The sequence below is a fragment of the Notolabrus celidotus genome, chromosome 19, assembly GCF_009762535.1.
Source record: "Notolabrus celidotus isolate fNotCel1 chromosome 19, fNotCel1.pri, whole genome shotgun sequence".
NCBI lineage: Eukaryota > Metazoa > Chordata > Actinopteri > Labriformes > Labridae > Notolabrus > Notolabrus celidotus.
Window position 1 is genome coordinate 13,561,365 of NC_048290.1, and position 288,358 is coordinate 13,849,722.

The 288,358-nt window shown below is 40.5% G+C and overlaps 13 protein-coding genes, 3 long non-coding RNA genes and 2 pseudogenes across 20 annotated transcripts in view; 15 read left to right on the forward strand and 3 right to left on the reverse strand.

Annotated features, from left to right (window-relative positions):
- Positions 1-5,683: 5,683 nt before the first annotated feature.
- tsc1b (TSC complex subunit 1b) lies at positions 5,684-33,389 on the reverse strand. Of its 3 annotated transcripts, none has more exons than XM_034709320.1 (22): positions 33,108-33,389; positions 27,770-27,984; positions 27,494-27,597; positions 25,358-25,510; positions 24,679-24,823; positions 24,168-24,322; positions 23,994-24,067; positions 23,733-23,911; positions 22,543-22,661; positions 21,682-21,847; positions 21,458-21,579; positions 20,306-20,399; positions 20,071-20,178; positions 17,659-18,307; positions 15,128-15,141; positions 13,511-13,677; positions 11,936-12,118; positions 11,270-11,380; positions 9,719-9,841; positions 8,687-8,874; positions 8,334-8,507; positions 5,684-8,175 (listed from the first exon to the last, which is right to left on the reverse strand). In XM_034709320.1, exons 2-22 carry the CDS (start codon positions 27,876-27,878, stop codon positions 7,482-7,484), a joined length of 3,831 nt encoding a protein of 1,276 aa, XP_034565211.1. In that variant the 5' UTR covers positions 27,879-27,984; positions 33,108-33,389; the 3' UTR covers positions 5,684-7,481. The 3 variants fall into 3 exon arrangements, with proteins under 3 accessions (XP_034565211.1, XP_034565209.1, XP_034565210.1); XM_034709318.1 differs by having other exon boundaries at positions 15,098-15,141; positions 33,108-33,388; XM_034709319.1 differs by lacking the exon at positions 33,108-33,389 and adding an exon at positions 31,844-31,941 and having other exon boundaries at positions 15,098-15,141.
- Positions 33,390-36,243: 2,854 nt separating this feature from the next.
- Positions 36,244-41,432, forward strand: gfi1b (growth factor independent 1B transcription repressor). Its single transcript, XM_034709870.1, has 7 exons — positions 36,244-36,672; positions 37,096-37,196; positions 37,533-37,715; positions 37,803-38,032; positions 38,209-38,346; positions 39,865-40,030; positions 40,470-41,432. The coding sequence occupies exons 2-7, from the start codon at positions 37,103-37,105 to the stop codon at positions 40,655-40,657; spliced, it is 999 nt and encodes a 332-aa protein (XP_034565761.1). The 5' UTR covers positions 36,244-36,672; positions 37,096-37,102; the 3' UTR covers positions 40,658-41,432.
- Positions 41,433-50,431: 8,999 nt separating this feature from the next.
- gtf3c5 (general transcription factor IIIC, polypeptide 5) lies at positions 50,432-59,197 on the forward strand. The gene is given in 16 exon segments (XM_034710184.1): positions 50,432-50,757; positions 52,146-52,173; positions 52,609-52,806; positions 53,056-53,187; positions 53,190-53,256; positions 53,403-53,586; positions 55,400-55,504; positions 56,194-56,220; positions 56,222-56,309; positions 56,514-56,594; positions 57,282-57,370; positions 57,579-57,661; positions 57,748-57,887; positions 58,896-58,966; positions 58,968-59,040; positions 59,043-59,197. Coding segments are annotated over 16 exon segments (1,614 nt in total). The 5' UTR covers positions 50,432-50,550; the 3' UTR covers positions 59,084-59,197.
- Positions 59,198-61,293: 2,096 nt separating this feature from the next.
- Positions 61,294-67,545, forward strand: LOC117830734 (annotated as a pseudogene).
- Positions 67,546-67,919: 374 nt separating this feature from the next.
- On the forward strand, positions 67,920-74,028 carry LOC117830733 (annotated as a pseudogene).
- Positions 74,029-77,368: 3,340 nt separating this feature from the next.
- On the forward strand, positions 77,369-83,202 carry LOC117831277 (bile salt-activated lipase-like). Its single transcript, XM_034709898.1, is given in 12 exon segments — positions 77,369-77,401; positions 79,273-79,420; positions 79,515-79,634; positions 79,727-79,924; positions 79,995-80,069; positions 80,072-80,124; positions 80,304-80,411; positions 81,362-81,476; positions 81,666-81,852; positions 81,957-82,160; positions 82,676-82,885; positions 82,969-83,202. Coding segments are annotated over 12 exon segments (1,623 nt in total). The 5' UTR covers positions 77,369-77,383; the 3' UTR covers positions 83,156-83,202.
- Positions 83,203-84,142: 940 nt separating this feature from the next.
- LOC117831254 (bile salt-activated lipase-like) lies at positions 84,143-88,778 on the forward strand. Its single transcript, XM_034709868.1, has 11 exons — positions 84,143-84,231; positions 84,641-84,788; positions 84,859-84,978; positions 85,071-85,268; positions 85,339-85,469; positions 85,605-85,712; positions 86,856-86,970; positions 87,434-87,620; positions 87,702-87,905; positions 88,201-88,410; positions 88,545-88,778. Exons 1-11 carry the CDS (start codon positions 84,169-84,171, stop codon positions 88,729-88,731), a joined length of 1,671 nt encoding a protein of 556 aa, XP_034565759.1. The 5' UTR covers positions 84,143-84,168; the 3' UTR covers positions 88,732-88,778.
- Positions 88,779-93,732: 4,954 nt separating this feature from the next.
- zgc:92275 (uncharacterized protein LOC436885 homolog) lies at positions 93,733-105,026 on the forward strand. The gene is made up of 7 exons (XM_034710231.1): positions 93,733-94,361; positions 99,253-99,441; positions 100,677-100,855; positions 100,971-101,096; positions 101,344-101,463; positions 101,752-101,928; positions 103,903-105,026. Exons 1-7 carry the CDS (start codon positions 93,944-93,946, stop codon positions 104,062-104,064), a joined length of 1,371 nt encoding a protein of 456 aa, XP_034566122.1. The 5' UTR covers positions 93,733-93,943; the 3' UTR covers positions 104,065-105,026.
- Positions 102,293-104,064, reverse strand: LOC117831514. Its single transcript, XR_004635011.1, has 2 exons — positions 103,822-104,064; positions 102,293-102,671 (listed from the first exon to the last, which is right to left on the reverse strand). It is a non-coding gene; the product is annotated as an uncharacterized LOC117831514 (long non-coding RNA).
- A 5,107-nt stretch (positions 105,027-110,133) lies between the features above and the next one.
- Positions 110,134-113,593, forward strand: LOC117831513. The gene is made up of 2 exons (XR_004635010.1): positions 110,134-110,495; positions 111,979-113,593. It is a non-coding gene; the product is annotated as an uncharacterized LOC117831513 (long non-coding RNA).
- A 3,186-nt stretch (positions 113,594-116,779) lies between these two features.
- grin1a (glutamate receptor, ionotropic, N-methyl D-aspartate 1a) lies at positions 116,780-159,003 on the forward strand. The gene is given in 21 exon segments (XM_034710405.1): positions 116,780-117,304; positions 121,422-121,556; positions 123,903-124,079; positions 131,028-131,125; positions 132,621-132,742; positions 133,763-133,937; positions 135,289-135,433; positions 137,287-137,373; positions 137,941-138,076; positions 138,406-138,533; positions 140,548-140,596; positions 140,599-140,711; positions 142,177-142,295; positions 142,655-142,767; positions 143,371-143,519; positions 143,751-143,908; positions 144,451-144,612; positions 144,928-145,037; positions 145,402-145,547; positions 151,322-151,432; positions 156,948-159,003. Coding segments are annotated over 21 exon segments (2,751 nt in total). The 5' UTR covers positions 116,780-117,055; the 3' UTR covers positions 157,017-159,003.
- A 3,840-nt stretch (positions 159,004-162,843) lies between these two features.
- On the forward strand, positions 162,844-179,658 carry LOC117831186 (ectonucleoside triphosphate diphosphohydrolase 2). The gene is made up of 9 exons (XM_034709740.1): positions 162,844-163,654; positions 169,626-169,743; positions 172,210-172,360; positions 175,205-175,364; positions 175,853-176,080; positions 177,416-177,685; positions 178,477-178,596; positions 178,819-178,953; positions 179,069-179,658. The coding sequence occupies exons 1-9, from the start codon at positions 163,538-163,540 to the stop codon at positions 179,282-179,284; spliced, it is 1,515 nt and encodes a 504-aa protein (XP_034565631.1). The 5' UTR covers positions 162,844-163,537; the 3' UTR covers positions 179,285-179,658.
- A 1,405-nt stretch (positions 179,659-181,063) lies between these two features.
- On the forward strand, positions 181,064-183,699 carry phpt1 (phosphohistidine phosphatase 1). The gene is made up of 3 exons (XM_034709827.1): positions 181,064-181,465; positions 182,842-182,969; positions 183,216-183,699. The coding sequence occupies exons 1-3, from the start codon at positions 181,300-181,302 to the stop codon at positions 183,306-183,308; spliced, it is 387 nt and encodes a 128-aa protein (XP_034565718.1). The 5' UTR covers positions 181,064-181,299; the 3' UTR covers positions 183,309-183,699.
- Positions 183,700-185,536: 1,837 nt separating this feature from the next.
- Positions 185,537-205,220, forward strand: mamdc4 (MAM domain containing 4). Its single transcript, XM_034709828.1, has 29 exons — positions 185,537-185,646; positions 188,603-188,692; positions 192,264-192,425; positions 192,523-192,648; positions 192,942-193,175; positions 193,280-193,411; positions 193,551-193,706; positions 193,813-193,916; positions 194,570-194,725; positions 195,007-195,097; positions 195,209-195,325; positions 195,614-195,706; positions 195,793-195,930; positions 196,021-196,160; positions 196,801-196,909; positions 197,008-197,112; positions 197,512-197,646; positions 197,822-197,949; positions 198,275-198,491; positions 198,716-198,853; positions 198,940-199,067; positions 199,894-199,984; positions 200,396-200,545; positions 200,661-200,783; positions 200,940-201,067; positions 201,359-201,461; positions 202,030-202,223; positions 203,541-203,606; positions 204,197-205,220. The coding sequence occupies exons 1-29, from the start codon at positions 185,595-185,597 to the stop codon at positions 204,230-204,232; spliced, it is 3,642 nt and encodes a 1,213-aa protein (XP_034565719.1). The 5' UTR covers positions 185,537-185,594; the 3' UTR covers positions 204,233-205,220.
- Positions 203,483-207,200, reverse strand: LOC117831231. 2 transcript variants are annotated; one of them, XR_004634959.1, is made up of 4 exons: positions 206,647-207,200; positions 204,418-204,807; positions 204,086-204,316; positions 203,483-203,654 (listed from the first exon to the last, which is right to left on the reverse strand). It is a non-coding gene; the product is annotated as an uncharacterized LOC117831231 (long non-coding RNA). The 2 variants fall into 2 exon arrangements; XR_004634960.1 differs by lacking the exon at positions 204,418-204,807.
- A 3,464-nt stretch (positions 207,201-210,664) lies between these two features.
- LOC117831204 (glutamine synthetase-like) lies at positions 210,665-219,210 on the forward strand. Its single transcript, XM_034709784.1, has 10 exons — positions 210,665-210,821; positions 212,209-212,247; positions 213,997-214,123; positions 214,451-214,535; positions 215,728-215,923; positions 217,244-217,405; positions 217,497-217,643; positions 217,857-217,984; positions 218,116-218,315; positions 218,552-219,210. The coding sequence occupies exons 5-10, from the start codon at positions 215,755-215,757 to the stop codon at positions 218,844-218,846; spliced, it is 1,101 nt and encodes a 366-aa protein (XP_034565675.1). The 5' UTR covers positions 210,665-210,821; positions 212,209-212,247; positions 213,997-214,123; positions 214,451-214,535; positions 215,728-215,754; the 3' UTR covers positions 218,847-219,210.
- Positions 219,211-223,984: 4,774 nt separating this feature from the next.
- Positions 223,985-273,019, forward strand: arrdc1b (arrestin domain containing 1b). The gene is made up of 8 exons (XM_034710094.1): positions 223,985-224,207; positions 250,012-250,122; positions 259,296-259,346; positions 264,367-264,521; positions 265,686-265,868; positions 266,883-267,059; positions 268,585-269,050; positions 269,935-273,019. Exons 1-8 carry the CDS (start codon positions 224,090-224,092, stop codon positions 269,997-269,999), a joined length of 1,326 nt encoding a protein of 441 aa, XP_034565985.1. The 5' UTR covers positions 223,985-224,089; the 3' UTR covers positions 270,000-273,019.
- A 2,023-nt stretch (positions 273,020-275,042) lies between these two features.
- slc31a2 (solute carrier family 31 member 2) overlaps positions 275,043-288,358 on the forward strand; it is a 13,427-nt gene continuing 111 nt past the window's right edge. The window contains exons 1-6 of one of the 2 annotated variants that reach the window (XM_034709114.1): positions 275,043-275,288; positions 275,390-275,478; positions 282,826-282,892; positions 284,965-285,190; positions 287,147-287,314; positions 287,403-288,358. The exon at positions 287,403-288,358 is cut by the window's right edge and continues 111 nt beyond it. In XM_034709114.1, coding sequence (XP_034565005.1) covers positions 275,470-275,478; positions 282,826-282,892; positions 284,965-285,190; positions 287,147-287,312 — 468 coding nt within the window. In that variant the 5' untranslated portion in view covers positions 275,043-275,288; positions 275,390-275,469 and the 3' untranslated portion in view covers positions 287,313-287,314; positions 287,403-288,358. Of the gene's footprint in view, positions 275,479-282,825; positions 282,893-284,964; positions 285,191-287,146; positions 287,315-287,402 lie in introns of both variants that reach the window. The other variant, XM_034709113.1, reaches the window with a different exon arrangement.

Here is a 288,358-nt window from a genome sequence, read left to right on the forward strand (position 1 = left end):
TAAAGCGAGGAGAATAATGCATGTGAATCCCAATCATCGAAATTCAAATGATTTGGATGCATCCCCAACCAGCCCTCCTCTCCTTGTCTGCCTTCTGTCGAGGCCTCAGAACTCACCAATAGGATGGGAGGGAAACAGGCTGCAGATTCAGAGGGTTTGCATTAGGAATGGCCCGTTATTAATTAAGCTTGTGGGGAAGAGTTTTTTGACAGCGGCTCCCGAGGCGGCAAGCGGTGTGGATCTTGGCGCTGACCTGGCCCAGCAGGGGTAGGAGCAGTGTCTTTGAGGTGGAGGTGGTGGAGGGGGTAGAATGGGTGGTGGGCGGGAGAGAAAGAGGAGGAAGGAGGGGGTGATGAGGGGGGCCTGGCTTCATGCCGACAGCCAGGCCTGCCACGTCTGCGTGCCCGCTTTGAAGTGTCACCTTGAGGGAAGAGCCGATGGCCGGGAAGCCGGGAGGGCGGGAGCCACGGAGAGGAGTGGCACGGTTGGCATTGCCAGACATGGCGCTTTAATATTGCATGGGCTCCCGTCCATCTCTGTACACACTCAGGACATTCCTTCTGCTTGATTTAGTTTGAAAGTAGATCTTTGTTTTTTTTCCTCTCGTCATGCTGTGGCTCAACACCTGTGCTGGTTTTGTGCTCGTTCTTGGCTGAACAAATGTCAAGCTCTGCAGTCAGAGGAACTTTAACAACTTGCTGCATTATCAAACTTGACAGCGCTAACTTTGTCCTGCTAAGCGACAGAGTTGATGCATAAGGCTTCTCATAACTACACTGATTACTGAAACACAAACTACAATCTCCATCTCATCAAGCCAAATGCTCCAACTTCTGATTGAAATATAAAAATCTTAAAATTTTCTTTATAAAAAAATTAAAAGCTTGGCCAGTGCAGCGGGAATAATTCAACATGTTTTGATTTCCAAGCAGCCTACTTCCTGAAATTTTCAGGCTTTTTCACTTACAAAGATTTGACATCTTACAGTTTATAACCAAACATCTGTTACCTCTCTAGACCTCAAATAATACTGTAGAATTTAAGAGCCATTTCACTTTAAATTGTTCATTGAAAGAAGAAAAAAAAATAAACAGTCTGCTTCTTTAGAGGGACTACAAATTAAATCTACTTTAAGAAAATGCATGATACTGGCTGATCTGTGCTGGAAACCTGCCACACTTTCTGTTTTTCTGGTAAAAGAACAAATTTCTGACTTAGTTGTTGACAAAAATGAACTGATCAGAATGAGTTCATGATTATCTTCAGCCTTCAAATGAAAATACATAGACTGGTAAATCAATAATGATGTTTCATTCTGGCCGACTTTCTGCTAAATCTCAGAAATATTCACTCTGGTGTTGCTAATTGCTAATGTTACTTTCATCAGCCCTTCAAATGACATCTTCCTTTAACAAAAATGAAACCGAGTCACTGGGGACTCAACTTTTACTATTTTCCTCCAGTCGCAGCGTGTTTGCCTGACCTGCTGCCAGCGCAGTTACACAGCACGGCGGCGAATCAAACATGGCGTTGGTTTGAGGAGATGCATAAGAGGGAGTTTATCAACAGAGGCTGCAGGAAGGAGGTGTTTTGAAGTGAGGAAAAACGTATTTAAAAAAACACTCACACTGCACGCACTTTCTACCCACTTTAACAACCGTCCCAGTTCACAAATAGCAGTTTTAACTCCCCTGATTAGCACTGACATCTGCAGCCTTTCATCTCTCCCTCCATCTTGTTTTTTTAATCAGATTAACCCAAACGGGCATCCTTTAATGGCCTCTTTTTTAGGAAAGCTGAAAGAGGAGAGATAATTAAAATAATTAAACCGCTGGGACCGGTCTGTGCATGCTCATCTCCCGCTCTTTTCTTTTCTTCTCGCCTTTAAGTTTGGATTCTGCCTTGCTTACTGATTCAAGCAGCACAGAGAGGAAAGACTCATCATCCTCGCTTAATTGCATTAAGTTGACTCTCGGAGGTCCAATTTCTCCCTCCAAAACCAACAGCCAATGTATGATCTGAACTTTAGGTGCATGTCAGGGATCTAAATGTGGAAGTTGGGGGGGAGGGCAAGTTTCTAAACAGCCTTTATGGAGCGTACTTATTTAGCCAGTGAACGTACTTTGCATAAGGCCAAAGATAAAAAAGGGGGGGAAGTATCCTCTTTAATAATTATTTATTCATGGACTTTTAAGCTTTTAATGAGGACAAATGAAGCCGTTTTCCAGAGTGTCAGTATGTAGTATGCTTACCAAAAATATTCTTGTTTAGCATTTTCTTTTGCACTGTGTCCGTGAGGAATAAACACTCACATTTAAAATAAACTAGGAGTTTGGAGGGAGACTTTTTAAGGAATCACTTTATCTTGATCTTTCATGAATTTAAAATTTCCCACAAGTTTTGATCAGACTCAGCGATGATGATTTATTAATTCCCAGTCATTTTGTAATTACATTTAAATTGATTTAATGAAATTGGTGAGCAATGCATAGTAAAGCTTTCAAAAAATGATGGTTTCAAGGGATGCTTTTCAAAATAAATGTTTTTTTCTTCCAAACGAAAAACTTCAACTTTACCAATCAATGACTTCCTGAACTTTGCATACATTGCGTATGGTAATTTATATCAATATATTCACTCTTGTGTGATAAATTCTCATTCATACTTACACATGTGTGATACGTTTGTACCTTCTAACTTCTACAAAGACGAGCAGAGAAAAAAGAGGTAGGCTATATCCCACCGTCTGAGCTATATTTTGCATTATAGGTGTACATATCTTGAATATTATAATAACACGTCTTCAGATGAATTCAAACTTTTCTTCCTGTCAAAAAAGAATCTAATGAATTCTTGCATGAGAATTTTACAGAGAGCAAGAGACCCGACATCCTCCTCGGAGTGCAGCCCCAACTTTACACAAGCTCCGATGTCTTTTTCCCCCTCATACACTTTCACTTCATTCAGATCATTTTCACAGGGCTTCATTTCAAGTTGGCACAAAAAGAGAAAGAATCCCTTTGCTGGAAATACTTAAGATTTATGTTTAAATTTTTCATGGAATCTTTGAGAACATTGAGGAGCAATTTCACATTTGCACTGACATCTAATTTCTCAAGTACGGTCTGAAAGCACAAATTGCCAAGGATTCCCTATGTGCCCAATTATCCTGCATCAATTTCCTTGACCCTACGGAGCGCTAGTAAATTAATCATACCATTTCTTTTTTTATTTTTTTTTGGACTCTCTCTCTGAAATACATATGCACACGTTTGATAAACTAATCATACTTGGTCGGTTGTACTCACAAAAAATGATTCAGTCCTGGAAGCGAGATGAGAGTTAACAGCAAAGCCCTGGGAATTGGGACCTGATAAAACACACAGTCACATATATACATACATAAACTACTCACACCAAATGCAAACACAAAATGACAGAATAATGTGAGAGAGCAATGTTTTTAGTTTCAAATTTTCATTTTTCCCCACTATGAGTAAAAAAATGATTCATGAAATATTGTAAATGTAATTGTAAACAAAAAAATGTGGAGAAGCTTTTGAAAAAGACAGTAATGTTTCTGATTTACAGTCTGTTGTCTCTGCAGTGTGTTTGGTGTGTTCATGATATGTAGGATATATTTTTTTCCCAAAGTAACCTCTAATAAATTGAAATATAGCTAAATATATACCTGGATTAGTGAAACACTCTGAAGCACTGACATTAATTCAATCAATTCTGATGCCATATATTGACCTCAGCAGCACATTTATCAGCCTGAGCAACTGAATCATCTTCATTTATCCACTGAGCAATATTTACAAGACTGTCTTACCTGTTGATTTCAACATGGCTGCTGAGACTGCTGCTCGTTTTAAGGGCAACAGTGTCCTCTGGTGGAAAGCAAACAGCAGAAAGTTAATGCATGAATCACTCAACTTCTCATTGGAAAACAGAAAAGATATGAAATAATCTGGAACACAATTTGAGTAAAGAAATGTTGGCTTGAAAGAGAAGCCTCGACTTTCTGCCCCCTATGAAAGTAATGAAGGCAATGTTTTCTCAAGATGTTGCTTTGCTTCTAGGTCTAATAATAATAATAATAATAATAATAATAATAATAATAACGACTTTTGGAAGTTAGTATTAACTGGTCTCTAAAAAACTGTCTGTAGGCACTTAGCTTATTTTTAGCATTTAGTTAGCTTATCTGCAACCCACCAGTTATGAACAAAACTCACCTTGTTTTCATTGACGGCAGAGGTCGACACTTTAAATATGTAAATACTCTAAATTTGACGGTTTGTGGATTTAAAGAGACTTTTATATAAGTTGATATTAACTTTAAGCTAGGTGACGGCTATGCTAGGTAACTTTAGCTTTCATTTCGCTAGCTAACAGCTTCCTCTAATTAACGGCCGTTAAAGCTGCTGCTGAGGAAACTGTTAGTTTGGACCTTTTATACAGTCTATGGTTTGGACGACATTAAGATTTGGTTTAAGTTATTTGACTTACCTCTTACAAATAAAGCAAATTAAAGCAGCTTTTTGTTTGTTTTGTCTCGAAATGTTTAAGAATACACGATTTCAGACATTCAGGTTGACATTTTGGGGAAACTGTTTTCATGTCATATTCTGAAATCACTTTAAAAATGTGTGTATTTGCGGAAATTATTTTATTAAAGTGCAACTTGCTACAAACCTTGCCTTCTAATCCTTGGTAGTAGGCTGTTAGGCAGCATTTCATAGTAATGTTTTATCTATAGCCTATGTGCTTTTTGCACATTAACCGTTTACTTAATCATTTACTTGTCTAGAATACTGTCTGCACCTTAATATCATTTGGGCTGTTATCTCTTTATATTGTCAATTTTTGAACTGTCACTGCACTACCTGCACTGTGTACATAGGCTGTTTTTCTATAACTGTATTTTATTGTATTTTATTGTATTTTATATTTAAATTTTATATTTAAATTTTTCTGGAAGAGAGAAACAGCATCTTGTTTTTCCTGTATGTCTCGTATATATAGTGAAAATTGACAATAAAACCTTTGAATCTTAAATCTATATCTATCTATCTCCCTGTATGTGTATGTATGTGTGTGTATGTGTGTGTGTGTGTGTGTGTGTGTGTGTGTAGCCTATTTTGAGTTTCATAGTCTTAATACATCCTCCTTATATTAACCTTAAAAAAGAATGATTTCTTAATGCTAACCCTCTACGTAGGTCAGGCCAGTTCTGATTAGTGAAAAAGTTTTTGTGTTGATATCAGACAGAAAAGCAAGAATCTGGTTGTAAGAAGATTTTTCTTAAATATGACCATTGGAATATTATCAAAATCCTCAAGTCGTCAACCAGTTAATGTGGCTCCAGTTCTCATACCTGTGCTTTTATGCAGAGGTAAGCCTTACATTAAAAGGCTGACCACCAAAGAAAATCATCTCAGACACCATCACACATTTTCTCTGTTCATCTGTTTTCTATTAAGCTGTAAACCAACAGCACAGTTTAGGAGATCGGACTGGCTTTTCAATCTGCAAACATCTGAAAGTGTCCGGTCCCCAAAACAAACTCAATCTTCACAGGACGTAATGACAAAACACCTTGATGCTGCATTTCCACAGAGGCACAAACCAAACAAGCGGAGGTTAAATTCAGCAGCAAGAAAAGCCAAACTCAGAATTGTAGTGCAAAACATTGAAGACGATCTTTATTGTTCACAGTTAAACACAAGCCACTGCTTTAAGAACTTCCTTTTTTGCCATATTGTCCCAAATTCTCCAGCCCCAGTCCGAGTCCTGGTTTCTTCAGTTTGTGCTGATTGTACCTTCAGTCTTGGTTTGCTGTAGTTACTACTGTTGGCATTTAAAGTGGATTGTTGAACATGCTTTAGATAGCGAGGCAAAGGAAGTGACAGGAGGAGCTCCCAGTGGACAACAGGATTTAAACCACTTCCAATACCGAGAATGGAGTAAACTTCTAATACTGAGACAACATGAAGCACTCCATGTTCGTTGGACGTGCAGAGAGGGAGCCTAAACGGAAGGTGTGTTTTGAGTTTTGTCTCAATGTTGTACCTGCTGAATGTTCTGTGTGTGTGTGTGACACATCTCTTCCTTTAGAACACAAATGTTTTCATGGCACTTCAAAATGATCAGCTGGTCCTCATTTGCAATGTCTGATTAAAATTTCTGATATGCGCTTTTGACACCTTCGTGGCTTAATAAATAAAAAGTAAAAAGTTACAACAGAATGTGGAATTCATAAAAAATGCATAATATTTCATGTGTTTCCAAATTTCAAATGCTACTCTCCTTGCATCATTGACTTTTCCAAGAACCAACATGAGTGCATCACCAACCCGCCCGCAAAAAACACGTCCTCCTCCTGACTTCACCTGGAGTAAGTCCATAAAGTCTGTATGGGAATGTTCATCAAGACCAGCAACACTAGATTCAACCTCTACGGTTCCCACAGAAGAAACCAAACATATCTTCGTACCACTCACCTCCTCGCCCAACATGTACGCTCATGTCAAAACCACGTTTTAGTCCATCAATGATAAAGCTCACCTTACAGTTAGTTGCAACAAAAGCAGCTTCTCTTGCTTTATGGTGGGCTTCAGTATCTTATAAATGTAAAGGGCCAGTTCACTCAAACATGGAAAATTAACCTTTGATGGTTTGAACTAGAACGAATAGTTTAAGTTTTATTAGTCCAAGTTTTGAGATATCACTCTCTGAGATTGCTGCCTGCTTAGCCTCTTCAACAGAAATAAAGGAACTTTATCTGTGGAGCTAACAGCATGTAAAAATTACATCTAAACATTTAAAGAGCAGTTTTTCTTTCCTAAGACCTTGTCTCACTTACTCTCACAAATTTGAGTCCCAAAATGAGATTACATCTCCTGCAGAGAAGTCTGGGAGTTATCTAAAGGAAGTGATACACTTTCAGAGGACACATTGATGCTTAGTTTTATAAATGTAATCTTTCAATGCTGTGAGCATCAATAACAGAATCCCTTTCTGTCTGCACTGGACATTGAGGCCAAAACATCAGAGGCAGATCTCAATATCTGGACTATCCGCAGCTACACCGAGCTTTTTCAGAAGAAATGACCCTTTAAATGTCAGATTCACAGTGTCACGAGTAAGTGAATGATGACTTCACATTCTGTCAGCTTATCTTTGAGCATCTTTGACTCAGAACTAAATTCATTAGTCTAGCATATTTACTGGTAACAACACATCCAAATTGTTTCCCTCTAACCTTGTTGAAATTCTTCGGGGAATGAACAAGTTTAAAAAAGAAAAAAAAGAAGAGAAACAACACGGGGGAAATCCTGTTGTCCACTCAGAGGAATGGAACATTTAACACTGAATCCAAAGAGGCGTGTGACTCTTTCTGTTTGTAGCTCTTCTCCATCGTTGAACTTCAGTCTCTCAGTCTCAGCCCTGCGTCCCGGCTCAGTTCTGTGTCTCTAACTGTGCTCGTGATGTGTTTCGTTATAGTCCATGATTTTTAGCTGCTGTTGCCTGGGACGACCTGACCCGGCGTGACCCCGCCCTACACCAGGCCCCGCCCCTGCCTTCCTTCTGGGGCTTTCCTGGCTGGAGGCCCGCTGCTTCGGCTCTGAGGGGGGCTGCTTGGTGGGCACAGTGAGAGGGGTTGCTGGGGCAGGTGCAGGGGCAGGAGCTTGAAGAGGGGGCAGAGTCGGTTTTGGGGAAGGTGCAGGGTTAACAGGGGCAATATAACCCTGGCAGAGCGGCTCCACGCAGAGCTCAGTTTTCAAGCCGTGGGCGAGGCCTGCCAGGCGCGGTGGTGGTGGCTCTTCATCACACTGGCTCTCGCTCTTGTTGCGGAACAGCTCTCTTGCCCTCATGCCCAGGAAGCTCTTGGCACTGGGGTAAGAGCCCACGGTGAGCGGCGCATCAGAGGGCGGCTGGGGTGTAAGCGAGTTGGTATGGGGACAGGACGGGGAGGGCTCCACGAGCAGGGGCGGGGCTAAGTCCTGGCTGCCGTTGATGGAGTTAGATGTTGTGGTGGAAGAGTTACTCGCCTTTAGTTGTCCTGGCGATAAAGTGCTGCCGTTGCCCCGAGGAGAGTCACGTGGAGATCTACTGTCCACATCCTTGTTGGTGCGAGTTTTACTTGGTCCATCTGGCATCATGACACTGTGGAGGAGAAAACACGTCAAGAAAAAACACACACGTTCCTGTTTGCATTAAAGCTGTGACTCACTATGATGGGGCATGTCTGAAATAAAGAAATCAAAAGGGAACTGAGTGTCAGACAGTAAACGCTGAGGTAGTGCAAGCTCTGTGAACCTGACCTGGAGTCAGCACCGATGTGTGGGTCAGCTCTGCCCCCTGGTGGTGAACTGGCAGAGGTGCTGACTGGAGTCTCCATCTCCACTCTGCTGTAGAGCTGCAGGAGCTCCGTCTGCAGCAGCTGAGTGATTCTCCTCTGAGCCTGATACCTGCTTTCTGAGGCCTGTAGCTCCACCCTGCAGACACAGAGACAACACAGGGACAAGGACAACATCAAAGATGGAGTTTAAACCATTTAATGAAATAAACTCTCTGATACAGAGAGGGTCCCTGCAGGTCCAAAGCGGAATTCAAAATCATGACAGGATGAAACACTAATCTCACAAAGAGGTACAGAAACACTTCTCCTGCTCACCTCGCTTGACATTTGACATCCTCGAGGAACTTCTTTTGCTCCACAATGAGGTGCTCCTTCTTGGAGAGATGCGTCTCCAGCTCAGCCACTCTCTGCTGCGCTGCCTCCAGTTTCTGACCCTGAACCAGCAGACTCTGCCTCAGTGTCTCCACCTCCTTTCCATAAGACATCTTCAGCATCTGGGCCTCCTGCAGGGCGGAGAGTTGTCCAGAAAAAGAGCAGGACATGTTTGAGAGAGTGACAAAGACACAAGTAAAGGAGGAACAAGTTTTCAAAATTGTTCTGCCATGTGAGAACAACTTGCTGTTATTTATCTGATCATATTTTCTTGATTTTACTGTATTGATTTTATTTTTAAGTAATTAATTTCACTTTCTTCCATCTTGTTTTAGTCTTTGATTATTTTATTTATTGCTGTTATTCTGTCTCTTCTTTTGTTTGGGCTGCATGTATGAAATATGCTATATGAATACAGCTGCATGAGAAGGTGTTTCCCAACTTTTGACTGGTAGTTTATGTAAATCTGACTAGAGTAGAGACTTCTGTCGAGGTTTCTGTTGTGTAAAAAAATAGGTTCAAGTATCAGCAATGCCACTGTCCAAAAATAGGCGTAGGTCAGGGGGATCATTGGAGAACAGCTTTTGTATGGACAACAGTTGCAATTTCAATTTTAATTCAATTCATTATCAAAATACTTTCTATTTTAAAGGATCAAAGTGGTAGATAATAAGCAGATGCCAGGCTTGAAGCTCTAACTGTGTGCTCATGAGATTTCCCTGTTTGAAACGTATGAACCCAGTTTATTCATTGTGGATTGTTTAAGTTTATTCATTGTGGATTGTTTAAGTTTATTCATTGTGGATTGTTTAAGTTTATTCCTGGTGGATTGTTTAAGTTTATTCATGCTGGACAGTTTGACTCGACGCCCAACAAACCCAATTAGTATCCCTTTTACACCTCAGTACGTTGCCTCTCTAGTTGTCTCTACCTGTCACGCACACACTAACACACACACTCTGTCTTCCACTGTACCTTTGTATTATCAGCGCCTGCGTGGTGCAGCTCCTGCATGGACAGCTTATGAGCCTCCCCAAGGAGCAGCAGCTGCTTGTTCAGGAAGCTCATCTGCTGCTGGGTGCTCTCACTGTTGCTCAGCTGAAGGACACACGAGACAAACAATGAGGATGGAGGGCGAAACAGTGATCACTGCACTACAAACCACACCTGTCAACAGATAACACATCAGCAATGAGCCCAGAAGAATGAGTCTTTGGTGATTTCCTGTAATTCAGAACACATTTCTTGGTGACAGAAGTTCATTTCGTGGTCAACTTGAGAGGAAGCGTTGTGCTTTGAAGCCGAGAAAATCACCCTACTGAATCAGCCCCCAGTCCCTGATTCCACAGGACATTACACCATGCAGTCTTTGAATTATATCCCAATCCCATGAAGAAGGATGTGATTAAAACTGAATGGATGCTGTCTGATTTGGATTTGATTTAAAACGCCCATTTCCTGAACCAACAGCTCCTTGTTTATCAGGATTTTGGTTCAGTCTGGGTCAGAGGAGGGAAACAGACCTCAGACAAACCCCAGGAGGCAGAAAAACACCCAGACCCCCTGCGTCCCTGACCCAAAAATAGAGAGGGAGAGCCATCATCTCCAAGGCAACCCAGCTCTGGGACAGTCTGTAGTCTGCAGAGAGATGGCAGGATGGGGACGAGGACGGGGGTGTGTGTCGCTGTAACTCCCCAAGTCTGACCCAACCGGCCCCCAAGCCTGCCCGCTGTTCCTCAACAGTCCATTAGTCCACATTTAAATTGTTCAGAGGCTGACGAGCTGCAAACAAACAATCCAGCTGATTTAACATGAAGCGTTATCTGCTGTGTGATCAGAGCCCATATGTGTTTCTTAGCAGGAACATGTTTATCTCCTTATCTAGACCTGAACACCTGCCCAGACATGTAAGATAGAATAAAGAGGGCTTTAATCCCTCCTTTTGGCAGAGCATGCTGCTCAAAAGTCTCACTGCAAAGGAAATATCAGCAGCGGCAACTTCCACTGACAGCTGTTAATTTACAGGACACAAAAATGATTTCATTTAATGCTTATAACACTCATAATATAACAGTTTTATGTGAAATCAGAACTGTTTAACACATTAATATCAGAATGAGCTGCTATGCCTTCAGTAGTGAATGTATGGAGACTTAATGAGGGTAATAAGGCTGAAATGTTTCTGCTTTTTTAACAGGAATATCAGCTAACTTCTTCCCCATATTATTTCTTATGAGTATTAATATGAAGTAAAACACGTTTCATAGAATATGTGGGAAAATAAGATTTGAACAAGTCTATCAGAAGAAGTAGAAGCTTGCTGTTTCTCTTTAATATCAAGTAGCTGCACTACCTCTCTGTAAGCTCGGTGACATTCTACATTCAGCACTTTGTCTCTCTGTAGTTTCTGATTTCAGACTGTTTGGTTTGTCCAATACAATTTTAATTCCTCTATTTATTTTTATGCATGATAACTGTATTTAATCTTAAGTCTATTGTAATGGTTGGGTGGTTGTTTTTTTTTACCTTAATAGTCATCTGGTTGAGAAGGTGACCAGTGTGGCAGACTTTGTTGTTGGCCCTTTGAAGCTCCGCCTCCAGTTCGTCCATCTTTTTCTGACACTCCTGCAACTTACTCTGCAGACACAAAGCAACAAGTTCAGGCAAAGGAAATTGATTCTTATAAAGGTAAGTACAATGGAACGCCATCAGATCAATAATCAACTGAGAGCTTGATTTAACTTCAGCGTTATATAACTGGGTTAAAAGGGGAAGACAGATATATTTTGTATTAGCTGGTACTGAAGAGAATAAAGAATCCCAACAATCACTGAATGGAAAGAAATATATCAAATATTTTTTTTGTATAGAACAACTGTATTCATCTCAACGATATGCAACCAAAGAAATGTGAAAAATATCCAAAGAACTGTAAAACCTATTTGAACCATCAATGATGTCTTGTTCCTTTCTCATGTGGATGTTCTCTGACGAACAGGACTTTAAAGGTTTTAAAAGAAATGATTGGACACCAGACGTGTAGACTGTCCAGTAACCCACCATGATCATAGAATTACTGTAGCAGTTCAGTGATGTAACTTTCTGTGTGCAGGTCTCTGTAGATTCATCTTAGTGCATGTGTCAGTCAGTGTACGTGTGTGAGTGAGTGAGTGAGTGAGTGAGTGAGTCCACCTGGAGCTCCTGATTCTTGGTGTAGTAGTCGTCTCGTCCCTGCTGCAGCTGCCTGATCTGACTGTGCAGCCTGGTCACCACTGTCTCCCGGTCGTCCCACAGCTGCCTGTACCGCTGCTGCTCCACCTGCAGACTCTCCCTCAGAGACACAATGTCCACGCTCTGCAGGTTCAGCTGATCCTTCTGCACGTGCACATATACACACACATACATACACAGCATGAGCAAGAGTCTCTAAACGTCATAAAGTCAAATGTTTGAAGGCAGTTTGCAGCAGTTTGTGCAGTTTGTTTCTTGGCACTGAGAGGAAAGCAGAGTTGGAAACACACACACATATTTCTCTGTAAATCTGTTTTCCTGAGCACCACTTTTCAAAGTTTTAGCAGGAATTTGACTTCTCTTTTAGCTGATTTCTGCATGAATGCCTCAGTGTTTCACCTCTTAGTTTATATTTCATTCTAGGAGACAAACAGGAGCCTTTCTGACTTCTTTCTAGACACCACGTGTTTACAGGCGATCAATCTCACATCCCTTCTCAGCTACAAACAAAACCATGCGCTCTTTTTCTGCACTGCTCACAGATCTTTAGATCATTTGATAATGCAATTCTTGTTTGAGGCTCAAAGCTGTAAGCTTCCAGATTTAAGACAGGCCCTGTGGAGCTGCATCTCAAATCTAAGAAATATGTTTCATGAAGGTTTTTATCAGATAAATCTACTGTGAAGAACTTTCATTGTAAGTTCTTGGTGACCCTGGTGGACAAAGCAGTGTGTCTTGTCTCTGTGTTTGCACTGTGAACCTGATTTCAAATATCAATCTTTATATATAGGACTTTTTTATTCATGGGATTTGTAAACCAAGGCATTTTGCTGCTGCATGCTGCTAATGGTCTGATCTGCACTGACCAGCTGGCTGTGGTAACAGGCATTAAGAGCAACTTTATAGAAATATCAACTACAGTACCAGTCAAATGTTTTGACACACCTTCCCATTCAAGAGTTTGTATTTATTTGATTATTTGAAACACTGTAGATTAATACCAAAGACATCAAAACTATGAAAGAACATATATGGAATTATTTAATGAACAAAAAGTGTTAAACAAAGCAGAATAAATGTTTTATATTTTAGATTCTGTAAAGTAGCCCCCTTTTTCCTTCGTGACAGCTTTGCACACTCTTGGTATTCTCTCAGTCTGCTTCATGAAGTGGTCTCCTTGAATGGTTTCTAATTAACATGAGCCTTGTCAAGAGTTCATTTGTAGAAAGACTTGCCTTCTTAATGTGTTTGAGACCATCAGTTGTGTTGTTCAGAGGTAGGGTTAGTACACAATGGATAGCTCTATTTGACTACTGTTGTAACCCAGATTATGGTAAAACCAGATAATTTCATAGTTTTAATGTCTTTAGTATTAATCTACAATGTTGAAAATAATTAAAATAAATAAAAACCATTGAATGAGAAGGCGTGTCCAAACTTTAACTGGTAGTTTATTTCATATCAGATAAAATCTCTCAGCAGCTCTAAAGTGTTAAAACAGGGATAATCTGTGATCACAAGCACATGCAAACTCACCATAGCGTTGTTCTGCTCCTCCAGTGCAGTGGCGTTGATGATGCGTCGGAGGAGGCGTCGGTTGCGGACGGCGTGCTGCTCCCTCTTGTAGCGCTCGTACAGCAGCTGGTTGTGCAGCAGGAGCAGCTGGCTGCGCAGCGTGTGAAGCTCATCCATCGGAGCAGAGCCTGGGGAGGCCACGGTAATAATCATGTAATTAACACGGTCACACACCTGACACACTTACACACTATTAAATGTTATTTAAGAGTGGAACAGGATCAAGCACAGGTCTTTTCGTGACTGCACGATAGGAAAATACTGAAGGTTAATAAAGCGATTTCATTTCAGAGTACAAACAATTAGATTTAATATAAAACAATCATTCAAATGGCTTTCAATAATCCTTTAAACAGGTTGTGTTCATAACACAGCTTGTTTTCTTTTACTGGGTAATCTGGATTTGGATCATGACGTATATGAAAGCATGTGATGCAATTTTTAAATATCTTCCTTTTGGGTATTACAGTGAGCCTTTACGTAATCCCATGACTTCCCTGATCTTCAGACGGAAAGTTTTAAATATTTTGAAGACAAAACTTTGTCCGTGGACGACCTCTGTCTAATTTGTTGTCTGCGTTCAAAATGTGATCCGGCACCACATATCAAATCCGGTCGTTTTATTGGCCTTGGCGTTGTACTTAGATTTATGAACTTGTTTATAGAATTTCTAATGGCAGTTTCTCATATAACTCTATAATTTCACTTCTTTATTTCGAGAAAATGTACAGCTGCTTGTCTTTAATGGATTTTTACTTTTATATCAAACATTTTCAAAGTGTTCTAGCTTCAGAAACATCCTGTTGGTCACAAATAAACAACACTGAAAACATTATTATTTGATAAAGATATTTTGTAAAGTGAGTGCACTATTATTGGCTGCTAGAACTCTGCTACAGAGCTTCACTTGTCAACGTGAACAAAAGTCGAGCAGGGAGAGAACATTGAGAGGAACATTTGATCCAACTCTTAAATCCTCTTTGGAGGGTTTACGTCAGTCCGGCTGGGTACTGAGAGGAGTTCTGTTGTACATGCAATGGAAACTACCTGACTCCTATCAGCCGAGCAGGGCGGATGATTTAATTACAGAGTTGTAATTACAAGTTGGCAGAGAGTTTCTACAAAAACACACACATTGTGTGTGTCTTGTGTGTGAGCTGCAGCTGTAGAGAATCAGATTCTTGACATGGTAGAGTTTATACATGAGGTTAAAAAAAAAGGGTGACGAAATCTCTAAATGGCCGACTTCTGAATCTCTGAGCTGATGGAGTTCTGCGTGACTGTGGGAACTGTGTGTGTGTGTGTGTGTGTGTGTGTGTGCGTGTGTGAGTGTGTGTGTGTGTGTGTGCGTGTGTGTGTGCGTGTGTGCGTGTGTGCGTGTGTGCGTGCGTGTGTATTTGAACCTCAGTTGAACAAATTGCCTGTCTGGCTGCGTTTTGACATGATGTTCATGTCTCAGAGCTTGTGACGAATCACTAGTCATGCCTAAATAATGCTCCATCTGGAGTCTTTATAATAGCTTCTTTTATCAGTGTGTGAGTGTGTTACCTCCAAAGTGCGTCCAGTCAGCTGACTTACTTGGCAAAGGTAATCTGTGAAAGGAGAGAGGGAAAACATTTCAGAGGAATGTGGATGTTTTCATCTGCAGCTCTTTTAAAGTAATCCATGTCAAACAGTTGAATGATGATTATCAAATCAGGGAACATGCACAGCATCAATAATCTCAATATGAGCAGTATCCTGGAAGGATTTGAAAATGTTTCTCATAATGAAGACATGGAAAGAGGACATAATGTGTTTATTAAGTGTCCACAGTCTCTCTATAATATAAAACAAGGAAAGAACAAGTTTGTGTTTGACTTTTAGTCGAACACCATCTCAGATTTCTGGGCCACAAAGTGGTTTCAATGAAACAGGGAATGTGCAGATTTGAACTTCACAGCCTGATTTACAGTTTATTAAGTGTGAACCATTCAAACACAGGTAACAGCACCTTAATGCATACTCTGCTTTACCAACCAGCTTATCCAAATAGAACTGTAGTTTAAGAAAGTAAAATCATGGTGTACCGACTCCAAACCAGAGTTTGAGATCAGAAACTGAGACTTTTTAAATGTTTATTGTGGTAACAAATCAAATGAGGCAGAGGCTCCTTTTCTAATTACACTTCTTTGAGCAGGCAGTGTATTCGCCCCCTACTGGCCACTAGAAGGATGACACTTTGAAGGCATTTGAACCAAGCAGCAACCTCCGGTCTCAAAACATGATGCCTAAGTGTTATAAACTGCAATTCATCAAGTGTCCACTAGAGGCTGGCTGCAGAAACACCGCAAACCACATACAAACCAATTCAAAGAAGACGATCTTTACAGCAGAAATAAACATGTTTACAGCCTGGTACAAAAAATAGACTTCAATGGTAAATGGACTTGTACTTATATAGCACTTTTCTAGTCTGTCTGACTACTCAAAGCACTTTTACACTACTCATTACATACAACCATTCATAGACATTCACTCACTGATGGTAGAAGCTGCTATTTAGTGAGGGACCATCAGTATTAGCTACTGTCATTCATTCACATTCACACACCGCTGAACAACAGTGACTGCTAGAGCTGGGATCGAACCCCCAACCTTCCGATTGATAGATGACCGACTCTACCCACTGAGCCACAGCTGCCCCAGAAAACAAGTGTAGTCTGGAGAGCTCATAACGCAGGAATTTCGAAGATATTAAGATTACAAGTTGTCCATCATGAGAGGCACAGCTAACTTGACTGACAGACGGGAACACTGTAGCTGTTGGCTAGGAGGCTCAAACCCCACCTCTTTACCTCACACTAAGTTATGTTGAGTTCAGTGTTTCCAATATGGCTGCCGCTGCTGACCGGCTTCAAAACAGCGCTCAGGAACAGACGGGTGACGTCACGGATACTACGTCCATTATTTATACAGTGTATGGTTTGAAATCAGGCTTTGATTTCACGAAGACTGCAAAGCTGCGTCCAATTCTTCAATCCTATGTATACTTCAGCCAAACTCTCCAACACCTCACTGATGTCAGGTGTAACACAAAGTATAAACTAAATCTAGAACCAGGATGTATCTGTTTACAGCAGAGCTGGTTTTCCTCCCGTCTCCAGCGTGTTAAATCATTCATCTCAGCTTTACCTCTGCGCCTTCTCTGTGTTTTTGACAAAGGCAGTGAAATCTGGGGCTGAAGCCAGACTGTTTTGTGTCCAGCGTTGACTCTGCTGACACTGTTTCTGCTGTTGTGTTACCGGTTCTGAGAACCTGGCGCTCACCATGTATTTGTGTGTATTAGTGTGTGTGTGTGTGTGTGTGTGTGTGTTAATATGGAGAAAGTAAGGGGGTGGCAGACTCTGAACAATATCATACTTGTTCTCCAGTGGGTGTTTCCTTTGGCTGCAGTAATAGCCTGGAAACAACCCAGGCCAGCTCTGCACAGTGAATAGGACATCCAAACACTCCTGAGTTTCTTCACCAGCATCAACAAGAGATTCTGAAAGACTGAGGGAAGCAACCAACCCTCAGAGAGCAAATACCTCAAACCCGACCGGACAATCCTCTGAAGCTATTTATTTATCAGCAGAAAACATGAAGAGTGTTTATGTTCACCTGTTACAAAAATAAAACATTGATTTTGAAACACCTGAGCCCTTCCAGGTCTGAAAAGAAAGTCAGCCCCAGGATTATTCTGCAGGAGTACAGAGTTGATAAACTCTTTGTGTTATGTTGTTACTATAGTTTTTTTAAAATTCAGGCTTGTGGTGAAGTTAAGCCCCGAGTACTGAGGCTGTAGTCCTAAAGCTGGCAGCCTGGGTTCAATTCCAGCCTGTGGCCCCCTTTCTTGCGTGACACTGCCCACCTTGTTACAGTGCTGCAGCAGAATCTGAGTGTAAGGAGGACTCGATATAAGCTTCACTTAATCTGCAGATGAACTCAGATCTTTACATTTTTAATAAAGATGTTAAATTTAACACATCAAACCTTGATATCTCTTTTAAGTGCATCAATTCCTTCAACAAATACAATAACTGAAGTCCGACCGCCTTGATGAAAGTTCTTCCAGATTGAAAGCTTACCTCTTGAGCACTTTATCGTGGGAGTCGCTCCCCTGCTGAACAAGGCGATCCAGCACCTCCAGTGGCGAAGCAGACACCACTCCTTCCTCCTCCCCGTCCTCCAGCCCCTCCTCCCACTGAGACAGTCTCTCCATGGCCGCCTTGTGCACCGCCTCTGAAGTCTTCTGGCCCACAAAGAGCGAGGCTGCCCTGGGCAGGGCCAGGTCGAAGAAGGACTCGTAGGGCACTGGGGCCGGGGTCTTGCTGCCCGGGCTCGGGGAGAACATCCCAAACTTGCCTACGTCATCCTCCGGGGCAGAGGGGCTCCGGTGCAGGTGGTGATCGATGGGGGTGAAACCGGACTGAAAGGACCAGGACTGCTCCAGACCCAGGACTGAACTCCTGCTGTCTCCTCCCGTTGTTCCGCCTCCTCCTCTTTCACTCCCGACACCGCTGGTACTCGCAGTGCTCTCCGCTTTGTCTGGGGTGGCTTCCACGTGGTGGGCGTTCAGGACCGGGCCTCCGGGCTGGTTGTTGGAGAGGGTCTTGTCTTGTGCCTGGCAGCCCGTCAGAGTCTCAGTGGTGTGATAGAAAGGGGAGTCGAATCCCCTCAGGCCCGACAGCTCCTGCTTCTCCTCGGTGATCTTCAGCAGCTCCTCTGTGATGGCAGCTGCAGCAGAAACAACATATGGAGGATGAAGTTAAACCTTCATGTTTGTTTTGAATGTCAAAGTCTGTTTTTAAGTAGTTCTGCATTCACAACGAGCTCCAAGTACCTGCTTCACCAGTTAGAAAACAAAGGTTTGGGTTTGTGTGTTTTTCCCTGAAGAGAACGGAAATGTTTAAGAGAAAGCAGCTAGCTTTAGCAGCAGAGCTTGTGCCATTTGGCAGCTGCTTTCATGAAAGTGGTTCACCGTACTGGAGGTGCCTTTATCTTTAGTACGTGGGGCTCAGGTGGGATTTACACCAATAACAAGGAGATGGAGTTAAACACAAAGGGATATAAACAGATTGAGAGATATTTAGTCAAAGTCAGAAAGCTTGGGCTCATTTATCTTGACAGGAAAATGAATTCACATACACAGAGACGCAATCAATTCCTAACTTTCTGGTTTAAAGAAACAAAACGCCTCATCTGTAATAATCGATGTACAGAGGCGCTGCAAACCTGCTGTCAGATGAAGACCTAACGGGAGAGACGGGGGCAATACGTAGCGTCTAAACCAGCAGGGAAGAACTGTGTGTATGTTTGTATGTTGCACTGATGCTGTATGTTTGCACATCAGAGCTTCCACAGCGTGAAATCATACACTAGTCCACCAATGTTACACCATCGTAGTTGCAAGGACAAAGACAGAGTGGCAGTGGAACTTTGACACAGCACTGTATAAGACTGGCAGTGTGTGAGCTGCTAATGTTTTAATATATTTAACCCACAAACACAAAGTCACACCCTCCCCAGGAGTACGTAACCTCGGCATCATCCTCGACCCCACTCTCTCCTTCAAACCACACATTAGAAACGTCACCAAAACATCCGTCTTCCACCTCAGATCCTCACTCTCCTCCTCTGCTGCCGAAACTTTCATCCACGCCTTCATAACCTCCAGACTGGACTACTGCAACAGCATCCTTTATGGCCTTCCCTCCATTGACCACCAAAAACTCTAATTAGGGATGCACCGATCCGGCTAGATCGGCCTCAAAAGGCTAGATCAATTATCAGTGACAAAGGGACGATAAGTTGTGCCGATCCATATGGCAGATCTATTCATCTCAGTTCTATGCTTTTCTGTGTTTACAACAGCCATTTGCGTCTCCTACGTCATCAGCGCTGGCCAGTCTGTGCATTTTTGCCCGGGGGAGCATGATGGAGGATAACTACAGAGGCTCTGCAGTTTAGGTGCATGTCACGCTTCTTTTGCTAACAACTCCGCCGGCTCTCTGACTCTCTTCAATCGTTTAAAAACCACCTCAAGACCTTCCTGTTCAAAAAAGCCTACAACACATAACCTCTACTCCCGCTCCCCCTCTGTCTTTGTTCTGTTCTGTTTCATTTATTTGCTTTACTTCAGTTTTTATTTTTACTTTTCTGTACAGCGACTTTGAGTACAAATCCTATCAGAGATTATTAAGTGGTTCTGGTAAGTTCTCTGGACTACTAGACATGAATCAAACTATGACACAACACAGACAGACATACAAACACACAACCATAGGCTCCATTGAACAGTGTACACACTTGTTCTCATTACTAAATGAAAACGGTTCCACTCAGCCTCGTCATGTCAGGAGTCTGATTCATTCTGCTGGACAGCGTCATGTAAAGCATTCTTCGAGGGTTACTCTTCATGAAGAAGCTGCCCACAATGCGGCCTTTGTTTCAACACTGAACAAATCTAGTTCTGCAATGTTTACCATCAGGACACTCACCCTCCTCCCTCTCTTTCTCTGTCCTCAGCTGATGCTCCAGCTCCTGTTTCTTCATGAAGACCGACAGCTCCGTCAGAGTCATGGAGATGTTCTCTGCAGCTCCTGCATCTGAGGAGGAAATATTTGGTTCAACACTGAAACATCAACTACACAAAATACACCTTTGATATGGTTATTTTTGATTAAGACAACCTTTACTTTAACATTTATATTGTTACACCACAATAAGACTGACCTCTGTTTGAAGACACCTCTGCACTCTTCTCTGCATCTTTCACCGGCTCCTGTCTCACGAGTGCAGGCTTGTTGCTCTCTCCGTGTCGACGATCCTTAAGAATTCACAAAAGTCATAGTTTTACTATTTCAGAAAAGTGATCAGTGGTTTGCTCAAGCTCTCTCTGTTTCAGACAACACTTACATATCTGCACAGTTTGAGTGTGAGACTGAGGACGTGTGGCAGGCTGATAATCAACTCTCCGTTTTAAACTTTAAATGTGTGATTAACATTTTTTAAGAGAACTACAACTTCACCAATTTCTCAATTATCAACATTTAAAAACCAAAACAAGGCACGATGACATGTGTTAACATTGTAACTTGTCTCTCTCTTCATCTCCCTCTATCCCTCTCTCCAACATGTGTCTCACATGAGTCTGGTCCTGCTGGAGGTTTCTGCCTGTTAAAGGAAGTTTGTCCTTGCCACTGTAACTTGCTAAATGCTGCAAAGTGTTCTGCTCATGGTGGATTAAGATGAGATCAGACTGAGTCCTGCCTTTAAGATGGGACTGGATCTTATCCTGTCTTGATGTTGGGTCTTTGTTAATAATATAACATAGAGTACAGTCTAGACCTGCTCTGTTTGGATAGAGTCTGAGGAGAACATTTGTTGTGATGTGGTGCTATACAGATAAAGATTGATTGACTGACATGTATGTGAGGAGAATCCCAACAGATCAAACTCCTGCTGAGAACCAGTAATATAATCACAACGACTCCATCTCTCCTCTCCTGTTTCTTTCACCCTGTGAGCAAACTGAAGGACTTAGACCATTTTAATAAATCAGTGAGCCTCCTGCTGTCAGAGGAATGAGTTTTTCAGGTTTTAAGTCATCACTTGAGTTGGTTGTCATGCTTGTTTCATGTGTTCCTAATATGAAGCATGAAACAACTAAGATCCAGGACAATGACACGATCAGAAAGTTCAAGAAACAGAACAAATATGGTGAGAAAAGGCTTCAATCAGACTGCTGGCCTTTGGTAAGTCTTTCAAGCTGAGGATATAATTGAAATTGTTGCTTTAAGCTTATTTTGTTTTTTAATCAAAAGCACAAACAGAAGAGTGTAGGGTGTCGTAAGAACATCTTAAAAGAAACGGCAGAGAAAGTACCTTTCTAGGTGGACTGGACTGGACTGTGTTTGCAGGTAGGGAGATGATGGGGAAGTCATCCGACAGGGAGGGAGGTGGGGACGAAGTAGCAGGAGTACTGGAGGCAGGCGTTCCTTTCCCTCCTGTTCACGTCAAAACACCCAGGAGAAGATTCAAGAGTTACTTGAAACCTCAAAGCAAAGCTGAAATCTAATCTGTCAGCGTGTGTTTCACAGTGCGCTGACCTGATGTGCAGTGGAAGCGGCTGGGAAGGTGTGAGGCACTGTGGGACAGCTCCAAGTTGGGCGACATGCCCCTGGAGGAAGGGGGCGTGGCCATGCCACACAGCGAGGAGGGGCTCCACAGAGGGTCCTTCCCCCCACAGGAAGAGTTGAGTTCACAGGTGGAGTTCTGCAGACAAACAGAGACCATCAGCAGAGTCAGCAAAAATCTAACAGAGAGCATTTACAAAACATAAAAGATGCTCATCTTTATTTCAGTAATTTTCAAACTTTTACTGTTAGACTTTTTAAAAATTTATTATTTTAATATTTTTGGGCTTTTTGTGTCTTTATGACAGGACAGCTGAAGAGAGACAGGAAATGTGGGGAGTAGAGACGGGGGAAGACTCTTCAGTGTTTTGTGCCTCAGATTCCTCGTCTCTTATGTGCTCCAGATTTTTTGTCTGCCTGGGTCAAAGGAAGTGTTTGCACAGGGACAAATCCTCAGACAGACCCCAGGGAGCACAAAAACACCCGGACCCCTCCCTCGAGAGACTGGCCCAGTAACAGAAGGGGAGAGACTGCATCTCCATGGCAACAAGCCCTAGGGAGTGTCTAAAGAGAGGCGGCATGACGGGGACAGAGGGCATGTCCTGTTAGTCCTAAAGCTCGGGCCGACTATCTGCCCATGTGTGGACTCTGATTACCACTTGGATTGTGTAGTGTTTTGTGAGAGAGCAGTTGAGTGTAGTCCGTCTGACAGGTGATACATGGCGTGCAAACATGGCCGCCAGCAGCAAACTGTGATGACCCTCTGATCAGTTAGAAGAATCCTGCATCTCACATCAACAAACACTCCTGTAACAGTTTTATTGATGAGCTTACCTGCCGTCTGGAGGTCTGAGGGCTGCGGTGGGAGGACTGTGTCCCTGAGAAGGGGGGCAAGGACAAGGGTGGGGGAAGGGGCTGCCTTGGAGTTGAGAACGGGGTCGAAGAAGAACTTCCTGTTGTCAAGAAGACAGAGTCGGATCAATTTTTAGAGGATACTTTAAACAACCTGAAATCTCTTGATGCCGCGTATCTGATTAAAAACACAATGACTGGCTTCACTGATAAGGTCTGACTAAACAGTGACACCATTATGAGGACTACAGAGTATTTTGATATTTTTATTTGCTGATTAATTTTGTTGTATGTATCTTTTTAAGCTTTGTTTTGGTCTAATAATAGTAATATTAATAATAATAATAACAACAACAATAAAATAACAATAATACAATTAAGAATAAAATAATACCAATGTTAATATATAATAATAATAATAATAGTAATAATAATAATGATGATATAAGAATAAGAAGAAGAATAAGAATAAGAATAAGAAGAAGAAGAAGAAGAAGAAGAAGAAGAAGAAGAAGAAGAAGAAGAAGAAGAAGAAGAAGAAGAAGAAGAAGAAGAAGAAGAAGAAGAAGAAGAAGAAGAAGAAGAAGAAGAAGAAGAAGAAGAAGAAGAAGAAGAAGAAGAAGAAGATTAGGAATAAAATAACAATAAAAATAAATTGGTTATTAGAATGAAAAGGTCCATCACTAGTTACTATAGATATAAAAATTGTCAGTGGACCACCTTTTCATTTTGACAGTGATATATCCCTTTAATATCTATAAAGGATAGAGGTTCTGAATAAATAAATAAATAAATAAATAAATCAGTGTTTTCTGCAGTAGCTAATTTACTGGTTCAGCTAGAAACAGATATTCCTAACGTGTAATATGACCATAACAAAGATTTTCAGAGATATTCTGTGACTTGATATTCCTGTAAAAATCTAGCTGTTTCAAAATATACAAAAGTGAGAAAGGAAGGAGCAATTATTCAGTCCAGTAGAATACTGGATAGTCTGGTCTGCAGCTGTTTGTGGCATTAACTCCCCTCCTGTCTCAGACTATATGGTGGTACTGACTCCCAGTGGGAACGTGTCTGCTAAATGAAACTGTAACACAGTCCTGGATAGTGATTCTCTGTTATAATATCAACAGGCTATACGTTCACTTGTTCAACATGTAGAGTGTTCTGACCATAGCTGCTGTGGAGGTCTGTGTAAGGGCTGGAAGTGCAGTCTTGTGGTCGCATGTGGATTTGGGGATAAAAGTTCTCAGGCATGGTGGCATAGCCCTCCTCACAGGAGGCCTCCTTGGGGTCTAGAGACACTTTGGCACATTCGATGACGATATCATGGATTTCATACTTTTTCCACCTGTAGTAAAGAATAGCAACATAAGACACAAAGATCTCAAGAGTCCACATTAAATACTTTGACAGTAGTTTGGCAGTCTTACCTGGTGGGGTCTAGCTCGTGGTCTTTTGTTCCTGTCACCAGTTCTGGGTGAATACGTACGTGTTCAAGCATCGGCTAAAGGTGGAGATTGAACACAACGTTGTATTAGAAGTTATTCTTCTACAAACCTCAACTGAGGAGGGATACATCAGAGCAGGAGGGATCCTTTTCTCACCTTCACCACCTCCTCAAAAGTTTCCATGTTCTCCTTCATGCTGTAATGGGAGCGCAGGTAGGACACAAAGTTGCACGGGTACATGCCGTAGAGGCGGTGGAAGAGAGAATAGACACTGGCGTGGAGGTGGATTAAATAAACCTCTGAAACGTGTCCTAAATGAGGAGAAAATACAAAAGACAAAAAGTACAACCTTAAATTCAGCACTTAGAAAAAGAACCAACTCAGCAAGAAACTTTCCTGATCATTTCATTATATTCTATGTTCCTCTAGCCGAGTCAATCCACACAGACCTCCTCCCCAAGTTTTCAGGCACCGGTTAACTGCATAAACTATGAGGGGTGAATAGAGATGCTTCCTCAAAATATACCATACAGTAAATTAATAAGGCAGTACCAGGAGTTCTTCAGTATGGGAGTAAAAAGCCCCCTGAAGGACGAGCCAATGCAAAAGTGTCCCTTTTTACACATGAACATACACACAGATGTGGGACATGAGAGGAAAGTCCTACCAGGATTCTTCAGGTTCCAAGATGCCAGGCGGCCAAAGATGTCGAAATACTCCCACAGGTGTTGTTTCCCAGCTTGAGGGATCATTGGTAGCAGAGTGATCAGCACCAGCACTCCAGTTATCAGCACCACTACGTCTGTGTCCGACTGAAGGGAGACAATCAGGACAGATGTATTAATCACGACGTCAGGTTGAAAGAAACAACTCTTTACTTACTAAAGCAGTTCTTTATGTGATGAAGCTTTTAAAGGAAACTACAAAAATTAATCAAGCTAATCCACAAATCAAAAAGTGCTTTACATTAAGAGCATCACATGACACCCTCTGTCCTTAGATACAGAAAAGTCAGGAGGGCGAACAGAGACGGGACCTCTCTTCTAAGGTGGCCTGTAATCAATCAGTAATGGACGTCAAGTTTGGGCGATCAGGAAAGCAAAGTTTGAGATAAATAGACGCACACATGCTGGGTGCTTTGGTTGTCGATGCTAGCATGGCTACTGACTCCAAGGGTGTAGTAACTCAATGATGATTGGCCACTGTATAAAATATGCACTTATGAAAGTGTTCGGCCAAAACATCACATCAATGAATCCACCCGACAGAAGCTAGATCCATCAGAGCGCTCCCTGTGCTTCTACGTGGAGGTTTCAGTGTTCACGGAGACAGAACGGGGTCGTTACCTTCAGGCATTTGAGCAGCGAGAGCAGCAGAGGGTATCGGGCCATTTTGTGGATCCAGGACGGCTGCTTGCGGATGACATGGCCGAGCAGGGTGAGGGTGGGCAGCCGGCAGGCCTGTTTGGTCATGCACTCGTTCATCTTGTCCAGAAGGTGCTGTGAGGGAGTGAGGGAGAGACAGCAAGGTTAGCTCTTCATTTGATCAATAGGTGTTTTAGTTTCCCTTTATCATTGACTACAAATTCCTGAATTTAGGATGATTTAGAAACTTCTAATGTGTGTAAATAAAATCCAACAGTCCCTGAATCACACACCAGGTTTTATTCAATTCTGAATCAATCCCTAAAATCAGAAATCAATAAACCTGAACCATGTTAAAGATAAAGTCACATTTAACTGCAGCACTCTGAAGCAAGCTGAACTTTATGTCCCAGTAACCATCAAGTTAATGTGCTAACAAGTTTGCTAGCTTCCTTCGTACTTGCTGTATTTTGACTTCCCATCTCTTTAACAGAGTCTCTTCTGTCACAGTAGCTGTCACAGCGCCCAACACAGGGTTAGCAGGTATGTAAGCTCATCAGCCTAGCTCAGCTGGGACAAGGAGATCAAATAGTTGATCAAAGTTTTCTAATGTCGCTTTCTGTAACTGTCTGGGATCTGGTTCTGTTTTGGGAGAACATTCGTTCCTCAGACAGAGGAGGATAATAAATGTGGATGGTGCAACAATAAGCAACAATAGCATCGTGTCTGTCCCCTCAATGGTCACGGCCGCTAACATGGCGTTTATTAACCAACAGTGCAGAGGCAGATTTCACTAAAGTTAAAGTCTGAGTGTATTTTTCTTGCTGCTTAACTCTGCCTTCTTGATCAGATCCTATTAAGAATGAATTCCAATGAAATGAGCCGATTAGCTGATTTCACATGAATCTTCGTGTTACCGAGCTTTAAGCACGCAGGGAAGGGTAACAATGAATCTGACACTAAGGATGCTGCTGAAGTTAAGTAGGATACTTATAATAATAAATAAAAAAAATAATAGTTCTGTTCTGGAAAAAAACTGAAAGACCCAGTATTGGGGCATGGGTTAAAAATATGGTTACATGCATGTCTATGGAAAAAATTACATACATGCTCAGAAGAAAACTTATATGATATGAAAAGTTGTGGGAACCCTTTGTGCATTTTTTGGAACACAGTGATTTGTGCAATGGGCTTGCTGATTAGCTGTAAATTGAACTTGGACTTTGTCTAAATATATGAAATACCTCTTCTCTTTTTATATATGTGTTTGTATATATGTGCATGCGTGTGTATATATGTATAAATATGTATATATGTGTATATTTATATATGTATGTACGTGTATAAAAGGTGTATATGTAGATAGACTTTTCTTCTCCTGAAGTTTACGGGCTGCTAATCCCTTTATAAAATGTATTGCTTTATTTATTGTAAAAAAGATCCACATGAAATATGAAACTTGCAGTTGTATTTTTTGTATTTTTTATTATTATTTTACCTTGTTTATGTGCAAAGAGATGTAGGGGGTGGGAGGTTAAAGGGAAGTAAAAAGTGTTTTTTTTTGTGAATGATTTGCAATCAAAAAGAAAACAATAAAAATAATATTGAAAATAATGATAATAATAACAGTAATAATAACAATAATAATAACAGTAATCATAACAATAATAATAATTATAATAATAATAATAATACCTTTATTTGTATAGCACTCTTCAATATAAGTAACAAAGTAATTCACCAAAACAATAAATACACAATAAAAGCAAACTGACAGTAAAAGCAGAGAGGGTAAAACGTTAAAGATTAAGTGAAAGCTTTACTATAAAAGTGTGTCTTGAGTAGTGAAAAAAAATTAGGGACCGACTCTGCGAGTGTGATTTCCTCTGGCAGGCTGTTCCACAGTCGGGGGGCTCTGACAGCAAAGGCCCTGTCCCCTTTAGTTTTTAGTCTAGACCGTGGAACAGCTCACAGAGCACTGCCAGAGGATCTCAGACTGCGTCCTGGTTTATGGGGGATAAAAGCTCAGAAATGTGTTGAGGGGCGAGTCCATGATGTGCTTTAAACGTGATTAAAAGTGTCTTCTCAATGAAACTGTAACATTCTGACGTTTCTTACCTTATCGTGTGGCTCTCTGACTGAGGAGAGGATATGCATGGCCTGTGCAGAGTTTGTTTCCAGAAAGTAGTCCACCAGCCCGTTCAGCAGCATGGACCCTCGCTCTGTCAGGGAAACAGGGAGGATCATGTCAGTGATTAGCTTTTTGAAATATGAAGCGAGCACACATAAAGTCCACCAATAGAGACGAAAGTTTCATAACGCTTATCTATGAAGCTTCTATTCCTCTAACAACAAATCAAACATGCTGATGATAAAGGAGCAGAGCCTCCCTACCCGTGCTGAGCTGCTCATTGATGAGGCTTCGGATCTCATCGAGCTGGTGGAGGTCGGAGGTCTCCAGGAGTGGGAGGAGGTCCCCCACGTTGGGCTGCTCCCTGGCCATGGTGGCGGCAGTGCTGGAGGTGGGGGCAGCGTCTCTTTCACGGTGTCCGTCCCTGCCTGCCTGGAGGACTCCTGGGGCCACCCACCAATACAGTCTCCAGGCACCTCTACAACACGCCCAGATCAAATCCAGAAACATTTCTCAGAATTAGTAAAGCTCTGATCAGGGGTTAGGTGGCACATGATCATATCAACTCAGTCCTAAGAAGCTTTGCAAAAGTGATTTCTTCATAATGGAAAAAATGTGAATTATGTCTTTCATGAGGAAACTGGTCCTTCATTAGATTCAGATGGATTGGGCTTCACATGGTCATCTATAGCCAGCTGGAGTCATGACCAACATTACATATTACCAGTGGTGGACAGTAACAGAGTAAATGTACTTAAGTAATTAAGTACATTTTTTTGAGTATCTGTACTTTACTTGAGTATTATTTTTTGGGGGTACTTATTACTTTTACTCCACTACATTCAGAAAACAATTATTGTACTTTTTACTCCACTACATTTCTATCAGTGCTCTAGCTACTCACTACTTTAGCTTTGAAGTCAGCTCATGAATTTGTGGAGCAAACACAGAGCAAATTTCCCTCAGATCAGGCAGTTTATTTAGAGGTGGTAATGATGGCTATAATTCTCCACCTGGGCACCCATGGTCATATCCTCAGCCCATGTTAGAGGTTTTTGAAATGAAGAATGATACTTATCGTTTGAAATGTTCTCCCTGTTTCTGCCCAAACATACAAACATTCACTGTCCAACCTGAGAAAGCGGGTTGAGCTACGTAACATTTGTTTCATTCCAGATGAACATTTCAAACTAAGTAGTCTGTGCTTGGAGTAACTTGGTGTCTGTTTTTATTGCATGTTGTAGTTGTTAGAGATTTCAAGTAATGGTTTCTAAATAAACATGATGTAACAGAATGTACTCCTAAGTATTCTTGACTGCATTAATGCATTTTGAAAATACAATGTTTTGAGATTTTTTAAGCAGTACTTTTAATACTTCAGTATTTTTAAAAGCAAGTACTCCAGTACTTTAACTCAAGTATTAATCTGACTGAACAACTTTCACTTGTATTGGAGTAATACTTGACTTGGAGTATCTATACTTTGACTTAAGTAATGAAGCTGTGTACTTTGTCCACCACTACATATTACTGATGGCAGCTGATATCTCTGTGGAACCACACACTCTACAATACGTCATATTTATTGACAGTTACTGAAAAAAAACAAAAAAACATCACAACCCGTCTGTCAGGTCAGAATACCTTCAGTAAAAATAACTTAATTAATGGAACAGAAGGAAGCAGACTCAGCAGACTTTAATACATCTGCTGGAAACTCAACAAGTAGCCAACGAGCCGATCCTAAACTAGCTGAGACAGAAAAAAACACTCTCTTAGTCTTTATCCAACAGCACAGGGATAGTTCTGTCACTGATTCTCTGTTTTCTTCAATCAATCCGAGGCCTTGTGAGTCAAGAATATTAGAAGTGAAGCATAAACAGGATCACAAACAGAACTGAACCTCCACTCTCACAGAAAGCAGGACAAATCAAGAAAAGCTCAGAGAACAGATTGAGAAGGGATTAAACACATGAAGAAAGCGGATGTCTTCCAAACCTATAAGACAGTATTATGCATCCAAAGACACGACCTATAACCCAACACGACCCGGCTCCGGACTTCTATTTCAAACCTTCCTGTTTGCTGCCAGAGGAGAGTTTAATTCAAGAGATATATTTAACTGGGAATAAACTGCAGAGGAAATGTGTCACCACAACACATCCTGACCTTAGGTGTGCATCATCTCAGGTTAAAGTATGTTAGTGATATCTGTGATGTACGGTGGAAAGATGCTGGGGGAGTCTCTCTTACTAAAGGAGGCCAGGGAGCCTCGCAAATCTGCATCTGAAAAAGCAGCATAAATAATCCTGACGGGCAGGTCATTATCGTCAGGGTGTCTGCACCCAGCGGCTTAGTCCCATGAGTAATGAATCAGCACAGGGATCTCATCAGCTCTGAAGATCTGCTTTCAACACTCAGGTCATAACACTCCACAAATGAAATGTGTTCTTTTTAAAAAGGTTTACAGGACACAAACTATTCCACAAGTTCACAATATTGAATCTGTCAACACCGAGTCACATGCTGCAGAAACCAAGATAACAGGAGTGGGACGAGCAAAGCTGGATCAATAACCTGTTCAGTTTTATTTTAGTTTAAGTGTAAGATCAACAAACATGTCAACATGACTCTCACAACAAATCTAAACAACATGAGATATGTTAAAACAGGTTCCTGTTGGTTGAATCATGCAGGGAGTCACGGCACATTGTCTCCTTGTTATCAATTAACTGTGATTTCAGGCAGCTTGGGAACGCTCAGGGAACACAAAGAACCTCTATGCAGCCCGGACACTTCCATGTAGACACTGAAAATAACATTCGGCTGTGTGCATTCAGTCACCAACAACCTCCTTTTCTCCTGGCTGAATATTTTAAAGCGGTTTGAAAACAAACAAACAGCCTGATTGGTCCATCAGAGAGAAAGATTTCAGCGACCACACGGCCCCGTTCTGTTCACGGAGAGTCGACATCAGAATCTGAATCTTCAGTTCCAACATTTCTTTTTGTCTTCAAAGCTTTAAATAAACTAACCTGCAGGCCGATGAGCGGAGATCCTGAAAGTGCTGTATATGTGGAAAATACAATGCCACCGACCCGACCAATCACGGGGCTTGCGGTCTGCGTTGATTCTACGTGTAGTTACATTCGGAGGAGGTGCGTCAGCTACGTGCGTAGGCCTCTGCGTAGGTATGGGAGCTACGCGGACCTCCGGCATAGGCTACACCGTCGATTCGATGCAGAAGTATAAATCCGGCTTAAGTCCTGCTCCAGCATTCACTATTTTGAAACCAAATTCAGAGTCTTACCTTTCTTTCTCTTGCAGCTCTGTCTTAAGTTTATTTGATCCTGTTGCTGCATGATACCAAAGTAATCAGACTCAGTTTGTGTAGCTGCCTTTTATTATTCTTTTCATCATATTTCTATTTTATTTGGTCAGTTCTGACACATCTCTCTTTAAGTCAACCAATGTTTTGATTTATTACGTTTTAAGTGTTCCTTACAGATATGTTAGCTTGTCATGGCTCTGTGTATGAAGTACGCACAATAACAGGAATTTGAATATGAATAATCTGAGTCCCCATCTTCTACGTTTCTAAATAAACCCTTCGTTTGGAGTTTACAGCTGAAGTGTCTTCTGATGAGGAAGTCTTTCTATAACTGCCTTCTTCAGGGAGGATAGTTTAGATGACATCTAATAGGCTGTGGTTATTTAAAGGGTTAGGCAAACCCTCATGCATAAAATATAGTGAGCGAAAATTAGGAACACTAGTCGGTACAACAAAACACAAACTGCAGGCTCTATTACATTGAGTCCGGGCTGCTGCTTTCAACTCTATTAACTTTAGTTATCTTTACTCAGTTAAACGTACTCTAACTTCAAATGTTAATTATGAGGAACATACAACCATTACGTTGACACACTAAACATGCACACACAAGAGCAATGTGCATGAGCTTCAACATGCCGTCTATGAGGAAGTGGGTTGAAGTGACAGCCATAGATAACTAAACAGCTTCTGCAATGCATGTGAAGCTCAGGTGATGTGAGGAGTAAAACAACTCTTCTTTGACTCTAATTGTGCTTCTCAAGATACGTCATCCTGATCGGCACCCATAGTTTCTGGAGAGTAAGATAAGAAGAGGTCTGCGCTGTCAGCAGCTTCTACTTCAGCCATTCAACTCACAAGCAGCTTCCACCCAAAGGTGAAGGAGCTTCACCTTAAAATCACTGAAGTCATTGCTCTAAATTACATTCAGCAGGGAGGAAGATGAGGGCTGATCATGATGAACTTGGAAGCTAACTACATGATGTCAAGCGTGATGCAGCCTTACCTAACCTGCAGAGCTTTGTCCACAGTCACTTAGAGGAGCTTTTCTAATGCGACTCATATTAACTCCACCACAGACATCTGGACACGGAGAGGAAGTCCTGCCAGCATGCAGAGCCTCGCTGAACAGTGGATCCACGACATCTCATCCACAGAATCTCTGTCTGTTCGTCATTAATGAATGTCTGTGTTATCATTTATTGTAAAATCAAACGATGTCTCCTTCTAAAACAAGTAGACCGTCACAATAAGAGTCAGAGGTAAACTTGAGGACAAGATAGATTTAGTGTTCTTTAAATTCAAAATAAGGTGTGTTCATATCAATATCTGCCAACATGACTTTGAAAATAACGGCATATTGGTAAAACACCAATATCCTGCATCTCCAGTAACCGGCTTTAGGGATTTAATTTACAGAATGAAGCTGAACCAACTCTGAATAATTGGAAGAAATCAAAGACTATTTTTGGCTCCTGGTCAGGCTATGTGTCTGGGGAATGTAACTCATGATCCCAGTGTTTGTTTCTTCAGTCCTGGTTAAAGCTCTACCAGGAAGTTATGTTGTCCTGTTAAATGTGACTGAAGGGTCGAGGAGGTCAAGCTGTGAAATCAGTGACCCACTCAGTCTCCATGGGAGATGGAGAGATTCACAGACAAAACCTGAGTATTAATGATTGATGTGAAAATAATACTGTCACAGTGAAGTTTGGCTGCAGCTGAACAGACAGGGAGCAGAAAGCTGTTTGACGGATATGCATCAACATATAAACAGAAAGGCAGATATAATGTTGAGTTATTGTCATGCATGCTGAGAGCAGAGCAGGACAGACTGAGGCTGAACCCCAGAGGAGCTGCTGCTGTGTGCACTGACCACTGGCTGCTGCCTCGTAAACAACTCGCAGAGAACAATGGGCAGGGTTGGGTTTACTTTATCCGATTATAAAAACATGCAGACAGTTTTCCTCCTGCAGAACCAGAACCTCCTCAGACCTCACATGACACGCAGATAACATGAGGATTTACTGTCTGGAGCATCAACATCTTTAAATCCATCATCTCTGTCTCTTTCCAAAAACAAGTCAGTCCAGCAGAGAGAGCTAGCGTTAGCTGAGAGAGCGACACACACAGTCCGGATCCAGGTCTCCTCTCAGACCAGGTCCATCCGAGGAGCAGGAACCAGAACAGCCTGGGTTTACTTTAAAGAGTCACCTGCCTTCAGATACTCTGTGAGAAACATGTTTAATATGTAAAGAATCAGAGCTGTTTACCTGTTAGAGGAGCTGCTCTCCACAGGGCGCCGCCATCTTGAACACCTCACAGCCCATCCCACCGCAGTCCTCCTCCGAGGCCGGGCTGCATGCAAAGTAATCCCTCAGTTAGAACCCTGCAGGTTCTACAGGAAGGTTCTACAACTCACCTGGATCCACAACATCTCATACTAATGCCTTAAATCACATGTGTTGATTCAGAACTGTTGTTCTCCCATATAGTGCAGACAGTTCTCTCCTGCTCTGTGAACCTAACATTGTTTTTCTCCTCTCAGCGGAGGGGTGGAGTGGATGTAATGCGGTTTCGCGTGACCCACATGTGAAAGGCGCTTGCGCATAAGAGAATGTATTTTTTTTTGGCCAGGCAGTGGGATCAATATGGAATCTTAAATCTTATACAGTCTATGGCTTAAATACACAAAGAGAAAGTGATATGACTAATAAAAAAACAATGCAAAGTTAGGACAACATCCTAAATAATGGAGGGCACAACAGAGAGATGCAACTAAAGACAAACTCATATGTAAAAATTAACTAGGTTTACAATTTTGAAAAGATCACAATGGATTTTTTTTTATTTCATTCAAATATTTGTTTGTTTTTTTGTTTGGGAAACACAGTTTGTTGATTTGTGTTTTTAGCTGCCAATGGCAAACCCCTCATTGCCACTTTAATGCTCTGCCCCCCAACTTATTGTGTGCACAGTAAGCTTAAAATATCTGTTCAAGGATTCAAGGTTTTTTATTGTCATACCAACACAAGCTGTCGCATGATATGGGATGAAATTTCGTTTCTCAGGTCCCGTATAAAGCCACCAATTACACACTGTTTGTAGTGTCCACTAATTGTTTTCTTGACACTTATTTAACGGGGGAATTTGTACTTTTATTCCATTTTAAATCTTACACTATGATGTTGCGTCATGCGTCATGGTCACTGATAAAAACCTGCAAATGCTGTCTTAAAAAAGGCTTTGATGCTGAAATTCAGCTGAAAGCTCAATCCAGATCTAAAACATAATCTTAAAATGTTTCTATGAGGTCTCTTGGTGCTACCATAGGTTAAAAAGCTGCAGAGATCATGTACACAGTTTATCAGATTAACAGAAAATGCAACAAAAAAAAAACTAGAAGCAACAACAATACATAAACTATTATAACATGAGAATGCAGCTGATTTCATGTAGCATAATATCATTGTATTATGCAATGGGTTCCTCTCCAAACAAAATGCCCGTTTTTTGCAGCTCTCTATTTTTGTAACTGTTGTCCTCCATTCCACAGAAATCTAATTAGTTAGATCATCCAGTCTGCAGTGCAGGATAAATACTTCTCACCTCAGCAAATAGATTTAAAGGGAACAAATTTAATCACAAACCGAACAGCCTAACAAACATCAGCGTGAAATATTTGCGTGACATAACCAGCCTGATTTCACACATTATCAACTCCATGTTAACACACTGTGCTGATTCAATAAAGGAGAGCTACGTCTGTGTTAGCAGCATTCACTTGAGGGGACGTTTTGAATTGTTTGTGTGTTCAGCAGTGTCACAGTTTCTGGGAGGAAGCTGTTTTAGGCTGGTGGTTCTGTCCTCAATATTCCTGCAGAGGGAGCCAGGTGACGGTTTAGGGAATAAACATGAGAGCAGAGGACTTGACATGCAGGTGAATAAAAGAACCTGTAGGTTCACACTAAGTCAATCCACAAAGTATACCAGTTCTAACTTTACAAAACTAGAAGAGGAAACATCTGGGCATCTGAATTCAGATAGATTTAATCATGGAGTATTTGGCCAGACAACAAAAAGTGAGAAACTATGGTTGATGTGAAACCGCTCTAATCTCTGGTGGTAACAGTTGGAGTGTGCAACACGTCTCAGTTACGAACAGTTGACAACAGTAACAGTTGAAAAGCTTTTAACGTCTGGATTTGACTGAAAATCAATCATTAGAAAGCTGAAAAAAATCTGGAGTCTTTCCCAAGAGAAAAACAGAAACTGCTCTAACAGAAAAATATGGCCAACCAGTGAAACCGACCTTAGGTCTGTGTTGATTTTGGCGCCCCATGTGGACAAAGCAGAACTTCTTACATCTTTGCAGATCTTGTTTGGTACTTGGGCAGGTTTTTCTTTCTTACAAAACGTCTCCTCCTGCTCCCTTTTGACAGTCAGGTGTATCACTTACTGTGAATATTTGTGATGTGAAGAAGGCTGCTTGAGCACATTGTAAATCATTTGGTTGGACACTTCCCCCCTTGCAATGATTTAAAGCATTAAAAATACAGTGTGGTAATTGTCAGTTCTACTGCAGATGGTCTTGTTTGCATCTTTAAGTCATAAAGAGGAATCACTTCTGAGTTAATTCTGTCTCACAGCCAGCTTAAATCTCCTCACAGGGCAGTGAACAGTGAAAGTTCTTTATATCTTCAATAACAAGTCTAATGACAGAATTTAACATTTACAATATTGCTTTTAAGACCAATATGGATAGATAGAGTTTTGCATGATAAATAAATTAGCTTTTTATCATGTACGAATGAATGTTTAAGAGATATTTGAAGACCTGACCACTCCAGAGGAAGATTGAAAGCTCATATTCTGTCCACAAGATGTCACTGTTGTTCTTCTTTCCTCACAAATCCTCTTAAAGTTTCTGAACTTTTTCACTTGACCAAGTTTAACAAGCAGATAATATTTAAAACAACAAACTAATGACATTATTTATCCTCTTGATTTTTATAACTTGACTCATTATCCTCTTTCCTCTTTTTTCATCTAAATGCTTCATCACTGAAGCTCCATGAGAAGAAATCTGTAACATCACTATGCTTTAATACATAGACTGAGTCAACAGTGCTGATCTCACAGACTGGTTTGGTGTGTGTTTTGGTGTGTGTGTTCTGCAACAGTCTCATGATCGCTTGGTAATTTAAACCCTGCACACAATACGGTCATACACATGTCGAAAAGTAAATCTTTTAAATCAAACATTGAATGGTGGAAATATCTGGAAGGATTTTTCATTGACCTAAATTCTCGTGTTTGTAATTTTTAATCAAATCTAATTCCATAAAGTTTTAAACATCGATTTTCTTTTTATAGGCCTATATATTTTTTCAAATCCTTTTGTCATGAACAGGCCTGCTTAACGCTATTTTCCCCCCCTCTTTAAGTAGCCTGAGTAAGGCCTCATTATCATAAATGTAACTCTAATTGTCAGCCTTTAACCTGACAGTATTTTGCCTTGGAGCTCTGGGTGTTCTAACTGTTCCAGCTCAGGCCTTGTTGTGTGTTGTTCTACGCAAATGTGCACCTGCAGGCCGGCCTCTCATTGGCTGAACGCACAGTCAGATTCTCCTGCGGAATTATCTGATTGAAAATCAGGGAGGAGAAAAAGAAAGAGCAACAAGTGTGATGGTGTTACACTGCTTTTCTTTTTGGGCTGTCAGGGATTCAGGGAAAGGATTTCTGCGACGCATTTTTCTACATTGAATTAAAAAACTGAAGGAGACTTTCCTTATTTGTAACAAACTTCAACTTTCACCTCACAAGAGCCTGTTAACGGTGAGTCTGCTGAAAGTGAATTAATGATGACAGCTGTGCTGAAGTTGTTTTTCTCTGTTACTTAAACGAGCTTTTGAACCGTGAACATGTCCAACAGGACATATATGCTGATTTAAATTAAATCCTCTATAACTAAGTTTAACTGAAAGACAGAATGTCCTATCATTTAATGAACGCGTGACTTTAACGTGAGCGTTACATGGTAATAAATTCGATTTCATATTATGGAAGAGAAGTCAATCAATAAGGATAAATATATCTACCTTTTTATGAAAAGTAAAATCAGTCCAAACTCTTGTTTTTTTTAAATATGAGGTGCAATTTAACACGTTTAATATCAGCTTTAAATTGAGTCGGTTCAATAGAATTAGGAGTTTTTTCAAACTCTTTAAAATGACTTGTCTTTTATTTTTGTAACAACAGGTCCAACATGCCTCGGTCATTTCTGGTGAAAAACAAGCGGCTACCATCTCACAATATTCACAGGTCATATGAAGACGAGCTGCAGGCCCCTGTGTGTTCAGGTGAGACTGAAGAGAAAGGACATGAAGGAAGGACTGAAAATATAGTGCTTTAATTTCTTTACATCTTTATTTATTGTGGACAAAGCTGATAGATTTAAAACATTTATTTAGATTAAAAAGCAGGTTTTGTTTTTTAAAGGACAGCTATGAATCATGACTTTTTAATGTGTCATTCTCAACCTTTTAGGTTAGGCACAGTACAACTGTATGGTATTCAAACAAAATGTTCTCCTCTGCAGGGTTTTGTTTTAATAGTATATTTACTTGCTGTTTAATCACACAGAGCAATTTCTTCTGCTTGAATCAATCACACCTTTATTTGTTGTGGATTTGTAGAAGCTCCAGCAGAGGTTCACAACACAGACTCTTCAGATGATCCTCAGTCAGAGGAGCGGTCTCCCCCTCCAGGCCGCTGCTCCTTTGAGGAGGAGGAGGATGCAGAGCTTGAGCGCCCCTTACCTGCTCACCCAGAGCCAACCAGACCCCCTATGGCTCTCACACAGCCATTCTACCTAAGTGGTAAGCTGCCCATGCATATTTCTCTGCTCCCTCTCTAACTTTAGATTACAGTGAAAGTTTTAAAAGCCTGTATCTGTGCACCTTCAGATCCTCACATGGCAGGATTCCCTCCGTACTACAAACCAACCTATGCCTGGGACCCAGTGACCTCTTCCTATGAGCTTCGTCAGATGAGTTTTAGTCCCAAAGTTCTGCAGCACGCCGGAAATCTGTACACGAGCCACCTGAGCTGCAGCCCGCCACCTCAGCAGCCTCTGGACTGCAGCACCCATTACTCCCCCACCTCCAACACCTACCACTGCATCACCTGTGACAAGGTATGCACCAAATAGAAGATGAATACCAGCACATACAGCTTTAATTCATCAAGGCACTTATTCCAAGGCAGTGTTTAAAATGTCAATGTTTACCTTAAAGAAGATTAACAGCAGCAATTACAGGCCATACATTTGAAAGTTGAATTTTCTCCATTAATGAAGAAACTGTGCTTCAGGTGTTCTCCACACCACACGGGCTGGAGGTCCACGTCAGGAGGTCTCACAGTGGAACAAGACCTTTTGGCTGCAACATCTGCAGAAAAACCTTCGGCCACGCCGTCAGTCTGGAGCAACACATGAATGTCCACTCTCAGGTAATTCACAAAATAACATGTTCAAAACATTTCAAGTATTTTAGTCCTGTGCTTTATACATTTCAGGACCTGTGGTTGACAGGTTAAACCATTTAAAGCAGCAGAGGCAGAGATATTAGAACTGTTTATGTCTGAATTTAGTTTGGGCTGAGTTCCTACATTTCCCATAATGCAGCTGTTTCCATTAGATTTTCTGCCTGATTAATGCCGACACCCTGTGGTAACTACAAGGGTGGAAATAGTACAGATTGTTATTATTTTCATCTGCTGACAGCAAACATACTCATGACTCAGTCTCTAAAAAATGGAACTAACATTACTTACTGAATACTGTGGAGCACAAAGTCTGTGAAGCCTTTGTCATTCATTTAATAGAATCTGGTCTCTAAAAAAGAGACACCATGGTGTTATAAAAAGTATCTCTGGCAGAAAATGCTTCCACTATCTGACAAGTTGACCTGCTCTTGCTAATTTCACATAGCTCCATGCATTATTATGTTTTCAGTTATCTCCAGAGCTTTACCTAGAATTGTTTTTAGTGCAGTGTCACTGTGATTTGTTCTAAGGCTCTTTATACGTATGTGGCTCGTTGTTTCAGCTCTGTATATATTGTGTCTTGATTTAAAGAAGGTTTAGCCAAAATACTGTTGCAGGTATGATGTTTTTACTTCCTGTGGTTGATCAGTGAAAAGCTTTTTTCTTAACTGGGTTTTTGACGCAGTGTTGTCTCTTATGCCTGATTACCTCCGAACATGCTAACAGCTGAAAATAACTCCTGTTAACTTCCATAAATCAACTCGAGAAGATAAATGAGAATCATACGTTCAAACTGGACTATGTTTTAACGCACACATGGTCCATTTACAGGGCTGTTTTCACAGTGTAAGCAGTACTCCTCATGATGAGATAAACTGACCTCAAGATTTGAGCTCTAAGTTTGTACATTATTTTTTTTACTTCACTAAAATAAGGAAATAATTTAATTTAGAAGTTCAGATTTGGATTCAATCAGCAGTTTTTAGATGATGTGGACGAATGGTGACGGCAAGTCAACTTATATATCTTGATTTAAAAAAGAATAATTTAATTAAAATTACTTTACCCCAGCGTTAAAATGATCACATTACTTACCGAGCAGAACAATGACTCCATAACTTTCATTTAGTAGTTGTTATTGAGTTTTTGATCATGTCACATGATTTCCCCAATTTTGCCAATTGACCATGAAGTTAGAGATGTTCAAATTTTCATATTTCCAGAGCAGCCAAAGAACCATTATTGGTGTTTGTTTAAAAATTCTAATTCTAAGTCTAGAATACTCAGCAAACACATTCAGACTACTTGTTCACTTGATCTGCTGTTGGGGCTCAAATAATATTATTAAAAGCATCAAAATAACCACTAATCTGACCTTCTGGAGAGATCATTTTAACAGTTACGTTTAGGAGCAGAAATTAGATTTGAAGCTGAACTTCTTTGCCATCTGTTAACTCTTTTTATATGTTTGTCTTTAATTAGGAAAAAAGCTTTGAGTGCAAGATGTGTGGCAAAACCTTCAAGCGCTCCTCCACGCTCTCCACACACCTGCTCATCCACTCAGACACGAGGCCGTACCCCTGCCAGTACTGCGGCAAGAGGTTCCACCAGAAGTCTGACATGAAGAAGCACACGTACATTCACACAGGTACGCCCGTAATATGCATGATTGATTTACAATGGGTGGATATATTTTTATGACATTAGCTCCACTTGCTGCTTTCCAGGTGCAGCATGCAGGATTTTTTTCCAGGAGTAATATAACTGCTGATAAATCAGAAAAAGAAGCTTAAACAAATGTCCTATAGATTTGCATATCTGGTTTTCCTGCTTCTCGCAGAGCTCCGTAAAAGGAAGTCTATGCCGTTGACATTTGTTGTCATAAATGTTTGACAAATCTGAACAATGGCATGATTCTTCAGCCATAGACATCAATGCAAATGATATCTTTCCTCTAAAAAGCTCCATGTGTGGCACAGATGAGGAACCGGATTCCTGAGAAGCGGGGGAAAGAAAGCTGACTCTTGTTACTTGTTATGTGTTGATTCCTCACTTTATTTTCTTCTTCTGGTGTTTTTAATTTGTAGGAGAAAAGCCTCACAAATGCCAGGTGTGTGGTAAAGCCTTCAGCCAAAGCTCCAACCTGATCACCCACAGCAGGAAACACACCGGCTTCAAACCGTTTGGATGTGACATTTGTTCGAAAGGCTTCCAGCGTAAAGTGGATCTCCGCAGACATCACGAGAGCCAGCACGGCATGAAGCCGAAACTTTAGCCTCAGTGTTTGAAGACGTTCAAATCAATGTCTAGTTTAATTACATGTTCATGTTGACGTTATTTAAGTGTCTGGTACGTTTTGGATAGCCTTCGCAGAGGAAATGAAGAAGTAGTGACATCAAAACTCTGGTTGAAGGCTGTTTAATCAAATTAAATGCATCCTGTATCATGAAGAAGTGAATTAAAGTGTATTAGTTAATTTATTGTTAGTTACCTGTTTGCCTGTGGATGAATGTCAGATGTGGCAATGCCTTATTTACTCTAATTATGCAATTTAGTTTTTGATTACAGAAGTCCTGAGCGGGCTTGCTTCCATACATTTTATTAACTCTGTTTTCCTGCAATAACAAGTGAGTGTTAATGTTTTCACAAGGTGTAGACATAACGTGAGACGATCAAATCTCATAAATTAAGAGTTGTAAAAGCATAAAAACTATTACAGAAATAAGTTTAACTGAACTGGAAGAGTGACATGTCCTGGTCTGGTCTGTCACAGTGAAAATGATCCTGTTTTCACAATAAAATAATCTTTGTAATATTCAGATAACTGGAATAGATAGTCAAGATCTTCAGAAAACAGCTCACATTAATTTGCTGTCATGAGAAAACCAGCTTTGTTTCCTGAAGAAATTAAAGTAATTAAAAATGTATGGATGTATGTCGGCTTCGGGCTTCTTTAGTTAATAACAAAGTCACAGGAATTTTCTTTTTGTTTTAAATTATTTATTTAAAGTCTGTTTGGTCACTCTGCTGTATTTTTGCTTGAGTTCATGTATTTTTATAACTTACTTTGGAATAAAGTTATGTAAAGTCACATAGTGAACACTGTCTTTCGTACCTGAAAGATAAAACTCAGGTTATTGTTTGTCTAAGCCCAGCACTGTAAACAAACGTTTCTAGCTGTTTCTGTGTGTTTTTATGACTCACTTTCCTGTCGGAGCAGGATGTAGAACGGTGTGACTGTGGCCTCAGGTGAAAATCATTTGAGGGATCAGAGATAATGTGCAACACAGTTATCCTGTATTCAAATAACACTCCCGGAACACCATGCAAATCCAAGGCTAGCCAGCTATGACACCTGAGAGTGACTAGAAAGCAGAAAAATGAGCAGCGAGCTACATCCTTCTGTGTGCAGCTCTCTGGTAATAACCTGAGAGGCAAAGCCAGCTTTATAATCTCAGGAACAAAATCAGATGTGCACAAACTATCAGCCGTACCAGAATACATGTAGGCTACACACCCTCCCAGGGAAGCTGCACGGCAGTCACAGTGTGTGGAGAGGAATGGGATACAGGGATTAATAAGAGGCCGTGGAAACGGATTGATTACTTAGTCAACCGTCACCACACCCAGGTAGACTGTTGGATTTACTTCAACAAACAAATGGCAGCTCTGAGGAAGATTCACCACCTTCCTCAAACATCAAACCTGTTAGGACATTAAGCTGCCCGAGGCAAATCACATCATCACCTGAACCCTCTAAATCTGACTGAAGGAAGAGTCGCAGTCTGTCAACATTTTTCAAACAGCTGAAGTTACATCACGATGACGACACGCTTTTTCAACGTAAAGGAACCTCAAAAAGAAACATCAGGATACAGAAAAACACTGAAAGAAGCTTGTTTGTTTGTCAGTTTTGAATATTTACATTTATGCACTAGTGAAGATGTTTGAACTATTTTTCTTTATTGATGTGTTTACTGAAGTAATGCTGATTTTCACAGCAAACATTTAAAAACCTACTTCAGTGTGTCACAAAATACTAAGACCCTCTGCATTCCCGTGCTCCATCAGGCTAAAAACAGAAGCTTTCAGTGGCGTGATCATCATTTAATGGCCATGAAAGAACACCAGAGACATGCAGTGCACCATGGGTAATGTATTCTTGTGCTGTTTTGAATCTCCAAGAGACACTAGAAGAGAGAACAGGGAGCTGTACTGACAGCTGGTACGAAGTTAATGTGGTGGAACATCATATAGAGTGTACCAGCCCACTCAAAGCACTATTCAATGAGATACTGTGTGTGTGGACTGTGTTTGTGTTTGTAAATTATCATGGATTTTTCTAAAATGTGGAAGTATTTCACTCAACTTGTGCTCTGTGAAATATTGTGTTTTGCTGCTTCATCACTCTGTCTGGTGTCTCCTTTGTCCACGCTGTCACTTCTGTGTAATGTTTATGCAGCCTAGAGAAAAAAGTAGCATTTATCCATTTATCATGGATTTTTCTAAAATGTGGAAGTATTTCACTCAACTTTTTTCAGTTTTTATATGTTTTAATTTTGTTTATTTTAAAATGTGTTTGATGAGTTTTTACAGTGTATTGTGTTTTAAAAATGATGTTTCCTGAAATGTTTTAGTGTTTTCTGAATTGATTTTGTGTTCATGAATTGTTGTAATTTGTGAATTGTTTTGTCCTTTTCCAACATGTTGATGTGATTTGGCTCTCAGAGGCCACCATAGCTGGATAACTGCCTTCAGCAATGTTTCTTTAAGAGAGAAAAAAGACCAGAGGAAAATTTTACTGCTCAATGCTTTCTCTTCTAAGTCTCTGGAGACCAAATTGAGATTCTCACTTCAGCCTCATTCAAGTTTCAAATTGTTCTCAATCGTTTCTCATTACTTTCTCCTAAAATTCACTAGCAGAAATAATTGAGACCATAACATGAGTCTCATTTCAGACTTAAATGAGAGATCTCATTAATGGCTAATTTTTCTTCTCTTTTTTAAAATATACTTTTGGCCTTTTTGCCTTTATTGGGCAGGACAGCTGAAGAGAGACAGAAAATGTGGGGAGTAGTGAGCAGGGGAAGACATGCAGGAAATGGTCCACCAACCGGGAATCGAACTGGCGACCTCTGCGTAGAGGACTACAGCCTCTATATGTGGGGCGCTAAGACCACTAGGCCACCAGCACCCAAAACACTCCACCCCTTTAATTGTAATAATCTGGCTAAATCTGGTCAGAAATTTTAATTTTGCAGGGTACTATAAGTGTTCATGAAAAGATGAGCTCAGGCTCTTTCTTTGCTCCATCTGAGCTCAACATAAGACACAAAAACTGAGTCTGACAAAAACAAATGGATGAGGTTAGATTGAGACAATTGAGAGAGCTCCCTGATTTCTCCACTTGAGCTCAAAAGGAGTCACAACACCTGAGAAATACCTGAGGATCATTTCAGATTTTGACGAGATCTCCTTTTGAACTAAAAAGGGAGGCTAAGCTGAGACTTTTTGCAACTTTTTTTTCTTAAGGCAAGAATGAGCAACAGGAGACATAAGCTATAGTCGCATTTTGCTTTCAAACAGATCTCATTGTTGTCTAGGAGACAAAAATGAAACACTTTTGAGGTCTCCTCTCTAAATTTCTTTTCCTGTGGGAGATTACAGACATGATCATTTACCATCAACAGAAAATATGAATTCACCTCATGATGAGTCACCTCTGCATAAATCAGTGTCTGTGTGGGGAGAGGGAGAGGAAACATAAGGCCTTACTGTCTGGCAAACAAATCTGAGGTCTTTATGCAAAATGTGTTGATATAACCAGGGCAACAGGCTCTGTTGAGATCCCCTGCAACAGTTAGACCGGCTGCGGCAGGTGCTATATCCTGGTGCAGACACAAATCAAAATCCTGCACAGGTAACCAACAGTACTGTGACAGAGGATCATGCTGGGTGGGACTAAACAAACAGGACACGAGTCCTGAAAGGAGAGGGGGGGGGGGGGGGGGATCCTGCAGGGACAGCCTGGGGGAAAACCGGGAGAAAATTAGGACCGGAAACATTTCTTCATTTGTGTACAGGTGTATGGGAGTGAAAATCTTTGTGTTGTGCAACAATTTTGATTTTTAAACAAGGATGTCGACCTAAGCAGCAGATAAAGTCTCTGCTTGTGTGTTTATGTTGTTTGTTCTGGGCTCGTTCATTTGCATGCAAGTTGCCTGAGGTGTTGTGGTATCCTGCAAGCTGCAAGTTCACTTGGTTTTCTTTTTAACTGTCCTGCTCTCACTGTTCCTTTATGGTATGAGCTGCGTATGAAAAGCATGTGTTTGCTGTGTGACAGATATCCTTATTAGGTCTGAAACTTGCTGCCTGAACAGGAAAGTAACAGCAGAATCCGATAAAAGAAACTGAACAATTTTGTTTCAGCCAAAAAAGATAAACCAACACATTTTTAGAAATCAAGACCTAAACATCAGAATGAGTCCTAGAAAACCAGGAAAAGCTCATCTCGAGGTAGCACTGTCTATGTAACCTAAACACAGCCACATACCTAGCAAAGAGGCTCTGAGCTGGAATTTGTCTTGCAAATTGTCTCTATGCAAATGAGCCCCGGCCAGTACAGGATAAAGGATGGTTCAACACTCCTGAGGCATCCGAGACACATTCATTGAGGACAGAGTGGGAGATCCCCGAGAAGGGCCACACTTTCCCACATGAGATCAGAGAAATGATGGCAGTCTGAGTCAGAATTCACTGAAGTGTTATCAGCCAAGATCTTTTGTTTAACTGGCTTGTGTTTTTAACGTAAACATGAGAAAATCACTTTTTCAGTTGTAGGACACCGATTCATTCTCTGTTTCACCGGTTTTCTGCAGATAAGGATTTCCTTGATTTGTTTGTGATGTACAGAACCTCAGTGTTTTATTTAACCTTAAAACAATAAAGGTTCCTGTCTTTGGTGGGATTGCATGTGAGAGAGCAGAACTTTATTGGCTTTCCACTGAATCAGGGTAAACCTGGAAAACAGCAACATTCAAGTCCAAAAGTTGGAACTTCAGCAAATATAAAGCTTCAAGTGTTGGACCAAGAAACATTGGGAAATGTTAAAGAGTAAACACAAATGCTGTAAACTTTCTGATGGTGAACATTTTAAATAACCTTGTTTGTTTTCAGTAATAAAATACAATCTTTCTCCCTTAGTGGCCACACAGCACAGAAGAAGACAGAGAAGACTGCTGCAAACAAATGGACTCACAATCTGCAAATGAAAACTGGCCTGTGTAAGAAAGATGCATTACAGGACAGCTGGTTGTTGTGTTATTATACTACTAAAAAATGCCAAACTGGATCTTGTCTGCAAAAATCTGATCATTTAAAGTGATCACAGAAAACAACTAACAACTACAGAAACATCTGTTTTCTTCCTCACTGTGAACTCTTCAGATGGACACAATCAAACATATAAAGAATGTGTCAGCAGATTTCCGCTGTATGACTGGACATGGGAAGATGTTGTATGACCACATCCTCTGCTGTCACACGCTGAGGGTGTGTGACGCCGTCTGATTGCCAGTGACACGTATTTTTGTGCCTGCTCTCCAAAAGATAAGTGGCTTTAAAAGGCCACGCCCACAAAGTGTCTACGAGATAAACACAATACAGAAGAGCGATATTTCCTGAGGTTGCTTTTTCTGGGATTTAAAAGCTTATTTTATGAGTAAGCGACACAATCTGATGCTTTCAACTTACAGCCAGCCTGTTATCATTCAAAAAGAGACCTAATGCAGGAAACAGAAAAAAGGAACTCTTGACACTTTACAGGGTTCTCATAAAACGTCCCTGTTATAATTAAAATACAAGCTGAGAGTCTAAAGTGTGTCATTGAATGATCTTAAATATCTTAACCAACTCTATATCGATGACTTGCAGTAATCAAATGCTCTATTTATGTATTTAATATGTATATACAGTATATTGTATGTATTCTATGTAAAAGTCTACTTAAAAAGACTCATTATAGTTGTACTTAAAGAGTTTTAATGATTAAAGTCATTTCAGTTCAATTAAGTTGTAACATTTGTTGCTCTTCCACTCTATACTGAAATTAAACTATAGATGAACTTCTGAACTTTTCTGAGTTTTTCAGGAGCTCTGTCCTTACATTTTTCCAAAGTTTCTTGTTCCCTCACAACATGAAGTCTTTCCTATGGGACAAGGTGTATGGGGGAGAGGGATTGTGAGCGAGTTAAGAGGCAGAACACGACATCAGCAGCACACAGGGAATGCTACGGTGTAATGTTTAGAAGATGAAGGTGGAAGAGATAACAGACACCTTCGGGATGATGACAGTTTTCATGTTTGTATCTATGCTACATGCGAACAGACGGATGTGCAGACATGTTCACTGTTCTTGTGGTGAAAATGAATCTCTGTCAGTTGCAGATGTTTTTATTCATCCTGTGAACGAGAGGTGAGAGTGACGACATTGATCACAACATTTTCAAATAATCCCTGCTGTGTTTTTTGCCTGTGTGAACAGAACATAGCTGGACTGCCATTAAAGATCCTGAACTATCAGCTCAACCATCCCAACAAAGTGTGCAACTTCTGTCTCTGCAGATCCTTATTTGGGAAATGTATTTAATAATGAGTTTAATTCTTGACAGTCACAGGCAGAGCTTCATATCAAAGACACCTGTTGAATAAATTAAAGAGTGCAGTGAAAGCAATCACTGATCATCTTTGGTTTTGCCTACAGAAAATGACAAGGCTTTGTGGGTGTGGCCTAATATCTACATCACTTCTCCAAATATGAGTATACACACAGAAAGCTTTGCATGTGACAAACAGCAGCTGTAGGTTCGGAGGTTTGAGCTGCAGACGCTGACAGAAGGGATAGTGAGCGGGAGCAGGGGGGTGAAATCTGAGTGCAGCAGACTCTTTCAGAGTTAGCTGGGCGGTACAGGCTCTCTGATAACCTTATCATGGCCTCACCACACAGTAACGGCTGGATCAAGCCAGCAGACTGCAGGGAGGAGCGGACAGGCCTTCAGCTGAGATAGCACCAAGAGCTGGATGTATATTTGATGGACAAGAACCTACAAGAGGAGAAGACAAAGAAAGACAAGAAGAAAAGATAGTCAAATCCTGCCGTCACCACAGAAAATAACAGATTGTCAGTCAAAGTCTCTCAGTCCCCTCCTCCTTTTTTCACCTCGCACAAAGCAGAGGTTCAAAAGACTGTGACAGACCAAGCTGAGTGTTTTCACTGAAGCTCTTTAGTCCTTAAAAAGTTGTCACAGCTGCACTTTGATATAAATGGAAGATATTACAACAGAACACAACCTATTTGATAAATAGGAAACATGGTGCAATGTGAAGCAGACAACTTTGTAGCTTTTGGAAGGCTTTGTCCCTTCTCTGCTGTTAATCTTTAAACTAAACTAAGCTCAACAAAGCTGTTCCTTTGGTCTGGACAGGGATTAAATACAGTGTGAACAACAGGTTTATTAGTTTGTGTCTCTGGTTGACTCTCATGATAGACATCCAGCCCAAAAGTGAAATGAAAATACTGCACAACCTCAAGCCAACCTCAAATACACTCCAGAAAATGTTTATTGCTTCAGCCTTCATATTTTGCGGGGGTCACAAGATGCCATATTTCAAATAACCTAAAACTGCAAATTAGGAAAGGCAAATATAGTAGAAATAATTGAAATAAAACCTTGAAAATAAAATACATTTCATTAGTTTTCTGCCTTTCTTTGTTGTCAGATTACTCCTGAGGGCCAAGTCACAGCAGCACAGTAATGTGTGCACAGAGGTAGGCTCATTTTATGCCGTATCTTATATCTTAAAGCCAGTATGAAGCTCACAGACTCTCCTGTGCCTATTAAACAGTCCTATCACTGCTACAGTCAAAACAGGAAGATTAATTCTGCTCTGAGCCGTTTATAAATTACTGTCAAATAATATTCAGGTTATTTTGGTTGTTGTGTTCTTTTGTGATTTTCCATAATGTCCACAGGGGTCACATGTCTCTGGCACCTTTATTTTGGGGTTTGTAGGCTGAAAGGTTTGGTAACCCTATTCTCTAACCTATATCATGAAAGGTTCTTAAGTCAAATACAAGGCGGCCATTGGCCCACATTGTTAAAAATCCAGTGTTAAGTTTGCTCTTTTTCAAAGGTGTGAGGAAGAAGACAAACGAGAATCAAAGTAAACACAGCGTTACATCAGGACATAATTGCCTTTACAACAGCATCTTAACTAAGTTGGTAAACAGAAAGACAGGACAGTTTCTTCAGAGTCCTCTTTCTTCTCTGAGGGGATGACAGTCTGTTGACAGTTTCTGGGAGGGACAGCACTCAAATCCTCTTTACTAAGGTCTCTCTGACAACAGGGGATGTCCTCCTCTGACAATACATATATACTTTGGTATAATCCTCAGTATAAAATAGTGATACACAAAAAGTTCTTTCAGATGGACTCGGGCGTTTGAGGACATTCAGAAACGTGTGATGTTGAAATTTGATGAAGGTATGAAGGTATTCCCACAGTAACAGTTTCCTCCATTGACCTCATGCTGTGTGGTTACGCCATCATGTGGCCAATGTATATTTGACTTTCCTGTGACAGCTTCAACAAAATGTAAAAGTGTAGGCTACATACATACAAAAACTAATGTTTTAATGGTTTCATTCTTTTTGAAAGAAAAACATTAATTCACTAGTATTATATTGAAGATATTTTTGACAAGATGTCTTATTTACTTATGTAATTATCTAAAATGCTATTCAATTCAAACTGATCTTTTTTAGTTATTTTTTTGTTGTTGTGATTTTCATGACTAACAAATAAGCAAAAGGATAATTAACAAAGTTATGCACAACACATGACAAGGAACAGCGTAACAGAAAGTCTACAGGTAAGGAGCTGGTGGCATGATATATCTTAAAATGTTGTTTTTGTCAAATTAAGCAGTTACTTTTAAGACATTTTAATAGAGTTAGAGAATAGACTTTAAAATCCTGCTGATGGTTTATAAAGCACTGAATGGTTTAGGCTCAAAATACATTGCTGATCTGCTACTACTTTATGAACCACCTCGACCTCTGAGGTCATCAGGTACTGGTCTGCTTTCAGTCCCTAGAGTCAGAACGAAACATGGTGAAGCAGCGTTCAGTCATTATGCACCACATATCTGGAACACACTCCCTGAAAGCTGTAGGTCCGCTCCAACTCTCACCTCTTTTAAATCAAAGATTAAGACTTTTTTATTTGCCACTGCCTTCCTATCTTAGCTAATTTTAACTCACTTTAAATTAAAATTTGAATTCAATTTTTAATATATTTCTAATTTTCCTTTTCTTTTCTGTTATATTATATTTGTCATTTTAATTATGTTCATTTATGCCTGTCTGAGTGTTTCCAATGCTTTTAATGTTTTAATGTAAAGCACATTGAGTTGCCCTCGTGTATGAAATGCGCTATACAAATAAAGCTGCCATGCCTTGCCTTGACTTATGGAGAAGGATGACAAATTAATACAAATGAATAAAAATAATAATGCTCAAAATGAAAATACCTCTCATGAAAAAAAAATACATAATAATAATACTAATAATACTAATACTACTACTACTACTACTAATAATAATAATAATAATAATAATAATAAATAATAATAATAATTATTATCATTATTATTATTATTATTATTATTATTATTATTATATTAATAAATAAAATAAATAGATACATTTATGCAATGACTTGAATGTGAGATTTCAGTCATACATTTTCAGACTGCTTTATTTGTATATTTTATTATTTGTTTAGTTCCACCAAAAATAAAAAATACAAACAACTCAATTTTGGCTTCGCATTTTGTGATACTTTTTTAATTTTTTGTTTTTATTCATGTTTGCTTATTTGTCACATCAAAAGCTTATTTAATAAATAACATCTTTACAGTCCATGCTATGGTCCATGCTCAGAAGGAGTAAAATCCTCGGACCTGGAATTGTTGATAGAAACTTGCGGATCCAACGTGTTGTCTAGCGTTTCCACACGACGTTATTTTGCAGACGGACACATTTCCGCAGTGAGAGCAGTTTGAGCGGCTAAGCTTTCATTCTGTTTCTCTCGCTCTTGCTTCTTTAAATGAACAGAATGTCGGATTCCCGGGACATGAAGCTGGACTTCTCCCTGAAGGAGCTGACTCTGTCCTCTCAGGATGAAGGTCTGCCCGGCTCCTCTTCCTCGGTGGATCTGCTGGACAACAGACTGGTGTGTGTGGAGTATCCGGCCGTGTTCACCAATGTGGACAAGATGCTGGAGACTCTGGGAGGTGAACAGACTGTGTCTAAAGTAAGAGGATTACACATTATGAGGGACACAGTGTAGTAGGCTAACTATCAATAAATGATTATTCATTTTTTGTCATTGTGTGATTTGCATTTGGCCGTTTCAGGAAGTGTCATCGAGATAACAACTTCTAAATGCATCAGGATTATCTCAGGATATCTACAGTCTATATATAAATGTACACTCTATGGTTCAAACACACATGGACATACATTCATCCATTTTATTTAATCCTCAATCCTGTGGAAAATATTCATTATAGTGATTTTCTCCAGATCTTGATATAATGTCAGATGATCATGAGGCAAAAACAGAATACATTTTTTAGTCTCATAAATAAGACAAGAGATAAGATAAGAGATTCCTTTACTGTCCCACAGCGGGGAAATTCAAGTGTTACAGTAACAGAGTAGATAAAGTGCAAAAGAAATATATAAAGCAAACAAGACCCTATAAATTAACAATTATTAAAAATGTATTAGCAAGTAAAATTTAAATCAAAGAGGTAAAAGATAAACATATATATATATACATACATATATATATTATTGATTATAGAGTCTGATCACTGCAGGAAAAAAAGACCTGCGATATCTCTAAATCAGAGAAGGCTCTACGATAAAAGTAGGGATGCACCGATCCGATCCTGGTATCGGATATCGGCTAGATCGGACTCAAAAGGCTAGATCGGATATTGGTGACAAAGGGCCGATATATAGTGCCGATCCATATGGCAGATCATCTCAGTTCTATGCTTTTCTGTGTTTACAACAGCCATGTGTGTCTACTACATCATCAGCGCCGGCCAGTCTGTGCATTTTTGCCTGGTGTAGCATGATGTAGGATAACTACAGAGGCTCTGCAGTTTAGGTGCATGTCACGCTTCTTTTGCAAACAACTTCGCCGGAAACTTGTAACGTGTGCAGCGGTAATGTTTCGACGGATGGCAGTCGCTCTGCAAAATATAACTGGAGCCCAAAGGAGGAAGTTTACGTCAGCTGTAGCTGACTGCAAAGAAGCAAGAACCTTCTATTATGGATTCAATGTGTGAAAAAAACGGAAAGGTTATGGATTTTATTCTTCTGGATCCTTGAAATTAAGGGATTCCATCCTCTGGTTTAGCACTTGGAACCCAGGTACAGTTCACCGTCAAGTCAGAAAGCCTGAAGTTGCCAAAACATGAATCTATCTTCACATTAAGGAATAGAGATTGTTAAATCAATACCAGGATCGGATCGGCTAGTATCGGTATTGGCAGATACGAAAGCCCAGGTATCGATATCGGTATCAGGACCTAAAAAGTAGGATTGGTGCATCCCTAGATAAAAGTATGTTTTCAGAAGAGATTTAAAAGAGCTTACTGACTCAGCAGAACTGATCTCCTTGGGCAGATGGTTCCAGAGTGTCAGACCCCTCACTGTGAACGCCTTGTCCCCTTTCCTTTTCATTTTTGTATTTGGATTGGAATGCACAATAAACCTCTGCCTGAGGATCTCAATGCATGCGTCAGCTCATAGGGTACTAAAAGGTCTGCTATATGGCTCGCAGTAAGTCCATGTAGAGCTTTAAAAGTAATCAGTAAAATCTTAAAATCAATTTTAAAACATATAGGGTCGCAGTGCAAGGAAGCTAAAACCGGAGAGATGAGGTTGTATTTTTTGTTTTTGCATTATCCATACTGTATAATAATAGTGATATGTGACACTGATTTAAGTTAACTGAATACTTCCTTGAGTTCATAGTAAACATCTCTGGTCACACCTTTACAGCTGTAGTGACTGATCTGTGGTGAGAGAGCATGTAATGACCTCTATCATATCTGACTCTTGTCTGTGTGTTCCGTTGATCTTGTAGACGTTCAACAACCCAACAGACGTCTGAGCTGCGTTACAGACCCGAAGGACCCTTTCTGTCACTCTCTGTGTGGAAACCGCTTCCCATCGAGCAACCTGCTCCTCAGAGTGCGGAGGCGGGTGCGAAAAAAGGACCCAAAGGATGCAGAGATCCAAATGGATATGCTCGGAGTCATCGGGACAACGTACAAATTCCAGGGTAAGATTATAAAGACTAAAAGAACTGTAGTTTAATGAAGATTATTTAGACTATCTGTGCTCTATTTTAACATTTACCCTCTCTGTGTTCATCCATGTCAGAAATATGGAGATTTGTTCTGTTTTAATCTGCTCTACTTAAACTCTTCTAGTCTCTCGGTTTTCTTTGTTGTTTTTTTCCCATTTTTGAAATAAAAAAGTAAAGACTGATTACAAGTGCCTTGTTTTCATGTGTGTTTATTTTCTGCAGGGTTTGCAGACTTCCAGTGCCTCGCCGTGCATTCAGAAGATGGAAAAAACACGTCTTTGTATGAAAAAATCATCCTCCGCAAGTCAGAGAACCAAGAGTTCTTTGAGAAGCCCATGCCCTACTTCCTTCCACCGCCATCTTCTCACGTCTGGACACTCCTGTGGATTATTACTACCGGCCGGATATCTTTCAGAAGTGAGTGTGATGGCTCTGTGGGACAAACATCGTCTCATCGGTCAACACTCCCACTGCTGTGTAGTCTCTTTGTTACATGTCGCTGTTTGTCCTGTGTTAACTTTCTGCTGACATTTCTATCTAACACTTTCATGTCCTTTCTCCGGTTACAGCCAGATGCCCTTGAAAGAGTCGAAATTTATTGGTTTGAATCGCAATCGTCGGCCCCACAATGCAATTTTTGTGAGTTACGCTGATCCCACTGTACCCACGGAGAGTCTGGAGGGAGCCAGGACCAACTGGGCGCGAGTCTGCGTGAAGGACAGCGACAAACTGGCAGAACAACAAATGATTCAAGTATGTGTGCTGATGTAGTCATGGTCACTAAACATGGTAACTGAAAGCACACACACACTATGGTTATCATGGTCACTTTTTAAAGTAAAGAAATCCTTTAGTGCAAAAGGAACCACTGTGGACATAAGTATAGTGTGTATATATATATATATATATATATATATATATATATATATATATATATATATATATATATATATACAAGAACTCTGGCTGTGACCATGACTTAAAAGAGGACCAGTTGGGTAAAATACAAAGATGAATTTGGCAAAAGCCATGAATTTGAAATCTCCTCTTTATTTTGTTACGCTGCCACAAATGATAGAACACCTCAATTGTGAGGATTTATTACCTTGTTTGTTTCATATCATAAATGACATTTATTTTCTCTTTAGACAATTTGTAATAAAATATGACCTACAATATAACAAAACAGTATAACTTAACAATTCAAAAACTTAGGATTAGAATCAGTCGTTTTACAATATTTGCTCACATTTTACAAACTAAACCAGGGATTTTCAACCACTGGGCCGGGACACACTAGTGTGCCGCGACAGATCGTCAGGTGTGCCGTGGGACATTATCCAATTTCTCGTACTTAGTCCCAAAAAATATTATTCATATATACTGCAAATAATTTGCCATGTAGTGCGTCTGTGCAGTGTAATTCAATACTCGCCCATGTACTGACCTGCGCTACCCACCCACTGGGTGGCAATAAAGCGCACTAATGACCTTGTTAATTTAAGATAATAGAATTAATGATACGCGTGAGAGGTATATGTGACAAAACATGGCGTACACAGCGATGGATAGATATTCAAAAAGGAAAAATTGAAAACTCCAAAGTGGGCCCTGGATAAAATTCTAACCCTGATGAAGAGTGTAATATGGGAGGTGGAAAAGGCAGCTTTTATTCAACGGTGTCTGCGAGAGCTCTCAAAGCTAGCTACTTAGTAGCTGAACTCATAGCCAAATCAAAAAAGCCACACTGTGTCAGAGACATTAATACTACCTGCAAAGACCATTGTAAATGAGATGCTTCGTCCTGACAGTTAAAGAAGTAGCCGAAGTCCACCTCTTAGATAAATAGATTCATAAATTGAGAGACTAAATGTGTCATTTTGTAACACTTTTGGTTGGTGGTGTGACTCTGGATTTTTTTAATGTAAGAAATGTGCCTTGGCTCAAAAAAGGTTGAAAAAAACTGAACTAAACAATAAACAAAACATTCATAGATGGATCAATAAGCAGAACAAGCGTTAGCTGCAGATCTAATATTTTCCCCTAACATTTTTGTTCTTTAATTTTACATAATCATTACTTTTTGTGATAAAAAGAGAAATATTCTAGCCTTTTATAATGAAATAGGAGCATGTTAGACATTGAACTGAAACCATTTAGTTATGTACAGGATTGTTATTTGCTGCCATCCCCATCTATGAGGGCTTTAAAGACACTCTCATGTCTAAACACTGACTTGTAAAATTAAACTGCATTTTTTTTTACTCTATTTTCATTCAAATTCCCCTCTAACATTAAAATGAAAGTTTATTTATTTAATTTATGTAACAATTTTAATGACACCATGCCTTTTCTTTCTCATCAGGTCATTTTTATCAAACTCACTCCATCATAACATCCATTCAAAGTCAATGAAGAACTTTCTGCCAGTGATAAAAATATTTATTAACACCAGTTATATGTTGATACTGTTGATAATGTCAGACCTGAGTCACATTATGTAACATAGGTACACCATTACATTACCCAGACTTTAATCTTATCTCAAACCAAACCGTGTGTGCAGATGTTTGAGAGCCGGCCCATCTGGTCCCGGAACGCAGTCAAGGCCAACATCAACGTCCATCCTGAGAAAATGAAACTGCTGCTGCCCGTCTGCGCCTACTACATGGTGAGCTGAAGGGACAGAGTGTGCCTGGTGAGGAGTGCCGGCCTTTATTTCAGGGGGAAAGTCATTATAGTTCCATGCATTTTAACAATGACACTCAGCTGAACCAAAAGGTCTCAATAGAAATTATTTACAGCATTTGATTCATAGAGGACATTTACTGGTTTGGAATACAGTATATAACAAATCATAGCATGGCATTATTTTGTTGAGACTGTGATGTGTGTGTAATGTATCAAATCCAACACAACAGCTCCACAAGCTACAGCGTCCAACACTAACAGAGAAGACCGCCCTTCAGACTAACTCTTAAAGACTGTCATGCTTGTACCTGACAAAGGTGAAGAAACCACATCGGATTTATTTTACTGTAAGTTTGTTGCAGTCTGAAGAGTGGTGCAGTTTTTCTTTGCTTGAGGAAATAACCAAGCCCTCTCTATGTCTAAAGTTCTGTGCTTTTTTTGGCATGTTTACCTTTATTAGAGAGGACAGTGAGGGGAAACATGGGGATCAGAGAGTGGGGGAAGACATGCAGCAAAGGGTTGTGGCTGGGAGTTGAATTAGCGACCGCTGCTCTAAGATCCTCCTTTACTGACGCCCCAACCAAGTCCTTTCTAAATGACCAGAGAAATGCCAGAAAATGAAGTTAAGAGTTAAAGAAATGAAGTTAAACATAAGACTTTCCTTTGCAGGTGACGGGGCCCTGGAGAAGTCTGTGGGGTGAGGTTGGGCTACGATCCCAGGAAGTGCAGGGAGGCCAAGAAATACCAACTACTGGACTTCAGGATCCGCTGTAGTGACAAGCACGGTGAGAACCTGTGGCAGGGCAGGACGACTGTTACAGGCTTTGTTTTTATAAGACTATGTTAACAGTATACAATAAGAGTTAGTCTTTTGTTTATTGAACACAATCTTATTTCTATCTGAATTTTTTCTCATACCATCAGTTTGTATTCTTGACCTGTCCCCCTGACACTGACTTGACGTTGGTTCCTCCTCTGTCCTGTCTCAGGGTATTCATCATCTGACATGCCAGTTAAAGCCAAGAGGAGTGCCCTCAACTACAGCCTGCCTATAACGTTCAACAAAGCAGGTGAGTTCAGATGCTTTCACTCAGGCAGGAGGCTGGAACTTAGGCTGTTTGAGGGATTTGGATCAGACCACATCCTTAAAAAACTCTCAGAGGGATCAGACTGAGAGGTTGAACTCCCGCTGACATTAGAAGTGACAGTGTGACTGCAGCATGGATCACCTTTTCTCTGATTAAGCTGAAGATCCAGTTTTACTCATAGTCACCTGGTTCAGGAAACATGCTCTGTGAGGTGACGTGAAGCAGGAGGTTCACTGACTGAAGCCTCTGACTGTCTGATCAACTTTGTAACATCAGTAAAGGATTACGCATCAATGATTCACTGATCCTCCAATCATACATAATTATTCAATCACTTCCTGTTAGGACGGCCAGCTGTCTGCTCAGCCTCTCTGTAGTTTGAATCAGCTCTTTGAGTTCCTCAAACTCCCGTTACACAAACTCAGAGATCACATGGTGATGGAGATAAAGTTAATTCCAATACTTTATTATCTATTCATATGACTTCTTTTCTTCTTCACTGGGCTGCTTGTGTTTTATTTCTGGATTAATATCATAGACTGTGTAATATACTCTCGAGTACAGCACGCAGTGATGAGTCAAAGTTTTTAAATTGGTGATAAACACAGCTCCATGGTATACAGTATCCAATTGCTTAGTGCTGTATAAACAGTCTATTTACCATTTCAGGTCCTCAGGTAGCAAGTGTGATGGAAATCCCAGCTCATGAGGGTCCAAGCACGAGTCGGGATCCTGCACGGATCACTTACCAGATGAAGGTCTGTGAATCTCCAATATGGTCCTCCAGTAACACTCTTGATCGGGACTCCTCTTGCCTAATTTTAATTTAAGAGTTTGTATCTCATCTAAATAATTGACCACACTTCAAACACATTTGGACCTCTGAATTAGAGAAAGATGAAAGGGTTTGTCTGATTATTCAGTTGATATCTTGTAATAAAAGTGACTTTTGTTTTTCCTCCACAGGAGTCTTCTTATGTTTTCAGAGAGGGCATGCTGCCTCCTCACAGACAGATGTTTTACCAGCTCTGTGATCTGGAGGTGGAAAGGTAAACTACAGCGCTCTGTACAAATACTTCATGTGCCAGGAACATGACTCACATTTCAGGTGTCATGCAGCTTTTTGTGTGTCCAGTCTCAAACAGGTGATCGAGCAGAAAGGTAAAGAGGAGGTGTGTGACGAGCGGGACGGCTGGTGTGTCGTTGGCACCACCGACAAGCTGAGGGACTTGATCTCCGCCATGATCAAGAAGATCATCCGAGCCAAGAAACCCTGTAGAAAAACATCTGTCACCACTGTATCTGTGTCACCTCATGAACGCTGAGTCCTCGTCTGATCCGTGTGATGATGCATGAAAAACACAGATAGTTCCAACCACTGAAGAAGGCATCATTTAAGATAAGATAAGATAGATAGTCCTTTACTCGTCCCACAATGGGGAAATTTAAGTGTCACAGTTACAAAGTAGACAGTACAAAAAAAGAAAAACTATATAAAGCAAACAAGAGCCTATAAAGTAACAATTATTAAAAAGTTATTAGCAATTAAAATTAAAATGAAAGAGGTAAAAAATAAGCATATCTTCAACATAAATATATATATTATTGGTTATAGAGTTTCACCACTGCAGGAAGAAAAGACCTGCGATATCTCTCTGTGAGACACCAAGGGCCAAGCCGTTTTTAAACTAGGCTGTAACATGTTTATTAATGCTGCAAAGATCGTCTTTTTGAATGGGTGTCTATGTGGTTTCTGGTGTTTATGCAGCCAGCCTCAAGTGGAGGCTCGATGAATTGCAGTTTATAAAACTTCCCCATGGCTTCATATTTTGAGACCGGAGGTTGACGCTTGTTCCCAACCTGTATGGTCCTATTCAAATATAGCAGGAGCTACTTTTCATCACATTTAGTGTCTGTCTTTGGCTCAGAATGAAACACCTAAACATATACTGGATGAATTACCCTGCATGTAATGGTCACGGAAGCACAGAGTCCTAATAGTGTTTCCTTTAGCAACACTTTAAGTGTCTCAACGATATATTGTAAATAACAACCGGCAAAGCCTCTGCTTTCAAAAGTAAAGCAAATAGAGAAAGTGCTTCAAACCTCAGCCAGAAGAGGGGACTCCACTGGTTGTTTTTTAATCCAATAAAGAGGGAGGAAAGGGGATTTAGTCCTTGTCTGATGAGGTGAGTGAAACAGAAGAGCTCATCAGATCTGATCCTGCAGTTGAAGTGTGTGTTGCCTGCTGCTTTATCACGTGATGTTATTCCTCCCCCTCAGCGGTGCCTGAATACCCCAAGAAACGCAGACGAGTGGGCCTCAACAGGAAACCTGACATGGATTCAGAAGAAGAAAGAGATGCAGGACGAAGAGAACAAGGATGATGAAGATGAAGATGATGACGATGATTTCCAGCCGTCTGAGGGAGCGAGAATGAAATGGAAACAGAAATGCTGGACTACATCTAACATGAAGCCTCAATATTGGTACCATGAATCATGACGTCATATTTGTATTTTTGTCATAGGTGATATGTTGAATAATTTAAAGTAAAATGTTAATAAAATGGAAGAATTTCTAGAGCTTTGAGTAAGAGCCAGTTTGTTTTAGTTTTGGTAATACAGTCCAACAGAAATGTGTGATAGCAGTCGGGCGGAGCTCCCTTCTTATAGATAGCTTAAATTAGAGACATGGTGAAGTGGTATCCTCCAATCAGAGCTCAAAGCCTCCGCCAAACCATCAAACCTATGTCAGAGGCAGCGGAGAGAAGCAGCCAGTGGCCCCCTGCTGGGTGTCGTGTTGAATGTGCAGGGGACACACTGCGGGGCTTGATCCCCCCCCTTGGGGCCTTCCTCAGGTGAGGGTGTACAGTTATGAAAGGCTGAAACATCCAATGGACCCTGAAGTATACTACTGATGATGTGTCCCAAGCCAGTTCAACCATACTCTCTGGGTAGCTAAACCGTCTTTGTCGGGCCCCGGCCTGCGCTGACATTGAATACTAATATCAGAACATATAGAGCAGAAACAATGTTTGTGGGGACTTAAAAATGTGGTGATAACTAAGTGTTTCTGTTGAGGCACTCTTCAACTCCAAAATGTACACTTATCAAAGCACTTATGGAGCAGTCTTAGAATACCCTTAGTCAGATCTGTGACAAAGAGGTGCTCCAGATGAATAGAAAAGGAGAACACTTTCAAGAAACAAGATAAAATAGAAAAATGTGTATGATCAGACTAAAAATACTGTTGGGGTATGCATTGAAAAATGAAAGCAAATAATGTGCACTACCAGTCAAACGGTTTGGACACACCATTTCATTCAATAGTTTTATTTATTTTAATTTTTTTCCAACATTGTAGATTAATACTGAAGACATCAAAACTGTGAAATAATCTGGTTTTGCCATAATCTGGATTACAGTAGTCAAATAGGGCTATCCACTGTGTACTAACCCTACCTCTGAACAACACAACTGATGGTCTCAAACACATTAAGAAGGCAAGTCTTTCTACAAATGAACTCTTGACAAGGCTCATGTTAATTAGAAACCATTCCAGGAGACCACTTCATGAAGCGGACTGAGAGAATACCAAGAGGGTGCAAAGCTGTCATGAAGGAAAAAGGGGGCTACTTTACAGAATCTAAAATATGAAACATATTCTGCTTTTTTTTTAACACTTTTTTGGTCATTAAATAATTCCACATATGTTCTTTCATAGTTTTGATGTCTTTGGTATTAATCTACAGTGTTACAAATCATTAAGATAAATACAAACCCTTGAATGAGAAGGTGTGCCCAAACATTTGACTGCTAGTGTATGTATATACTACATTGACTTAATAAATATGTGCTATTAGGATGATTTATTTGCATTCACTCAGGAAATGAAGGGAAAAAACAGTCTACCTTAACACACTGAAGTAATTGTCAGCTGTGATAAAAGAATCTTGCCGTGTTAGGACAAACGTTAGACAAAACAAGTGTTATCTTCTGGTCTGGCTGCAGCTGTGTGAATCAGGTACAGTCGGCCAGCTGTGTCAATCGAGCAGAGGCTGCACACCTGAAATAAAACATCAAAACTTCAAAACATGAAAGCTCAAAGTCTTCCCTTGGTGTCTGGCCTCACAAACCATTTCTACACAGACCATGTTAATAAAGTAACACACAACCACATGAACAAAGGCTGATCAAGCAGAAGCTAAGACATTTAGTGCTACTTTTTTAGACTTTCTGCTTGAGAAAATAATCTGAGGACCTTTTCAATCAGTGATGAACATTTCAAGTAAAACATACAAAATAAACAATGGGTAAATGCTTTAAATGTACCTGGAAAGGGAAATGTCCAAGGCCAGATGCAGTCTGTCTTTTTATCAAAGGGAATTTCTCTTCCGATGATATTTTGGCTGTAATCCCAGCGACACTGATAAGACATGCTGCTGCAACTTGTGCCAAACTCTACCTGCATATAACACAAAGGCTTTCAGCTACAGTTGACTTCATCATCAGTGAAAACTAAGGAAGTATAAGGGACATAATGTCTGAATACATGGGGACACAATGTGACTGAATAAAATGCAACATATAGAGAAGTGGGTCCCCAGATGTAGCTCAGGGGAGGGGTCTCAGTCCTTATAAAAGTCTGGACCACAATCAGTCTTGTTCCAACAGGCACGATGAAGCTGGGACTGTTGATAGCTGTTGCTGTGTTTCTGGAGACGGCCTCTGCGGCCTCTGTGAGTGTCCCTTGATGATTAGTTGCAGTTGTTATTTTGGAGAACATGAGTGATTGTTATGTTTAAAACACTAATAGATTTAATGAAAAGTCCTCATGTTTAGAGGTCACAATGTTTCTCTAATCTTATAAATTTATGGTTTATTATTTGATTATCTTTATTTTTAGGAAACATATTTGGTGACATTGTTCTGTTATTCATTCATTCAAATATTATCACAGTTTTTTAAGTGAAATAATGTAGTTTTCTCTCATCCCTGTAGCTTGGGACGGTGTACACAGAGGGAGGGATGGTGAAGGGCGACAATATTCGTCTTGGTCTCTTCCGTCGCATGGATGTTTTCAGAGGGATTCCCTTTGCTGACATTCCTGGAAGGTTCCAGAAACCTCAGCGTCACCCTGGCTGGGACGGTGGGTACACTGATTCAACTTCTCACCTACTGATCATTCAAGAACTTATAAATAAAAGGCTTTAATCCACACTACAGAGATAAACACAACCTGAGCATCCATTGCAATTTATTGTATCACTGAAAAGTTAAATATTTGGCTGTTAAGATACATCTGCTTTGATTTAATACCATCAAGAATTTTCTGGTAAAACAACATTTAAAAAATGTCTTTGACCATCACTGAGGAGATGTTCAAATGGGTTCAAAAATGAAAATGTTGTCTTTTAATATTAACAGACATTGATTCAAGTTTATGTTTAAACAGTTTTCATTGGGAAAGTTCTCTGTTTCAAGATTCATCACATTCACACACACATTAACATCAGTATACAAGAACATTCTCATATAAGGATCTTTCTATCACATTGAGTTAAAATCAGAGTTAGGATCATCCTGAAATACATCTTTTTTTCCATTTAACTTTATTTTTATGTATACTGTATAATATCCAAGGTACACATTTATAATAATTCATACTATCAGGATTTGTATTTTTAAACTATGTCTGAATATTCATCTGTTACTAGAATTTGTCACTACCAAAAACAAAACGATAAAAAAGAAAATTAAGATAACTTTAATGTTGACATTTTTAAAAGTTCGTTTTTCCATCTTTTTTATTTATTCATATATTCATTCATTAATTTACGTTCTGTTTTGTTTTATATCTAAATCAATAAGGATATATTTTTAAGAACATTTTAAGCTTCATTTAATATTTTGTTTACAAAATATATGTTTTAGCATAAAGTTCTATTTCAAATGAAGGGATCATTAGTAGTCTAAATTAAATCAGCCCTAACATCTTAGTTAATAACCAAATAAGCTTATACCCCATTTGACAGAACATGTTATGTGCTGTGTCCTTTGCAAAGACTCAATCGTCCATTAGAAATTTTAGATGAATTAAATGACTAACACTCCACAAACTACTTTTTTTAATATCGTAATTTTTGGGTGAATTTAATAAAGACAATATCAAAATAAGTTGCTAGCAGCCCTGAACCGGTCTCGGCACCTGTGAGGTGCTTGGTGTGTCATTGCCTTGAGCCCACACTGCAGCGATGCGGTTCTGAGTCTTCGTGTTTTGACACCACACAAAGAAGTTTGAGTCACTTCCAGTGTGCACAAAGTGACTCAAGAGATGCTGCAGTGATCATGCCAAGTGTTGCTGCACATGAAATGAAAGCAAAGCAGGGTTCATTTAGATTATATCATATTTTAAGAAAACACTTACTGCCTGTTATCAGGGTAACAGCAGGCAGAGTAAAAATGAACATGTATATGTAGGTGTGTTCAGGCCCTGACTGTGATCAAACATTATAACTGAGAGCTACTGCTGCCTCTTTCTACTGGCTGCTGCTTTTACTATTGATACAACATGACAACATTATTTAAGCCTTCAAGCTTTTTATCACCACGTTTAAAAAGTCATAGAAAGTGATTTCCTGTTGTAAGCAGGTGTCAGTTTGACTAAAGACAAATACTGGCATACTTCTTGTTAGTCTCTTTGAAAGCTGGATTAGAGAACACTTTCTCTGAGCTCTCTGAAAGACGAGTCCTGTAATAAAGAACAGCAGACATCAGTAAACATGAATCAGACTCTCCGTTTGATTTAGGTCACTGTCCCGGCGACCTTTTTATTACATCTTAGTGCTTCATGTACATGTAAGTGAAATGTACTGTGAGGACTATATATCACCTTACAATAAAACATGTGTCGCAATATATTCTATGACACCCCCATGTGTGTCTCTTGTCAGGTGTTCTGAAGGCCACTGAGTACAGACCCAGATGTCTTCAGGTGAACCTTCTCATGACCGACACCAGAGGCAGTGAGGACTGTCTTTACCCTCAACATCTGGGTTCCTCATGGCAGCTCAGTAAAGACCACAAGAAGCAAACAGAGTAATTCCCAGTTTAGATCTGAGCTTCAGCAAGATTCAATCATGTTTGTTTTTTCAGTGTCCACAGATCTGCCGGTCATGGTCTGGATCTATGGAGGAGGCTTCCTGGCTGGTGGCTCCATGGGTGCTAACTTCCTGGATAACTATCTGTACGATGGGCAGGAGGTCGCAGACAGAGGAAATGTCATGTGTGTGACACTTGGATATCGTGTGGGAACTCTGGGCTTCCTGAGCACTGGGGACTCTGACTTACCTGGTGGGTGCTGGTTTAGTTTTTCACACCTGAGAGCATAGAGCCCAGAAGATGTTATCCTCCCTGCTAATTTTCCCTTCATTAGTAATCTCTTCTGTGATTCCTCAAAAGGAAACTAGGGTCTGTGGGACCAGCAGGCTGCCATCGCCTGGGTGCACAGGAACATCCGTGGTTTTGGAGGAGACCCTGACAACATCACCATCTTTGGAGATTCTGCAGGTGGAGCTAGTGTCAGCTTCCAGGTAAAGAACTCTTTTCTGGTAGAACATATAATATGCAAATAAAACAAATTCACAACACATATGATTTGATTTTGTCTAATAATTTAAAGAACATGAATGCAAACCCAAAAGAGAAGCAGCTTAAAGTCGCAGTGATGTTAAACAATCATATTCCTCTGACTGTTGGATAAAATGAAATACATCTCATGTCTTCTCTCTGTCTGCAGACTCTCACTCCTCACAACAAAGGGCTCATCAGGAGAGCTATCTCCCAGAGCGGGGTCGCTCTTACTCCCTGGGGGATCAACAAAACCCCTCGCAAGTTTGCTGAGGAGGTACATCAACTTTTTAATGCCTTTTTTAATATGTCACTAACATTAGAAGATGCTCACATGATTAAAGGGAAGTTAAAGATGATTTGAACTCCCACGGCAGATTGCTCTGAAGGTCAACTGCCCCACCGGGGATTCTATGGCTGCCTGTCTGAAGATGACTGATCCTGCAGCCCTGACCTTGGCCGGCAGTCTTAGTATAACCAGTTCAGCTGACAGTAAGGACTGCACCTCACACAATCAGGTGTACATATTCATTGGAAACATTGTGTTGGTGCTTTAAAGCAGATGCCAGAGGAGTTCACAATTATACCATGATGAACATCCAAAGGGAGGTGACACTGGTGATGTAATTTCAGTTCAACATTTACCAGAAACAAACCAATCAGGAATCCAAACAGAGGTAAACTTTTTGCAGTTTACACAGAGGCTGATTATTCTGAAATTGTTCAACTACTTGCTCACAGTCTCTCACAGAGTGATGTTCCTCTCCCACTCTTTACTGCTGACAGACTCAGCCTCTCTGAAATGCCCCTTTTATGCCCAGTCATTACTAACCTGTTGCAAGTTCATGTCATTAGTTGGGAGATGTTTCTCCAGGTGTCTTTTTTTTCTCAATAACAACGTTTTCAGTGTTTTTTTAATTTTTTTTGGCTTGGTCCAAACTTTTTTGAAAATCAAATTTAAACAGAGCATATATTTTGCATAAAACCAAACATTTGGCAGTTTCAACATTTTCTATGTTACCTTTACACAATTTTAATTAATAATTCATTGGGTTTAAATGGTTTGCAAACCATCAAGGTCTGTTTTATTAACACTGAACACAGCCTCCTAATTTTTTACAGGTTTGCATTTTGTATTGAACCATATTTAAAAAGTCCTTATTTTATTTTATCAATTAACAAAACAAAAATCAACATTTGAACTAAAAAGCTTTTGGAGAAAATAAAACCGTGCTTTGGAGAAAGTGCTTTACTTCCAGCCTCGTGATGTGTGTTCCAGCTATAACATTTTAGATCCAGCTGATGGTAATTCAATGAAATACATTATGATGACAGTAAAATGCATATTGCCTTGAACAAAATGTTAAAACTCTAAGTTTTAAAATGGCTGCCCACTAATCAATGGGTGACATTGAAGTGGTTTCCATTTAAGGTATTTAGACTCTCACCAAGTGGCTCACTGACCGTCTGCATCCCTTTCTGTTTCCACTTACATTTGATGGCCACTATTTCCCCTCTGCATAAAAAATAGAGTTTTGTATCGGTTTGAATTTTGCTTGTGAAGCATACATCTGTTGTTTTGTCAGATATATATTGATAATTCATGGAAACTGATGGTATACTCCTCCACTAGGCCCCATCGTGAACAACCTGCTCCTCTCTCTGTGGTCGATGGTGACTTCTACCTGATGAGCCGAGTAAACTGTTCCACAACGCTGCTGAAATCGACTACATCGCTGGAAGTGAACGACATGGACGGCCACCTCTTCACTGCTCTCGATGTTCCCTCAATCAACTCCCACCTGTTGGACACACCTGTGTGAGTTCAAGGCATTTGATCACAGAAACATTGGAATGAAGTTCAACAGATCCAGAGACACATGACAAAACTTGTTCTGGCATCATGTTATTGACATCTTATGTGAAGGGATTGTAAATGAAACCTTTTCCTGTTTGCAGCGAGGACGTGAGAGGCTCCTGGCTTCATACACTAAGGAAGGCGGCGTAGCTGCTTTAGAACAAGCCTACTCCGCATACACCTATAACTGGGGATCAAACCCTAACAAGGAGACCATCAAGAGAACTATTGTTGACATTGGAACAGACTACATCTTCCTGGTTCCTACTCAGGCTGCCCTCTACCTTCATGCTGCCAAAGCCACGTGAGGATAATTATTTATTTAAAAAGTTACTAAACAATAACGTCAGATTATTTTTGAAGGTGGACAGTGTGTAGAAAAAGGCATTCAATGGAGCAGTTCACTTTATTTTCTACCTTATTTTTATTATAGATAATTAAACAACAAATTAAGCCATCATTATGTTGTATTAAACAAATTGTATGTTTCTCTCACAACTAAGGGAAGTACTTAACATAGCTTTCCATATATCAATAATTAAGCTTTATTGTCATTGTTACTCTGTCAACATAATAATAATCCCCTTCTCATTTCAACACTTCAGCTGGTATGGTTGTCTTTTTTATTTTGTGGGTTCACTGTGAAATCTGCATCAAGTTTCTCTGTGGAGAGCGTAGCATCCAACAACCTGCCACAGCTGAAGGTCTGAGATCTGAAGCTGACTTTAAGAAACTTCATGGCCTAACTTCTGTCAGACAGAAAGATGTCAGCTATTGCATTACAGTATCTTTCTTGTACTACTACAAGGACTGTTATTTCTGTTCTTTAAAACATCTCTTTTTTTTCCATGTCTCACCAAAGGACTGGCCGTACCTACTCCTACGTCTTCTCTCAGCCCAACCGCTATGGGCGGCATCGGCAGACCCTACCCCAGCTGGATGGAGCCGACCACTCTGATGACCTGCATACATGTTCGGAAAGCCTTTCACCACTCCCTCGGTTACTGGCCAAGACACCGTGACGTTGCCCGCTACATGATCAACTACTGGACTAACTTTGCCAAACTGGGTATACTCTGCAAACACATGACACAAGAGCACCACAGAAGAACACAAACAAACTGAGAGAGGAAAACTGAAGTCACTTAATGCATGTATTTCTCTCTGGTTATGTCCACAGAGACCCAAACAAAGGAGAGAACGTGCCTTGTACCTGGCCTGAGTTCACCAGCTCTGGACACAAGTACCTGGAGATCAACTCTAATATGGACAAGAACTATGTGAGACAGCAGCTTAGATTACGTTTTGTCAATTTCTGGGGGAGCGTCCTCCCTGAACTCTCTGGAGCCTTCTCTGAATAAAAAACTTGTAAATTACACCTGAGGATCCTGGAGGATGACATCAGTAATGAATCCTTAACAAATAAATGGCTGTTAACAAGAAATTATACGTCCTTGGTTTGTTTTTTATTACTTTACATAATGCCTCTGTAAATGTGCAATATGTAGTTAACATATTCACTCTGCATGTTTTATGAGAGTTTTAAAAAAATGAGTAACCAGCTCGTGTTTGTTATAAATATGTCAGTTCACTGACTCAAAGAGATTTTCCAAACAAAAAACACTTTTTTAAATTTGCATTATTGATTCAAACATATCAGAGGGTTAATGTGTTTTTAAAAAAGGCATTTAACTTTTAATTTCATAGTCTAAATATACATATTCATACCAATGAAAGGAGTCACGGAGGAAGAAGGGTTAAATGAGATGTCACCTCAGTGTTAACTAGAGCTCACTCTCATCAGTGTTAACAGGATGAGCACATATTTACAGTAATGTTCTGGAGACGGTACAATTATTTTTAGAATGAATATAGATTGAATGATCCACTCTGAGCAGTATTATCTGCTAAAACCTAATTTACTTTGTGTTCAGTTTTAAAGCAGGACCTCTTTCCTGGAGGAATGTGCTACACTGTTGAATTTGTATTTGATGAAACTATCAGAGGACCTCCTCCATCCTTAATGAAGATTTACAAGTAAATGAAAGTGGTTCAGATGTATCTGAATATTTAAATGTCTAAAGCCAAATGGAGTCTTTAAGGTTTTATTGATAGAGTTTTACTCTCTTTGATATTTTGACTTGAAACCTTTCCCATCTGATAAGACCTGCACTCCTGCACGTGTGCCAAACTCCCACTGAACACTTTATCTCAGTTAAAACTGACTTCATCACAGTGCCAGCGCCTAAAAGGGGCACAAGTTGGATAAATGTTATATAACAGTGGGAAAAGCAGGCCCACAGACTGCACTCTGGTAGGGTGGAGGTTAGATCAGGTACAGTGTATAGGGAGGGGTCACCCTTATAAAAGTCTGGCCCACAAACAACCTTGTTTCCACAGGCACGATGGTGAAGCTGGGACTATTGGTTGCTGTTGCTGTGTTTCTGGAGACGGCCTCTGCGGCCTCTGTGAGTGTCCTAAAAGTTTAAATTTTAAATGCATCCACTGTAAAGTTCTCTGTTTCGTGTCTTACATATAACATTTAGTTTGCCAGAAAGATTATGCCATTCCCAAATCCATGTCTGTATATTTGGTATGAACTGCTAACAGATGTCTCAGTGCTGTATGATTGATTGCAATTTTTTCTTTGTGATCCACTAAATTGACATTTGCCCTTTCACTTGCATAGTTTTATGTATGTTTTTGGTGGCCTACCATGTCGAGTAAATCTTAGTTCTTTGCTTTTATATATTTTTTGATGTTTTGTGTTTGTTCTTCACCCTTGTAGCTGGGGACGGTGTTCACAGAGGGAGGGATGGTGGAGGGTAAGAGCATTTTTCTTTGGACTCTTCCGTCGCATGGGACGTCTTCAAGGGGATTCCCTTTGCTGACATCCCTGGAAGGTTTCAGAAACCTCAGCGTCACCCAGGCTGGATGGTGGGGTACTCTGATTCAACTTCTCATCTATTGTTCATTCATTCAAGAAAAATTAGTCAAATAACGCACAATACAAGGTGAATGGTCTTCCAGCAGTCATGGCAGTTTATTGTATTGACTGAAAGTTCTATTTTTGGGTGAAGAGGTAAACAAGCTTGGCCTAAAATGTTTTGCGTCATGAAAACATCAACCTGTAGTTCAGTTGGTATTTTTTGAAGTTGTATACTCACTATATAATGTGTTACAATGATGTTTCAGTTCTACAAAATGCAGTTTGTGTATGGTTTCTGTGCAGAGATTTGTGGTAGTGGTTCATTTTGTGTTGTGTTACAGATGGAGGTAGTCTGTACCTCCAGGGCTCCCAACGAGCCCATCACTGAGAGCACCTGCCCTCATTGCACTTAGCTTGAGCTCATCAGCCTGGCTGCTCAATAAAAGGAGTTGTTGTCCCTCAGTTGGTGTATGCAACAGAGAAGTCCAACACCTTCAGTTTGTTCTCTGGGTTTTGTGTGAAGAGTGTTGTAGAGAGAGAGAGAGAGAGAGAGAGAGAGATGGGAGAGAGAGATGGGAGAGAGAGACAGGAGAGAGAGGTGGGAGAGAGAGATGGGAGAGAGAGAGAGAGAGAGCGAGAGAGAGAGAGAGAGGTGGGAGAGAGAGATGGGAGAGAGAGATGGGAGAGAGAGATGGGAGAGAGAGGAGTGAGTGAGTGAGTGAGTGAGTGAGTGAGTGAGTGAGTGAGTGAGTGAGTGAGTGGAGTGAGTGAGTGAGTGAGTGATGTGGTGTGTGTGTGTGTGTGTGTGTGTGTGATGTGGTGTGTGTGTGTGTGTGTGTGTGTGTATGTTTTGTGGAGAAAGGTTTGATCTCAGGAGATTCTGTGCATTTGGTTTTTCTCCCTGCCAAGTGACTACACCGTTTGTTTGGGACATTTCCTTAGTCTGTCTACTTATTTATAGTAGAATTAGTGGGTGGCTATGGAGTTTTACACCTCCACTCCACCTTTTAGACACCAAAGGCCTTACATTTGTTGTTTATAAGGTTTAAGTTTGTTTTGTTAGTGTTTAGCTTAATTTCTAGATACTATCTCCCTGCTTATGATTCTGATACGATGTTTAAGTCAGGTTGAAGACTACTAAGAAGTGATTTTATGATGAAATATCGTATATGAACTATGACTTAAAGTAAGAAGTATATCTTTTAAGAGCCTGACTTCTATTAAAGTTAAGTAACACACATTAGTACCTCCTGTTTGTACATTCACTAAATAACTCTGATACATAAGATATGTTAAAACGATGTCTTATTTTGTAGCTGAAGTTTTTCAGACAGAGAACGTATTTGAGGACTTTCATACACTCAGGCAATGAAACCAAACTGTGACCGTTTGGTGTTGTTAAACTAATGTTAATGATTGTTGCACGGCTTAAAGTCATAAAATGAGGATTTAATACTTGCTGGATGTTTAATCACTAACTCAACATTGGAGCCCTGCATGGTCCAAACTAACGACTGAGGGGGACCCAGATATTTGTGTTTGGACAGAGGGCCTCACATCAAGCCGTCATATTGACAAGCTGGGAGGTGAAAACATTTGTATAAACTCTTGACTGATTATTAACAGTGTTGTAATTTATCTTCAGCTATTCCACTCCCACACTTCAATATATTAGTACACAGCTGGAACGTTCACACTGTGTGTCTCTTGTCAGGTGTTCTGAAGGCCACTGAGTACAGACCCAGATGCCTTCAGGTGAACCTTCTCATGACCGACACCAGAGGCACTGAGGACTGTCTTTACCTCAACATCTGGGTTCCTCATGGCAGCTCAGGTAAAACTATGAGAGGCCCATAGAATGTCTTCCACATGAGATCTGAGCTTTAACAACATTATATCATGTTTGTTTTTCAGTGTCCACAGATCTGCCGGTCATGGTCTGGATCTATGGAGGAGGCTTCCTGGCTGGTGGCTCCATGGGTGCTAACTTCCTGGATAACTATCTGTACGATGGGCAGGAGGTCGCAGACAGAGGAAATGTCATTGTGGTGACACTTGGATACCGTGTGGGAACTCTGGGCTTCCTGAGCACTGGGGACTCTGACTACCTGGTGGGTGCTGGTTTAGTTTTTCACACCTGAGAGCATAGAGCCTAGACAATGTTTTCCCCCTGCTAATTTTCCCTTCATTAGTAATCTCTTCTGTGATTCCTCAAAGGAACTATGGTCTGTGGGACCAGCAGGCTGCTATCGCCTGGGTGCACAGGAACATCCGTGGTTTTGGAGGAGACCCTGACAACATCACTCTCTTTGGAGAGTCTGAGGTGGAGCTAGTGTCAACTTCCAGGTGAGGAACTCTTTCTTGGAAGAATAGATTAATGTGTGCAGGGATAGAAAATATGAAAATGAAACAAATTCACAACACAAATGTCTTTTTTGAAGTAATTAAAAATACATGAATCTAATACTTAAAGAGAATCATTGCTGTTAGACAGAACATCTATACTGTGCTGATATTTGGTTCAAGAGCACAACCTTGGAGTTAATATTACCTTACAACAGTACAACAATGCTAAAAGTAAAAGCAACACCATATTATTAATTCTTGTTTATGTTTTATTTAATCTGGATCCGACCACCTAAGTGGATCTGCATCTTGACTGGAACGAGTCCATCACCAAGCAGCACAACATCCAGAACCTTGCTGTAAAGTTTAAAACTCAGTATCAGCACCAGTGAAACACCTCTCTCTGTCTGCAGACTCTCACTCCTCACAACAAAGGACTGATCAGGAGAGCCATCTCCCAGAGCGGAGTTGCTCTTGCCCCCTGGGCGGTCAACGAAAACCCCCGCAGGTTTGCTGAGGAGGTACATCAACAGTCTCTCTGACTTGTTATTATTCTCTTTCAAACCTTTCAATGTGTTTTTTTAATCCATTAGAAATTTCATATGTTCATATGATTAAAAAGTTGAAGATTATTTGAACTCCCACGACAGATTGCTCTGAAGGTCAACTGCCCCACCGGTGATTCTATGGCTGCCTGTCTGAAGATGACTGATCCTGAGGTCCTGACCTTGGCTGGTGGTATCGGTATAACCAGTTCCGCTGACAGTAAGAACCAAATTCATACTAAAAAGTTGACCTGTTTGTTGTAAATGCATGTATACTGCTGTAGGAAGAGTCGGATCTGTGAATTTCTCTCTATCTACAGTGAAACTGAGACTTGCTGCTGTCCAGGGGATGTAAGATGTAACGTCTGTGCCCGTTAACTGTCATTGTTCTAGACTCCCAGAACCAGCTTGAGATGGAGAAGTAACATCTTGCCGCAAATATTCTCCTGTTTAAAAAGCTCATGTTTTTGCCACGGTGTCAACAGGCAGAGGTGAAATGGGCCAGGACTCCTTTCTGTGGATTGATTTAAAGTGAAATGTATGATCAGGTCGTCCTAGTGTCACTTATGCCACTGAGATTAAACCATGTTATGGGGTTTTGACCAATCAGAAACACGCATTCAATACAGCTAGCTAATAAGTTAAGCTAACACAATGAAGCATAATGATTCATTCTGATCCACAGACCCTCTGGTGAACAACCTGCTCCTCTCTCCTGTGGTCGATGGTGACTTCTTACCTGATGAGCCGAGGTAAACTGTTCCACAACGCTGCTGAAATCGACTACATCGCTGGAGGTGAACGACATGGACGGTCACGTCTTCACTGCTCTCGATGTTCCCTCAATCAACTCCCACCTGTTGGACACACCTGTGTGAGTTCAATGCATCCATGGACGAAGGACCAACCTTCTTCTGGCATAAGTGTTAACTTGTTTGGAGGTGAAGGGGTTGTGATCAGACTTCAATATCAAACCTTTTCTGTTTGCCAGCGAGGACGTGAAGAGACTCCTGGCTTCATACACTAAGGAAGGCGGCCAGGCTGCTTTAAGCGAGGCCTACTCCACATACACCTATTCCTGGGGATCAAATCCTAACCAGGAGGCCATCAAGAAAACTATTGTAGACATTGGAACAGACTACATCTTCCTGGTTCCTACTCAGGCTGCCTCTACCTTCATGCTGCCAACGCCACGTGAGGAGAACATTTTTGCTTTAAAAGTTGCTAAACACTAACGTCAGGTCATTTATTAGCCCTTTTGTTTGGATGCTTGCTTTGAAGGCGGACAGTATGTAGTAATCTTGCCAAAGATTAAGTCTTTGATGCAGAGTTAATTCATTGTGTTTAATGTTTGCATCAAACAACTTGTGCTGCTGAGAGTCTTGGATTGTTACTACAATTAAAGAAGCTCCATGTGCTCTTCTGTTTTTTACTTTTCTGCTATGAGTTTCATGATCTCTTTGAAGTACTACATTTCAGATCATTTTCCTCCATGTCTCACCAAAAGGACTGGCCGTACCTACTCCTACGTCTTCTCTCAGCCCAACCGTATGGGCGGCATCGGCAGACCCTACCCCAGCTGGATGGAGCCGACCACGCTGATGACCTGCAGTACATGTTCGGAAAGCCTTTCAGCTCTCCCCTCGGCTACTGGCCAAGACACCGCGACGTGCCCGCTACATGATCAACTACTGGACTAACTTTGCCAAAACTGGGTATAACTCTGCAGGACAGATGACCAAGAGCACCACAGAAGTACACAAACAAACTGAAAGACACATGAGAGTGGAAAACTGAAAGTCCCTCAATTCATGTATTCTTCTCTCTGGTTATGTCCACAGAGACCCAAACAAGAGAGAGAACGTGCCTTGTACCTGGCCTGAGTTCACCAGCTTCTGGACACAAGTACCTGGAGATCAACTCTAATATGGACAAGAACTATGTGAGACAGCAGCTTAGATTACGTTTTGTCAATTTCTGGGGGAGCGTCCTCCCTGAACTCTCTGGAGCCTTCTCTGAATAAATCCTGCCAATGCCTCTGTGCCTGAGGAAACCTCTGAGCTTCAGTAAAGGTTCCTTAAAATAAAGGGATGAATATTACAAACAATACCCCCTGGATTTATTTTTAATTCTGTTTCTTTAAGGCTCAGCATTAATAACTGAGGCTAAATAACTCTCTGGTTTTGGGCTTGTTCTGTGTGTGCATTATAGTGGTGCAGTGGAGGATATTAACTTTACCATAAAATAAACTCTAGACAATAAAAGGTATGATATGTTTTCTTTCTGTTAGCTTTTTATTGAGCTTACATTCCCATGTTTACAAAAACAAATAGTAATGGTGAATTGTTTGCTGAATGAAATCATGAATCAAATCACTTTCTTTGATCTGTTACTTTGGACCGACAGTCGGGAACTCCGGCCAGCTTATTGTAATAAAAAACACCAGAAAACCTTCACTTTCATAAGTTCACAAATCAAATTACCAATGAATGTAAAGTTTCAAAAAATGACATATATGTTTTTAATTTCAAATAATGCACAGTGTCTTGGGTGCATATTATATTATGAGTTATAAGCTGGTTAGAAAAATGAAAACTGTCACAAAGTTCCTTTTCTTATTTTCCTTTTGATGTCAGAATGACAATGTCACACCCCAAAAAATGTTTCTGTAAGAAATCCTGAGAGAGCAATTCATCTTCCACAAGCTGTTACTTTATGGTGTCAAATATCAAATCAAGGAAATGTTATGAAAACAATTTTCAGGTAAAGGGAAATTTGAAAAAAAAAAACTCTGGAAATGTGATCATGGGGAATTTCTCTGAAGTTTAGTTTCAGTTCAGCGGGGGAGGAAATACTGAAGAAGAAGTTATTGTACAACCAGCTGAAGGTGCTGTCTGAGGGGGGATAAGGTGAAATATATAAAGTAAAAAAAAATACACAAAAATAAATGACTTTTAACTCAATGTAAATTGTCCTGGTTCAGGAATTTGAGAACAAAAACAGTCTGCTCCTTTCCATTGAAAATAGTACACTTAATGATCAACTAATGATCAACTGAAGGTTGATGACAAAGTTAGTGATTCAAAATCAATCGGGACACATTTAGTTATTTCTGCAAAAGTAATGTTATATCCTCTGCAGATACAGATACCTGTGACTCAAGTCTTTCCATTGAAGAAGTTATGAAATAAAGAACAATTTCATGATAGATAGAGAGAGAATCCAGAGAGAGATGGTACACACACTCAGCTGTGTAAGCATTGGATAAGAAGCCCTTTCAAATAAGACTGAGGCTTTTAACACAGAAATCTATGAACACAATCAGGGTTCTTGAGAAAACGGCATACTGCAAATCATACGTGCTTGTTTTATGACCACACATTTTCTCAGCCTCTTTGATAAAATATAAAAACTTCATATGAATATTCAGTTTGACATATTCAACTATGACTCAGAAAACTACTTGCTATTTCTGTTTCAGTGTTAATGAAAGCAGCTTATTGATCTAGATTGCATCCTAATTATCTCTGCACATTTACCTTTCATATGAAAACAGCTTTATCTGCTCTACACAGAGAGAATTACGTTTGTATATATGTCTTACATTACTAAATAATAATAGAAATATTAAGAAAAATAAGAGTACTCAAAACAAAATGGTAATAAAATGAACTGAAAATATTGATGAAATTAGAAAATTACTACTCTCCTGTTAATATTCAAACATCAAAAAAGTACTGTTCTGTAATTATTGTTTCTTATGTGAAAAGAAATGTGGTGAATATTCATAGAAATAGAGTTATAAAGTTTTTATATTTGACTCAAGCGGCTGAGCAAATGCATCAAACAAACATGTCCAGCAAATGTGATCCATATTTATGAAGTAATTGAGAATTAAGGCTCCTTAACTGATAGTTTAAAGGTGTCTTCATTGGCTAATGGTGAACAACATGTGTGGAATAATACATTCTTCATAAATCCACAATGAAATAATCATGAGTCATTCATACTCTTACAACACTTTTGTCTTAAATAGCTCTGTTCAGATAAAGTGCACCCTGTGTCATTGCTTCCCCTTTATCAAGTCTGATATGTCCTGATATTAGTCAGGGTTATAATATCTGTGTCCACAGTGTTTGTTTGGATCTGCTGTGGTAGAAAGACTTGTTAAAAATCTTACCTCTTAACACATATGAACAAAAATACTTCCTTATGTAATTATAAGCGTTTTCTTTATCTTATCTTCAGCAGCGTGCTCTGTGGTGTTCTGAGAATAAGTGCACCTGTTTCTGTGAGTCAACAGCATCACATGCATCACCATCAAAAGGATTGTGTGGCTTTACGTACATACGCTTTTAATGTGCCAAACAAAATGTCACACCTAATATCAAAGAAGGAAAAACAACATTTTAATAGAATATCATGAAAAATGCTTATTAACCGCCTAGCAAAGTTGGCAGTGTTGACATCTGTTTATTTATTTATTTTATTTATTTTATTTATTTTATTTATTTTATTTATTTTATTTATTTTATTTATTTTATTTATTTTATTTATTTTATTTATTTTATCTATTTTATTTATTTCAATTCAATATATTTTTTGGATGTGTGAATTCTATGTAACTATTTGTTGCATTATCAGGATTTTGATTCCCTGTTCTGGTCAGATGGTTCAACAAAATGAGGACCACTTGGCACAAAGTCATTTTGCACCCCCCTTATTTCAAAGATGAATGCATGTTTTATAGAGAATTTAAGAAAAGAGTCAGCGTGTGAGACACAAGAGTCATCCTTCACCATAACCTGAATGTGATTGCATTTCTGATATACACAAAGAGCACAGCAGCGGCCTGAAATCTTGACCTCTTCAGCGAGGAGCTCTGGTGGTTCTGTGATGCTGTGGGGGATCACTGGCATGGTTTGGGTCAGTTTGTCCCCTCAGAGGGAAAGGTCACTGCTCCTCAAAACAAAGGACTTCTGAATCATCAGCTTTATCCTATGATGACTCAGAGAGGTCTCTTCCAGGATAACATAAGGCACAAGGTTTCACCATTTATGTATTTGAATGCATAGAAACAACATAGAATCACATCCGGCTTTTTACACCTAATCTGTCACCCAACACTACCATGGCTTTGATACAAAGACTATTTTTGTGGGTCACTGAGAGATTTAAAGTGAACTTTTAAGACAAGTAAATGTGTGAATATTGACCCTGATGCCAGTTGTCAGGTTTACACCAGGTTGTTTCCCATCAGAGGTTCAGGGGTCATGGTCAGGGAAAACACAAGACAACTGCTTTGCTGTGAAGGTTACACACATGAGTGAACGGCTATATTTAACGTTTATTCTCTTGAAGGCTCGGTCTCGTATATATAAGCACCTGGAGAGGTTTGCTGCTTCTGGACATCAGCCATGGATAGACTGTTTATTCTGTTTGCTGTTGTGTTGTCTCTGGGGATGGCCTCAGCAGCCACTGTAAGTCTGTATTCAACTAACTAATATTTGCAAATGTGTGATTCAAGCAAAGATTAGAATAGAGTAATTCGTTTTGAATTTCTTATCTGAACTTTTGAACCTTTAAGTTCAACTATCTCTGCTTGTTTTGGGATTCATTAAACTTTTGTATGAGGTCTGCCTTCACATTACTGTTTTTCTTAGACGCTTTGGTACATTTCTCAAATCATCACCATGGATTACCTACAAAGCCAGTATCTTGCTCAAAATCCTTCATCTCTCAAAAGTAAATATCTGTGTCAATGAACATGTCAGTGCCATCAGAATGACAAGTCCTTGTGTCAGTGTGTACGGATAAGACAGTCAAATTGCTTAGTCATGTTGTCAATATAACAGTGTACTCTAGAGGGACGTTCTGATGTCCAATGATGACCCAGTCCAATTCCTTGTCCTTCCATTGTCAGACATTGTAACATTGTTTTGTGCTCTGGCTATATCTATCTATCTATCTATCTATCTATCTATCTATCTATCTATCTATCTATCTATCTATCTATCTATCTATCTATCTATCTATCTGTCTATCTATCTATCTATCTATGGGAGAAATTGACCAATTCAGGACAGATTTTAAAAAAAAAATCTAATGGAAATGTAAAGAAATATGACTGACATATTCTGACAACATGTTCAACCATTTTGCATGTGAAGACTTATGCGATGAACTAATGCCTATAAATGTTGTGGAGGGTGAGATTATTCAACAGAGACCCATTATAATACATTTTGACCAACATGACATAAGCACTTGATAATATAGGAAACAGCAGAGAATTGTACATAATCATTTGCATGGATGTACCAAAGCATTTGCAACTTGTTCAAATAAATGACAAACTGCTTTTTTGATGTGCACAAGTGACGCAATGATGTGAAGATTGAACAAGTAGTTTTGAGAATTTCAATTCTGATCTGAGAAATGTACCAAAGCGACTGAGAAAAACAGTAAATGAGCAATAATATTTTTTAACCGAGTGTTACCTTCTCTCATCGCAACTTATCAGCTGGAAATGTAACAGCTGTGCAAACTCTTCAAGCTGTTGAAAGATTTGCACACAAAAAAGAAAATATACAACAGTAGAGAATAAAAAGGAATCATAAACAGCTATATGCCTTACAATGACATACAGCCCATCCCATCAAAAGTTTTAATGCTGTGAAAAACAGTTTTTGACATTTTGCAAATAAATTAAATATTTCATTGAAAATAGTGCAAAGACAACATCTGAAATGTTGAAACATTTTACTATTTTACGAAAAATATATACTCATTTGGAATTTAATGCCAGCAACACGTTTCAGAAAAGTCAGGACAGGGGCATTTTATCATTGTGTTTCATGATCTCTTCTTTAAACAACACTAAGGAAACATTTGGGGACCAAGGAGAGTTTCTGGAGCTTTAAAAGTAAACTTTTGTCTCTTTCCTGGCTGATATAAGATCTCAGCTGCTCAACAGTTCAGAGTCTTCTTGCAGTATTGTGTCATTACATGATGCATTAAATGTTTTCAAATCAAGACTGCAGGCAAGTTTAGCAGCCTGACTCCTCTACTACAGAGCCATGCTGTTTTAAATTGTGCAGAATGTAGTTCAGCATAGTCTTCTGAAATGTGTAAGGTCCTCCCCCATCACGGATGCTAGCTTTTAAACTGTGAGCAGATAACTAGCTGGGAAGTTCCTCTTCTCTTTAGAGCTGAGGACGCAGCATCCATGATTTCCAGAAACGAATGTCAAATTAGTACTTCACTGTATTCTCTACCTATTGTTTAACTACAGACCCTGAAGTTTATTCTGTCATTGAATTCCAAAGCTGTTGTTTGATTGTGTCTCCAGCTTGGTGTAGTTCAAACAGAAGGTGGCAGTGTTCAGGGAAGAAACATCCCCCTTGGTCTGTTCCGCTCTGTGGATGTTTTTAAAGGGATCCCCTTTGCAGACAAGCCTGAAATCCTTGAGAAACCCAAACCTCACCCTGGGTGGGATGGTGAGTCAATATCTGTTTGAAATTCTAACAATCAAAAAACGAATCTCAATATCACCGAGAGTTAATGATCACTGTATTTGTAATCATTTTCCAGGAGTTCTTAAGGCAACAAAGTTTGCTCAGAGATGCCTGCAGATGAGCATGCTCCAGACATCCAGTTTTGGCAGTGAGGATTGCCTCTATCTGAACATCTGGGTTCCTCATGGCAGACAGGGTGAAGGATCTATTCTTCTGTGCATTACTACGTCTTTGGTAATGTTAAACTTGCTTGTAAAACAAAGGAAAACCTCCCTTTGTGTTCTTCAGTGTCATCAAACCTCCCCGTCATGATCTGGCTATATGGAGGAGGGTTCATGGTCGGTGGTTCAATGGGAGCAAACTTCCTTAATAACTACCTGTACAGCGGTCAGGAGATTGCAGACAGAGGTGGTGTTATCGTTGTGTCTGTGGGATATCGTGTGGGAACTCTGGGCTTCCTCAGCACAGGGGACTCTGGTTTACCTGGTAAGGACAACTTCAAGGACTTGTTAGCTGTGACAATTTTCTCTGTGCTCAAAATCTGTCCCTTTGACAGGTAACTATGGTCTGTGGGACCAGCATGCTGCCATCGCCTGGGTGCACAGGAACATCCGTTCATTTGGAGGAGACCCTGAAACATCACTCTCTTTGGAGAGTCTGCCGGTGGAGCTAGTGTCAACTTCCAGGTGAGAGGCTACAGTGAAAACACAGTACCACTCTTCTAGTTACTGTCTATGGAAAATGAAAGCTTTAAAAACAACCACAGAGCAACACAATAAATCTGTTTTTTTTTTATTGGCAAACTGTAGACAGAAACTTAAGAGATGAGACATTTCTTTATCTTTGTGTCTCTTCCTCTTTACAGATTCTCTCTCCACACAACACAGGGCTGGTCAGAAGAGCCATCTCCCAGAGCGGTGTTGCCTTCTGCCCATGGGCTCTGAACAGGGACCCGCACAAGGTCGCAGTTCAGGTGTGTCAATGTGTGTTAATAAGGTCTTCATTTTAGATTTAAAGGATGAGTTCTTTTATGAGTTTTGACAACTAATATAGAAATAAAAAATGTTCAGTCTTCTTATGAAGTGATAAATACTCCATTTGCTTGGAGTAGATTGTAACAGAACAGACTAATACAATATTTTTGTTCTATAAGCTGATATTACACGTCAAAATGTAGACATAATAATAATAATAATAATAATAATAATAATAATAATAATAATAATACATTTTATTTATAGGCGCCTTTCTGAACACTCAAGGTCACCTTACAACATACCAAGGGTAAAAACAACATTCAACAGTAAATGAATACATAAATAGAACAGAATAACAATACAATACTAGAAAAATGAAAGTGAAGTCATGATAAAAGTGAAGGTGAAGTCATTCCAGTCCCATAAAGGCAGATTAAAGCGAGTAGGCTTGGTGGAAAAGGTGAGTTTTGAGGCGGGATTTGAAGGTGGTGGGAGAGCTGAAATTTTGTAAGTCCTGGGGGTGAGAGTTTCAGAGGTGGGGGGCTGAGCGGCTCAAGGCTCTCGACCCCATGGTGGTCAAGCGAGCAGGAGTGGAAGAGGAGGACCTGAGACTACAGCTGGGTATTTTGGTATGGAGGAGCTCAATGAGGTCCTGAGGAGCTCGGTTGTTGATGGTCTTGAAGGTCAGAAACAGAATCTTAAAGATGATGCAGTATTTGATGGGAAGCCAGTGGAGTTGCTGCAAGACAGGGGTGATGTGGCTGCTGGAGGGGGTTCTGGTGAGGATGCGGGCAGCAGGATTTTTAACCAGTTGAAGTTTATGGATGGACTTGTCGGGTAAACCAAAAAGAAGGCAGTTGCAGTAATCTCAAGGAACATGCTGTCAGCCTGAGCACAGAGCATTCTGACCCCCTACTTAAAACTTGTTTTATGATCATGAGCTCAGGTTGCTGAGAAGCTTGGCTGTCCCACTGACGACAGGATGGCGGCCTGTCTGAAATCAACAGACGCTGTGACTCTCACCATGGCTGCTCCCCGCATCACACACGGAAACCCAGATCGTAAGCATTGCAGGATCATTGAACTACTCTCTTACATTACAGCTAATCAGAATGTACAGCTGATGATCATACAATTCATCACAAATATAAATGTATTTATCACTGGACTCAATGATGCATTACCAAAGGCACAATGTTGATATGTGGTTTTTAACACCACCTGAGTAATTATGTGTTAATGTTTCTCAGATCCTGCTGTGATGAACCTGCTTTTATCTCCTGTCGTTGATGGTGACTTCCTCCCTGATCAGCCGGCCAACTTGTTCCACAACACTGCAGACATCGACTACCTCGTAGGGGTTAATAACATGGATGGACATCTTTTCACCTCAAAAGACGTTCCCTCTGTTGGTAGCAAGAGTGAAGAGACTCCCGAGTAAGGGAAAGCACTTTGGAAGTTAATGACAGGAGAGGAAATCTTCAGGTCAAAAACAGCTGAGTCCACCCACTTAGAAAGCTCTCAACTTTATTTCACTACAGAGAAGATATGAAGAGGCTCCTCGCTGCTTACGGCAAAGAGTTTGGGCAAGCTGGTGTGGATGTTGCATTTTCTGAATACTCATCCACCTGGGAATCATCACCCAGCCAGGTCACCATCAAGAAGACTACTGTGGACATTGGGACTGATTTCATCTTCCTGGTTCCTGCACAGACTGCCCTGTACCTGCATGCTGACAGCGCCAGGTGAGACAAACTGCAAAGACAAACTGGAGGGTTTAGCTAGCAGTATGAGACAGTTTAAGACAAAGGAGGGGAACACTGAACTGTTTACTTTAATAAAATGCAGATTTAAGTTGAACAACTCTGAAAACACATGAATCCGTTTTTTAAGGGGCAGTAAACTGAAATAGCAGTAGCTTAATACAGATGTGCACTTCAACCTTTTCCAGCTCTAAATCTAGAGTGCAGAACACCTCATTTCTTTCTGCTACGTTGGTTTAAATGCAATTTTAAAGCGTAGTTTACCACAATAATGGGGATTTTTATATTTCTTAGCATTGGCTCTCAGAAAGGGTTCACTGGAAGGGTTATTTGATGCAACTTAGTTCATATTGCTGACAACAGTAAGACAGATTAGATATTATTTATACTAAAGGGAACATGGCTGTATAAGGGGGGATGTCATTGATCAGATGTGTAGTATGTAACTGTGTTGTTCTGGTGATGAAAACAAATCTTTGATCACATCTTTTGACCAGGTCTGGCCGCAGCTTCTCCTACCTGCTGTCTGAGCCCAGTTTACTGGCCGGACCAGGCAAACCCTACCATGACTGGGTGGGATCAGACCACGCTGATGACCTTCAGTATGTGTTTGGCAAACCTTTCACCACCCCAAAGGCTTATGGAGACAGACACAGAGACCTGTCAGGCAACATAATCGCCTACTGGACTAACTTTGCCAGAACTGGGTAAAACAAACTTTGCTTTTGGTGAAACTTTGTAAAAACAGTAATGTGCGCTTTGATTGGTGTTTGATCTTCTTATTTAACAGCAACCCCAACAAAGGAAACCTGAAGGTGCCTGTGTTCTGGCCTGAATTCACCAGCAGTGGACATCCATTCCTGGAGATCAATGGTAAGATGAACGACAGCTCCGTTGGACAGGAAATGAGGCTCCGCTTTGTTCGTCTTTGGACCAGCATCCTTCCCAGCCTTCAATCAGATGGTGTCCCACAGTGAGGCTTTTTCAGTCCAAACAAGATGCCAGAATAAACCTTGTGAAAGAATGATTTGTCAGGGGTGTTTTCTTCAACATCAGTACCTAGTAGTTTCATATTTTAAGTGCCAGATGTGCTTTCATGAATGAAATGTGAAACAACCTTTGAGTTAAGGTCAGCAGAATGCATCATGGGTAAATTTACATGGAGTAGTCTCATGTAAGTGGAATCCATTGCCATAAGAATCTTGACAGTTTGTGGTCTTGTGGTCTTGTTCTGCACTCTGACTTGATCTTTACCTTCCTATTTCTTATCTGCATTTCTATTTGCGTAACATGCAGCACATGGTTTCCTTCCTTATCACAATTTATTTGCATGACTTTTCTACAGAGCAAATCTTATCTGAAACATTTTGCGGTCTCACAGCACACAAGAAAGAATAAACCTTGTGCTGAAAAGATTTGCCAGAGTGTTTTCTGTGGGTCAACTTGACCACCTTCTCCAAAGCTTAAAGTGTTCATTTGAAACATGTTAGAGAGAGCAGGTGCTTAGCAGAGGCACGGAAACTCGACCTTCGTAGTGCAGAGGTCTGGTGGCTTTTTGATGACCTGGCTGGGGGACATTTTACTGGCTTGGTTTGGGTGAAATTTGGGGTCACTGCTCCTCGAAACAAAGGACCGCTGAGTCTTCAGCTTTATCCTATGATGACAATGCATTGTGTACAAGGCATCCCTGAGTATTTGAATGTGTATAAACAGAATTTAAATCACATCCCATGGGTTTTTGTACCTTTAATTTGTCACCCAACACTCCCATAGCCTTTGGCACAAAGACTATTTGTAAGAGTCGGAGTGAGATTAGAGCCAGTTGTCAGGGTTTACACCAGGCTGTTTCCCATCAGAAGTTTTGAGGTCATGGTCGGTTAAAGCACAGGGCAGCTGTTTTGGGACTGAACGGCGAAATTAAACATTTTGAAGGCTAGGTCTCGTGTATATAAGCACCTGGAGAGACACTTTCTGGAGCTAGACCGCAACCATGGACCAACTGATGATTCTGTTTGCTGTTGTGTTGTCTCTGGGGACGGCTTCAGCAGCCAATGTAAGTCTGTATTCAACTAACAAAAATTTGCAAATGTGTGATTCAAGTAAACATGATTTTGTGTAATAATTCTGTGATTTGGGGGATTTATTAGTGTTTCTTTGAAGAGATCTACCTTCACAATCAATGAGTTATAACTTTGTGTAACCAGTAACAACCTCCTGTTGCTGCAGCTTATCAGCTGGAAGTTTAACAGCTGTGTTTTTACAGTGAAAGATTTGCACACAAAAGGAAATACAAAACAAAAAGAACATTTCTGACAAACATGTTTTCAACACAAAAAGGTTCATATTTTTCAAGTCCTTCTGATAGATGACACTGTATTTTTTTTTAGCTGTTGTGTTAACGTAGACCTTGCTATTTTATTCTGTCACTGAATTCCAAAGCTGTTGTTCGATTGTGTCTCCAGCTTGGTGTGGTTCAAACAGAAGGTGGCAGTGTTCAGGGAAGAAACATCCCCCTCGGTCTGTTCCGCTCAGTGGATGTTTTTAAAGGAATCCCCTTTGCAGACAAGCCTGAAATCCTTGAGAAACCCAAACCTCACCCTGGGTGGGATGGTGAGTAAATATCAGTAAACCATCCCTTTTGCACTGAGAGTTAATGATCAATGTTTTGATCCATTTCCAGGAGTTCTTCAGGCAACACAGTTTGCTGATCAATGTCTGCAGATAAACACAGACCAGACTTCCAGCTCTGGCAGTGAGGATTGCCTCTATCTGAACATCTGGGTTCCTCATGGCAGACAGGGTGAAGGATCTATTCTTCTGTGCATTACTACGTCTTTGGTAATGTTAAACTTGCTTGTAAAATAAAGGCAAACCTCACTTTGTGTTCTTCAGTGTCATCAAACCTCCCCGTCATGATCTGGCTTTATGGGGGAGGCTTCATGGTCGGTAATTCAATGGGGCCAAACTTTCTGGATAACTACCTGTACAGCGGTCAGGAGATTGCGGACAGAGGGGATGTCATCGTTGTGTCTGTGGGATATCGTGTGGGAACTCTGGGCTTCCTCAGCACAGGGGACTCTGATTTACCTGGTAAGGACAACTTTAAGGACTTGTTGGCTGTGGCGATGTTCTCTGTGCTCAAAATCTGTCACCATGACAGGAAACTATGGTTTGTGGGACCAGCATGCTGCTATCGCCTGGGTGCACAGGAACATCCGTTCATTTGGAGGAGACCCTGAAAACATCACTCTCTTTGGAGAGTCTGCAGGTGGAGCTAGTGTCAGTTTCCAGGTGAGAGGTGTCAGTGAAAACACATACTGTTAAAAACACAACAAATACTGTTAATGGAAAATCAATCATTTACTAACAGACACACAGAGCTACACACAAAATAGAAATACGTTCTATGTATTAATCTATACACAGAGTCTTTCCCCCCACAACAAAGGACTGGTCAGAAGAGCCATCTCCCAGAGCGGTGTCGCCTTCTGCCCATGGGCTCTGAGCAAGAACCCACTCAAGATTGCAGTGGAGGTATTTCACTGTGTGTCAGTCTTCAGTGTTTAAGAAAAAAGAGCTAGTTCTAAAGTTCAAGGTTTAGTTCTTTTATATATTTTTTTTCTACTAATATGGAAAAACAAAATTCAACCTTCTTATGAGGTGATGAAAAGTTAATCCCCAAAAAGTTGGGATTCTGGGTAACATGTTGATTAAAAAAAAAACATTTTGATGGTTTGCAAATTATTCAAACCCTTCATTTAATTGAAAAACCTTGCTTAGAAGACAATGTGAACAAAGCCATTACACAGGACCTTTCATATGTTGGCCAACAAGGGTAGTTTAGTCAGACAACTCACGTTTACTTCAGATAAAGTTTATTGCAGCATACAGTATTGTGTTTGGCGTATGGGCTCTGAGCCTCATTAATCCTCGTAGATTATTTAAATGCAGACATTTAGGAGTAATGAGAAAGGACTATCCCCCTCGGAGCCTGCAGGTGGATGCCGGGGAGGAGGTGGGTACGAAGTTTGCACACAGCACTGAGTAGGACAGCAGGAGCACTGACAAAGCAGAGGCAGAGACAGGGAGACTTGCAGCTTAAGTAGACCGTAAAAATGAGAGGATGTTGAGATCAGCTGATAGGGAGGATGATGACGTGTCAGTATGAATGAGCGCAGCTCTAATTGTTTGCCTGAACTAGCTTGCAGGCAGCGCTCCATTTTTGCTGCAATGGCTGAAGTGATTTCCATAGGAAGAAACGGACTGTCAATTCAGAAATTATGTGAATTGAAAAGCACACAAAGAAAGAGATTTAAAGTAAGTACATTATTAAAATGCAAAACAAAAGAATCTGCAAATTCAGTAAACACAAAGGAAGTGCTTCGACAAGGGTATGGGGCATTCAGTAGAACAGTTAATTATTGAATTGAGCATTTTTCCCATTTGCAGCATGCTTACATTGTCACATTTGTCAAAGGCCTTTGCATGTGTTTTTAAATTTGTGTAGTATTTGTTTTAATCATAAAAGAAATTCTTTGGGTCATTGCAGCACAACTGCCCCTATCCTCCGGCATACTTACAGAAGTATAGGTCAATATCAATAGAACATCCTTTCTGCCTGAGTTCAGTATACGGACATTCTGACACTCTAAACTTGTTTTATTATCATGGGATCAGACTGCTGAGAAGATAGGCTGTCCCACTGATGACAGGATGGTGGCCTGTCTGAAATCAACAGATGCTGAGACTCTCACCATGGCCACTCTCCCCATCCAACAAGGCTCCCCAGATCGTGAGCATCTCAGGATCTAACAGCTGTCTTTAGATTGTATGATATCTAAGGCTAAACATAAAGCACAGAAATGTAGTTAATCACAATTAATTGCAGCCTTTCTATCATGCAGTCAATCACATTTTTAATTGCATTTAGAGTTGTATTTTTATGTTTTAAAAACAACTTTTAATTCCACATTAACAATGTAAAGCAATTCTTACCGGTGTTAGAAATTATTTCAAGCAGATGCTCATCTTCCACATGTTAACTGGCCTGCAAGCTATAGCCATGCATTTAGCTTTTGCTGTTGAAAGTTTGTTGCTTCCAGAGTTGACAAGGTGTCTCAGTCGCAAACTATCCTGGGAGGCAGGCTCTCTCTCAAATAACTTTAGTCTTGTTGAGAGAATCAACTGGCAGAGCTCTGAAGCTGAACCGGCCATTCAAATAACCTACAATGTATTTCTGTGTTAATGCTCCTCAGATCCTAATATGTTGAGCATGGTTCTGACTCCTGTGGTTGATGGTGACTTCCTCCCTGATCAGCCGGCCAACTTGTTCCACAACGCTGCTGACATCGACTACCTTGTAGGGGTTAACAACATGGATGGACATGTTTTCACCTTACCGGACATTCCTTCCTTGGGTGACAAGAATCAAGAGACTCCAGTGTAAGACAGTTTTGTGTTCAGGGATAAATTATTATTGTTTTAGGACCTTTTCACAGATAAAACACTTTGCTTACACTGCAGAGAAGACGTGAAGAGGCTCCTCGCTGCTTACGGCAAAGACTTTGGGCAAGCTGGTTTTGATATTGCATTTGCTGAGTACTCGTCTTCTTGGGAATCATCACCCAGCCAGGACACCATCAAGAAGACTGCTGTGGACATCGCTACTGACAACGGCTTCCTGGTTCCTTCACAGGTTGAACTCTACCTGCACGCTGATAACGCCAGGTGAGACAACTGTCGCCTTCTTTTGCATTGAAATGATCTCAGAATTTGCAGATTTTTGTTTCACTCGAGGAGTATGCAGAGTATCAGAATTTTTAAGACAAGGGAGGGGAACGCTGAACTGTTTTGTTTTTGGCTGTGCAGTAGATGAGACAAAGCAGGGATGAAAGCCGGCCAACAATGAAAATACAGAAAGGCCCCTCCCCGTCGCGTTCATCCTACCGCTCTCTTCCAGCTTCATGCATTACCGTGTTGTTCTGGTGATGAAAACAAATCTTTGATCACATCTTTTGACCAGGTCTGGCCGCAGCTTCTCCTACCTGCTGTCTGAGCCCAGTTTACTGGCCGGACCAGGCAAACCCTACCATGACTGGGTGGGATCAGACCACACTGATGACCTTCAGTATGTGTTTGGCAAACCTTTCACCACCCCAAAGGCTTATGGAGACAGACACAGAGACCTGTCAGGCTACATAATCGCCTACTGGACTAACTTTGCCAGAACTGGGTAAAACAAACTTTGCTTTTGGTGAAACATTGTAAAAACAGTAATGTACGCTTTGATTGGTGTTTGATCTTCTTCTTCTTCTTCTTCTTCTTCTTCTTCTTCTTCTTCTTCTTCTTCTTCTTCTTCTTCTTCAGGGATCCCAATAAAGGAAACCTGAAGGTGCCTGTGTTCTGGCCTGAATTCACCAGCAGTGGACAGAAGTTCCTGGAGATCAATGGTAAGATGAACGACAGCTCCGTTGGACAGGAAATGAGGCTCCGCTTTGTTCGTCTTTGGACCAGTATCCTTCCCAGCCTTCAATCAGATGGTGTCACACAGTGAGGCTTTTTCAGTCCAAACAAGATGCCAGAATAAACCTTGTGAAAGAATGATTTGTCAGGGGTGTTTTCTTCAACATCAGTACCTCCCCTGAGGTAGTATGCAGTGGAGGGAACAATAGTTTCATATTTTAAGTGCCAGATTTGCTTTTATGAATGAAATGAGAAACAACCTTTGAGTTAAGGTCAGCAGAATGCATCATGGGTAAATTTACATGGATTAGTCTCATGTAAGTGGAATCCATTGCCATAAGAATCTTGACAGTTTGTGGTCTTGTGGCCTTGTTCTGCACTCTGACCTGATCTTTACCTTCCTATTTCTTATTTGCATTTCTATTTGCGTAACATGCAGCACATGGTTTCCTTCCTTATTACATATTATTTATTTTTAAGACTTTTCTACAGAGCTCTTACTCATGATCCTCCCCAACTACAGCATATCCTTCTTCCCTTTCAGAGTACAGAGACCAAATCTTATCTGAAACATTTTTTTTTTGAAAATATATTTATTGCTTTTATAAACATAGAAAATACAGACTTGACAACACACAAACAAAGCAAAACTTAAAAAATAAAAGCTAACCCCCCCCAAAAGGAAAAATAAAAACAACAACAACAAGAAAGAGCACGTCTGTTGCAATAGCAGCCTTGATCACATTAAAACCTTATCTTAAGCAGTTCTTATTAGGAAAAAAAAAGACACATTTGCAGCAGGATGGTGCAGTTATGACGCAGAATATTAATGTGTGCCACGAAGAAAGTTCAGCAAAGGGTCCCAGATCTTATTGAACACACTTCCTCTGTCTTCTTTGTGGAATCTCAGTCTCTCAAGGTTCAGAGTGTTCGCCATTTCTCCCAGCAAATCAAAGGTGGGCACACAGTCCATCTTCCACACTCTTAGTATTAGCTTTTTTGCAACCACCATTCCAAACAAAACAGCCTTCTTCTCATACTTATCAGCTAAAGATAAGGAGCTTGTAGCTCCAAGGATGGCCACCAGTGGGTCAGGTTTCCAACATTTTCCAAAAGCCTCAGACAAACAGCAAAAGATGTTTTTCCAGTACTACATGACCAGAATGAGTGCGTTAAATTACCTATTGAGGATTGACATCTATTACAGAGAGGAGAAACATCAGGGAAAAAAACTATGCAGTTTTTCCTTAGTAATCCTTAGTAATAAAGTCTGTGAAGTGTTTTAAACTGTATAAGATTTAGTCGTACATTGACTGAACAGTCATGTATATTCTTTAAGTATCTAAAACATTTAGCGGTCTCACAGCTGACGTTCAATGATGTCACATTGGTGCAATTCTTCCAGAGAATTTCACCATTAAGTTCTTTAATCTCCTACCTTTTAGATTTGGCATTAACTTCTCATGGTGATCATTGCATTCCCAAAATCACTTCCTTGATCCAGCTGCTTCCCTTCTGCTCATTTTCACTCCTCACCTCATGTGCTCCGTTTAAATTTGGACAACTGTTACTTTCCTTGAAGGATTAGTCACATACCTGCACAAAGCAAAATAATTTCCTCCTTTCCTCTTGATCTTTCATTGTTATGAATCTCGCCAGCTTCACCTTTTGTTGGGAAGCATGTGTGGGTGTGATGTTATCTCCATTGTGTTGTGAGAGGAAGAGAATACTGTAACGAGTTAAGATTTTGCAACAGTATTTAAAGTTTACGTTAGCTGAAGCTTATAAAAATAAAATTCCCCTTGTTGAAACTCAACCTCTAACCATCACATTTGATTAGCAGAGTTGTTGTCCAGGCTTTATAACGTAGTCTAAAGAACTCCTGTTCCTGATGACTGAACTTTTCTGAGCAGAGAAGCCGAACAAGGAAAGGTAACTCTATCCCCACTCTACTTTCAGTCTAAATTTCCTTCTATGGCCCAACCACAGCACTGTGTGCTTAACACATGCCTCACCACTGATTTCCCAGTATTAATCACATTGTGTTCACAGGATCTTAATGTCTGTAAGCTAGGTTTCTAGTTACACATTATTTACTTATACTGATACTCCAGCATGCACATTTTTACATCTCTACATTACGCTTCAGGAAGCATTTAGATATTAAATTACATTAGGTGATATTCCGAAAAACAGTGAACGAGGAAGTAGAGAAGGTATTTCAGTCAGACAACTCACGTTTACTTAATAAGTTTATTGCAGCATACAGTATTGTGTTTGGCGTGTGGGCTCCGAATTTCATTACTCCTCGTAGATTATTTAAATGCAGACATTAGGAGCAATGAGATAGGACTAACCCCCCTGGAGCCCGCAGGTGGAAGCCGGGGAGGAGGTGGGGACAAACTTCACACAGCACTGAGCAGAACAGCAGGAGCACTGCAAGCAGAGGCAGAGACAGGAGGCTTGCCGTTTAAATAGACCGCCGAATGAGGATGTTGAGATCAGCTGATGGAGAGGTGGTGACGTATCAGTATGATGAGCGCGGCTCGAGTTGTCTGCCTGAACTAGCTTGCAGGCAGCGCTCCATTTATCACATTATTATAAAAGATAGAAGAGAATATTTGTGGGTGCAAAGCAGGAAGACATGATAGTTAGTGTCTGGTGCTGTGATTCCTTTTGTTCAGAATAATTAAGGAAAGGAGCTGTGCGAGCATTCTTTTAGTTTTCATGATTCAGGGTGTTTCAATGGACTTGAGTTTCCTTGTTACAAGCCTTATCCCTCTTTTGATCATATTTGGGATATGGGGTTTACATGCAAACAGAGAAACCTGGTTGTTCATATCTCTGTGTTCATGATAAATATGTGTTAACCGGTTACTTACTTAGATCCTGTGTGTCTCTTTGTAAAAGGTCCGCATCTGTCTGCTGTGGTGGCCTAATTTGAAAGATGCTGAGAGCCACTTCTTTTGTTCTGGTGTTTTGCAGCGTAGTAGTGTCTTTAATGAAGGCTTTTAATGATGATATCACAGATTAGTAGGAAGAAGGCCCTGAACATCACAGGTGACCCATCCCAGCCTTTGCACAACCATTTTGAACTGCTCCCAACAGGTCAGTGTTTGAGACTGCCACGAGCCACAAAGAAGGTTTACAAGAACTCTTTGTTCCAAGAGTAATTCAATTATTAAATTCTTAGATCGCAAAATCAAACCTAACTTTTTAATTCTCTCTCTCTCTCTCTCTCTCTCTCTCTCTCTCTCTCTCTCTCTCTCTCTCTCTCTCTCTCTGTTATGTTTACAAATGTTGTATTGTCTGTATGTCTGTGTGATGCCACCGTATACTGTGAAGCCGAAGGCAATTTTTCACATTGTCGACAAATAAAGTTCTAATCTAATTTAATCTAATCTAATCTAATCATTTCCCTGTCCAGCAATCATTCTCAAAATAAGTGTCCAAATTTCAGACAGTCTTATATCAAACTGTTTTTTACAATTGTCAAATGACTGATATAAATGGGGGAAACCCTCCTGGGGGTACACTGAAGTATAGATCCCTTTAGGGCTAAGCTCTTAATGTTTACAGTGTCTGGCTCGTCTGTGAGGGTTCTCAGTCATCCAGGTCATGGTAATTCAAAGCTTGATCCGAAAGACAACTGGACTTGGGAGACATTCTTGAAGACGTTTCACCTCTCCTGCAAAAGGCTTCTGTAGTTCTGACCAGACTGGGGAAGAGTTAGAAAATATCAGCCTCTGACAGTCGGGGGGGTTCAGGGTTGTTATCCCAGTTTCTGGCAGTTGTTGCCTACCTCCTGGCAGTCTTGTGTTAGTTTTGAGCTTTGTCCTCTATGGCCCTAAAGGTTAACTGCTGTACCCATAGAAATGTTTCTGTATTACCTGTCCTCAGGTAGTAACTGCTGCTCCACTCTGACCAACTCTGACTCCACAACACAGATCCCATTACTCTTAATCTCTTAATCATCAAGGAGCCACAGCCTGAACATGATGGAGTTACACAGGAATGAGAAAAAAACTTCTACAGATTTTACTCCAACAATTGTCATTTTAGAATGAGGAGGAGAAAATATATTTCTGAAATATAATAAGATTTGTTTTTATTTTGAAAGTCAAATATCAATGAAGTTAACAACACTGAGTCCACCGCTCTGTGCTTGGAAAGTATCGGCCTCCAATCCATGTCATTACTATGAAAAGAACATTGTGAACTCACTGGATCTCTGATATACATATTATTGTAAAACAAGATTTGTCTACAGTAATGTCACGTTGGCAATGTGATAATAGACAATAAGGAATAAAGTCTTAGTTTGGTGGTGACCAACCTCTTTTTGTTAGATCGACACATTTCATCTTCTCAAGTTTGAAGATTATCTCAGGATGACATAAATTAAGTTGTTATCATGAGGAAATCCACTTTGTTATCCCCATTAAAAGAGTAAAAAACATCTGTGGTATATTTATTATCATAGGAAATCCCTGTAAATAAAAGGTAGTAAGGGGGCTTCCATATGCAAGGCTTGAAATAACAGCAGAACATTTTACTGAAGAATAAAAGCTGTGTTCTGTCTATGGAGGTGCAGAGCTACAAAAGTTCAACAGTTAGCTTAATAATTTTTTGATGAACATCAGTTTAAAGATAAAATGCCAAACTAAGCAGCAGGCTATTGCAATTTCATATCAGCATGTAAAATATCCAGGAACATTAGAAAGGCATACAAATGCACAAAATAAACATGTTGTGCAACATTACAAAATACTAATACTCAATTTTCTCGTTTGCTTTGTGCCAAACTCAGTAGGCCTACACAATGTTCTGTTTTCATCTTTGTGCAACACAGTTTAACTTTTTATCTTATTTTTTTTTTACCTTTAAGGACATTAATTTATCATCTTAATAAAGCTATATCTTAATAATTAATCATTGTGATCTGCACCAAGTATTTAACACTAATTTAAGAAGGTATTAATAAATGTGTTTAAAGTGATGTTCCCTGCAGAGACATACTGAACGTTCCCTGCCTGTGAGATTTATACATGGTCCATTAAACATGTGGGTGTGGCTCTCCAAGACTCCCTGACGAGGAGTATAACTTCCGGAAGACACCTTCTGATAAAGTGTCCTCTAGTAAACTCAATAAACTTCATTACTGTGGTTAGGGTTAGTGAGTCAGTCCGGTACACAGCAGAGTGAGCACTGGGTCCAGGACTCAGTAGAGTGAGCACCGGGTCCAGGACTCAGCAGAGTGAGCACCGGGTCCAAGACTCAGTAGAGTCCACTCAGGAGAGCAGATGGACAGTCAGAATCTATGCGTCGGGAAGGTGGCTGCTGTCTTTGCGCTTGGAGCAGGCGCGTCGCTTTTCTTCCGAGGACGCAGAGACCTGCTTGACCTCACAGGGGATGAGAACCCGGGGACCTGGAGAGAAACCGGGTCTCTGTCCCGGGCACTGCTCTGCCTCATCACTGGAGTCTGCCTCCTCTTCCTCGGCTGGCTTTACAGACTTCTCTTCAGTCCTCTGGAGATACTGAAAGCCCCGGATGATGTGGGTTACATCGCTGAGGGGGGTCGATCCAAAGCCCAGGCTGCCAACGAGATCCGCCGCAGGAGGAAGGTTGGAGACCTGCCCCCTGTTTATCCGAACGGCTGGTTCCGAATTCTGGACTCACACCTGCTGCAGAGGGGGGAGGTCAGGAACGTCTCTGTCGTAGGTATGAGACGTTTTTATGGAAGCTCATCATACTTCTGCAGGTTTCATGTTGATTTATTGTCGGAGGGAAAGCTTGATAAACTTTGGGAAATAATTTCAATAAAATTAAGTTATTGTCTCCTGTTATGTAAATCTTATTTGTCAGCCTCCCCAAGAGACAACACTTTCTCCAAATACACATGTGTGAACTGGAACAGGTCAGTGCATCAGCAGATAAGTCTGGTTAGACAAACTATGGGAAAGGGAGTGAGGATGCTGACTCTGCACCCCTCTTTACCTGAGGATGCTCACAGGTGAGCATGGTAGACTAAAGCACCAGGAGTAACAGGTAGTCCTTGTCCTTATTTGACCGTGGCAGCATATTCATTGTGGTTTTGCTTGTATACAGTTTAAAGTATAAAACAAACTGCTGCTCTCTATGTTTACTCTCTGAACAGTCATTAATATCAGTTTCTATAGAAAACCGAGAGCAGAGATATTATTCTTTCTGATACCCAAAGCTCAACTTAAGTTTTAACTTCCCTCCACTATGACATTTTGAAGCTTTGAAAACATTTCAGCGTCTATTATCACCAAACAGTTGTCTGTTTGCTGTAATAATTTACCCTGAAGGTGGTTGATTTTTGCAACACTGAACTTATCATCTGATTTTCAGCTTCCGAACACTTTGGATCTGGAACCACTATACCTACTGGTCAGATCTGGACTAGATAATCTGAGAGACACTGCAGACTCTCGAAAACCCAGTTTATTCCATTTGTGATTACAACCTTGTTCAATTTTCTTTAAAAAAAAGGTTAACTCTGTTTCTAAAAAGTCTGTAGCCTCTTTGGGATGATGTAGATCCGAAGAGTCTAAGTATACTGGCTCCGAGTCAGATGATAACTTTAGTATTGTTTAGTTTCTGTGCCGTATTGGTTACGGTTCACTTGCTTATTGTTATTGTAATGGTGCATTTTGATAGGTGTCGTATTGAGGACAGATGTTGAAAGGTCTCTATATCAGATCTAGATTTTAAAGGCTCACCTGAACATAGGTCTGATCAGTTAAGATTTGTGAGTTGGACCTAGTTGCTAAATAGATTTTGCCGATCAGGTTTAACTTAGAGTTCATAGCACAGTTTTCTTGCAGGTGATGTTAAAGAGACATTAGTTTGCATGTAGATAAATATCAACATTTAAAAATAAATTGTCACTTAAATTAGCTTTCCTAGTTAGCTTTAGGAAGTTCTAGAAAGTTTAATTAATTGGTGTCATTGTCAGGTGCATACGTTGTTAAAATAATGACTTTTAATTATACTTAAATTTATTGCCATCACATTCATATCCGACTTGTGAAATGAAAAATTGTAAATTATATTAAACATGATTGTTTTGTTTTTTCTGGATGTTGCTTTAAATTACAGCCTTGATATTTTCTCGTCCACTCGTCTCTGTTGTGCTGATAGTTGTGTTGAGACTTGGTCGCTAAGATAAGAGATACAAGCTCACCTTACAAAGTTTTGATTTGGTATGAAGGTTGAAACACAGCAGCTTACTGTTTGAGGATCAGGCTGCTTAGTAACCTCTTTGTGAACAAAGCCTCATTGTCTCAGGTCAATGAACTTTAAAAGGCTCCTCTGATATGAAGGGTCATGTTGGCAAACACTGAATTAAAAATCAACAGAGTTGTTACATAACAGCAGCAGTCAATCAGTATTTCTCCTATCAACAATGATTCTGCTGATCATTTTAATATCAGAGAGTATAAAACTCAAATGTGCCACCTCTAGAGCCTGAGGCCATGTTTTCCCACTCCTTGATTTTAGCCTTTTACTGATGAAAGTAAAAAGCTTCTTTCATTGTCACTAAAATGAATCAATTACTCTGAGGGATGAATCCTCTGCTGAGCGTGTAGCCATCACTCTTTGTGGAGATTGATCAGATGTGATCATGGAAACAGTTTTTCATCAGCATCTGAAATGAAATCATAATCATACAATCAAACCAGTCTGACTGTCTGAATAATAACGTCTCTTACATCAGTTTGTAATTACAAGCATTATCTAACCTCTGACTCGGAGGACAGGATAACCTGACAGCCAGTCTGAGCCTCTCTATGATCACTGATATGAAAAGAGTTTTTGATACATCGTATTTGTGTCTCTTCTCTGCTACAAAGTTTAAATTTGTTTCACCCTAATATGTGATTTATTTTGGCATATTTTCATCAGGGCATGCAGTTTAACTAGACTTCACATTTCTGTTATTCTGGTGTGGATTTGACGTGGGTCTGTTTGATCTCTTCATGGAGTTTCTTTGAGTTTGAGTTCAAAAAGGTTTCAAAGAGTGTGCGGCGCTTTCATGATTCTGTCACATCAGCTGCCAGAAATACACAAACAGAATACGAAAGGTGTTATACCTACAAAACAGATCCACCAGTAATAAGAGACACCTGCCTTTGTGGAGTGATTCAGCAGATGGTATGACTAACAGTGATTTTATGACAGATTAGGAGGTCAAACATTATTTTTTAACTAAACAGTTAGTCATTTTACCTGTGATGTAGATTAAAACGTTTAAAGAATCAAGGTGACGTTTTCTGCTTTTGAGAATATTTGATACCAGTCTTTGAAAATGGAGCTAATTTTAATTTAACGACTGATACAATCTTCAACAATATTGTCAATTTGTTCAGGATCTATTGATCAAATAATCTGCACTTTTTGCTTTAGATCAAAAAGAAACTAACCATTTCATAAAGCAACCTCAACTCAAAATCCACTTCTTAGCACTTTGCTGAGCTTTCAGTCAAGATCACTGCTCCCTGTCTGCAGATGCAGTTTGTCATATAAGCTCATTGGTAGCAGCAGAAAGCTTAAAGTGTTGCGGTTATTATTATTAGTGGAAAAGATAACGGTGCTTTGAATCTGCAGGGAGATGTCATACTCATCGGGTGTCTATGTGCTGATACTGGTGGTGGAGTTAGTGACTGATGACTTCTGCAGAGAAAATGATGAAGCTGATAAAACTCCAGAGACGGGTGTCAGTAATGAGAAAGCAGAGGGGGGTGCATGTGATGACAGCATGAATCAACTGAATTGTCATATTTCATAAGACAGCTGCATGTTGATTAACTATCAATGAGGGTGTGTCTCAGCGCTGCTGGACAGATGGAGCCAGGTGATGATCATTTATGACTCTTCACAGCAGCCCATGTGTCTCTGTGCAACATGAGAAATGTGCCAATTATTTTATCAAAAGTTATTGCAGAGAGGAATTTGAGATTTGATGACATACTCTCTTGTTTCCTCCAAGCAAACATCAGAATGTGAGTTGGCTGCATGTGACACCAACCAGCATCCATCCAATCACCTTAATGGTGTTAAGAGCTGTCTTGAAATAGAATCCATGACCTGGACAGGGATGAGTACTGATGAGCTTAAGTCCCACGCCAGACCAAGTGTTTCTAGCTCCTGTGACTTATAGAGATCTTTTGCACTACAACACTAGTGCACATAGGAGCTCATAAATCTTCTGTTCTCACTGCTTTGTGTTCAGTAGATATCATGATTGTGTATTTTTCTTGCATATTCTTCTTGTCCCTTCAGCACAGGTTAAACCCTACAGCACCTGACGTTTTACTGCCCTAAGCTCTGTTGAACTAAATGAGAGATTAACATCTATCAGGTTGTGTCCTGCTGTAAATGCCTCCTTGTCTGCTCTTTAACTTTCTCAACAGTCATCCATTTGAAATCATTTATTGAATTCTGCCCACGTTGTCCTTTCCCATGTGCTGCTCTCACACGCTGTGCTGTGGGTCAGCTCTGCCCCACAACAGACCTGGGTCAGTAGCACAGTGCTGTGTCACCCCTCATTAGTTTGAGCCTTATCTTGGACTTCTCAGAATTTCACCACAGAGTATCCTGACTGGACACAACTAGAGCTGGCTCTGTGGTTACTCTTAGCCACAGTCACCCAGCCTGTGCTAATCTGGGAGCAATCTGAGTCGTAGGTCGGCCAAAAGTCACGCCTAATACAGTACATACAGTCAAATGGCTTATTAGGGTGAAGACACTTGGTGTAGAATGTGAAAATGTAAGATTTTGTGACCCTCAGAGACAGTGCTAAAAAAACAGACAGCATAATAAACAGCAATGCATATCTTACTGTGGAACCCTAAGGGGGAAAATGAGAAAAAAAATGAATCAAGTGATCCATGGAAAGTGTAAACTTATTGTCCTCTCAGGTTTATAAAAAAAGGAGCTTTTAAATCCTGAAGTTTTAAATCTGTGAAACGGGGAGAACAGACCACTTGCTAAATAGAAAGACTTTCTGGGACTTTATCTTACTCATCCAGCAAACAGGGAAACATACAGAGAATTAATTTGTGAAAAACAAAAGCTTAACAGGATCATTTTTCTCAAGTACTTCTTTTTGTTTGCGTAAACACACATTTTCATACGGGTGAATCTTTCACTGTATTGTTGAATTGTATTAACACCGAATGAAGCCACAGAAGCCTGACTTACATCTCAACCTCATGTGGAACTGAACGATTTCATGGTTTACTCTTAGCTTTTAAACTGTTAAGCATGTTCCACCTGCTTCAATTATTTAAAAAAAGGTCAAAGAAAATGGGCTTGAACATATTTCTGATCAGAGGACTTTTTTTAATCTACAACTATTTTTTTCTCACTTGTCTGTATCGGGCCTCCATATGATCCCAGTACAAAAATAATTCACCGGATCACAAACACAGTCTCATCTTCTGCACAAATAACTTCAAGTAAATGAAAATCCTAAACTTTTCTTCTATCTTGTGTGTAAACCATTTCATGCTAGTCTAAAGTGGCAGCTTATTCATGAAGATCTTATCTCTGTGTTTGTCCCTGCTGTAACATCTCATCCCAGGTGAACAAGTGGCGGTGTTTCGGGGCCAAGATGGGAAGGCCTACGTGTTAGATGCCTACTGCCCTCACCTGGGCGCCAACCTGGCCGTGGGAGGACGAGTGGTGGGGAGCTGCATAGAGTGCCCGTTTCATGGATGGCAGTTTGAGGGGAACAATGGCAAGTGTGTGAAGATCCCCTACACAGAGAAAGGTACAAAGTGAAGATGGTTCTCCTTTAGAAAGAGCATGTAGCAATGATAACTTATACACTGATTACATCGTGACTATCTCTCAGTGCTTTGGTCGTTTGAGTGAGAGCAAAAAAAAAGATACTATAACAAAGCTCCTACACAGTCCTGTCAGTATTCCAGCAGTACCAGGAACTTTTGGCTCCAGGAACCTCTCTTCAAGGAACTAAATGGTTCCTGTGTCCCTCTTTTGTCTGTTTCCACTGCCGCCTGAAGTTCTGTGAAGATTTTGCAAATCAGGCTGGTGACATATGGAGACGCAATCAAAGTAATTGCAGGACACCGTCAGACCAGTAGAGGGCAGTAAGAAAAGACAGAGGCCATTGTCAGGTGAAATAAAAACACTGCCAGTACTCCACCAATCAGAGACGTTCAGTCTTGCAGGCCCTGCCCACCAAAGTTCCCAGACCTTTGGACAGTACTACCTCCTGGGGAGGGGCTTTTCAGGGGTAGAATAACTACCCCAGAACTAAATTTAGACCCTGATTCCACGAAAGGTCCCTTGTTCCAGGAGAAAGATACTTTAAGACTCATAACTTCATGGCTCATGTTTAATCTCCTAAGCTATTTGCTGAAATAAGACGTATGTTTCACTTTATTCCATTGTATAATTAAAAAAGTTGATAGACCTTGATATTTCTGTGCACTAGGATCATCAGTGAATTGCATGATGCATTCAGAGGGTGGTAGGATATCTTGTTTTAAGTGATTGCACAAGATATGCTTACATGTTACTGATCCATAGGCTCTTGTTGCTGTGGGTGGAAAGAAAAGAAGACTCCTATCATAGGGAACATAAATACAGTATATGTAGACATGTTTGACATTGGTGTAAAATAATAGACATGTTATGTATAAAACTGGACATTTATTTGTGTCCAGGAGGTGGCACTGCAAGGGCAGTGTTTTCTTCAAGAGTCCTCTGAAATGAGCATGTTTGGTTAACACATCGACTTTAGCTCTTTGCAATACTTTTATTTCATTTTCTATGTTCTCTAAGAATTACAATAGCTGCTGTTTTCTGACCTCTAGTCGTGACATCAGCCGTGTGTAATAGCAGTATTTTGAGGAGCAGTGAATAGGTGTGGTATATAGAGTAAGTTTGTTAAGAATGCAGATGTCTAAATGAACTGCAGCTCAATGAGCAGACTAAAGAGCCTGCATGATTTCGATTGGTTTTTTTAAATTTGTCATTCAGTGCCTGAGTTTGCCAAAGTGCGCAGCTGGCCCTGCTGCGAGGTCAACGGCCAGATCCTGATTTGGTTTCACTGCGATGGAGAAGAGCCTCAGTGGACCGTCCCCGAGCTGCAGGAAATTAAAAAGGGGGAGTGGGTCTATCGGGGAAGAACGGAACATTTCATTAATGCTCACATACAGGTATGTGATGTGTTTTTACACACACACACACAGCAATAATTATTAGACTAAGCAACAACTCCCCAGGCAGGGAATCAGAAGCTTTTAACACAGCTATAACATCTCCTTCATGTAGGAGATTCCTGAAAATGCTGCCGACATAGCTCACCTAAATCACCTGCACACACCTGGTATCGTGAGCGGGGTAGATCTGCGTTACACCAACAGCAAAACCTGGGAATTTTTACGACATGACTGGAAGGTACAGAGTTTTTTTTTCAGCTTTGTGGTCAAACATTATTTCACAGGTTTACTGAACTAATCCTGATTTGATTGCAGAGATTTTATAATGACATCTAATGCTACTTAGATTGTAGTTAGTACAGGCCTGTTTACATGGTTTACTTATTTTGTAAGAGATACATTCTGAATCTATGTTTCCATGTCTAAATGTTACTGTATGTGCTTTTTGTGTGTGTGTGCATGTGTGTATTTGTTTTCCTTTGAAGGCCCAGTGGGAACCAGAGTCAGAGCCAAACAAGCATTGTTCTAAGATGTTGCTGAAACATGGGATCACTGTGTTTGGACGCCACTGCTCTCTGCTGGATGTGGATGTTGTTGCCAGACAGGTACAGTCAGTAGCAGTGGTAACTCCCTGATATGATTTACCATAGATATAATAATCAATAACATAACTGATTTTTAAAAAGGAACAAATTTACACCATTTGTAACATTTGTATATATATTTTTATTGTTTCTTTATTTATTTTTAATTTTATTTTTACTTATTTAAACGTATTCTTGATTGCACTGTCTGGGTCGCTGCAATAAACGATGTGTGTGTGTGTGTGTGTGTGTGTGTGTGTGTGTGTGTGTGTGTGTGTGTGTGTGTGTGTGTGTGTGTGTGTGTGTCAGGTGGGTCCAGGAGTGGTGTTCCTGCACTTTGAGCACAGTTTCCTTGGTCGGGGAGTCATCCTGCACTGTGTGACTCCAGTGGAGCCTCTGCTGCAGTGCGTCTCTCACATCGTCTTCTATCAGTCCAACATCCCGCCTGTCGTGCCGAAGTTCATCCTCAGGGCAGAGTGCACCCAGGTGCAGTACACACTGACTCTCTCCTCTTCCTTATAGCTGTCTTTGGTGAATGAATGAATGGATCCACATCATTCTGTGAATGTTAACATTCATCTCTTTTTTGGAAAAATAGATCAGTTACTGTAACATGTACTGAGAGATGGCTCTTTCTCAGTGATCAACACAGTTTGCACTCTTATAGAGCCTCTCAGCAGCTTTTATTTCAGAGTTTAGGTTTCGGGTAAACAAACAGCTTGTCTCAGCTCCCTCCTGCCTGGTTTACAGGTGCTTTGGTAGTATTTGACAAAACTGTTGTCAAAATGCCTAAAAAAGAAAAACTACTGGAGTCATGAAAGCACTCAAAAATTCCCTGGAGAAGTTTGAAGTCAGGCGCAGCCAAGATTTATTCACTCCCAGCAAGCAAAGACAACAGACAGATCTGAATACACCGAGTTGGACTGATGAATATCATAGCAGGGGATTCTACAGGATAACTCTAGAGATGTTTTGATTGGAGGATCACATCACATCATAGCATAGCAACATTAAAAAGCAATCATGTTATTGGGACATTTAGTCATGAAAGCAAGACCTCCAGAAGCTCCGAACATGTTTACAGAATGCTGAGTCAGCAAAACAAATCCTGCTTCGTCATATTCTGACAACTCAACCCCCCTTCCCTCTTTGTGCATCTGCTCTTCCAGGTCATCTCTCAGTCAGGTCCAACCTCTCTCAGTTAAATATACAGAGAGTGTTACTGCATCCTGCCGAGACACAGAGAGCCACGCTGATTATCCTTTAAGCTTGAATATGGTTCTTTGGCACTCAGTGTACATTGACTTCTAACAGACTGTGATAGATTCGATCACAGAGTATATCATTCAACCTTTTTGACATAGTTTTCAATGACTTTGAAAACTGGCTGAATAATCCATTAGATATGATAGCCAGGGATTTTTAGACAATACAGTATTTTTTTTAAAGTTAAATCTCATGAAACCTGTAAAATATATTTCCATTAATCAAGAGAATATAGCTTTAATTCTGAGTTATTCTAACATAAATAAATAACTGCTTGTGTCTTCCTCCCCCTCTGCCTTTGGTTTAATTCTGCGTCATCATTTCCAGCAGATGTAACACCACACAGTCACAGAAGAGGCGCAAACAGTCCTCATTAAACTTGATAATTATCTGAGTGTGGAAGGGAAAAACACTGTCACTGATTCATCCCGAAAAAAAAACTGTATGTTAGAAACTATAAATCAAACTTCCCCTCAAGAACTCGACCCACAGTGTGTCGAATAAGTGGCCTGTTTCTGTTCTTCTTTAAAACTGTTTATTGTAGAGTCAGCTTCTGCTTTTTCTAAAGGTGCTATATCAATACATTTGACTTGACTGGACTGTGAAATGGAACAAAACTGACTAAATTAGGATTTTGATTATAAAACCATCAAAATGAAGCAAAAGACAAGTAAGATAAAGCTTTTAGGATTTAAATCTGGTTCTCGATGCAAACTCTCATTTCAAAAGCCTCCTCTGGTTTCATTAAAAGGCTGTGATATCGGATATCCCCTGTTGCTGTGGGACACCTTTCATTCAGCGTCTCTCATTTTCTTGAATGCTTCTGAAATGTCTTAAACTGTTTTGGTATTTTATGTCTCCACGTGGTATTTACACAAAGAGCCATGAGAGGGAACTGGATTTAAAGGTGAAGGTTGGGACTGAACTCAAATGCCAAATCTCAGCAGCTGATAGACTAACTTACTGTGCAGTGACATTTAATCATCAGCACTTCACAGAGATCCCAGATGATGCAGCATTAAAGTAATAAAGCACAAAATGTTCTTGTGTCTTGGTCGTACTTGTTGGAAAGCCTGTTCCTTTTCTGCTGAGCATAAAAACAACAATACTCACTCACTGTTGGTCTTTGTCAGAGCTTTTTGGAATAATAATTTACCATCCAGGGACTTTCTCCGAATCTCTTTTTGTGTCCAGTTTGAGCGAGACGTGATGATCTGGAACAATAAGAAGTACATCTCCAAGCCTCTCCTGGTGAAGGAGGACTCAGCCATCCAGAAACACAGGCGCTGGTTCAGTCAGTTTTACAGTGGGAACAGCCCGCGGCTGCAGCACCAGCGTGACACTTTGGACTTCTGACCTCGCTGAAATACTACAGGAGGAGAGATCAGCAGAGAAGATGTCAGGTTAGGGCTGACGTTAATCACAGTCTCCGGATTGATTTTTATCCCTCACACATGATTCATTCACAGAAGAGAGGACTCCTGATTAGGATGGGGATGGGTGCCCTTTTCAAGGCCTTACCTTCATTTTCGTATTCTTTGTCTTATGGATAAAATGACTTTGCTGCTTTCTATACGTTAGTGCCTCCGGCTGTCATGTCAGCAGGTTTTATTGGAAACACTGAGTGTCTTAATTCAGCCCTGAACTTTGAGATTTGGTCTGAAATGTAAAGCAAACACTAGGACACTGCAACTTCACTGATATATACCAACATAGATTTTCAAAGGCATTCAGCTCTGTTGTCACATATATACACTGTGATTCTTATATAAGCGGAGGCAGTCTCGAGCTTGAGTTTCTGTCGGAGCTGGTTTAGTTTTCTGTCTGTTTGATTTGGGTTCATATAAATCACCTGGCTCTACTTTGAGTTCAGTTAAAGGTCATCTTCTCACAATCTTACGTGCTGGTGTCGACTGCTTTTACACTTCTGTTTTAGGAAATATATATCTGATCTTCCGTAGCACAAGTTTACATTTTTGGCGTGTAATCATCTTTGGTGACCGACAATGTTTTCTTCAGAGTAATATTTTAGGACACTTTATACAACGGGTAGTGAATTTCAAGTCACAGGAATGTGCAATAGCAGCTTTAAGGACTAAGTCACCTTTATGTTTATGTTTATCTTATATGACTCCTATGACGGCAGAGAAGCAACATGTATACCCTGATTCTTTTAAAACCTCACAAAGAAGGGACAGTAAATGATCAAAACAGGACATTAAAGGTCCTGTGAGGAACTTCTGGTTTGTGTTGATTTTGGCGCCCCCTGTGGACAGAGCAGTAGGGGAGAACGGGGTTGATTGTCACACTTTTTACTGTTTTGATGATTGCTCATCATCAAAACATCTTTCAATAGTCATTCATACAAAAAATTGAAGCTTAAGGTGTTGGCTTGAAATGTGTATCCCTCTCATTTTCCAACTCATTGTAACAAAAAGGCAATTAACTATCAAAGACACTCTGACACATTGTGACAACCAACACCATCGCGGGGATGGTTGTCAAGCACTATAGGGTTGGTTATCACACACTATGGGGTTGGTTGTCAAGCACTATAGGGTTGGTTGCCACACACTATGGGGATGGTTGTCACAATGGAATTTCAATGGGAAAAATCTTTTAAAAAAGGCAAGAAGGCAGAACTAAATTTGAAATTTTAATTGCACTGACAAGTGATAGGCCTACATAACTTAATGCATTTTAACATAAAATGAGCAAGGAACATGAACAGGAAACACATCTTTAGTCCAGCCTATATAACAACATAAAGAACAAAACAAGTAGGCCGAACAATAATGGCCTACTCAACTAGGCTACATGCAGTCACTGTCTGAGTTACTGTGATGGCAAATGTAGGGTCTGCACACTCCAACTCATTTCACCATGCATGGTTTTCCAACATAGGGGTTGGTTGTTACATGTGACGACCAACCCCAAAGAGAATGTGACGACCAACCCCAACTGGAATTTTTTGCTAGCATCAAGGCTAACAACTATCTAACAACTACTTAGCTAGCTAATAAAAATCTAAGCTAAAGCTTTCCCCTCACACTTTGTAAGGGTAACACTTGATTTGTTATAAACCCATCGTTTGAAAGCCTAGAAGAAAAATACTGAGGAGCTGAATATTTACAATTTGACATGAAAACACAAAAAGTCCTCTCACCTCAAGTTCAGCTGTCTTACTCCAGAGAAGACTATGTAGGTGAGCTCTGATCCTAATTCTGGAAATGTCCATACCCCAATTTGAGAGACAGTGCCCTCTGGTGGCGAGGTATAACAAGTGTGCCAACCAACCCGTGTGACAACCAACCCCGTTCTCCCCTACCTCTTATCACTCTGCAGATTTTGTTCTTGACATGAGTAAATAATATCTGTAACAAAAAATCTCCCCTTGCTTTATTTTAGTAGTAAAACTCATAGGGAATGGTTTAATTGAGCAGCAGTTAATCCCTAAGACTGGCACCTACCACTCCACTGGTCTCATAAATGACCTTGTCACTCTGCATCCTGCAAACAGTCGTCTTTAAATAGAAAACGGCATCAGAAACAAGATCTGTATTGCACTAATTTGCTTTCACAGCATAGAATGCTTCAGTAGGAGCCACGTCCTTACAACAGTGGATGATAATGCTCATGGGGATTGCAGTCTTCATCCTGGAGGGGTCAACAAAATCAGCACATTTATAAAAGTTCCTCATAGTGCCTTTAAAAAATTGAAAATTCAAAAGTGATAATAAAAAGAAAGGGTTGCTCTTGTTATATTTTTGTATTTATTGCTTTAGATTTTTTATATTACAGTGGCATAGAGTTATGCAGCACATTTTTTTATTCCATGCACATTGTCAGTTGTTGCTGATTTAATCCCTGATGACTAAAATGTTTTGAGGCTTTATCAAATGCTTTTTTTCTGCTTGAAATGTGCCTGCTTGATAATGTCACAAAAGCATAAAGCGGTAATCTTCAGTTGCCTGTGGTTATGGGCCTGTTTATGTGGGATTACTTGGCATTACATTAAATTTTATTTGATCATAAGATGGCGAGAGAAGGGACAAGATACCCTCAAAAGCCAATAAGCATCAGATGTTAAAAGCACATTGTAAAGATAATACATCAACTCCTCTCCTCTGTTTCTTTTCAATATTAAAATGTGTTTTTATAAGTGGCCGATGTACAGATGTTCATTTTAAACATGCAGAATAAATGTGTCTGCTCGCCTGTTGTGTGTCTGCTCATGCATTCCTGAACTGGTTAATGCTTTGCACTGAGTACGATAAGCATGTTCAATTGAGCGGAATAGTGAAATGTTCACTTGGCCAGCGGCACTTCGCTGAGGCTCATATTATAACACCTTATCTGTTCATGCACCTATACAGCAAGTATGGTAAGGGAGGACTGTGCTGCATTTGACATACAGATGCATTACATCAACAGATTGTGCAAGAAGAACATGCTGCAGCAAGGAAAAATTGAGCTGTTGTTTGAAATGGACGTCAAAAAGTAGATCTTCTTGTCATGAAGGCAGAAAATGAAACCGAGGGAGAATATGTTCCAGCACTGGAGCCACCTGCCACATACAGACGAGACTTGTGTGGGAGTTTTCTTTACAAACAAGGGGAGAGAGAAACACAAAGTGAGACTCAGTCATTCAGCCTCTGCTTCAGCTCAAACATCAGGACAGCCGTGATGGGACTCACAAAGCAGACACGCACACAGCGACAGATGGGCCTTACTGAATGACATCTGTTCCACAAGAGCTGGAATTGGCTGGCACGGATCAGGACGACTGCAATGGAAGTGTCAGGAGCTCGTGCAGTTACAGCAGTCGACACGAGGGCCCCAGCTGCAGCAAGCCGGTCACACGGAGAGATCACCATGTCACCTCCATCTTCTGCAGCCACACACACACACGATGCCACGGCTGATCCCGAGGAGGGGCCCTAAAGGTCAGGGGCCGGTTGTTAAAGTAATCTAAACCAATTTTGTCTATCAGATTGGATTAAATTCTGAAAACTGTTATTTCACACGGAAAAAGGGAGCTGAAATGAAACTACTGTGGGTGATAAACTTTTGGTTCTGAACTAGATCAGTGAGGTATTTCTGAATATGCTCGTTCAAAGCCTCTGAAGTCCCATGAGTGGATCAGTTTTATATTTTGTAAACAAGTTATCATCTTTGGAGGCAAGTTGTAGTGGTGGTAACAATTCCACTGGCCATCAATTTCCATCATTTGTCAATAAAATCCATTGATTGCCAGGAATTTGCATCTTTGAAGAGTGCTACAGTGGGACTGGTATTTTGTGTGCAACATAAGAACCCTCTGCTGAAGGAAATTACTTCATCTTGTGGAAACAAGTTATTTTCTATCTGCACAAGATAATATTGTGCATACAAGATAAAAACTATGACCTTTGCAGGACTTTAGGGTCTAAGTAGGGTTGTTATAACTTTGATTAACACTTGGTATTATCCTGATCCAAGATGAATGGTTCACAGCGGATTAAAGAAATTAAATGTTGTAGAATATATATATATATATATATATATATATATATATATATATATATATATATATATACTGCACTCTTTCATGTTGCATGTAGCACATGTTTACAGGTCTTTGTTTTGTAATCGTTGACCCTGCTCAAAAGTTTTTGAAGGACACATTCTGGAAGTTTGATCAACATAGTTTTGCTTCAATTCAGTACTGAACGTCACTTTATGCTACTTTTTAAAACTAAGCTCATGCAGCTCATTAATCACTGTTATGCTGCTTTGCGTTGCAGAGGCACACACACACACGCACACGCATACACACACACACACACACACACACACACACACACACACACACACACACACACACACACACTCAAACACACTCACATAAACACATGTGTGGAGGCCGTGTCTACCCCTCCTGTCTTGTCAGAGGAGTGAGACTGATGAGACTAGAATCCCTCTGCGTCTCCATCACTGTCCTCCTCCTGCTGGGCTGCATCCTCCACACAGTTGTTCCTGTTATAACGCCGTCAATACTTCTCAGCAGTGGCTAACCTTCAACATTATTGATTGATTTTAATGTTCTGACTCCTGCAAGTTTTTATAAAAATGAACTGCCTGTGTGAGGAAAACGTCACCAAAACAGCACTCCAGTTACAGATACAAATAAGAATAACTTAAAAAACACATTAAAAACAAAGTCAAAGAATAAGTCGAGCTGAAATAAGGTAACTGGAGTCCTCAGTTACACGACCTTTAAGTATGACATTGTTACACACACATACAATTGAGAAAAACACACATCTGCGTGTTTGACACATGAGAACACATAGAACAGTATTTAAAACATTGTGCACTGAAAGCCTTTGTATACTTACTCTGTAATACTCTGTCATATCAGATGTGGTTGTGTTTACATTGTTTCATCAACCTTTTGTCATGATCAAATCCATTACTTTTTATTTCCTATGTCTCAGTTATTTCAAGCTTACGTTTGGACTAAGGGAAGCATCTCTAGGAGCTGCAGTCATAACTGGAAATATTTCAGTTTGGAATCCACAGATATGATGATTTGCAGATTTGCAGGTGCACATTTATTTTCAACTCTGTAAATGCTAAACAAAAAACAATGAATCTCCAAGAAATGAATATTATCATATTTCTGATATACTTCTAAATCTGAAAAGATTCTGTCTGTTATCTGTCACCTCTGACTTGCATATATCTCCGCTGTGTGCAACAGCTTTGGAGTCATGGATAAACGGATGTTTGACTCTGGATCAAAACTTGTCATGTCTTTCTTTGCCTCATATTGACCTACTTCTCATCTCAACGGCTCAGATGCTCTCTGACGTTACTGCTGAGTATTCTTAGTAACAAAAACCCAGCTTGATCTCCTTTCACAGAGCACTTAAGGACTTGGCCCTACAAATTAATCCTTTATATTCACGTTATTCATTCAAAAGGGAGACAGAGAGAAAGAGATGAAAGCTGAAGCTAGAGCTCCTATGTCCTTCTTTTTTTTTTTTTTTTGTTGTTGTTGTTGTTGTTGAGGAACTGGTACCTTTGAGTTTGTTATGAAAGAGATACACATACATACATTAGATTACAATTATGTCCAACTAAGTTTCAGGTTATGAGCAGAAAATGTCACATTTTATTTTACAATCAGTAGAGTCAGAAACATCCTCTTTTTGCTGAAGGTCCCCAACATTTCTGAAAATAGGCGGCGCCAGGGAGGGGCATGGGTGTGCTCAAACAGGCAGAGCACCCTCACAGCACCCCCAAAGATTTATGAGGTTTAATTACATTTTGAATATAGTTCTCTTTACATGTCCTATATATAACAATTGAAGTCAAGGCATCATAAATAAAAAAAATTCCCTTGAAAATAAAAAGACGAATCAGATTATTGTTTTCAGCCAATTGCGCAGCACGCATTGAACCTTTGACCTTACGTACACTCACTTCGTTTTCCAGCGACAGTTTTCGTTTGTTTAGCAGCAGTGTGTTTCACAATGGATCGTTTTGTATTTCATACATTTCCGCGCAGTTCAGAACAGCAAAAGAGAGAAGGTGATCCAATGAAGACTGATTCGGGTTCTGTTTTATGGGACTGAGGGAGATTCAGACACGAGGAAGGGGACCTGGATTTTCTGTTGAGGAATCAGGCATTGCCAAAGACACTAACAATGATCCCCATGAGTGTCTAAGTTCTTCAAAGCTACTCATGCTTTCGTGGTCAACCATGAAAACGGACTGCTTTATAATGAAGACATCATATGGTAAGTGCGTATTTTCCTGCTGCTGTGCGTAAAGTTTGTGCATTTTGTGGTTGAGGCACATGGTTAGAATTCCTATGGGCCTATGCGCAAGTGTGTGAGTGAGTGAGTGTGTGCGCGTCTGTGCGCGTGCGTGCATAGGTGTTTTTTGTTACCTTGGTGCGTTTCAGGGTTTAAGAAAAGTTGATCTGAAGCTGCACTCAGAGATACTTGTTGTACATCCTGCATTGAAGCCTTTTTGTTGTTTCGATTTTGGATCCTTGAACTATGTTTACAGGAGCTACCTGCAGGAGTTTCTCTTCAAAAGCTCTGATTCATTTCATTGTACACCACTTGCCCAGCACAGAGTGGGAAAATAACTTTGTTGGGAACTACCTGGTGAAGATAATTCAACACCTGACAGCTGAAGAACCAGATAGATTTCTCAGGAGAGTTGCTTTTGGATAAACAAGTGTTTATCTCTGTGTTGGCCCAATGTGAAAATTGAACAAAGACACACCAAAGGCATTATGTTAAATAAAATACTTAAAAATTAAAAAAATAAACACAGTAAAATTAATGAAATACTTAAGAGTGGAAAAAAAAGATAAAAATAAGGTAGCATTGACGAGATCAGGTGAATACAAGAAATAAGTAGATAAATAAATAATTAAATAAGATAAATATATGTTAAAGCAATGATTAAAATAATAAAAGGAACACATAAGTTGATACATCATCCCGGCAACATAACCAATTAGAGTAAATCACTGTTTTGAGGGCTCCATTTGGCAATTTAGCCATCTTGTTCTTTTGGGACCATTTGGATTAAATGTCAATAAGCTTTGTTAGATCTCTACCCTGGTTGACAGGTCGCCATCATGTCAACAACTTGCCCACAATGGGCACCGATGTCCCGAAACATACTCTGCTTTGTCATAAATTTAACTCAGACAAAGTCCGTAATTACAAAGTAACTTCTTATGGTTTTAATGAAAACCAGCCATTGAGGACATAAATTCAACAGAAAATGTGTTTTAAGATTATACATCTCGAAAAAACAGGCTTGTTTTCACATCTGGTTTTATACAGTCATATTTATTCTTGCAGCCAGTGCAGTTGCCTCCTGCTGGTCATTACACAGACTGCATGTTAACAGCACTCCCACACTGGTCTCACATTTAAGACAAGTTAGAGTCAGGTTTAGATTTCAAGAATGCTCATGTTAGATTTGAAAGTAACTGTGCAATTCAATTTAAAAGTTGTCTATATGTATTCATCATGTTCGTGTGTTAGTTTTAGAATGATGCAAAGAAAGTGCACAAATCTTTTTATAGTAAACTGAGGCATCATGGGAAAATCCCAACAGACAAGTCTCAGGTAGTTGATGCGTGACTGACTGCACACGCTCGGCATATGCATCCATATACTTAACATCAACATCAAATATTAAATCATTGTAAAGAAGAACAGGATCATCTGTAACAGCATGTATCCTTTTCTTCAGATCAATCCCTAATCTCCCCGGACTCTTTGGACTGTCTCAATCACTGAAACATGTGGAGCTGACAGGCCTCTCTTCTATATAACCAAGTATTGATCCATATTGATCTGGCCCCCACAAGGCTTTGCAGCATGTTTGGAGCAGCGCTGGAATCTACAACCCGAAAGAAAGTCCATGTGTTTTCCAAAGCATGAATACTTCAGCTGTGCAACGGGACGAGCAGGCGAGCAAGCATCGACGGGCTCAAACATCCATTATTTACATCAGGACTTCACACTACATGAGAAACACATCAGAGAGACAGACATCCATCTGCACATGACTCATTGAGGCAATCCATTTGCAAGACTTCATCAGCTCAGCTGTCACAGTATGAGAGCATGACCTGTTTACTCCATCCTCTAATCACATAATGAGGGCTCCATGGCAGAGGCAGACTAAACAGGGACATCAGCCACATTGGAAACGATGCCCTATTCCCTTCAAGTGACCCTCACGTATCATTATGGTACGGTTCTTCAGAGCAAATGGAAAACACTCTCAAGACACTGAATGGAACATGAGGAGCTAAGGTTTGCAGACAACACGCTGCTGCCATGCTAAGAGCTGAAGCATGTAGGAGTTCAAGTGTGACAAACTGAGTCTGTTCTTTTCTCCCGTTCACTCCTGCTTCATGTTTCATACACGTCAACTCCGGGTCCTTTTAACATTTAACATAGAAATGAAGAAATAAAACTAGTCTGTTATCTGCATGTGTTTTGGACTCGTGTCAAGATGAAAGCCAGGTCAATGCAGTGAACACACTGCAGTTTAATACTTAACAAAGTATTTGGGTTTGAACAGGAAGAATGTGTCTGCCTTTCAGTCAACTGTGTGTCTCCAGAGCTGTGATCAGTACTGATTATGATGAAACCTGAGAATAGGAGGATTTCCGTTTCAGAGGCAACTAACTGTCAGATAATGAAGATTTCTTAAAACTGTTTTACAGCTACAAACGTTTCACAAGTCTAAAACCTAACAGATGGCCTCAGGCATATTCTCCCTGTGTCATTATTAACTACCTGAAGGACCTTTGAGCTTGCTTTCCTTTATTTTGACAAGTCTGCAGAACAGAGGTATACAATATTCTCTTATGATAAACATGCATTTTCTTCCACCTGCACCAAAATGGTGTCAAGAATATGTTATGCATATACATCATGCACCATTGTCTACAAATACAATTATAATTTTAGACATTTATAAATCACAGAAAACATTTACAGGCTTGTATTTGAAATCATTTTTACAGCACTGTAGAGAACATTCAGTAAGAAGCTGAGGAGACTGGAGCTACTTGGACTCGAGCACAAGATCTCCTGCATATATTTGGCTCTGTAGAGAATAACCCATCATGCAGCCAGAACAACAAGCGTTAATTGCTCAGACAGATCGCTGAGTCATCAGATGGAGTGTTCTGTAAAAAATGTAAGGGCCTGTCTTTGTTTTTGTGTAACCTAATTTGGACACTTATCAAACTGGTTTAATGTCAGCTCGGCTCTGAATTTGTACTCATGCTGATGTCTTTTTCCACGTCAAAGCTTTCGTATCTGCAATAAAGTGTGAGGGTTTGAACTTGCTCTGTGATTTTGAATAAGGATCCTCCACTTATCTAAAGAACGATTTTCGAACCAGCTACAACATGCACTCACATGCAAACGTCCCTCCTGCAGCCCGGCAGAGGACTGTGTGGGTGGTATGTAAGAGTCTAGATTACTTCTATGTGGGTGGACTCCTCGAAGTGTGAACACAAAGTGTGAAAGCGTCCCTTTGTGTGTGTGTGTGTGTGTGTGTGTGTTTGTGTGTGTGTGTGTGTGTGTGTGTATGTCTGTGTGTGAGTGTGAGGTTTGAAAGCCTGTCTTGATCTTTGTGTTATAGCCTTGTGTGTTTGTCTCTGAGTCTTTAGAGGACTCTTGTGTTGTGTTGCTTATTATATAACGGCTGTAGAGCAGATTGGTCCAGCTTTATTATGTGTGTGTGTGTGTGTGTGTGTGTGTGTGTGCGTGTGTGCATGTGTGTGTGTTATGAATGAGCTTAAGAATCAGCAGAGGACTTCATAGCCTGGTTTATTAAGAGGCCACCACAGTGTCAGGACCGTCCTGTGAGTGCTGAGTTGACTGTCTGTGGTCATCACAAAGAGGCTTGGAGGGAAACCTCGCCGTTCCCCTTTAACACCTTTATTTTTAGTTATTCTCACTGCTTTGATGGCACAGGGGAATGTCTCCTCAAGTCAACTCAGCTTGCATTTTGTTGTTTTTATGTGGTATTGTGTATTAAAATCCTGGAACCAACTCGCCTCAGGTTCTCCCAAATGTATTCTAATTTTCTGTTCCAGACATGTTGCATTAATGCTGTTATGTAACGGATATTAGAAATGTCATTCTTCCTTTGAAGCTACAGTTGTGTTGCCTTCAGGGGAGTCTTCTTCCTTCTCTTACAGTCTTTTTTTTTAATTTGTTTATTCTGAGAGTGGGCTTAGTAACAACTAAAACAGAAAAAACAGAACACAAAAACAACTCAGGAGGTGACTTGATGCAAAACAGGCAGTTATGTGCTGAACATGGGTAGGGTAGACAGGTGAGCAGTCAGGTAACAAGCAAAACAAAACTGTCAGGAAAAAGGTGTAAAGAGGAAAAATCACAGACATCAATGAAGAATGAGTTTGCATCCATTTTTAGACAATCACATGTACAGTAGAACACTACATGGGCTCAAAGTGAAGATGATTTAGTGTCATAGGGTGTACAAATAATGGAAATAGCCTTTATGAAGACAATTTTTGGCTTTTGTTTTCTGCGGCCATGAGTAACCATATTTAGGCAAGAGGGCAGCCCTAGATATTAGCCAGGGGTCAGCAAAGACCAGATATGAAAGCACAACAACCCTGGCTAGCTTATTAGCTGGCTGGTTAGACAACTGACCAATGTGTGTCCTTAGGGTTAGAGTGAACATGAATATATTTATGGTGGTAGATCTATCTATCTATCTATCTATCTATCTATCTATCTATCTATCTATCTATCTATCTATCTATCTATCTATCTATCTATCTATTTATTTATTTATTTATTGTATTTAGTAATATGTTTCTAACGTACATCAACTTTTTTCTTTGGTTTTTACAGTAAAAAGTAAGTGTGAGCTACTTTTTCTCAGTTTTTAGTAAACCGAACTTGATTTCTGCTTCCGTCTGTGTTGTCAGTGATGTAACCTCAAACCTCCTAAACACCGTCATTCTGTTCTGATCCCTTTTATCAGCACACATAAATTTCCTTCCCCGCTCTAACATTGTGACAATAAGATCAACCCACCAAATCAGACAGGCTCATGTTGGAGGCACACAGGCAGCAGCTGATGAATGTTGATTTCTTCAGCCTTGTGATTAATTTATCAGCTCACTGCAACACACAGAGACCGCACAGAGTTTGTGATTCATAATTTAAAACACTGTTGGAGGATTTTTATCTTGGCCTCATTTTTAAAACACCTTTTTCCAATGGTGGCAATGTTGACATTTATACTAGGAACAAACACAAGACACAAACACCCTCGGGGCCAAATATTGAAAACTTGCTCATTGAAAATGAAAATATGATAAACGCTGTTAAAGAGCTTCACAAAGCTCAAATCTCTCTGACTGAAGGTCGTTTCATCTCTTTATGTTTTATGTGCATGTCCGTTTTGTTAAAGTGATATCTATCCTGCTGTGATGAATGAACTCACTGTCGGATTGCCAGAGAAAATATTTCCTCCCTGAAAAGATCTATTTGTGTGCGAGCGAGCAAGCGAGCGCGTGCGTGCGCTTATTGTAGAAAAAAGATCTTGTTTCCAAGGCAACCAGGAGTTTTATTTTGCTCATGTTTCTAGCTCCAAACATTTACTTTACCAAGGCGAGGGTCAGATTATACAACATACGCACCACACACACACACACACACACACACACACACACACACACACACACACACACACACACACACACACACACACACACACACACACAATAAGACTGAAGCTGAAGTGTGACAAGCTGCGTGATTAATGATCTATCCAAGAAGCTACTCGACCCTCAGACCCTCCTTCCTGTTTGGAGGAGAATAAGTCAGATCAGAGCGCGTGTCCATCCATGTCCCAGCTCTGAACCCTGAAACACGCTACCCCCCCTCCCTCCCCCTCCATCTGCTCTGGTGCAATCAGGCTGTTGGAGGGGAAATCTCACATCCCAGCCGTGCGGTTCTTATTACTAATCCCACGCTTTAACAAAGCCTACCTCGTAATCTGAATTAATTTTGCAGATTATTCATGCCCTGCAGGTATGCAGCCTAACACATCTGCATCTTCCTTTCATGTCCAATTATCACTGACATGGTGATGGAGAGCATCCTGACCAGTTATACAAAGAAAGACGTTTTTCATACGATAAGCTTCTGCTCCAGCATCATCATCCCCATCTTCCTCATCATCACCACCATCCTCCTCATCATCACCACCAGCAGCAGCACGCCAACGCGCAAAAACCGAGAGTGTGGAGCCGATACGCGGGAGCGCGCACTGCCAGCACCACTGCGCGCATGCACAGCTGTCAGCACCAAGGACAGCAGAAGCTCAGCTCGGAGCCCACAGCCAGCAGCGACGCTGTGATCAGTCTGCACAGAGCGCACGGAGCCGCGGCCGTGGAGCGACACTCTGCCCGGAGAGGACGAGCTCATGGAAGGTTGGAATATGGTTCGACTCGTTCTTCTACGCCGTGGGGAGGTGTGAGAAAATCTGCAAGGGAGAGCACAAACGGGATGACAATGCGGTTCGGAGGACCCTAGAAGACTGCCTCTAATATCATCATGCACATTCCTCCGCAGTGCACATAAATCCTCCCATTCTCAGTCTTCTTCCCTTCTTTGGCCTGCCTCCCCCGCTCTCACCGCCCACCTGGATCGTGTCTGCAGTCTGAGCCGTGCTGCTGTCCAGAGGCAGCTCGAGCCGACCCGCCTGCACCGGAGAGAGAAGGGACCGGGTCGATCTGAGCTGTTTGGTGGTCCACACGATGCGTCTGTTTCTGTTTGCGGTGCTCTTCTTGTGCTCCTGCGCGCGGGCCGGCTGCGAGCCGAAAATCGTCAACATCGGGGCCGTGCTGAGCCAGAAGAGATACGAGCAGGTCTTTAAAGATGCTGTGACCCAGGCCAACCAGGTCTACGGCAGGGACAAATTCAAGCTGACCGCCATCTCTGTAACGCACAAACCCAACGCCATCCAGATGGCTCTGTCCGTGTGTGAAGACCTCATCTCCAGTCAGGTGGGTCTGCTTACACCTCTGCAAACAGCTGCATCATTAACAGTATCACATCCTGTAAATTAGCCTTCATGAGACCACGCACACACCTAAATGAAATCTGCTTTTCTGCTAGAAGTGTTTTGGGAAATGAAACCCAAGTTGGTGTTTTCAGGAAACATTTCATGCATCAGATTGATTTTCACACTCGAGGGCCATTAAAGTGAGCAGGTTGGTTGCCATGACTAAAACATCTCAGGTGCTGAGGCCTTTATCCAGGAGAGAACAGTCTATTTCTCCATTCAGCAGAAACATATTGACAAGAGTATTGACGCACTAAAAGAATCAGCTCATTACTACAGGTCTACCGTTTGTGAAACGTGGTGTCCCATTGTTCAAATAACCCAAAATGTACTCAAGGTACAGGTCCAATAAAGAGGACTCCCCACAGACTCATCTGCTGAACAGACATCCAAAAATAGTCTCTGGTTTGAGGCATATCTCGGATGAGAGGGCATCTGTGGGCTGCATTTCAGGACACACAGCTGCAGATCTACTGAGCTGCACAGGAACCAGTGAGGAGTGAAAATGTGCGATGTGTCATTTGCAATTAACAGCTTGGCTTTCACTGGGTGTGTGTGCGTGCTGCATGAAAACATTTTGGCAAAGAAGAGGCTGTGATGGCTGCAGACAGTTTGAGTTTCTGTATGTTGACCTGCAGGGGTGGATCAGTCACTGGGCTGCAGTCTGTGTGACATGATGCAAGGATAACAACGCTTTTCAGAAGTACGAGTGTCCTGTTTTGAAAAGCGCTTCAATGCAGGTTTACCAGCTGTTTAACAAGCTTAAAGATTCATTCTATATGTTCTGCACATCTACCCAACAAAACATAACCCATAAGTAATGCATGAATACCTTATGTGCCTCTGAGAGTTGTTAAAACACTAGAGCACATTGTAATGCAGGGACCATCCACTCATGTGATGCTCAACATGGCTTTTAAAAACATTATGTCACAGCATGTTGGGGCGTGAAGTCCTCTTGCTCTCACTCCTCCTTCTCCCACACACATAATTAAGCTTCATGAGGATGAAAAACCACACAACACCCACAGAGTCTGAGCTACTCTCATGTCCTCGTCCTCTGCTGGTGTAATGACTCTAATCGATGCAGGCCTGCAGTGTAAGACCCACCTCGGCTCCTGTCACATGTTGACTTGTTCAATTCATTATTAGACTGTACAGATAACACCAACAACAGCTCAGATCTCCACACAACCAAGCATCTCTTGTAAGCGAGGCAGAGTCACACCTATAGTAGACCGAAGCTGTATGGTCAGATGAGACTCAGATGAGACTGGCTTGTAGGCAGTGATGGGTACTGAAAAGGAAAGTGTATGGCAGATGGACGAGTAGATGCCTGGAGCATTCCTTGGAAGATAGACCCCATTTCTGACCCAACCATACGGACTGCTCACATCCAATAATCCATGCTCGCACAGCTCTGCCAGCTTTATTCCTCCTCCATCACATCTCAGAGGCATTTCCCAGAGCTGAGCTCAAATATTCTTTCTCTGCTGGAGAAGTTGTCCAGCTTAATCTGGGATAAGACAAAAGCGTGCAGCCACAAATTAATATTTTTCTGTCAGCCCACACATTGAGGACATTTGGAACAAAAGGAAAGATTTCTTTGCTCCTCTCTTTCTTTTCAGTAGATGAGTTTGTCCTTAACTGCAATTTATGTAAATGTTCACAGTTCAAAAATGTTATTTTTAACCTGTTATACAATTTTTTGGAGCAGCAGTCACAGCCAATAAAAGATGACTGTGTTTTATTCAAGCACACAGAAGTGTAATTTATCTTGAGATGTAAAAAAAACACAACACTCTAACCAAGGCTCGAGCACAGACCGAGCAGAGCCAGCAGATTCTCAGTGGCCTGAAATGTCCCAGATTCAGCGTTGCAGCCACTTTGTGATCATTTTATTGATTTTAAATTATTAAAATGACTCCTGCATTTAGAGCTAAAGTTAAGGCTGTGGGTGAAAGCTGTAACGTTGAAACCTAAACTGAACAGAGTGTGCTTTTCAAGTATCCAACCTTCCCCTTCAACACATGAAAGCTCTTCCTCACTTAAAGGTGCAGTATGTAGTTATAAGCTCATATAGCTGAACAGTTTTGGTAGAAATATAAATTATATTCATTAATATGTATAGGTCAGAGGTCTGTATGTGCTCAGCTGAGATGTGGTATCCTTCCTCTGGCATTAGAAACAGGTCGCTTCCACTCTGTTCCAGAGGAGGAGAGAAACTGTTCTTTTTGTGATCTGGAGGAAGTTAAAAATGAAACGCACTTTTTATTCTACTGTCCATCATATCATGATCTCAGGTGCCTCCTTTACAACCAAATATCAGAAAACTGTCCTGATTTGTTTTCCATGTCTGATGAAGATAGACTCCAGTACCTGTTTACACACAAAGTGTTCCAGTTTGCTCAGTTTGTGTTAAATGCTGTTCAGCAGTGTAGGAGCACACTCTATGTCTGATTTAGTTGTTGTCACTGTCAAATGTCTGAAGTGTACCACTGTACTTTTTAATTACTTTAGATCATTGCTGAACATGTGCAGTATTGTAACTGCTCTTCTTTCTTCTGTTTCTTTTTCTTCGTATGCTGTTGCTCCTATTTTGTTTGGTTTTTGTAGTGTCTTGTAAGTCTATATGGGCTGGGCACCTTAAGGTGCATGACACAATGAATAATAAATAAACTAAACCAAACTAAACCAAACTAAACTGTATAGATTAGTGTAGAATCACCTGAATGTGAAAACTGTTAATAAAAAAGTATTTTTTATCTAAATAAGAAGCAGGTCCCCTTCCATGGTGGCCACCATCGGTCACTGCCTTGTTTCTACAGTCGCACGGAACGTAAAAACTTTTAAGGGCCATATACGCTTTTGTATTTAGTGTGGAGCTGCTTGAAATGTACCAATAGGAATACAACATTTTTTAGAAGAGGGTGGTTGCTGTTGTGCTGTCTCAGCTTCTTGTTCTCGAAGACCACCATTGCTTCTCACCAACAGGGTACACACTGTACCTTTTAAAGTCCAGAATGAGTCCATGACACAGCCACAGTAAGGCTTTGCATCTTTGTTTTTGTTAAACACATCAAACAATCCTTCCTTGCTATTCTTCTGAAAGTATCCCGCTTGCTTGATGTGGAGGATTCTTCTATTATCTAGTGAGTCCACACTGGGTAAAGGTAGGTGAGCAGCTGAGCCATCAAATGATTTCATTCAATTCAAAGCAAACAGTTGGATGGACTTATTACATGCCTGCAACATGTACAGATAAATTATTTCGTTATTTTTTATGTGATAATATTTGTCTGGATGTAATGAGAATACCACCATCCTTTGAAACATGTGCCACCACAGTAAATTGCCTATACCATCTACTTTGTATTCTTTAATACAAGATGCATACACTGATTTCACAATATTTCTTTATCCAATGAAGTTGATTAATTCGGGGGGCCGAGAAGGGTCTCCCTTTTTGCTCTGGGGCCTTCCAGCAGGTCAACACATCCCTGCTTGCAGAATGTTTTCTGAACCCTAATCCAGTTATTTCTCTATAACATACAGAAATTAATTTTTCATGATGTAAATACCATACAGTCATGCCTCCTAAGTGTGCATATCAAAATATGTTTCTTCTATGTGAACCGCTTGTCGACTCTAGTTTCTGTTGTTTTTACAGCCTACAGTAAAAACATGTCAACAACACTTACATATATGTTTTAGTCTTTTGGTTGTGAGCAGTTGCTTGTTGCTGTCATTATAAGAATTCATGTTTACTGCATACTGTTATTTTAGTATTTATTTCTAAGAATATCATGAACCTGTAGCACTCTTTCATTTATGTTTATGTAATGAGAGGATCTTTGATTTGACCCCATGTTAGTGGTTATGTCAGTTTGTAAAAATGTAAGAGAAAAACAGAAAAAAGGAATACAGAAGGGTGAAAGAAAGAAAGAAACAACAGCACATCTTAGATATCATTGTGCCTTGTGTACAATGAGTGGTTTTGCCATTTCGTCTTATTCCAGTGTGAGAATGACAAATCGTCTTATTCCGCGTCTCTGCAGGTCTACGCCATCCTGGTGAGTCACCCTCCCCAGTCCAATGACCACCTCACTCCAACGCCCGTCTCCTACACTGCAGGCTTCTACCGCATCCCTGTGGTGGGACTCACCACCCGCATGTCCATCTACTCCGACAAGGTGAGTGATGGATGATGGTCGGAGATGTACGGAGAGATGCACAGAGAGGGAAACGGAAAGAGAGCTAACACAGAGAGAGGCAGTAAGGAGCTCCCGGGGGGCGGCTTCAAAAGCTTCCTAGATTAAACGTCCCATCACTGTCCATTAGAGCAGCTGTGATTAAGTGGGTTTCCAGCTGAAAACTGAAAGAGCATCATTAATAATGCTCACGACCTTAGTTAATGTTTTTATGAAGCACAAGTCACTAAAATTAAACTTTAAAGCAGTCAAATAAATAAAATGCTGGGATGTTTGATAACTCGGTTTAGAATCTTTTTATCCTCAAACCATGAGAGCTCAAGTAAATTAGAGGTGTGAAATCCAGACAGTTCAGTTACTCAGTGCAGATTTTTAACAGGGTTTTCTTGATCAGTGCGCTGGTTTGACATTTGTTCTCCAGTCTGAAATGAATGTATTCATTAATGCACATGATCCCTTTTGGAGTTTGAGCTGCAGGCATTCAATGCACCGCACGTCTACGTTAAAGTACACCAAACATTACAGCCATCTATCATTAGAGAAAATGTCATTCAAAAACTACAAACACTATTCTGCTCTTATTATAGCCTCCTGTGAGTACTTCCATTCAGTTACAAGAGCAACAGAAAATGCTTTTATAGCTCCTCTTCAAAAGGCTTTCTGTCAGCTGGATGTAGTGTTACCGAACAATGCGGGAGATATGAATGTTTTGATTTTCTAACTTAACAGTAAAGGTTTGCTTCCAGGACTCATAAACACAGTTCAATCTGATCTTTTATTGACCCTCTGATATATCCATGCCTCTTTGCTTTATGGACGTTTTGACTCTGGAACTACTTAAACACTGTATTTCACCTCGATGGGCTTTAGTTGGTCCGATGTGACAGAGCACTTCAGCAAGCTCTGTAACCATCAAAGTGAACATGTTTTCTTTCACCCAGGAGACGGCTGTGTCCTCTATGAACCAAAATATCAAGTAAAAATATAACTGTCTCACCCCAAACAAGTCACTCTTGTGCCTAAACCTAATTTCATTGGACCTTCAGTTCATCTAATTTCAATAAATGTCTAGTTAGATATTGTCTAGCTTCACATATTGATGGTCAATTTGAGAATCATCAACAGTCAGTTAAAGGTTATTAAGGCTCCTGTGAAGAGCTTGAAGGTATTTGTGAAACTGATATATGACCTAAAACAGGAAACCAGGCCATCGGCTAAAAGACTGAACATTAATTTAATATTATCTTTATGCCTCTGACTGCAGCCTCTGGGTAGCTGTCAGACGAGGTGATTAACAGCACCCTGCCAAAAAACAGCCTGACATTTTCCACAGAAAGATTCACTGTGAGTAATTCGCTTGACTGTTAAGGAAAGCAGTAAGAGGAGATTTATAATCACAAAATACTTCCTCACACATACTGGGCTCGATCAGAGAGGTTGGAGGTCCTGCCTTTACATGAGAGGTGCCAAAATTGCCCAAACCCAAAAGATCCTCGCAGGAGTTTCAAAATATCTGCAGGATGTGAAGCTGCAGTCAGGGCTGTGCTGCATTTTGTGCACAAAAATCAAGAAGGTCTTCCTAAGCAGATACTCACAAATTATAAAATCATGTCTGATTAAAGTCATAATGAGGATGCACAATATTTACTTTATCATTTGACACAAAAACCGATCCTAACCTGCTCCTGGTGGATGATATCAGAAAGGTTACAACTTTTTTATTTAACATTTTTGTATTTTAAAATATAATTCATTCAAACCTGAGGGTAAGGAAAAGATATGATTTAGTGAGCAAAGATGAGTGGATATTATTTTCTATGCCCACCGCTTCTAACTAAATTCACCATCAGCCTGTTATTATCATGCATCCTGCGTTATAATCAGGAATGATGTTTGCTTTAGGTTAAATCATGGATTAAAGGCAAAAATGAAGTTGTTGAGCATGATTTTGAATATCAGTTTTCCTTGCTTCTCACACGAGTGACAATATGACCCGATGCAAGCCATCGACAATTCCCAAAGGCAGACAACACTCAGAAAATTCAGTTTTTATGGAGTCCAATGTGGTTAAGTAACTAAAAAAACAGGGTTATGAGCATCGACTTGTCCTCATGCCCCAGAGCTTTGTCATCTAAAAACAGAAGAGAATATTTATCAACTGTTTGTCAAATGCAAGGGGGCAGAAGTGTTCACATAGCTGTCCCGAGTCGGCCCTTGTGGTTGTTTTTTCCACTTCTCTGCACATGTTTGCGAGTGATGAGTCATTCATGAAAACTCAAACGGTTATGACAACCCGTTAACCTGGACTTTGTGCTTCCTGCTCCTCAGAGTATCCACCTGTCCTTCCTACGGACAGTCCCTCCGTACTCCCATCAGGCACACGTGTGGTTCGACCTGATGCGCGAGTTCAACTGGAACCACATCATCCTGATCGTGAGCGATGACCACGAGGGGCGGGCTGCGCAGAAGAGGCTGGAGACCCTGTTGGAGGAGAGAGAAACAAAGGTGAGGCGCTCCGGCTCTCCTGCAGAGTGTGTGAGCATGTGCGCGCGAGTGTGTAAGGGTTTTAAAGAACCTCAATAGTCTTCTATGTATGTAACTGTTTTCTTTTCTGTTGTGTGGCCACATCTCTTTCTCACCATTGTGTAAACATTGGCTAACATTCCTAGAGGCATCAACAGCGTCTAATGTGGTCTAATCTGACTAAAGTTTGTATGTTTATTTGCTCATCTTCACGTTGCTTTTCACCATAGTCCAAATTCAGTGTCTATCCACAATGGGAGCCAAATAGTGGACTTTAACGTGGGGCTTTGCAAACCATTGCAGACTGAAGAGATTTATTAAGACCTTGCAGGAAGTCAGGTGTTCTTTTCCCCTCGCTGTGTGTGATGAATGGCCGGCCTCATTATTGTGCACACAGGCCTTGTGTTTGTTGGACCCTGCTAGGTTATGTTCACATGGGAGAGGTTTTTTTTGTGGAGTCTTTTCAGATAGCGCTGATGCATCCATTTTAAGAGTAGCTCTGAGCTGCGTATATGGGTCAGTGAAATGCTGATCGTCTTTGAGCCAAAACAGACTTGAGACTGGGATGATGTGTGCCCTTTAGGAACCGAAACTGAGACAGGAAAAAGGAAAACAAGTGCCATCTATTGCATCCTTTTATGATACCATGAAATTACCTTGGGATATTATTTTTCCCAGTGACGCTTGTCCCTCTCTGGGGCTCTTTGCTGTAATTGTGCTGCACAGTGAAATGAGTCCCGATTCTGAGATTTAATTAAATCAGAGGCGGATGAGACGCTGAGTATGACACACACCCGAGGTAATTCACAGACGGAAGCTGCAGTTAAAGCAAAAGCTGCTTAAATTAAATGACCGGGATCAGTTAGTCACATTGGACTGTGCAGCCCCTTCCATGCAGTTTGAATACTGTCAAACCATTGAGATGCAACTCACATCCTGCTCCGGGGAAGAGAAATTTGTGTTTTCAAAGCCTTTTGATGAGATTTCAGGAAGTTCCTTTTATGTTTGCATCATCTGACTTCAGATCTCATTACTGACCTGTCTGTTCATCCTGCTCAATCCAATAATGCTGAGAGAAGTTGCTCCAACTCTCTCTACTATGAGGCTTTAATTATGCATATTTAGATGTGACTGCAGGGCCAGATCAAGCATTAAGAGGCTCCAAGCAGGACTTATGTGAGAGTCTCACCAAATGCGTGCGGCAATAAATACACTGAAACCTCGCTGAGACCTGAATGAATTATCTGTTGATATTATTTCTCTTTTATTGTCAACGTAGAAGAGTGAGGCAGACGATATCTAGATTTAAATTACAAATATATCTTGTACAAACACAGAAAAACAGTCCTGCATGAAATGCTCACTAAAGCAGTAAATGTGTATTAATCCAGAGCTATAAATAGTCCCCTTTAAAGGCTCAAGTTTCTGCTGTTTGCGTGATGTTCACTAAAAACTACAGAGACCAGCTGTTTTATGAAATCACTGAGCTTAGGGATAAATCAAATCTGTAGACAGGAAGAGAGAACGTATTTTATTTGCACACAGTTAAACAAAAGTCTATATATTCACACACACCTTCTCTTCTGGAGGATTCTTGTGTGGTTCTGCGACATTTGGAGAAAAAAATATTTAGTGAGAGCTACAATCTAAATTTTGCACGCTGTGAGGAGATTTGCGTCTTAAAGGCACAGTGCAGAGTTTTCATGTTGTGTTGATTCTGGTGACCCCTTTTGGCCAAATCGGTCGCGTTTTTCCAGGATATGAAGACTGATTTCCCATGAGCACCATCACAAAACAAATCAATGGAAGACAGATCTTCTTTGTAATGCTACGTTTCTCTGTTCAAGACAACTTTTAGCAGGATGCAAAATGATGCAACATAGAATTATTAACTGTAATGTAACAGCGACAAAACTTAGTGAACGGATTTATGACCGTTAGCTAGCTTACAGAAGGCGAGCAGATGTCCCGGTTCAAAGTAACCCATCATGGCTCTGGTGTCGTGATGTGTGCTTGAGTGTTCAAGTAAGTGTCCGAATAAAATAAATATCCACACAGTTTAACTCTTCGGTCCTGAAAGAGCAGTGAAGCATTCACACACTAGCAGAAAGATTAAATGTTGTTCAGAGCCATTTTGTACTGAAGAGGATAAGGGCCACTGAGAAAAGAAAAATTAAGGTCAAATTTTTTTTTTAATTATTATTGTGAGAAAAAAAGTCAGAATTCTGACAGAATAATAATAATAATCAAAAAAAAATTGACCTTAATTGTTTTTTTTTTCAGTGGCCCTTATCCTCTTCTGTAATTTTGCTTTTAGAATTTCTCTGACTAGTAAATTACTTGAACAGAAATTGAACGTCTTTTTGATATTCCTGCTCCAGTATCCGCCATGAGGACAAAACATCACGGTAAAGTAAATTATCTAAATAAATACAACACCTAACAGCTGAATTCATACACATAGCCACTTTCAAATCCAAACAAAACACATGCACTTCAATTCAGTATAATGAAATAAAGAAGACCATTTCAAAATCAGATACAAAAGCCACAACAACAATATCCTTTAGTGCAACTTTGAATGCTGTAATGATAAAAAGAAAACAAAAAAATAACCAGACAAGTTCAGTTTTTTATCAGTGTTGGCGCCCCCTGCAGGTCGTTTGCTCCAACGCTCCACGTCTCTAAATCAGCTGAAACTTGTACTGGCTTTCACTGTTAGTGTGTTTTGATGGTGCAAAGCTTCACTCCTAAACTGTAAATGCAGTGACAGTTTGACTACTAAAGGTGATAGTTTATACATGGCACATTCCAGCTACGTCTCATTATACACTAATTAAAAGGCAGAGGTGTTATCCTTGCTAATTACTGGCTGTGCTGCATAAACTGGGGACATTAGCATGTTATTTTTAGCAGAATAGCAAGTCGTTAGCGAGGTCACACCGTCACATGGGGAACACTGTCACCACCAGCAAAGAGACTCTGGACACAGGGACTCACTCAAAGTGCAGAGTCGACCTATGCTGCATGAAATATTAATGCTGAACTGAGGGACAAAAATAGAGTGCTAGAAAATCTCCAGGGTAAAAAAAGAAAAGAGAAAAAATAAAGGCAGTTTTTTTTTGTCCCCAGCGCTGCAGGATGTTACTCAGAGAGAAGGTTTCTGCAGAATACATAACATCTCCAGGTTTACTTGTTAATCACATAGTGTAGTGTTATGATTGACTTATCTGAATGCTGAAAAAAAAATTTTAATTAAAAAAGAGGGCTTAGAATTTTAACTGATTGTCTCCCACTTTCACTCCTTGTAGGGTAAACATTGTAGTTTAGAAAATTCCTTTTTTTATCACATTTTCTTTAAAAAGGAAAAATAGAACAATCTAAAATGTATCATAAAATCCTTGACATTCTGCTTTCAGCTCCTCTAGTTCATATTCATTTTACTTTTTAACTTGTGATTTCTATGATTCAGGATTCACACATTACGTCTCAGAATTCAGGTGATTTTACTCAATATCACAACAAACACAAAGGTCGCAGAAGCCTCAGCTTGTACTAGAAGTTTGATGTGTTTTGGGGTTGTGAATAGAGGAGTTTCACACTGGTATTAACTGTGAATTCGCCTGTCAGCTTGAATTCTGCACCTATGTACCAACAATGTCAACTTGGCCAAGGGAGAGAAATGGACCCTGAGTGCACTGAGGTGTGAGCTGTGAATCCAGGCAGCTGTGAAGGAAACCCTGTGAGGCAGAAAGATGATGTGTTTTCCTGCAAAATGGCTCCCTGTCTCCGCGTACAGGAGATGAAACCTGACTGGAGTCCAAAATGGTGAACCCTCAGGTGACCAGAACGTGCTCAGAGTCAGCAGATTGTACTCTGACTAAAGTCTCCCACCACACAAAGAGAAAGCAAATCTGTTTTCATGATTAAATACTGATCTTGTTTTTATTTCCAAAGATCTGTATGGAGCGGTCCTTTATTTTCATCTGTAGCAGTTGTGATTACGGCCTCAGCTTCCATTGTCAGAGTGTAAACGCTCAGCCTGAATACGGCTTCTCTGAGGATCGGATATTATTTAAGGAAACAAACTAAAAGCAGCAGTTGAAGCAACAATTGAATAGTCATTAGATAAAAATAAGAATAAATAAAATCAACATCTGGAACATGTAATGATGAGTTATGTAAGTTATCCAAACACGAATGATTAAATTCAGCAGTAGCGTGTAGAGCGAGCACTTGTGAGCTCAATGTAAGATTGTGTAACTCGTGTCACTCGTGTAACTTGTGTAACAGGCGGATGGGTAGATCTGTTTCCTGGTGCAGCTTTGAAATGCTCTCCATGGGCCTCTTTTATCAATCTGGTGTTGAAACCAGCACAGATTTGGGTGCAGATATCAGCCTACGACAACATATACGTGTCATTTATGTAATGTGTGTATCTGATCAAGTGTTGATAAATGTGGCGGCTGAAAACAATCGTCATTTAAAGCGTTGATAATTACTGAAAGCTTTTTAGATTTTTAAAGTAAAACAATAAAGAAAACACATTTGTTATTGGAAGAAATCAGCTGACAGCGTTCGCTGCCCAACGTCTTTTCGAAAGTATTTAACAGGGATCGATAGAGAGCGAAACGTACAACACATTTTAGGTGTCATATCTAATTTATCAATCTTAATATTAATCTGTGACCCTCTGAAAATTCACTGTACTAATACGAGCTAATTCTCCGACATAGACAGATTTACTTCTCTGCACAGCGCTCCACACTGACATGAAAACTTGCTTACAAGAACTGAGACCTGGTGTGGGATTTGAGCGTATCCTCCGCCCACGTTCAGATTGAGCAATGCTGACTCTTGCGTGGAAATGGTCGTACACCCTGCTTTCGGTCGTACACATGTTTGATAAATGAGGGCTCGTGTGTTCCTAGGGAGGAAAGGAAATGTAATCACAGTGTGAATTGTAGGGTGTCTCTATCTGAAAGGGCTGCACGACTATGTTTTTATCAGTGAGCACTTTAGCTCGTCATAGTCTCGTTTTTCGTCATGAAAAAATGAGTTGTTGACGAACATTTATCGTCATCATTTTGTTAACGAAATTAGCATTGGAAGAGGTTCACTACTCTGTGAGAGACTGCGTCAGCAAATAGTCAAACAGAAAGATGTTCCTCAGTGTTTGGGGATTTCCTCTTCTACAGTACATAATGTAAAAAGATTCTGAGGATCCGGAGACATCTCTGTACGAAAGGGATAAGGCCAAAACCAATACTGGATGGCAGTGTTCTTTGGGACCTCAGGCAGCACTGCATTAAAAACAGATGACTCTATAGTGGAAATCACTTCCAAAAAACATTGTCTAATGCAAGTTAAAACTCTAACATGCAAGGAGGAAACCATGTACAAACATGATCCAGTTACGCTTGTGACTTCTATGGGTCTGAGCCTTTTTGAGGTAGACTGAGGTGAAGTGGAAAACTGTCCTATGGTCTGACAAATCAAAATGTTGCATCCTTTTTAGAATCATGTACGCCACATCCTCCGCTCTAAAGAGGAGAGGGACCACCACCAGGAACTGGTCTCCTCAGTTCCCAAATGTTTACAGAGTGCTGTTAAAAGAAGAGATGATGCAACACAATGAGAAACATGACCACACATGTCCCAACTCGAAACAAGAATATTAAATATGAAATGGACCTTTTAGTTTCAGTGTGGCAGTCATTAGCTTGTTAACAGGAAGTCATGTTTGTTTGTTGGAAGTTAAGGTTAGAGTTGAGCATTGTTTGTTTCCAGTAGAGTTGAGACGTAACTTAGTAGGATATCTAACAGGCTACATTTGAAAGGTTTCAAGGTTTATCTCAATGTATGTAGAAGTGATTGTTTTAGACACGGTGTTTAGGTCCAGTCATGTCTTCTTGCTCCGTATAACAGAAAGTAGAAATGGCGTCCGTGTCGTTTCAGCGCAGTCTGCTCTGATGTTTTTGCAAGCCCCACCGTTAAGGATCCCAATTTGAAGCAGAAAAGTGGAGATTTGTTGGAATGCTTTACTGCCCTCCATTTTCAACTGTTTATAATATTTTTCTGTGTCTGCATATTTTCTCTGTGCACATTACTCATCAGAATAAAAAAAGGAACTATGAAAACCTCGACCAACTGTCCTATGACAACAAGCGAGGACCTAAGGTATATTTGCATGGTCAATGCACGCCGCCCACCAACTTTTCCAATCGTAGCAACTAGAAACCAGCCAAAACCAGTCACCAGCCGACCCAGAAATGTCCCTCTCTTGGTAGCACGTGTTTTCTTTAACTTTTACTTTGAGACATTTCCCTATGATTTTAATGAAGAATGATTTTTGTTATGAAAAATCTATAATTTTCGGTCATTCCAGAAAAAAAATACCAGTGAACAGCGCCCCGCTTTTATCATTTTCATTTTCTCCTTCAATAAAGGAATGCATGTACTCTGAACACACACACTCACACTCAAAAAGAGTTTGCAAGTTCATTCCTTTGTGGAGAACCGGTAGTGTGGGACAAATCCGTCTCCCAGATGCTACTTCCTCCTGTTCTGTAGCACTTCCCTGATTTTCAGCAGTTTTTTGTTGGGGGAAAACGTCCCCCTCACCCCCCTTCACCCGTTTTTAGTTACTGGTTGCATTGACCTTCTTCTTCCCCTCTACCTAACACATGCACGTCCTTCTTTGGAGCCTTGATAACCCTCAGTTTGCATGCAAACAAATGCAAAAGTTTTTTTTCCCTTCAAGCTTTTTTTTTTAGTTCAGCCGGTTCCCCTGGATCGCTTTCCTTTTTATCTCTGTCTCCCGTTTTCTAAAAAAATCGGCCAAGCTCAAACCCAGCAGGTAAAAAGGCAGCATGGTGTCTGAGGTAGGGAAAAGTAGCTGGCTTGACCTTTCTTATGCCCCGATCACAGGCAGAGAAAGTCCTCCAGTTCAGCCAGGACACTAACTTAACTGCTCTGCTGCTGGAGGCCAAAGAGCTGGAGGCCCGAGTCATCATCCTGTCCGCCAGGTGAGTTCTTTATCCCTTTAATACACGATACTTAAATGAGTATTTTATTTTGTACCTTGACCCGTGTTCCATCTGTTCTAATAGAAGAGGTAGGCTTTATGATCTGTACTGCAGTCAGTCATCGGGTATGCTCTAAATAATTTGGCTTCACTCTGGAGTTCTATGGATTTATCCAGTCTGTGATACTTATATAAAGTTGCACCCTGGTGCAGTGGTTAGCCCGGTTTCCTCAAAACAGAAAGTCCTGGTCTGAATCCTGACTTTGGACCTCTCTGTGTGGACTTTATGTTCCAGTCCTGAGACATGCTTGTTAACTGGTGACTCCAAATTGCCCGTAGCTGTGACTGTGCCTGGTTGTTAGTCTTTATATGTCAGCCTGGTGATTGATCTGGCGACCTGTCCAGGGAGCATCTTGCCTTTCGTCTGTTTAGGCAGTGTAGATAATGGATGGATGGCTAATCCTGTATCTGTGTCAGTCGCAGGCCATTAATAAGTCCATTCCATCATTTTGACCTGATTACTAGCCTGCTAGGTGCATCTTTCACAAGGCCATGATCGGCAGGCCACCTCAACACTTTGCGGTGGGCTCGTCCTTCATTAAAAGCATGGTGGAGAACATGCATGTGTTTTGGGGAATAGCTGTGATATTTTCAGTTGGATTGGTTAGAGGTCACTCTTGCTGGTTTCTCCAAAGTCGCCTGCAGCAGCTTTAACCGATTGATGTTTTCTTGGTTAATCATTCGTTCTAAAACTGTCCGTTTCACAGTTTGATCAAGTTTGGACAACAAAGCTGTATTTGTTAAAGTTTAGAAAAGATCTTGGTGTTGGTTTAAGAAATCAATCAGCACTGCATTATTTCTCCAATTAGAACACAACAGTCTCCTGGGTAAAATCTCATTATTTCACCCTGGAAGAGAGCATTCTGGCAGAAAGACCCTCGGGCTATCTTCTCCTGCAGCACAGATGGTCACAATGCCCTCCAAACATTCACTGCAGTGCTTCGTCCTGCAAAACCAAACTCCTCCTGATGATATATTGTATTTTTAGAGAGTCTCAGTCTGTGTCTCAGGATGTTGTAACCTGTCTCAGATGCTGCATTTGTGGTGTCATGATGGAACATTTACCTCCCTATAAGAACATATCTGTGACACTTTCAGACAAGGAGGAATTTTTTTTCTTTGGTATTTCAAAACCTTATTATAAGGATAAATATGAAAGAGAATTCTGGACAAAAGGTTAAAACTATGTCTGAATGTGTAAGGCAGCTGATAGTTGCTCTCTATCTCCTGTAGTTTTCTGTCTGTTCTCATAGCAACAGCTATCCAAAGACACAAAAAAGAACATAAAAGGATAAGAGAGATTATCACTACATAGTAAAAGATACTTCTAAACTAAATTGGTACGCCTACAGATCCAACAGGCTGATGTGAAGTAACTTATTACTTTACTCTTCAGACTCTGAGAGGTAAAGTATATTTTGCCGTGTGTCTTCCAGTGAGGAGGACGCTGCTGCAGTGTACAAGGCCGCCCGCTTCCTCAACATGACGGGCTCAGGCTATGTGTGGCTGGTGGGCGAGCGGGAGATGTCGGGTAAAGCCCTGAGCGAGGCGCCAGACGGTATGTTTCATCCGGCAGAGATCAGTGGGAATACTGGAGTTAACCCCCGGCTGTACTTGCAGGCCGATCATAACACTGACGGGATTAGTGGGATTAACCGTTAAATGATGGATGCAATACATGATTAACTGTATGACTGCTTGTTTTGTGTTTAGCATTTAAACATTGAAGCATCACGTGTTTAAAGGTTTAAATGTGAAGTATATCTACGGTACAATTCTAGTTTTGCTGTGTACTTCCTGGATTATCCAAAGGTCAAGTCATTGTGTTATTCTGCCGTATTAATACCCTGGTTTCTAATGAATTATGAAGGGAGAGTTTTGGGACAGATAGCTGATAGAATGGTAAGCTACTACAGAGTTTTTTGTCTCTATTTCTGGGTTTTTCACTCTATTCTCTCACAGAATTTTAACACTTTGTGCTCACAAATGTCAAGCGTCTTTCCCCGGGCACCTGACACAACCAACCCCTGCAGAGCATTTGTTGTCCTGTCCAATACCTCCACTTTCCACTGCAGCTTCTTTTCAGAGTCTGCAAGACTTGAAGGACCTGGTTGCAATTAGAAAACTTAGCTGAAGTTGGATTCTTGCTTGGTTTAGATTGAAGGCTGATAGTATTTTTTGTTTGTCCCTTACACAAAAACTACTTTGCCTGTGTTGACTCCCAAACCTTAGCTGGTAGGGCAGAAAAATGATCCAACTTCAAGGGACTCTTTATACATGCTGTGAAAAGGTCATCAGTGGCAACATCAGGATGATGATCCATTTGTTCTGTTGCCTCATCTCATAAATCACAAGAGCTGTAGTCTTTTGTTTTTGTTTTTGTTCTTTTTATCTTCCCTGAGATTAGCAGGCAAAGAAGATGGATCATGCCGCTGATGTCTGACCTTTATCCAGGATGTCTAAACTGGAGGCCCTATAAGTTTTTATTCCACTTTGTGAATTGCAAAAGGATCCTGCGAGGTGTCATAGCCGGCTCAAGATACTGATTATCTTTTTTCCCCTGTCGGCCTGGTCTCAGGTCTGATCGGCCTCCAGCTCATCAACGGCAAGAATGAGTCAGCACATATCAATGATGCCGTGGCCGTGGTGGCTCAGTCCATCCAGGAGCTCTTTGAGAAGGAGAACATCACGGAACCCCCGAGAGGATGCGTGGGCAACACCAACATCTGGAAAACAGGGCCTCTCTTTAAACGGTAAGCTGTGCAGATTTTTCTTTACTGAACTTTTTCAAACATTACAGTTAGTACATTCAATTCATGTTCATCTCTAAAACTCATGTTTGTTGATTTCTATTGGTCCATAGACTGTATATATAAAGGGTCCCTACACAGTCTTAGTAAGATGTGTATTACTGGGGACTGTTGTAAACTCTTAAGGGCCTGTGTCCACTGACAGTGTTTTTTTTTTGCACTGGCAGCATTTTTTTCTTTTTTTTTCTTTTTTACGAAACCAATGAGATTCAACAATTTTAACACTCAGCATTCTGTGCTACCACATTTCAACAAGGGGATGATATACTTTGCTCGGCTTTGTTTAAAAGGTCAATATCAAATGTAGCTGTGCCTAAAGAAAACCGTTGGAGTCTCCCCCTGCTGGCCGGTCTGATACTTGTTTGCATTGGCTTCACATTGCTAATCGTAGTTGTCCACTTCAGGTACATACATCAAATAAAGACAATTACTATAAAAAAAACGCTATAAAAAAGAAACAGTGAGTCGCAAACTTTTCAAGACATTACTTTTCCATAACACCGGGGAACTATCACAGAATTAGTTCTAAATGTCGGGTACAAGTTTGGCCTCCTGGCTAAGTTGTGCGCCCCATGTACAGAGGCGTTAGTCCTCAAGCAGGTGGCCCAAATTAAATCCAGCCTCTATTTCCTGCATATCACTCCTACTCTCCCTCCTGGTTCCCTGTTCTATCCACTAAGAATAAAGGCATTAAAGCCATGCATATATTTAAAGAATTAGCTCAAGATGTAAATATTAAAGAGAGATGCAGTGAGACATCAAGTTTCTTCATCCTCAAGCTTTGTTGCCATGAAAGTGTGCATGATCTCATCTATGGTACACTTCTTAATTTTCATTATAACAATTTATCATATTTTTAATTCCACCAACTGACTAAAACTTAATCCAGTTTTTTTAATTGGAAAGCTCCCCCAGAGATGAACAGGTTAATGAAGTTTTTAAGAATATAGCAGAAATCTGAAGTTTTTCACATCCAAACAAAGCAAATTCGACTGACCCACTTAAAGCAGTTCCTCAAAAAGCAAACAAACAAATAAGCCTTCACTGCTTTAATTAGATGACAAAAACAACAAATAACAGAACACCAGATTTTCACAGCTCTACCATCTTTGTTTTATTGTCTACAACAAATAACCCAGTGCTTAAATTAATCATGTCCTTACATACCCTGAATAAAAAGCCATTCTCTAATTGATCAACAAACTGCAGACTCTCAGTGCATTATTCATTTCATCCATGCATGCACACATGTGTACTAATTCAAGCAAACAGTAATTTGACTTCCATGCCACAGGGTGTTGATGTCCTCTAAATACCCAGAGGGCCTCACAGGGCGCGTGGAGTTCAATGATGACGGCGACAGGAAGTTTGCTCACTACAGTATCTTGAACTACCAGAAGAGTCGACTCATTCAAGTCGGGATTTACAACGGGACGCAGGTAATCCCACAGACAAAGGGCATCTTGGATTAAAATTTTGACAAAGACGATAAGAAAAAGTTGGGGAATCAAAGAAAAGGATCTTAAAACCAAAATTTCTATTTCAAAGCCAACTCCCTCGGTGTGTCGTATCTGCAAAGTCATCTTCCTTTTTTATTCATGCTGGACTGCAGCTCCGGTTTTTCTATCTTTAGTGAAATGCAACCAATCTAGGGCAACTCCCCAACCCCCAGTCAGAGCAAGAAGCAATCAGCTCTGCCAAAGCTGCTCCAGCATTCTGTCACTGAATCTGAAGTGGTATTTCAAATATTTACATTTCATATAGCTGTAATAAATTTAAAAGTACATACAAATTTAACAAGCACTGAATGCAAAGTGGGCAAGAGAGAATATGGCTTTTTAATGACTTAACATTAGGCTGAAAAGCAGCCTTTTAGTGCCCTCTCTAACGTAGAATCCATGTCTCTGACCACAGCCTGAGTGCATGATGAGAAGTGTAATTACTGGAGGTCGTTTTGAGTGTTGTTTGAAACGATCGCTTGTTTTTGCGGCCCAATTGTTACAGCATTGTTTAACTTTAATTAAATCAGGCTCTTTTTGGCTGTGGATGTTTTTCTGATTGGCAGGAGGATTGTTGTTCTGTCAACTGTTCCAAAGTCAATCTTCATTTAAGTGTAGATGGTAAAACAGGAGCTCGGTTTAAACCAATCTGTCCCTGAAACGATCCAATGTCATAAAAATGTGATTTGTTTTTTTAAAGAATCATTACTGATTATTTATTCAGTAAGATTGTTCTACTTGTCAGGTTGTCTTTGTGGCGATGGTATCCATACCACAGTGACAACAGAAGGAGTTAGTCTTGAATGCATTTTTTGACTTTGCACATCGTAAAATCTCAAATCCTAGCATCTGTTTTTGTCTAATTTCTAAACAGACTATCTCGTTAAATTTAGTATAAGTTACATTCACCAGACAAATCTGGGAAAAAAATCTTATCTCAAGATATTCCAATCTAATTGACCTGAATTGTTTGTATGGACTAAAAAAATAAGTTTCTTGAAAGGCTTTTGAGAGTAACGGCACAGAAGCTGCCGGTCTTATTGTTGATTTTCTTGTTTGCTAGCTTGTTTTATCAACAGCTTTACAGTAAACTCCTCACAGTGGCTTTAAGATGAGAACAGGATACAGTCCTGTTTAAATAAATAAGCGGAATTCAGCAGTCCCTCAGCCGACTGTTGAGAATAATTTAATGTTCAAGCTGCACAATGTTAAGCCCTTTTAGTCTAATGTAAAGCCCTGCCCCCTAAACATTGAAGCACAGTTCTGAGCTCCCTTCAAAGAGCTGTAGTACCGTTTGTTGATTAAAAATGTATACTTTGCGTAAAATCATTCTTGGATGAGGAAACATTCTTCATTAGAGGATGTGAAGGGTCAGCTCAGACACGAAGGAATCACTCCACCACAAATGAGCAAACTGCATCTGCTGAAGAAGACATTTAGACTCGGCTGAAAGCTCATGGTAAAACCGGCTCAGTTATTCAAAGAGTCTTCTGTGGAATCATGTTCATTCATAGTTAACGAGGGATAGCTTGATGTGGCCAGCCATGAAACACTGAATAGTCAACACTGCCAAATTCAGCACTTGTGCTCACTAGTGTGTTTAGTGTGATGATAGTAAGTTCCTGAAAGGTATGATACATAAGTCAGAGGTCCTGGAAGTAAACAAAGAACCGCTGAGCTGTTGTTACATAAAGCTGACTCATTAGTGGAGCTCACCCACCGTGTTGGAGCCTCATCAGCAGCACGCCTTCTGCCAGCACTCACCTATAATACTGTGTGTGGCGTCCCTGCAGGTGGTTATGAACAATCAGCGGAAGATCATCTGGCCCGGGGGAGAGACAGAAAAACCACAGGGCTTCCAGATGTCCACTCGATTAAAGGTAGGGTTCCTTCAGCAATGTGACATTCTTGTCCACACAGATAGAGGACGGTCCCCGGCTGATATACCGCGTTGGACAGTGCGCTGACATTTTATTCTCCGAGGGGAGTGAAGTTAATCTTTGCTCATAAAGGCAGCAGTGAAATATTTGTTATGACTTTCATCTCTTTAAATTTGTCACAGGCCCGCCAAGAAGCTCTCATCTGTATCCTTGTCGGTTGTTTTACGTTCATTCATTGGTCTCTGTACGTACATTTGTATCTGGGGGTTTGTATGTAATAGTCTTTTGTGTATCTGGGGGTTTGTATGTAATAGTCTTTTGTGTATCTGGGGGTTTGTATGTTGTAGTTTTTTGTGTATCTGGGGGTTTGTATGTAATAGTTTTTTGTGTATCTGGGGGTTTGTATGTAATAGTCTTTTGTGTATCTGGGGGTTTGTATGTTGTAGTTTTTTGTGTATCTGCTGGGTTTCTCTCTTCTCTCTTCCTGTGCTGCAGACGAGTCCCTCGGGATCAAACATATCTTTCTCTGGCTTTGTGATAAACAGCTTTCTATCCCATCTGTTGTAGATAGTGACGATACACCAGGAGCCATTTGTGTATGTGAAACCAACTCAGCCGGATGGAACATGCCATGAGGAAATGACATTAAATGGAGTCTTAATTAAAAAGGTTATCTGCACTGGGCCCAATGAGACCATCCCAGGTAACCTATCAGGGACGTTTATATTATCACTGTGCTTTTACTGCACCCGCCAAACACCCACTGGAGATGCATACATATATATGCAGTAGGTATCTATATATGTATGCATGTAGCTGAGTGTGCCATTCAGAATGAGAGGTTGCCGGAAGATGCTTGGTGTGTGTGCTATGTGTGGCAAATGGCGTGATTGCGTGTGTGGTTGTCTGCAGTGCACCGTGTCACGCATTCCGTTCCGTCTACGTGCGCCGCCTCCGGATTAAAAACAAAACAATCCAACATCGTTCCTCAAGAGTGATTGTAACTTGCAACTTTTGCTGGTTTGGTTACAGGACGCCCAATTGTACCCCAGTGTTGTTATGGATTCTGTATTGATCTCCTGATCAAGCTGGCTATGACCATGAACTTCACCTACGAAGTGCATCTGGTGGCTGATGGGAAATTTGGAACTCAAGAACGCGTAAGTTTCACATAGAGAATTATGTTTTTCTATATTCCTGCAAGAGATGCATGTTGCATTCAATTTCTCATTCTATACAACACACCGTTTTAATGGTTGTACTTTACTAGTGATCTCATCAACCATTCAAAGCAAAATCATAGCTCAAAAACTCAAATCAATTAAAAGTTAAGATGGTAAATTTCCATAGTGTTACTTATCTAGTGTTCGTTTCCAAATGTTTTTAATCGACTGTCTTTAAAAAGTGGATGAGGACTTTAGTTTTAAAAGCGTTGTGGAAGTGCTTTAATCCTGCATTAAATCCAATGGTGAGCACGGGGCGACTTCCAGGGGTGTGTCCAGATGTTTTTAATGGGACGGCTCATGCAGTGTGGCATAAAGTATCTGTGCCCACACATGCAAATGAATAGCACTTATTTTCCATTCCTGTCTCCACTCATCTCATACACTTTCACTACTAACATTAAAGTATCACACAGTATTATATTTCTGTTTGTATATATTTTATTTTGAAAAGTAACTCAACCACAGAGGAAACATGTAAATCTCCAGAGCTCAGACAGAAGAGGTATGTCAAGAGTCACAATTGAAGGTACTTACAAAAGGAAATGTCCTACAATGAAATGCAAAGACATCAGCCTGATGCAACACAGTCCGAATTGGTAATTTTAACATAAGTCCCGCTTCTTACAAGCAAAATAGCCAATCATAGTTTAGGATTTCAGGGTGGCACCTGAGGCGGCCAAGGCTGGCTTCTTCCAACTCCGTCCCATCTGGAGTTCAAAGCAGCATAGCCTTAAGACAAAGATGCTCTTGTATAACAGCAATGTCAAGTCTGTTCAGCTGTGTGCTGCAGAGAGCTGGCGAGTGTTCAAAACTGACATGAAGAGAGAGAAACATTTTAAGAGATACATTGGACGAATCTGCCAGATCTTCTGGCCAAACAAAATATTCAACCTGCAACTCTACAAGACAACAGGTAGCCAGAGCATAATCAGGGAAATCACATATAAACATTTGAGGTGGCGAGGCAGTGTCTTAGGAATGAGACATGACAGGATCACAAGAGGTGGCCCAAAACCAAATGACAAACTGTGATACAGGAACTGCAAAAAAAGAACCTGCCATTGGGAGAAGCTCAATATGTAATCAACAGAGTGCAATGGAGGAAGCCTTATGTCTCACAGAGGATGAAGAAGAGTAAACCTGGGGTGGGAGGCTTTACCATCCCTGACTACCCCTCTGGACACGCCCTGGCAACTTCCCTGATTGCATAAACAAGTCAGACTGTTTAAAACCAGATGAGAAAATGTGTTAACTCTCTGTTGAGTTTATTACCTCAGTAAATATTATCACTTTAAGTCTTCTGTAATACAAGATGGTGTTGTTGTGTTAAATTATGGTCCCATTTATGGTGAAATCAACAGTATGGCATGGTACGCTTTAAGACATGACTTTCTGTGATTTACAAGTCGCTAAAATAGAGACCACTCAACCAGGAAAGAGATGTTACAATCATATCTCACATCAAAGTTCGGCAGCCTCTGGTTCCCAAACACAAAATGGCAACTGCTAAAATGTCAAACTCAGGATTCCAAAAAAGAGGACTTGGGCTAAAGAATCACCCTGACAAGAGATCAACAGTAATCTAGACAAGCTGAGAGTGAAAGTGCTAAACTGAATATGAAGTGAACATAAAAATGAACATATTAACTACAAGGAAAAGGAAAGTGTGTCTTTCTTACTACAAAAGGGTAACTCTGTCAAAAATATCAAACTCCAAAACTTTAGAAAACTTTTCATGTCCTTTGTTGCATGAACTGAAAACTCTTTAGAACAACAAACTCTCTTGTTATTCAAGCTAGATCCAGTTCTGAGGATGTGAAGCATGACAAAAACCTAAACCCCCACAAGGCTAAACCCAAATCCTGAAAGCCTGGAAACATTCTGTTGTCTAGACCACAGCGGGTTGACAGCTCATTCTCGTGTTAACACCTTCCTTTTGGGACTGCAGGTAAACAACAGTAACAAGAAAGAGTGGAATGGCATGATGGGAGAGCTCCTGGGGGCCTGGCTGACATGATTGTGGCCCCGCTGACTATAAACAACGAACGAGCCCAGTACATCGAGTTCTCGAAACCCTTTAAATATCAAGGCCTAACCATCCTCGTTAAAAAGGTAAGTGCCCGTCTACGCACGTTAAGTGCTTCATAATGTCAAGCAATCACTGGGAAATTGCGTGTATTCTTCTAATTTTATAAATGCCATTTTCATCCCCCGTGAATCTGTTACAAATATCAAACCTCTGCATGCAACCAGCTGTTATTTTGTACCTTGATTTCTGCAGCACAGAAACAGAGAGACAAAGTAATAATTAAAGCCCTTCTAGGGATGAAGCAGTCAGATGGCTGTTTTCAGCTCATCTGTGTCTATCACAAATAAACCATGGACTTTAGAAAAGAGGATGGATCTCAGCTGACATGTTTACTTGTCCATGCCTGACATATCATGGGTACAGCAGTCATGGGAAACTGAGCATGAGCCTTGAGCTAGCTGTTAAGTTGGATGCCGTGTCCCATTTATGCAACCCAGACGAAAATACATGAATGCATAAATGAGCTGTAGAAATGACCGTACCGGGTGTGGACTTGGCCTAATGGTAAAGTTGCACGTCCATGTAGCAGGTGGCCCAGGCTCAAGTCCAGCATAAGGTGTCTTTCCTGCAAGTCATTCCCCCACTCTTTCCCAGTTTCGTCCATCCACTGTCCTCTATAATATGAAGTGTTATGGCCCCAAAACATATAAAAAAGAAATGACCATACTACATAGACAACAGAAATTGGTAGGCTACTGTATGGGTTGCAAAATGACCTCACTTACACATTATAGCTCCCTTACTGAGCCCACCAAGCACCCTTTATCAAGTGATCTGGTCTAAACCACTAGGGGCCTCCAGAGAAACTGAAGGAAACTGAGGACAAAATTGCCAAAGCACTCCAGACAGTGCTCCACATATCAGCCCGGGCACAACCAATTTAGGTAACACATGGCTGTGTTTAATTAAATGTGCTGTTATTATTTCAGAAAAATAAAAAAACACGCTCACAGAGGCCATCCATATTATTTATTACATGTGAACACCACAGGTTAGCATACAAGCCTGACTAGGAAAGACCAACAGAAAAAACATCACAAACAACCATAAAGCAGATAATATACCAGTGTCTAAGAAGGTGAATGTACTTTAATATAACCAGGTATTCATTGGTTTTCATCTCTCCTTTTTTTTAATATATCAAAAATATCTCAGCGCATTTGTGAGACAGAGCAAATCTGTATTTGAATCAGTTGTTTTTATGAGGTGATAGATGGTTGCCTTTTTAAATGAGTCCCTCACATCATCATCAACAAAACATCAATTAAATAGTCTACTTTATATTTTCAACCAGTTCTGGATGCAACAGATGCAAGAAAGAGTTTGAGACAGACGCAAAAACATTTTCAAAAACTGAAAAGAAAACCTGTTTTGTATATAAAAATGAGAAATTAAAAAGTTTAGTTTATACTTTTGGAAATATAGTTGTTTTTTTTCTAATTTGTAAGTCCATGATATTCAAACTTTAACTGTGGTGTGTGTTTTCAGGAAATCCCTCGCAGTACACTGGACTCGTTCATGCAGCCGTTCCAAAGCACGCTGTGGCTGCTGGTGGGTCTATCGGTGCATGTGGTGGCGGTGATGCTTTACCTACTAGACCGGTTCAGGTACACGGGGGGACTGTGTATGTGTGGCTGTGCCCATATGTGTCTGTTTATGTGTATCACAACAGAGTGAGTGAACGTGTTTGTGTGTGAGTGCGCATACACTCCTGCGCTCTGCAGATCTTCCCTTGGTTTGGACTTGAAGGCAACAGAGGTGAAGATTGGCTCCAACCATCCCACCGCTCTGTCCCTTTGCAGCTGTCTTTGTCTGTTTTCTTTCCCAGTTTGTTTTCTTCTTGCTTTTGCTCGCTCATTTTTCAGTTTCCTTCCCTGCCTGGGGTTGCCAGGGTTTTCCTCCAATATAGGATCTTGAGAATTTCTCATTTTTCTCTCCTGCAACCCTCCCAATTTCTTTCCTTCAGCCCGTTTGGAAGATTTAAAGTAAACAGTGAAGAAGAAGAAGAAGATGCCCTCACCTTATCATCTGCCATGTGGTTCTCCTGGGGAGTGTTGCTGAACTCTGGAATTGGAGAAGGTGGGCTGAGATTTGGAAAAACAAACCTCACTGAAAAATGTCCAAATCCATCATTAATTCATCAGAAAAGCTCCCTTTTTCCCAGAACATGGTAATGCTGTCGAGTACTTTAGTCTTCACACAGTTTTGCATGTGTAAAAAGACCAGTGAAGGCGTTTTGGGGCTTGAGGTGTTGCCTCACTGTCAAGTTTTTCTTTGAGAATGACAAATTAAGTCCTTTGAAATCATATTTTGCAAAGACAGTGTTTGCTGCAGCTCGTCTTTTAATAGTTTGGACCTGTTACTTTGGCTTGTCTCATTCATCTTTCTGCATAACCTTTCATGCTGGGTATTTCAGTGGCTTTATTTGTTGCTAATTGCCTCTGCCCTACACTATTTTCTAATCTCTTCTTTTCATTTTTAATACGCCAGTACAGCATTTATTTTAACTTGATGTCGTAGTTGCATTAAAGCGAGTTGAGTTATAGTGAGAATGAAGAAAACAGTGATCAGTAAACTTTGGTTGGTGGGACTTTGTTTACAGAAAGAGAAGTCTCCATTGCTTCTTCAATAAGTGCTTGATAATTACTGATCTAAGAGGTGTAACCTGAACTCACCACACAGGCGCCCCGCGTAGCTTCTCAGCGAGAATCCTGGGCATGGTGTGGGCTGGCTTTGCCATGATCATTGTGGCATCTTATACTGCCAACCTGGCTGCCTTCCTGGTGTTGGACCGGCCTGAGGAGCGCATCACCGGCATCAATGACCCAAGGGTAAGTACAGGGTGATACTCTGACCATGCTGTGAGATTTATATCCATGTAAAGATGATTGCTCTGCTTTACATCAGGTCTAAGAATCACATCAATCTATCAAGCTAAGTAGATGCATGATTAATGATGACATGATGTTTATGTTAAAGCAGTTCTTTCATGATTTATGTTGCTGTTACCAAAATATAAATATATAAGACTGTTTGTGTCTGGTTCCTGCCTCCTCCTGCAGCTGAGAAACCCATCAGACAAGTTCATCTACGCCACGGTGAAGCAGAGCTCCGTGGATATCTACTTCCGGCGGCAGGTGGAGCTTAGCACCATGTACCGCCACATGGAGAAGCACAACTATGAGAGTGCCGCCGAGGCCATCCAGGCCGTGCGTGACAAGTGAGTCTCGGCCAGGCCGGGCCGACCAGAGCACGTGTCGGCCGGCTGCTCATCTTATCAAGCATACGGTGGAGGGCCAGTCCAGTTAGTTTGGGAAGGTGGTCATGGACTCTTGGACCAGAGGGGAGCGGCAGGATTTACTGCTGCTTTCCTCTGAACCGGGCCCATCGCCCGGCCAAGGTAGACCTTTAGGGACAGGATAAGTGTGCTCGTGTCATAAGCACTGGCACCAGTGTGAGGTTAAGCTAACGTTGAGTGGAGGAGCACCCTTTTTCAGGTTGTACCCAGACGAACATCTTTGAGATGGGGGGAATCCAATGGGGGACGCGCCCTCACCCATCAGGCATTGGATTTCTTTTCGCCCATAAGCATCGGTAGAGATTGCTGGTAAACGCTGAATGACACACAAGATCTGGTGTGCGAGAGAGAGAAGGGTGGGAGCCGTAAATGTGTATGTATATCATTGTACTGTCGCACCGTAACCCCCTCCTTCCCCTCCTCCTCCTCCCTCCTTCCTCCTCCTCCCTCCCCCTCCCCCACAGCAAGCTGCATGCTTTCATCTGGGACTCTGCGGTGCTGGAGTTTGAAGCCTCGCAGAAGTGCGACCTGGTGACCACGGGAGAGCTGTTTTTCCGTTCGGGCTTTGGCATAGGCATGCGCAAGGACAGCCCCTGGAAACAGAATGTGTCCCTGGCCATTCTCAGGTCTGTCCCAGCCGAAGCTGCATTACTCGTATGACTTCTTTTGTTTCTTATTGATATGATTTCTTGGTCATGTTATGACCTTTTTATAGCCATCAAATACATCGCCTTATGTCACATCTACTCTCTCTGTATCTCCCCTCTCCTTCCTCCTGCTGTCTGTTTGTCTTTGTCAAATGTATGTCTGTTTGTCAACTGTCCTGCTGTTTCAGTTTCATTTGTGTTTGCTATCTGGGAGTGAGCGGCTCGAATAAAGCGTCTTTTGCGTCGTGTATTAACTTTGTCACCTCTCTCCCTACCTTCCCTAACCCCCTGCAGTTCTCATGAGAACGGCTTCATGGAAGACCTAGATAAAACCTGGGTGAGATACCAGGAGTGTGACTCAAGGAGCAATGCCCCAGCCACACTCACCTTTGAAAACATGGCAGGTATGGTCCATATCGCGTACAGAGAGCGTTAAAAGTGATTGGACAAAAACTGCAGTGGTAAGGTACTGTAGCGCTTTTTTGTCCAATTCCTTTACTAAATCGTTGTTATAGTGTCGACGTGGTTGCTCTGTGGAAATGTGCCGTACAGTATATATTGTGCTGTGGCTTTGTGGGGTTGTGATTTGTAATTAAATAATGTGTAGTTTTCAGCCGCTGTCATCAGCGGGATTCGATTTGATAAAGAAGGGGCGACCACTGAGCATGACCAAGCACTCATTCTCAGTGGAAGCGATGGACGTTGTTGCTTACATGCTCATAAATCTCCACGTGTGCTCTCTTTCTGTCCGTCTTCCCCTCCCCACAGGTGTCTTCATGCTGGTGGCTGGAGGCATAGCAGCTGGGATCTTCCTCATCTTTATTGAAATCGCCTATAAGCGCCATAAAGACGCCCGCAGGAAGCAGATGCAGCTGGCCTTTGCGGCCGTCAATGTCTGGAGGAAGAACCTGCAGGTAGGACTGATCTGACTGACTGACCTCTGCCTGCTCACATGCAGGGTGGAAGGTTCTGAGAAGGCCCTCCTCGTCATGAGGGTTGATTTCTGTCTCCCAGCCTCTCTAGGATCTTTAGGGTATTTTCCACTGCTAGATCACCCAATGAGAAACTGTGATCTGTGTTTGCTAAAAGGCATCCTCATTGGCCACCCTGTAGGTCTTAAAACTATGTCCAGAGGCAAACAGCCTTCGTGTCTCTTGTGTGTGCCTGCAGGATAATAAGGAGACTTCTGGAATTCAAGCTGTGGCTGGGACCCCTTCATTAGTATGTAACTTACCTCTCACTGTAAGAGTAAGAATAAAGTAGTTTAGCCTGTAACTCTCTGACATGATGGACATCGGACTTAAACTCTAACTTCCATTTATGGCATGTACTGGTATTTCTAAGCTGCTGCTGTGGTGCTTATAAGCTTCATAAGGTCAGATGATGCCAAGGAAAAGCAGCTACTGCCCTGCCATAAAAACAAAAATGACCATAATTAAAGTTGGTTGAATAACAATGATTACATCATTGATCCCACCGCTCTCCACTCGGTCATACTAACAGCAGCCAGGAGCTAGCAATACAAATAGAGCATGATGATTAAAATCAATTCTCTGGCTCAATCACACCCCAGTGATTCTCACTGTGTAGTCAGCAGAACTGTTATACCAAGTGCCATGCTAGAGTAAGCAGTTTCCCTCCTAATCCCCTTCAGTGTCCATAATTCACAATGCAAAAACGATTTCAAATTATCTTTGCATGCCAGAGGCTTTACACAATGAAATGCAAGTAGAAGCAGGTGTCAAGTTAACGCTCGGCTTTAATAAATCTGCTCATGAACCTTTTTCACTAAAACCAGCAAAACTAGGTGAAATTCTATTTGGGAACCAAAGACATCGGCACGGCAAAATACTGCTTCTTTTCTTTCCGGTGATGTTGATGAACAAACTCTTAAGGTCCTCTGCTCAGCCTATGAGGGAGTCGCCCTTTGTACTTGTGCACATTCAAACTCGGCTGTGAAGTGTTGGAGCAGCCAGCCTTCATCCACACCCTCCCTTTCCTCTCTTGATGGATTCACTCCCTGATTTAATTGCTCGGGGGAAACATGGTTTACACAATTGATGGGCAGTCACACAGTGAGTCTGGGACGTGGCCCTGACAGCCTGTCTTCAGACTCTTTGTAAACCTTGAACCAAAGCTCAGAGTTTGGCCCTGCTGAATTGAGACAGCAGGGCCAGAGGAAGGTACAGTATAAAATCACAAGTGCCTGTCAGCAAAGTCATTCTAAGAGTGTCTGCCATCGACCTGACAACTGTTTGTCACTGTCGTGAGTGTCCTCATATGGATGTGCGTCCTCTAGGCGCAGACAGCAGGCGAATGCATGCAGGGCAGGCAGCACTGAGAAAGGAGAGGGACACACTAAACTGCCCGTAGACCAGCGTATTTCATATCCATGTCAGCAACAATCAGGATGATTTCTTTGCTCCGTTGAACAAAGACGGCTCATGCATGCTCATCATGCTCATCGACCGTCATTGTGGGCCCTGGAGCTACTATAATGGACTCACAATCTCCTCTGCCCTAAATAGAACCACCGCAATGTGTTGTGAACAAGAAGCCCACAAAGTCAAGTCGAGCTCGTACAATCTGTTCTGTTCTGCGTGAATATTGTTGAAGATATTATTCATACTGTTTGGGTGCACTGATTTGATTACTGTCCGTGATATAACTTGCACAAATGTAAAATGACAACTCAGCTATGTAAGACACAAACATGTGATGATGAAAATTTAACATCACAGTTTATGTGGCCTCCTCCTTTCTTAGGACAGCAAGCACTGAAACCTGGAGTCCCATTGTTGGCATCATTTTGACTGCTTGTTTGGTGTTCGTAATGTAATTATGTGCTTATGTACTGCCTCAGGTTGGTGCAGCACTGTGCAGTACTGTGCACCCACACACATCTTGTAACACAGAGATGTAACCTGAGAGAACGTGCACTTCTGACTAACTAAAATCTGTTTATGTAGAACATACCTCATCCACTGCAGGCGAACCCTATCTCTGCTCGAAAGCTGTATATGTCCAAAAGCCCTTGAAATATAATTTCTTTAACAATCCCCCCCCCCACCACCGTCTTTTTCAAAATGCATCAAAATAAATAAAGTGCATGCTTTGTTAGAACTGCACGCCTTAGATATTCCAGCTTTAAGGAGCTCTGGCCACAGAGATGTAGTGCAGTAGAGCTATTTCATCTCAATATCCACAAAACTAATTTCCGTTGGATAATGAAGCAATGAGTTTGTTCAAATCTGTATGATCTAAATTTAAATGTACATGATATAAAATAAAAATACTAAATAATCAATGTTCTGTGTATCCCAACAAACTTTACTCAAGTCTTTGTCTCTTCTGTGGCTCGTGTCAGAAGGACAATATCGTTAATGAAGCCAGTAAAGAGGTTTCAACAAACCTGGTTCCTTCAGTGGCCACTAGAGGCTCGTCCAGAAGTGAGTCCTAATACATCAAATAATAATATATAATAATAATATATAATACATGATGCGTTTGTGTCTTTAATCATTTCTGTATTCCTTTGAAGCTATAGTACAGGCTTCATGTTGTACACAAGAGGCTTGGTCACTTTTAGGGACAGGTGGGTCTGCTGAGCATCAGTCCTGATACAAGCCACAGGACTTGATATCTCAGCTGGTACAGTGTGCTGTTGCAATAATCATAAAAACGCTCACTATACGGACCAAAGCAGGTTTCAAAAATCTGTCTTTCAGCTTGTGGTGAGCCTGAATTTATGCTTTTCCATGTTAGCACTAATTGGCAGGTGTCTTTGTCTGTGCCTGTTAGACTTTTATTTGTGGTGGCCTTTGTATGTGAGTTCGGACTGTCTTCCTCTTTCCTCCACAGAGAAGAGATCTTGTCTTTTTTTAAGTGACTCATTTTGTTTATCCTCCACTGATGTTTGCTGCGTTCAACAAGCTCTAATTATTTTAGTCATTATGACCACAAATAGAATCTCATTCTGTTGAAAAGTGTTGTAAAAAAAACAACACAATGACCAACATGTCAAATTTATGGCTTTACAACAGCAGCCCACAAACCAACGGTTCCATCTGCAGTATACATTAGCCACGAGTAAGTGAACATGTTGGTGCATGTAGTTGCTAAGATGACACATACTGTTTCTGAGGACTTGGTGGGGACTAAATCAGAGCAAAAAGACTGTCTGTTTTGGAGTTACATGCCCAGGTGGCTGGAAATGTGATTTCAATGCATGCTAATGTAGCTCTGAATTTGCCTTGAATTAATACATCCACTTAAGATTCAGTAATGTGTCACTTTATTGTCCACTGGTTTTTCTACCTTCCCTAAGTGGCCAAAAAATCATTAATTACAGAAAGTCAGGACAACGATGTAACAAGGTCACATGCTGATTCAGTTAGTTCTTTAAATTTAAGTCATACAGATTTATACCTTAAAATCTTACAGATTTCTCTTGGTGTGATCACTGTTTCAGGTAATCTAACTCTGTTTTTAAACCACTACATCCCTGCGGGCTACAGGTTTGGCTTTTAGTTCCTCCTTTGAAAACAGATGTTCCTCAGAAGTGCACGGTCTGAACAGGACTGAGATCGGTGTCAGCCTGGGATAAAAACAAAGTGTCAGAAACCCTGCTGCGTGATGATAATGATGGTGTATAATGATGGTGTATAATGATGATGCACTGCAGCGGCACGCAACTGTTTCTGACAAGAAACAGGCGGCTGCTATTCTCTGCGAGTCCCATGCCATGCTTCATCCAATGGTCCAGCATGCCATGCATGGCCGGGACTGTGCACACGCAGCACCTCATCAGGGCTCAGAGCGGCCTGACTTCTGCAGTCCCAGAAGGGAAAGGAATGGTGGAAATAAAAGATTAAAAGGAGACAACTGCTGTCAGTTGGGAATTGATTTTTCCTTTTCATGAACCAAGAACAGAATGATTTGTAATGGATTATTTTTCTCCATTTACTAACATGAGATATCATCTTCCAACAGGAAAAGATTTTTTACTATCACCTGCACTAAAATCAAGGGATGTTGTGCACCAGCTCTCATCTATCCTCAACGCCAGCTAAAGCCTGCTCGCCACCTGATATCATGTCAGTAGGGTGTTGAGTGGGAAGCGCTGGTTAGTGGGGGGTTGATGGGGGATAAAACTGTGCCCCAAAAGTGCCTAGTCATGTGACCTGATGAAAGAATGTACTGCGGGACCAGTGCTGGCCAGGATCGATTTGCCATGCTATTTGTTTTATGTTTTTTACTTCTACTTTGTTTTCCCCCTATGATTCTTCTCTCCATCCATATAACGTTCTGGCATGTTGAAATTCACACCACACTGCCCCGCCCGCCCAAAGGGCCTCCCTCCCTGCAACTACGCACTCATTCTTTACTAACATCCATCTTACAGCACTTTCTGTTTTTAGACTCTTTTAGCCTCCATCTGCTCAGATTATCAAACCAAGCGCATAGAAACTTTTTCTTTCTTGCACTTAGACTAGATTATGTTTTGCAGCTGCAGTAGAAGGTCATCCCTTTTAAAAACTTTTCTTTTGCACTCCATCTCACTCTCCATCTCAATCCCTTGTGTGTGGGGTGAATTTCCATTATACCATTTGAAGGTATAATGACTAAATGGGCTTCAATTACTGACTCTTGTCGCTGTTCTCCCAATTTGATATGCATTTAACGGCCTCTGATATCTTGCTACTCTACTTTTTATACCTGCCTGGCTTTGTATGTGAATGTTTGCTTTGCTAGTTTCTTCTTTATTTCTAAGTATCCGCCCTTTTTGGTTCCCTTGGCTTCTGCATAAGGACCTTCTTTAGAGTAATAACAATCAAATGGATGGAAATTTATTTTACTTTTCTTTTCTTCCCCTATGCAGCCCTCTTCCTCTCTAGAGACTCAGGATGTAAGAATACCTTAATATGAGTTTTGTCAATTATCTTATTATATACTAACATCCAGTTATTGTGCTGAGAGTAGCTGTGGGGCACTCTGATGGTATGAGGGAGGGTGGGCATCAAATTGGCCTGCCGTAGGTAACCTGCTTCTTTTTTCACTTTTTCATTTCTTATTGGCAAGACTGCATTGCTTAATGTCTGCTGTGCTCTGACCTCCATCAGAAACAAGCACAGAATCAACTCTAGGTGTTTCGTAAGGCCATATAAGTGAGATCTATTTCCTGTATAAGATTGCTTTTGTGTTGAAATGAGACAGCGTGTGTTCAGGCATAGCGAGCTGAATACTTAAGTTGGTTGAAGTAGTGTAAAGTAGATATCACACCCACTGACATCTTACTAGTCATCTCTCATCCCAATGCATTTCGAGGGGCCAAGTGAATGTGTCAGCACATTTCTAGAGGACTACTGTGCCATCTTGTGCAGCCCCACTGTGACAGTGTCACAGAGAATCTAGATGAAGCCCTCATATCAGACTGAGCAGACTATTTCCACTCTGACATCTAACAGGCTGTATCCCTTCTTTCTCCCTCTTAATTTTCATTTTCAAAAGCTGTAGTCTTTCTCATAAGGACCCTCCCTTTATTTAGACGTATTGAGTAAGGTCATTTACTGGGTTGGGGGATGGGTGGTGGTGATGGTGGCGGGAAGAGAGAACGGGTGAGACTGGAACCACGGTTTTCACCCCGGCCAGAGAACACGAATAATGATTCTACATATATTCATTTTAGGATAGGAAAAGTGGTAGAGCAGAGCCCGACCCCAAAAAGAAAGCCTCTTTTAGGTCCATCAGTACCACCCTGGCCTCCAGCATCAAGAGACGTAGGTCCTCCAAAGACACGGTAAGAAGACGAAGAAGCAACATCTTGGCTTGTATACTCTTCCCTCCTCTTCTCCTCCTTCCGTCTGTCTTTACTCTCTCCTTTTCTTTGTCTGTCCTCTCTCTTCTACATCTCCATATCCGACCGCGAGACAGTGCCATGTTCCACTCACCCATTTCCACACGGCTCCGCGGCCTCTGCCACGTGTCTGTCCGGTCACCATCGATCAGCCATCACCATTTAGCATCTCTAGCTCCTCTACAGGCCCGAGGGCGTCAGTGCAGGAACTCAGGTCAGGCCAGGCCAGTAGCTGGGCTCTGAATTTGGGGAAGAGGTGTGAAAAACGTGGATGAATCTGGCGGGTTTTAATGGAATTAGTGGCGTGTTCCTCTGGAGGAGGGGGGCGACAAAAGCAAGCAGTCTGCTAGTGGTTGTTTTGTCTTGGGCTGCTCTTTTTCCCTGCCTCTGGTTTGGACGTGGATTCTGGCGATTGTGTCCTTTTAATGGTGGCGTTGTGGTGCGTGTGTTACCGATGTAAGCGTGTTTCTATATTTGTCTTGGTGTCCTGTCCTTTTGATTGCTTGAACCTTTGTATATCCATTGTTACTTTGCATCAATCCCGCCGCACTCCTATGTTTGGGTTTCAGCCGCTGTTGGTTTGCTTTTGGTTTGAAAGCATGCGCTGGTGTCCTGTCATTTTTCCCAAAACCATTCTCAAGGTAGACGTGACGGCGAGTCCTGCAGAGAAGAAAACTAATGTTTTTTGTTTCTTTTCAAATTGTCTATTTCAGGATTACACTCATGGATTTCTATTAATCAATTCTTTTTGATTTGTCATAATATTTTCTTTGTCATATTTTTATTTTTTCCAGTGTCCTTGTGGTCTTAACTGTGCATGCTTCTTCCAGGGTGTATTTTCAGGTGAAGAAGATCGTCTTCTTCATTGTGTGAATTACTGTTTCTACGCCACAGACTCTTTGAAGCCTGAGACTCTCACTGTGTTTCCAATGCAAGCTATTCTTTTACAACCACCATCTCTTTCACCTACTTGTCAAATGCAGCAGCTGGATCAGCAGGCCTACACTTTAAAAATGACTCTGCAGTTAGCGGTGCATCGTCAGTTTTGCACATTCAGGGTTTATATTATTAAGTGACCCATGATTTATCCACCATGAGCAGGCACAGTGGTAACATAACAAAATAACTCAAACAGACTATAGCGGCTATACCAGTATTACTGCTAGAAATATGACTGATATTAGCAGAGACATCTGCAGCTGTAATAATATTGACTGGCTGTAATGATTTCAGTTGTTGGACTCCAGCGGGTCAACATTGCCAAAGCAACCTGAGCTGAGAGAAGAGAGCACAAACACCTATGTAGAATAAAATGGAGTACATACGTCAATGTAAATTTCTGCAGGATCTAGAAAGGGAGATAATGAGACAGGAACTCGGTGTGTCAAGTCCCACAGGTGTCTAACCCCATGATTCCACTGCGCACATGTACACCACACCCTTTGAAGCTGATTGCACCCCCTCTGGGTAATGCTTGAGTTCCCACAGGAAACACTGCAGCATCTCAGATGGATCTCAACAGTTTCTCTCTGCGCTTCTCTGCTGAAAATATGTGCCAAGTCTATTTTCAACTGGCCGCATCAAACACACTTTAAGCTGAACGGATCATCTTGGACAGGAAGTCAAACAGGGAGATATAGATACCTACACCACCTAAACAAAAGACACCTTTACGTTACGTGGCGTACTCATCCATGGTAGAAGCACAAAAACCACAGAACAAAGTAATCTGTTGTTAGTATGTTGTTTATACATTTTTGGTATCGTGTGATTTTACATCTCCCCTGTGATCTTGTAGTTCTGAAGTGTTATGCATCAAAAAATCTTCCAGCAGAGTGCAGCATGTGCTGTTGGACAAGGAAACTTTGGCACACATGTAATGCAAACGAGTACTGTGAAATCAAGCAGTAAGCCTAAAGCACTGTTACTTTGGCTGGTCCAAAGCAAGAGTGAGCCATCCTTAACTATGAGATTAAAAAAAGACATGTTTTCAGTTCTCTCTTAAAATAGACATGGTTTCTGCCTCCCACATCTCAAGTGGCAGATGATTCCAAAGGAGAGGGCTTTCATCTTATTTGCTTCCCATATTACTTTTTAAAAATGTAAAACCAGAAGAAGTCCTGAATTTGTCTTCACTGAATGTTCTGGAGGACTGATCGCCCCCGTGACCTGTTTAAAATATGAGCATGACTATCAAGAGCTAGATGATAAGGATTGTAAGATCTAAGATTGATAGGGAACCAGATGTAGAGAAGCTAATATCTGTTGTCCTAGTTCTATCAGTATGAGAACTTGGAAATTAGATGACATATTCCTTATGACGGGGCTGGATTCCAGGATGATGCCTTCAGGTGTTTGTGTCCCCATGCATCAATTCAATGGATTGTTTTTATTGATAAGTATAGTTTAGTGTCATCTGCATATCAATTACATTTTGTGGAGTGATTCCTGATGATGTTACCTCAAGTAAGCAGGTATATGGTGATAAATAAGCAACATCATGTTACATTTTAAAAAAAAAACGCCAACAATTTATTACTTTTGGATTCGCAACAATTCAGGACCAAGCTGTTGAAATCTGTGCAGGATGTGGTTTGGCATTGACTTGATGAAATGTGAAAGGTTTTTCCTGATAAAGGCAATGTCTGGATGGCAGCAAAGTCTGTATAAATTGTTCAGCATTAATGGTGCCTTCCCAGATGTGTTTGCTACCAGTACCATGTGCACTTATATATCACTTAACCATCAAAGATTCTGGATTTTGAACTGTGCGCTGATAAAAGGCAAATTGGTCCTTCTCTTCTGAGCGGAGGGTGCGGCATCCATGATTTCCAAAAAGATTTTCTGTCAGTCATGTCTGGTTTCAATGCAGTGCCACCTGAGGGCCAAAAGGAATCAGAGCCAGCCAGTGCCAGTTTTTGGCTTGTCCCTTTTTTATTTCTGAGAGAGTTGGGCCCGGTCTACAGATATGTGGATATCTTTGAAAATGTACGTTTTTCTTTGTGTTTTGGTCATGTCCACACCTAAACAGAGTTTTGGATCCCTGAAAAGGAAGGTCTTTGAAAAAGCCTTGCAAAGCGGACATTTTTAAAACCTAATTTTGTCTATACTATGCTACAAGACTCCACTCGCACATCATGAGGGGCCAGCATTAAAAAATGACATTAGTTGGGTACTCAGTGTTATATTTTGACGTGTTTGGCCACAGACCGAGCTGCTGTATTTGGGAAGTTGGAAGTGAGAACAGGCTGGTTGCAGCACAATGAGAGTGTCAGGTTTTCTTTCAGTTTCTTCACAGTTCAGTGATAAAGTCTATCTTGTTGGGAGATTGTACATCATAAGCTTGAAGTCTTCTGTCAAACCGAATGATCCAGCACCATTTATGTCCAGTTACTCTGCCAGATAAAACCGGTCACCTGAAAATATCTGGCACAAGAGTCTGAAATGAAACGCAGCAGAATGATCTGAAGATAGCGCAGACACCATTGCATACGCCTGCTGTTCTAACGTTGTGTTTTCAGTGTGTTTCCCAGGGATGATGTAGCCTGTGGAAGCTAACGGGTTTGATTTTCTGTCTTTCTTTCTTGTTTCAACTGCATATTTTTTATTAATAATGTTTCTGCTGTAAGCCAAACCAATTGTACTCTCCCCTGGAGGATTATCAGATTTGTTCTGGATTGAAGAGAAGAAGAGTGGGATCACCAATGTTAATATGTCAGAGGGTTTCAATGCTGCTCTGAAACCAACCAAGAGGGGAAAATGGCTCAAAGTGGAAAATCCAAACAGGATTCAGTATTTTAAACACAGATGCTCCGGTTGAAAGATGCACCATCCTCAGTCTTTGACCATTATTTTGATTTTATATAAATGTTATTATTTTATATTAATGGATATCAATGGACTTAAGTGTCAGTGTCCCTCACCCACATGCCACACTGCTCCTCTATCCCTCTGCAAGCATGCCGATAACTGTCATAGCTGTAGTCACAGTAGAGGAAGTAGACCTGTAGTGATACGAATCACCTTAGCTATACGGGATAAGTAGCTTTGTAAGCATTAATTGTGGTTGTGATGTCGGTGAAGTGTCTCTTTTGCTGGTCTACTTGACCCCAGTCGGGTTCGCTGTTAGCAGCTCCTCAAGGTACAAGACATGGGGAAAACCAAATGGGGGCTGTAAGCCATATGATGATGCAACTTGCGGGTCAAGGGGATGAAGAACATCCACTCTGTCTCCTCTATATTTAGAAAAATTGAATACTTCACTAGTCAGAGTGGATGTGTCCTCATCTGTCAGCATGTTAGTTGCATCATAGGAGCTCCTGAAGCTCACATGCTTGAATGTATTGGCTCTATCAGCTTGAAACGAGAGGCACGTCAATTCTTGCTGAATCATACTGAATTGAGAAACATAAAAAGTACATGTGAGACGAGTATGCTGCGGCAGGACTCTGCCCTGTTTGGAATCTGCAAATAATTAATGTATAATATTAATATCTAATGCATTCAATGTGCAAACAAAAGGTGTTTGTTGCACATTGGATGTAATAAAACAGGTCTGTCCAATATTGAGCTGTGAGTCAGGATTGAGATTGGCATGATGGAAATATAGACAGGTTTATTACTCCACCCAGTCTCACTGTGTTCTTAACATGAAGCTGCTCCAGTGACAAAAAGCATGCGTTTATATACGCTCTGTGATGTGATTAATATTAACATTGTCTTACATATGACAGTTTCATCAGGTTTCTTTAATTTTGCTCATGACAGAAAAGCAGCCTCATCTGTCAGAGATCTCTGAGCATCAAAAGACTCAAAATCAATATCACTATTACCATAGAAACTCAGCACATGCATGGAATCCAGATCTAGTTTACCCTCTCCGCTCTGTAGACGCCTACAATTCAACGCACTCTGCTTTAAAAGAAGCAGTGAAGCCGGGGCTGGACGCAAGTGTCCAACACAACAGCACTTTGAATCAGCCTTAAATTCCTCCCCCTCTCAGCTGTTTGAATCAGAGACCCCTCCAGTCTGCATGCATTGGACTACAAATGAACTGCCTGTGCTTCCCATGGCAGGATATTATCATCCATGTTTCAAGGCTGAAACACAAATTATTATTTCTGAATCAAATATGCTGTTGTCTAGACTCAGGACCTTACGTCTGCTCCCCTCTAGCCCACCTCAGGCACAACCAAACTGTCTGACCAAAATACAAACTGAAGCGATTCAACGAAAACTCCAGAACTAAGGTCTGCCTGAGAGGGGTTAAAGAAACCTACTGCTTCTACATTTCTGCAAGAAAAGAAGCAAAGGTGTTCTTTAGAGAAAAACTCATGTTTAGATAGTTGAGCTAACATTGCAAGAAAAACAAGCGGACATTTTCTGCCCTCGTATAGAAATGACTCCCTGTTATGTGTCTCCCTCCCTCTTCTCCCCCCATTTGTCCTCACCTCTGCAGCAGTACCCACCCACTGACATCACGGGCCAACTCAACTTGTCTGACCCGTCTGTCAGCACTGTGGTGTAGAGAGAGAGAGGGCGACACGGAGGTTCGCCCCCCGAGGAGAGAGGAAACGAGACGGAAAGGAGGGAGCAGAGGGGGAAGAGGACGAGAGAACCCATCTCCCTGTTCCCTTCACTTTCAAAGACTGAAGCTTTCATTTCACCGCCTGCCAACGGAGCTTTTCAAGGAAGCTGCTTGCCGGAGAAGCGGCTGAAAACACTGAACTTGCACCTTTTTTAAAGTCAGGATTACCTGGCGTTAGTTGTTTGTATTTGTAGGTTCCCTGAGCATGCACTGAAGAACCCATCTAACTCATATACAATCTTTTCCTTCTGTATCTTATTAGCTTACTTATTTACCATTGTTTCTGTCCTTTTACCTGCAGAACTTTACTTAATGTTTGGTGTTACGTCCTTTGAAATTTCCTGACCAGCTGTATAACTTTAGCAAGCCAGGTTATAGTTTAGTTAAGTTTAAGGATAAATCAGTTTAGGTGAGAGTCCAGTACTCAACATATCACTTCCAATTAGAGCTTAGCCATAACCAACATTTTTTAACAACATATACTGCAATACAAGACGTACTGTAAGCTTCAATGGACAACTTTATTTTTATTAGGAACGACTAACATTTTTATTTCGCTTTAAAAGTTTTAGTTTATTTTATTTGGAAGCACTAATAACGGCACTAATGTTAATATGACTAATCATGTCTACCGGTAAAGACGATGCAAGCATGTGTGTGTTTGTATATGAGTAAGAGCTTTATCTATCTGAATGACGAAAATATTATGAAGCTTATATACTAGATTCTGTAGATGTTTAAATTGTATATTTTTCCCCTTTGATTTTGTACTAATCAAACAAATGTTGATTTTCTTTTTTAAGAAAAGCATCTAAAAGAAAATCTCAAGCTTTTTCAGCTACAGATGGATTGTTCATGAAATCACAGATTAATTCACGTTCTGATGAGACAGTTCAGTAAGGTTGCTGTTTTTAGACACTTCGTTTGAGACACCCTATCATAAGCCATGTTGCGTTTGGGGACGCCCTCTCTCTTCCTCTCTCCCGCTGCAGCAGTCTTTCTCATTTCCAGTCTCCAAGGGGTTGCATCAAAGGGCCAGGTTTTTCACCCAACCAGCACTTGGTCTTTCATGCAAAACTTCCTCCCCGTGAGGAGGGAGAACTTTTACACGAAAGGAAGCCAAGTGAATTGAAAGGGTTGCTTAGCTTGCGGGCTTGAGTGCAGGTCGTGGTTAGATGCGAAAACAGGCCGTTTCCCATTTTCTGGATCTGAGAAACCACTGCTGTTTGATGAAAAGACGATCACATCCTGTCTGGTGTCAGCACTGCAGAGCACTTTATGCTGAGGGGTCTCCAGATCTGTAAAACTGAACTATTAATTAACAGAAAAACTAGAATAGAACCAATATCAGTCAGACATTCTGACTTCTCCACTTTCAGTTATTTTAATTTCACCACTCTTCTCTTTTTGCTTTTTTAATTAAATTTCTGAGAAAGTAGAATCTACTGAGTCTTTACTTGACTAACTTTAACACTTGCTGCAACAGAATTTGGTTTCTAAACTTGAACTGAGAGTTTGCTTCTGATCATATTCTCATTCTGCCGTATGCATGCTTACTTGTTACTATCAGTGCTTCGGTTTGTTTCTGGATGCCTGTTGTTGCCGTGTACAGTCAGCTGAGCTGTGTGTAGCGCTTACATTGAATGAATTGTAAATACAGTCTGGATCGGTGTGGATAAATAGGTTTGAGGAGATTGTACTGCGCTTGTATTACGACTGCAACTGAGAATGTCTTAAATTATAGTTACACACGCACACAACAGTTGTGATACACAGGCATGTGTTAACACACACACACATGCACACAAACACAAACCCCTTTATCAAGGAGTCACTTGTTTTTCTTACCTTTTTCCAAGAAGATCTTGCATTGAATCATCTTGTTTATAAAACTGTAAATAAATATACTTACATTGCCAAATCTAAACTATCGTGTGATTTTAATAATTTAAGGCCTCTAACAGTAACTTCAACTGTTTTCATATGCTAATAAAGGATCAGGGACTGATGGACAATAACACATGCATTTTGGTAGCATCAAAGATGATGAGTCTGAAATTACTTTCCTTTAACCAACAGTTCAAACCCCAAAAATACAATTATTTAAAAGAGAAGAAAATATCAATACATTACTGTCTGTAGGCTAAAGCATGTTCTCAACTTCTTTAGTTGAATTTCAAAGAGTTTCACGGAAATCGGAACACACTCTATCAAACAGAAACAAAGTGTGATTATCAAAGAAAGAATAAGTTAACACAACACAAGAACATAAAACGTTTTGCACCTTCGTATATGAGGAGAAGAAAGAAGCTAAGAATAAATCAAGGCGAGAAGAAGCATCGATGTAAAAGCCTCAGAGGATGAAGAAAAGCTTTGTACTGTAACGGTGAAGCAGAAATGTTTGATTCAGATTTTTAACATTTATTTAGAAGAAAAGAAAATTCTTAATAGTAATTATGTAACACTTTTCAAAAGATACGAAATCCAAGACAAAAACAAAGACCCTTATTAGTCAAAAATAAGTTGGTTGAGTTTAATGATTCGGTATGAGGTACAAGCTGTACCTGTGTCTGAATTCTGTTACTACTGTATATAGAGCATTTAGTCTCTGTTTTGGTTCTGTTGTCTTCCTTCACATTCTAAGGTTCACCCCTCACTGTTCTTACAAACCGCTGTCGGAGAAATCTTCTGCAGCAAATTCAGACATGCTTCTTTTCTGTGAGCTGCCCAGCAGGATGCAGCAGCGACAAGGCAAAAACTACAACACTGTAGAGCTGAGATCCATGAAACAGAGATAACATCAGAGTTATTCTGGATAGCTGTAATTTAAGGTAAATGGAGTCCACTGGTAAGAGTAGAGCAGGTGTAAGGTATCAGTACAATGAGCATTCTCAGTTATAGTGCTAACAATAATAAGTCTAACATTTTGTTGGGTTGGAAATGTATTTAGATATCTTTGATCAAATTATTGATTGTTGACTTGGAATTCTTACGTCAAAATCAAAACCCACGTTTGATGTTGCTGTTACCACAGTTGATCATCTACAGCCATTCTGTCCCCAGAGGATGCATCCATTTCATAAGTTCCCTTGATTTAACTACATTATATCTACCAACAGTTAACAGAACAATAGCTATGTATCAGCTGCTAATTACAAGATGATAGACCATTGATGTTACGTCTGATATGGTCATATTTCCTGCAGAGCATCATCAAACTGATGTAATTACAACAAGTCTTATCAGCCCCCATCAATATTAACATGTAGTTCTAAGAAACACTGTCCCCACATGAACCTGCTATTGTAAATTGAGATATTTGGTTGTATTAGTTATTTTGTCAACACACTGTGATGTTATTGGAAAAAGGGCTAAAGACATGACATGACCTAAAGTTTTGTCCTCCAATCCTCCAAAAATAGTTTTGCACGTTGCATAATCAGAAGACGTTATTCTGACATGTTTATCCTGAAGCTAATTATTGGAATCATGGATAGGTTTAATAATAGGACTTTTTTATTGGCTGACACATATTTTGCTCTCAGACCACACCTGTCACAAGAAATGGAGGAAAGCACAGAAAGAAGAGGAAGAAATGCGATTTTACACAAACCTGTACTAAACTTTAAGGCTTGGTGAGTACAAATTTTGCCTAGTTTTACTCACAATAGCTAATAACTGTCAACATACACCCTGGTTCCCTCTGTTGAACATTGCACCAACAGTCATTGTCACACCCGCTGTAATCTTTAATTAAATTATGAGTGCCGTCATTCATTGATTAATGGCTGTCAGTGTTAATTAATGGCATACCTTGTAGACACAGAGGTGGGCGGCAGCGTTTTGTCAGGTGAGACATTTGTTCTGGTTCTATGACCTTCTCCCCCCCTCACAGCAGACACTCTGTCACTCTGTCAGGAAGATGAGTGTGACCCTGAGTGTCGATCGGTCCTCTGCTGAGGAAGAGACAAAGGCTGATTTATAGCTGCTGTTTAATTTATAAAGAGCAGTTTCCCCGTTTGCAACTCATTAACCATTTAGATTTTTCTTTGACATTCAGAATCATTTAGACCTAACTTCAGCACAACTTACTCAACATCTCTATGTAAATACGTCCTGAGGAAGTGAATGATATGCTTACCATCTTAACCCGGGTTACCAGTCCTTTTATAAATTAGATTGATGCAGAAAGTAATCCATACAATAAATATTACAAAATCATTGGACAACATACAAACAAGACAATAAGATCTGTCTAATGAAGAACAAAAGCTGCTTGAATGTATCAACATAACAGCGTCTAATTAGCCATGGTAGGATACTTTCTCATTGAATCAGGGTTTATCTACATGATTCAAGTTAATGTTATGGTTGGCATAGATGTTGAGCAGCATCTAATGATTAAAAGATGCAGGGGCCAAGTGTTGGTCATTAATGCCTACAGTGCAACTGGCAGCTATTGAGGAATTCAGGAAGGAATTGGACTGGAGGTGTGATGTCTGGGACCAGAATATGTGCTTACATGCAAATGTCTGTCCAAAGAGATCAGTTGAATGATACACTGTCATCAAATGAAAGCCAAAAACTTTTGGGATTGCATTTCAGCTGATGCAGTTAAGCCTGTTGCACTCCACATTGACTGCTGACCTGAAGTAGCCGAAAATTTATGTGACAGGTTTGAGAATACCTGGACAAAATTTCTCACCTACATGGTTTGCATTATAGTGAATTAAATAATGTGCACTCAGCTTTTAGTGTATCAGTCTTTACATTTTAAAATTTCAAAAGTCAAAAGAGATCTTAATGCAGGTAAAATGATATTGGGAAAGATCTGCTGGTTTACTCATATCCCTTTTATGGTAAGTATTTGGGGAAAGAAATTCACATGAGGTGGGGGACCCAAAATCAGAGATAACACCATATGGATTATTTTTCATACTGGCCTCCAAGACCAGAAAGACCAGGCAGAAGGCCTAACAGAGAAGGTCGCTTTAGGCACAAGAAGCAGCTGTGGGTTTTGAGCAGATCCAATGCAAACTGATGGCTGATGTCACAGTTGCTCTGTCAAATCCTACATGTTTGTATGCTTCTGTTATTGTTTTGGCACTGGCTTAGAGACCGTATATTTTATTGTAAAGTCTGTCACAATGTGGAGTTGAGGAATTTTGGAAGACAGGGACATTATCCAGGAGGGGAGGCTTGTAACAAAAAATAGTGACTAACATTAATATCTGGGACAAAGTGTGGCGCTCGGCTCTTACCTTACACTGAAGGTCAGAATATTTCTGCCTCTGCTGCTTGGAAACTCATACAATTTTAATTTTGTGTAACTGACAGGATTCCACTTTTTCATGTCAGACAGCATTATACTTCACATGTGAAATAAAATGAGGGCAACCTTTTTTTGCAAACTGCTCGTTCGCTGCATTAGTGAACGATATTTGGAAAGCAAACAATGGAAAGACTGAAGTATTAGAGTGCTTGAGTGATTTTAATTCTCTGAGGCATTTCCATCTCAGTACTTTCAGAGGGATAAACTCAGATGGGATATTAGTAGTTACACTAAAAGTATGATGGGTTGTTTTTTTGCAATATCTAGCATATTGTGACCCATGCAAAAAATAAAAAACAATGCCCTGAATAAACAAAAGCTCCTTCAAATAACTCATTATATATTCTGCTAAATTTAGACCCAGTCAGAACAGAGTTTCTGCAAAAATAGACTTTAACAAGCTGCAAGGATTTCATGGGCCTCCAGTGAACACTCCATTTCTATGCGTAACTTAGGAAATTCAAATGAGGCACTATTTGCAAGTCAGGTTTTTAAGCTGCTCCATTCACATGCAAATACTGGAAGACAACAACAACAACAACCAGTTCTGCAGCACCGAAGTCCAACACCCTACAATGTGGACCCGTGCCAGTTCAGGCCAGCCCATCTTTGTCCATTAATAATGTGGATCATTATGTATCATGTGATTGTCTCCTTCATTTCACTCAACACGGAAATGATTTCCACTAGCTGGAACCCGGAGTTAAGTGTGAGCAGCATTATCTCCAGCCCCCCCAGCCTAATGAAGACATTTCTCTCTCCATGGCTCCTGTAGCCTTGGAGCTGCTTTCATTCACTGACCGAGGACTTGGTTCAGGTGCATGGAGGACGACTTGGCTGCGCGCGGAGACCGGGGCATAAATTCAGGTCAGACTTGGCTTTGAGAGCTCAAGTGAAATGTAAAACAGGAGGCAGACAGCAAGTGAAGCGTGAACCACAGGCAGGCAGTGATAACACCCGGCCAGCTGAAGCCAGCAGACACTTATTCCACTTCTTCCACTTGGACGCTATTAAGTCGACGCTCAAACTTCCAGCCGGCGCAGAGGAGAGGAGAGCAGAGGAGAGCAGAGCAGAGCAGCGGAGAACTGGAGAGCAGAGGAGCACTTCTTTCACTTCTCTCTTTCTCTTCATGGCTCAGCGCGCAGCTCACCCTGCAGTCCCCATCGCGCTCCTGCTCTTTGGACTTGTTGCAATCCTGTTACTCACGATCCGCACTCAAGACATCCAGGAGGCTCCGGGGTTCATGGTAAGGTCGGTTCTGTTGGGTATTTTTGGATGGCAGTATAGGTTTTCGGCACGGTGTAATCAAAGCTGTGCAGGTCAGGGTGCAGACTGGGAGTGGAAGGTGTAACGCAGGCACTAGAGGATTTAGTGAGAGGTTTATTGGTGTTATGATGTCGGGTAGGTCACTCCAACTTGTTATTTAGTTCACAACTGATCCAACTCATTACCCATTACTGGTGGTTCTGTGTTAGTTTAATCATCAGTTTAATATTAAGATAAGAAATTACTTTATTGATCCCCCGGGGGGGAAATTCAGTTGTTACAGCAACCCAGACATAAGTACAATCAAGAAAGAAGTTTCAATAAGTACAAAATAAGTACAAAATAAAAATAAAACAAAATAAAACAAAATAAAACAAAATAAAATAAAAATAAAATAAAAATAAAAATAAGTAAAATAAAATAGATAGATAAAGCTAGAGTACAATTTAGATATATACATGTTACAAATGGAATTTAAATTAAATAGAAGTAATTACAGGCAGTATTAAAAAATGTTTCAGTAGTGACAGGTTGACATGGTGTGATTATGGTTGGTAATGACAAATTAAGCAATAAATAGAAAGAATATTTGTATGTAATATGACCATGGGTTGTAGTTAGAATAGTAATGTAATATAACAAAATATAATATAGCAAGATAATTATATAATACAGTATATTCTCACCTAAGCTGCAGAAATTAACACAGTGTGCTGCAACTTCAATGTATGGAAGTTCAGGATAGTAGAGATTAAGATATCATGTAATTTTGGCAATAGGCTCTGAGTGAGTTATTGCATAGCTGAAGTTGTGTCATTGAACGTAACAAATCAAACTTACCTGAAACTAAAATATATGGAAGTCTCAGACTGACAAAATGAAAACAGACGGTTTATAAAATGTGATGTTTGGGTGTGAATATTTACAGAGCCAAAGATTGTCCATTAAAACAAAAAAAACCTTACTGTCAGTAAGCCTAAATATGATTTGATATTTTTTAATGATTGTTAAAATATTTGGATAACTTATCAGCTGCATTTTGTGATGTATGTCTTACACTCTCTCCCTGCATCACTTGAATTTAATCATATTTAACTGAGATCTTAAACAGTAAGTAAAGGTAATTGGGTTTGTATCGTTTTAAGTTTGTTCAGGAAACTTTGATAGCAATAGCAATTTTATTTATAAAGCACATTTCATAACACCTAAGCTTAATGTGCTTTACATGGAGAATTAATAACATAAAAACAATAAAAACAAAAAAAACTATAGATACACCAAACATTCATCAAACACAGCAAACAGCCACATGCAGCCAGTCACATCAGTCATCATATTATTCATGTGCTCTGGAAAATAAATATTCTTTGAGTTTTTGATTATACTGCAGATGTTATCTGACTCCCAACATCTGTGCTTGAAGCTCTGGAGTGACTCGCTGCTTTCTACAACGGAGAGGGTCACAAAGTTATGATATTTAATGAAAGGAAAAAGGTAGAAGCACATTTTATTGAGCCAAAAAGGAATTTAAGGAAATTAGATTGAACCTGCTGAGGTAAAGAAATCAACCCGGACAGTGTGCAAATAGAGGAATGAGAGTCAGACCAGAATAGTACTGTTTTTGTACTTGGCTGTGCAGTCCTTGTTTTTGCTGAAAGATGTGCTTTTTTGAATCGGTGTGGCTTACGGGTCTTCTGGAGCCAGCCTCTGGTGAGCACTCATTGAACTGCAGCTTTTAGCACTTCTGCATTGGCTTAATTTTCACAAGACTGGAGGTTGCTGCTTGCAAGATGCACATCTTCATGACTGTTTTGTGTTGCACCGAAAAACAACAACCTGAAAGTTCTTCACGGTGCTGGAAGAGACAACAGCTTTAGGTGCATATATCTTTTGTTCCAATACACTTCAGTGTTAATATTCATCTGTAAATCTAATCTCCTTTATACTGGAAGTTGGCTTTTTATGTTTATTTCACTCCTCACTTTTTTTTACTCTTGTGTCACCTGATCAGGTCTTGAAGGGTGATCCTGTATTTTTGAAACCTGAAGGATATCACACTCTGTCAAACCGTCAGTCACACCAAATATGTTAACTGAGGAAACCTGAAAGTGAGACACCGCAGATAAAATATCTTTCCCTTTTTAAAAATTAACTTAAAGCAACACAAATTTTGCACCCTCAGGTGAATTTGTGGATGAATTGAGCTCACCTGAGGGACATGAAATGATAACCTGTATAGTTGTCTCATTGTAGAGTATCAAATAACCTAATATGACTCACCTGATGGTACCAGAGACGTCCCTGCATTCAGAATGAAAATCAGGGATTAAGACATTCAAAGGCTTCCTCCTCTGTTCAACCCTCAGCAGAATACATGAAAGGCAAGAAATGTAGTGCAGTGCGGTTTTGACAGACCAGATTTTGCTGCACACCTCGACTCCAGCTCCTGTTCTGTTCACACTCCTCACTCTTTTTATGTCACAGGCCACATATCCCATGGTGCCTTTGTCGTGCCCCGCAGCCTCCCTTTCACTTAGTAACAATATGGTCTACCAGTCACAAAACGCACACAAAAGGCTTTTTCTTACATTCTGCATTGGACAAGTACAACAGTTCCCATAGTTTTTCAACTGAAGGGAGAAAACAGGTCATTAGAGCTCCTCTGAGATTTTGGCAAGTGTTAGAGCGAGTCCTTTCAACCCACTGCACAGCACTAATGAGGAAATATTATGAGGAACAACAAGGTTCCACACGATGCTGCTGTTCACCTGCTCCACTGACTTTAAAAGTCGTATGCCCACATATGTCTGAGAGTAGAAAGAGGAGCATGTGTATCTATTTCTACAGAATGATTTATGCATGTGTGCGTGTGAGTGTGTGTCAGTATGTGTGGAGTGTGAGTGTGAGTGTGTGTGTGTGTTCAGTCCCCTTCCCTTGGATCGTCTGTCACATTCCATCTTGCATGGCTGGGTTACTACACATTCTGAGTGTTTCCTTTCATTTGAGCAGAAGAGTTGATTTGATTTAATTCCTGCGCTGTCCTGAGAGTCACAGTGACATCTTTTTCATCCCATGTGTGAGAGGACATCTTAGCTGAAGTGTTCTCTGACCAGACTGGGAACGCCTGCTCACACTGTCTCTGTTGCTCAATGTAAAACACTTCTTCTAATACTTGAAGGCACTGTTGGAAGTTTTCACTGATTTAAAATAGTCCCACTCTTATACATCTTCCTGACCTACATTGTCAAATGAGATTATCAGCAACATGATTGGTTATTTCTTTATGCTGGATTTTAGCGCCTGTGTAACAAATGTTTTCTTCTCTGGAGAAAGAGTGTCTATGTTTAGAGCTCTGCTAGATGAAAAGCTCTTGTGACGTAATTTTCTTTTCTCTCATGGCCGATACCGGAGCAGGATTCACAAAAAGAAAAATGTTTTCTCTTCAGGTATTGTTTTAGCTAGCTAAAGGACAAAACACTATCAACAGGATTTAATGTTTATGCCTGCTGTGAAGGATTCACTGCTCAAAAGGAAGAGTTAGACTGTGTGCATATTTATGTCATTATGACATTTGTTTGGACCCTAGAGCTCACATCATGTCCCCTGGACTGTGTTGTTAATGTTAAACTAGTATTTCTGCTCACCTTTGTTAAGCTAATGTTACTAAATCAGAGTTTACAAAGTCAGTCATTGTTACATTACAATCAACAATCAACATAGCAACAGATCAATGCATTACCTCATCACTCACTCATCCTGCAGAAAGTCGTCTTGAAGAGCCACATATTTACCTCCACAGTGGTTGATGTTGTGATAAAGACTGTAACAATAAACCAGGGGATAATCTTCAACAGAGGGTTATCTTTCACTAACTGCACTCTGGTCATAGTCAGATGAAGTTCATGAAGAGTTTATACAACAATGACAACCCTAAAAACAAAGATCCTCTATATCCTCATACTGCACTGGCTTAGGAAAGAGGAACTAGTTATTTACTCCATCAAAACTGAATAAGCAGAGTATAAAAGTGACCATACAACATGAATGTGCTTTTCAGTGCAAATGGAAAGGAAGTCACTGAGAGAGCAAGATAAGTTACAACAGGAAACACTTATTTAAAGTGAATGAGTGCTGACAGTAAACCAGAACTTCCTTGAGTTTAAAGAGGAAGAGCTGCTGGAGTTTAACCATGTGTGTCTTCAGGATCTGAGGAGCAGGAGCATACGAGGAATAACGCTCACTATCGTACACCAGAAAACGGAGTGCAAAGTCATTACAGTCAGTCAATGTGTAATAGCCTGAGGTGGAGGTTACTTGATCTCTTGGTTGTCATAAAGAGTCTGTCGGGATCTTTGCGTTTAAGATGAAGACATGAGCAGACATGTGCCACTCGGATTCACCTTTACAGTTCAAATTACAGAATAATGTGAAGGACTTTTTTTCCCACATTTTATAAAACTGTCATCTCTTAACAACATGAACTGTGTTCAGTCATGATTTTTAAAATGATCAGCCTGACTATCAACAGGAGTATTGGAATAAGTGACCATTCTTCAATTTTTGTCTCAATGAAAAGGTTATAGAAAATGTATCTTCAGCTCAGCCTGATTATTTCAGATCTGTGTTATTGCACGTTAGTTGCAGAGGGAGGATTTTTGTGAACTTCTAGGTTGTCACTGATGTTATTTATAATCCAGAAGTTTTCTGTGCAACCATGTGCATATGTTCTGGCCTTGGCCCCGGCTTAATGATTTCTGGTTGGAGATTTTTGACTCTCTCACCAAGGCCTTTAACACCCTGATCATCCCTTCCCCAAGATCCCAACATTCCCTCAACAATTAGACGTGCTATCCTTCTTAAATGGAAACATGCCTCTCCTCCAACACACAAGAAACGGATACAAGAAATTCTAAGCTGTCCTAAACTTGAAAATATACGATTCTCATTAAAGGGGTCCCTTGTAACTTATCACAAAACTTGGATCTGATGGTACTGCCCCTTGAGATATTTATGTTATAGGCACTTTCTTACTGTCTGAATATGTACATGCCATACTGCCTCTGTTTTTCTACTTGTATTGCACACTGATTACCTCATACAGAGATATGTGTATGCACTGATTTTTTTTACATGTGCTGTCTGTCAAAGAAAATGAAAAAAAAAACAGATTAAAAAAATATGTATTTATCTTCTGTGTTATATTTAGAAAAGGGGCATCTATTGGCCTAGCAGTTTAGGCGTGTGCCCCATGTACAGAGACGGTTTTCCTCGTTGCAGCAGTGGTTGGTTCAACTCCTGGCAACAAACCTTTTACTGCTTGTTGTCCCTCACTCTCTACTCCCCAAATGTTATGTCCTATCTCGTCAGCGGTCCTATCTTAGAAGACAAAACAAATACCCAAAAATATAACTAGCAACAAAAGAAGTCTATTATATTTTTCTGTTTTAAGTGAGAGTTGATCTCCCACATCTGTTTCAATAACCCTTTTTATATTGCCAGTTCAAGGTGCGATGTTTACGGCCCTGTGACATCTGTCTTTTAGTCTGAATGTCACAGAGCAGCTATGGTGGGATCAAGTCCTCCCACTGCTGTGCCGGCCAGCGTTGGAGGTAGTAACAGAGCGTTACAGGGGATCACTTTGAGCTAGAAGAGGAGGCAGGGCCAAGCAGTGCTGTGTGTGTGCATGTCTCTGTGTGTGTATGTGGAGCTTCCACTGTGTGTCTAGCTTTTGAGCTTCCAGCAAGATCAATATGGAAGTACAAAGACCTGAGGGTGGCAGAGCTGTGTTTTGGTGCAGTTGTGGACTTAAATTAGAAAAGGGTTTAGACAATTTCTCTCAGATGTTAAAATTTGATGAATTGACAGTTGTTTACTGTTCACTGTTTTGAATGTTTTTAATTTTGGAAATGTTACATTTTCTCTGTTTGTGTGTTCTGTGTCTGTTTCTGCAGTATGGGATTGTCTTGGATGCTGGATCTTCACACACAGCTTTGTACATCTACAAGTGGCCAGCAGACAAGCAGAATGGCACAGGCGTGGTCACCCAGCACAGTGAATGTCATGTCAAGGGTAAATTTAAGCTCTCTCTCTGCACCAGTAATCCCTGTTTTGCATTTCAAACACTCTGGGGCCAATCCTTCTTCTCTAGGCCTGAGACGTGACTCTGTAGAGACAAAACTTGTTTCTTCTAAGAAGCAAGCATCTGAAATCTGTCCAAAGTCCCACCATTACAACATGTTCAAATAGAAACCCTAAAGATAGATAGTAAATAATACACATATGAAAGAATTTAGAGTTGGCTTTAAGCATTCACTAAATGATGTCATGAATTTGAAGGAACCAAATATTTAACATCTGACTCTGTAAAAACAATGTAGAGAACATTGAATCCTGAAGGATTAATGCCAATTTTTTTTCCTCATTTCTTTCTCTGCGTGTTTAAAACACAAATCTATTGTTCACGGCAGAATCTGTTGTTTTTAAGAATGCAGTGCAGTCATGAAAACATTAGTAGTCTAAAAGAACACACATGTTTTTCAACTTTTAATTCAAGCCAGCTAAGTTTCCAACAGCCAATACATGCAATGAGTGTAGAAACGTGCATATAGTGAATCCTTCCTTTTGCAGAAATGTCTGAAAAAAACCAGACCTACAGTTGTATGTTTAGCTAAAAGCTGCTACGAGCGAAAGAGAGAGAGAGAGAGAGAGAGAGAGAGAGAGAGAGAGAGAGAGAGAGAGAGAGATAGAAAGCTGTAGAGATAAAGACAGAGTGACAATAAACAAAGTGATTAAAAAAAAAAGGAAGACATTATTTTCTGATCGTTTTACAGCAGCTATGCTCTGAAAAACAAATGTGCAGGAAACATCAACTGTTTAAATAATGGAAGTGGTATCAGTGACGTCACCCATCTGTTTCTGAAGCGCTGTTTTGAGGCCAAACGTCGGAGGCAGCCATATTGGAAATGTTGTACTGCTGTCGAGCGAGTGTGAGGTTAAGAGGCGGGCTTTGAGCCTCCTCGCCAACAGCTACAGAGTTCCCAGCTGTCAATTAAGTAAGCTGTGCCTCTCGTAATGGAAGACTCCTAATCTCAATATCTTTGAAATTGCCGCATTATGAAAAAATTCACCCCCGTACAGTATGTGCCGATTGAGAAATTAGCTACCCAGACTACACTCGTCTTTTGTTCCAGGATGTAAACATGTTTATTTTTGCTGTAAAGATCATCTCTTTGAATTGGTGTGTATGTGGTTTCCGGTACTTCCGGAGCCAGACTCAAGCGGATCCTCGATGAACTGCAGTTTTTAGCACTTCCACAATGGTCACATATTTTTAGACCGGAGTTTGCCGCTTGGCAGGAAAGGGACGTTTAGTTGATTTTCTGCTGAAGTTGCGCTTCTTCCTGCCCGCTGTGTGTAAACATACTGTGTATATCAGCAGGGTGTGTGAATCAGCTGTGGTTGTACTTTGAGAAGTTTTTATAGATGTTATAAAACTTTCTGGACACCGCCTAGGTTATGCCAGACTGTTTGTGTGATACAACCTTTGTGTCATGTGTCAGTCGTGACAGTTTCCAACTCCTTAATGTCCAAGCCAAGGTCCAGTACTCAAGTCATAACCATGTCTGATAAAGTCTGTCATCCAGCTAATTGAGTGAAGTCAGTTGACCATGCACAGTAATTTTAACCCTTCCATGACCAACTCTGTTTTCATGCAACTATTATTTAAATGATCTGTTAAATGCATAAGGAGGTCATTTTTACTTTCAGTTCTTTAGAGCAGCGGTTCTCAACCTTTTTGAGTCGTGACCCCATATTTAACATGCACTGGTGTCCGCGACCCCCCCCCGCGGGTTGAGAATGGCTGCTTTAGAGTAAGAAAAACACTGGCATGCTTTATCTATAGTCCTCTGACAGTGACATAAAACAGAGACTCCTTGTACTGTTTCCTGTGAATGCATCATATTCTCACAGCCAGTGGAGCAAATCTTTGTCCAAGGCTGTCATGAATCAGGTGTGACTCAGAGTTGACTGTGCCACTCCTGCGCTGCCACAGGGTCTTTGAGTTTCTACACTTAGATAAACAAACACTTGTCAATTAGTCATGAACTTGGTGTTTACATTGTGTTATTTCATAACTTTAAAACGACAGAGTCAGAAGTGAACTTTAACTCTTGGTTGAACTTATTAGATAATTAAGAACATTAAAGAACATTAAATCACTAAAAGAGATTTTTACATCCTTTAAAATCTGTCTATTTTCAGGCATAGTAAGAAATAATGGGCTGTTTTAGTTTTTACCTCTAATCAACTAAAGCAAATATATGTCTACTGTCTTGAGTTTTCCCACAGTTGTGTGCACATTATGAGGTAATTATCCAGGTAACTGGGACAATTCTGGCCTTGAGGGTGTGATTAATTTGCATCATCACGCTTGAGGTTCTCACAGAGCTCTGACATTAAAACAAGCTCATACATGTCTGTGCTGTGATCCACAATGACTGTCTTTCTTTTTTATCGTCTTTTACACTGACACAGGTGGAGGAATCTCCAGCTATGCAGGCCAGCAGGGAGCTGCAGGGAAGAGCTTAGAGGTTTGTCTGGACCAGGCCGTGAAGGATATCCCCAAAGAAAGACACAAGCTCACACCTGTGTACCTGGGAGCCACAGCTGGCATGAGGCTTCTGCAGTGAGTCAGGCTGTGTGCATATTATTATGAATGTGTGATTGAGAGTAACAAGCTATTGTTTTGTTTCTGTGTTTACCTGTCACATACCTTTCTACACCTTGTAGCCTTACTGCTGTCTTATGGTTGACTTCTCATTTCACATCACAGCAAAACAGTCAATTTACAGTTAAGTGCTTTTCAAGGTGCAGTTATTTAGAACATGGGATTTAAAGAGAAACATACATTTCCATGCATGCTCAACTGGTGACTTTTATATACAGTAAGGTGTCAGGATCGGTAAAATGGGCGAATACATCTATGACCACTATTAAAAGTCTTAAAACGGATTCAAAGGTCAACATTTTTTTCTGCTTATTATGAGATCTTGATTAAAGATCTCTTTTTGAAGCAGATTTCACATAGAAATCTGCTTCTGTCATCATTCATCGCACATTCACACCAAGCAGCAACCTCTGGTCTCAAAATATGAAGTCCATGCGGAAGTGTTATAAACTGCAATTCATTGAGAATCCGCTTGAGGCTGGCTGCAGAAACACCGTAAACCACATACATACCCATTCAAAGAAGACGATCATTGCAGCATTAATAAACATGTTTCGAGCCTGGTTCAAAAAACGGCTTCAGTCTACTTAGCTAATCTCTCTATCGTCACACACTGTATGGGGGGTGAGGTTTTTTCACAACTGTTCAGAAGATATTAAGATTACGAGTTTTGCCCAAATAAGGACATGACTGACTTGACTGACAGGCAGGAACACATAGCTGTTGGCTAGGAGGCTCAAACTCCGCCTCTTTACCTTACACTAAGTTTGGTTGAGTTCAGCATTTCCAATATGGCTCCCACCGACGATTGGCTTCAAAGCAGCACTCAGGAACAGATGGGTGACGTCACGGATACTGCGTCCATTATTTATACAGTCTATGATTCACACACGATGATTGTGGTTTTCAGGTCATATTTCATATTATAAACACTCCTGGTGTGCACTCTGTAAACTGTTTCAGATGGCAGTTCACCCGGCAGTTCTATTCTTGATGGTCTTGTTTGTTTTATAAGTCATATATATGCCTTGGCATTCATTTCAATCTCATTCATAACAAATAAAAAAAGCTGCTCAGGGTAGCTTTCACAATATACAAACTTATAGATCTGGTCTTATAAAAACATAATGTAGCATCCATAGACTTGTGGACTCAGTCGTTATACTGACACCATCTCAACTCAGTGAATTTGAATTTCTCATCTTGAATTACATATTTTAATATTTGCATGTAGAGCTGCCTGCGGCCTGTGTCTGCTCAGATACGAGCCCTATCAGTTCTCATCAGTTATTTAAATGAGGGAATAAAAGCACACAGAATAGTGTCTGTTTGTAAAAAAGATGAAATTATCAAACAGCTTGACTTGTTTATTTTCCTGCTTTAAAGAGTTCTCCTCCGTGTTATTGTACATTCTTCTCTGACAGAATGAAGTAGCCATGTTGGATGATTGCTCTCTCAGCAAGGTTAAAATGTATTCACCGTCTGCGTCCTCCTCCTGATCTGTTATGCATCTGATTGTTTGTCGAGTAATATACTGTGACTTTTTGTGATTCCTCAGGAACATAAAGTGTTTTGACGGCTTGTCAATATCATGACATGTACGATTTGACTTCATGCAAATCTGCTGCCGACAGCTGCCAAATCGCACCATCGGGGGTGAATATGGAAATCTTTCACTCAGTGCAAATGTGTCCTGGATTTGAATGAGAGACAACAGCAGGCCTCTCTTTGTGCACTCAAAACCTCCCTTTGCACTTATTGCATTGTATTGTTGGTGACATTGTAATTATTTCTGTGTCAAGTTTCACCTAACTCCTAGTTTTTCTATTACTGCTGCTCACTGAAATCTAAGATATATTTCTTACAGATATGTTGATGGACTTATTATGACAAAGTCTTAAAGTCTCAAAAGTAGTTTTTTGAGCATGTTGCCTGTATTGGATAGGACAGCTGAAGAGAGACGGGAGACATTAGAGGGAAGAGTGTGGGATGATATACAGCAAAATGCCAAGATCGAATGTAACTGACAACCACTGCAACATGGACCGTAGCCTCTGTACATGGGGCATACACTTCTAACTGCTGTGCTGAACCAGTGATTGTTTGACATGGAATATTTGCTCCCAAACAACAATTTGTATTCAACATCTCAAACGTCAAACAATATTTATAAATAAGAAGCTGCATCAATGGAAAGAACATAAAAGGGATCAGTTAAAAATGTAAGATAAAGATTTATCGTCTACTTGTTGCAGCATAAGGCAGAAACTTGTCTTTTATTTGCGTGTGCATAAAAACACATGGTTACACATCCCACAAGGAGATCTATTTTAGACCTATCAACACACTTACTAACAGAATACATTCCTAATAAAAAAACAGACACAGCATAGCTACATTAACACAGGGAACCAGGTTATACAGTGCAATGTGCAGTATGAGTTAGCAGGCTGACTTTTCAGTGCTTTACTGATCGAGATGTTTTATGACAGCCTGGATAAACAGGACTCTATGTCTGCAGACAGTGTTGTGTCTTGTAGTCTTGTAGCGATGTATGTGTCTGAGTGAAAGGAAATACATTTGTAATCAATTAATGGAGAGATTTTGTTATCAGCTGTTTTCTAAGAAGAGTACGTTTGAAGGTTTTTTCGAAGCCTGGTCTGCTGGTTGAAAGTTAAATGTGTGTAACTGATTGTGAAAACACGTGGCGGGATCTTTGAAGACTCATTTGATTTCACCTGCTGCTAATGTTGCTTGTTAATAACATAGCATTTGTTTCTTTGTTTGTTTTTTTCTACCCAGTATGTCCAGCCCGGAGCAGTCAGATCAGATTCTACAGGAAGTGGGCCACAAGATCCAGTCCTACCCTTTCAGCTACCAGGGCGCAGCCATACTGAGCGGTCAGCAGGAAGGAGCGTACGGCTGGGTCACTGTCAACTATCTCTTAGAAAACTTCATAAAGGTAGGCTCACTCTTACGAAGTGTGGTTTTTAATCAGCAGGGCTTTATGAGTTTGAATACAAGATATCTGACAGTATTTTTATCACAACTTAAGAAGAGGAGTAGCATATCCACACTGCAGCAATAAAACTATAACTTTGCATTCAGTTATTCAAGATATCAGTCTTCTTCTGTACTTCATGTATGTTGGTATAACTGGAGGTAACTGTCTCTTGAAAGCTTATTTAGAGCGTGACTGATGACACCTAGTGGTACCTCCCATACTTCTAACCATATATAAGAACTATTCCCTCTATTGTCAGAGGCGAGCTCTTGTCTTCAGCTTTGGTGGAGATGAATTTGAATCTTTAGACAAATTGAGGTAATTTGACAGGCAAAATAGGCTTAGCACAATATTCCTGTGCTTCCTAATCTATATGTTGGAAACAGATACTCTAAATAATACAAACATGAACATTGTCCCTGTCTCCCCTTCTTGTTTCTCTGCAGTATGGCTTTGTGGGGCGCTGGTTCAGCCCCGGCAGGCCCACAGTGGGAGCTCTGGATTTTGGCGGGGCGTCGACCCAGATAACGTTTGCCACTCAGGAGGAGGTGGAGGACAAACAGGACATGATAAAGCTGCAGCTCTACGGCCAGGAGTACTCACTGTACACACACAGCTTCCTGTGCTACGGACGGGACCAGGTCCTCAAGAGACTGCTGGCCCACATTTTAAAGGTAGAGTTACACACTCACGGAACAGAATGAAACTACTTCATCACACGGTACTGACCCGAATACAAGACGACCCTGATGTGGGACGATCCCCCTTTTATAGACTCTTTCATAGAAGAAGACTTATCCCTGTTTTGATAAAGACGACAATTGTAATTGACAATAATGATAAAAATAACTCATTAAATGAAAGGAGATAGCTTTTTGTTTTTAACACCTTTAAAATTAATTACATTTCAATGTTTTTAAATGAAATTGTCACATTGAAATGTAATTAAATATGGTAATGTGTCTAAATGAAGAACTTATGTTATCTGTACTAATAATTAGAACAAACTGCCATCTATTGAATGGATAATGTGTCTTGTAATGAGCGTACCTTCATTCTTTTCAGTCACATGAGTAATCTTTTTGTGCCTGATATTTTTTGGGCTGGTTCACATTTGTTAAATGTTTCTGCTGCATTTGCAACAGTTTTCTTGAAAAGTGCATCATGTTCCTCCTCAGTTTGGATAACTTGTCCTACTTTAGTGCTGCTTTGCTCCTGTTACTGTGCCTCTTCATCTGTCCTGCCCTTGGCACTGTTGCGTTGAGTAATGACTGAGTGACTCACTGTACAGACAAGCAGAGCTGTCGACTGTACTGGTACTTAATTACTAAACTCTGTATATAAGACAATCCCAGGTTTTTCATTACATGGTGATGAAAAAAACTCTGTTTTATGTCTGGGTCAATGAAGTACAAAAACAAATCCCTGTAGACCTTTTTACATCATAGCAGTACAGGAATCCCTCAATAACAATGCATGCTGCAAAGATATCATGTCAACTTTTCTTCTTATATGAGCTTATAATTATTTTGTTTATCTAGTTTTTTTTATTTTTATGAAAAACCTTCCCTGTAGTTCTGAGATAGCTAAATTACTATATTTATTAAAACAGAAGATTTTTTTGTATTCTTAAAAGAATGCAGAACGCTTTGTGCTTAAATTTGAGATTTTATGAATTTTAAATTAATTGTGTAATAAATGACAGATGTCAGAACTCCCCTGGTACTAAAAAACATGTGTACCACAAGAAAATGTTGCATATATGTAACACTTGTGAACTAAAATCCACCGACAGTGTCAGCCATGGAAGGTCAGGTGTGTTTCCAGTCACTCTATTATGACGGTAAACATTTCAAAAACTTGCAAAGTTGTCCAGTTGACAGACCTGTGCATTTAAGAGACTATGAGGTATTTAGTATGTCATATAACACTCTCTCTCTCTCTCTCTCTCTCTCTCTCTCTCTCTCTCTCTCTCTCTCTCTCTCTCTCTCTCTCACTCTCTCTCTCAGTCTCAGGGTAACTCAGGCTCCATCACTCACCCCTGCTACCCTGCAGGCCACAGTCAAACTTTAAAGTTGAGCAGCATATTTAACTCTCCTTGTACAGCAAAGTCCAAACCCAGCTCCTATGACTCTGAAGCGTCTGTAACACTACAAGGCAGCGGTCAGTATGAACACTGTCTGGGCAACGTGTCCGAGATCTTCTCCTTCAACAGCTGCCCCTTCTCCCAGTGCTCCTTTGATAAAGTTTTTCAGCCAAACGTCACCGGCAGCTTCATGGTGAGAAACTTTCTACAGACTTGAGAGAAAGGGGGGTTCATGCTGTTAGTATTTTAGACTTAAGGTCAGCCCATACTCAAGGGACGATCACACAGCATCAGATCACTGAGTTTATTTTTCTGATCAGTTTTGGAACCAGACAACCAAATACTTCAGTATGACAAAGATAATGCTTGAGTTCTTTCTTGATTTTGGCGCCCCCTGTGGACCAACCCGTGCCTTTTATATCTTTGCTCTGGGTTTTTTTCTTGTAAATTAGCATGTAATCTTTTTTAATAAAGAGTCACATTCTGCTTTCTTCAATCAGTCAAATGCATCACTTGAAACACTCACTTAAAGGCTGTTTCTACAGCTTGCAGTGAATACATTTGTCTACTTTGTTTCAGGGATTTATACCTCAAATTTCAAATGTTCTGTTTTCTCTTTAATAAACATGTTTGCATTTGTAGGTTGTAACAAAACATCACTGTTAACTTTCGTCTGTTTCATAACTAGACAATAAGAAATGAAATGTGTTCAAATATAAGATCAGAAATAGAAGAAAGACATTATTTTAAGCAAAGTAAGACATTAAAGCACAAAAAAATCAATGATGATTACACTCACAATGGAGTTCTTTAGACATATTAAACATTTAGGAACTTGAAGCTGATCATTGTTTGTAATTTTGGGAAATAAACTCAGCCTACACATCATTGTGTCAAACCATTGCTCTCGAAGCTCAAGTATTCCCCAATGTTTAGATTATTTTCCCTTGTAATAGTTTAATGTTGTCTTTTTTCTGTCGCCAGGCGTTCTCTGCATTCTTCTACACTCACTCCTTTCTGCAGCACATCACTGGCATCACCGTGAACACTCCTCCTCAGCTGGAGGAGGCAGCCAGAAGTGTGTGCAGCATGACCTACGATCAAGTAATTTCTCTTTTACTAATTTCCTCTTAATTCATGATATCTCATTTGTGACCTAGCGTAATATTTGTGTTCATTTGTGTGGACTGCTAACAGGGACACAAAGTGAGCTGACGAGTGGGTCTGTTACAGTAAAAGTTAGCGCCTAACATTAATTGATCTACCAGCAGCACACTTTGTAACTCACACAGACGGAGCCTGAACTCTTGTTTGCTCATGTTTCAGATGCTGCTTCTCGCTCCGGATCAAAAGTCTCGTTTGCAGGATTACTGTGCTTCCTCTGTGTTTGTTAATGTTCTCATGTTGAGAGGATACGGCTTCGATGAGTCATCATTCCCACGTATTTCCTTCCAGAAGAAGGTGAGAACATCATCATTACTTTACTACAGTATACCCTCAATGCACATGTGTATATATTTATGATGAGGATTTATTTTGTGCAAACCTGCAGTAATCGTTAGTTGTTGATCCTCAGGCAGGGGACACCTCGGTGGGTTGGGCCCTGGGCTACATGCTGAGTTTGAGCAACCTGCTTCCTGCAGAGACAGTTGGGCTGAGGAAGGCCCTGACCCCCGCAGCATGGGGCACACTTATCTGTCTTTTTGTCCTCCTGCTGGCTGCCGTCATAATCTTCATCTTAATCCGAGCACGTGATGGGAAGAAGAAAGGAGGCGGTGAAAGCCCGATCTAAACATTTCAACACCATCCAGTGCAGCCAGAAGACAGACACACAGTTCTGTGTTTTTGTATTGAAGCGACTGTACTCCAATAAGGTTGTTTCCTTATTGATGTGTTTACAGCGCATCACGTATGTCTTTCTACACACAGCCTCCAATTCCAGTTTAACGCAGCTGGATACTTCACTGTTCATTCATCCCAGTTTATCTTTGTCTTTTTCAACACATTGACTTGATTTGTAAGTTTTTCTGTCATTTCTTTTGTGAAGATTTGGATGATGTAAAAAAATCTGCTGCTACTCAAAACATGACCTGAATCTAATTTTTCTCTTATTTTAAATCCATCAAGAGAGCAGAGCTGACCCAATAAAACGTAACACTGATCTAACACTGCCTGACTTCCTTGAAGGTGTAATAACATGGTTTCCCCTCATTGTTTTGTCACTACATGGGGGGTCTGAATGTCATTTCGGTAGCATTAAACTTTTTTTTTTTTTTCACAAATCTGTGTGTACTTTGTTGTAAAGTGTTACCCGTTTGCTACACAATGTTCATTTCATTTTATTAAAATCTTTCTACAATATTTATATCTCACTCACCAAATAACTGAAAATGTATTTTAGCAGATTAATTTACTTTTTTAAATAATTTCTTCACCTCTTTAGCCTGTCAATATTGTTTTCTGTACATTGTTGTTGTGTTTTCTAATAAATGGATTCACAAAAGAGTAACCTCTGTGAAGATTTGAATGTTGAAAATTGTCAATTTTTCTCTCACTTTTCTGTGATATTCATGAGTGTTTCATGTTTTTCAGAGCTAATGGTGAAAATGCTGTAAATATAAATGCCATTACCAGAGTTAAAGGTAGGTTGTCATGGGAGCAGCTAGAGTAGAATAATAAAGGTTAATGAATATCATCTCTGCATATAGGGTTAACCATGTTCCAGCAGAATGGTTAAATGTGGGGGTAAATTCTGTCACATAAAAATCCTTCTTTTTATACGTGGGTTTATTTTTTAGTGGTTTCAAAGTAGGGGGGTCAGGACCACCTTTGGGTCACAAGACATGCACTAATGGGCTTACTGTGACTAATAAATATTAATTTATTGCTGTTTAATATTATTGCTCAACATTAATCTGTGAGGACACTTATGTTGTACATGCTGTTCTTACTCTGGCTGCTATTCTTTTATATTTTATTTATTGTATAACCTACTGTTTAATTTATCTTATTGTTTAAAACATTAATACTGTTTTATTTTAAGCTCTATCATTTTTAATTTATAAGAATAATCATCTAAATATGTCATCTGTCATTATCATATATTATCATACTCCCTCGTGAGCTTGTTTGTGTCTGCCTCATTTAGCTAGTGAGGCTTCCTTCCTTTCTTCATCTGTCCTACAATAACCAGAATGCATTGCTTTACGGAAGTACAATGTTCGTTGTCATCATTTCCGGTACCAAAGTAAAATGCTGACTTTTTGAATGTTTTGTTTTGATGTTTAATTGTCCTCCCTAAAATTTGAATGCACTATTAATTCATTGGGGTGAGAGAAACAAGTTAATTGAACACTTACTTACATTTATTTTGGTAAAGTTAACAATAATAATGATTGAGTGAAATTATTGTTGTAAAATTAAAGAGAATGACTGATGTAAATGAGCTTATGCATATCTCAGTGTGTACACTGTTAAAACACACATCATTGAATTAAAGGCAAACACCCAGGAGGGCTCAGTAGCTGTAGGTGGAGACAGACTGTATAAATAGAGATTGAGATTGGGCTGTCATGTGTTTTGTGTCTCTTATTTTGAAAAGCGGAAGTGTGTTTGTTGTAACTGCATGGCGGAACAGCTCTCATGTCCTCATTCAAGTCTGCATTGAATACTAACCATAGAAACTAACAGACTTATTGAACTAGAAACCTTCCTGAGTGGACAGAGACTGTGGAGAAAACACGGGCGTTGTTGCTGTCTGTGTTTGTGTGTGCGCTTGTGTTTGTGTGGCTGTTGAAAGGTGTAGACATGTGCACACAGACTCGAGCTGCAGCCCTGATGGCGAACATCCTGCAGGCTGACATAGACTCCTCCGGGGTGTTTAAATATGTCTTGATAAGAGTTCACAGCAAAGAGGAGGGAGACGACTCGGAGGTGGATCTGGTCCGAGGATACGGCTGGGCTGAGTACCATGGTAAGTACAGTGCTCTAAACCTGAGGGGGGTTTAGAGGGAGAGTCCACTATATGTCAGACCTGGAGCCTGTCTGTAATGTTGTGCAGATGAGAGAAGACCAATTAAGAGAGCTAAACATGTGAGTCTACTATTAGTTTATTAAGTTTGAAACACAAACAGAAAGTCATGCACTTAATCGAATAAACCCTGAAATAGTCAATCAATCAAGCTTTATTTATAGAGCACCTTTCATACTAATCAAATGCAACCAAAAGAGACCCAAGACATTAAAAAACAAAAAAATATTTTAAAATAGAGACTAGAATAAAATAGAGACTAATGTACACCGACAGCAATAAAATATATAAAATAGTTTGTGTAATGAAAAGTTAAAGCGCCAAATTAATATTAAGAATATAAATAGTTTAAATAAATAATTTGAAAGGGTAAGGATAAGGGTTGAAAATAAGATTAAGGCTAAAAAAAAATCAATAAAATTGAGTAGGTAAGATAGATAATTGAATGAATAAGTAAAGAAAAAGAAAATAAGATAAAAGATAAAATAAAATAATATAAAAAAGTTCAAATCAATATTATAAGTAAAAGTAATTAATAAGAAATGTTAAACCCTTCATAAAAGACAGATTTCATAAATACGTTATGAAATAAAGACTTATAATGTCCAGCTAATGTGTGAACCTTCATGTCAAACTATAGAGATGTTAAATAATGTGTCATACTTCCTTCAAAACAACCATACAGTGAGATTCAAACCTCTCAAACAGCTTCAGAAGGCCTCTGAGTCTTGGAGTTTAATATTAAACAAACAAAACATGGCAGAAAGGATCAGACCTTCAAACACATGGGATGTGGACATTTTTTGTGCATCTGTTGGATGACTGGATTTGATATTTGTGAGATATAATTTTGAAAAAGTTGCATTATTTCACAAGATACCCAACTTTATGAGAATATTGGAGTTGTTGTTTTTTTATTTCTTTTCATTTCGGCCCAAATTTGCAGCTTACAGATGGAAGATTGTACTGAGCATTATGTGTTTTATTACTAATCAGCCTTTTTAAACACAACAGATGGAGGCAGCTCATTTGGACCTCCAGCAGATACTACAGTGATGATGCATAAACATATTTAAAGGACAGCTGGGCGCTCAAACACTGGTGGCCTTGTTGACAAGAAAGACCGCAAACAAATGTGTTGAAACAAATCAAAGATGATCAAAGTGATTTCATATTTATTGGAAAGGAATCTGCTTAACTTATATGATAACTGATTACTTCATATCATTCTATTATTGCTTAATATCATATTCAGAGACATGAGAAGTGTTTTTGTAAATGCTTGCTTCACTTGTAACACTCAGTATGTTTACTCACAGCTGATATCTACGAGAAGGTTGCTGAGGAACTGGAAAAGGATGGATACCTGGACTGTGAGTGTGTCGGAGGAGGGAGGATCAAACATGATGCCCAGGCAAAGAAGATCCACGTCTATGGATACTCCATGGTAAAAGCACACTGCTGAATGAAGACTACAGACATTGATGCTATAAGAGTCTTTAAAAACAAACGTTTAAAGAGGTTAAAGAAGCTCCATGCTGCAGAGTTCACTGATGATTGAAGATCTGTTTGTTTCTGCAAATTATATATTCACATCATCATCAAATTCCGTGTTGAATATTTATCATTACAGCTTAAATAGAGTGATTTATCCAGATCTAATGGAGCACCGATGTGGTATATTTCATTTCAGGGATTTGGACGAGCAAATCACGCGATTACAACAGAGAAGCTGAAGACTCGGTATCCGGACTATGAGGTGACCTGGGACAATGAAGGATACTGAACTGACTTTGTTGGACACTCTTTCTCCTGGACTGACGTGGCACTTATCTCTAACAACTCATGATAACATGGATCATTAAATCCACATGATAACATGGATCATTAAATCCACATGATAACATGGATCATTAAATCAACAGACAGTTTGAGAAGAAACTTCTTCAAACTTTTATTTTGCCTCATTATGAAAGGAAGACTCTGACTGACACACGTCCACGACAGGTTGGAAATCCAGCCTTCTCTGTGGATGTGTTGATGAAACCGTTTGAGAATATACAGTTTGAAATGTTACTAACATCATTAACACATACATACCTGTCTCTGTTAGATTTGGAGCTTTAGTATCATATTTCATTCAGGATTATAAAATAAACTGGTTTTGTAGTCACTTACAGTCGGTCCTTGACTTTTTTTAGAGACACATAAAATCCCAAATTTTACCTGATCACAAAACGATATTTAAAAGTGTACGTTTAATTTTTTCTCCTGAGCTTTGTTTCATTGTTTTTATTAAATCTGATTTGTAAATGTTTGCGTTTTGTGTTCGTTGCAGAATAATGAAAGAGCCCTCTTTGCTGATCTTACTTTAAGCTTACAGCCGCCTCATCCTGTCACCCAGCTGCCTGTCTGTTGAAAGATGAGGATCGTGCGACACATTTTAAAATCCTAGTGATATTGCAGAGAGTGCTTTTGTCAACCCAGAATATCTAGATATTTAACCGGCATCCTTTGTTGTCATGTTTCAGAGTAGGGCAGCAAACTGTAAACATACATCCACATTTGATCCCCTCGTTAAGTTAAAGTGATTTGCCATTTCCAGCAAAAGAGTTAACATTAATTTAAACATGAGTTCAGACCCACAAATTTATCCCTCAGGGAAATATCAGCCTCTCTACCTGCTAGTCTCAAACTCTTGAGTCGGTCAGTTTGTGCAGGACAGGAAGCCTGAGATTTGTTCTTAAATAAGCTGCAAACAGAGACGCATGAAACTGAATGAAACATTCAAGTTAAGGAACAAAACAAAATACTTCTGTCCAAACAAGCAAAGCAAAAAGACCTGAACATGAGAAACTGTCAATGGTTACATTGCAGCGCTCAAATACTCAAATTCTCCAAACAAGACTTCTTCCCCTTCAAAATTACATTCAGGCTAAACGTAGACTGAATTTTTTGAAAATTTCCTTTTTTTACTCATAAGTTTACTCATTTATTGTCTTTTATTTACGACTTTAATCTCGAAATATTTGTTTTCCTATTAGGTGGCTCTCATACTTCATACTCCGTCAAACATAGAATAGCGGGTAGCACTTATTGACAATGGTACCCAGGTTGGTCCTAAAGATGGCGCTGTGAATGCTGTGTGACGTCATCTGAAACCCATGAATGTTAGTAGTAAGCAGAGTTGTTTGTTTTCAAAAGACAAGCACCTGTCATTTTTACGTTCAGCTCTCTGTATGTGTTGCACACATTGGATGCAATTTTTAAAAATGTAAAATTTTGTCAATACTGGGGCTTCTTCAATTAGCAACATTGTGAATTTTCTCCTCTTAACTCATCGCAAGAGATGTCATTGGTTTTACTGATCTTGTTATCCAGATGGCACTGATAGAAATCATTGATGATCTGTCACTTTCATTTGGCTTTCATCAGTGGGAGCAACAGAAGCTAGAATTGAAGAAGTGGTAGACAGTGACTAATTGGAGAAGAGAAGACAGCGGTGTCATTATTGTTTCAATAACATCCTTGCTGACATAAGCTAACCTTATAACGATCCACTGAGGACGTGACAGGAGATGTGAGAGGAGTGCTAAATTTGTTTATGAGCAAAGTATGTTGGCTGGTTGATTGTAGATCAAGTTGTGTGTCTGGTGACTGGACTTATACTTATGAGAAGTGTTGGTGCATCATGAGTTATTTGGAATAACTTCAACATCTTTTGTCATCATTGATTCAAAACAATCTGAGCTTGACTTTGACTATGACCCCTCTGATAAACCAGACTCCCTCCTCTCTAATACTTCTATGAATTACAGTCATTACACTGGAGTAACTCCACGTGTCTGTAGTCATCATCAGCTGTTGAGTAATGGAACGGATGTATATATCTCAGGAAGTGTTCGTCCAGAGGACATTGTTTTATGATGCTGTGCCGGAGGTGCACACAGGGAGAACTTAAAGTCCATGTTTTATCTCTTAGAAATAACCAACAGGTCAGAGTCGACCAGCGAAGACTCTGCAGGTTGTGTTCAAACTCTCAGACTGATCCGGAGGAAGAGGACAGACCGAGATGGTTCACATGTGGAGTTCAGGCCTCATTCTGCTGCTGTCTCTGCAGTTTGGTAAGAACGCATTAAGCCTGACTTTATTCAGTAAATATCCTTTTAAAAATATATTTTTACATGGACATAATGCTGCTGGTGGTGAAGGTGGATAAACTTACTGTGTGAAGTGTGACAGGAGGAAGAAAGTCTCGAAAAGCTACAAAAAGTTGATCACAAAAGCTGAATTTTGTGGCTTTTACCGTGACTCAGCAAAAAGACTGAATAGTTAATAAGAATCAAAGGTCTAGATTGGACTTTAAACAGTCAAATGTTTATGTATTATCACTTTGGGTGCTGATAACTCTCCTGTAGGTTTAGTCTTTTGAGGACATGACTGTAGCTACCATTTATATTTTTATTTTTCAATGTTGAATAATTTACACTCAAAAAACTTCTGTGTGGGTTTTTTTAAAGATGATATGTGGTGTCAATATAAACTTGACTATAGAGTATGCAGGTCAGCTTAAAATAATTCTATAAATATATAAATGCACATTTTTTTCAGTATTAAATATTTGATCAATATTTCTAAAAATGAAATGTTAATAACTGTTATAAGGCCGTTTCAGGTACGTCGTCACACTTCTTAGTTCTCTGTGTGACATAATGTGTTCTTGCAACATACATGAACATTGTTATGAGATAACAGATAAATATATTTTACTAATGTTCCCGTTTATATGACAGAATGACCCGTCCTGTGTTCACAACAAATCTTTGTTTCTAAATATATACTGGAGTTGAAGAGTGCACATATTCAAACTGACTGCTTTCTTTTACTGCTTAGAAACATTTTCTATACTTAAAGAAAATGAAAATTACTTGCAGTGAATTTGTGATAATGTTGATACTTTGACTCATAAAAAAATCTACTTTACCTTGCTGTATTAATTGATAATCAAAAGAAAGCTTCACACTGATGACTGTTTCAAAAAGTTTTCACATTAATTTTCCCTTCAACAGATTTGAGTTGAAAGAAATCCCAAATCTGTTAAACTTGTGACTTCCCTGTCATGCCTCTTCCGTCACCACATACTCTAATATGTTAAAGCAGAGCACGTCCTCTCTGTGAATCATGGACAGATGCATGTCCCCACTGTGTGTCATGTCAGATTCCCGTCTGTCAGCTCAGTGAAGCTCAGAGTTTTGAGTCTCAGAGACCTTTGGATGGACGAATGGCATTCTGCTGGCTTTAACCTGATTCTTCCTGTCTGGCCTTTGAGCCTGTTGGCATCAGCTGTACCATAAATCTCTGACAGTGATGAGTCCTGATAAGAGGGTTTGGGGTTAAGTCATCTCTGAGATGTTACACAGCCTACATACATACAGTTGTGCTCATAAGTTTACATACCCTGGCAGAATTTGTGATTTTTTGGGCAATTTTTCAGAGAATATGAATGATATGAGAGAAAAAAAAATTCACTCATGGTTAGTGGTTGGGTGAAGCAAAATTTTTATCAAACAACTGTTTTTACTCTTTTTATATCATAAAGACAACAGAAGCTACCCAATAAACCATAAATTCTGCCAGGGTATGTAAACTTATGAGCACAACTGTACGTAGAGATTTAAGCACAAGGGTCGATCAGTGAAGACACTTTTATCACTTTATCAGGAAAATATTGGATCATTTGGAATTTTAAACAATGCTAGACTTCTTTGGAATACTCTGCAATGTTAGCTTGAAAGTCCAGGCTGACATTTGAGCCTTAACTTTAGAAACAACAAGAATAAAACTTCAGATTCTGTGCAGTCCATGTTTTTACTGTGACTCTGGATTAATTGCCTTCAGCTAACCTCAGTGAAGGTCTTGTGCTGATGAAGATTTGGTGATATGATGCCCATAAAGATAAGACGTGTCTGACATGTGAGACCTAGTGTCAGCCATGCTAGCTGCATTATTAGATTATGCTATACATGGGGTCAACATTTCACTGGACTGGATCTTTTCATTGTTCAGCCATCTTTAGTTCTCCCTCCTCAGAGATATCTGTTTGTACTGATAACTTTTAGCTCCTTACTTTTATAGAATAGATTCATGATTACTAGCAAAGGGTTATAAGTATTTAAATGTGGTGTGGCACTTTTGTAAAGGGTCTGGAATATTATTAAACTAAAATAGACAATAACTTTTTATTACGAGCCATCTCTCAGCATAATATCCTCAGGTGGGGCATTTTTGGTCGTTCCAAAGTCGAGGCTCAAATCCAAACGAGATTGAGCTTTCTCCATCAGAGCCCCTCGACCTTGGAGCGACCTCCCTGAGGAGATAAGGCTCGCAGGGTCAGTGTCTTTTTTAAATCTCATCTTAAAACCCATTTTTACAGACTTGCTTTTGTGTAACTTCATCCTTCTAACTGCTTTTACTTCTATTTTATTATTAATTGTTTTAAATTTTATTTGATTATTTATTGTTTTGATTAATTTTTGTGTTTTTATTTATTTTTTTAATGTTCCTAATTTATCCTTTTCACTTTTTCCAATTTTTCCCGTTGTGATGCCGTCATCTCATTCTGAAAACCTCTTTTAATGTCTTTTTAATTATTTTATTTACTTATCCATTTTCATTTATTTATTTTATTATTTATTTTATATATTCATCTTTGAAAAACCTCTTAAACAATGATTTATTGATCTATTGTCCCACCACTTCACTAAGTTTGATTTACGTGTATTCATTTTAACCTCACGTTGTATTTTGTTTTGCATTGCATAAAATTCCTCCTCAAAAGGTATACTTTGTTATTTGAACCATGCTTTGTTTGTCAAAGCACTTTGTAAACATTGTTTTTAAAGGTGCTCAATAAATAGTTATTATTATTATTATAACTTAACACTTTCAACACAGTTGAAATTGAAGAGGATGGGGATGAAGATGTCAATGACAGCGTTACAGCTCACTGTATTTTTCAGTCATCTTGTAAAATGTTGTCTCTCTGTGTGAGTTAACTTTGATCGTTCTCCTTTATTCCAGCTGCTGGTTCTCTGACTCGATGTCAGACTCCTGAGGGGAAGTGTGACTTTGTGTGTGACTGTTCTGACTGCAGTGATGAGCTGGACTGTGGTGAGTCTGAGACACTTTTCTAATGTGATGATCCGTGTCTGAACTGAATCCTCAGCTGTTCATGCTAACCTACACTACCAGTCAAAAGTTGGGAAACACCTTCTCATTCAAGGGTTTGTATTTGTTTTGGTTATTTGAAACATTGTAGATAAACACCAAAGACATCAAAACTATGAAAGAACACATATGGAATTATTTAATGAACAAAAAAGTGTTAAACAAAGCAGAATATGTCTTACATTTTAGACTCTGTAAAGTAGCCCCCTTTTTCCTTCATGACAGCTTTGCACACTCTTGGTATTCTCTCAGTCTGCTTCATGAAGTGGTCTCCTGGAATGGCTTCTAATTAACATGAGCCTTGTCAAGAGTTCATTTGTAGAATGACTTGCCTTCTTAATGTGTTTGAGACCATCAGTTGTGTTGTTCAGAGGTAGGGTTGGTCCACAGTGGATAGCCCTATTTGACTACTGTTGTAATCCAGATTATGGCAAAACCAGATTATTTCATAGTTTTGATGTCTTCAGTATTAATCTACAATAAGGAAAATAATTAAAATAAATAAAAACCATTGAATGAGAAGGTGTGTCCAAACTTTTGACTGGTAGTGTATTTCAGGGGTTCTCAAACTTTTTGGAGCCAGGGACCCCTTACAGGTGAGAAAATTGTCCAAGGACCCCTTCATGATTGTAACACAGATTAAGCACATTAGTGATGTGTCATGCTCATAAGCTGCAGCTCTGAGAGCCGATGCTTTATAGTGAATCAGAAGAGCCGGCTCACATCGAGAGATGCTGCTTAGCTCTCAGTGTTCAGCCCCAGCTCTGCTCACAGCAGAACTTTGTTTTCATTGGTCAGCATGGCGGCCATGCGGCCAATCACTTGTGAGGATATATAGAATACAGGTGATGGAGGGAAGGCTGTGTATCGTGGCTATATCTGTTCCTTCTGAGAGAGTATTCTTGAAGACAGGACAAATACCATAGACTGTGACAAATACTCATTAAGAGGAAAAATCAGATCAGCCCATCCAAGCTGAGGGATCTGATTTTTCTCAACGCCAACCTGCACTGAGGACATTAATAATGTTTGCTCCATCTTGGTTCTGGTTCTGTTTGAGCGAGTTGGTTCTGGTTCTGTTACAGCGAGTTGGTTCTGGTTCTGTTTGCTTAAGTTTGGTTCTGGTTCTGTTTTCTTGAGTTGGTTCTGATTCTGTTTAGTTTAGTTTGGTTCTGGTTCTGGTTCTGTTTGCTTGAGTTTGGTTCTGGTTCTGTTAACTTGAGTCGGTTCGGTTCGGTTCTGGTCCGGTTCTGGTCCGGTTCTGGTCCGGTTCTGGTCCGGTTCGGTAATGGTTTGGTTTTGGTTCTGGTTCGGTTCTGGTTCGGTTCTGGTTCGGTTCTGGTTCGGTTTGGTTCTGGTTCTGTTGACTTAAGTAGGTTCTGGTTCGGTTCGGTTCTGGTTCGGTTTTGGTCAGGTTCTGGTCCAGTTCTGGTCCGGTTCCGGTTCACTTCGGTGATGGTTTGGTTTTGGTTTTGGTTCTGGTTCGGTTCTGGTTCACTTCGGTAATGGTTTGGTTTTGGTTTTGGTTCTGGTTCGGTTCTGGTTCTGTTTGCATGAGTTTGGTTCTGGTTCTAACCCTAACCGTAATCCTAACCCTAACCCTAACCCTAACCGTAATCCTAACCCTAACCCTAACCCTAACCACAACCCTAATCCTAACCCTAACCCTAACCCTAACCCTAATCCTAAACCTAACCCTAACCCTAACCCTAACCCTAATCCTAACCCTAACCCTAACCCCATCCCTAACCCGTATCCTAACCCTAACCCTAACCCCAACCCCAACCCCAACCCCAACCCTAATCCTAACCCTATACCTAACCCTAACCCTAATCCTAATCCTAATCCTAACCCTAACCCTAATCATAACCCTAACCCTAATCATAACCCTAACCCTAACCCTAACCCTAATCCTAATCCTAACCCTAACCCTAATCATAACCCTAACCCTAACCCCATCCCTAACCCTAATCCTAACCCTAACCCCAATCCTAACCCTAACCCTAATCCTAACCCTAACCCTAACCCCAACCCTAATCCTAACCCTAACCCTAACCCTAACGCTAATCATAACCCTAACCCTAATCCTAACCATAACCCTAACCCCATCCTTAACCCTAACGCTAATCATAACCCTAACCCTAATCATAACCCTAACCCTAACCCCGTCCCTAACCCTAATCCTACCCTAACCCTAATCCTAACCCTAACCCTAACCCTAATCCTAATCCTAACCCTAACCCTAATCATAACCCTAACCCTAACCCCATCCCTAACCCTAATCCTAATCCTAACCCTAACCCTAACCCTAACCCTAACCCTAATCCTAATCCTAACCCTAACGCTAATCATAACCCTAACCCTAACCCCAACCCTAATCCTAACCCTAACCCTAACCCTAACGCTAATCATAACCCTAACCCTAATCCTAACCATAACCCTAACCCCATCCTTAACCCTAATCCTAACCCTAACCCTAACCCTAACCCCAACCCTAATCCTAACCCTAACCCTAACCCTAACGCTAATCCTAACCCTAACCCTAACCCTAACCCCAACCCCAACCCCAACCCCAACTCCAACCCTAATCCTAACCCTAACCCTAACCCTAATCCTAATCCTAACCCTAACCCAATCATAACCCTAAACCTAATCATAACCCTAACCCTAACCCTAACCCTGATCCTAATCCTAACCCTAATCCTAATCCTAATCCTAACCCTAACCCTAACCCTAATCATAACCCTAACCCCAACCCCAACCCCAACCCTAATCATAACCCCAACCCCAACCCTAACCCTAACGCTAACGCTAACGCTAATCATAACCCTAACCCTAATCCTAATCCTAACCCTAACCCTAATCATAACCCCAACCCCAGCCCTAATCCTAACCCTAACCCTAACCCTAACCCTAATCATAACCCAACCGTAACCCTAATTGTGACCCTAACCCTAACCCTAATCCTAACCCTTATCCTAACCCAACCGTAACCCTAATTGTGACCCTAACCCTAACCCTAATCCTAACCCTAACCCTAATCATAACCCTAACCCTAACCCTAATCCTAACCCTAGGATTAGGGTAAAAATGGTTTTGTAACAGAATAAATTCACAAAATTGGGCAATTATAAGGCTTCTCATAAAAACAATATACGTAAAAGGGTGGACTCAACATGACAGCATTTATACTTTACAACTAATTGAACTTCAATGCTTTCAGAAAATTAACAGTAGCAAGACTCACATATCCCTTCGAGCCACCAAATGGTATCATTACAATGGTGTATATGCTGTTTTGTAATGACACAGCACAATTTTATAATTTATTAGAAATGTATTCAAATTATTGATCCCCCCCACTATGGTTCGCGGAACCCCAGGGGTCCCAGGACCCCGCTTTGAGAACAACTGGTGTATTTGTGTTAGAGATTATAAATGTTTCATTATGTGCATTTAAACCTGTTCCAAATTAAGTGTAGTATAACAGTTCACTCCTCCTCTTCCTCTTCAGGCTACAGAGGCAGAAGTTTTGAGTGTGACTTTGAGGATGCAGGGACGTGTGGATGGACTGAGCAGTCTGTGGATGAAGCGTACAGCTGGGAGCGTCGTCAGAGAGGTGACACGCTGCCTGACAGCGGGCCGTCATCTGACTACACCATCGGGACGGCTTCAGGTAGAGTTCAGCACGAAAGCTTAGTGTAATAGTAACAAAATAAGCACCCTGTAAACTGAAATATTAAACCATGAAATATAACATTGCCCTCACACAGGCTGGTTCATGGGAGTGACAGCGGTGAAGTCAGAGTCTCTCCGTGCTGCAGTTTTAATCTCTCCTGAGATGAAACAGTCGTCTCCAACCTGCCGCCTTCGACTCAGATATTTCCTCTGGGACTCAGGTAACAGACAGAAGTGACCGCACTGCTTATCTTATATTAATATATTATATGTATGCAGATTATATGGAAGTAAATATGTCTTATATGTACCTTATGTATATTTGTTTTATGTATCCCTGTTTTTATATCTGTTTCTCGTACAGTTAAACACTTTAATTTGTCTTGTTATGTATTTGCGTCTCTTGTAAGAGAACATTAGAACATTATTCTGATCTGTTTTTTTATTGTTATGTAAAATGAGGAATATTTAATTTGCTGCTTTGCTAATAAAGTATTTATAATGTGACTTGAAGGTCACTTAGATCTGGGCTCCACACCTCTGTGGGCGTCGATCCTTCGCAAGGACTCTCAGGAGACCGTCGTGTGGCGTCCTGAGGCTTCCAGTGTCCGCGGCTGGAAGGAGGCTACCATCTTCCTCGGCCGAATCCCGACAAGCTTCCAGATCCGTCTGAACTCACAGCGCTCTGGGGGACAAAGAGGAGATGTGGCTGTCGACCAGCTGGAGTTCCTGGACTGTGCTCTTCCTTGTGAGTATCTCAAAGTGTCGTTATCAAGTAGAAGTTTTTCTTTCTCTACAACAAGCACACTTCTAATGATTATTTTGCTTTCTTTCCTTTGTTTGCACCCTAAGCTCCGCATCCTGGAGCAGGGTGTTCACCAGGGATGATGGAGTGCAGCAATGAGGGCTGCGTGGAGCAGAGGCAGGTCTGTGATGGCAGCGACGACTGTGGTGACGGGAGCGATGAGGACAAGGAGAAGTGTGGTGAGGAATCATCAGAATTACAGCAGACAGCATCTCTCTGACTCCATAAAGATTTAGGCTGGTGTAATGATGACAGGAGATATAATGTGCAACAAGGGATAAGCAGTTAATACAAGCTGTGTGTGGTCACTGACTCCAGGAGGGTACAGACACTGTGACTTTGAGGACGGCCTGTGTGATTGGTCCCTGTATTCACTGTCTCCACTGAAATGGAGAAGGACGAATCAGAAGAACATCTCCATGACTGATCCTCTCAAAGGACCAGGCAGGGATCATTCCAGCAACAGTGCAACAGGTATGTTCTGTTTGTTCTATTTTTATTTACTTTTAAACATAATGTCCTCGACAGCATACTGTACCTATGAAAATAAAAACACATCATAATAATATTATCATTGTAGGTCACTTCCTGTACGTAACGGTCCCTGACGGTGGTCTCAAAACAGACTGGGCTGCTTTCCAAAGTCCCCGCCTTGAACCCACGAATACTTCACATCCATGTAAGGTGAGTCTCAGACTGATGTTTTCTTCATCAGACACTTTTCTTTTCTGGCCTTCAGTTTCACAGCAATTTACAGACTGGAGACTGGAAAGCTTTCTTAATGCACAAAGCCTCACTGTAGCGACTACAAAGAGCCAGAAGCCGCTGAGAGGCTGAGGTTGGGCTTAGTAAAGTGTCTGACACGCTAAAAGCAAAAATCACTGCTGTACAAAAAAGTAAGTTTAACCTTTTAGAAATGAAAAAAAAAATTAACTCATGATGAAGTGAACAAACAGATGATTAAAGTGACCAAAAGAAAATAGCAGTCAATAAAAAGTACGAGACCAGCTCACCCCCTCTCTCAAACCTCCAAACAAAGAAAACAGGTGGCCTACATGAACTGAATATCCCCGCCTCTAACACATGACCTGAAATAACCTAATTAACTGACCCCACAATAAACCATATCATAAACAAACAACAAAAATATACAAACAATAAGTTACCCTAAACCTCAAAATTAGATAAACACTTGAATCCTTCATGGCTCCTTCACTCACCTTTAAACTCTTCATCACTGACGTCTTAATAGTTCACATTAAAAAAACATGCATACAGTACCTTTAAACCCTAACATCAACCTTATACGATACACTCCCTGTGTCTCCCTGCTGCAGATGGTGATGTACACTCACCAGTTTGGCCCGAGGTCCGGTGGCCTGACGGTGCTGGTGGCGGATAAAAAAGTCTACCCTGTGTGGCAGAGGGGCGGAGCTCTTGGTGACGTTTGGGTGAAGGCGGAGGTGGAGATCATTACCAAATCTACTTTCCAGGTGAGTTCTTCATCTGTGGCCTGTGACATCTTTGCATTACAGATAAAGATCATAAAATTAAACAGATAATAACTTACTGGAACTTTACCGTTGCAAAAAGTGAAGACGATCTGGCTGGTTTAAAGGCATTTGATGGGTTTTGATCACCCTGGGAATTAAACAAATGTACTTCTTTGTTTTATTTTGTGTTTGTGTTCTACATGAAATATTTTGGTATCATAATAATTCCCCCCTCTTGCACTTCTTATGCTCTCCCTCTGTCAAATGTTCTGCCTGTATAGATCCTAATAATGGCAGCGATCAGGGACTTCACTTACGGAGGCATCGCTGTGGACAGCATTGTGTTGTCTCCTGAATGCCGTGTATCAGCTGGTAATCCATTTAACCATCTTCTTTAATAAATGCCTCCACATCTGCAAAGAAGAAAAGTAAACGCTCTCAGTGGTTCCATAAATGATCTTCTCTTCTTTTCCTCCCTAACAGAGAATAACACCTGGGTGGATGAGTTCCCTAAACCTCCCAAAGACCCGTGTGCTATGCCGGACCTAATGTGTGATTTTCATCCTGACTGTGAGGGAGCCGCGGATGAAGCCAAGTGTGGTGAGTTTCCTCATCCTGATGTATACAGGAGAAGCTGCTCAGGGCCTCAGGGACCACCAGGGGGCGCTACAGCTCAGTACAGATACAAACTGGCACAGTTCATAAACATGCTCATGTGTGCATGTTTGTTTATGATGCAGATCTGTTTGATAGTAATAGGCTGTAAGTGGAGGGAAAATGACTGATAATCTGTGGCCTTAGTTGAGAGTTGTTGTTTTGAATCAGAGTAATGTCAGTTTTTCTGTTTTTCTCCCTCTGAGTTGTTTTCTTGATGAATCATTCAATCAGGGGATTTCTCGTACACTGAGGGCAGCTCTGGCTGGACTGATTCCAGCATTGGGAGTCAGGGTTGGGAGCTGTATAAAAACTCAACATCTCAAGGTACAAATCCTCTCTGTCATCACAACACTGAGTCACTGAAACACTGATACTCTCAAACTAAGAGTTATTTCTTCAATCTTTCCCAGAGGAGTACCTGTATGTTGCCGAGGCCCCAGGCCAGCAGCTAACCGAAGCCCAGACACGAACCCCCCTGTTGGGCCCGTCCGGCCCGGTCTGCACTCTGAGCTTTGATTTTGCTCTAACAGGGAATCCAGATCACATCGGTGACTAAACTCACTTCATATCCAGCACCTGATGTTACCTTCTCTGCTTGGCTCAGGTCTGTTAACATGAGTCTGTTATCTCTGCTGCAGGTGAGCTGTCCGTCAGAGTGATTGACAGCTTATTGGGCGTTCAGTCTAAGCTGTGGGAGTTCGCTGGGAAGACGGGGATAGAAGAGGAGGCATGGAAGCATGTTGAAGTGTCTGTCGGAGTCAGAGAACATCGCTTCCAGGTCAGCTTGTCTTCTCGGGTAGACAGAGACTGGGGGTGTTATAGATACAGCATTTCAGTGTGTGATTTGATTATGAGAGTCACAGATACAAGAAACATAATTCAACAGGAGGTCAGACTGTTGAACCACGGCAGGTTATTTCCAATTTTAATCCCTTTGGTTCCAAAAACACATGTCGATGTTTTGCCATTTTCCTATAGCTACTCCGTTTCTGCAACATGAGGAAAATATAAAGACTGCATTAAGTCAAGTCAAACTTTATTTGTATATCACATTTCATACACAAGGCAACACAATGGCAACACAAAATTAAAGAGCAGGGGCTTGTTACTGCCCCCCTTGAAATCTAACTAGCCCATCCATATGCCACCCCAAAAATCCTAAGCTATGATTGGTTTTTAGCTTTTGAAGAGGGGGGGTATTTTAATCATTAACTATTTGGGATGTGTTCACAGTGCCTACAGTTCTGACTTTAGATGACATCTTCTCATTTTTGTCCTAAAACTAAAAGATTTTGCTTTGTGTTGCCACTCTGTTCTGCATCTTTTTAGTCCCAAAAAAAACCTCAGGAGTACAAAATCTGTCTTTGCATTGTTGATGTTTGTGAAAGTCATTCTTATGTTTCTTTCTTGTTCTATAGCTGGCATTTGAAGCTCGTGCTTCCAAACTTTGTCCATGTGCAAAGATCAGAGTGAAGAACGTTCGCTTTGTCAGCTGTCATGCTGATTATTATCCATCCTCTCCAACAGGTAATAAAACACAGTTTGCATTATACACACATTATTTTTGATAATTTGTAGCTAAACTAGAAATGTCTCAATGCTTTGATTACTTCTTCTTTGGACAGCACTATCATGTAACTTTGAGGATGGACTGTGCGGCTGGTTCCAGGACAGCAGTGACAACTTTGACTGGATGCTGCTGGATGGCATGGACCACACCATCGGGATCGGTACGTTTGGGGAATAATGAGACTACCGGCTATTAAAGTCTGGTTTTCAGTCCTTTACAGTCTCTTTAGAATCTCTTTTAAATTATTATTTTTTTAATGTAACATACAAACTTTTATTCCCTTTGAAAATGTAATCAGTCAAAATGTATGAGGTTGATTTGAGACTTGCTGACCCCAACCTTGTAGCCTCCAGACAATTTTGGGACCTTAAATACATTAAGTGATTATTCAGTTGAGCATTTAAGAATGTCTGGACCAAGACTTTGTTTGGTCTTTGTTTACAGTCTGATGAGGAATGTACAGATGATCTGCAGCAGCCTGAACGATCTATGATAAATGTGCTGCAAATGCTTAAAGATGTATTATAACATATCCACCCGTCCTTCTGTTGACATCCAGGCAAAAGCCTCGTTGTGGACATGTGGAGTCCTTTTCTGCGCGGTGTGTTTGGGCGCTTAGTTTCATTCACACAGTTAGCAGGCCCAACAGACTACTGCCTGTCCTTCTTCTACAAACTCTACGGGCCAAACACAGGTGAGCATGAGAGTGAGGAGAAGCAGTTTGAAATAATACAAACGCTCTGTTTCTTTACACCCTTCAAGGATAATTATTTTTGAGTCATAATCTCAAATAGCTCAAGCTTTATTGATGTTCTGAAATAAAATAGAGTCTTGTTGGATATCATTTAATATTTGATCTTTTTGTCCAGGTACTCTGAATGTGAAGCTGTTAGATGACTACGGTTATGAGAGGATCCTCTGGACCCGCAGTGGAGCGCACAGCAACACGTGGCACGAAGCTCACTGCCCTGTTCCTCACCAGATCATAGACTTTCGGGTACGAAACAAGAGACTGAAATCCCAAACTGATGGTTGAATATTCCCCCAAACTCACAGAACATCTACTACACTTAAAATGAGTAAATAGAAGACAGGAAGACACAATGAAAGAGGGTTTAACCAGGTTATTTGAGATTTTGAAGAATTTCTGCCTTTTTGTCTCAAAACAAAATTTCCCTGCAGCTTTAAAAAAAGTTCAGTTTGGATTGTTATTAAACTTAAGCCGGCGTTGACAGATAGATGCATGGGTGAAAGAAATTATACTATTTTAACACATCATTCCTTTCTTCCCAACTTACTCCTGACCTTTGACCCTCCACCAGCTGATGTTTGAAGCAGTCCGTTCTGGGTTTGACGGCCGTGTAGCCATTGATGACGTGGCGTTAGTGAGCGGTCCGTGCACCGTGCCGAGGATGTGTTCCTTTGAGGGTCAGCTCTGTGCGTACAGCAGCTCTGGGTCAGTTCAGTGGCTTCACCGCAGAGGATACCTCTCCACCTTGGCTGGACCCAAAACAGATCACACTCTGGAGACTGAATACGGTCAGAGAGGACACTATCAAAGAACTCTCATGTGTTAACATACAGAACATTGAGAGACAGCTGACGTGGTGTGTGTGTGTGTGTGTGTGTGTGTGTGTGTGTGTGTGTGTGTGTGTGTGTGTGTGTGTGTGTGTGTGTGTGTGTGTGTGTGTGTGTGTGTGTGTGTGTGTGTGTGTGTGTGTGTGTGTGTGTGTGTGTGTGTGTGTGTGTGTGTGTTTGCTCAGGTTACTACATGATGGCTAACACCGGAGCAGACATCCTGCCCTCCGGTGGAACGACAGTCCTCACCTCTCCTGTTCGCCACGGAACCACTAAGACTGAGTGTGTCCATTTCTGGTATCACATGGGAGGAGAGAGACCTGGTGAGATGCTTTCAAACACTCATACACACATGAAAACAACAACAACAGCAACAACAACAATGATCAAAACTGTCTATGCTGTGCAGGATCTCTGACTTTATACATGAAGCTGGTGGAGGGAGGGAGGGTGAAGATCTTCTCTGACAGTCAGAACCAGGGAGATGTGTGGCGACATGGGAATGGAAACATCTCGAGCACCCTCGTGGACTGGCAGGTAAAGTGAGTGGGCTTGAGAACATCCATTGATACAGTTCTCCTCAGGTGATCAATGAAAATGTAAACAAGTTATATGAATTTAAAATGAATTATTCAGAGATTCTCAAATTTGTTAGTAATTGATCATTAAAGATTCTGTGAGGAGTTTTTTTTAGCTGGTACTGGAAGAGACAGAAATTATAACTGGTGTCTCTACATGACTAAAAAAGCAAACTATGTCATCACTGAGAAGACAGACTTTATTATTACGCATGAAACCGCTGATTGATACATGTATCCGTCTATAGAAAGCAGGGTTAGATCTCTTTGTTAAAAGTGGGAAGTGCTGTTAATGCAGGAAATACAATGCCGCTGACACACAGGGCTTGCGGTCTGCGTCGATTCTATCCTATGCACGTCAGCTACGTGCGTAGGCCTCTGCGTAGGTACGGGAGCTACGCAGACCTCCGGCGTAGGCTATGCCGTTGATTCAACGCAGAAGTATAAATCAGGCTTTACTCGTGTGCAGCAATAATCAGCACAGAAAAAGACATACCACTTTGCCCACAAGAGGGCACAGTAGCTGACACAAGTTGAAAATTCCTGACAGGAGCTTTAAATAAAGGTAATACAAAGATACAAACATGAACATACAATATGATAAAAAATACTTGGTTTGTTTTTACAGACCCATCTTACAACTTTGATCTTTCTGTTTTGTCCATTCTTGAATTAAACGAGACTTCACTCATTCAGATACGTATTGAAAATATAAATAAAACCCTGTAGAGCTCCAAGTTTATCATTAAATCCAAGCTTGTGTTGTGCTCTGTTGTGCCCTGCAGCTGGAGTTTGAGGTGGTGGGAGCTGGAGGTAAAAAGAGCTACATCGCTGTTGATGACATCTTCATTTCTGCTCACCCGTGTCAGGATCAAGGTTTGTATCAGTCTCTGCAAAGTAAACTGAGAATAAATCAACAGGTAGACTCATGTGGAGGTAAAGGTTCATAAAAATATGATAGCACTGATGTTTGTGCTTTCTTAGATTGCAACATTTTGTGACTAGATATTATTCTTTTATGATTTTTGTAGCTTCAGTGTTCTTAAAAATCTTTAACTTTAAGTCAAACAACTTAATAAAAGTAAGTTTAAAAAATGACCTTTTAAAAGCTTTCACCAGCTCACTTAGTCTTAATATTAGCATGAAAAAAAAATCTGGATTTAATATTTTGTAACTCAGTTTTTACACCTTAGATTAAGAGAATCTGTGCGTTTAGGAGTTTTGTAGAGGAAAATAAGGCATGATCTTTTTGTATGAAGTGGATTTTTATAGCGCTGTATCTCTCAGGTTCTAAGTGCACTTTGGAGAGAGGGATGTGCAGCTGGAGCAACACTCAGAACATCAAAGTGGACAAACTTGACTGGGAGCTGACGAGCCATGAGGCAGAGGGACACTACGTTGTCCCGGATGAAGACCACACTCTGGGCACAGAGAGAGGTCAACACCACTAATGTCAATGTCACTAATACAATGTTAGGTTCAATTCAAAACGTAATTAAAAATGTTTTGTATAAATATAAAGAATAAAATCATTTCGTTTAACTTTTGCCAGGTCACTTCCTGTTCCTTTCAAGCAGCAACAGGACAGCCAATCAAAACGCTCAGCTGTTGAGCCCTCACCTGCCCCCAACGAAGGGCACCTGCCTCAAATTCTGGCTCCACAAGCGTTTGTCTTGTAAGTAAAGACTGTTTATGCTAGCCTTATCTTTAGTCCTGTCACCACATTTTAAACTGAACACCTTTAAGATGAAGTCTGAATGTGTTTGATGTATTGTCAGTCAGTTCTGTTTGTCATCCCCATCATTGTGTTTGTGTGTTTGTGTGTTTGCAGCGGACAGCAAACTGAATGTGTGGAGGCTGTCTGAGGGTAGCCTCCATCAGCTGCTGGTGGTGGATGAACCGGCTCTGGTACAGTGGAGACGCTTTGACATCAACATCACATCCACTGAGGAGTACCAGGTCAGACTGTTACTCTGCAGGAGACACTAAATATGAATCATAAACACACCTTAAAATCCCTCTGTGACTTCTGTTTCACTCTTGTGGTGAAACACGGTCACCTCCATCTCTGCACACGAGCACTCTGCTTACACATGCATCCCCCAAGGCCAAAGAACTTGGCAGAGGAGAAATACACGTTCACAGTCTTATCTTTATACAGTTATATTTTTATCCAGGGAACCATTTTCAGCCTAAAACAACGTCTTCATCCAGCCGTCTTTAACACGGCTCTCCTCTTTTTGTGAATAGATCGTGTTTGAAGGAATCAAAGGAATGTCAGATGTTATCGCTCTGGATGACATTGAGTACACCACAGGAGTCCCCTGCAATGAATTCACAGATCCACTACCAAGTAAGATGATAACATGATAACATGTTTATGTAAAAGGAAGCTACAGCAAGATGTCGGTTAGCCTAGCTTACCATACAGTCTGAAGTAAAGGGAAACAGTTAGCTCACCAAAACCTCCATCGCTCGCCAAATGACTCATGTTGGAACTATTTTTTATACTACTGTTTTCATCAATTGCATTCAGTTAACTTTATTCCCATATAAGTCAATGATAAGTCATGTAATCTTGTAACATTTGCTCAGACGGATAAATACATCACAGTCACTTTCATTTTAAAAGTTAGCATGTGTTGAAAATACAGCTGCAGGAGCTTTGAGTAGAGATGTTGTGAGTTCTTCTCTGATGCTCTGATGTTGGGTATTGATCCATCAGCTGCAGATTAGTAAGCATCTTAACTTAGGGGGTTCAATGGCTCCACAGAACGTATGATTCAAGTCATGGTTTAAAAAACTAACCGATATATCAGTTTTTAATCATCTGTAGTTTCTTTACTTAAAAGAAAATGCAAAGATGAATCACAATATCATTCACAGCTCGATTTAGAATATGTTTTCCATCTTCCTTGCAGCTCCATCAAAGGGAGACAATGTTGGAGGAATCGTAGCCTCCGTCATTGTGACCCTGTTGCTGATTGCCACATTGATCGGCTTGCTGATTTACTACCTGAGATCCAAGCAGAGAGCCGGGGCTGCGAACGGATCATCATCATCTTCCTCAGTTGGTGGTGGTTTCAGTAATGAATACTATGAATCAGACGTCACAGTGAGTAAATACGACAATCATCACACCTCTGACAAAAAACATTGAAAACTAAAACTAAACTTATTCATCTGCTGAGATCTGTCAGACTTTAAGATTATTCAGATCATGAAAGGTGTGTACCGTTAATTATTTCATCCGAAGCACTGAGGAAAAAGAGTGAGGGAGGATTAAGTGAGAAAACTGAGGAGAAAGAGTAAGGTTGTCAAAAGTCGCAATATTCATTCCATCGTGAATTAATCTTTAACTTTCTGCTGTTGTTAGTTAGGTTTTATTTAAACTGTATTAATATCACAATACAGACGGAAGTGATGACTGCGTTGTGGGTTTACTTCTATCTTTATTAGTTGCCATATTTATTCTATTTTGTTTTGTTTTATTTTATTTTATTTTATTCTATTTTACCTTTATCATTGCTATTATTATTGTTATTATATTTTTTAACTAAGTTAGTACATTGTTGTTTTCCCCTGTCCCGTGTTGTAAGCTGCTGTAACAAAAGAATTTCCCCCAATGGGGAACCAATTAAGTATATCTTATCTTATCTTATCTTATCTCTTATGAAAAGTTCAATAAGCATCCAAGGTTGTTGAAAGTTAACCACATAAAGCATCCAGATCTTGAAGTTGGGTCTCTGTTCATAATTTGACATATAGTGGTCTAGACCTCCTATGTTTGTAAAAGCGTCTTGAGATAACATTTGTTGTGATTTGGCGCTATACAAATAAAGATTGATTAATTGATTGATCTGTGACCTTGGCCCTGAAGTCGACTCGTTTTAACCAAGCGGCAACCTCCGGTCTAAATATATGAGTCAATGCAGAAGTGTTAAAAGCTGCAGTTCATCGAGGATCCGCTTGAGGCTGGCTCCGGAAGTACCGGAAGTCACATACACATGAATGGGAAAAGACGATCTTTGCAGCATTAATAAACATGTTTACAGCCTGTTACAAAAGATGAGTGTAGTCTGAATAGCTAATTTCTCGATGTCCTCTCACTGTGAGGGGGGTGAATTTTTTTCTAATTCGGCAATTTCAAAGATATTGAGATTACCAGTCTTCTAATGAGAGGCACAGCTGCCTGCTGGAACACTGCAGCTGTTGGCTTTACGTCACACTGGCTCGACAGAAGCAATATGGCTGCCGCAGCCGATTGGTCTCAAAACAGCTCTTCAGAAACAGATGGGTGACGTCACGGATACTACGTCCATATTTTTTACAGTCTATGGTTTTAACAGAAAAGGTATCAGGTCTAAGCTTCAATGAGGTCACATCAACTTTTATTTTCATTATTAATCATTTACTCATGTGTTCACTTCAGCAGGACCACGTGACAGTGCCACCAACACAGAACCATCCCATGGCAGCCGGATTCAATGATGTCCATGTGAGTGTACAGCATCCCCCGACAGGGAAATCTCTCACACATCACATACTGTTGGAGAAAAGAAAGTTGCTCAGAACTCTGCTATAATATAAACCACTAGAGGGCAGAATGATATATTTTAAAATAAAGTCAACACAGAGATAAAATGTGGAACTGATTTGATTCCCATCTGTTTCCACCTCAAATTATCATTATAATTTAATCTGCCTTTATCCAATTATCATAAAGCTCTGGGTTGGACTGAGGTGCTGATTCTCATTGGGATTAGCAAAAGAAAGTACCAAAATATTTAATATTAAATGCCTAAATCACCAATGAAACTTAATATTTTAGTTTGGTATCTCTAAAATGTATTTATCCAAAGTTTCCCCAAAGACTGCCACACAGAAGTACAACTATTTACTAAGAAGTTTTAGATATCCGCCCCTCCTCATCCTGGTCATAGACTGACACAGACTCATGGCCTGTGGATTATTTACCCCTGAACTGAATTTAGACCCTGGGTCCACCGGTCGAAACGCACATAGTTCCAGGGTAAAGTTCCTCCGGTCGAAAAACGCCTTCTGACTCTCCTTCTTGTGTCTCTGCAGATCCATGAAGGTGCCAGAGAGAGGGAGGTGGCTTGAGGCAGGAGGAGAGGAGTCCCGCCGCCTGAAGGTGGCTTTGTGAAATTAAGGGGATATCACAGCAGGAGAACTGCTTGTGTCGCCCTGTCATGATACACATATTGAGCACACACACACACACACACACACATATAAATGCACACATATACACACATTCATCTAAATTCAAAGCACAGCCAACATACTGAAACACTGATGAAGGCCTGCTGGGTGCAGCTGCCTCAGATAAGGAGGATCCCTCCAGAGTCGCAGCTCTCTGCCGGTGGACGGACAGATTGAAGTCAGAAGGAGAATTTGTAACGTGCCAGGGATAGAAATAAGTTTAATTTTCTTTAGGTTGAGACCGGGCATGAACCTCAAATGGCAAACATGGTGCATGGAGATTCAGGATCCATCGATGGGTCTGTACGAATGTTCCAGCAGTTTAATTTCCAGAAACAAAGACTCATGTTGTTACTACAGGGAGAACTCAGCAGGTGGTTTCTTTACTCAAGCTTTAAACAGGCAGCCTCCTGATTCTACATCAGTTTAGAAGTTAAAGTTCTGTCCAGCCTATAACCTGCTGCAAATGTCTCCTGTAAAACAAGAGTAGCTTTGTCAAGTGTGAGAAACCAACTCAAGCCTGAACTGGAGGCAGAGTGCTTTTGAGACGAGTTCTAAAGAATGACTTTATCATGCTGCATTGTGGGAGCACAGCTTCTCTTTAATGAAGGACTAAACGTTAGAATAGTTTTGCATTTAATCCGTCTCAAGCTCTAAAGAAACAAGTTAAGTACCTGTTTAAAAAGAAAGAAACACTAGACTGACATCACACAGAAATATAGAGGAGACAGAGGAAGTTAAGACAGATGTATTCTGTTTGGAGGGTCAACTTTACCTCCCTTTAAAACAAATTGAGCTTTGAAGATGAATAAATAATTGAGCATTAAAAAACAAAAATGTGAAGGTGTCTTTTCATTGAAGAGTAAAGGATTTTTTTTATCACAAACTCTGAAATGTTGAGATGTTTTGATTGAAAATAAATACTTGTCATCATAATCATCTTTGACATCTTTGACAGCCATGTCTGTATACATAGGGGGTTTAAAGTAGAACATATAATTGTACTGGCTGCTAAAGATATGAATCAATCAATAAAGAACATTCTTGTACAAACTTATCGCCTGACTGAGATGACCGAGCACGCACCTGATCAACAATACCTACAAAAACTGGATTAATGTTTAAGGAATGCATAAGACATGATTATTTAATGCAGAACATAATGTAGGATGTATAATATATTGCTGTTGCTCACCTTTATCTAATAATGACGTCACTTTGACTTTATTTAATCTATCATCTAAGGAACCTTAAATCACAGTTACTTCATACATCAGCTGATAGAGACCACAACAGCTGGACAAACAAGTTTATTATATGACTCATGCATTTCCTTGGCCTTAAGAGTACTTGCAGTTTTTACATAAACAACTATGTTTATTTATTTTATTTTTGTTGCATAATTATTATCTCTACCATGCTTTAATATTTCAGCCATAATAAACTAATTGGTGTAACACCTTTCATATGAAAACAGTTTCATGTGCTTTACACTATAAGAAAATTACATAATAAGAATATTAGGACAAAATAACACTTTACACAACATTTTACATCAAACTCACTTCATGTTGATTTTGTGAAACATTTGAATGTTTATATAAATATTATGTTTTATATTCAATCAGAGAGGAAGAAAATTTATAGTAATTAAATAAACTTGTATGTCCAGCTAATAAAGTCTAAAACAACGATTGTATGAAGTAACTGTGAAAGAAGGCTCCTTAAAGCTGCTGTTGGTAGTCACAGAGTAAACATCTGTTCAGAGAGAGGGACTTTGAATGTCAATTCTATCCCGCCCAACCAGATTTCCTCTCAGCCCCCCAGTACACAGATCAGCGTGTGCAGTCATGATAGTGCCGGACTCATAACCAATCTAGGACGTAGTAGGGGCTGCCCCTTAACCAATCAGGACAGAGGATTGGAGATTAGCTATGATTGGTCCGTGTTAACGGGAACAAGGGGAATAATAACATTGCTTGATACAAAGGCATTGGAAAACGCAGAGATTTCGCAATAGTCTCAAATTAGTCCACTTACCGATGAGTACCGATGGGCATTATGACCTTTTCTCCAAACCAAGCAGAAAAAAGTAATGTTTTTTACACCATTCCTACCAACAGCAGTTTAAGTTTTATATTCAATCAGAGGAAGCAAATTTATGGTAATGACATAAACTTCTATGTCCAGCTAATAAAGTCTAAAACGACGATTGTATGAAGTAACTGTTAAAGAAGGCTCCCTAAAGGTGAACTCATTAGTTAGAATGAATGATACATCAAACATGTATTCATGAATTAAATAATCTTTACCATTATTGAGTATGACATGTGTTAGCTTATTGTAAAGGATGAAGCATCCTGTGCCTGAGGATAGATGGTGGATGTGTTTGCACTGATGATGACTTCCTGCACGTGGAGGTCAAACGCCTCGATCATCTTTGGGAAGATGACGACATCATGTCCTTAGCAACGGCGGCGTCTCTACGGCAACATCCCCGATGTCCCCTCTCTGCTGTTGTCACCACGATCAGCTGTCAGACAGAGGAACAGAATCATCGTTTCCCTGGAGGGACGGAGGTTTCAGAGAATGTTGTCTTGAAATCGTTGCTGCGCTTCAGCTCTGGAGACTGAAGTGAAACTTGGACCCGCAGACCCTCACTGCAGAGGACCAGCATCCTGTGCGGTCTGCACCGCAGACCTGTTCTCTCATCTGGATCTGTTCCCTCATCTGGACTTGTTCTCTCATCTGGACCGGTTCTCCTGCAGGCTCTGGTCCTCGTCCAGCAGCGCGTGCGTCCTCATGGATCCCGCCGTGCTGATCTTCCTGCTCTACGTCATGATCGCGCACGAGCTGATCAGCGGCTGGATGCAGTATCAGAGACAGACCACCAAGCCCCGCAGACCAGCTGCTGGAACCCCACTGAGCTCCAGGTGTGTGTGTGTGCGTGCGTGTGTGTTTCTGTGTGTGCTGTCTGTGCATTGTGTAGGTAGATAAAACAACACATTACTGAAAGGATGATCAGCAGAGACTATTCAAGGCCATGCATTAAATCCAAGCTAATTTCAGTTTTTATATTAAAACTTTGGATTCATGGAGTCATTCTGTTGACTGAAATACAATGTGTTGGAATTTAAATAAATGCCTTTGTCCAGTGTAGTAGTAAGATTGTCTTCATCAGCAGAGTTTTGTCTTTATATGATTTATTTCTTGCAAGAAAGGTCAATCATTCAAACAGAGCATCAGGTCTGCATAAGGAAAGTGACACAATGGAGAATGTGCATTGATATTATACAGAAGAAGTCAAACAGAGAAAGAGGAGGGATTATATGATCAAAACCACATATGGAGGGTGCACTTCCTTGAGGGCATGAGACACCGGGAGTTGCTCTATTCCCTCATCGCTGCACTCAATGCCAAACATGCACGAGCACACAAAAATTGAACATGTGGTTTCTGCCATAATTATATTTTACTAGAGGTGATCCTCGAACAACACGTGTATCACATGTGTCAGTAAGCTCAGAGGTGACTCATAGTTCAACCGGTTCCATTTCTCTCTCAGGGTGTTGCTTGGGGTGGAGGTCAAATATCTGTGCAGGACAGTCAAGTTCTACCAAACTAAGCTGGTGGAAAAACTGGACAGACCCTTTCTTAGTGGAGGAGGTTGTACTTCAGTATTGACATGTTGAAGAGAACAGCACCAGCTTTGACAAACATTCAGATGGAAAATACAGAATGAGGAAATGTTCTCTAACTTTACAGTAAAGAAAGGTTCTTCTGGGGAACTGCAAAGATGTGGTATCCTGGCACACTGCCCGTCTGAGGCATTGCTTTGAGCTTAACATTCATCATCATCCAAATCAAATTGGATAAGGTTTGACTGATGTATCATTCCAAAAACAATTTTGTTATGACTAAGTTGTATAATTAAAGGTTCTCTTGACCAAAGTTCACCAACTGGGCTTTAGATATATAGGTGTTAAACTGAAGTTATGCAACAGTACACTCACTCCTTCGGTCATTCAGGTTGTGCATGTTTTTGTTGTAATCACCTGTACCTCCTCCTCCTCAGTTCCCGGGTGTGTCAGGGAGCCTGGAGAGTAAGCAGCCTGTCTCTGACGGACAGAGGAGGGAGGGACCTGAGGAAAAGTGGACGCATCGTGAGAAAAGCCTGATGCATGGACATTTGTTGATTAATAACTTGGACTTAATCTCTGGGAGGCTGATCCCTCTTTGCCTTTGTTTCAGTGCTAGATTTGGGCATTTGAACCGTTAAGTACTGTGGTTCTTACTGTGACACCTTTACCATAAAAGCCTCCTGACATGTGTTGCGACATAAGTCAGGTTGCAGCTGTCCAAAATTATAAAACGAAAAAATAAGTACTAAATTGCATTTTTGTACTTGGATTTGACCTGGGGGGTAGAACATGGTGACACCCCTACACTCCTACTCCTGTACTCTCTAAAGCAGCCCAGGTACTACCACCCCATCATCCTGAACTCTGATTGGATATCTTCCAGAAGTGAGACCTATATTCAAATCAACTTATGGGCTGTGTTTCAACATGCTGCTTGTAGCTTTAGTGGCATTTAACTGTAGCACATTGTCTTTGGTTGATTCTTTTTACTTTGACTTTCGGTGATAAATCTTAAAGAGTTCAGCGGGTTGGTCCTCAGTTGAGTTTTTGATTTGTTAAAGTCACAGGAATGTAACACCAATGAAAGCCTGCTGTTAATTAAATTGAATATGATTAGTGGGACCAGAAATGAAAAATATATTTTTTAATGAGTGTACAAACACACAACATGCCAACCCAGCTTGAGTCAGTGCTCCAGCTAATCCACCCCTGTCAAAACAATGGACACACCTCTGATTTATTCAAATTTATCCAGCACTGCATGTCAGAATTCTCTCCTGTGTTTTTTTTTTGGCCACAGTTTTTTAATTTGGTTATAGTGAATGTTACATCATGTGAGTATCACTGGATCCTGTCTGGTTGGTGCTTGTCAATGATGTGTCACGTGGCACTTGTTCAAGTGGTAATTACTATCTTCACAGATTGTTTGAAGGTCATGTTTTCATTTTGTTCTCTGCATAATGAGATGTTCTAGAACACTATGAGTGCTTGACATGAGAGGGGTGGCTCAGATTTTAATATGAAGTTGTTTTACATATCAATATATAACAATTGTGTCATGTCAGCCCAGCAGTCTGGTTGCAGACCTCCAAATTTCCTCCCACATCACAGATTTTGTCCCTCTTTAAGTATGTGCTTATTGACAGCTTTGTCCCCAGATGGACAATGGAGGAATCAACAACCAATCAGGGCTTTGTAACCATAACCTAATCCAACCAACTGTATGCTTCTTTGGTGCAGATGGAAAAGACGGAAACTGAAATGTAAGTTGTTTTTTTGTGCTGTAAAGTAAATCACTGCACTGTGATAAAACACATAAATGCTGTTCATATTGACATTTGGTGGCAAATGTATTAAAATCATAATCAGAGCAGGGTCTCTTTCCAGGTTCTGTGAAAGCACACCTGAGGAACTGATCTTGGTGTTTAGAAACATGAAGACTGATATGAAAATAGAATAAAACATAACCGGTGTCCCAATGAAGGGGCTGTGTCCTTGAAAGGATCCAGCCTTCATAGCCTGAATAGACCGCTCAGGCAGAAATGAAGTAGAGGGGTCTGGTCCATGAGGGATTTCTTGATTACCTCACCAGCTGTTTCCACCCGAACAACATCACATAGTATTACCACTGTAGTCCAGCTAACTAACCAGCTAGCCATTTCAAATTTGAATGCATCTATCTTTTTTAACATTTGCAGACCTTGCTGATACCATTATTTAACATTGTGTTACTGGGCCGTTTGAAGGTCCAACATCTCTTTTGAAGTGTTTCCCAAAGAATCAGCTTTCAATGCGCCACTGTGACACAATCAGTCTCCAAATGCACCATTTGAACAATCCAGCCCTTTATTTGGGACGCAGCTCTAGACAGCAAGTAAATAACAGGTTACAATTAAAAGATAAATAAACATTAACAGTGCTTATTTACTAATCAGTGTAAAAATACTTGATTCTGATTGGTCAAAACCTCCTAACAACATGAATTAGTTCTGAATAGCAACAGAAAGGAGAATCTGTGGAAAGGAGTCCAACATATTTAATGAGTTTAGGATTTCACCTCTTCCTGTTGACAGTGTGGCAAAATGTTAGTTTCCAATAGCATTGTTAAACAACATGAAGGATGTTTTTAATATTCACTCTCCAATATTTATTTGGAGAGCGCTAAACTGTATATTGGTCACCTGCAGAGAAAAGGAGATGAGATGTGGTTAAAAAAACATTCAAGAGCTGAGTGAAAGAGACACCGATCAAACTGAAACAACCTGAAGTAACCACAAACAGCAACACAGCACTTTGTGTTACAGGACTGGTTGAGTGAGAAGAAAATGCCTATAGAAAAGTTACAGGTAAGAGGATCTCATGCAGATGCGGTTGTTTTTTTTTGCATGTTGAGAATGCCAACGGGGAAACGCTAAGTAGGTTGATGAGATCAAATCTGCCATGGAGGCCCTACCTAACGTCAAACGTCATTTCTAAAACAGATAAATTATCTTTTAATCAACACTTTGTGTCATCATGTTTGTATCAAACTGATAATGTGTAGTGAGCAAGAAATATAATCCCTTCAGGTTGAACTAGACCCTTGTGCTTAGCATGGTGGTCCTGTCTCACCCCACAGGGACTCTATTTGACATTATTCCTCACACAGTAAGTGCAAGGAGACGGAATCAAAATGTTACCTGGACCCTACGAATAATACTTTAGACCTTACTTTCCCTAAACAAACCACAAAATATACTGACCCTGAAGGTGCATTCAGTGTTTGGTTTTGTTTTCCTGGCTGCAAAACCTTCATCAGCACAGGTGTTAAGGCCGGTGGGTTGGACTGATAGTATACATCAACATGTTTTACCCAAAGTATCAAGTTAATAAATACGTTAAGTTCAGTCACACTTGTTGGAGCCAAGCGGCAAACCTCCGGCCGCGAGAATTGAAGCCAATGAAAGAGTTAAAAACTGCAGTTCATCCAGAGTTCGCTTGAGGCTGGCTCTGGAAGTCCCGGAAACCACGTATACACCAATTCAAAAAAGCTTTACAGCAGAAATAAACATGTTTACAGCCTGGTTAAAAAAGAAGTTTAGTCTGGTTAGCTCATTTCTCGATCGGCAGACACTGTACGGAGGGTTAATTTTTTCAGAACACTGCAGTTTCGAAGATATCAAGATAATAGTTTTCCATTACAAGAGGCACAGCTGACTTGATAGACAGGTGGGAACAATGTAGCTGTTGGCGAGGAGGCTCAAAGCCTGCCACTTTACGTCACACTCACTCGACAGGAGTTCAGTTGAGTTCAACATTTCTGATATGGCTGCCGCCAACGATTGGCTTCAATACAGCGCTTTAGAAACAGATGGGTGACGTCACAGATACTACGTCCATTAATTATACAGTCTATGGTTGGAGCCTGACTCTGCAAGGCTCTATAAGTAAGGCAAAGGATTTTAAACTGGACTCTATAACTGTAAGCATGTAGAGAGATCTCAGTCCAGGGTCATTTTAGAGCATCTGTTTGCCCGCAACAAGTGAGTAATCTTGCAGTGACATTGTAGATTTTACTGTTGATGAGCTTGATGTCTTGAAACCAAATCAACCACAACTCATGAGTCAAACACTCTTTGGAAATGATAATTATTCTTCATGACTAAGATGAACCAATCCTTTGTTCTGTTACTGTCTCATTGTTGTTAGCGCAACAGCGTGTTTCTCTGAACCTTTTCCCTGTTTCCATTTTAGGGTGGCAGTCAAAGTTATAACTGGAATGTTGCACTACAGGTTTGTTGACTTAAAGATTCTGTGAACACAAAAAAAAATTGTGTTGCATCCGCACAAACAGCTGTGGAGAAATGTGTAATTGTCTTAAAAGGGAGGGAACGGAGGGAGTTGTTTTTTATTGGGTTGAGCTTTTGGTTCCCGGCCATCTTCTGTACGATTAAATAGTGTACAGAAGATGTTCTTTAATCATGCGTATGTAATCTGCTTTAAAGCTGGGGTTGGTAATCAGATTTAGATACACTTTTTGTTATACTGGTTAAAATGATCTTTCTGTCCCAATGGCAATCAATACATAATGTGTTCTTAAAAGAGAGGTAAAAAAAGCTGCTATCTACAGCCGGAGTAAACCTGGGAAGACACCAACCAATCCCTGCTATCAGGAGCCAATTTATGAAACCAATCAAATCCTGTCTTGCCATTCTGCCCGCCTCCTGCGCGTACATTTCATGTTTGTTTGTGTTTTTAACTTTCACTATGATAATGGTATGGTGTTTTCTCACCGCTGAGTGAGACATGAGTTGACGTAGTTTTGAATCAGTCACCATCATATGGTTGCGAATCAGCGGTGCTCGTACATGTGAGCGGGGGCGCCGTTTTGGATGAGCTCCGAGGGGAGGGGGGGGGGGGGGGGGGTTAGACGGAGTCCTGAGGAAATGCTACATTCAAATTCATGCTAGTTTTCCATGACTACCAACTCTAGCTTTAAGGTTCATCTTCACTTTACCTTCCCCTCTCTCTCTCTCTCTCTCTCTCTCTCTCTCTCTCTCTCTCTCTCTCTCTCTCTCTCTCTCTCTCTCTCTCTCTCTCTCTCTCTCTCTCTCTCTCTCTCAAACAAACAAACTCTGAACCTTTTGAATTGAAGGCCTAACCCGACTTCAAAGTCCTCTTCAGCTTTAAGGACACAAACTCATTCATACAGAAACAACTTGCCTCTGGGAATTGTAGCAAACTTCTCTGTAATTCCAGTGTTGCCGGTATTCCAGTATGCGGCGTTCAAAGACTCGGCTGCATTGTTTACATTTCAGTTAGAAGTGACCATGTCGACTTTGAATATAAAGCGAAAAATATAAAGCAAAATTCACCCTATCATTTATTTCTGCAAATTAATCACTGTCATAGCTTGGTACATTGAATCCACCAGAATACAGCCCCTCCAGCTGTTTGTGGTTAGTCTCAGTTTCACTGTAAATAGTAAGTGACTAAATGGTTTCACTCTGGCTTTCTTCAGCAGTGTAAATTTTCTTGAAATTGACTTGCTCAGAATTATGGTATCACCATCAAAAGGTCAAAGGTCAGACAGTATGATGCTCTCTGAACAGGTGTCTGCAGGTTGTACAGAGGTGTTTCAGGTCTGATCACATTACAAAAACTATACAGTATGTAATGTTGCATTGACGTGTTTTCCTCATTCAGATAACATGTTCAGATAACGATCACGATGTAAGCGTGGTCAAAGTAACGTGGTCCTTTGATCTGGTTCAACAACAACCGTTTAAGTATGATTATTTTTAATGTTGCATAAAGTTGAAAAAGTGAAAATGCACTTCACACTTTGGGGTTCTCAAAAGGTTTACACAAGTAGGATGAAATATCACTGTCAGTCGGTCACTTTGTGGCCCCTGGAGGCCCTCCATTTCCAGAGCAGCACGTCCTTGCATCTGTGCATTTGAACACGCAATGGCAGCCTCCCATGTGACCGTCCCTTTTCTGTGCGAGTTGTTGAATTTCTGCCCTCCTGCCTGATCTCAGGACAGCTAACCTGACGGAAACTGATCATCTGAGCAGCTCCGTCTCTAATTGTGTTCACTGAGCTGCAAGACTCCCAGCTCAGCAAACAGCACTCAGACATGATCAGCAGATGGCTTCTGTGGCACAGGTGGGTGTTCACTTCTATTACTCCTGAGACTTTATATATCTACTAAGATTTACATTGGGCTTATTGTCTTTCTCTAACATATTTAGGCTAAATGTGTTGATTTTGACAGAACAGTGTCCCCAACATGTTTATCGTCTCACACTGTGTGTTAGTTGTGTGTTTACTGCTTGAATAGTTTGTCTTTTCATGTTTATATAATGAAGAGATTACAATGACTGTATTGGAAACAAATTAAACACACATCTGCAGTCACAGCACGCCTTTGAAACGTCACCATACGTACTGGACAGGTGAGCTTGTGTCATCAGCTGATCGTTTGCATTCCAGATAAAAAGCAGGAACGAGTTTAGGCACGTCACACACTCTGCTCTCCGACAGACAGCTCACAACACCTGAAGCCACCTCTGACTGAGTAAGTTTACATCTATGAGATTATATATGATAGGGTTTGTTGTGCAATATCTAATAAATGCAACTCAAGTAGCATCAGTTCATTTATCCTAAATTCCTTTAATATTAAAGTCTGATGTAATGAGTTAAACAACTGAGCTCGCTCTTTGTTATTCATCTCAAGCTGACTGATGTAAGTCCTACTTTGTAAGATGCATCAGAAAGGTTTTGATTTTTCTCAGTGTCAGCTTTTGTTGAAGACTTTTATCAAACTAGTCCCTTTTTATAGATACATTTAAAAAAATAAATTGACAGTGTTTAAGTTAAATAATTCTCAAAAGTAACAGCTGAAGGAGGAAAAAAATAATATATATATATTTTTTTTTTCTTTTTGAAAATATTTAGAAACCATAATGTTATGATTTAAAAAAAATACTGTCTTTATTCAGAACAGGATGTGTTAACAGAAGTTTACAAAATGTCCTTCAAAGAAACAACATGTTTCAAAAAGAAACATCAAAACTGATGAGGAGCTTATGGTCAAACTTCATAGATATCTCCAGTTGTAGCAACTGGACAGTTGTAGAATCATGCTGTTCTCATTTTGGCATTAAAGAGAAGTTCATTTATTTTTAAAGTTTCTATAAAGAGTTAAAAAAAAAAAAAAGATGGCGATACACAGAGACATGTTAGAAGTAATATTGTGTCTTTTCTACTGTCTTTTTTAACAGTGTTCTTAAAATAGAATAAAAATAGCCAAAGATAGATTTGGTGTCATGACTTACCAACATGAGTCATGGTTCATTAAAACTGTCACTCCTGCTGTCTGTGTTTCCCCTCCAGACAGATTATTTTTGTTTGTTTTTCTTTCTTTTTTTAGCCGTCTTCTTCCTTTCTTTGAATGTTTGAGACGGGAAATTACAAACAATGCAAATGTGTTTCAAGCTCTGCAGGTTTCAGCCTCCGAGCCAGCCGATAAATTCACTTCCTTTTGAAAACCTTGTTCATGCAGGTTTGGTTTCTTTATGTCATGCTCAGTGAGTAAAGGGGAAAAAAAGGACCAAGGACAAAATAGGAAGAGAAAAAAGGAAAGCTGATATTAGTTTGTGATGGAAATAATGCCTTACATTTATCAAGGATGAATTAATGAATATTTAAATCAAAGACATCAACAAAAGGCCGTTTTAAAACCATCATCTCATTTTGTTTTATAGGTTGTACCTCTTCGATTAAAAGTGAGCATGGCATCGGTGTCGCTCAGCTCCCAACTCAACAAGAGTGTGCGCCAACAGTACATGAGCCTGCCTCAGGATGGGAAATGCCAGGTCACTTACATCTGGATTGATGGCACAGGAGAGGGTCTGCGTAACAAAACCAGAACCCTGGACAAAGAGCCAAACAGCATAGAAGGTAAACAACCTTTATTCAATTATATGTTACTGTTGTGGGTAAGAAGAAATCATGTCACTTCCTTAAAGCTAATTTAACCCTTTAATTCTGTACCTCAACACAAACGTATCCCCCTCCATTGTAAACACAATGAAAGTGCATCACTGTTGTCGGGGAGAAGCTCAAGAGAAGGGAGGATTGCATTGTACACAACCTACATGCAAGAGCATCCTGGTCTAACATCAGCATATGCAGGCTAAGCAATAGAACAAATATTTGATAGTGTTCAGCACACTGACGTAATATAACTATTTGTTTAGCCTTTTTCATTGACACTGGTCAAAGGGTTTTTTAAGAAGACCACAAAGAATGAAAACATAAATCATCAAATGATAAACATGCCCATGAGATTAAAAAGTCCAAAGCAAAAGAAAAACACACAGTTTAATATGTTGCATATACTGTAACACATAAATTGTGTGCCTGGTGCAAACACAATGCTTAAAATGCAGACCTTGAGTAAAAACAAGACAGACAAAAACTGCTAACCTAGAGCAAATACTCTACTGGGATGCCTTTCCAAAAAGATTTGTCTCTTCTTATAATTGTTTAGCGATCCACAGAGACCCTGAAGGAACAGGCCGAGCATTAGCTTAACAAAAAACTCCTTCACCATATGGTCAGACTTCAAACTTATCATATTCTACCTAAGGGAGTGAGTTTATGGGTAAACAAACACAAAATGCAAATCTGAGCCTGCAATGCTCTGCTAGTACTTCATAATGAAGAGGTGAAATACAGCAGTCAGTGTAAGATCAAATAATTGATGGCAAAGAGACAGAACAGAAAAAAGGACCTTGTTCACTACCTGATCCAAGTGTCAACATCAAAAACTGTACAGGTATTCCCCCCTGAGCACTTAGGTTAGAAGCATGCAGCAGAGAAGAGTCCAAATACCTTACATTATCCCAGGAGCAAACTTTACTGGGGCAACAACCTGAACCTCAGTCTTGAGAGCTTTCACACGCAAAGAATTCTAAAAGCTCAAAATGTGTTATATGATGAAGAAGCTGCCCCAAGGCCAGAGAATAGAGAGAATAGTAAGGGCCCTAGTTAAGAGCCATGTGGCACTCCTCAAGTTGCAGAGAGGAGTCAAACACAAATTCTTGACACAGGCAGCTAAACTTCAGAAAAGATCAGGAAACTAGGAGGGAGAGTGGGGGAGTGACATGCTCTACAGGGATTTAGATGAGGTATATGAAAATGTTGTTCAACTGATTTTAAACTGATATGCAACTTTATTTCGATGAGACAATATTTTGAATGAATTTATCTCATCAGATGTCCCTGAGTGGAACTTTGACGGCTCAAGCACATACCAGTCTGAAGGCTCCAACAGCGACATGTACCTCATCCCAGTCTGCATGTTCAGGGATCCATTCACGCACGATCCCAACAAGCTGGTCCTCTGTGAGGTCCTCAAATACAACCGCTTACCTGCAGGTACATTTGTCATGTTTGTATCACTGTTTTCATTGTGATAATCCCACCCTGGAGGTCAGGACAAACACCGTGTGCTGTTTTCTTTTTACAGAAACTAACCATCGAGCTGGCTGCAGAAAAGTGATGGAGGAGGTTAAAGAGAGCGTCATCTGGTTCGGCATGGAGCAGGAGTACACACTACTAGGAATGGACGGGCATCCTTTTAGCTGGCCACAAAATGGATTCCCAGGACCCCAAGGTGAAGCAGCAATCACTGTCATTACTCTTTATGACATTCATCCTTTTACTGTCCATGTCAAAATTATATATATTAACAGTTTTTATCTCATGCACAAAGTGTCAGCATTCAATAAGTCTGCTACTTATTTCTGGTTACATTTTTTTTCATTTCTAGTAATTCTTTGTTGTTATTTCGTCTTAAAATATTAAAAATGATCATTTCCACATTCAGGACCTTATTACTGCGGAGTTGGGGCAGACAACGCTTATGGACGGGACATTGTGGAGTGTCACTACAAGGCCTGCCTCTATGCAGGGGTCAATATCTATGGCACCAACGCTGAAGTTATGCCATCCCAGGCAAGTGTCACACATGGATTAAAAATACAACTTTACCCCGTAACAAGTATTCACTAAATGTGAATTATTGTGCTGTAAATCCTCTCCTAATGTACTGACTTCCTCCTTCTTTACTCATGTTTCTTCTTCAGTGGGAGTTCCAGGTGGGTCCCTGTGAGGGCATCAATATGGGCGATCATCTGTGGGTGGCGCGTTTCCTGCTGCATCGTGTGTGTGAAGATTTTGGGGTTATTGCAACACTGGACCCCAAACCAATGAAGGGGAACTGGAACGGTGCCGGTTGTCACACGAATGTCAGCACCAAGCTCATGAGGGAGGAAGATGGACTGCAGTGAGTTAACTTTGACTTTTAAACTTGTTATGACTTCAGATTTGGTCTTAATAGACCGTAAAATAGAATACAAGAAAATTAGATAATATGAGTCATTGTTAGCCATGAATTTACAAATATACAATCATATATTTAAATTTGGGCTTATTGGTCACTGATTGAAGTTGACAACTTTCCTCCACCGAGGGTCACTGTGAAATAATTTCCATATCTCCCTGTGTTTCCTCTGTTAACAGATACATTGAGAAGGCTATCGAGAAGCTAGGCAAAAAACATGCCGAGCACATCCGTGTGTACGACCCACGTGGAGGGAAGGACAACATGAGGCGTCTCACAGGTCTCCATGAGACCTCCAACATCGAGGACTTCTCTGCCGGAGTGGCCAACCGAACAGCGAGCATCCGCATCCCTCGCCAGGTGGGCCAAGAGAAGAAAGGCTACTTTGAGGACCGCCGTCCTGCTGCTAACTGTGACCCGTACTGTGTGACCCATGCCATAGCCTCCACCTGTCTGCTTGATGAGGAAGACTGAGAGAGGGAGGAAGGACTAGGCTGAGAAGAGGTGTATAACCTTTGTGTTGCAGGCCGGTATAGAGAGATGAATCCACTCGAGAGTTTACTTGACTTGAACACTCCATGCAAACTGAAGAAATAAGGACAGACATGTTTATTGTTATTTCTGTTTTAACTTATCCTAGTTTATAGACACGTGCACAGAAAGATTCAGCCCCAAGTTTTCTTAGAAAAATGCTATTGTTAGAATATTTTGTACAGCAGGAGTTAAATGATCTGTTTTCTTTTCAGAGCCTTCGCGCAAACTATCTGTTAACTTAATGCTTGCATCTTTAAACTTGTGTCACCTGTGTTTGTATGAGTTAATACAAATTATAACACAATGGTGCTGTGATCCTATGGGTTTCTTTGGGTGTGGGTGTTTCCCTCCTTATATCACAATAAAGACAGAAAAAATCAGGAATTAACACCAGCAATATAGGTTACATATAAGATTATAATATCACTGCAATATCTGGCTGCAGTGTAGGATTATATCCAGGCTGGTGCGATCATCTGAGTGTTGAGATATTAAAAATAAAAAGCCCTCTGCAGGTTTTCAAGCTTTTTAAAAAAGTTTTTCATTATCATTTTTTGTTGGCCATTATGTTCTTACAACAAACTGTTTTGTAAATGTGCTTTATAGCTCCTGTGAGGAACTTTCTGTTTGTGTCACATTTGGTGCCCCCTGTGGACAAAGTATTACCTCTTACATCTTTTCAGATTGTATCTTGTACAAACATCAGTGTTTCCCAACAAGAAAATCTATTCCTGCTCTCTTTCATCAGTCAGATGTATCCCTCACTGAATGCTTGCTGTGCAAAAGGCTGCTTCTCAAGCGTGCTGTCAGTCGTCTCGTCTGGCACCTTCCCCCTCACACTGCTTACAGACATTAGAAATTACAATATAGGAATTATCACTCTGTCTGTTGATAGTCTCATTTGCTTTTGTATGTTTTGAAGAGGAATAATTGTTCATTTTAATCTGTTTCATAACCAGTTAAAAGCTCCTCACAAGGGCTTTTGCACTGCTTGTGTTCACAAACTTTTTCATGCAAAGGAGCCCAGATCTGATCAAATTTGCATACAGGAATTCATCCTATGGCCTCCTATCAATCAAGCTTTCAATCAAGCTTCATTTATATAGCACCTTACATACAAATCAAATGCAACCCAAAGAGCTTTACAGCGATTGAAAACAAGAAAGCAGCAGAAATAAAAAATAATGGCAATACATATTAACAAACGAAAATGGATTTACATCGCCAACAATAAGAAAATGTGCAATTAAAATAAATTAAAGCATCAAATTAGTATTAAGAATATAAACTGTTAAAAGTTTCCTGATGTTTTTACGTGGATAGCTAAATTATCTAGATTGGGAATGATGAGGGTTCATTTTACTGCTGTGGGCCAATTAGAATATTTTCTGATTTATTGTCATTGAGTAGAAGGAAGGACACTTGTGAAGGATTTTGATATTTGACTGGTCTCCAGCTCCGATGGGGAGGTAAAGTTGCGTGTCGTCAGCATAAGAATGTAAATTCACATTATATTTTCATATTATATTTCCAAAATACACTGACAGCAAGCTGAAGAAAAAGTAATCCAGCACAACACATACCATGATGGGGGTGAGGCATGATAGGCTGTCACTGCAGTATCATTTAAATCTTGATCATGCATATTTAATTATTCTCTGTGAAATCTGTCGCAGAATAACAAACACTGATTAAATCATAGCTGTAAGGTGTGTAGAGTTTGCATGCTCTCTCTGGCTTCCTCCCAAAGTCTAAAGATCTGCTTTTTGCTCATTAGGTTGATTGGTCCCCCCGTAAGTGTGTGTGTGTGTGTCTGGTGTCTGTCTGTGCTTCCGCCCTGTGATTGGCCGACCTGTCCAGCATGTTCCTGCCTCTTGCTCAGTGACAGCTAGAACACACTCCAGCTCCCCTGATAGGATAATCAGTTTAGATAATGGATGGATTACAATCATCTGGTTTATCACACATTAGGCAGAGCTCCAGTGGGAAGTCGCCTCTGGTATTTGTCCACCAGGTGGAGCCATTGTTGTAGTTCTCTCCTCTATGTGTGTCATTTTGACTACATTTTAACATCTGAGAATCTGAAGTCAGAGCAAGGTAAGGTCAGTCAGAGCATCACAACACACCAGGACCATGTTGTAGCTCTTTATGTGGAGAGTAGAAAGATGTGGTTTGACATCAGAAAGTATTTAAACACAAAAACAACATTTAAATGTTTGTTGGCTTAAAAAAACATGGATGACTTTGTTTAGTCTTCATTCTCTCAGTACAGGCATGGATTCACCTCTGCCTGATGCTCAGCGTATCTGACATATGGCACCAACATCTTATCCTGTTACTTCCTGACATACAATCCTCTCGTCACATCCTCACACTGTCAACATGACTCATCATCAAGCTGTCTGAGGGGAGGCTTCAGAAACATGAGTAAACATAAAAAGCAGAGAGTCTGTCCAACAGATCAGATGCCACAGCATACCAGATTTCCATGGATACAGGCAGTAACTTGGCAACCGCGGTGTTTGTCTGTTGTCATGGTAACACCTGTGGCAGAGCATTCATCAGGAGAACGAGACTTCAGGAGGGATGAAGGGAATAGATATGATGTGTCTGTCTCTGTGGGGTTTGATGACTATCTATTTTTTGTTATTATTATTATTATTATTATTATTATTATTATTATTATTATTATTATTATCATTATTATTATTATTATTATTATTATTATTATTATTATCTATTTACATATTTATTTATATTTCTGGTTCATGCAACTTTGAAAAAGCTGTAAATGAAGACAGTATGACATTTCGACCTCTCCCGTGAGTCTTTAATGCTCCACATTTATCATTAGTTTCTGATCCCCTCTCACTGCTGACGCTGCACATTCACACAGGAAGTACAGTCAGAGTCAAAAGTTGTTTCTGAGACAGGAGGTAAACACAAAGATGGGAAGTGTGTGCGAGAGTGGAAGGACCTTTAGGCATTCATAATGTGCCTGAGCATTTAGAGCAGTTAAGAATAGAGATGATTGAATTAGAAGTCGAGTGAGCTTTAGAAAGTCAGCTTTTAAAAAATAGAAAAGATAGAAAAGCTACAAAACACATCTATCATTGTGGGTTATGTATTCCAGCTGTTGTTGCTCATTCTAGTTTTTGCACATTGTTATTATTCCATGAGGTAGTTGATTATCTGCCTGCATGTATTGTATACTGTGGACCCTTCTGTGCCTGTAAATAGTCAGAATTTGCTTCTCACAGCAAACTTTTTCCAGGTCATTTGAACATTTTTGCATTTCAGTTGGTCCTCTCTGATAAAGAGGGTATCATGTCCCATTACCACAAGGATTTTTTCTCTACTTGATGCAAAACCGCCGCTCTAATATTAACTAAGACAAACAGGAAACTGCTTCTGCAAATATGACAGTTGCACAACGCAGATGTTCCCGTTCAACTGTGGTAGACGTAAATGATAAATGGATGTGTTTTTATAGCACTTTCTATAGTCTTCTGACTTTTACATTACATGTCTTATATTCACACAACATCATACAGAGACTTCTATGTAGAGCCCATCACACACTGATGGCACAGCACTGGGGGCAGCTCAGGGTCAAGTGTCTTGCCTATTGAGAGATGACTGACCCTACTACTGACTCACAGCCACCCCAGAAGTGCAGTAATGTAAACTAAAACAGCTGTTTGTGTAGAGCTCCACACGTCTACATCTACTTATTTCCATCCTGCTAAACATAGTCCCAGACTCTGTGCACACAGAAAGACAACAACAGAAAAATTCATTTTGAGGTGCGGGGGTTACTCCTTGTGTTGTGCCAAAGAATAATACTGTGCTAGCTGGATTGGCAGTGCACCTAGCTGAATTGGCAGTGCACAGTGTCTGACTCCTCTGTGGGACAGGAACTCAAGAAGAAGTATCAGTCTTACTCAAAGTCAACCAATAATATTCTGAGATAAACTGTCCTTCTGTTAAAGACTAAGCAGACACACCTTTAAGATATATTTTTACACACATGTTTTGTAAATGTAAGGCCATGCAGCTACTTCCCCTATTAGAGCTGTAGAGTGAAATGAATGCATCTGCAGATACCCTGATAAGGAACTCATTTAAAAAAACTCCCCTGAAACACTGATGTAACCTCTTCAGTTTGGAGAGTACTGTAGTGTCAGAAATGAAACGGCAACTGTTCTATGCTGGGGACTGACGATATGACAGTACATAACAGATTTCTGATTATGCGTATTTGAATTACTTAAGAAACGTACGCTTATTTTAATGTCTTTTCTGGCATTCTCCCTTTTTTCCTTTGACAGAGTCTGAGGAATAAAAAGAGTTACGGTGAACACACGTCGTCAGATCTCTAAATCTTATAAAGCAATAAAGCAACAAGATAAGAGTTAGGGTTAGCAAGCAACAAGATAAGATAAGATATTCTTTATTGATCCCCCATTGGGGGAAATTCTATTGTTACAGCAGCTTACAACAAAGGGCAGGGGAATACAAGAACATACATAAAAATATAATAACAATAACAATAGTAATGATAAAGGTAAAATAGAACAAAATAGAATACAATAAAATATAGCAAATATTACAGATATATACACACTATGTAAACTTCTATTTTGTGGATAGTTGAGTTTTTGCACAGATAAAATTGCACCAGGTTATTAAAACACACACAGTATGACAGGAAAGACGTACAATCAATCCTTCTAGTTTAACGTGCATAAATGTGTAATGTTCATCCATAATGTTGACATATTTCCTTCACTTATTACATAGCTTACTGTATTTGAGGTATTTAATAAGTGTCTGCCTGCAGCTTTTAGGATCTGGTTTCTAGATTTAAGCTGGAGAGTTTAACACCAACTGATTCTTTCACCGAATAAAAACACAGTCCTTAATAATCCACAATCCACAAGGTGAAGCAGGAATCATCCATAGACTGCATGGTATCATCCATAGACTGTATGGTACCATCATCATCCAACCTTTACTTTCAACTATTCAACAGTGTTCACCGTGACGTCACCGAGGGGAGGAGGGTGTGCGCTCGAGGCGGCGGCAGCAGGTGAGCGCGCGGCATCGCGTCCTCGCAGCTCGCAGAGACGCAGGACGGAGGAGGAGAGGAAAGGAGCAGAGGAGAGGAAAGGAGAGAAAACATGGGGAAGCTACAAGAATTTGATCTCACTTTTACCAACAACAAGGTGGTCTACGGACCCGGGGAGTCTATCAGCGGGACTGTGAGGATTAAAACAGGAAACTCGCTGCAGTATAAAGGTAAGCAGTCAGACCTTCACCGTGTTTCTACATGAGGGAGAGGAACAGTTTCAACATGAGGAACAGTTTGGACCTTCAACGTGAGGGAGAGTCTGAACAGTTCAGCTGGTCTTTTAACGCGTGTGCACGCGGAGCGCAGGGAGCCTGCTTCATGTGAATACACTTTTCCTCCGTGAGGGTGGACATGAGGAGGAATATGAGACTAGTTTAAGACTGCGTGGTTGTTTCTGGACTGTTATTTAGGCTCATGTCGTGTTCGTGTTCGTTGAAGTGCGTAAATGTCGTTTTTTTGGGGGAGTGGACGTTTCCACGCGCTCCATGACGCGCAGCCGCCGTGGACCCCTCGCGTTTTCAACTCGTTGATGCACCTTGGTCATTTATCAGGTCGTTTTAGAACCACATCCTGGCTCCAGACCTGCTTCTTACAACATGTTGCTTCCATGTGGCCAGCTGTTTTTAAACGAACCTCAAACATCTTCTGTGGACATTGTAACCGAGAGAAACACCCAGAAAGCAGAACAACAGGTGTTTGCTCCTAACAGCTGATATTCTAACACGTTTTTATCAGAAGTTATGTTTTACAGCATGACAGTGACAGTTAAGAGTAATATTTCATGCAAACTAGCCCAAAGTGTTAATAATGAGGGTAAAGTAGGTTAGCAAGGTGAAGAGCAGCCTCTGGAGTTACCATGGAAGAAAACAAAGAGTCTTTTGTAGATGAGGGATCCTGGTGGGAATTCTTGTCTGATAAAGAGCTGCTATCAGCTTGTAACTAAGCACTTTTTCAAAGGGAGTCTGGCACAGAGGTATGCTAATGGACAAAGACAGGAGGCCTGAATAGAGAGGACTTATGGAGTGCAGTGATGCTGAGATGATATTTTTAAGAATCATTCATCATTAAACTCTCAGTAATGTGCCACGCTGCAGAGACAGATCCATGTGATGCGTAACTTTACTGCAGCATCTCAGTTTGTGCCACACTCATAACATATAAGACATTTTAAAGACATCATGTGGACAGATTGGGTCTCACATGCAGTTATCTGGTGTCTCTCCCACCTGTGTGTCTGACATGTGGAGAGTAATCTGCCATAATGCACAGGCTGACCTGAGACAGATGGTGTTCCTGCAGAGGTCACAGCACATGCTGAGCTGTGTTACACTGTAAGGTCACATGAATGCATCTACCTGACGGCAGGCGTTCCTCCCTAATGAAACCCCTGTCTGCGGCAGTGGATGTGATCCGTCCTTGCAGTGATGTGTCAATAGAAGTATTTTGAGAAGCTGGAAACAGCATGTGGAGCGGTTTTGAAATGGATGTTTGAGGGTTTAGATCCTCAACAAGCAGCTGTTGTATTTACTGTGGCTCTGTTCATTTAGTTTTGTTTCTCTGAAAGGAGAGAGATTTCACACCTGCAACAAAGCGTGAAAAACCACACAGTATAGTTTCATTTCTCTGCACTGCGTCCACTTGTTTGCCAATGAGTGGAGCTGCTGATAATGAACCCATCATTTCACAGTTAAGTGGCTTTTAAAGAAGAAAGAAGATTAAACCAAAAATCCCTCAAAGCAAAACAAATGATGAAAGAATCAAACACTTTTATTCAATTACCGTGTTTCTGCCTTTAGCTGCTTCTCTTTCATCCGTTTCACCAGCCACCAGTTTTCAGGATGATTCACCTTCATTTTAAATTATGAACTATTTTAACCTCGCAGTGATTCGGGTGTAACACTGTCAAGGTTTTATTGCATTTGTATATGCAAAGCAGCTTAGACGGCAGAAAAGACTTGCTGTTTTTGAAAAGAACCCCAATAAAGAGAAGACGGAGAGTCTATTCAAACTTTCAAGGTCACATCAGAAGGGCTGGACTTCACTCAGTTTGTCAGGTGAATCATATTTGACACCTTAATAGACCATTTTACATACACAATGCTGCTGCCAGATTCTTAACAGGAAAGTGAAGGGCACGTCACCCTTGTACCTGCCTCCCTCCACTGCCTCCATATTAGTCTTAAAATTCATTTAAATGTGATTATTTCTACTTGTTGATGTCACTTTGTGGAGTTTTGCCTACATCACATCATCGATAGATTAGTCGACTATCAAAGAGTCGTTGCATCCCTAAAAGATATTAAGGTTACATGTTTTGTATAATGAGGCCTAATTAGGGTTGCGTCCGACTGACCCGTAGGCACATTGTCAACAATGAACCAGGAGGGTAAAGGCCCGCCTCAGCTTCTCTTTCTGCCTCATGTAAGGTCAACTGATATGTTTAGTTTCGTGCCAAGCCAATTGTCTGAATTAGCTTGCACATGTCATATATTTTACCCCTCAGACCCTTTTAAAGGGGCTTAGTTTAAGTCTGACATTAAACCCTTTTCAGCTGGCTGTTTTCTTAGTGTCTCATGTAATGCCACTTGTTTTCATCCATATCCTTTAACTGGTAAAGACATTATTAAAGTAGTGAGCTGAAGTTAGTTGCAGTTTGGCCTGCAGCCTCTGAAGCAGTCTGAAATGTTTTTGAGTTTCAGCACAAGTTTTTGACACCCAGTTCAGCTACAGGTTCACACTTCTGAAAACTCCCAGCTCATCACAATTATGTCTCAACTCTCAGAGGAAGTCAAACCACACAGAGGCGTATCTTTCTTAAAGTTGATCTACTGTTGCTGTTGCAAGTTTAAATCCCTCTGAGTCCTCCACTCTCCTCGGGGTGAAAGCTACTCCAGCTGAGGAGACTTGGGCTCCATCTCAGGCTTTCAGCGTGTCCGGTAATGTACTGTAAATGCAGAGGCTGCATTACATGCCCGGTGACATCACCCCTCTCGACCACGACTGTTGATGACTCCATCAATCAGGCGGTTTGAATCATTCTGAGGCAGAGAGTGTGCGAATGTCTGCTCGCTGAAAGCGTGTACATTTCCTGTTTTTGTTTCTCTAGGAGAACAAAAAGGGATTGTTGGTTTGTTTCTTGTTGTCTGGACTGTCAGAGTCGATTCTTCAGTGAATCTATTTCCTGCTTTTATTAGATTAAGGATGTGTCATTATGTCTACTGGTGAGGCACAGGGGTAATAATCTGGGAAACCGTTTCCATGCATATTGAATCTTGAAAATGATGCAGATTAAGAGAGTTTATACTCCAGGGGACATTTCTCTATCAATACACAGACCAACACACACACACACACAGAGTGAGAAAGCAGCAGGGTGAAATCTGACCATGAAGCAGCTGCTGGTCTTGTTCTGCAGAGTGAGATGGTCTGCATGCTTTCATTGTGAACTGTTAAGTTTGAAAGTTTATTCTGTTGCATAGATTTGGACACCAGAGGAGCTGTGTGGATCCTTGTGTGGTGCATTTTTAGCATTCATAGTGAGTCAGGTGTGCACAGGTCATATAATGAAATAAATACACAGGGATATTAATAAAGAGATAAAAGCTCTCTGAGATGCTGAATATTGTGGAGGCCATATTCTCAGCCTCTCTATTATTGATGATGGAGACCATTAGACAGCATTTCTATTGATTAGCTTCCTTGGACAGTCATTAAAGAATGGGCCACTTATACACATTACTTACACGTGCAGTGTGCACAGCAACCCAATTCAAACCTTTATAAGCAGGACATACATGTGAGGATTTAAAGATTCATGCTCATGTGTTCTTGAAGTCGCACTAGCTGCACTAAACAGAGAATACTTACATTAGATATTTTGTAGTAACTCTAGTTTTCATGCACAGATATTTGCAGAATAATCAATCAGAAAACTTTCACGGAAAATTCCAAAATGTTTTCATTAAAAAATGTTCTTTTTGCAGAATTGTTTCACTTTATTTTCATTTTCTACAGTCATAGATTTGTCACATCTCATCTAATGTTAGTCCTGTTTTAAAAGATATGTCTTCTACAAAGGACATTGTTTGACGTAGATGTGGGTTATTGACAGTAAACACCCTCGCTGAGAAGCCGGGGGTTCCTCCGTGTTAATGGCGGTGAGTTATAGATTAGAAGCAGTGAGGGCAGCCAGCCTGTCTGTTTGATTTAGTCTCCTCTTGTGCTTTGGTTTCCCGGCCTTTTAAAGCATGTCCGATACAGCCGCCTGATACCGGAGATGCTGCTGTTTTGATTCAATGTCTTAGCTTTTATGGACATTATATATCATGTGGGTCATCATGTCTGTATGACAGTTTACAGGCTCCCATTGAGTGTGATTGTAAAAAGCAGGTTTGGCTTGGTTAAACTGAATAAAGTACAGTGTCTGTCACTTGATCTGTATTCCTCCTTATTTGTCCTCTTATTATTCTCCATTCTCTTTCTCCATGTAAACCGAAGTAGACTTTAAACAGAGGTGAGTGATGATGAGACGTTTCGGTGTGTCGCTCTTTTGTATCTCAGGTGACAGTAGTAGATCTCAGTTTAGCTTTCAGCAAAGCAGAAACAAACATTCAGTGTAACCCAATCATCATCTGTGGTAACACAAACCACTGGCTTTATGTAAACAAAGTGAGGCTTCTCCTCAGGTTCTTCTAGGACCGGCCACAGGCATGTGTGTGCAAACACACTAAAACACACTCTTTGTTTCTTCATATGGAATCTGTGGTCTATGAAATACATGACAATGTCTTCTCTCAAAACTTATGACGAATAATTTTGACTTTCACTGCTCTGGTGCAACAAAGTCAGCAAAGAAGAGTGTCAACCATAGACTGTATAAAATATGGATGTAGTATCCGTGACATCACCCATCTGTTCCTGAGCGCTGTTTTGAAGGAAATTGACGGCAGCAGCCATAATGGAAAAGCGGAACTCAACCAGGCAGAGTGTGACGTAGCGTGAGCCTCCTAGCCAATAGCTATGTGTTCCCGACCGGGAGTCACGTCAGTCATGTCCTTATTTGGGCAAAACTCGTAATCTTAATATCTTCTGAACTGTCACGTTAGAAAAAAATCCCCCCCCCCCGTACTGTGTGTGCCATTAGAGAGATTAGCTACGTAGGGCCAAGCCGTTTTTTGAACCAAGCTGTAAACATGTTTATTAATGCTGCAAAGATCGTCTTTTTCCCCATTCATGTCTATGTGGTTTCTGGTGTTTCTGCAGCCACCCTCAAGCGGATTTTCGATGTATTGCAGTTTATAGCACTTCCGCATGGGCTTCATCGTTTGAGACCGGAGGTTGCCGCTTGGTGTCAACACTGTTCCAAAAGCAGTTCAAAGAAGAGTGAGGACAGTTAAGTTGAAGTATTTGACTTATTTGTAGAATGATCAGGAGGAGGTATATTTTAAGACACCAAGGATTATATTTACTATTAACAGGTACATTTCTAACCCTTCAGCATGTCAGTCTGAATATGATTTGGATTGATTTGAATCAGTTTGAATTGGTTTGAATTTCCCCCCTTATGCATTTGTCTTTCCAACAGCAATCATTTTTAAACGTACTTTATAAATCCCAAAGGGGGAAATTCATTTTTTCACTCGTGTTACTTTTTTGATCATGCTACACACTAGGGATGCACCGATCCGATCCTGGTATCGGATATCGGCCAGATCGGACTCTAAAAGCTAGATCGGATATCGGTGACAAGGGGCCGATATAAAGTGCCGATCCATATGGCAGATCTATTCATCTCAGTTCTATGCTTTTCTGTGTTTACATCAGCCATGTGCATCTCCTACGTCATTAGCGCCAGTCTGTCTGCATTTTTGCCCAGTGGATCATGATGGAGGATAACTACAGAGGCTCTGCAGTTTAGCTGCATGTCTCACTTCTTTTGCAGCAACTCCGCAGGAAACTCGCAACATGTGCAGCGTTAATGTTTCGACGGATGGCAGTCGTGCTGAAAAATATAATGGAAGCCTAAAGGAGGAAGTTTATGTCAGCTGTAGCTTACTGCAAAGAAGCAAGAAACCTTCTATTAATGGATTCAAAGTGTGAAAAAACGGACAGGTTATTGGATTTAATTGTTCCAGATCCTTGAAATTAAGGGATTCCAGCCTCTGGTTTTGCACTTGGAACCAAGGTACAGTTCACCATCAAGACAGAAAAGCCTGAAGTGGCCAAAAGATTATTCTCTCCTCACATTAAGGAATAGAGATTGTTAAATCAATACCAGGATCGGCTAGTGTCGGTATCGGCAGATACCAAAGCCCAGGTATCGATATTGGTATCGGGACCTAAAAAGTAGGATTGGTGCATCCCTACTACACACACACATGGTTTGTGCACAATCATGCACAAACATGCTATAGACATGCTCAGGAGAGATGTCAGAGTGTGAAGGCTGCCATCAACCAGCACCACCTGAGCAGTTTGGGGTTCGGTGCCTTGCTCAAGGGCACCAGGCAAATGAACCAGCACCTCTCCAGCCACCAGTCCACTTGCTAAACTTTGTCCACTCTGGGACTTAAACCGGTGACCCTCCGATCTCCAAGCCCCTATGGACTGAGCTTCTGCCACCCAACAATTTCAACATAGTCTATGAGAGTCAAATATTGTTTGATTTTACAGACCGCAGGGTGCATTCAAGATTTTGAAAGATGCTGAGTTCTTAGAAAACTGTCAATGCAAAATAACAGCGACAAGTGTCCTCTGGAAAAAAAAAAATCTGGGGTTACTTCATCTGCCAAAATCATAAATCATGAGCAGATGAGCAGCAATCTGACTGATAGAAAAATAACAGTAATTTATAAGCCTTGGCTTGTTAGTTTTAAATATAACTTTGCACATTTCACACCATTCATACCCCTCCTACCTCTTTATTTTCTTTACTGTAAGCTGAAGGCACTGTCTGTCTCTGATTGCGGCATACACTGAGGAGTTAACCATGGAAATGTTGGATGAGTAAACGATATCTCACATTGTTGCACTTTATAAACCACTGTTGTGATGTGAGATCTTCTCTTTAAGACAGAGATCAGCTGAAGGGGAGAAGACACTGAGGTACACTGAGGTGAAACTGACAGAGCTAAAATCAATGATCTCAGTTGATCAGTATGGATGAGTTCAGTTTGTGAGTGTTTTCTGCTCCGGGCTCATGGAGGAGTTCCTGCAGGTTTCTGAGTGATTGTTTCGACTCTGGGGGGCGGAGTAAATGATGACATCACTGCCCCGAGGGCGACTGATAAGAGATCTGTCTGAGAAAACAGAAGAGCTGCTCTGAAACCAGCACAGTGACACATCCTCAGGACACGTTCTAACACATCAGACAGTCAGGCAGGCACTCAGTTAGCTATAGTAAACAGAGGAAACAGTTTGTTAGCAAAGTTTATTTTTTAGACCATCAGAACTGAACCAGTTTTCCTGCAACGTCCTGCAGTTGATAGTCATACTCCCACCGCAACCTGTCGACGGATGTGAATAGTTTTTGCAAATTGAAGCAGCAGCCTTGTGTTGAAAAATAATAAGAAGCGGTTGAGTCTGTTGGGACTTGGCTTGGGAACTGAAGAGTTTCAGGTTCAAGTCCCAATAAAGTCTGTTTGTACAGAATACTACAGATAGTTAACTTCAAGGGCGCTGCTGAGGTGCCCTTGAGCAAGGCTCCAAACTCCAAAGTGGTCGGGGCGCCCCTCACTTTGACATCTGTCCAGTTGTGCATGGATCCTGTTTGTGTGTGTGTGTGTGTGTGTATCTGGTCTTTGTGTGTAGCATGATCAGAGATTAAAAAAGTATTTTTCTTGACTGACTGTAGGTATGCTGTTGCTGTAAGGCTATAGCCTCAAATCCGCCTCTTAGCCAGTTTGGGTCATTTCCAATATGGCGACCGTCATTCTGGGGCTTTATAACACCTCTCGAGAAAAGAAAGGATGACATCAGTGTGACTTGGTCTGTGTTTTGTATAGCCTGTGGGCAGAACAATACTACCACTTTACCACTAATAATTATAGTTCAAAGAAAACAGATAAATCAGCTGGACTTACAGGTTTAATTTGATCTTCTTCCTTCCTCTGATGGATGTTTCATTCAGCCTGTCACTTTGTTTACAGATGAATATCTTTTTGTTACACTTTTTGTGGAGTCCTTGTTTTCTTCCCTGTTACTGTACATTGTGACTCTCTCATCATGTTAAACGCTTCTAAGAAACAAAAAGGGATTGTTATCCCTCAAACTTTGCTGTCTTTGTTCTGCAATGAGAAACATGACACACGATTACTCAGAGAAGAAGAGTGACTCAGAGTGACTCCTTTCTTTCTGCTGCCCTTCTCTGCGGGTGGGTGGACCAACATATCCGTCCTCACTCGGTGAGCTCACAGAACGGAGGCTGTTGAACACCAGCTGCTCCCTCTCCCCTTGCTCTTACTCATGTTAATGATAACTATCCTTTGACCTCCATAACCGACACCCACCCTAACTCCATGGCTGGTTATTTAGGTCTAACATAAGAGGATTCTGTCTCATTCCCCCTGATAAGCAGGCGCAGACACACCCCTGATCACTCCCCCTCTTCCTTTCTCGAAAAAGCTGTCCCACTTCCTGTGCTGAGCGAGCTCGCAGAGAGGACGTCACTGGTTTGGGGAAAGGAACTAAACACTGATTGGTGCAAACAAAGAAACTAAAGATAGAACACCTCTGAGATAAGAAGTTGCTTTATGGTGGTAATGGTGTTGTGAAATGTTCCGTAATGTGGTCATGCTGCCCTACTTAGTAAGTGTTTAGAGTTAATGGTTAATCCAGGGCTGTACTTCTATATATTTTGGCGTCTTAAATGAGTAATAGTACATTCAGTTATTCATTGCTTTAGCCAGCAGCTGTGTTAGAGGCTGTAATGGTTGCAATGTAGTCCTTTGTGGCAAACTTGTTGAAATATGGCAGCCAAAAGTAATAGTTTTTTTTTACCATGGAAAGGTAACACTTTCATGAAAAGGACACCCAAAGAAACAGATCTAAGATGCTCTTTTTGAAACAGAAAGAGCTTGTGTATCAATCCCTTCAAAAAGCTGTATGACTCTGTAGACATCATTTTACCTTGAAGAACAAGGGAGTCACTTGCCACTTGCCCCTGCCTTGATTGGTTAAGTTTTTGGTTTATCTTGTTGGATCCAAACCAACCATATAAAGCACCAGTCTCAAGATAACAAAGACAAACTGATTGAGGCAGTGAAAGAGAAGAACTCCTGTGATTTTGAAAGAGGTGTGGAAAGGCTGTGAGGTTTTGGCGCTCATGTTTCATGAGAAACTATGTTGAATGACTGGCAGCAGAGAACACAGATTATATCTTTTATAGCCCGTAGTTAGAGGTGAACCTGTATGTGTGTGGAGTTTTCTGTTGCAGCTTTTGTGAAGCTGTGAGAAGCTTCAATCAGCATTCCATGTTGTTCCAAGAAACTGCAACATACTCTGTTGCTCTGCATAGTTTCTCCAGACAGATACTTTTTATTGACTACTTTTCTTTCTATTAATCAATAAACTATTCATGTCACTGATCCAGCCTTAAATACAGTTACATACACCAATCTCATTTATGATAATTCTCATCCAAAAGTTGACGGTGCTTGTTTTGGAAACAACAGTAATGTGGTGAAGCATATCCTGCTCACACTTGGTAACGGACAGTAGCACCCGAGCTCCAGTTAAAACCACAGCTCCACTGAAGGAAGGCGAGGTCATACGTCTTCCTGTTCTTTAAGGCTTCTGTGAGTTTTCAGCCGTTTATGAAACACACTGAAATGACCTGAGATTCTTTTTTATGACCCATAGGCACAGGAAGAAACACATTTTTATATTCTCCAGAACAAAGACTCTCACTGAGTGATACAGCTATACAAAGAAAACAGGAAGACGGGAACTACACACACATGCATGAAACTAGTTGGGCTTCGGGCTGATCGATGTATTTGTTTGACCATTTCAGCTACGATGTGCGCATTCCTCACATCACCGGACCTGCAAAGTCTGTCATGTGACCAAAAACACATCAAGCTGTCACCAGATTCTCCTTTTCCATGATGAATCCACAATAAACGTTTGTTTGTTTGTGTGTTCATGCAGCCCCTCATATGAATACACAGAACTTACTGCTGTGCATGCAGCCAGTGTGTCTGTACTGTACATGTAAACTTGCATGTGACACATGTGCTTGTTACAGTTGTTGGATCAGATCCGGACTGCTAACAGGACCACAGAGTGTTTTGGTGTCTACACTTACGACACGCATACAGTGTAGTGTTGTGACGATCACACGCAGAAGCAGACGGTGAGTTTCTGTTGTTTGTTGGTAAAGTTCTTAAAGTAACATGTTGGTTCACCTGCGTTCTCCCTGCCTAGTCACTCCCCGTCTCCATGCTGGTTTCAGAGCTGCTATCCAAGGGTTGGACGCAGTTAGGTTAAGTAAAAAGGGGATTTGAAAGTAGAAGGCAGACTTTCAGATCCAAACAATAAAAAGTATAATCATATTATTGACATTTTTGATACTTTATAAGTACAAAAACACGCTGGTTTTGGTAGATTTCTTGCGTTTTTCATATCCTAGAAAGGAAAAATATTGCAATATCAGTTTGTTCCGATACTGTGCAGCCATAGTTGGGGCACCAAGTATGTCCATTCGGTCCTTGCAAAGGTGCAAATTGTTTAAAAACAGCAAGTTGAGGAGAGATGCATCTTACAGCCGGTTTCAGGTCTGCTGCTGGTTTCAGGTCTGTTGTCCTGACATGGTACTCTAGGCCTCAGGCCACCAGTGGCTGTTTCTGTTGAACCCACTTAGCTTGAACTCTAAATGTCACTCATGACACAGAAAACCTTTAGAAACATGTTTCTATTACATTCTGTCATCCTTCCCCAAAGAACAGCTGTCTTACCTCAACTGCACCGTTACAAAGTGTATCTTGAGGAAATAGTTCCTCCATAACTGCATGTAAAAAGTGGATGTTTTTAAAAATCATGTTATGTTTTTGGATCCAGAAGAAACCAGGTTCGGAGGAAAGAATAGATACACACTTCCTGAAGGTGCTTCTGCACTTGTTTCCCTTTTGAAACCTTTAGAGTTCTGGATGTCCACTGTCATGTCTTTTGTTATATTGAGGGGTGTGATGGGTGGAGTGACATGGCTTTGGACTGTTGTAATGCTTAGCAGCCACGAAGTATGTATCCTCCTTAAACAGATCATGATGTAGATAGGCTGTAACAGAAAATGTGGCTGTATGTTTGCTCAACACTTTTAAAAGTGATAGAAAACATGGCTTCAAATGGAGCTGCCGTACTCTCACTAAACTTTGGTCTATGATTCATCACGCAAACATCTGGTGGCCTTGACGCTCATGAATAAAGACACAAAACTTCAACAAAACCCAGTTTAGATAACTAGTTTCTTTTCCCCAAGCTCTCCTGAACATCTCGATCCTTAACTTTCCCTTTTGTATCTTTCTGAGATGAACATCGTTTCAAGACAGGACACGCTGCTCTGCCTCTGATGTCGGCAGAATGATATAAGGTCAACTGAGGCCAAAGCTGGTTTCCACAGAGAAGAAACCGAAACTTAAATGTAGATATCGTCTTACATGAATGGCATCTAACAGGATGCTACGCTGGCAGGGAGGAAGTGTTTAGAAGAAATACAGGGGGAATGACACGAGCAGTGTGCTACTGCTACATGCTCTAAAATCAAAACAAGGTGATCATCTTGCTGCAGAATGTAAAGCTGTAGAGATGTATCACATAGGCAGTGTGGGTCTCCTCAGCTCAAGAAGTCTGTCTGGATTCTGTATTTTTTGGCGTGATGGGAAACTTGGGAGCGGCTGCAGTACACGGATTACATGTCTGCTGGTTATTTTATGATGTAACTTGTGCAGGGATAAGCCTCTTACATATGCATGCATACACAGAGATGGGTGTGTAGTTTGCATGCAACAAATGTCATAAACTGACTGAAGTGTGCAGAGCTTGTCATCCTCCATTGTCGAGCATTGCATTGCATGCTTGGGCTGGTCCATTGTAGAATACAAGCTGATGATTTTCTATGAAGAGTGTGAAAGTAATATTACAGCAAAGAAGTGATTGGAACAATTTCACACAGCCAATATTGTACATGGAGAAACCCGACACTAGGGATGGACTCCAGAGCACTAACACGTGTCGCTAAAATCTTTCATAAGTCCTCTCAGGATGCGATTGTAAAGACATGTCATATACAATAAATAGTTTTCACATCACAACAGCACAACCAGTTTGAAAGCATCTCTATTTGTTTTGTGTTTCCAGGTGTTTTCCTTGAGTCGGTCACCTGTCAGTAAACTGAAAGCTTAGAGATGAGACTCAGAAAAGATGTTAGAGAGCCACATGTGAGGAGTTAACAAACACATACATTTAGGTTGTTTGGACAACATTGTTTTTTGCATTCCACCGATGCATAAATAAGAAAGGTACTTTGATAGATGTCCTAAATTTTTTTAATTTTTCTCTTTGGCCAGAGACATGCTTGCTTTTAAATGTATGTCCCAGTATGCATTTCACCTTCCCTGTGTTTCTGCCATAGACTGTAGAGATAATGGACGTAGTATCCGTGATGTCACCCATCTGTTCCTGAGCGCTGTTTTGAAGCCAATCGTCGGCGGCAGACAAATTGGAAATGTTGAAATCAACCAAACTTAGTGTGAGGTAAAGATGCAGGGCTTGAGCCTCCTAGCCAACAGCTATGTGTTCCCGCCTGTCAATCAAGTCAGTCATGTCCTTATTTTGGCAAAAACTTGCAATCTTAATAACTTCTGAACCGTTGCGTTAGTTACAGTGTGTGCCGATTAGAGAAAGTAGCTACATAGACCCAAGCCGTTTTTGAACCAGGCTGTTAACATGTTTATTGTTACTGCAAAGATCGTCTCTTTATGAATTGGTGTGTATGTGGTTTTCGATATTTCTTTTTTTTTTTTTTTCTTTTTTCTCTTGTCTGCATATATATTTCTGGTTTGTGTCATGTTTGTCACAAACTGTCAAATATTAATGCAATTTATTCTTGCAGCAAAAGAAAAGAAAGAAAACCTTTTTCTTCTGTGCTTGTGACTGTGTGCATGCAACCATCACCATCCCTCTTAGAACTCTGGCCTATCTTTTATTGGCAGCTAATATCATGTTCTGTAAAAGAGGGCGTGCACACCTAGGTGGGCCAAAAAAATAAATAAATAAGAGAAAGTGAAAGAAAGGTTTTCGGCATTTCTGCAGCCAGCCTCAAGCGGATGCTCTATGAATTGCAGTTTATAACATTTCCACATGGGCTTCATATCTTGAGACCGGAGGTTGCTGCTTGGTTTCTGCATCTGTTTAGAGCCTCAGCCGTGCACATCATAATTAACGCAACGCTTTAACAAGACGCAATGTACACAGACAGTGCAAAGGCAGAGGGGGGATGTGGCACAGTCAACACAGCAGACGGGACAACAATGGCATAACGTTTTGAAGACGAGTGGGTAAACTAAGTCAGTAGTTGTCTCCATCTGTGATGTGTCATTGCTGCTGCTCAGCAACAAACATACCTGTTAACATAGATGGTGACAGATAAGTTCCATTGTCGAGGTGAATGTGAAAACTAGCAAAAACTGACATGTCTGTTGCTATCTTGAAATAAGTCTTTTCAATCATTTCATCCAGGTTCAGTCAAATGATTAGACAGGTCACCAGCAAGTCTCCCACACTCATGCATGAGCAGAGTCCTCCACAAACTAAGGCTAGAAAGTTAGTCTCAGAAAAACATGTCCTGTACTCCTCCCCCAACACTCTCCTGTGCCCTGCACCATCACTCACAGAGTAAAGGGAGTGACTTTGCTATTTTTCAACATCTAACTCACTCGTGATGTTTTCTAACATTTATCTGAAAAACATGAAACAGTATATTTCCCGTCTGGATGTGCTGCATGACTTCAACATCCACTCAGACATTACACTATGTTATGCAACTTTCCATTTTCATGTCGTGCATTAATCTGATTTAGAATGTTATCCGGAGATCCGATTTAGCTTCACGTTTCTGGAAAACAAACAGAACTGCACTGCAGAGAGGTTTAAAGGCTGAGTGTGGATCCTGCATCTTGTTCCTGCGGCTTCTTACTTCCTGAGACTGCATGGTTGAAAGGCTTTAATAGAGGGCATAAAGCCATGCATTAATTTTATCTTTCCTTCACTGAAGCAGCTCTTAATGCTGTTAGTGATTTCACTGAGAGGTAACTCAGGACGTGTCTGAACGAACAGTGCTCGCTCTGTTCTGCTGCGGGAGATTCCTTACAGTCAGGAACGATAGATCATGAGATCAGGTGTCTGTGTTTGACATGTCTCACTGAGAGACACTGAAAGGAAGCGAGGGAGGGAGATGATGGTAAAGTGAGAGGGACTAATTGTTTGCAGCGCTTAAAGATTTAATGAAGGTAGTAAGTGTAGCATCAGATTACCTGACTTCTCTGTGGAACAGAGTAAAGCCTGTGACCTCTGGAGCTTGGATGGAAACTCAGAATTTCATGAAACAAAAAGTTTGACAGATATTTAGAACAGAGAGAGTCATAGTTCACTCAGCTGCTCTTGGCTTTTAATGGTTCAAAACACAATAATTATCCTCAAGTTCCCAAAGAGATGTCTGTTTGTCTGAGCTCTGACCTTACTCAGTTTTATGAGCACAAGATATATATATTTTCTTCCATGTTAATTATAATTCTGTTGGCAATTTCATCTTCCTATGAGCATTGCAAGAACAGGATGGTACCTCATCTTAGCCTGAACAGTTTGGCCCGAAAAAAGTCCTTGTCTTCATTAAGAAGCTCTAATGTGTCTGTTGTTTGGGAATTTTTGTGTAAATATTTTTATTATTTTATCATTTTCAGAACAAAGCAGAACAAAATGCAAGATTCACACTGTTAACTAAGCAGATTTTCAGACACAGATATGTACGGTCAACCCCACCTAAAGACGGAGAAGAAAAATAAATGAATAAATACTACTTCTTGAATAATAATGAATTAATACATTAATACATTAATACATACTAATACATTTTTTTTAGAAATATTCATAGTCACATTACTACTATCAATAATAATAATAATAATAATAATAGTAATAATAGTATCAATAATGATAATAATAATAATAGTCATAATGATACTAATAATAATAGTTATTGTAATACAAACCCATCCTTCCATTATCTTGACCGCTTATCCCGTTAGGGGTCACTGGGGGTTGGAGCCTATCCCAGCTGGCTTTGGGCGGAAGGCAGGTTACACCCTGGACAGGTTGCCAACCTATCACAGGTCAAATGTTTTTTGAAATACCCTTTTGAAACATTCTTTTCTTTCCAAGCCAAAAACTCTCTGTTACATTAATTTGGCCTTGTGGGTGACATACAGTCCAGATATGCTGTTTATGTATATATATGTATATGTAATGGTCTTGATAAAGGTCGTGTAATGTGTTCTTTTAAGCTGGCCACACACCAGATGACTTTTAGATCCTGACCGGCTTTAGAACAGTGGGAGACCACACACGTAAGGACAGTTCTGACCCTTTTCTGAGACAGTTAGACAACACACTTAACATTTGTTTCACAGTGGACTCCACAGAAACTCATGTGATCAAAAAAGACAGCGGAAGAGAAAAAAAAACATGGAAAACATACTTAATGGACTTAAAAACTATTTTAAAATACAAAATAACAGAGTTATGATCATGCCATTAATCACTATTGACTGAAAGTCTGTGATTAATTTCCATTAATGAATGAGTCATTTGCACAGTCGCAACTTTAGTCATTAGCGTGATAATTTGTCTAACAGTGGCTTAAAATGACAATGAACCTACCAGGAAGTCTTTAACTGGATGCAGCAGTTAGGAACATTTCTGCAAGTGTCAAAAAACTCATGAAAATAAGAATTACAGAGAGGTTAGGAGCATCCTGGGATTACGATACCATAATTATGCAGAATATCCAAACTTGATCCAAACTTTACCAGAGTTTGAACATCTGTATTTATGTTTTTAAGAAACTCAACTGGAATGAGTCCATTCTTATCACAGACAGACACTGTGCTGGGAGTTTCCCCGCCTCATTATGCTGGAATGTATGAATGACGTCCCAGCAGCCTTTCAGAGCATGTGCTGAATGTTGATCGATTCACGTAATTCAAGCTGCCTTTTCTGAATCCCATTCACACTCTGGACGCTGAGGATGAAATCCAAGCCGTTGTTCTTCTGCTGGAGACATGGAGGGTTTCCTCATTCTGCTTTGTTCTTGAAAAGTTCAGACCTTAAACCAGCTCACTGAGGCTCCTTTGTGCTCCCTGAGGTCAGCTGAAACTGGACTCAGTGTAATCAGTGTAAATAAGGAACTGTCATTATCAGCCCGGCGTCCCTGCACGCTGCTACACCCCTCCTCTCAGCTGACTCATTTTTCCCATGAACTGATGCAACTGTCAGTAAGCTGGAACTGGATGCTTTTATCTCTGACATGCAGTTTGCTCTCTTTTTTTTTTTTCGGGGAAACAAACTCGAGTCATTTCTCTCACTGGATGTTCCATATTGATGTGCGTGCTGCCGTGTATAGTATTAAGCTCTTTGTTTGGAAAGTCAGGAAAGAACAGTGTTGCATAACTGACTCCACATCTCAGGGAAATCTGCCCCAGAGTTAAAAAAAATCCTCCACAGGGAGAGGTGAAGAATAAGAAATGCAATGTCTTATACAACTTCACCAAACCATGTCTTTAAGATAAACTTAGAGGTAAAGGAAGGACACCGCTGAGAGCTCACTGCTAACGGACAAATTCCACCAGATCCATGTCCAGTCCGTCTCCAATCCGTTACAGCACCTGATCTTATTCTAGTCAATGTGTTAACTCCATCGACTGTATAAAATATGGACGTAGTATCCGTGACGTCACCCATGTGTTTCTGAAGAGCTGTTTTGAGGCCAATCGGCGGCGGCAGCCATATTGCTGCTGTGGAGCCAGTGTGACGTAAAGAGGCGGAGTTTGAGCCTCCTAGCAAGCAGCTACATTGTTCCTGCAGTCAGCTGTGCCTCTCATTGGAGGACTCGTAATCTCAGTATCTTCGAAATTGCCGCGTTAGAAACAAATCCACCCTCCTCACAGTGAGAGCACATCAAGAATTGAGCTATCCAGACTACACTTGTCTTTTGTACCAGACTGTAAACATGTTTATTTCTGCTTTAAAGATCGTTTTTGTGACGTCCGGTACTTCCGGAGCCAGCCTCAAGCGATGAACTGCAGCTTTTAGCACTTCCGCATTGGACTCACTCATATTTTTAGACCGGAGGTTCCCGCTTGTTTAACTCCCACTGGATCCACCCTTGTGCGTTCTGGCTGTGTCTCTGATCCGGCACACAGGAGCCCTCCGGATCAGATACGCAAGCTTCTACTTTTGCAGTGGAACAAACACATTATATTGCCTACTCTCCTTGTGATGTCCAAGGTCAGATAAGGGCCTCTGCTTTTAAAATGCACCTATCTACAGCTCTAGGTACTTCAATTAAGGTTAAATTGAATTAATTCTGTATTTATTTTTTATTTTATGCAACATTTTTGAAGGTGCATCCCAGAGTGTGAAGCCGGTTGCATTAAATAATCTTTATAGTGAGCTGCTTATGTGCATAAATAAAGCATCATCTGTTGTGTCAGCTTAAATGCTAATCTGGGGTCGATATTAATATCTGATTTAAGAGCTAGAATCAGAAAATATTGAACTGTTTAAATAAACTTGTTAGATAGATAATACTTTATTGAATTAGATGCTTGTCCAATTTGTTTTAAGTTAAGTTGCAAAAAGGCACCTAGAGTTAGATATTTTATCAGCACCACAATCCAAACAGAAATTTTAAATAATAAAGATTCAAGCATGATGATGATGATTTAATATAAAAGGGCTGGAGAGTAAAGAACACTATGGGGACGGGTATCTCAGCTCAGTCCTTCTCTAATGTCTCATTGTTTGACTTTATCACCCTGTGTAGGACGTTCTGCCACCCGACTGCACAAAAACAGGATATAAAAGATGCATAACAGGATAAAATCAGATATCAACCACTGACTCAACACAGCACCACACCTCTGACATCCACCCACATCCTCCCTGACCCACCAACACCCTGTTCTTCTTATACCACATGAGAAAACCTCTTGATGCATTAAAACACTGCAGTAATGTTCAAGCAGCCGAATCAGGAAACGCCATCGATTGCACTTTCTCTCCTGGATCTGTCTGCCCATATGGTCCAATTGGTAAAATCTAATGAGTAGTAACACCAGGATCATCTCCGCCTACAGCCTGTCTCATTGAAACATAGAGAAGGCCTGGACAGACTCCAGTGTGTTGGCAACAAATCCAGGCAGCTGCTGAGTCAGTGCACGCTCGGCTGCCGGCTTCCCTCTTACTACCGAGTGTCTGTCTCCCTCAGGCTGAGGTTTTTTTCTGCACAGAGCTGGCCCCTGGCATAGATTCCTCTGCTGGCTGTAATGAGGTGTGATCTGTTGCTGTGTAGTAGACAAGTCAGGAACTTGCAGCTGCACAAAGTACTAAAGCAAAATCGTGTGAACTGAGTTTGAACTGCTGGAATCCAACGATTCCCGACTTGAGCTGGGCATCGTACATCAGAGACGTAGAACTTCAAGGACTGTTTCTTGCCTCTGATTGATTGGGGTATTGGTTTTTATAGTTTGTTTGATAACTTTTATTGACAAACCACTTTTTGTTTTCAAGTTAAAAAACAGAAGCAAAGATAAATGGAGCTGAAATATGTAACCAGTTTACCTCAGCAACATTAGAAAATAAGGAGACCTCTTTTGATTTCTAAGACTGATTGCTCTGTTTGCACAGAAGTTTTAGCTGCTTTTATAAACCACATCATCCCCCACTTTGTCCAAAAAATAAAAGCTTTAATTTCCAAATGTTATATGTTTAAATCTTTTATCTTGCTGCATGGAAGGGTTTTGTTCAGTTGATACAATTTGTCCACGCATCAGATTCAAAGCATCTTGACGTACGTTCCTCCTGAATCTGCACAAAAGCTGCCGTCAGAGTTGTCATTATGTATTTTAGAAGGCCTGATATTTTTCAACAGACAAAGAAAGGAGCTCATATAACAGCTTTATGAGGTGAAAAATAACCCAAAAGAGAATTCATTAAATGCTGTGAAACATCCATGCATTTATTATCTACACTGTTTATCCTGTGTGGGTTGCTGGAGCCTATCCCAGCTGATTATACACATTTTTGCATAACTCGACATTGACATATAAATGGACATTTTGACTTGGTACCTATCAAGGTTTTCTTGGTTTTTGGAGCCAGCCTCAAGGGGACACTTGAGGAACTGCACTGCACAACGGCAGCTTGACTCCTCGGCCGACCACTGCTTTGCCTTGGAATCCATTTGTCTCTTTTATTTTTTCCCTGCAGGACAAAACACATTTTTTGTGTGTTTTTGATCAAGGGAACCCCGCCCCTTGCCCCTGACGTAAGTGGTTTGCGGTTCTAGACCAGCAAAGAGTTTGAGCCGCTCTGGAACGGGTTTTCCCGTCCAGGAGCCGGTTCATTCGCAGTCGAAACATGAAAAAACGGTTCTCAATTGAGTGCCGGCTCCGAACCAGCCCTGAAACTTCTAGGTCCAAAGGGGGTAAAAGACAAGTTGTCGTTGTTTGAGTGTTTCATTTTCAGATTTCCACCCTCTCTTGAAATTAAGGTGTTTTTGCCAGAATGAGCTGTGATTGTCGAATTACTGATTGGAAATGATCATTCCATCAGCGGGCTGTCATCTGATGACAGCTGGGTGTGATTTCTGTGTACGGTATGAACCAACGCAAAGCTTCAACAAGAATCAAAATGATTCTCAAAAAGTCTCTGAGAGTATTTGCCTGGAAGGATTTAAGAAGGAATCCTCTCTATTCACACAGGATTAAGAATAACGATGACCTCTGCACAATGTTTTAATCCCGTGAGGTTATACCTCGGACAAGTCTTCAGACAGGAAGACTCAAGGTTATGCTCCTCTATTACCCACATGGTGTCTGTAACATGGTCCTCATGCCTGGATGTGGGTCTCATTAAACACATCATTGCAAGTCCTGGTCCATCTGGCTCCGTGTGTCTGCGGAGAGGTCGGCCCATTATTTAGCCTTAGTCAGACGGTCTCCTCTGACACTATTCACTATTCAGCCGCTCTTCTGCTGCTGTTTCTGCTGCTGCTGCCGGGGATATCAACAGATTACCCGTGAGCTGACCTTTCATGGCTGAGCTCTTTATTTTTCCACAACACACAGCTGTAAACAATATCTTTCGCAGTAATGGCGGCTCATTTTCTGCATTATCTGTGTGCTTTACACTTGTGTTGTTGCTTCTGTAAAGAGGACTGACTCCAGAGAGCTCACAGGGTGTGTTAATGTGAGAATAAAGGTATTATTCTAATCCGTGAATGAGGCAGATGGCTGGAGGAGCAGATTGTGGGTTTGATTAATGACCAAATAAATGGACGTTAGTCTGCAGGACTGAAGGACACCACTCAGTGTTGTGGTTTTGGTCTTTGTTTTTAACTCCAAACTGTGCCAACAGTCCTGCCGGTGTGGAGAGGACAGCCATCTGCCACTATCCGTGCGTGCGTGCGTGCGTGCGCGTGTGCGTGTGTGTGAGTGTGTGTGTGTGTTTGTGTGTGTGAGTGTGTGTGAGTGTGTGTGAGTGTGTGTGTGTGTGTGTGTGTGTGTGTGTGTGTGTGTGTGTGTTCGGTAATGCCAGCACATGATCTTGCATGCTTGTGAGCCAACACAGTCTGTGGCATGATATTTTTGACATAGAAACCTGGGCCCGGTTGTGTTTTTCATCCGTGCTTGGTCTTATCTAGCCAACTTTTGTAACCAGATCATATCTTCTCCTTTCTGTAATTAAATCTGTTCGACTTCCCGCTTTAAAAAGCACCTATTTCAGATGAACATATTTCTGGTTGTGTTAGATCATTACTACAAATCACTGATTAAGACAGTCTTGTTTCAATGTTGGACTACATGAATGTTTGCATCAACACAGTAATGCGTTGACATGACGGCTGCAAGTGACAGATTTGGAGCCGTACTCCAGGCATGTTTCCAGGGGGGGTTATTTTGGTCAGCCTACCAGGACAGGAGGGATGACATATTTGGTTTTAACTGCAGCATTGCCCCAACTATGGATTGATGGATTGCCATGAAATTGGTACAGATATTCTTAACTAAAGAATGTTTTGTGCTGATTTTGATGATCCCCTATACTCTTCTTTTTTTGCTACTCCTTGGTTAACCAGTGGGAGAGAGTTATGATATGAAAGAATCATTTTGTTCATCACTAAAGATGCACATTATCTTTAGATTTTCTAAGCGGATGCCGTTTAGTGATAAGATTACAAATGTGATCATTATGTTTTTGTATTTTAAAATGTGTCGTTTATGCACACCTGAGGGTGGGAAAGGTCAAGATTTAGAGAGCAATGATACATAATATTATTCAATTACCAGTTCTAACTGAAATTACTGCTGGACACACTCACTGGACTAACTCGCGAAGTATGCCCGGAGGTGAAACTCGCGTCACTGACGATGTTGCTGATCAGACTGTTAATGCATGCAGAGATCACATCATTCAGGGAAATGTCTGCAAAGTAGCAGAGACTCAGGATACTATTCAGAATAAACCATTAGCTGATGAAATCCTCTGTCTCCTATGTCAGGAAAAGGTGGGTCATCTGTCGCTGTAAATTCAGAGATTATTTTTCATTCATTGCTTTAGCTTTGGGTCGTCTTTGCTGAACTTTCTACAGTTCTGAAACACCTGTTGAATCAGAATGGGAGCACTTGCAGTTTTATTGGTGCTAACGCTAGCTGAGGCTACTGCTGCTTTGTATTCCTTCAATCCATCCATTCAATCAAGTCATTCAAAAGGCTTGTAGTTTTAAACCTTTCTTCATCTAGGAATACTTGCTTGACATGTTTTGCATACTTCAATCTAGGGATGCACACAATTAATCGATTGTCGATTAATTGATTGTTAAGACATTACTCGAAACACGCATTTTTGTTTTCAATTTTCCATCACATGGAACAAACATCATGTGGTCTCATATTACGCTCAGCTATCAGGGAGGTGTTTTAAGTTTAAAGCATGTTTCGATGTGAATCAGCTGTTAAAGGTGTTGCGCACAGCGGAGACGCTCAGCTGGCGGCTGCGACTGTGCGTCAGGTCTCCGCTTTTTAAACGCAAACGGATCAATACGCAACTGCTGCCAACAACGACACAAGGGTTGACAACTTTAAACAGGACATTTCCCCACCTTTAGATACAAATCCAACAGACTGATGGGAATTGCTAGTACGCTATGTTTGCAGATGAGCAACATCAGAGCCGTCTGAGCTTTTCTGACGCTCGACTGATTATGACCCGGTTGCACTCCCGGCTGACTCCTGATCGAATACACACGTTTATTTTTCTCAATAAGAGCGAGTTGACAGAAAACTGGACACTGAGTCTGAAGGCTGTTTATGTTAGTGATATGAGCCTTCACATTATAAGACTATGTCCGCAGAGAATATTTTTTATGAGCCTGATCGTTGATAATCAGTGTTAAACATATACCCGTATTCAATACCATCAGTTATATGCATTTTGTTGCTGTAGAAAATATCCTTTTGGTGGAAAAAACTTATTTGGCATTGTTTTTGACATAAGAATGATATATATATATTTTTTGAATAATCTTTAATTGATGTTTTTTATTGGATAAACTGTCCTGTTTGAGTAATTAATGGTATTGAAATATTAATATTTGTCAAAACACAGACTGATAAAAACCATGCATCACTTTTCATTAGTCACCACAGCCAACCATATCTGACATCTGGTCTATAATGCTTTGATGTATGACCAGATGTCGACAAAATAATAAGTAGGTTACAGCTTTTAACATTTTCACTTAGTGTTTGGCGCTTCAAGGCAAATGTTTTAATGCCAACAATTCAAACTACACATCACATCACATTAGACTCTTGATCTTAGTTCCTGACATCCATAAATGTTCTTTTTGATTTGATTAATAATCCGTATTTTTTTAATACACATTTATAAAGTGATGCAGTATGCTCACTAACATCCCACAACTAGGTTTGCTTTTAATATCAGTAACATTTTGTCACTGATCCAACAGAAACATCACAACACCCTGATAATCCGGAGCATATAGAAATACAGGCACAGTGACAGATGATGACTGATGGGGATGTTCAGCTGTTTGGTTTATACACAATAACTCACTAATGTTATTATATATTTGACTTTTTAATGTTGGCGAAACAAAGAAGATCAAAGTTTAGATACTTTGTGAAAGGAAGAAGGAAGTAAAGACTCTCAGGTGTCACATTACTTCAGCTGAATTATCATTTAGAACGATACTTAGCTTATCGGTCTGTCTGTTGTCTGCTTATCAGGACAATGAGATAATACCGAGGCTGGGCCTCTTAATCCTCTGGCTTCTGTCACAGTGTGTGCGTGTGTGTGTGTGTGTGTGTGTGCATTATCTCTGGGTTTTCATTTCCTCACAGACAGATCAACAGAGAGACAAGAGGATGGAGAACATGAGGCAGTGTGGCTGCAGAGCTGCGGTGTTGTTCCTGCTGCTCACTTCAGCTTGTGTTCTCGTTGGTGGATTGCTGATATCTGAGCTACAGCATATCTGAGGACTGTACTGTATCTTCCTCATCTTTGAGTCATACATAAGAAGATGATAACTTTTGCTGTACTCAACCGCAGGCCTAGATAGACATGTTGCATAACTTCAACAGTTTTTTGTAGGTTAACCTTATCTACTTGTTAGCGAAATTGACAAAATGCATTACGCTTCCCTCTCTTGGCAGAAAGGATTTGACAGTGAAGAACAAGTCATTTACATCAGTTACCAGGATTTGGGATTGAATATTATTTGTTTTATTTCTTCTTCTTTAGACACCTTAATAGGACCTTAGCTTTATCTAACACTCATCACACAAACATCTTCACCATCAACGTCCAAGGAGTAGAAGTTACTGCAGAAAATACTGTGACAGTAGCTAGGCCCTGGATATGTTTTAGCTCAGTCATGTTTGTATACACCCATATTCTGCTGCAGAGGATGGTTTGAGCTACAGGTGACAAGACTGGGTTTGAATTTGGATGTCTTCTGAAAAGAGTAAAAAGTGAGAGGACCAGGGCCGACAAACGTGATAGTGACTGGGAAATACTAAAGCTGTTTGTTAAGCAACAAAGTGCAGATTAAAGTGGCCTGCAAAATAAGATCACAGGGAGCAACACATCTTATAAGTCACTTAGGAAGTACTTTAATAATCACACTAATCATACAGACAGAAGATGATAGTTCTGAATAATCTGCAGACAAGTCTTGTGTGATATCCTGAAGGTTTTTTTTCTAAGTGATCAGTTTGTTGAAGAAGTTTTTGAAATCAAGTTTTTGATTATATATGATTACACAAATATTTCATTCAATGTATTCTCAGTACTAAAAGTGATGCATTCCTGTGACAGGCTGAGTTATTATCTGAGGGGCACAGTGTTAGCTTGGTCTCTACCTGCAGCAGATGTGCTTTATGAACCAGCTCTCCTCACCTCCATGCATCTGTCTCATCATCATTGATGATTTTTACCCCTGGTGTGCGTTAGTGACAAAGACACAACACGGGGACGTCTGTTTACTATTTGATGTTTGCGGTTTTTGCTGCTATTACCGTAAAAGGCTCTGCATCTAGAGCTTGATTTATTCCAGTTTAGTGAAACATCAGACACCTTCAGTAAGTTTTGATCAACTCCTCGTCATCAAAGATGCAGATGCATTTCAGAGTGCCGTGAACTGACTGTCTGTCCAGTGCGCCTGTCACTGCAGGTACATTCAAGGACTGTCGTAAATGTGCAATACAGTCCTTTCATGGCATTTTTCTGTGAATACAGTCACAGTGGTCACATCAAGAATGTTTTGTTTTGACATTTTTTGTAGGGACAGGCTGAATTAATTAACTTAAGATATTACACAAGCAAAAGTTGTTGACAATTTTAACACTTGGTATAATCCTGTTACCAATATCTGATTGACTACATGAATTATTTAAAGAGTGAATATGTTTTGGCAAAAATCAAAGACTAACATTTTTTGAGTTTCTGCCGACTAAAGCTAGACTAAAACTATAAAGGGCTGAAAAGACTAAAATGTGACTTAAAACAGGCATTTTCGTCTAAAGACCAAGACTAAGACTAAATCTAAAATAGACGCAGAAATTAACACTGGCTTGCAGGAAGCAAAAAGTCATTGCATTTATCCAAACCAGTCAAACCAGCCTTTATTCCCATGCACCTGATGCAGTTTCTCCTCTCGTCCATGTGTTGACTCAAACGCTGTTCACAGCCTGTTGTGGTTATTAAACACTACAGCAGAATAAACATGACCAGCACTAAAGGGCTCTAATCATTAACCGAGGCATCACTCTGAAGAGACTCATTCTCATGCTAGTCAGAACAGTTTGTGCCCGTGGGCTGTAGTTCTTATAATGTGGTGTCCACACTGACTGCAGGACATTAGACAACTCTCTTTCCTGCCAAAGAAAGAGAGTTGTCTAATGTTCATCCGAGGGCGGCCTGTTAGAGGAGAGTGTAATGACATAAGAAATAACATGAGGAATAACAGGGGGAGGGGAGATCCATGAGAAGAAAGTTGCAAAGTGGAAGTTTCTCGTTCCTCCTCCTGTAAAAATACCAGTGAACATGTGAAGGATGTTTTGTTTTCAGACTTTACTGTATATTGACTCTGTCTTTCACCCCCCTCTCTTTCCACAGCCATCAAGGTGAACTGTCAGGGCACCTGTGGGATCTCCAACAAAGTGAACGACAGCTCATGGACCGTGGAGGAGCAGTACTTCAACAGCACATTGTCGGTTGCTGACAAAGGTAAAGAAGTCAAAAAATTTCAACTCTCCTGATGCTACAAAGAACTACAGATTCAACTACTTGCACACAGAAACATTAAAACTTGAAGAATTGTCTGACATCTGTAAAGGATATCTCTTCATTTGTGAAAATAGAGGAGCCCAGAGGAAAATTTTACTGCCCAAGGCTTTCTCTTCTAAGTCTCCAGAGACAAAATTGAGATTCTCACTTCAGTCGAAATGGTCGACCGGCCGGGAATCGAACCCCTGCGACAAGGACTGTAGCCTCTATATGTGGGGCGCTTAGATTGCTAGGCCATTAGCACCCAAAAGAATCCATCCCTTTAATTGTAATAATCTGGCTAAATCTGGTCAGCCCTTTTGCGGCCCATATTTTAAATAAATGGTCTGTCATACCTGGTATGAAATCTCTATCTTTTGCAATTTCTCTCAAATACACTAAATCTTTGTGAAGTTGTTTTGTTCCAAACAGACTTGTAAAGGAATGACCATATTGTAAAGTCAAAGAAGAGATCATTTGACATCTAAATAGCTGATCTTGCAAGTGGTTCAAATGTTTTAATGAGACTTATAAGTTTGTGGACAATTACATTGAAATCTTAATTTTGCAGGGCACTATAAATGTTCATGGAAAGATGAGCTCAGGCTCTTTGCTCCATCTGACATCATAAGACACAAAAACTGAGTCTGACAAAAACAAATGGATGAGGTTAGATTGAGACAATTGAGAGAACTCCCGGATTTCTCCACCTGAGCTCAAAAGGAGTCACAACACTTGAGAAATACCTGAGGATCATTTCAGATTTTGACGAGATCTCCTTTTGAACTAAAAAGGGAGGCTAAGCTGAGACTTTTTGCAGCTTTTTTGGGGGGGCAAGAATGAGAAACAGGAGACATAAGCTATAGTCTCATTTTGCTTATAAAACAGATCACATTGTTGTCTAGGAGACATCAATGAAACACTTTTAAGATCTCCTCTCTAAATTTATTTTCCTATGGGAGTAGCTGTAGGAAGAGCGTACAACCTTCTAGCCCAAACAGGTGTTTTGCTGTGGCTCTGGCGCTCTCTGTCCTCTTTCTAACATCTGTTTTGTTGTGAGGGTATGGTGGGAGGGGAAAGCTAGCTTTAAGGGGAGGGTTGGTTATAGGACACAGGAGCTTACTGTGAAGCCTTCTTTGAGTGTTCAGAGCTAATCTTGACAAAAAACAGGTGAATAAAGGGCCATCCTTTAGAGAAGTTTATAGTTTAAACATAAGAAGCAGTGTTATGGTCCTTTTAACAGCACATCACATTCCCTTCATGTGCATTTAAGTGTTCATTCTCTGATCTGAGAGGACGACAGACTCTGAGTCTCAACATCCCTTCCATAACAACAAGTCTGAGGTGACTGAAGCCTTTCACTTCATCTGCTTCATGGGAAATCTACAGCAACAGGCTTAATCTCACAGCAGCAGCTGCAGGTTTTTTCAGCCCTGTAGTTCAGAGTTAGAGTCTCAATCAGTCAGAGTAACAATCTCCTGCAGGGAGCGGATGTTCCAGGCTCTCTGCACGCTGCCTTCCTGAGGTGACATGGTCATCAGTGTCAGGCTGGGTCCAGTGAGAAGGTTGAACAGGCTGCACAGAGAACAAGTTGAATGTTTTCTTTGCTTCAGTCCATGTGTTCATCCCGCCCTGCTGCACCGCGGCTCCGCTCACCCTTGGGGAAAAGAAGCTTACGCAGCCTTTTGTTTTGAGCGTGATCTTCCATCTTTTGTAAGTGCTGACGATACCGCCCACAGCCAGAAGGTGAAATGTGCTGCTCATGCATGAAATGTGTTGTAAATGCAAATGGCATAGTTGAACTTAATGGCAGTCACTGGAGCATATAATTCATGCTGGACTAAACACTAACAAGCAGTCTGATGTTGAACCCTCTGTGTGTGCTTCAACATGCCGCCTATATCACGCCTTTATTCTACATACTGTACTGCTGGAACGTCGTCATCTCTGATAATGTACTTCAGAAAGATGTTGAGGTGTTAGTACTTGTGTTTCCATTTGATACAACTATGAAAATCCTGCTTTTCAAATCATCAGTTTTCATGATACAAATATTATACCGTGCATTTTAAATATCATGATCTGTCCTCAGCTGGCAAATATTTCAGTAGTTTAATGAAATTCTCCTTCTTGAAGTGAACAACAAGCAAATAGTATTCTGCCATATTTCAAGAAAACTCCAAACATCAATGTAGTTAAGTTCAAATAAGTAACATTATGAGATAGCACCACAAAGGTTCACATTATTGTAACAGACAGCACGACCAAGCCCAGAGAGACTGAGAACTTCCCTCCTCTGTGTTTCATCTCACATCCTCATAATGAACAGATTGTTTGAAGCAGCACAAAGTCATTTTGGTCTCCTTTTACATGATTTACCCCATTTGACTGGAGAGAAAGTAGGACTATTGTTGGATCAAATACCAAACAGGGAAGTGAAACTGAAGCTTCAAAGTCAGCAAAAAGCAGGTACAAACATGAACAGCTACCTCACAGTGACACCCAGACCTGTTTGAAAACTGCTGTTTGAGCTTTGTTATCATTACTTCACAGATACGGGTCTTATGTCACCATGCAGAAAAGAAACCACACACTTTAAATGTTATTAGACATCTTTACTGATTTATATGAAATGGCTATTCTTGAAGAAAACAACACATAACAGCTGGGATTAGAATCACGGCGACAAAACTAAGACCCAAACATCTTCACAGAGAAGGTTACTGAACACTAGAGAGCAAGATTACAGATACCAATGTTTTTGCATCACTTCTTTGTAATCTTCTGTATCTGTTTTTAGAATGAGCCATGAGATTTGATATGCAAATTGGTGCTAGTAGTCCCCGCTAGTCCTTCCTTTAAGTTCCTCTTGAAACTTCATGCTGCTGATATTTTCCGGAGATGGTGTAATATTCCCTCACTGACGACATTCTCTCTCATGTTTGAGAATAAAAACAAATCAGAGTCCAGCAGGTGACTTTTTCTGGCCAATAAAAAACTGATTCTCTGAATCAGCAGCTAGTCTTGAGAGCTTGCCAGTATTTAACTGTTGTGATACAGATGAGGTGCATTTCGACCAAGAGTTCAGGGGTCTTTTAGCCCCCAGAACTACTTTACCCTGAACTAAAAAGTTCCTGTGCCCCCATTGTTGTCTGCGTTTCGACCACGGGCTGAAGTCCCAGGTAGATTGTGCAAATCAGGCCAGTGACGTACGGAGAAAAAAATTATATTAAATAATATTTTGAAAACTAGTATGCATTCCCAGGAACTCCCTCTGTGTTTCAACAACTGTGTAAACTCCACAAACACCGTTACGTTCAGCCGAAAGTCCCGGGACCTTTGAAAAGTATTACCCCCAAAGCAGGGGCTTTTCAGGGGGGAGATTATCTACCCCTGAACTAAATTTAGACCCTGGTTCCTCTGGTCGAAACGCATGTAGTAATGGGGTAAAGTCCCTAGTTCTGGGGTAAAGTTCCTGTGGTCGAAAAATGCCTGTAGACATAAAATGCAATATAAAAGCAGATAAACATCAGCTGCTGACATCGTTGCATGATGTCATTTACTGATAAGGAGTTACCGACACACACCTTCCACAAAGCACGGACAGAGTAGTCTGATGCAATAACTGAAATAATTTATTCCTGACATACTCCGTCAGACTTTTCCAGTTAACAAACAACAAAAAACAGGTTTAAACTTAATAATGTAAATTGCGGTGGTAAAACTGTTCCTCTCCACCATCTCACCCGCCCAAACAGAGCAAATCAGAGCACCTTTAAATGTTACCTATCAGCACGCTCACTGTCACACACACACACACACACACACACACACACACACACACACACACACACACACACACACACACACACACACACACACACACACACACACACACACACTCAATTTAACAACTATACCTCATAATGATAAACATACTAAGACATAACTCAAAGTATTCACACAAAATATCTGCACTACAGACAAATCTTAAATCTGGCTTCAACATTTACTGATGTGCTAATGTCTGTAAACACCACCCATATCAGCTGATACGGCTGTTCAATGTGCATCTTTATCAAAAGCTGACAATTTAAAGCTGTTAGAGTCAGTTTGGTAAGATTTAATATTTACTTTATCTGTGGTCAGATGATTTCAACTCTTTTTGTACTTTTTATTCAGGCAACGTCATTTTTCTTTAGTTTGTTTCATTTTTAGAGTTCACGCGTTCTTTAAATGCTGGTCTCGTGAACTATAAGGTCAACCAATCTTTAAGAAATGTTAATGTGTTCATAATAAAGGGATATGTCACTCAGGGGAACAATATGTATATAAAATGTAAAATCACTCATACTCCTGTACTCGACCTGCCTACACACACATTCAAGACTTTCTGGAGCGCAGGAACTTTGTGGTTATCAACACAAGAAATGAGGAAATGGAATAATTATCAAATTATTTACCACATTTAGCAATTAAGTATGGACAGGGGACGCTTTTGAGTGTGTAAAACTCACTGAACATCCAGGTAGTCACACTCGCACTCACACACTCACACACACGGTAGACTCTGAAACACCCGGCACAGCTCACTCCAAAAGGAGACATAAATAATTCATTACACACCCTCCCCATGCTCCGCTTTATCTCTGCTATTTTTCCATATCCCATTCTCTTCCCAAAATGGACTGCTCTGCCCCGAAGGGACGAGCGGCACAGGGAGTGTGAGACAGGGTGACAGAAGACCACCGCGCACACACACACACACTCATATACAAACACCAACACAAAGCCTGCGACGCTCACTCCGGCTGACTGATAATGTGGAATGCTCCAGATGCTTGGTGGTTGGCGGGGTGAAGACCAGTGATGTCAGCGTCTGCTCTTCATCCTGTCACTTTTGCGAGTTAACGACCTTCAGGAAACGAGGATCGTCCCCCCGCTGCTGTAGTTTGAGTGTTGTTACTCTGGAGACTCATGTTAGAATCTCACAGCTGTACACTTTAACTGGGCCGGACTCAAACTGACTGAAGCAGACTTCACATTCATCATACTTCAGATAGTTTCTCTTGGTGTAATGACCACAGACTGATTACAGGGTGTTCTATAGATCATATTCATCTATTCATACAGCATGAGGCAGATGTTTCTTTTGATAAGTAACTATCTGTGACCTTGCATTATTGCATCACCATTTATGAGAAGGTCTTATTTCCTCTTTTGGAAGGTTGTTCTTCTTTTAATATGAAATCGACTCTTGAAATGAGGTTTGCCACCTCGAAATCCAAGGCAATCATTGGCTGTTTGCCTTATCAGAGGCGGGGCTTATTTTAAAAACATCTAATTGGAATGTTGTTGGGTTAATGTGTTGTTGCAACAGGCTGCTAAAAGCTTTCTGTGGATTGCAATGCTTTTCTTTATCTCTTGTTAATACCTGAAAATGCAATTTTTGATTAGCATTTTTATTTTAAGCCCTCAAATATTTCATCTACATTTAAAAATATATATATATATTTGCACATCATAAAAACAACAACAAAACGTGTAATGGAATAAAAAAAACAAACATTGTTCAGTGGAGGTCAGAAGCCCCAAGAGGATTATAAAAATACTTCCTCTTGCTAAACAAAAGTTATAAAAAGCAGGGATACAGATCATTTACCAAAATCAATTCCATAACTTTACATTTACAAGACATAATATGTACAATTAGATCAGACAAGTATGTGGAGACTTGTTAAATTAGGGACCTTTTCAGATGCTTTTTTAAGATGATAGTGAAGATGCTGGGCAGACTGTTCCAGAGAGACGTTCCTACGTTCAAGGTGGACTGATTAAGGGAAGTTTTTTGAGTGTCTGGTATTGTAAGAGTGAATGTCTGAGGAAAACTTAAAGACATGTTTAAAAGTACAGGACAGGTCTCTGGTTAAGTGTACATATTTATACATAAACACACAGGTCTGATAAATGTTAACATTGGAAACAGATACAAGTTTGTACTTCTTGAGAAGAGGAGCAGATGAGTTTGAATATTCCAAATTTGAATATTGCAACAACTGTGATATTTATCTTTTTAAAGTTAAAAAAACAAAAAACAAAACAACTCCACTCTCAACTCAACTCAACTTTATTTACATAGCACCTTTTATACATAGAAACATGTAGCCCAAAGTGCTTCACAGAGTAACAGACAGTGAGAAAACAACAGCAATGGTAGAATTATAGAAGGCATGAAAAAATAAGAAATACTTAAAAAAGAAAAGAAAATCAACACAGTAAAATTAATAAAATAAGTAAGAGTGGAAATAAAAGTTAAAAATAAGGTAGAGTTAACGAGATCAGGTGAACACAATAAATAAATAAGATAAATAAATACATGTTAAAACAATGGTTTAGATAATAAGATAGATAAACAAAACAGGTTTCTAAAAACTTTGGTTACATAAATGTGAGTGGTTAAACTGGAATTATTAATGGAGATAGAAAGGGTTAATGTGTGCACACTTACTGCATTCCACCCCTACAAAAGTCGGTGCCCCAATTCAGGAACCCCAGTTAACACAGTCTGGACAAACAACCCGTGTGTGTGGGTCGTGTTTTCTCACAATAAGTGTCACCCTACTGTCTTTTATTTTTGTCATGGTGTATTTATTGAATTTTCAATACAGACAAAGACCAAATACAACAATGACAACACAGAAATAGTAAGGAGAAAACTGGCTTCCAGTCACAGGACAGCCGAGGGAAAAATAATATTGTAAAACAAACACGAAAAACACAAAAAGAAAGAAAAATAGTACTGACTATAAAAATAAAGACAATAAAAATAATTAAGAAGAGAAATGTATAAATAAATAATATAAGAATAAATTAAAAAGTGCACCAGATCACAGAGTTTGTGTTTATACAAAGCCATCCCACTTTTCATGCATTCATGCACAGTCAATCGCTTTTATAAGAAATTAAAGGCTGACATACTCTATCAAACTTCTCGATGGATCCTCGTAGAGTGTACCATATCTTTTCTATTTTGAGAAAATGCACAACTTCACAAATCCAGAAAGTTGGAGGACGGTCACTCTTCCAATCCAAAAGAATGAGACGCCTCCCGAGAAGGGCTGAGTAGGCTCTGCAACTCAACTGCACCCTGCTGTCTTTTAACAGTGATCACTCGAGTGTTTGCTGCGGAAAAGCTACAAAAAATGTTGTATTTATTGTGTTTTCTTAAATTACCTCTTCTTCTGTTTAATTTTTGATTTTGAGAAAAAAATGTGTCCTGTTCAGTTTTTAACTTGAGCTTGCCTTTCCTGTCTGGTGTAATATAGCCTGGTGTTTTCTTAAGTCATTAGCACTGGATGTTGAATAGGTTTGAAAAGACTTAGATTGAAGTAAGGTCAAATGAAGAGGTTTGATATATATAAGGTACCAAGGTTATAGATATCTGAAACTATGAAGGTAAGAAATCTCTTCAAGCTAGCTCTCTTCATTTTGATGGCTAACTCCTCTTTCCTCATGTTTCTTATTGTTTCTTTCCTCCTGACTCTCTGCAGTTGAGAATGTAAAGTGGGTGTTGCACCTGCACAGATCTGGTTGAGAGCATGACTGCTTCCTTTAGCAGAAAGCATCATGCAAATGAACACACACACACGCACACACACACACAGAGCACTTCCCCTCAGGAAACTGAGACCAAGTGAGCCGTGTTGCTGTTGAGCAGAATCTAATGGGGCTGTCAGATATCTGTGGAATAAGTAACCTGGCTGGTTCAAGGTGCTCTCAGATTGACAGGGATCAAGAGGGGCTTTATCGATGCCTCACTCTCTCTTTAACAATGTGACAGAGCTTGAGATGGAATAGAATATATGGCATATTTTTAATTGCATATTAGCCATGCTGCAAGGCGCAAAGTTTGAATGACTTTCAGCACATTGGGCATGTTAAAGTAATGCAATATGTACTCTCTATGAATATATTTCAGGCCCTGTGATACTTTCAGAGATTTAATTTTAAAGTGGTAAACAGGCATACAGACAGTCCTGGATCAAATATCTTTGAGTCTTTGAGATACGTGACAACTCCGTGAAATTGTGTTTCAAAGTCTGGTGGAAATTGTTGGGAGAAGTTTTCTGGTAAACTCAGAAAAATCTCTGAAAGTGAGAATCAAAATCGAAGTTGTGAGACAGCCATCTGGGTAGAGTACTGTCTGAGTCCAGCTGGTGTCTTATCTGGGCTCCAAGCAGTAAACTAAACACAGGAGTGAATAACTGAGATTGATAGTGCTTCAGATTTGCATGTTGAACTTGACGGACTTTATTTCACACCTCAGAGCACCGTCTGTGGAGATCTTCAGAATCCTGTTGATTGAACATCTGAAATGCAGAGTTTACAGACGGATAATGTTGCACTTCAAAGCGTCTTGTCTTTCTTGGAATGCAGCTTATAGCACCAACAGAGTCACTTCATTCACCTGTTTGAGTTGTGCAAAGTAAAACTGCATTTCACAGCTGTTATTATGTTCCTGTTTTAGGATGGATCACGTGTCTGTGACCAGTGTCCTTGTTGGAAAGTGCTACAGGAACATGAGTGCTCTATGGAAAATAGTTGGTAATAAGGAATATCTAAGGGAAAACATGGTATGCATATCTATAAAGAGTAGTTTTTGTGCAGTGATGCAGACCTGTGGGTGACACACGGGAGAAGAATGCACTCCGTCTTGGGTCAATCAGTGCTGACCTCATAGAGCTTGTTAATCATGAACTAACTCTGCTGGGAAACTTTGCCAGCCATACAATCAACAGTTTGTCTCTTCCTCTGATGCATGTTAGTTGAACATTTCTAGAAATTCTTCCAAGTACATGTGTGAAGAGCTTTGGTTTCAGTTCTTAGTTTTGGTTTCTTCAACAGTCATCTTGTCTCAGAGGTCTGTTTCTCACAGAAACCTCATCCCCCTGGGAAAGTAGGTGAACCCCTCAGGCCCTGTGCTACATCTTGATATCTGATGTTATGTTGAAGATTCAAGTCCAAATAATATTAAGAATACACACACAACCTTTGAAACTTTTCACTCATAAGGTTCATTGTATTGTATTCCTTTCTGTATAAAGTTTATCTGATAAACTCCTTTTTTTTTACAGGGACTCTGGCGGCAGGTGAACACAGTTTCCCGTTCCAGTTTCTCATCCCAGGTGAGTGTTGGCTTAATCATTACAACCCTTACCCTTCCCTCCACGTCAGAGGCACACCTTGGCTCTGTTTTATCAGAGTATGGTGTGGTGTGATAACCTCTAACATGGAACCTTTCCAGTGTGTAGTGTTCAGCCCAAAGCTCTTAGTCTTCAGCACAAAGCAGAGGCCAGCTGGTCAGTGATAGCAACGTCGTGTGAACGCTCATCACAAAGTTAATGTTTGAAAGATTCAGGATTAAATGCAGCTAAGTGTTTTCATTCATGAGGGCTGACGGAAGAATCCAACAGCACGATCATGCTAATAACACAGATGAGCTGAACGTACGTGGCACCTTTGAGGAGGACACACACAGTGCATCGTCTGTCTGGTATCTTCCGCTCTCTCAGGCGTGGGCTGGAGCGCCGGGGAGGGCTGGGGTTATTTTTAGTTCCCTCTCCTGCTGTGCAGTCACTGTTTAATTGGTCTTCATGCCCCCGTGCTTCACCCTCCCCTCCTGTCAGGCCCTCAGAATTGAGAGCATCAGCACGGGGCATATTAACCACCATGCTATCGTGTAGTGATAAGTAGCTCGTTGGAGAATCTGATGTCTCCTACTGCCTCCTGCTGGTGAAGGGAAATGACTGATGCGCTCTTTTATATATTATATCTTTGTATCTAAAGTCTGTTTGGGTGATAAGCCAGCCTGACTTGTGATAGAGCAGGTTTAAAGAGAGATGGTGATGAAACAGAAGTTTGATCCTCATTTTTGAAAATAAAAATGACTTTAAAAAAAATTAAAAAAAATCACTGACTGACTGTGACTGTTTCATCATGGGTAAGTAAATAAAGTTAAATTGAACCATTTGTGCAACAATTGCACAACCTTGGATTCGTTTTAAAATCTTCTGAATCTCCAAAATAATCTTTAAATAACATCCTTAACTTAAAACCTCCAATGGAATCTGCAGCCCACCTGTTACCTTTTGACTCAGCAAGATCTGTAAGGTAGATTCATTGCCATGATGGGTTACTCATGAACACTCTCGAACACTGAAACAGAGAGTCAAAGGCCTTTCAGTTATTTGATTGTTTTGTATCTGTTGCAGAATGGTTCAAAGTTGTTCTTGGGGGGAAGTAAAAAGTGAGTAAATCGAATTGAATCACCAAAATCACTACAAATGTATTATTCTTAAACAAACACCCCAGCTTCAGAGGGGACACTTACTCTCTACGGGTGTATCGGGACAAAACGACGTAAAGAAACAAACCCTTGGTCTTGTAGAATACCAGACAGATAATGGGTACCAATAGTTAGAGAGATGAGCATAGTGTATGTTGATTGAGGACATAGCGGAAATACAAAGAGGCAAGTTTACACATCTTTTCATTCAAGCTTAAATAACCCGGAAATACTTCAGGTTTTTCCAAGCGACAACCTCCGGTCTCAAACTATGAAGCCCATGTGGAAGTGTTATAAACTGCAGTTCATCGAGACTCCGCTTGAGGCTGGCTGCAGAAACACCAGAAACCACATAGACCCCAATTTAAAAAAGACGATCTTTAGAGCATTAATAAACATGTTTACAGCCTGGTTCAAAAATCAGCTTGGCTCTTCGTCGTTAATCTCTCTACTGTACATTGTACTGGGGGTGATTTTTTTTCTAACGCAACGTTCAGAAGATATTAAGATTACAAATTTTTGCCCAAATAAGGACATGACTGACTTGACTCCTGGACGGGAACACATAGCTGTTGGCTAGGAGGCTCAAACTCCGCCTCTTTACGTCACACTCTGCCTGGTTGAGTTCCGCATTTCCAATATGGCTGCCGCCGTCGATTGACTTCAAAACAGTGCTCAGGAACAAATAGGGGACGTCACGGATACTACGTCCACATTTTATACAGTCTATGGGTATTTCTTGATAAATAAAACAAAAATGGCTGCTAAATTTTGTCTAAGGTTGCAGAACTAAGAGAGACACCGTGTCAGATCCATGTTCCTCTTTGTAACAACCACACCATGTTGGATTGTCTTTAGTTTGTAGTGGGACAGGGTTGGTAGATGTTGGGGCCCACCCAAGATATCCATGCATGAATCCGATATAATATCATGGTTGTATGTCTCAATAAAACATTAGAAAATGTCAGAACAAAGCTAGTTTAGTTTGGGATAGGACCAGAAGACGTGGCTCGGTGTGCCCTGTGGAGTGTGATTCGGTGCAGAAGTAGAAATACTGGCGTGTTAATTCCACTGCACCAAAACACCGGTGTTTCAGCTCTTTACTGTCTTAAAGAAGTGTTGCTTTAACTGCATTTACTTTATATATTGAGCAGACTTTTAATGTGCTGTATCAAGTCAACCCTCATTCATAGAGGAACTCATCAACATAGTTTTGAAACCTCATTCTGATCCATGATTTGGGGTTAAAGGGGTCAGGTTTAGGGGATTTAGTCGTAGGTCGTCGTGCTGATGATGTAGGAGAATTAGTCTGGGTGGATGTTTTATTCATTTATTTCTTCAAAGCTTTAAAGACAAGTACAAACATATTCTCTTTCTACAAGCCCGGCTCAGTTATCAGGACCTGAGGCATCAGGTGTTGTCCCAGCCTGATTCTTTCTCACTGAGCGTACAAAGAAAGTCAAAGAAGCAGGAGGCGGAGGCTGAGATTAAGCATGGGGATACTTAGAGGGATAAATGGGTTACATGAATTGTTGTTTGGCCTTATTCCAAAGAGACACACGATATGAGTTCAGGAAGGTACGAGGACAAAGGATGTGAAAAGATGATAAACTAATAGAGCTGTGTAAACTTGTTTCATTTAGTAGATGAGCCTCTGCACATCATGTTGTCATATTTTCATACAAATAAACTGAAGAAAAGTGAAGAACCAGTGAGCAGATGATTATCTAAATCCTCCAGACATCCTCCTTTCTGGGTGGATTCTTGAAATGAGACTGTCGGCCAGGATACGTCTGAAAACATCAGTGCTGAGCTGGGAGGAGGCTCTGGGATCTGGGGGAGTTTTTGGCTGCTGTGCTGAGATCAGGGAGGATACTGTCAGATAACGTGTGTGTGAAATGTTTGCTGCTGACGATTCAGACAATCAAAGTGTTACCTTGAAACAAGATTCTTTTCAAAACACATTTACTTCAATGTTTAGAAGATAAAACATTCTTCATCTGATCCGTAGACCTCTGAGAAGAGGAACTTTGAAAGCGGTTTTGAGGCCAATCGTCGTCGGTAGCCATATTGCTGCTGTGGAGCCAGTGTGACGTAAAGAGGCGGAGTTTGAGCCTCCTAGCCAACAGCTGCAGCATCCTCACAGGCAGCTGTGCCTCTCATTGGAAGACATGTAATCTCAATATCTTCGAAATTACTGCGTTAGAAAAAAATTCACCCCCCTCACAGTGAGAGCACATCGAGAAATGAGCTATCCAGACTACACTCGTCTTTTGTACAAGGCTGTAAACATGTTTATTTCTGCTGTAAAGATCGTCTCTTTCCCATTCATGTGTATGTGATTTTCGGTACTTCCGGAGCCAGCCTCAAGCGGATCCTCAATGAACTGCAGCTTTTAGCACTTCCGCATTGGACTCATATTTTTTAGACTGGAGCTTGCCGAATATAAACCGTGTGGTGGCCCAAGAAGTCAGATTCTTTTTGATTATTTTCGAGGACCAAGGCTTCTTTCGGCCTGTGTGCTCAAGTGCTCTCTGCGTACCTAGATACACATGTCCAAAGGGTAAGAGTTAGGGTTAGTGAGGTGGGGGTTAAGTGAAAAGGAAATGTTATATACAGATGCTTACAGACTCAGAGGAAGATCTCTGTCTGAGCTCAAAGAAACAAGCTCGGCTCTAGATTCTCAGCCGCCACGTCTGCCTCAGTGTGGTTTTGTCTCTGGTGAAGGTCAGCCTGTGTTTAAGCCTGTTCACCACTCTTTTTCCTACAAAGCTGTCTGCCACCAAACAACATGCCACGACCTCTTTCGTTAATTCCTCCTGACAGCAGCAGCAGCAGCAGACACTCCCTAGCAGGCTTCTGCCTCGCCGACATTACCATCTGAATGTGGCTCAGAATAAAAAAGAGAACTAATTAGAAAAGGAAGCCAAGATGGTGGCTCAGCTTTTGTTTGACAACACATGAATCACCTTTTTCTACATCCTGTTTGGGCTGCACATTGTTCCCACAGTCATAATATCAGTAACAGAATATGTTTCCCCTCCAGGGTCTGTAACATCTCTGTCCCTCTGTCCGTCCGTCTGTCTCCCTTCTCCCCAAATAGTTATTTTTATCCTGTTCTTCTTAAATTTCTCTCCCTCAGGCATTTTATCTCCCCATTTCCTCGTCTTCTCTGCCCTTTCCTTCGGTCACAAAAATAATCAGTGTCCTTGCATTCAGGATGAGATGTGCACAAATCAGTCAGAGCAGCTCCTTACATCTTGTGACAGCTCAGACAGATAGCTGAACACAGACACAGAATTGAGTCTGTCTTCAGAAAATAACTTATGAGCAAATCACATTTTAGCTTTTGTGAATAGCACAATTGCCATCCTTTGTAAAAATCCAATTGTTGACTGACAGAGCTTCTGGTCCAGAAGACAAAACAATGAAATACCAATCAGACCTCCGTCCTCTGTTTGTATCCTTGTCTCCCTTTCTTATCTTTCTAATGTATGAATTGAGATATTTACCAAACCTCTAAACTCGATTTTTATATCCTAATCATGTTTTTTTGCTCTCAATAACAATAAAAAGTTCTATATTTAAGCACACAAGCAGAGTGTGTCTCTGTTGGTCATGTTGAACATCAATTTATTTCTAAACAGCATCTTTTATTGACACGGGTAATTGGCGATGCAAGACCCCTCCTTATATTTCACATTATAAAATAATAATATTTTCAGCCTTTTGACCATCAAATAAAATATATGGGATTCAGAACTTCTTACATAAGTTTCTTCACCCTAATTGTCTGTGTGAGTCAGAGGATTTATCAGTGTTTGTTATCTCTTCTTACCTCTTTCCTTCCCTCCTCTCAGTCGCCGCCCCGACTTCCTTTGAGGGCCCCTTTGGGAAGATTGTTTACCGCGTGAAGGTGGCCATCGACACGCCCCGCTTCTCTAAGGACTACAAAGCCCAGAGGCCCTTCTACCTACTCAATCTGCTCAACCTCAATGAGGTGCCTGACATCGAGGTGAGTGTATCTCCATCTCTGTCCTCAAACTCATTCAATCCCGTCACAGAATCAAATCCTGCTGCTGTGATCTCGGTGGAGTGTGAAATGTTGTTCACAGGGGGTCAGAGAGAAAACCGGATCCTGAAACACTGTGATGACTCTTTATTTAATCAAACGTTGTCATGGTTGAAGCTTATTTGATTTTTCAGCAGTACATGATCTAATGTTCCCCTGCATTATTTCATTTCAATTCAATTCAATTCAATTTGTAACTCTGTAACTGTGCTGCTGCCTATCTTGGCCAGGACTCTCTTGGAAAAGAGATTTTTAATCTCAATGAGCATTTCCTGGTTAAATAAAGGTTATGATAATAATAATAATAAAATTTGCTTTATTGGTATGAACAAAGACATGTTGTTGCCAAAGCACATACGATTTATACATTACATATATATTCATTACATATTATATATATCTCAATGGCCTCACTTGATGCGGTAAGCTCATAAAACCTTTACCTAAAATCAAATATTATGGGATGGTGCGTCTCTCAGGCTGTGACAGGCAGACACATATTTAGCAGCCAGAGGAGCTGCTGACCCTTCCCCCAGGAGAACACACAATTTCTCTTCTGGGGTTAATGTTGGGAAGTGTGTTACTATTTTACTAATTTCCCTGTAGTGGGCATCTCTTAGTAAAGAGAACTTGCTACAGTGGAGGAGGAAGTGCATCTCTGTGTCTATGTCCCCTGTAGAGCAGTTAGCACATAGACACTCCTCTCTGGGCAGCCATGTCTGCCTGTGTCTCCCTGTCTCTACAACTAGCTGGTCACTCAGCCTGTATTTGGTCAGGATACATCTTTGTTTTGTATCTCTGACACTGTACAGATATTCAGATAATTTATAATCACGGTTTAGATTCAAATAACAATTCATTCTACTTTGGGTCTTTGTTTGGTTTCTCCAGTGTTCTAAATACAGATCTTTGGAGTATTTCATGATGAGTTTCATTTGGTTGTGTTTTGGATCAGTGTTGATGGGAGTCTGGCTGATTAGCTTCCTCACCAGGACTGTGAGATTCTCCTGATTCTTTGGATCTAAGCAGGAATAGCTCTTCAGCACAGCAACACCTAAGACATGCACGTTAAGCATTCATCCTGTTATTCTGATTCTGTCTCCGCAGCATCTGAGTTACGCTGTGACCACTAAGAAGTTCAGCTACCTCCTGGTGAAGACAGGGACGCTGATGCTGAAAGCTCGCAGCGACCTGAGGGGATACATCCCGGGTCAGGTCATCAAGTTAGCCACTGAGATCCACAACAAGTCTGGGAAGGACACAGGATGTGTGCTGGCCAGTCTCATACAGGTAAATAAGTGAATATAAATGATAGCAGTGCATTTACAACAAATTGAAGTAAACTTTTAGCATATAATATTTCATACTAAAGCAATTCAAAGGGCAATACGGGAGTTCATGCCTGGTCACGCAAAACATGAAATCTGGTTATTCACATATTGATATGGGCTAAAAATTAATCTCCTACAAGGAATAAAATCGACTTTGTATCACAAAAGTATTCAGATTTTTTCTAATGCTCTTATTTTTATTATAGAAATGATTTCACCAACCTCAATGCAAAAGCTGCCTTCAAATTTTTGTGGCTTCTTGACTTCTTGTCTCACATTGAGTTATACTTTTTAGCATATCTGAATCTACATTAAGTTATTTTTACATCCTTATAAAGCAAATTATTGATATTAGATCACAGAACATGTTTATATTTGGTCCATACCATTACAGTTTGCTAGACTCAGTGTGTGCCTTGTTAGATACAGTGAAACTGCAACCAGCCTGAGATCGGCTGAAATTGGTTCAATCAAGACATTTGGTACCAAACCTAGCTCGACCAAGTGTTAGATAACAACTGATGTTACATAACAAGAGTTCTTATCTTTCTTCCAATTTTCATCAGCTTTTAAAAACAAATATTTAGACAAGACAACAAGAAAAAAGACAAGAAGAGAAATAATCTCAGCTCTCCATCCACAGATGTGTAGTCATAGTTTCTGCACCATTGTTAGGAGCAGATTTAGTGTGCAAAGCCCTCCGGAAAACTCCATTTAACAAGGTGCTGACCTTTCAGAGATGTATTATAAATCTCTGCTGGGACTCCAAAGCCTCCAACAGAATCATTCATAGAACTAATCCTTTTATGTGGGTGCACATCGAGTCTCTCTACAGCTCAAGATAACAGTAATGGAGGATGTCCTGATCCATTTCAGAGACAAACTTCTCCTTCGAATCATCTTTAGGTCTGGTGAAGTGTTTACATGCAATTATTCACTCTCTATGTGTATGTGTGCATATTTCTCACACCAGAAAGTGACCTATAAGACCAAGCGGCCTGTGTTTGACCTGCGGACCATCGCTGAGGTAGAGGGAGCCGGGGTGAAAGCAGGAAAACACGCAGAGTGGAGGGAGCAGATCATCGTCCCTCCTCTTCCTCAGTCAGCACTGGCTGGCTGCAGCCTCATAGATATCGACTATTTCATTCAGGTCAGAGTTTTTGTCTCTCTGTTTTTGAACATCAAGCTCGGTTAAAGGGAACAATTAACACACTGTTTATAAATGTTTGCAATTTTTAGAAACACGCGTCCTGTTTCATGTTGGTGCCGGGACATACAGTATTCAGCACCATCTTTACATTTGAGCTGTGGGTTTCAACACTGAAAACGTCACATTTATTATTTCAGCTGCTTCTGAATGTTTGTTATCTGATAGAAAACACTGTTTCCTGTATTCCCTGCATCCAGACTGATACTGTGAAGTACAGAAGACACCCACTTCCTGTTAACTCACTCTTATGCACTGTCCTCTTTTTGTTTCAATAATTCACTGGTGTGTTTATTTTTCCCTGATACCATTAGAAAGTTAAGAATTATTCTAAATGTATAAAACTATAAAAATTGGAGCTTGGATTTAGTCACCAACACATTGCGTCTCTCACAAACATCCACAGTAACGGTTTGTTTTATTGAGCACTGAGCTCTTTGTTTCCTTCTGGACCAACATGTCTCAACACTGTGACACGGATATACTGTTTCATTTCCAGAGATTCACACACACTGGTTGTGGTTGTAATCAGAGCAGCAGGATGGTGTGTGAGGAACGACGTCAGATGACCCTGATGTGTTGTTCTTTTATTGTTTGGTTTTTTGAAGAAGAGTGGGGCCCTCTGGCACAGGTCATAAGATGCATCAAGACTTGAGACACAAAATACTTCTTTGAAGAAATCATTTTTTGTTGTCTTCAATCTTTTGAGTTATTGACAAATAAGAAATAAATATGTGAAATTTTTCACCTCTTTTTTTATATACCATAAATGAACTGTTAATGGGACCCAGTGGTGTCACCAGGGATTTTGGGCCCCATGAAAAAATATCACATTGGGCCCCGTCACCAAAGGCCACAAGAACCCTGTGCAACTGCTGTCAGTCAGCATCAAAATATCTGATTTTAGGGTATTATTTGAGTAATCTCTGTGACATTAAAACAGACTAAATCACTCAATGCTTCAACCTGCCCAGCATCCAAAACAGACTAAATCACTCAATGCTTCAACCTGCCCAGCATCCAAAACAGACTACAGGCTGTAGCTTATGTAGCTTAGCTATAGCTTTGTTTTTATAGGCTTTTGTAGTACAGATAGAGAGAGAAAAAAGAGATTCCCACAGACCCCCTTCAATAATATTAATTGACATGCTACGTGTCTCACCTCATCCTAACTTTTCTCCCCTATACGTGCCACTGATGGGACCATATGTCAGTGGGAGTTCATGTCTGGCCATGCAAATCATCAGATCAATCACATTTGTTTATTTCCATGTTAAGCAAAGAAAATCAACTCCTGCAAGGAATTAAATTGACATTGAAACAACAGCTTCTCTTTTGGACAAATGCTAATGCCAAGTCGCGTCTGTTTATATAATTTGAATTAAACAAAAGCTGTACTGAGCCAACCAGATATAACGATACAGATTTAAAATCATTGAGTTCTATGCTCTTCCTGTCTGTGTTATAGGTGTCACTAAAATCTCCAGAGGCGATCGTCACTCTGCCGATCTTCATTGGGAACATTGCTGTGAACTTGTCTCCATCGAGACCCATCCCCACCAGTCCAGACCGCTGCGGAGCAACCGTCTCACCGAGGACGGCAGCAGGTGTGACACCAAGCGCCCCGCCTGCAGAGGAGGAGCCAGAGGATGGGCTGTGTGCAGGGGGCGCGGCCAGCGAGGAGATTCCCACCAAGAGTCACTCTCAGCAGGATCCTTCAGGTCAGCCGGTCACCATGTCACCCAGCGCCTTCAGCCACGCGCCCGGGGCAGCCCTGCCTCCCAGCCACAGACGGCCTGACGCCTCGGCCCCTCTGTTCTGTGTGTCCACCGGGGCCACTATACCATTCTTCACTGAGGGAGACGTGACTCCTATTCCTACTTCATGTTCTCTCATCCTCCCTCCAGAGTACAGCAGCTGGGACTACCCTCACGGTTAGTTCTTCTTAGATCTTTGACACATAGAAAGCACATAGTATGATACCTTCAGGGACACACAAGAAACCAGTTTGATATATTTGCATATTTAATCTCTGTCACAGTTGATGATTTGATTATTTCATGCCCTCACCGCTAACAAATCAACTTCTGAGTTGTCTGAAATTGAATCTCTAAATCCTTGGCAGATAACTCTTCCTATGCCCTCTACTCTGTTTGTGTCACAGGTACTTCCTATAGGTAAACTTTAACTAGCACTAATGACACTGAGATCACTTCTTTTCAAACACTCAGAGGTACATGCTGCAGCTTTTATTTTTCAAATGCAAGCAAGTGATTGATTTTCCGTTGTACTTATATTTAGGGCTTTCCAATGTACATTAAAAAAAGTTTTAACACTTGTTTTAATGAAAAATGAGTGAGTTACCCTCATTGAACCATGATCTGTGAGAATTAAAGAACACCAAGGACTAAAGATGTTTTTAAATAGTTAGTAATGGAGTTAAAAATTAGATTAAAAAAATGTTTATCTGGATTTTTGGGGGGTTCTAACACTTTTGGTTAATTGAATATGCCCCGAGTCAAATTGACCCAGGAACATTATTGCTGTTCCAGAGCAACGAACATAACAGGAGAGTTAATGCAACCTCAATGTGGTACTATGGCTTAGCCAGACATTCAAATAGAGCAGAGCCTTAGTTAAAACTGTTAGTAACATTAATGCTTTTCTTTTTATAATAAATGTGTTGTTTTGTGTTTAGAATTATGCCTCTTAATTTGTTCTGATCTGTTAAAAAGAAACACTAAAGAACTAACCCTGCTGGCTCACAGATTCTCATGTGCATTAATTTGACTGATATGTTATCCTTTGTGTGCTTCAGAGCCTCCACCCACTTATGAGGAAAGCTGCAGTAGCGCCAACACCAGTTTTAACAGCAGACAGTAGAAAAGAAGAAGGTAAAGAACCACCATGGCCATGCCCACCCTCACCTGTCTGCACTCGCCTCTTGACAAATCAGGACTGAGACACGCTGGGGAAAGGAGGATGGACCATAACTCCACCCAGAACATCCCAAAGATCATTTCTTTGTCCTCTTCTAAGTGAAAAAGGGATCATATCTTATATTGAATATAAGTTTTCTTTACACCTCGTGTCCCAACACTAAGTGTCAGACAGAAAGGGTGATCATCACTGTGCCTCAGAGAAGTATTTCAGAAGTATCATCTCACAGCATTTACGACATTTAGTGAGCAGACATCTGTCTTTACTGAGCCTGAAGGGGAAATCTGTTCACTTTGTTTATCAGTGACTTTTTGCATCTGTGATGCCTCGAAATGATTTGGGCCTATTGAAGGGCTTGTTTGTGATGAGATCAAACTCAGCCTTTTTCACAGATCAATCGTGCCCTTGATACCGTGGTCGTCTGCTGTCTGCTTATGTCTCAGTTGTCCTCATCGTCAGCGGGGGGGAGCTGCTGTCATGAGATATTTATAGGAGATCTTACTGTCTAAAGTTTTAGATTGTCAGATATGATAGTTGAACCCTGTGTATTGGGTTTGTCTTTATTATAATTAGAATATAATAAGATCTTCTTTACATTTGATTTTTAAAGCTTTTAAGAATTTCAAGTTTCAAAGAGCTTCAAGAACTCAGCGTAATAAAAAGACAAGCACTGAAATCATCAAGCTTGGAAAAAAAGTGCAGCCAAAGAGCTGGGGAAGAAACCCTTTTTAAATTAAATTATATTTAATAGAATATTGAAAAAGATAAGCCAAAGGCAAATAAGAACAAGCCTCAAATGACAGTATACTTAATGAAGAGAAATCAAATGGATCAGTGATGTTTTCTTGGAAGCTGTGACCCATTTCCAGTGCAAAGTGTCATTGCATACTACAGCAGCATGCTTTGCTGTCTGCTGGAGTCTCGTTATTCTACCAGATATCAGAAATTGTATGAATCCTTCATCCAGGGGCTTAAATGACAAATATTATCTGAGCAACACATGTCAGTTGTGTAGCACAAGCATCATTCTGTAAAAGTTTAAAAGCACAAAAAATAAGTAGTGATTGTAAATTTGTTTGAAAATATTCTCTGAATGTTGAGAAAATGACTTTCAACACACAGAACGGCCGGCACTGACACAGTGTTTAGGGAAGAATGTAATCCTCTCAGATTAAAGGTCTGTGTCGTCACTGTACCGCCTCTCAGTTTGGGCTCACACTGCTGAGAGTTCTTGTTTTGTATTCAGAGGACGGCGTTTCTGCAGAAGGAGCTGATTTTCTGCAGCTGGATATGAGGACTTCAGCGCTGACGCTGGCCTACTCTGCCCTCTTGTGGTCATATGTGGATCTAGCTTGATGTCCACATGCTTGAAAATGGAACCTAAATCATCAGCCAAGCAAACTAAAATACTTTACTGAGTCTGTGCTTCTGAGATGCACAGACTGAGATCTGCTGTATGTAAATACATCTTATTTTCTTTCAACCTACAAAGTGAGATTGGCAATTCGTGTGGTTTTGAGATGTGATGCATCATTTTGCATCATGTTGTCAGTCTCAGTCTGAATGAGATTGTATGTTTTCCTTCCGCTTGTTGCCTTAACTTTCTTTTAGTGTAACATCAGTGAGAAGCCTCTGACATTGTAGTCGGTGCAAATGATAAACACAAATTTGCACAAAGCAGCACTTTTTTACCATTGAGTGCATGGGTTTCTTTGTGTCAATTATACGTGTGTGTGTGTGTCTAAAATAGAGATAATTTGGACGAAACGTTGACTTCCTTTAGGTCTGTTTTTCACTTTCAAAGTTCCACAATTTGAACCTGTTTTACTGTATTCAGTGCTGGCGTTGGATTATGTTTCAGATTTTATTTGCCCGTGAACAGGGGCTGGGTCATAATTAAAAATTTTATCTCTTAGCATAATTGTGATCAGATTTTATCATGTTGTCCACAAATTCCTTTAAGCTGTATTTAAGGAAAACAAAATGAGATATTGGAGTTTCTGGATTTTGCACACATAAAGAGTTTTAATTCCTGAGAGTTGAAAGCAGATCATGGGTTTGAACATGAGTCTGATTATTTTACATCTTCTTTTGCAAACATCTGTCATATCGGTGTAAATGATCTGTATTTGAATCATTTTAATTATGTCAGCCATATCACCCACTTATTTGTTGTAACAGCATCATCATGTATTTGTTTTCACTCTATGAGGAAATAATGTCTCTGAAATTCGTTAAACAACTGCTGTATTGGAAGTTTGTATGAACATTGATGTGTTTGTCTTACTTCATCACGTTAGTAAAATTCATGCAAAGCAGTGCTGGTTTTGGCCCTCAACTCTAGATCATGTTGCCAAGTTTTACTGCTCAACCTACAATGATCTGGCTCCACATTATTGTGACTGCATGCCTTAAACCCTCTTGGATCCCAGCTCACCATCCTGGAGTTTGAGATGGACTTCCTTCTGATGTGTCAGGGATGACGCCAGGATGTGCACGTGCAGCTCTTCCTGACTTCCTCCCCTGTGGACTGTGCTAAGTGCACTTGATGGACACAAATGTAGCTAACAGTGAAAACACTGGATCTTAAACCTGTTGAACTTTTTCTTGTTTCAAAATAATATGTGCAATTCCTCCCATCCTCATGACTGCTGCAGCAGCTCTCGCTTCATTTCACACTGCCTTTGTTACACCTCACTCTGTTGAATTCTTCACCATCAGAAGGTACTATAGCTTTATGAAGCCCCCCTTGTTCTGTGTCATTCTGTCATTCCCTCTCCTCTCACGTCGATGAGTGGTGTCTGGTTTTTGTATTTTTCTACTTGTAAACTGTTTACAGGTGCAGTATGCAGATACTAATAGTGGCACCTCAATCAGTCAATGTTATATTTCAGCCTACAGTGCAGAATCCAAGTTGTACTGTACAGTCAAACAATAAAGTTATATGATCTGTTGTTATTGTCTATGTTGACCTATTAAGCTTTATTATTCAGGTGGGGAACATGCTCAAAATGTCAGGAGTTGAGGCTTTAACAAACCTTTCAACCATAAGGAACTCAGAGTTGATTAGGACCTGCATGTGAGGAATATTTAAATACCATGAAATTAAGAGGACTAAACTGATCTAGAGCTTAATCTGTCTCTAAGCATTTCTCTTGGATGTGATTACAACTACAGTAATAATCAAGGTAACTAGATCAGCATGAAATGAGTTGTTTGTCCAGAGAGAAATGTTCCCATGGTGACTGATCAGAAAAAGGCTGAGTTGAAGATGTTTTACGAACAACAGCCAGCTGCAGCAAGCATTTCTTTAAAAACAGATTTTTATTGACTACAGCAGTTGAGTATATGAATAAACACATGTGCCTGGGTTTGAGTGAGAGAAATAGAGACAATAATAAACGGAACACCTGAACTAAAACATGTAGGAGTGAAATGATAGAGAACAGGTGGAATGGAATGTACTTTATTAATCCCCAAAGGTAAATTCAGGTGTCTGGCAGATAAAATTATAAAAATCAAATAAAACAAGTAATTCAGGTGTCTGTCAGCTCATCTCCCATTGGTTAGAGAGTTATGAAGCCTAATGGCTGCAGGGATGAATTATTTTCTGTATCTCTCAGTCCTGCAGCGCAGAGAGATGAGCCGTCCACTGCTGCTGTTTCTCTGGTCCACAAAGAAGTTGTGAAGTGAATGATCTGTGTACTTTAGAATGGCCTCTAGCTTCTTCTGTGTGTTTCTCTCCACCACAGCCCCCAGTGAGTTGAATCACAGTGCCAGCTCTTTTCACTAGTTTGTCCAGTCGCCTCGCATCCTTGTGTTTTATACTGCTTCCACAGCAGACTGCAGCATAGAATAACACACTTGCCACCACAGACTGATAAAACATCTGCAGCATCTTTCTGCAGATGTCTAAGGATCTGAGCCTCCTTAAGAAAAAGAGGTGGCTCTGCCCCTTCCTGTAGAGTGCATCTGTGTTAAGGGACAAGTCCAACTTGTTGACCAGGTGTACACAGTGGCGGTTCTGGGGAGGGGCCAACAGGGGCCAGTAAAACTAAACCTGGACCCCCCTGTGCCCCCCCCCCCCGACACCAAAAAAATATTATACAATAAAAGAGCTTCAGTATCGCGCCGATGTTACAGGCGGAACACATACATGTGGCACTTGGTTCCAGTCCCTTAGAGTGCTAAGGGACTCATGTTGCTGTCAGTCTGCATTTTGATATAGTACACAGTAGTATATATGTCTAGTATATATGTCTAGTATATAGGGATGCACTGATGTTTTGCTTGTTTGTTCTCAGCCGGTCCTTGCCCTTCTCAGTCTCTTTTGTCAGGGTTGAATGCGTCCCTCTGACAACACCCTTAGCCCCAGCCTGCCCCCCCAGTAAAATTGGTCTAGAACCGTCACTGGGTGCACACCTAGATATTTGTAGGTTGGCACCACCTCCATGTCCACCCCTCAAATGATGGGATTAGCAGTGATATTTACAAAGAGTATGTAATGCTTTTGGGTTTCAAGAGTGCTAGATAGTATCATGCACTGTTTGATCTTATTTATCAAAACTTTACAAGGAATTTTTCTGTTGCAAAACATACTTTTATGAAAATTTGGACAGGTTAGTGAAAAGATAAATAACAGTATTGTCTTTGTTCTGAGCTGCAGATTTAATTTAAAACGTGGTAATTAGGACATTGAAGTGAATAACTTTATAGCCTAATAAACAAAGGAAGTGGCTCTTAGTCAATAAAAAAGGTTTGCAAAATATATCTAAAATTATCGTTTAACTATAAATCAGATATCAACGTGAAAACAGTCACTATTTACTAAAATCATGGATCTTATTTAGGAGAGTTATTAATTTATCATTCTAAACTCTTAACTCCAAACATACTGTCTCTGCTGTTATCAGAAACACTGCTTGAAGGAGTAAATGGGAATAAACACCTCGGATGCATTCGGCTCTTTCCGCCAATCACGTGATCCACGTCTTGTTGCAAACGAACTCCCATGCGCATGCGCACCTTCTGTCCGTGTGCTCCATTGTATGCTCGATGTTTGTGGTCCTTTCTAAATACTCTTCACTTCTACCAACTTATATCGATATCGACGACAACGTTTAAGTTACTGGTCGACCTACACGCGGGTTCATTCGTCTTTTCAGTCACTGTAGATATCACTAAAGAACTCCACTTCCCATCAGCCCTTTGTTTATTGTGTAAAGTCATGAGGTAGCCTCCTTCTTTCTTCTGCACAGTCTGCAGAGCTGCTTCACCTTCAGTCTCTGCTTCAGTTCACTAATGGGACGAACTTCACTTCATCTGACACACAGCTCTAACCCGGGGAACCTGGCATGGAGACTCTGAGTCTGTAACATCTCGAACTGCTGACAGTCTGCGCCGAGGATTCACCATGATGACTGTGAGTTCTGTAGTTTCTCATTCTCTACATGTGTAACTTTTGCATTTGTAATATTCATCAACAAGTTAAATTATGGCATTGGATCATTCAGTGTAAACACAATACAGAGATGAGGTATCAGATTATTATAAACCCAGGGGACTATAATGAAACTCCTGACCCACATGGAGTCTTTGGACCCAGTCTGAAGAGAGGGGATAAGGTGACACTCCTCAGACACATTTAGAAAGCATGTGAAAATAAATCATTAAAATATTACATCACACTGATCCTGTGTGAGGTTTGCATTAGTTTGCTTGAGCTCATCAGAAGGAAGACTTCATGTTATGAAAGGATGACAAGGTGTGATTGTATCATCACAGTGCAATTCCCAATTCTGTTCATCTGTTACTGCATAGCTCTTAATTTAAAGTGCATGTGCTTCACTTTAATGTGTTGAATTTCCCTCAAATGACCTCACATTATAAGAAATTCCACTTTTTTTGCATGTTTGTATCAGATATTGTATTATCAAAACCTCTGTTGATTATGATTTTGATTGTATTTAACTTGATATTAACTCTTTTTGATTTGATTTGATTTGATGACTTTATTTCGAACATGTAAAAGTAAAAAATACAATTAAAAAAAAGCAGAAAAGAAGAAAGAGTTATACAAACATAAAATAAAAAGAAACAGTTTTACAAAAGAAGCAAAATCAATATTAGCAAGCAGTGAAACAATTTACTCTACATCCTTTTTGAGTCACAACACTTGAAACAAATGTTGTATCTTAAGAATGCTGCTGCCAAACTAAACTTAGACACCCTTTGAAAATGAAAAAGCTCACATGTAGTCCTCCAGTGTACGTGTATCAACCAATTGCACATGACAGGTCTGCAAACCTGAACAGAAAATGTGGGCTGCAGGTTTCTAAAACATGACCAGAGACTGACGGTGTTTGTGGTGAAAACGCTGCTCACACAGTTTGGAGTCTCAACATTCACCTGAGACAAACACAGTGACTGGTTTACTCAAGCAGCTTAGGAGATTAGCTCACAATCATTGTCTAGCCCGGCCGTCAATGGGATTGTTCGCACAAGTTGTCTATATTTTTTTCTTTATGATGCTTTCAAGCTCCAAAAAGAAAGATTTTGCTCTAAAACTGAAAACTAAAAATAATCATGAAGTCATTTATGAACTCACTCATATGCAGAACCAGTTTATCCTCTTTTCATGCCCTCTTAGTCTCTTCCTTTCCATGTAGCCGCAATCCAAGGGATCTGGACGTTTGGTTTTAGTCATGGTTTTTAATGATAACATTTTGCTCACCATGTTATCTGCTGGGATTTGTGACCATGGTGACTCCACCAAAAAGACGCCTAACAGGGCATGAACATTAAAACTCAGTGCACCTCGTACACAGTTAAGACAATGAGTACAAACAGCAGATCAAAACCTAAATAATAATTTAAACAGGAGTCACACGTAAGCCGACAGTTCCTGATTCACTCAGTGATAACTACCATTAAAGGGGACATATCATGCTTTTTTCATCAATATATATTGGTCTAAGAGGTCCCAAAAACATGTATTTAAAGTTTATGCTCAAAAAAACACTTTGAAATCAGATTTTGGCATGCCTGAAAAGTCCTTTTCTTCATTCCTCATCAGAACACTCTGTTTTCCCTCTGACCACGCCCCCTCCGGAAGTGGATGTGCCTCGGCTCTCCAGCACGTTGATCTAATGTTTACATGTTGGCTGAATATACACGGCTGCTCAGAGATCGCGTTACTTCAACCCTCTGAATCTGATCCTGACGGAGAGGCGCCTGTAGCAGGACCTTTCTGAAGGATTGGTCATAGATTTAGTGTTTCTTGTTGTTTTATTTATCAGTATGTAGACGTGTGTCTTGGTACACAGCTACGAGCATGTAGCTATGTGGCTATGCTAACTAGCGCTAGCACTTATCCATGATAAATCATCCACTAGATCTTCAAATCTGCAGACGTGGGGAGTAAACCCGACCTCTGCCAGAAAGGCAGCGGGACCTTTTATGAAGGATTGGTCACAGATTTAGTGTTTCTTGTTGTTTTATTTGTCAGTATGTCGACGTGTGTCTTGGTACACAGCTACAGCTACAGCTATGAACATATAGCTATGTGGCTATGCTAATTAGCGCTAGCACTTATCCATGACAAATAAAAATCATCCACTATATCTTCAAATCTGCAGACGTGGGGAGTAAAACCGACCTTAGCGTTTATTAAGAAAGCCTACAACTAGCATGCCTCCCTCCTAAGCTCCTTGTTGGCACATATTTGTGCAGGTAATGAAAAACGGGGGAGGGATTCAGTATTATTTTATACAGTCTATGGGCTGAACAAGCTCCGAGCTCTGACTCCGTGACAGACCGGATATTGTTGTTACGTAACAAAAACACGGAAGTCTGAAACGGCTCGTTTCACACACATTTACAGAAAGGTGTAGAAATCAAAACAGGGGCAGAATGGATTTTTTTCATTCTTGGGGGGTTTGTAGACATGCCAGGGACACATATTTCAGGTAAAGAACCATTAAAAAGTCAATTTTGCATGATATGTCACCTTTAAGGTTGGTGAAGGTGTAATGCATTATGTGACCACGTTTGTTTTCATTGTGGAGCCAAACTGCTGACTCAGAGTTTGTTGTTGGGGTTAAATCTCCTCCAGTCATCTCGTAATTTGTCGAGTAATTGCATGTTGATATTATTAAATGCAAAGAGGACATCCTGGGTTATGATTGTGCTGCTGAAGTCTCAAACCAACAAGAATTCCTCTCAAGCCCCTGGTTTGTCTTTTGGTGTCACGTGACAGAGACAGACAACATACATATCTTATGTAAATTGGCTCGGCATGGACCGGAGCTGCGACATCTGTGTTAGTCTATGAAATGTCTCGTTACATTCTCAAACCTAAGGTGAGGTCTTCAGGTTCCTCCAATCAGCTGTCAGAAACCCTGATGACTTGTTCTCTGATGTTCAGGCTTAGAGCAGAAAGAGTTCGGCTTTATAATTGAATTTGTTTAAGTATATTTTTTTGTGAATAAATGTGAATCCTCATGAATATAGAGGCTCAGTTTGGAGCTTCAGCAGTGTGCAGCCTCTGAGAGACTCTCATCTCTAGACTTGGATTAGCAGGGAGAGGGGCTGAGAGAGCCTGGCAGGGACTGGGCAGCAGTCTGAGTTACAGACAGACAGACAGTCGGACACACACACACACACACACACACACACACACACACACACACACACACACACACACACACACACACACACACACACACACACACACACACACTTTCACACTCACAGTACATTCCTCTGTCAGTCCCACAGCCACAGCAGCTGGGCAGAACAGGGAGCGCTTATGCGGGACAATGCATTCTGCAATAGTGAGGCAAGATCAGCTGAGCAGAAATTTGTCAGGATTAGTGAAACCTAATTTGATTCACGCAATGCAAAACTTCTGTGATGAAGAAAGGAGGTTCTCAGACTGTCATAAAGATAATGTTGTTAACTTAGCATGAGAACCTTATGAGAGAGGTGAAGAAGAAGAGGACCGGTTCTTCCAACATGGTGTCAGGCATAAAAATCGCTTGTTTCAAGAACAGAGGCGTTTGTGTTAATGCTTTTTATTCACATACTCTACATGCTTTTTTAAATGATACTGTTGTTCATTATAGTACATGACCTGTTGAGACCTATGGTTGAAACGGACTGAAAATGTCCAGAGTCACAGCTATGAGGGTGGATATTTTATGCTCATGTGCCAAGCTAAATTCAGCCATTACTAAAGATTTTGTTCAGCATTTAAATTGAAGATTGTGAATCATATAGCTGTTGTTATAAACAGCCTTATGATATTATCTTATATATATCGCCACTGTAACTAGCTAAATACTGCGATGTGCAATGCTCATGATGGATTAAGGTGGGGTCAGACTGAGTCTTACCCTGTCTTGAAGTTGGGTCTCTGTTCATAATTTGACATAGAGTGGTCTAGATCTCCTATGTTTGTAAAAGCGTCCTGAGATAACGTTTGTTGTGATTTGACGCTATACAAATAAAGATTGATTGATTGATTATAAAGCAGGGGTTCCCAAACTTTTCAGCCCGTGACTCCCAAAATATAATGACTTGTGACCCCCACTGTCCCTCCAAGTGGTTAATCAATTAATCAATTCATCAGACTTTATTTATAAAGCGCTTTTCATACAATGATATTGTAACTCAAAGATCTGTACCACTGGACAAAAATAAATAAATAAATAAATAAAAAGACCCCCCCATCCTAATCCCTACCCAGCCCCAACCCCAAAACCCACCCACAGTCCTAAGGTGAAGGACACAATATGTGCAACAACGATAATAAAAACAATGAAAATAAATAAATAAATACAAATAAAAAAGAAGTTTCTGAACAAACTGAGGAAACGCTCTTGCGATATCTTAATGAGGAAACACTGAAGGTAAAATAAAATGTTAAAACTCAACACAAGAAATTAAAATCACCAAAATAAAATACATTTCTAAGATAGTCAAACACTAACATATTAAACCATAAAAGGAAAATAAGATGCTATACTTAAAATAAATAAATAAAATAGAATAAAAAGTGACTAAAATTTGAACTAGATGAAAAATAATTAAATAAAACTGTTATAAGAATAAAACACAATAAAAAAAGGTAGGTCTTAAATGTTGCTTCATACCTTATTTACTTCATACTTCAGAATTAATACTTACATGTACATGTGGCTGTGTTTCCTGTGCTGCTGTGAATTAACCTGCTGCTACTAAACCTTTTGATTAACTGTTAGCTAACCCAAACACTAACTTTAGGAGTCGTCTGGTAACAAAGAAAGGCAGACAACTAATGAAACGTACTTGTTTTCAGTGTCTTATTTCAAATGTAACTATCTTTTTTGTCTATATTTTTACAATAAAGGGTAAAATAAGCAAAATTAGACTACTTAAATAAACAAACAAATCTGGAAGACATCTCGCGACCCCCAGAGGGTCCGGACCCACATTTTGGGAACCCCTGTTAAAAAGAAAGAGAACATTTAATTCATGAATATAGGAAAAAAATAATTTATGTTTTTCCAAAAAATGTTTTTTTTTTCTGGCTCTGTGATCACTGAACTTTTAACTTAGTTTGTTATTGTAAGGCAGCAGTTATTTTTCGGGATATTACCAGCATAATATAAGTATTAACAGAAAAAAGCTTTAAAAGTTAATTATCAGTGTCAGCAGACAGGAACATGTATGCTAATATTTACAGCTTATAGAGTGACATATTAACTGTGCACACGATCACATCACACGTGCGTCAATAAAGAGTTTAAACGTGTCTGTTGGATGCAAGTATTTTGAAGTATTGACACAGACGACTAGTATTTGTATTGCTTGTGAAGCACAGCAATGCTTCTCTAACTCTACCAACTTAATCTTGCATCTCAAGAATCTCCATCTTAACCAGCACCAAGGCTCTGAAAGTTAGAATGAAAACCTGTCAACAGCCTCTACATCAGTCATTCAACAAAGCTAAGAGATACAACAACCACTAAGAAAGGAGTCTATCATTGAATCCATTATTCTCAATCACCAGCCTCACTGGGTTTGTATGCAGGTCTCCACAGGTTAATGATGCAGGTCCTGTCCTGTCAGCATGTTGAGCCTCACTGCTCAGTGGATTAATGACATGTCATCCACATGATATGTTTTCGTTTTCTATCACTGTGTGTCTTCATTGGAAACTAACACTTTTATGGAATATGATGTTGTTTGTCCGGTTTTAAGTCTGTCACAGTTAGGAGACAAGGACAGGTAAAGGTGTGTTTATATCGTCAGTGGCGGTTCTGGGTAGGGGCCAACAGGGGCCAGTGCCCCTGTAAAACTGAACCTGGACCCCCTTTGCCCCCCCCCAGCATACTATTTTATACAATAAAAAAAAACTTCGGTATCGTGCCGATGTTACAGGGGGAACACATGCGTGTGGCACTTGGTTCCAGTCCCTTAGAGCGCTAAGGGACTCATGTTGAGTGTAAACAGCCAAACAGCTGCTGTCAGTGTGCATTTTGATATAGTACACAGTAGTATATATGTCTAGTATATATAGGGATGCACTGATGTTTTGCCAGTTTGTTCTCAGCCGGTCCTCGCCCTTGTCAGTCTCATTTTTCAGGGTTGAATGTGTCCCTCTGACAACACCCTTGGCCCCAGCCTGCCCCCCCCAGTAAAATTGGTCTAGAACCGCCACTGTATTTCGTCTCAGCCAAAAGGAGTTAGAAAATATTGGCATTTTGTATTATAGCATAAATGTCATGTTGTGAACCCCACTAGATTTTGTATTAGGCTTTTCCTTTAGATTCTGACTATAAAGTTAAACCCAGGGCTTGCTGTAAAGATAAACTATATTCAGTTCAGATGGAAAATGTGTTTGCTCTTTTAAAAACAGGTTTTGTTGGGCTGTGTGAAAAGGTTTCTCTGAGTTTGTGATTACAAAGCAGCTAAAGAGGCTTTTGAAGCTGTTCTTTTATTATTCAAAAGTTAAGAGTCTGTTGAAAGAAGTTTAAATCCAAAGTAAATCAGTCATTGCATCAGTGCTCACTCAAAGGTCTGCATGACTTTAACAATGAACACTAACATGATTATAATGAAGATTTATAAAAATGTCACATTAGAGCTGGACAGAAGAAAGCATGAATGCAATTAAAGTCGTTGAAGTACAGTAGATTGCAATTAGATATGGAGTGTGATATCAAAGAGTGCATACTAGCTCAGAGTTTGGATGTCATATATGAAACGGCACCTGTGTTTGTCACACGTCCTCCTCAATCATTCAAAGAGCATTCAGGGTAGAGGGCAGCTGATAGCAAGCTTGAGCTTCATCTGGTTGCATCAACATGGTGTGAAAGCATGATCATTATACACAACCTCAATCCAACAGATGAAGTTTACAAACACTGAGTGAGAGAGATTATGCACATCAAGTATTTGTCCTTCTTAATGCACCAAATTCAGAATTTGCTGATGTGTTTATTTCAAGTGTGATAATGATGCAATGATTTATTATGCAGCCCTAATTTGAGCATGTTGAAAAATCAGTCAATGTTGATGTACTCCACGATACACTTATACAAGCAGATTCAATCCACAAAACCGTACAGCTGGAGGACTCTACTTCTAAATGATCACAGGGTCTGGTTCTTAAAAAAGTTCAAGAAAGAAAAGCTGGCTTGGATCGTGTTCATGTTTTCTTAGTGTTGGAATGATCTTGTTAACCATTGTTTAGAGTTTTAATAATGTTCTTCTCTCTCCTTAGATGGTTTTTGAGCTGTCGGACACCGTGACACTGCTGTTTGACTTCTGGGATGTGCGAGGACCTGCAGGTAGGCTGCCAAACATTTACATATCTTTAAATTCAGAAGTCATTTCCTTCTGATGGATCTCATTAGTGCTAACTCAGAACCAGTTCATCCTGTTAAAACACACTGGAATGTTATGTCAGTAGACGATGCTGGTTCCTGATCGTTCTGCAGATGTTTATCATCACATCAAATTAAAGCTCACGTGTTTTTAATTCTAATGATCTACTGTAAACTTGTATGTCTTAGACCTGGGAGACATGTGGACTCTAAAGTTTGTATGAGCTTTTCTTTCATGCAGGGAAGCTTTCGTTAGCTTGAACTCACAAAAGTTAAAGTGTATTCAAACAGTTGTTTGATTACATGAAAAATGTGACATAACACCAAGTGGCAACCTCCGACCATGAGAATTGAAGCCAATGTGGAAGAGACAAAAACTGCAGTTCATCCAGGATCCGCTTGAGTCCGGCATCGGAAGTACTGGAAACTCCATACACACCAATTCAAAGAGACGATCTTTACAGCAGAAATAAACATGTTTACAGCCAGGTTAAAAAGACGAGTGTAGTCTGGATAGCTCATTTCACAATCAGCACACACTGTAGGGGGGGGGGGGGGGGGTCAATTTTTTCATAACGTGGCAATTTCAAAGATATTAAGATTACGAGTTTTCCATTATGAGGCACAGCTGATTTGATTGACAGGCGGGAACACTGTAGCTGTTGGCGAGGAGGCTTAAACTCCGCCTCTTAACGTTACACTCGCTCATCAGAAGTTAATATGAGTTCAACATTTCCAATATGGCTGCCGCCTCCAATATGCCTCAAAACAGCTCTTCAGAAACAGATGGGTGACATCACAGATACTACGTCCATTATTTATACAGTCAATGTGATAGCTCCACTCCTGTGAACCAAAGCTAACAGCACACATGGGAGGTAAACCTTGAAGCAACTCCAGCAAAATCTTTTTATTTCTGGCTCCACAGAATCTCACTCTGTTAACTCGTGATCGTTCCTCCAGGAATAAAAAATAAATAAAAACTTTTGAATGAGGAGGTGGATCCAAACCAAGCGGCAACCTCCGGTCTAGAACGATGAAGCCCATCGAGAATCCGCTTGAGGCTGGCTGCAGAAACACCGGAAACCACATAGACATGAATGGGAATTAATAAACATGTTTACAGCCTGGTTCAAAAAAAGGCTTGGCCCTACAAAGCTAATCTCTCTATCGGCACACACTGTACGGAGGGTGATTTTTTTTCTAACGTGACGGTTCAGAAGATATTAAGATTATGAGTTTTTGCCCAAATAAGGACATGACTGACGTGACTCCCGGACGGGAACACATAGCTGTTGGCAAGGAGGCTCACACTACGTCACACTCTGCCTGGTTGAGTTCCACATTTCCTATATGGCTGCCGTCGTCGATTTGCTTCAAAACAGCGCTCAGGAACAAATGGGTGACGTCACGGATACTGCGTCCATATTTTATACAGTCTATGGTCCAAACTTTTGACTGGCAGTGTATAAGCTCAGTAATGCAATCTGAGAGTGGCGTTAATCTTCTTACTTTGGTAGAATATGTATTTTCCGAAACAACTGTGCGTGTTAATCAGAACAAACATTTCAGACCATACAAATAATTCTTCATTTAAAAAAACTCAACCAGGCTGAGATATGTCCATGTGTGCTCAGGTGGAGAACCGTCATCCCTCTTTGCCAGCCTTCATTATCATCACTAAATAAACAGCCTGTCTCTTGCTGCGAGTTTGCTCAACATGTAACTATTGAGACACGCCACGTATAGGAATGGCAGAGTCACTGAGACAAACCACACGCAGGACTACACGAACACTTTTCTCACGGTTCGATTTTAGACAAGAAAATCCATCAGCAGAGCGAAAACAGTGAGTGACGGGAACTTTTATAGAAATGTAGAGGAGTCAAAATGTTTGTCTTTCAAATGTAGTGAGAAAAGAGTGATTAGACTATCTTAAAATGTGCTGAAGGACAGAACTCAGGTAAATGTACTTTTTACTGTTTGTGTTCTGCATGAAGTGACATGTTGTTGTTGTTGTGACTCTGTATCCACAGGCATGGTGCTGTCAGTGTTCGTGGTCTTCTTGCTGACCGTCTTCTACGAGGTGCTTAAAGTGTGGAGGGTGTGGCTGGGGGTCAGGTATAAGCTGTCCCAGCACGAGTCCCGGTACGCCTCCTCTCCGTCCTCTCGCTGCGACAACAGCTCCGTACTAGAAAACAGCCCATCTGAATCCTCGCTGACCCCCATAGACTCACACCTGTCTCCTCCAAACAGACACAGGTGCTGGATCACTTTGATTTTTGTGAACACAGTGATGAAGTGTGACGTGATTTCTCATCAGGGTTAAAGTGGACCAGAGCAGTTACAGTTGTGCTCATAAGTTTACATACCCAGGCAGAATTTGTGATTTTTTTTGGCCATTTTTCAGAGAATATGAATGATAAGAGAAAAACTTTTTTTTCACTCATGGTTAGTGGTTGGGTGAAGCAAATTTTTTATCAAACAACTGTGTTTACTCTTTTTATATCACAAAGACAACAGAAACTACCCAAGTAACCATAAATTCTGCCAGGGTATGTAAACTTATGAGCACAACTGTATCACTCCTCTGCTCTCCATCAGAGCCTGCAGGTTGTTTTCTTCAGTCTCACTCTGTTGAATATTTCTCAAACTGTGAAGAATGCAAATGTTTGTGGGATTGAACATTGACCCACCTCTCTGTTAAATGGTTTACGAGACACTGTTTCAGAAAGAACTTATACGTAACCTAAGTCCTTGACTACTGCATAACATTCAAAACATGATGACAAGGGATGTCAATTTCCAGTATTTTCCGTGATTGATCTTTGGAAATGTTGACGATCAATTATCATTTAATCATAAAAATACGTGAATGTTTTCCGTGTCAGAAACAATGCCAAATGCGTTTTTACCCCTGAATCAAATTTTCCTTCACAACACAATGTATATAACTGACAGTATTGAATATCTATGGACCGTATTTAGGTGTTCAAAACGTAAAACGCTGAATATCATTGTGAGGAGCAGGCTCATAATCTCCACGGACATACAGTCATAAAAGTGAAGGCTCAGACTTCAACAAGGGAACTGAGCAGAAACATATGTAGACTCACAGTCTCCAGTTTTCTGTCTACTCGTTCTTATTGATAAAAATAAGCATGTGAACGTGGTCAGGTGTCAGCTGGAAGAGCAACCGGGTCAGAATCAGTCCGACGGCGGAGAAAAAAAGCGCTCGTGGAGACCTGTCACTCAGCCGCAGCCCCCAGCTGAGGGTCTCACCTTTAGTCAGCTGATTCACATCGAAACATGCTTTAAACTTAAAACACCTTCCTGATAGCTGAACCAAATCTAAAACCACATGATGTTTGTTCCATGTGATAAAAAATCCAAACAAGAAAATGTGTTCGAGTAAGTTCTTAACAATCAATTAATCAACACTCGAGCCCTAATGTTGACCAATTGACTGAACTAATTGACCAAAGAAGTTTTGGATATTATTTGTCTGTAACACAGGGGTTTCCAAACCTTTCATCCTGTGACCCCCGAAATGATGTTACCAGAGACTGGTGTGGTTACATGTTGCTTAAAGCCATGTTCAAGCACTAATATAACAATCCAAAACTGAACATCAGGACAACACAGAAAACACTACGGCCAAACATATTATTTCATATGTATGTGAAGTTTCTCAGTTATCCAGGTCAGGGTAATTCAAAGCTTGATCTGAAAAGTCAACTGGACTTAGTAGAAGACGGTCTGAACTGAAGAAGCCTTTCGGAGGAGAGGAGGAACATATGATTTCATAGCTGTTTGAAAAAAGGCTAGAAGCAGGATATAAGTAATCTTCATGTTAAGCCTGCTGCACTGGGCATACAATATTCAAGAAGTAGACACAGGTCATACTGTGCTTATAGCTGGTCTGCCGAATAATGAGCTGACCTATGAACCCGTCACTGTGTTTCCTGTGCTGCTGTAAATTCACCTGCTGCAGCTGATGCTCTTGTTAGTCTGTCGTCATCAGCTGCAGGAGTCATGAGGAAACAAAGAAAAGCAGAAAACTGAAGACACGTTTTTTATTTTCATGATTTCATTTCAAATTAAACTGCATGTGACTTTGTAACTAATATCTCTGGTATGAAGGAGGGAAGGAATATCATGAATAATGCCATTGTTCTTGCTGTAACCTAAGTCTTCTTCTTCTTCTTCCTCCTTCAGCCTGCTGATGCACATCACTCAGACAGTCCTGCACATGATGCAGGTGTCTCTGGGCTACATGCTGATGCTGTGCGTCATGTCCTACAATTTCTGGGTCTTCATCGGCGTCATCGGGGGCTCTACTCTGGGTTATTTCATCTCGTTTCCTCTCCTGGATCATATGTGATGGTATGGAAAGTTTTGACGTGACGTTTTTTTGGGTTGTGCTAGATTGGAAACATCCAGACTGACTCGTGTGTGTGTTGTTTCATTTCAGCACGGACGCTAAAGACAGTAACTGTCCAAAATACATTCAGCTGAATGTGGAAAATGACGTTTAAGGTCCTAAATCACTCAGATCATCACTCTTTATCATCTGCCTTTTTCAGTTTCTGGCTTCAGGACTTGTTCACTGCACAATATATCAGCCAGGCTTAAAACATTTTGAAAGAAGTTAACCATTGAGGGGAAGGTGAATGATTTCATGAGCAATGAGTTGCTGTGTGTTAAAGGGACAAACTCTCTGCCTCAGAGTTCCAGTCTTCTTGATTTCCTCAAACTGCAAACATCTCAGTGCAAACCAAAAGCTGATCAGTGTGACTGTGAAAGGCGAAGCTTCCTTTTCCTCTGACGCTCGTGTAAATGATTCACAGCAAAGGTTCAGCCTAACTCAGAATGGGAAGTCATCCGTGTGCGTGACCTTTGTTTCTGTACAGGTTTTGTTTCCTGGTTTGATTGAGCTCTTTAACCACTTCATAGTTTATTTAGCTGTAGTGACATTACAGTGATACAAACATTTACACTGCAGCTTATCCTGCACACTAACATGCTTTTGACTCCTTAAGAAGTCTCACTTGGTGAGTTGATTCCTGAGTTTGTTGTTTTTTTTGCTCTAGGATCTAGAAGCAGACTTAAATTTAGAGCTGAGATTAAGATTAAGTGGTCATAAGACTTCTGTTTGAGGAACAGAATCACATGATGCTAGCTTATTCAAGTTTTCTGATGTGTCATCTTGGTTCAGTAACTTATCAGTTTCATTCTCACAAAAAATGTCGAGGGACAATAAGAGCTGATCATGTGGTTCTTTAGAAATCATTGACAGAACTACAGAGAAAATACGTTTGAGTGCCTTGCCAACATTTCAGATGAGTTTAATTCTGAAATTTGCTTTGGTCTATTTAGAGACAGAGCATTTCAACAACTGTTTCTGATGATGGAGACATATTTAATATG

What these genes read in the sequence shown, in the direction of transcription:
- tsc1b (XM_034709318.1), bottom strand. Translation starts at nt 27,878, where the DNA reads ATGGCCAGGGAGCAGCCCAACGTGGGGGACCTCCTCCCACTCCTGGAG. An exon ending in CCGCTTCCACTGCACATCAG is followed by an intron (nt 21,580 to 21,681) that starts GTCAGCGCACTG and finishes TGACGTGAACAG; the next exon opens with GAGGGAAAGGAACGCCTGCC. An exon ending in TCAACCAGATGACTATTAAG is followed by an intron (nt 9,842 to 11,269) that starts GTAAAAAAAAAC and finishes TGTGTCCTTCAG; the next exon opens with CTGAGCAACAGTGAGAGCAC.
- gfi1b (XM_034709870.1), top strand. Translation starts at nt 37,103, where the DNA reads ATGCCTCGGTCATTTCTGGTGAAAAACAAGCGGCTACCATCTCACAAT. An exon ending in ACTGCATCACCTGTGACAAG is followed by an intron (nt 38,033 to 38,208) that starts GTATGCACCAAA and finishes ACTGTGCTTCAG; the next exon opens with GTGTTCTCCACACCACACGG. An exon ending in ACATGAATGTCCACTCTCAG is followed by an intron (nt 38,347 to 39,864) that starts GTAATTCACAAA and finishes GTCTTTAATTAG; the next exon opens with GAAAAAAGCTTTGAGTGCAA.
- LOC117831254 (XM_034709868.1), top strand. Translation starts at nt 84,169, where the DNA reads ATGGACCAACTGATGATTCTGTTTGCTGTTGTGTTGTCTCTGGGGACG. An exon ending in GAGCTAGTGTCAGTTTCCAG is followed by an intron (nt 85,470 to 85,604) that starts GTGAGAGGTGTC and finishes ATCTATACACAG; the next exon opens with AGTCTTTCCCCCCACAACAA. An exon ending in CCAACAAGGCTCCCCAGATC is followed by an intron (nt 86,971 to 87,433) that starts GTGAGCATCTCA and finishes AATGCTCCTCAG; the next exon opens with ATCCTAATATGTTGAGCATG.
- zgc:92275 (XM_034710231.1), top strand. Translation starts at nt 93,944, where the DNA reads ATGGACAGTCAGAATCTATGCGTCGGGAAGGTGGCTGCTGTCTTTGCG. An exon ending in GATCCCCTACACAGAGAAAG is followed by an intron (nt 99,442 to 100,676) that starts GTACAAAGTGAA and finishes TTTGTCATTCAG; the next exon opens with TGCCTGAGTTTGCCAAAGTG. An exon ending in TCATTAATGCTCACATACAG is followed by an intron (nt 100,856 to 100,970) that starts GTATGTGATGTG and finishes TCCTTCATGTAG; the next exon opens with GAGATTCCTGAAAATGCTGC.
- LOC117831186 (XM_034709740.1), top strand. Translation starts at nt 163,538, where the DNA reads ATGGCTCAGCGCGCAGCTCACCCTGCAGTCCCCATCGCGCTCCTGCTC. An exon ending in AGGAGGCTCCGGGGTTCATG is followed by an intron (nt 163,655 to 169,625) that starts GTAAGGTCGGTT and finishes CTGTTTCTGCAG; the next exon opens with TATGGGATTGTCTTGGATGC. An exon ending in GCTGGCATGAGGCTTCTGCA is followed by an intron (nt 172,361 to 175,204) that starts GTGAGTCAGGCT and finishes TTTTCTACCCAG; the next exon opens with TATGTCCAGCCCGGAGCAGT.
- phpt1 (XM_034709827.1), top strand. Translation starts at nt 181,300, where the DNA reads ATGTGCACACAGACTCGAGCTGCAGCCCTGATGGCGAACATCCTGCAG. An exon ending in CGGCTGGGCTGAGTACCATG is followed by an intron (nt 181,466 to 182,841) that starts GTAAGTACAGTG and finishes GTTTACTCACAG; the next exon opens with CTGATATCTACGAGAAGGTT. An exon ending in ACGTCTATGGATACTCCATG is followed by an intron (nt 182,970 to 183,215) that starts GTAAAAGCACAC and finishes ATTTCATTTCAG; the next exon opens with GGATTTGGACGAGCAAATCA.
- mamdc4 (XM_034709828.1), top strand. Translation starts at nt 185,595, where the DNA reads ATGGTTCACATGTGGAGTTCAGGCCTCATTCTGCTGCTGTCTCTGCAG. An exon ending in ATATTTCCTCTGGGACTCAG is followed by an intron (nt 192,649 to 192,941) that starts GTAACAGACAGA and finishes TGTGACTTGAAG; the next exon opens with GTCACTTAGATCTGGGCTCC. An exon ending in ACCAGATCATAGACTTTCGG is followed by an intron (nt 197,950 to 198,274) that starts GTACGAAACAAG and finishes ACCCTCCACCAG; the next exon opens with CTGATGTTTGAAGCAGTCCG.
- LOC117831204 (XM_034709784.1), top strand. Translation starts at nt 215,755, where the DNA reads ATGGCATCGGTGTCGCTCAGCTCCCAACTCAACAAGAGTGTGCGCCAA. An exon ending in AGAGCCAAACAGCATAGAAG is followed by an intron (nt 215,924 to 217,243) that starts GTAAACAACCTT and finishes TTATCTCATCAG; the next exon opens with ATGTCCCTGAGTGGAACTTT. An exon ending in AGGGAGGAAGATGGACTGCA is followed by an intron (nt 218,316 to 218,551) that starts GTGAGTTAACTT and finishes CTCTGTTAACAG; the next exon opens with ATACATTGAGAAGGCTATCG.
- arrdc1b (XM_034710094.1), top strand. Translation starts at nt 224,090, where the DNA reads ATGGGGAAGCTACAAGAATTTGATCTCACTTTTACCAACAACAAGGTG. An exon ending in TGCTGGCCAGTCTCATACAG is followed by an intron (nt 265,869 to 266,882) that starts GTAAATAAGTGA and finishes TTCTCACACCAG; the next exon opens with AAAGTGACCTATAAGACCAA. An exon ending in CAGCTGGGACTACCCTCACG is followed by an intron (nt 269,051 to 269,934) that starts GTTAGTTCTTCT and finishes TGTGTGCTTCAG; the next exon opens with AGCCTCCACCCACTTATGAG.